Genomic DNA, 288,358 nt, shown 5'->3' with positions numbered 1-288,358 from the left:
GCTGTCCTAGAATGGCCACAACCTGTGGGTCTGAAAGCCCTCCAGAGATTCCTGGGTTTTGCAAATTATTATAGGAGGTTTATAAAAGGGTACTCCACAATCATTGCACCCCTTACCAGTCTCACAAAAAAGGGGGCAGATACTACCCACTGGTCTCCGGAGGCTCAGAATGCATTTTCTAGTCTGAAAAAATTGTTTTGTTCCGCACCAATCCTGAGACATGTCGACACAGCTTATCCGTTCATTGTTGAGGTCGATGCCTCGGAGGTCGGGGTAGGGGCTGTGCTGTCTCAGCGATCAGGGTTACAGGGAAGACTACACCCCTGTGCGTACTTTTCCCGTAGGTTCTCTCCGGCGGAGAGAAACTACGATATAGGCAACAGAGAGCTCCTGGCCATTAAATTGGCATTTGAGGAAAGGCGCCACTGGTTGGAGGGGGCAGAGCACATGATCACTGTTTACACCGACCACAAGAACTTGGAGTACATCGAGGGGGCTAAGAGGCTTAGTCCCCGTCAGGCCCGGTGGTCCTTGTTTTTTACGAGATTCAGGTTTATAATCACATACACTCCAGGTAGCAAAAACATCAAGGCAGATGCCCTCTCCAGGTGTTTCGAACCTGAGACAGCACAGCCCTCCACTCCTGAATCCATCATTCCGCAGAAACTGGTGTTAGCCGCCACGGAGTCTTGGGAAGAGTGGACAGAGATCTTGGGTCCCTTTCAGCAGGAGGTTCCTGAAGGGAAACCCGAAGGGGTCTTGTTCATACCACTACCATTCCGGTTACAGGTTCTGCAACTCTTTCTTGCCCATAAGAATGCTGGTCATCCCGAAGCTGCCAGAACGCAGGATCTGATTGCCAGGTGTGCTTGGTGGCCTTCCTTGGCAACAGATTGCAAGGAGTATGTTAGGGAGTGTGCGGTGTGCGCCCAGAGTAAGCCCTCCCGGCTGGCACCTGTAGGAAGGTTGCAGCCTTTGCCCACCCCGAGTGAGCCATGGACCCACTTGTCCATGGATTTTGTGGGGGAATTGCCCAGGTCTGAAGGCATGTCGGTCATTTGGGTGGTAGTCGATCGGTTTAGCAAAATGGCCCATTTTGTGCCCCTGAAAGGACTCCCCTCGGCTCAAGAACTGGCTGAATTGTTTATCATTCACATCTTCCGGCTGCATGGCATTCCGGAAGACATCGTGTCTGATAGGGGAGTCCAGTTTGTGTCTGGATTCTGGAGGGCATTTTGCCACCAAATGGGCATGAAATTGTCTTTCTCGTCAGGCTACCACCCACAGACCAATGGGCAGACAGAACGCATTAACCAATCCCTGGAGCAATTCCTGAGATGCTACGTTGCTGAGGCGCAGAGTGACTGGGTGAAATTTTTGCCCTTCGCGGAATTCGCTCAAAATAATTTAAAGAATTCCTCGTCTGGGTTTTCCCCATTTCAGATTGTAACAGGGAGGTCACCCAAATTTTCCCCTTTTCCAGTTGTCTCGTCTCCATTTCCAGCACTGGAAGATTGGCAGAGATCACTCAGGGACAATTGGGGAATTGTTAAGGGGAATTTACAGAAGGCGTTCCAGAGTCAGAAGGGTCAAGCAGATAAGAGACGGTCCGTGGAATGGAAGTTTCGGCCAGGGGATCTAGTCTGGGTGTCCACACGTCACTTGACCCTGAAGCAGCCATCTGCCAAACTGGGTCCCAGGTTTGTGGGCCCATTTTCCGTGACCAAGAAGATTAATAATGTTACTTATTCCATTGACCTTCCCACCAGCATCAGAATCAGAATCAGAATCAGAATCAATTTATTATCGACAAGTAAGTTTGCACCTACAAGGAATTTGTCTTGGCAGTTGCTTAACAAACACAAACAAAAAACAATACAAGGACAGACAGTGTGAATATTACAAGTTAAGGACATTATAAGTATAGTGGCAGTAAGCAATGTGAGAATTGTTCATGTTTAGTTCTGTGCTGATTACTTTCAGTCCTAGCAGCTCTAACGTGGTTCAGCATTAAGTATGGCTACTGCTTGAGGAAAAAAACTGTTCCTGTGTCTGGAGGTTTTGGTAGCGATTGACCGGAATCTTACTCCTGAAGGCATGCGCTGGAAGATGGAGTGAGCTGGGTGAGAGGGGTCAGAGGCAATTTTGGTCGCTCTCTTTCTGCACCTGCTAGTGTAAAGATCCTGCAGGGAAGGTAAGCTACAGCCAATTATCCTTTCCGCTGATCGGATGATGCGCTGCAGCCTCCCCTTTTCTAATGCTGAGCAGGAGCTGAACCATACAGTCATGGATGATGTTATGGTGGATTCGATGATTGCAGTGTAGAACTGCACCATTAGCTTTTGAGGTAGGCCAAACTTTTTCAGCTGCCGCAGATGGTACATTCTCTGCATGCGGGGGGTGAGGTCTTTCCACGTATCCCTTCTTAAACCAGCAGTCCAGGTGGGTCCCACTCCTCCTCCTCCCGTGTTGGTGGATGCCCAACCCGAGTACGAAGTGGAGAAGATCATAGATTCACGTACTGTACAGAACTCGGTACAGTACCTCGTACATTGGAAGGGGTACGGGATTGAGGAAAGGCAATGGGTACCTAGGAACCGCATGCATGCGGACGAGTTAGTGAAGGAATTTCATGCTGTACATCCCGAGAAACCTGGTGGGAGTTGTCCGGAGTCCACTCCTCGGGAGGGGGGTACTGTGAGGAAACGCGGAAAAGCCGCCGTCTCTCGAGGTGAGGCGGCTGTTTCCGCGTCCAGCATGGCGTCACAACGCGGGAAAAACGCCGCATGCCGCATGGGCAGTGCGGCGGAATCCGCATTGGTAACGGCGGAATCCACATCAGAGGCGACCCCCGCATTAGATACATTGCAAAACAGTACTGGTGTGGCTGGGACTGATAGTCCACCAAGATTCAGACTTACACGCGCGCGAGCACTGAGGCAGAATTTAAATAGCAGTTAGAAGGGTGTCGGCTGACCAGCTGGGTCAGCTGACAAATTCCACTGCTCCCATTGGACCAGCAATTAGGGAGGTCCTGGAAAGGTCCTAGAGTATATATACTGCTGGTTGTTCACTTGCTCCTTGTCTGGCGTTGCGTTCACATATGTGGGAGCACCCAGATCCGTAGTTAGATCCGTTAGTGTGCCGGGACCAGCTGGAGCTGTAATCCTACACTAAGCTAGATTCTGTTGATAGCTAAAGTACTAGTTTGATTGTGATTATCTGTTATGACTTTAGCCTGCCTTGACTATCCTCCTGAACTCTGATCTTGCACCTCGATATTTCTGATACTCTGTTGCCGAACCCTGGCTCGTACTTTGACTCTGCTTCTGCCTCCTGATTTTGTACCCCGATATTTCTGATACCCCGTTGCTGAACCCTGCCTGTACTTTGACTCTGCCTTTGCCTCCTGATCCTGAACTTTATCTGTCCGTGTGTGTACGACCTGGCTTGTCCGACCTCGAGAACCGACCTTACCGTTAGAGGCGGTTCCTCGCTCTGTTAGCGATCCTTCCTCCTGTGGGTCACTTTCAGATATCCCTTCCTACTGTCAGTCTGACTCCTCCCGTCTTGGAGAGCTCAGGTCTGCGGAAGGAATCTGTGCAGTACTCCTTTCTGCATTGAGGCCTTGTCCTCTTAGTGTTACAGTTACACCAAACACTACACTCTATTCAGGTGATCAGAGGTTAGTTGTATATCGGATTATCGGTGAGACTGCAGTTCACTTATAATCTGGTATATATCTGTATTTCCGGTGATACTGCAGATCACCGGTAATCAGATACTCTCTGCGCCCACCGATCGTTACACTTTTCATGTTAAATATCAGAGGCATAAGCTTTAATTCATTGTGTGTAGGATTTAGCATGTATTGGAACAAATCATTCTCAAAAGGGGTGTCTGCTTCAATGCACAGCCAGTGTTTCTTTCTTTCTTTCTTTCTTTTTTTTTTTTTTTGCATATCAGACTACAGAGTATTTTTCTCTGAAAGAAAAAAAAGTATGAAAAGCTGTGGTGTCACAGACAATTACAAATGTTTCTAACAAGTAACATTTCCTCTGCTCTCTGCAGACAGTTCAGTCAGAGACACAGGGCGCAGGCAGCTCAGCTTTCTCACACACAGGGTTAACAGATGCACTGTGAGGGAATTCCCCCTCCCCTCATGATTCACCCACCCATCATCAGTTAAGAGTGAAATAAATTTGATACAGTAAACAAAAGAGATAAGCAAGTGAAATGCATACATCATTATTTACCAGGACTTCAGGAACTCTCTCAATCCCAGGTTAAAAAACATGTTAATCGATAGTGTTCCTTTAAAAAAGTCCCAGGGCAGCACATGTTCTGTAGTATTCAGGTATGTGGGGCATTTTTTATGATAACTTATACTTCTTAACTTACCGGCACTGAAAATAACTAGCCTTCAATCCTCACCTACCACCCCCTCCCATCCAGCTCCTCCTGCACCCTATCCTCCCTACATCTCCTTTCCTCCTACTACCATTGAGGAAGTCAACCACTTACTGCAGACTTCCCACACGGCTATACCACTACTTCCCCCTTGACCCCGTCCCTTCTGACTTACTCTGTGCTCGCTTCCTAGCTTACTCCATCCTCACTTCCTGGCTTACTCCGTCCTCACTTCCTGGCCCCAGTCCTTACTGCCCTGTTTAACCTCTCCCTATCAACAGGCACATTCCCCTCAGACTTCAAGCAGGCCACTGTACTACCCCTGCTCAAGAAACCCTCCCTAGACCCCTCAATACCCTCCAACTACCGCCCTATCTTCCTCCTCCCCTTTGCCTCAAAACTCCTTGAGCGTCTGGTTCACAAACGCCTGACCCAGTACCTCAATGCCAACTTCCTACTGGACCCACTGCAATCTGGATTTCGTGCTGCTCACTCAATCGAAAAAGCTCACACAAAAGTGGCCAATGACCTTGTCTTAGCTAAAGCCGAAGGTAAATACTCCATTCTCCTCCTCCTTGACCTTTCAGCAGCTTTTGACACAGTGGACCATCCCCTACTCCTACAGTTCCTCCAGTCCATGGGCATTCATGACTTTGCCCTGGCCTGGCTCTCATCCTACCTCTCCAACTGCTCCATCACAACCTCCTTCAATGAGTCCTCATCCACCCCCAACCACCACTCGGTGAGAGACCCCCAAGCCTCGGTCCTTGACCCCGTACTGTTCTCCCTATACATATCTTCCATTGGCAAGATTATCTCCTCCATGGGTTTTAACTATCAGCTGTATGCAGATGACACCCAGAATCTACCTCCACATCCCTCACCTATCCACCACTAGTCCACTACCGTGGACAAGGTCTCCTCCTGCATACCAGCCATCTCCTCCTGGATGTCAGCAAGGTTCCTGAAACATAATCTAGACGAAACGGAATGTATGATCTTCCCACCCCGGCCATCCCTGAACCTCCCAGATGTGCATATCACTGTTATGCACACTACCATTTGCCCTACCTCTCAAGCCCGCTGTCTGGGTGTCACCCTGGACTCCGCACTCTCCTTCACTCCCCACAACCAAAACCTCACAAAGACCTGTAACTTCCAGCTCTGTAACATCTGCAAGATCCGCCCTTTCCTGACCTCTGTCACCACCAAACTCCTCATCCATGCCCTCATAATTTCCCGCCTTGACTACTGCAATGCCCTTCTGTCTGGTCTCCCTATGACACGAATAGCCCCGCTGCAGTCCATCATGAATGTGGCAGCCAGAATTATCCACTCCTCCCATCGCTCCACCACGGCGGCCCTCTCTGTGAATCCCTCCACTGGCTTCCTATCCAGTCCAGAATCTGATTCAAGATACTGTGTCTGGCCTACATATCATTCCACAAAACCTGCCCAATTTAGATATCCGTTCTTACTCAGAGGTACAAACCTAGCCACCCACTCCGCTCCTGCAATGAACTTCGCCTGACCAACCCCCACATCACCCAGTACCATGCACGCCTCCAGGACTTCCCAAGAGCTGCTCCAACACTATGGAACCCATTATCTCGCCCTATTAGGGTCGCACCGTCCTTCAACATCTTTAAGAAGGCCCTCAAAATGCACCTTTTCACCCTGGCCCACCCCCCCCCCCCTCACTGGTGCTCTAAACCCACAGCTGAATGTTGAACTCTGGTCCCCTACCTTTCGTGTCCCTACTTCTCCCTCTATATTGTACACCTTCAGCAGGGTCCTCCTCCTTGTGCCTCCTACCTGATCACACCCCTCCATCAACGTACAACCTAAACTTACCTAATCTCCATGCTCCCATCCAGTGATTGACTAAGCACTACCTGGTACTCAAACTGTGCTGCGTGATCTGGTTTGAATGTATTCCTGTATTGTCTTATTGCTGCATGCATCATGCATGTCACCCCTAAATATTGTCTGTAACCATAACTAATGTACAGCGCTGCATAATATGTTGGCGCTTTATAAATACAATAAATAATTATAACAAAAATATTGACCATTGTAGCAGATTTAGATTTATTTTAAGGGACAAAAATGAATAGTGTACGGTGGTCAGTTTGATTTTTCTAAACAATACAATCAATCAAGAAAATTTGATTTTACTAGACCTACAATTTAAAAAAATGTATTTTGTGTGGCCACCTTAGTGGTAGGAGAAGACACAAAAATTGGTGGAAGCATGGGTGCTGATTGGAACAATTATTATCTTATGCTCCACCCCTCAATATACATCACACTCCAAGCCACACCCCTCTTACACAACTATCAACAAGGAGGATACACTTGTCCACATTTGTGTGGTTTTTCTGTATTAAAATACATTATGGCTCGCTAAATTTCGTATGCATTAGCTGCATATGGAGATGACCATAACTGATCCATGTCAGGAAAGTATAGCACATGCCACCTCAGCAGGGGCCCCTCCAATAGTGGCCCCTCTAGGCATACCACTACTGTGCCCAATGGTAAAACTGGCCCTGTCCTCAGTGGCGTAGCTAAGGAGCTGTGGGCCCCGATGCAAGTTTTACATGGGGCCCCCCATGCACACTATACATATGGCGCACCAAAATCTGCCAATGGCCAACTACAGTGTGAGAGGTGCAAGAAGGGGATGGGGAACAGCTTGTTAATGCTTACCAATATTCAAAGTATCTATAGAAGTGATTATTATGAGCACAGGACTAATAGAGAGCTAATGCTGCAGTTGAGGGAGGGCCCTTCGGGGCCCCTCTGGCCCAAGGGCCCCGATGCGGTCGCAACCTCTGCAACCCCTATTGCTACGCCCCTGCCTGTCCTATTGCCATATGAGAGAATAGCAGCATGGTGGTGTAGTGGTTAATGCTCTCGCCTTGCATCGCTGGGTCCCCGGTTCGAATCCCAGCCAGGTCAACGTCTGCAAGGAGTTTGTATGTTCTCCTCCGGGTACTGTGGTTTCCTCCCACATCCCAAAAACATACAGATAAGTTAATTGGCTTCCCTCTAAATTGATCCTAGACTACGATACATGCACTACATGATATAGACATACGACTATGGTAGGGATTAGATTTAAGCCCCTCAGATGGACAGGTAAGTGACAAGACAATATACTCTGTACAGCACTACGGAAGATGTCGGTGCTATATAAATACTAAGGGCTTGATTCACAAAAGAGTGCTAACTGTTAGCATGGCCGTTTTCGTGTGAATTTTCGCATTGCACGCGCTTGCGAATTTTCGCACTAAACAATAACGTTTTCGCGCAGAAATGTGAATTTTTGCGCGAAATTGATATTGTTTTCGCGCAAAAATTCCGTTATCGTTTTGCGTGAAAATTCGCGATTGCGCGCAATGCGAAAATTCACGTGAAAACGGCCGTGCTAACAGTTAGCACTCTTTTGTGAAGCAAGCCCTAAATAATAATACTCTCATATCATAGAAATAAAGGCCATCACCAATGGAATCATAGCAAAGTAAAGTGGTAGGTAAAAAAAAAAAAACATAGCTCAGAAGTCATAAAGTAGTTTTTCCAAATTCTTCTTTATTTCATCTAGTGCACTAACGCAAAATATATAAATATATTTTTAAAACATTTTAAGCAAATACTTGACAGAGAACATTTTGGGACAAAAGAGAGAAATAGAGAAGCCTTCTTCAAATAAATATTAACAGAACAATCTGACAAAACACAAAAGGGGAAGACAGAAGTGTAAGAACGGATGAGGAAGGATATTTTTGATAATTCAAAGAGTTTTTTTGTAATTCTTTGCAAACGTACAAGATCAGATGGTAGAAGGCAGCGAGAATAACAACTGGAGGCGTCCAAATAACCCATCACATATTTAAACACTGTTTAGAAAGGAGGTAAGTATTGGCTTATCTTCATGAAGACAACTGATCAAATTATAAAATAAGCCAATACTTTTTTACTTTTTTAAAATAGTGGATTTAGGAGGAGAGGCCACTAGATTACTTGTTGTAATCCTTGCTGTGTTATCACCTCTGCTAAGCTATGTACTCACCACCCGACTGGTCCAGGTACGTCCCTTTGACGACAGTCGTCAAGTGACGCTTCTTCCTGCTCGCAACGTTGCGCGACTACATGACGGGCACAAACGTGAAGTAAGCTGTCACTGCACTTTGCACGGAGTACTCGGGGATCTTAAATATCCGATCTGCCGTGTCCGTCGCTGAACAATGCGCGATCACAGCAGGGGGGTAACATCATTTAATATGCTTATGTTAAACGATGTTGTCCGACGTCGGATAACAGCGCCCCAAGCATTGCATGGTGGGTATGAGGCTTTAGGGGGGGGGGGGGGGCAGGGCTTTCTATGGTTTTATCATAGTTTCATTTTTACCTAACAACAATATACATAATATGAACTGTGTAATAAATGATAAAAGACAGTAATTGCAGGTGTAGGAACCTTGCAGTCTTTAAAGAGAACCCAAGGTGGGTTCTAAGAACGCTATTAGCACACAGAGGCTGGGTCTGTAAATACTGCCTAATTTTTATCGCTATACTACTGCCCCCCAGCCCCCCCCCCCCCCCCCGGCGCTCTGCTTGCCCCCCATAAATCAAACGCCGAGCTAGCGACACAAAGCGTGTCGCAGCCGGCTGTTTACCTTTGGAAGTGTCAGTCTCTGCCACTCCCCGCCTCCTCCATAGCGCCGCTCCCCACCTGCGTCCCTTCCCTCCCTGGTGTTTGAAGGGAAGGGACGCGGGCGGGGACCGGCGCTATGGAAGAGGCGGGGGAGCAGCGAGAGTGACACATCAAGAGGTAAACAGCCGACTGCGACACGCTGTGTGTCGCGACTCGCTAGCTTGTTGTTTGATTTATGGGGGGCAAGCAGAGCGCAGGGGGGCCTGGGGGGCAGTAGTATAGCAACAGAGGCTAGGCAGAATATACAGACCCAGCCTCTGTGTGCTGATAGCGTTCTTAGAATCCACCTTGGGTAGAGATGTCGCGAACCTCAGATTTTCGGTTCGCGAACCCTGTTCGCGAACATTCGCGGAAGGTTCGGTTCGCGGAACCGCAATAGACTTCAATGGGGATTAGTACAGGCAGACTAGTGAGTAAAACGGCACAAGGACCTTCCTTGCCTTTTATAAGGGGGGGTGGGGCTCCAGGAGTGAGTGCAGTCTGATTGGTGACAATGTGCCTGCTGACTGTGATGTAGAGGGTCAAAGTTCTGCTCAATAGAGCATTATGGGGCGAATAGAACTTCCTGGAAAGTTCACCTTCGCAGGCGAACGCGAACCACCCGAAGTTCCCTGGAACCGTTCGCCGGCGAACCGTTTGCGACATCTCTAACCTTGGATTCTCTTTAAGCACAGCAGAGCCCACAAACAGCCTAAGAAGTTGGCCTTCACCACTGTGAGTACTGCAGGCTATTTGTGCTGGTTGGTTGAGGCTGCTGGATGGTTGAGTTCCAGATAACTGGCACTCTACTATATCTCCAATTTTTGCTAACATACTACATAGATTGGACTCTCAGTGTTCCCAATTCTTTTTAACTTTCCAGAAATGGTTGAGGGTAATTTGCAAAATTGTACCATGTTAGGGGTACTTGTATTATGCAGTAACCTGAACCAGTATTATTAGGGATCAAGCTATGTGTAGCAATAGACGTAACAATTGTCTTTTATACATTTTCCCCAGAGTTCCTCCATATCAACAAACCTCAAGTGATAATCAACAAATAGTCCAGCATTTTTAGTAGCAGTTTGTGTGACTGGTGGCAATCAGCTTAGCAAATCCAGTCTGTTCTCAGCCATTTGTTGTTTATGGCCAACTTTGAAAACTGAGACCATTTTCTGCATCTCATGCGCAGTCTGATGAGATGGGTTTCCGTGCCTGCAAAAGATAGAGACATACAGTCCAAGAACCAATCAAGAATCAACAAAAAAGCAAGTCTTTTGTAGTCATAAAAATGCACGTTGCAAAAAAATATTGAAAAAAAAAAGAAAGTGGCCATACAATTGTATTGTATTGCCACTTTCTATGCAATAAAATGCACGTTGCAGGTTGTGAATATTTTGGAAGAGAACTGATTATTTTTTTATGCACATCTCAAGACAACTACAAAAAAAGTAAAAAAAAAATGATTTCTTACAGGAGAGTCATTGTATTTTTCATTATGAGATCATGTTTTGCCCATCTCAAGCAAAAATAAGGTGACTTTTGTGGAAGAAGAACCTGTTTGTGGTCTCGTATTTAGTGAGGGCCTTTTTGATCACATGCTTTACAACATGAAGAGTCCAAAGAAAGTGGCCGTCTCTGGAACACCTCGCACAATTTCTTTGTGAGACACATTCACAAAAATTTCTTCACCTTGTTCCAAATAAATTATGGACCCCAAAAAGCTGCTCCCCCTCCACTGCCGAGGATCTCCATCATCACAGAATTGTCTTCTGTTTTCCAAAAGTGGTACTACCTTATTTGAAGTCCTCTTGTGTACCACGTGAGTATAAAATAAAGATTGACTCATGTTGCAAGGAGCTATGCCCAACCGCAGCTTCGAATACACAAAATATAATCCAGATTTTGTGCACAAAAGGGCCCCATCACGATAGATCACGTCACGGAGGAAGGCCTGGCCAGTCGTAGGCTCCCACTCGAGGTGTGTGCTTGGGGAGTTTTCTGTAACTTGTACACCTGGGGAGTGGGGACAAGAGTAGAGATAGTGTTTGTGCACAGCTATTGCAGGCCTAAAATGGCTACCCAGACAATTTACGTTATTCTTCAAGTCATTCTGACATTTATTATTTATGTATTTTCTGCATATTTGTAGTCCTGACAGCACCAGCTCCAACAACAGAAATTTCTGGGCCCGATACTGGGTGAACCTTTCTACCTATACTTTGGGCCCCTTTCTACCTATACTGGGGTCTGAGTGTACCTTTCTGCCTATACTGGGGGCAGCTTTCTAACTATACTGGAGGCAACTTCCTACCAATACTCGGGGCAACTTCCTACCTATACTGGGGGCAACTTTCTACCTATACTGGACCCAGGGTCGGCCCTAGACTTTTTGCCACCTGAGGCAAATTTATAAAAAAAATTGCCGCCGCCGCCCCGTCTTCCCCCCCCCCCCACCGTGGGGGCCGCCGAGCCGGAGGGGTAGCGGGCAGGACGGGGGTATTGGGCCTAGTGGTGGGGAGGGGGTCGGACCCCCCCTCCCTAACCTGGGTCCCCCGATCTGTGCTCCCCTGCAGCTGTAATAGGAAGCTGCCGATGCCCAATAGTAAGAGGCATGGACGGGGAGGACTCACCTTATCCGCGTTCCAGCGTGCGCTCCACTGACGTCACTTCCTGCATCGCCGCCCACTGTATTGTAAGTGGATGGCGATGCAGGAAGTGACGTCAGTGGAGCGCACGCTGGAACGCGGATAAGGTGAGTCCTCCCCGCCCGTGCCTCTTATGATTGGGCATCGGCTGCTTCCTATTACAGCTGGAGGGGAGCGCAGATCGGGGGACCCAGGCGAGGGAGGGGGGGGTCCGACCCCCCCTCCCCACCACTAGGCCCAATACCCCCGTCCTGCCCGCTATCCCTCATGCTCGGCGGCCGGCCCCCCCGCACCCACGGACGGGCGGGGGTGCCGCCCCTAGAAGTTTGCCGCCTGAGGCAAACGTTTCACCCCGCCTCATGAGCGGGCCAGCCCTGACTGGACCTACCATCTACCTATACTGGGGGCAACTTCCTACCTATACTGGTGGCAACTTCCTACCTATACTGGGGGAATCTTTCTACCTATATATAAGGAACTCTTGGCTATTAATTTTATCTTGAAGCATCTGGCATTTTTAATTCTTGAGGCAGCTGACTACTTAATTATTTTATCTGGAAGCATGTATTTTTTTTTTGTCTGGTTGCCTGTGACTTCTTAATTCTCTTATCTGCATGCATGTGACTACTTGATTCTATTATCTGGATGCATGTGACTACTTAATTCTTTTATCTGAAGGCATGTGACTGCTTGTGCTTGAATGTCTGAAGGCATGTGACTGCTTGATGCTACTTAATTCATGTAAGTGGGGAGCACATGAAAGGGCAGGGAGGCTGTTGCACATGGAACATTTCATAACACCATGTATTATTTTATTAACAAAAAAAAATTCAAAAAATTCAAAAACATGTTTTTCTTCATAAAATGAACAATTAAACTTCCTTAGATCCCCCTAGAATTAGTTCATTTGTACCCCATACATACCTGTGACATGAGCAGAGGGTAATGGAGCAGTATCTGGAAAACAGCAGAAAAGTGGTGTTTGAACACAGTTTACCAACAGTTCAGCTAATGTTCTCAAGTATTAGTCAATGCTCAACCACTTTAGGGCTGCAATGTTAAGGCAGCCATACACTGGTCGATGTGCCATCAGATCGACCAGCTGACAGATCCCTATCTGATCGAATCTGATCAGAGAGGGATCGTATGGCTGCCTTTCCTGCAAACAGATTGTGAATCGATTTCAGCCTGAAACCGATCACAATCTGTTGTGGTGGTGCTGCCGCCGCTCCCCCCGCCGGTATACATTACCTGAGGCTGGCTCCCGGGCGTGATGTCCCCGTCATGTGGCACCTCCGGCTCCGGCATCCGCATAGAACTTAAGCTATCACACCAGTGACAGCGGAAGTTCAAATAGAGCGCCCTCTAGTTGTACTTCCGCTGTCACTGGCATGACAGCGGAAGTTATACGAGGATGCCAGAGGTGCCATGACGGGAGCAGTGACGGACGGGATGCCCGGGAGCCAGCCTCAGGTAATGTATACCTGATCGGATCGGCCGCCGCTAGCGACGCGCTCCCTACCCGCGGGCGATCGAGGGTAATTTCCCGCACGGCGCGATCGACGGACCGATCCGATTTCGGGAGGAAATCGGATCGGCGGGTGCGTGTTGCGCGAACGATTGGCAGCAGATTCGATCCCAGTGATCGAATCTGCTGTCGAAACTGCCGCAAATCGGGCCAGTGTATGGCCACCTTTAAACCCCCTAAAGACCAGGCCTTTTTTCACTAAAAAGGAGCATACAGCTTATCAGCATCAAAACCACACTAAGCGCCTCTGTAATCTTTACAGAGGCGCTCAGTGTGGTTTTGATGCTGATAAGCTGTATGCTCCTTTTTGATTGGCCTGATGAAGCGGGATTGAGCCCGTGAAACGCGTTGCCTATTTTTACTGTGGAGTACAAATAAATTGTTGTTTGACTGTTGATGCCACAGTCCTTCCTTTGTTTACTTTGTCTGCATGGATGGGATAGGCCCACCACTGCCCCATCGGTTTTAAGCTCGTTTAAGTGAATTTTATTCTATTGGCGCTTCTGGAAAGCTTCTACATATCAGCACACAAGTGATTATCCCCCCCCCCCTCCTCTTTTCTCCCCACCAACAGAGCTCTCTGTTGGTGGGGTCTGATTGCACTCCAGGTGTTTGTTTGTTTTTGCAAATATTTTTGTTATTATTTTATGAATACATTTTTTTAAATCATTTATTCCTGTCCCTCCCCCCGCCAGCCAGTCATAGCGATCCGCTGTCATAGGCTTCAGCCTATAACAGCGGATTGCTCCTGTCTCCCCCAGGGGGACGGCTGTCACATGGCTGTCCCCAGTACAGCGCTGCCTTAGATCGCAACACTGTACAGATTTATTAGATGATTGCCGCTGGGAGACTGAAGGCGAGCTAAGCTCCGCCTTCCAAGTGGAGATGTGCGCGCATCTCCTGCTAGCCCCATAGAAAACCATTCACGCCAATCACGTGGAGTGGTCCTGGTGCTGCCGCTGCGTTCATGCCAATCGGCATGGAGCGGTCGACAACAGGTTAAAGGACACCTGCAGTGAGAGGGCGTGAGAGGGATATGAAGACTGCCACATTCATGGGATTGCAGGCAGAAGTGGTAAAATTGGGCTCTTTCTAGCGGTGCAAGTTTGGACGCCGCCATAGGCACCCATTGTAATTTTAATTATAATTTGGGCACTGCGGGCATCCAAATTTGCCCTCTGTGACGATAATTACAATGGGCCCCCGAGGATGGTGCTCAAAAATGAATGCTTTTTGCAGGCTGCGGGGACGATTAAGGTTAGGCATGGGAGAGGAAGAGTTAAGGATAGGTGTGGTTGGGTTTGCGGCGGTGGGGACAGTTAAGGTGAGGCGTGGGGTAGGATGGGTAAAAGTTAGGTGGAAGGTTGTGGCAGTGGGGATGGTTAAGGTAAGCCATGGGGGAGGGGGGTGCTTAAGGTTAAGCATTGGTAAGATAAATACTTGCTCTACTTCCATAACATATGTATTGCACTGTCCACATTTTTATTTTAGAGATTTTTCTACAGTATAAATACACAAAATCCTTCTTAAGATTTTCCATTTTGTCTGTGTCTATCTCTTGAAGCCAATCCTAACATCATTTCCTCCCTTTCTCTGTCTGTGTATCATTGTCCGCCCCCCTCTCAGTCTTCAGACACTCCCACCCAGGTCTGCAGTAGAAAGTGCATTGAGAAATATTGGCCAAAAAGAGAGGAACAGAGCTGTGGGAGGGGAAAACAGGAGGGAAAGAGGCTTCAGCCAATCAGGCTGCATTAGTTAAGTCTAAGACAGGAGAAAGTAAAGAAGAAAAAAAAGAAAACGCAGCATGCCCTGCAACTTCCTTTGTGCAGCAGATGTACCAAATAAGAGTCAGGAAACGGGAATGATGTTTTATGGAGAAGAAAAATAAGAGTGATTTTTAACTTTTGGATTGCATGGTTAGCATCCTCATTACTTGTTTACTAGATAAAAATAAAGAATTGATTTTTTATTTCATGCCCGACAGTTACTCTTTAACCATTTCAGCCCGCGGGTATTTTTCACCTTATGGACGAGAGGAATTTTCCCATTTCAGCGCTCCTCCCTTTCATTTCCTAATAACTTTATCACTGCTAATCACAAAGAAATGATTTATACCTTGTTTGTTCCGCCACCAATTATGCTTTCTTTGGGTGGTACATTATGTTAAGAATTATTTTATTCTAAATGCATCTTAACAGGGATAATTAAGAAAAAATGTAAAAAATCATTATTTCACAGTTTTCGGCCATTATAGTTTTAAAATACCGTATTTAATTACCTATCGTAATTAAAATCCACACATTTTATTTGCCCATTTTTCCCGGTTATTGCAATGTTAAAATTATATCCCTAGTATATTGTATGTTGACAATAATTTATTTTATTGCTAATTTTTAGCCCATAAATTTATAATAATATGCCCTCTTGACATACATATTATTTTTTTTTTATTAATTCCTAAAGTCAGTAGGTGTAAATTTACTATTTGACCACAAGATATCGCCGCTGAGCAAATCCCTATGTAGCGTACTTGTTGCCACATTGTTACTAGGGAAGTGACGCAGGTTTCAATGAAAGCCTGCATCACGGGTGGCCTGCGGGGAGATTAATGAATGGGAACTTTGTTCCTATTCATAAATCTAACGATCTGCGGCGGAAAGCGGCAGCGGACGGAAGCGCAGCGGCTCTAGGCTCTATTTAAAGAATAAACACTGTTTTTGAACAAAAGCAGTGTTTATTCTCAGCGGACATATACGGATTGTCCCCTGCAGCCAATCCACCCTGCTACCAGTAACATCGCGATCGTGGGCATTTGCAAGCTCGATCGCCCGCACACCACCCCAAGCTGCAGAGACCTGACTATCGCATCCCTGCAGCTGTAGCAGCTGCCGCTGCAGACGTGAAGCTCACGTCCACACAGCATAAATGGTTAAAGGACAACTATTGCAAAAATTGTAAAATTTAAAATACATGTAAGCATATACAAATAAGAAGTAGGTTTATTGCAAAGTAAAATGACCCATAAATTACTTTTCTCCTGTGTGTTTCTGTCACTTACAGTAGGTAGTAGGGAGATCTGACAGAACCGACAGGTTTTGAACTAGTCCATCTCTTCATGGGGGACTCTCAGCAAGGCTTTTGTTCTTTATAAAGACGTTCCATGAAAAGGATATATGCAATGATGCTGGCAAGCTTCCCTGCACGCTGCACACTTTTTGGGCAGTTGGACAGAGCAACTGCCATTCACTAAGTGCTTTTGAAACTAAACAAAACCCTGATAATCCCCTATTAGGAGATGGGCTAATCCAAAACCTGTCTGTTCTGTCAGATTTCTACTACCTACTGTAAGTGACAGCAACATAGGAGAAAAGTAATTTATGGCTCATTTTACTATGGAAGAAATGTACTTCTTATTTGCACGTGTTTATATGTATTTTAAATTTGAGAATTTTCGTGATAGTGGTCCTTTAAGCATAGCATAGCCCACAAACAGCCTAAGAAGTTGGTCTTCAGCTCTGTGAGTACTGCCGGTGATTTGTGCTGGATGGTTAACGTACAGCAGGAGACATTGGCAGCGCTACCAAACAGAGGCTGCACCCGAATTGACTACCTGCAATAGACGTGCAGAGCTCCACAATGTGGACTAAAATACACAACTTGCATTCAAAAAAGGTACAGCAAAGGAGGACGTTAGCTTCAGTATAAATAATATGTGCACAAATTATTCCCTACTAGACTTCCCCACGGCGATGACGGGTCCTCTCGGGGAAGACCTACTGCTAATCTAACGATAAAAACATAATTTTTTCCTAGTGCTGCTAATCATAAAATGGTATACACATTTCTTCAAACAAACATCAAATAACTGACAGCGCTCATAGGCTGCAACTGAATTGTAGACCAACAGAGGCATGCAGAGCCCCATAGGGCCGGTTTGCCCCCAAGAATGCTGGTTAGTTAACCTATTTTGGTTCCTGGACGTAGAAACTATGTCCAGGAACCATGCGCGCTCCCGGCCCGCGGTTCATTAGCCAGGCAATCAGTGAATCGGGCTATGGTGCCCGATCACTGATTCCTCTCCCCCGCTGAAAAAGCAACCGCTTCTCTCGGAAGCTGCGCCTTTTCTGGCTGTTACCTCCCCCATGCGTCGCTCTAAGCGTATGTTACGCTTAGAGTGACGTTATGTAAACAAACTCATGGCCGCCATCTTGTGGCCAAAAAGTAATACTACAACTAAAAGTAAAAAAAATTAAAATCAACACACATTTACATTATAAATCTATTGTTTACCTCCCACCCTCCCAAAACTACCCAAATAAAATGTTTAATATAAAAAAAAAAAACATTACAATAAAAAAAACAAAAAACATGTAAATATTTACCTAAGGGTCTAAACTTTTTAAATATCAATGTAAAGATGAAATATTTCTATATTTTTTTTATTTTAAGCTTGTAAATAGTGATAGATGCAAAACGGAAAAAATGCACCTTTATTTCCAAATAAGATATTGTCGCCATACATTGTGATAGGGACATAATTTTAACGGTGTAATAACCGGGACAAATGGGCAAATACAATACGTGAGTTTTAATTATGGAGGCATGTATTATTTTAAAACTATAATGGCTGAAAACTGAGAAATAATAAATTTTTTCCGTTTTTTACTTATTCTTCCTGTTAAAATGCATTTACAGTAAAGTGGCTCTTAGCAAAATGTACCCCCCAAAGAAAGCATAATTGGTGGCGGAAAAAACAAGATATAGATCAGTTCATTGTGATAAGTAGTGATAAAGTTATAGGCTAATGAATGGGAGGTGAACATTTCTCAAGTGAAAACGACGGAACGCGAATGGGTTAAGCTCTGGATAAAAGGGACCCTACTGTATTACATCATGCATATTTGTGGGACTTAGGTGGCAAACAATGACAGCTTTCCTCTCAGCTCAAAGCCATCAGATATGTCCTTTGTTATGTCAATATACAGTATATTTCATTGAGACTGGCTGCCCATGGCCCTTATTCAATTATTGTTCTTAGAGATGAGCGTAATGACCTAATTACGATTTTGCGAAATTTCGCGTAATTAGTGTAATTACGATTATGGCCGTAAGTACATAATTGTAATGAAGAAGGATTTCGCGAAATTTCGCGTAAGCGTAATTTTCGCGTAATTTTCGCATTACAGTCGTATCATGCCGTAATTTCGCATTAAACGCTACCGTAATTTCGCGTTAAACCGTAACGCTCCGTATAATATAAAAAAAGCCGCCGACTTTAAGGGTTAATAGCAAAGCCCCCTTAAATGCTAAGAGCCTCAAATTTGGAGAATATATTAAGGAGATCAGGAGGAATAAGAGGAAAAAATTTTTTTTCAAAAAGACCTTATAGTTTTTGAGAAAATCAATGTTAAAATTTCAAAGGAAAAATGTAAACATTTAAAAACCCGCCGACTTTAACGGTTAATAGCAAAGCCTGCTTAAAGTTTAGGAACACCAAATTCCCAGGGTATATTAAGGGGATCAGTGGGAATAAGAGGAAAAAATTTTTTTTCAAAAAAAGACCTTATAGTTTTTGAGAAAATCGATTTTTAAGTTTCAAGGGCGAAAATGTCTTTTAAATGCGGAAAATATCAGTTTTTTTTGCACAGGTAACAATAGTGTATTATTTTCATAGATTCCCCCAAGTGGGAAGAGTTTTACTTACTTCGTTCTGAGTGTGGGAAATATAAAAAAAAACGACGTAGGGTCCCCCCTCCCAGACCTCTTTAACCCCTTGTCCCCCATGCAGGCTGGGATAGCCAGAATGCGGAGCACCGGCCGCGTGGGGCTCCGCACCCTGACTATACCAGCCCGCATGGTCCATGGATTGGGGGGTCTCGGAAGGGGAGGGGCAGCCAAGCTTTCCCCTCCCCCTCCGAGCCCTTGTCCAATCCAAGGACAAGGGGCTCTTCTCCACCTCCGATGGGCGGTGGAGGTGGAGGCCGCGATTTCCTGGGTGGGGGGTTCATGGTGGAATCTGGGAGTCCCCTTTAAAAAGGGGTCCCCCAGATGCCCACCCCCCTCCCAGGAGAAATGAGTATAGAGGTACTTGAACTACCCCTTACCCATTTCCTTTAAGAGTTAAAAGTAAATAAACACACAAACACATAGAAAAAGTATTTTAATTGAACAAAAAACATAACCACGAAAAAAGTCCTTTAATATTCTTAATTAACCATTAATACTTACCTGTCCCTTTAAATAAATGATCCCACGCAATATCCTCGGAAATGTTCTATCAGTTACAATGTAACAAAGTTATTATGTAACAACTTTGTTACATTGTAACTACGCCGCACCCGACGCCACTCGCCGCTCAGCCGCCGCATACGCGTCCGTGCAGGACGCTAAGTCCCCGCAGCTCCCGCTGTCCACCCCGCCCACATCTGTCACCCACATGTCACCCACATGTGGGTGACATGTGGGAGAGGCGGGGAGGGCAGCGGAGCCGGCGGGGACTTAGCGTCCTGCACGGACCCGACAGAGCTCTGAGCTATATAGCTCAGAGCTCTGAGAAGCATCTTTGTATTTGGGCTCCAAGGAGCCCCATTGGTCCTTAGCAGACCAATGGGGTTCCTTCAAATCAGAAGGAACCCCATTGGTCTGCTAAGGACCAATGGGGCTCATTGGAGCCCAAATACAAAGATGCTTGCGAGAGCTCTGAGCTATAGCTCAGAGCTCTGTCGGGTCCTGCAGCGCAGACGTGGCGGCGGCGGCGGCGGTGAGTGACGTCGGGTGCGGCGTAGTTACAATGTAACAAAGTTGTTATATTGTAATAACTTTGTTACATTGTAACTGATAGAACATTTCCGAGGATATTGCGTGGGATCATTTATTTAAAGGGACAGGTAAGTATTAATGGTTAATTAAGAATATTAAAGGACTTTTTTCGTGGTTATGTTTTTTGTTCAATTAAAATACTTTTTCTATGTGTTTGTGTGTTTATTTACTTTTAACTCTTAAAGGAAATGGGTAAGGGGTACTACAAGTACCTCCATACTCATTTCTCCTGGGAGGGGGGTGGGCATCTGGGGGACCCCTTTTTAAAGGGGACTCCCAGATTCCACCATGAACCCCCCACCCAGGAAATCGCGGCCTCCACCTCCACCGCCCATCGGAGGTGGAGAAGAGCCCCTTGTCCTTGGATTGGACAAGGGCTCGGAGGGGGAGGGGAAAGCTTGGCTGCCCCTCCCCTTCCGAGACCCCCCAATCCATGGACCATGCGGGCTGGTATAGTCAGGGTGCGGAGCCCCACGCGGCCGGTGCTCCGCATTCTGGCTATCCCAGCCTGCATGGGGGACAAGGGGTTAAAGAGGTCTGTGAGGGGGGACCCCACGTCGTTTTTTTTATATTTCCCACACTCAGAACGAAGTAAGTAAAACTCTTCCCACTTGGGGGAATCTATGAAAATAATACACTATTGTTACCTGTGCAAAAAAAACTGACATTTTCCGCATTTAAAAGACATTTTTGCCCTTGAAACTTAAAAATCGATTTTCTCAAAAACTATAAGGTGTTTTTGAAAAAAAAAATTTTCCTCTTATTCCCACTGATCCCCTTAATATACCCTAGGAATTTGGTGTTCCTAAACTTTAAGCAGGCTTTGCTATTAACCGTTAAAGTCGGCGGGTTTTTAAATGTATACATTTTTACTTTGAAACTTTAACATCGATTTTCTCAAAAACTATAAGGTCTTTTTGAAAAAAAAATTTTTCCTCTTATTCCTCCTGATCTCCTTAATATATTCTCCAAATTTGAGGCTCTTAGCATTTAAGGGGGCTTTGCTATTAACCCTTAAAGTCGGCGGCTTTTTTATAGTATACGGAGCGTTACGGTTTAACGCGAAATTACGGTAGTGTTTAATGCGAAATTACGGCATGAACGAAACGCGAAATTTCGCGTTGAAAATTACGCTTACGGTATTTTCAATTACGATTTTAATGGCAATTTCGCTACGCTAATTTCGCATCGTAATCGCAAATTTTGCATGCGTAATTATAGTAATGCGAAATTACGAAAATTTCAGCTCAACTCTAATTGTTCTCCCGTTTTTTCCTAGAAGATAAGTTTTCATCTTCTGTTTGAAATAACTTTTTAACATTAACAAAATGCCAAAAAGTAGGCGAAAAACTACTGTCAAAATGATTCTAAGTGTTTTCTTGCTGGCTGGTGGCTAGAAAGGCATGTTATTGATAAGGTGTGAATATATCACCCAGGAGAAAACTCAGGAGGAAATGTGAATTGGATGGAGCCCATAGTGTAATAGGGAAACGTAGGTTACTTAGAAGTCTACAGGTCTGCCCAAGACCATCATTTTTTAAGCATGAGGACATTTTCCCGTATCATGGTGTCCCGATGGGTAACAGCAGCAGGAGAAGAGAAGGGGCCTGCACAGGGGTGGCAGGAGCGAGCAACGCATTTAACCGTCCTGGAGCTATTAAAAGGTTCCAGCAGGACATTTTAATGCCTGCAATTAAATGGTTAAGAAAAAATGAGAGACCGAGCAGGGGGTGTAAAAAAAGAATGTAAGCCATGCTTATTCCTAGAGCAGGAGCTGGTCTCATCCACTGAATACAGGGACAGATTGGAGGGTAGTGTGCATTTAACCTTTTCCAATCCTTCTGTATGTCTGCCTTTTCCAGCATAGGGAGGCAAATCGGTGGAGGCGCCCTTAATCTTATTAACAAGCCATTCGCGGAGAAACGAAATCAAAAATAAAATTTCAAATAGAATAAAGAGAGGTATATTACCTCATCAGAAGACTCATATAGGTGGAAAAAGGAGTATTTTTATTAAAATAAGGGGTAAACTGTAGACAACGCGTTTCACGGGACACAGCCCGCTTCATCAGGTCAATAAACAGAAACCGTAATTGCCAGCCATGCAGTGCGGGGGCGCATATAAAAACCCTTTTTATATGCGCCCCCGCACTGCACGGCTGGCAATTACGGTTTCTGTTTATTGACCTGATGAAGCGGGCTGTGTCCCGTGAAACGCGTTGTCTACAGTTTACCCCTTATTTTAATAAAAATACTCCTTTTTCCACCTATATGAGTCTTCTGATGAGGTAAGATACCTCTTTTTATTTTATTTGAAATTTTATTTTTGATTTCGTTTCTCCGCTAATGGCTTGTTAATAAGATTAAGGGCGCCTCCACCGATTTGCCTCCGTATCCCTCACCTCTTTGAGGTGCCACTATATCACCGGGGAGATTATCCGCCAGTATATAGGACCACAGGAGGAGAGCGACCGCCTGGTACCAGAGTGTTCCAGTACACCGAGCGGAAACGGGTATTTTCCGCATGTGATTGTCATTGGTTGCATCAGGGCAACCCACCTTTGTGAGTATTTATTACCCACACTATTACCTAACCCACTAGTCTAACGATACTACACCATAAGGGCTCCCGGTCTCATCCTTTCCCTAGGCCTAAGACGTTCCCCTCCATAGTGTGGCGACCGTTAAGGACCTTCCTAGAAACTTTTCCAGCATAGGCCCAATGTCCGACATAGTCTGACATAGGAAAAATGGCTGCCACTAGCTGGCTCTGTTGCCAGAGGCTCTCCTGCTGCAGGACGATCACACCGCAAAATCTATGAAACTAGCCTGATCCTCCTTGGTACCGTGCTGCACTGCATAATACAGTTATTAAGCTGGGGCACATGCAATGGGGGCGAAACTACTGATGCTGCCCCCCCCCCTACCCCCCACTGACGACGAGTCAACAACAATATCAGTCCCTTATTCTCTGTATGACCAGCCAAGCACACCTGCCAACATTCAGATTCCTACTAACTCAGGAAGTGGAAGACACACTAACAAATGAAAGTAAGACAGCATCTGCCAGTGTATTCTGTTAGAGCATTGGAGACTTTCATTTGCTAGTACAGATTTCACTTCCTGTTTCAGTGGAAATTAGCATGTTAGGAAATAGCTCTGTGCATACCCCAAATTCATCATCAGATGAGGATCTGTATACACAATAGAAATCCAGATAACTCTCATATGAGAACACAGGTAAAAACAGTATGTAATATAAAACATTCTAAGCGTGGTCTTACCCGATGTAAACGTCATTTTCTGTGCATCAAATCTCATATTTATCTGAAAGAGAAAAGAAGGGTACCTTTGTAATTTAAAAAACAAACAAAACAATGTCAGCTTACAGACTTGGTATCTTATTATGAAACATGAATCCCTAAGTGAAAATAAAATGTAAACATGTACATAGGCAAGTTCTGTATAGTTACATAGTTATTTGGGTTGAAAAAAGACATACGTCCATCAAGTTCAACCAGAGAACAAAGTACAACAAGAGCCTGGCTGCTCTCTCACATATTCCTGTTGATCCAGAGGAAGGCGAAAAACTCCTACAAGGCATGGTCCAATTAGCCCCAAAAGGGAAAAATTTCCTTCCCAACTCCAGATGGCAATTAGATAAAATCCCTGGATCAACAGTCAACATCACTAGGCATTACCTAGTAATTACACCCTAGGTCAATGTATGGCGCCAATATCTGGAAATAAAGGTGCAATTTTTCAGTTTAGTGATTTCTAATTATATATATATCTAATTAAAATCTTTTATTTGCAAAATTAACAGTAATGTTCCTGACATTAACATATTAAAATGTCTATAAGTTAACAATTTTTTTATTATTATTATTTTTAAATTGTCTTTTAAATTTTTTTTGTAAGCGTTTTATTTGGGTAACTATAGGGTAGGAATGTAATGAGGTAAAATGTAATAAAAATGTATGTATAACTATATATAAAGTGTATGTGGGTGTATGTGTGTGTATGTTTGAGTGCATTTTGCTTTTTGGCCACAAGATGGCACTGCACTTAACTTCAGAGTTCGGTAAACAGTACTCGGAAGTAGTTAGTGTATCTGTTTACTGAATGAAATGCCCGCGTCAGCGTGATGCCGGCTTTTCATTCATTGCGGGGACAACGATCGGGACGGGAACAAGCTTTTCCCAGTCCCTGATCAACTTAGTGGCAGAACTGCGGTGGAAATGAGCGGCGGCAGTGCGGCGATTGTGAACGGCGAGGTAAACAACACGGGTACGATGTGGCGGTGATGTAGGGGTTAATAAATCGGCTGTTCTATAACTTCTTGCTATTAGGGATCATGATCAATGAGATACAAATATTTCTGAGTTTATGTACATTTTTTTTATATACTACTGTATATGCAGCTTGAAAATGGACCAATCAAGTCCCACCCAAGTTTAAATTGATTGGTCCATTTTCAAGCTGCATACTGTATATCTGCATAAAATTTTACATAAATTTGTATGAGCTCAGAAATATTTGCACCTCATTGGTCATCTCTACTTGCAATAAAACCACGGTTCCCACTGAACTAAATCTTCCTCATGAGATGATTATTTTTTTTTTACCTTATCCACACCTTATCTACAGAATATCTTGCCTGTTCAGCACACAGAAAACAAAAAAACACTCTTAAAGGATACCCGAAGTGACATGTGACATGATGAGATAGACATGTGTATGTACAGTGCCTAGCACACAAATAACTATGCTGTGTTCCTTTCTTCTTTCTCTGCCTGAAAGAGTTAAATATCAGGTATGTAGGTGGCTGACTCAGTCCTGACTCAGACAGGAAGTGTCTACAGTGTAACCCTCACTAATAGGAAATTCCAACTATAAAACAATTGCCTAGCAGAAAATGACTTCTGAGAGTAGGAAATAGATAAAAAGGGGAATTTCTTATCAGTGAGAGTCACACTGTAATCACTTCCTGTCTGAGTCAGGACTGAGTCAGCCACTTACATACCTGATGTTTAACTCTTTTAGGCAGAGAAAGAAAAAAAGGAACACAGCATAGTTATTTGTGTGCTAGGCACTGTGCATACACATGTCTACCTCATCATGTCACATGTCACTTCGGGTATCCTTTAAATACCATTGACTGAAGTTGTTTGTTGCCATTATATTATTGTTTTGCACTTTTTGTTATGTAAAAAGTTTAGTGTGTTGGTTTGTAAATGTCAAACCGGGTTACATGAAAACTCATAAATGCTGCTGAACACAACAGGCAGATGCTACACAGAATCTCATGGCCATTTCTTAGAATCCCCCACCTGCCCCAAACACAAACAGGAAGTCACATGTAGGTCTCATATTTATGGTAAATGTTACACACACAAAATGCAAAAGCTGTATACCGCCTGAGCATCTTAAATAACTCCTATCTGGCCTACCCACATGAGCCATGAAGCTGAAGGCCAGGAGACCTTTCAAATATGAGTGTTTTTAATGATTGAAAAGGACGTTCTTTAATGGGTGGGTGTAGAAAAACCATTATTAGTGATAGGTGGTGGTGTAGAGGGAGGATAGAAAGGTCTTTGTGGGCTTCAAGTACAGGTTTTGATCTGTTGACAAAGAATGTAAGTCTTTTGAAATGAAAGGCCCTTTTTACGCTGGGCAAGTTGAGCTGCGATCTTGCGGTGCGACCATGCAGTGAAGCATACAGCACAATGAAAGTATGCTTCACTGCCTCTGTAAAGGCACACATTACCTAGTTAAAGTGTACCTGAGTCAAAGCTCGGGTACCAAATTAGAAACTTACCTAAAGAAAGGGAAGCCTTAGGATTCTATTGAGTCTTCCCTCCCTGCTCTGATATCCCCCGTTGCTGAGGGTGGCCTCGCAGAAGAATGGCGACAACACATTGTCACTAATCATATCGGGCCGCACACCTTCTCTTCCTTCAGCGTGGCTGCGCAGTAGCATGTGCAGTAAGCTGGTGCCTCGGACTCCGTGTTACTGCGCATGCATGGACGTGCTCAGGTGGCTACTGCACGGCCGCACTGGTAAAAGAAGGGGAGCGCGGCCCTGATGTGAAGGGGGGGGCCACACTCAGCAACCGGTGACATTGGACCACCGAGGGAAGCATCAATAGGATGCTAATTTGAACCCAAGCTTCACTTTAAGTTCAGGTCCGCGTTAAAAGCTGGGGGCATTACAGTTTCAATGGGAGGAAGGCGCGGCTACGGGGATCCATTGGCCTGCTTCCTGAAGAAGAAGAGCCTTAAGCCCCATACTCACGGGGGACGGCCGTCGCCGCAACCGCGTGGCACGCGCATGTTGCGGCGACAGTTCGCCCGTGTGTATGACGCGCGCGCCCCGAACTGTCGCCCGTCGGAGCTGTCGCCAGGCGATTGACATGTTCAATCGCCGGCTACAGCCATCGCCGCAACCTCGCCGGAACTGTCGCTAGCCCCGCATGTGTATGCGGGCTAGCGACAGCTACCCACAGACAGTACACGGAGCATCCGGCGGGGGGGGAGGAACCTCGGCGACAGCTTCCGCCGCATCGCTAATCCCTCTGCTGCCGTGTGTATGCAGAGGGACTTGGCGACGAGCTGTCGCCAAACTGTCTCCGAACTGTCGCGCACACGCTCCCGTGTGCAGCGACAGCTACAATTGTCCCCCCGTGAGTACTTAGCTTTAGATCACAGAGGAAAGCAGACTTGCAGCATAGGCAATCAACAGACCCTACAGCATGAGGCCTGGAACCCACTACTTTTTACTATACTACTATACCTCGTTTTTTGTTTGTTTTGTAAACCCCTCCCTCCCCCCCAGCCAGCCAATCCTGCGATTGGCTGTCATAGGCTTCTGGCTATGAGAGCCGATCGCTCTCTTGTTGTCCCCCAAGGGGACAGCCGTGTCACACGGCTGTCCCCAGTACAGCGTGGCTGCTGATCGCAGCGCTGTACTAACAGAAAAGACAGCGGTTTCGCTGTCTAACAGTCTTCCGAGTGGCAATCGCCGCTCGGAGACTGAAGACGGGGCGGAGCTCCGCCCCCCGAGCAGGAGATGCGTGCGCAGCCTGCGCACGATCTTCTGCAAAATGCAGCCCCAGGACTTGATGCCAATTGGCATTAGGCGGTCCTGGGGCTGCTGCTGCGACCACGCCTATTGGCGTGGGGTGGTCTTTAAGTAGGTAAAAAGTGTAATTAATTTGCCAGCGGTTGTGTAGCGATTAGCATTTTTAATTCTGATTGGTCCTTTCAATTAAATTTCATTTTGTTACAGTGTGTAGTAATGTAAAAACGCTTGCAAAATCGTTCTGTGTAGGTTTTGACGAGCGATTATACCAGCGTTTATATACTTTACATTGCAGAAATGCTAACGCTAATCGCTAACGCTCAAAAATGCTGCATGTCCTGAGTTTTGCAATTTGGTAATCGCAATCGTTCCAGTGGAATTTGGCCCATCCATTAACATTAGCTGAGCGTTTAGGGAAATCGCTAGCGGTTTGAAACGCTCCCTAAACGCTCTGAAAATCGCTCTAGTGGGTTCCAGCCCTCAAAGAGATTAACTATACATGCACACAACACTGCATCCCTATACTGTATACTTGGGGGAGGGTACCTATTGGTGAGTTAGGTGAGTAGCTGTTCAGGAATGAGGAAAGTACTAAATGGGGTCAGTATAATAAAGGGGACATTAGATGGGGGCAGTAAAAATGTAGGGTACTGCAATTAAAAATTAATTAATAAGATGGAGGTGGCATTACTATGAAAGGGATACTAAATGGGATATTAACCACTTCCCCACCACAGTGTATTTCGCCTTAAACACCAGAGGAATTTTCACATTTCAAGCTCCTCCCATTAACTTGCCAATAACTTTATTGCCACTTTTGACACTGAAATGATCTGGAAGTCGTTGGGGGTTTCTGTGCCATAAATTAGGGCTGGTTCACACTGGGGCGATTTTCAAAGGCTTTTCTGATTGCTGGCGATCAGCAAAGCACTGCTGCTAATGTTTCCCTATGATGCATTCACACCACAGCGTTAGCGATTGTGATCAATCGCAAACGCGCTGCATGCTATGCTTTGGGGATGATCGCCCTGTGATTCTCTCTATTGAACGGGAATAACAAGCGCAAATCTCTGTAAAACGCAAGATTTTGCCTGTTGAATCGCGATCATCTTGTTAGGCTATTTATACTATTGCAAATCATTAGCTTTTTTTAATTTTTTTTATACAATATTTTAAGATATTTAATGCGTACGTTATTGTAAGGCTTTTTATGCTATTAGAAATTTTTTTATACTATTAGAAATATAAAGCTTTTTATATTCAGGTTATTTGCAGCGAAGTAGGTGGATTTTTAGGGTTAGGCACCACCACGGGGATCTTAAAGTTAGGCACCACCAGGGGAGTCTTAGGGTTAGGCACCACCAGGGAAGCGGTTTTAGGATTAGCCACCAACAGGGGGGTCTTAAGTTTAGGCACCACCAGAGGGGTTTTAGGGTTAGGCAACACCAGGGGAGGTGGGTTAGGGATATGTACAAGGAGGGTTCTGTGTGAGATTAGGGTTAGGTTTAGTTGTAGTAAAATGTCGGTAATATTTACACATTTTTTACTATAGTTATTATTAATTGTACTTTTTTTCATTGTTATAAACAATATTTTCAGATTTTATTACATGAAGAAATGATAAAAGAACGTTATAGACAATATTAAACAATTCTGATTATACATATACTGTATTATTGTTTTCAGTGTTATAAACAATATTTTCAGATTTTTATTACAAGTATAAATAAAATATGATTATAGCCCATATCATTAATATTATAGACAATTTCATTAAATTTCGGCTACACCTTTTTTTCCACGGATCAGTGAATAATGGCGCACAGCGCCTATGCATAACAATGGCGCCGCATTAAAAAGATACGCTTCTCGCTATTTATCGGTAGTACTGCATAATAATGGCACACAGGGAAAAAAGAAGAAAAACGGCACACACTAACGTTATTTATCAATAGTGCCGTTCATTTGCCAAACAGCAGACGTTATTTCCCACAGTAACGTTATTTATCAATAGCGTCCTACATAAGCCAAACTGCAGAAGTTATTTAACCACTTCCCGACCGCCCACTACACAGGGGCGGCGGGGAAGTGGAGCCCTTCAGGACGGCCTCACCCACAGAGGCGGCGGTCCATTTAAGGGCATGGGCGGAGCGATCGCGTCATCCGTGACGCGATCCTCCGCCGGCGCCTGTCACCGCTCGCTCGCCGCAACATCCCGCCGGCTATACGGAAGCGCCGGCGGGATGTTAACCCCGCGATCGCCGCATACAAAGTGTATAATACACTTTGTAATGTTTACAAAGTGTATTATACAGGCTGCGTCCTGCCCTGGTGGTCCCAGTGTCCGAGGGACCACCAGGGCAGGCTGCAGCCACCCTAGTCTGCACCCAAGCACACTGATTTCTCCCCCCCCTGCCCCAGATCGCCCACAGCACCCATCAGACCCCCCCCCTGCCCACCCCCCAGACCCCTGTTTGCACCCAATCACCCCCCTAATCACCCATCAATCACTCCCTGTCACTATCTGTCAACGCTATTTTTTTTTATCCCCCCCCCCCTGCTCCCTGCCCCCTCCTGATCTCCCCCCACCCCTCAGATTCTCCCCAGACTCCCCCCCCCCAGACCACCCCCCCCTGTTTACTGTATGCATCTTTCCCCCTGATCACCTGTCAATCACCTGTCAATCACCTGTCAATCACCCGTCAATCACCCATCAATCACCCGTCAATCACCCCTGTCACTGCCACCCATCAATCAGCCCCTAACCTGCCCCTTGCGGGCAATCTGATCACCCCCCCACACCAATAGATCGCCCACAGATCCGACATCAGATCACCTTCCAAATCCATTGTTTACATCTATTCTCTCCTCTAAACACCCACTAATTACCCATCAATCACCCATCAATCACCCCCTATCACCACCTGTCACTTTTACCTATCAGATCAGACCCTAATCTGCCCCTTGCGGGCACCCAATCACCCGCCCACACGCTCAGATTGCCCTCTGACCCCCCCCTTATCAATTCACCAGTGCATTAATTACATCTGTTCTTCCCTGTAATAACCCACTGATCACCTGTCAATCACCTGCCAATCACCTATCACCCATCAATCACCCCCTGTCACCCCCTGTCACTGCCACCCATCAATTAGCCCCTAACCTGCCCCTTGCGGGCAATCTGATCACCCACCCACACCATTAGATCGCCCGCAAACCCGCCGTCAGATTACCTCCCAAATGTATCGTTTACATCTGTTATCTTCTCTAAACACCGACTAATTACCCATCAATCACCCATCAATCACCCCCTATCACCACCTGTCACTGTTACCTATCAGATCAGACCCTAATCTGCCCCTTGCGGGCACCCAATCACCCGCCCACACGCTCAGATTGCCCTCAGACCCCCCCCCCCTTATCAATTCGCCAGTGCATTAATTACATCTGTCCTTCCCTGTAATAACCCACTGATCACCTGTCAATCACCTGCCAATCACCTATCACCCATCAATCACCCCCTGTCACCCCCTGTCACTGCCACCCATCAATCAGCCCCTAACCTGCCCCTTGCGGGCAATCTGATCACCCACCCACACCATTAGATCGCCCGCAAACCCGCCGTCAGATTACCTCCCAAATGTATCGTTTACATCTGTTATCTTCTCTAAACACCCACTAATTACCCATCAATCACCCATCAATCACCCCCTATCACCACCTGTCACTGTTACCTATCAGATCAGACCCTAATCTGCCCCTTGCGGGCACCCAATCACCCGCCCACACGCTCAGATTGCCCTCAGACCCCCCCCCCCTTATCAATTCGCCAGTGCATTAATTACATCTGTCCTTCCCTGTAATAACCCACTGATCACCTGTCAATCACCTGCCAATCACCTATCACCCATCAATCACCCCCTGTCACCCCCTGTCACTGCCACCCATCAATCAGCCCCTAACCTGCCCCTTGCGGGCAATCTGATCACCCACCCACACCAATAGATCGCCCGCAGATCCGACATCAGATCACCACCCAAGCGCAGTGTTTCCATCTATTCTCTCCTCTAAACACCCACTAATTACCCATCAATCACCCATCAATCACTCCCTATCACCACCTGTCACTGTTACCTATCAGATCAGACCCTAATCTGCCCCTTGCGGGCACCCAATCACCCGCCTACACGCTCAGATTGCCCTCAGACCCCCCCTTATCAATTCGCCAGTGCAATATTTACATCTGTTCTCCCCTGTAATAACCCACTGATTACCTGTCAATCACCTATCAATCACCCATCAATCACCCCCTGTCACTGCCACCCATCAATAACCCCCTGTCACTGCCACCCATCAATCACCCGCTGTCACTGCCACCCATCAATCAGCCCCTAACCTGCCCCTTGCGGGCAAACTGATCACCCACCCACACCAATAGATCGCCCGCAGATCCGACATCAGATCACCACCCAAGCGCAGTGTTTCCATCTATTCTCTACCCTAAACACCCACTAATTACCCATCAATCACCCCCTGTCACTGCTACCTATCAGATTAGACCCCTATCTGCCCCTAGGGCACTCAATCACCCGCCCACACCCTCAGAATGCCCTCAGACCCCAGCCCTGATCACCTCGCCAGTGCATTGCTTGCATCTATTCCCCCCTCTAATCACACCTTGAGACACCCATCAATCACCTCCTGTCACCCCCTAGCACACCTACCCATCAGATCAGGCCCCAATTTGCCCCGTGTGGGCTCCTGATCACTCGGCCAAACCCTCAGACCCCCTTCCGATCACCTCCCCAGTGCATGGATTGCATCTATTTTCCCCTCTAACCACCCCCTGAGACACCCATCAATCACCTCCTGTCACCCCCCTAGCACTCCTATCCATCAGATCAGGCCCAATACAACCTGTCATCTAAAAGGCCACCCTGCTTATGACCGGCTCCACAAAATTCGCCCCCTCATAGACCACCTGTCATCAAAATTTGCAGATGCTTATACCCCTGAACAGTCATTTTGAGACATTTGGTTTCCAGACTACTCACGGTTTTGGGCCTGTAAAATGCCAGGGCGGTATAGGAACCCCACAAGTGACCCCATTTTAGAAAAAAAAGACACCCCAAGGTATTATGTTAGGTGTATGACGAGTTCATAGAAGATTTTATTTTTTGTCAAAAGTTAGCGGAAATTAATTTTTATTGGTTTTTTTTCACAAAGTGTCATTTTTCACTAACTTGTGACAAAAAATAAAATCTTCTATGAACTCGCCATACACCTAACGGAATACCTTGGGGTGTCTTCTTTCTAAAATGGGGTCACTTGTGGGGTTCCTATACTGCCCTGGCATTTTAGGGGCCCTAAACCGCGAGGAGTAGTCTAGAAAACAAATGCTTCAAAATGACCTGTGAATAGGACGTTGGGCCCCTTAGCGCACCTAGGCTGCAAAAAAGTGTCACACATGTGGTACCGCCGTACTCAGGAAAAGTAGTATAATGTGTTTTGGGGTGTATTTTTACACATACCCATGCTGGGTGGGAGAAATTTCTATGTAAATGGACAATTGTGTGTAAAAAAATCAAACAATTGTCATTTACAGAGATATTTCTCCCACTTAGCATGGGTATGTGTAAAAATACACCCCAAAACGCATTATACTACTTCTCCTGAGTACAGCGGTACCACATGTGTGGCACTTTTTTACACCCTAAGTACGCTAAGGGGCCCAAAGTCCAATGAGTACCTTTAGGATTTCACAGGTCATTTTGCGACATTTGGTTTCAAGACTACTCCTCACGGTTTAGGGCCCCTAAAATGCCAGGGCAGTATAGGTACCCCACAAATGACCCCATTCTAGAAAGAAGACACCCAAAGGTATTCCGTACGGAGTATGGTGAGTTCATAGAAGATTTTATTTTATGTCACAAGTTAGCGGAAAATGACACTTTGTGGAAAAAAAACTATTAAAATCAATTTCCGCTAACTTGTGACAAAAAAATAAAAACTTCTATGAACTCACCATACTCCTAACGGAATACCTTGGGGTGTCTTCTTTCTAAAATGGGGTCATTAGTGGGGTTCCTATACTGCCCTGGCATTTTAGGGGCCCTAAACCGTGAGGAGTAGTCTTGAAACAAAAATGACCTGTGAAATCCTAAAGGTACTCATTGGACTTTGGGCCCCTTAGTGCAGTTAGGGTGCAAAAAAGTGCCACACATGTGGTATCGCCGTACTCGGGAGAAGTAGTACAATGTGTTTTGGGGTGTATTTTTACACATACCCATGCTGGGTGGGAGAAATACCTCTGTAAATGACAATCTTTTGATTTTTTTACACACAATTGTCCATTTACAGAGGTATTTCTCCCACCCAGCATGGGTATGTGTAAAAATACACCCCAAAACACATTGTACTACTTCTCCCGAGTATGGCGATACCACATGTGTGGCACTTTTTTGCACCCTAACTGCGCTAAAGGGCCCAAAGTCCAATGAGTACCTTTAGGATTTCACAGGTCATTTTGCGACATTTGGTTTCAAGACTACTCCTCACGGTTTAGGGCCCCTAAAATGCCAGGGCAGTATAGGAACCCCACAAATGACCCCATTTTAGAAAGAAGACACCCCAAGGTATTCCGTTAGGAGTATGGTGAGTTCATAGAAGATTTTATTTTTTGTCAAAAGTTAGCGGAAATTGATTTTAATTGTGTTTTTTCACAAAGTGTCATTTTCCGCTAACTTGTGACAAAAAAATAAAATCTTCTATGAACTCGCCATACTCCTAACGGAATACCTTGGGGTGTCTTCTTTCTAAAATGGGGTCATTTGTGGGGTTCCTATACTGCCCTGGCATTTTAGGGGCCCTAAACCGTGAGGAGTAGTCTTGAAACGAAATTTCTCAAAATGACCTGTGAAATCCTAAAGGTACTCATTGGACTTTGGGCCCTTTAGCGCAGTTAGGGTGCAAAAAAGGGCCACACATGTGGTATCGCCGTACTCAGGAGAAGTAGTATAATGTGTTTTGTGGTGTATTTTTACACATACCCATGCTGAGTGGGAGAAATATCTCTGTAAATGGACAATTGTGTGTAAAAAAAATTAACAAATTGTCATTTACAGAGATATTTCTCCCACCCAGCATGGGTATGTGTAAAAATACACCCCAAAACACATTATACTACTTCTCCTGAGTACGGCAATACCACATGTGTGGCACTTTTTTGCAGCCTAACTGCGCTAAGGGGTCCAAAGTCCAATGAGCACCTTTAGGCTTTACAGGGGTGCTTACAATTTAGCACCCCCCAAAATGTCAGGGCAGTAAACACACCCCACAAATGATCCCATTTTGGAAAGTAGACCCTTCAAGGTATTCAGAGAGGGGCATGGTGAGTCCGTGGCAGATTTCATTTTTTTTTGTCGCAAGTTAGAAGAAATGGAAACTTTTTTTTTTTTTTTTCTCACAAAGTGTCATTTTCCGCTTACTTGTGACAAAAAATAATATCTTCTATGAACTCACTATGCCTCTCAGTGAATACTTTGGGATGTCTTCTTTCCAAAATGGGGTCATTTGGGGGGTATTTATACTATCCTGGAATTCTAGCCCCTCATGAAACATGACAGGGGGTCAGAAAAGTCAGAGATGCTTGAAAATGGGAAAATTCACTTTTTGCACCATAGTTTGTAAACGCTATAACTTTTACCCAAACCAATAAATATACACTGAATGGTTTTTTTTTTATCAAAAACATGTTTGTCCACATTTTTCGCGCTGCATGTATACAGAAATTTTACTTTATTTGAAAACTGTCAGCACAGAAAGTTAAAAAAATCATTTTTTTGCCAAAATTCATGTCTTTTTTGCTGAATATAATAAAAAGTAAAAATCGCAGGAGCAATCAAATAGCACCAAAAGAAAGCTTTATTAGTGACAAGAAAAGGAGCCAAAATTCATTTAGGTGGTAGGTTGTATGAGCGAGCAATAAACCGTGAAAGCTGCAGTGGTCTGAATGGAAAAAAAGTGGCCGGTCCTTAAGGGGTAGAAAGCCCTAGGTCCTCAAGTGGTTAACTGCAAAACGGTGAATGGATTTAATGTAACACTGTCAAGGTTAGGGTTAGGCACCACTGGAGGTTGGTTAGGATTAGGCACCACCAGGGGGGTGGTTAGGGTTAGGCACCAGCAGGGGGGTCTTTGGGTTAGGCACCACCAGGGGGGTGGTTAGGGTTAGGCACCACGAGGGCGGTCTTAGGGTTATGCACCAACCGGGGGGGGGGGTGTTAGCGTTAGGCACCACCAGGGGGGTCTTAGGGTTAGGCATCACCAGGGGGGTCTTAGGGTTAGGCACCACCAGGGGGGGTCTTAGGGTTAGGCACCACCAGGGGGTGGTTAGGCACCACCAGGGTGGTTTACGAGTTAGGGATAGGTACAGAGAGGGTTCTGTGTGTTAACGCTAAATAACGATAAGGCTTTAACGCTATATAACAATAAGGCTTTAACGTTAAATAGCGATAAGCGGCAAACGGATTAGCGGCAACACCATGCGCCATTATTCTCAGGCGCCATTTTCAGATGGATCCTTTTTTCCAGGCTCCCTTTTTTGATGTATGCATATGGGGTTAAAATTGGGTATTCTTTAATTTCGTAAAAAAAATGGTGTATTTTTCTTTTTGCCACTAGATGCCCCCATACTACCCTGTGTCCTAAACAGGAAGTAGTAAAGAGAGCTGTGAATGACAACACATTAGACATGATTATCGCGGGAGGGAGGCGATGGGTGGGTAGGGTGTCGCAGGAGCTGCGGGGGCATCGTGGGGGGCATGCATCATTGTAAACAGTGCAATACATGTATCTAAGCCCCTGGTGCTGAACTGAAGTCCGCAGGGGCGTAGATATACAATGCAGTGGTTAGGAACTGGTTAAAATAATGAGGGAACTAAATGGGGTCATGATGATAAAGAAGGAGGCACTAATGGGGAGGGTATTCTAATAACTGAATAGGGACCTTTAGGGTGCTAATAGAATACTTTATAATGAAGTGATGATGAGGTTAGCAGGTTACAAGATTGGGGAAAACCCCTCTACTAGTTCTGTTATAAAGTTTAGTCATACCAGGAAACCCCGTTAAAGGGATCTTTTTTTTCACACACAAGAAAGTAAATGTGATCAACTTTTCTGGCAAATTATCAGGTCAGGTCCAAACAGAATTGCCAGGTTAATAAGTTTGTTGGGTTTTTTGTACAGGCCTCACCAAGTTCATTTTTTAGTCTGGGCCACCATACTGTAGCTCCAGCTTCTGCACTTTTGTGGGGCCAGGGTGATGACATATCAATGGATGTGGTTGCATTTTCACTGGCTGCAACAGTTGCTACACTACAGTAAGTCAATTAAATAAAAAATCTGTTTCAAAACTGGGGAAGCATGGAGCCAACAAGCCACTCCCTGTACCAAAAGATCAGGAAGTTCTTGATGACGTTTACCACTAAGGGAACAGATTCCTTAGGCTACATATACATGTTAGTTGGCTCTCAGCTCTGCGTGTCTTGGCAAGAGATCCAAAGTGGTTGATCTTCTTGTCTATTAGAAGGCCAAGGCCACTGTTCTCCTCCCCCGCACCTCCCACTTCATCAACACTCTGCTTCCTTCACAACACAATGCGTCGCTACTGTAGGCTACTAATACAACTGTCCAGAACTCAGCCCAAAGTGTCGCATGTAGGATTAAGTCTCAATCTCTGTGGGCAACATTAATTGTGCGCAAGGCTTTAGTGAAGACTGTCAGACAAGGGTACATAACGTTAATGTAAGGTAAAGGGGCGTTTAGCTTATGTGCTTCCTTATTGGTCAGTAGTGATGGTCGTGTCTAGGAGAACTCATGGGGAAGCATTTGATCAGTTTGATAAGCTGAATGATTTGCAAAGCTCTGGTTTGTTGTGATCACATCCTGCTTAAGCACATGATCATGACTAGCAAATAAGAGACTTGCATATCTATCTATCACCTGACCAAGCTGATCACATGCTTCTCCATGAGTTCTCCTAGACATGACCATCACTATTGGTCAGAGAATAAAAGAAAAAAACAGGAAAGCTTGAGAAGGTGGAGTCTAGGAAAACCTGGAATTAGTATCAGGCATGAGCTTAAATTCGGATTCGGGTGATCCGGATAGTTACTATCTGGATTTCACCCAGTAATGCTGTGCGGGCTGGGCAGGGGGTCAAGCTTACCTATGTGACGTCTTCTTCGCTCGTCCCTCGGCGCCTCCCATGGTGCATTCCAATCCGCCGTCACGTAACTACAAACACTTCCTCTTTCCGGGTTGAAGGAGGAAGTGTTTGTAGTCACATGACGGCGGAATGGAGTGCATTGTGGGAGGCGCCGAGGGACGAGTGAAGAAGACGTCAGATAGGTAAGCTTGACCCCCCCGCCCAGCCCGCACAGCATTACTGGGTGAAATCCGGATAGTAACTATCACCCACGGATCACCCGAATCCGAATTTAAGCCCATGCCTGATTAGTATGACTTCAGCAGCCTGTATCTCTGGAAGTACGGATGGTATTGATGTGCAATTTTCACTTGATTAAACAATTGTCCTTATTTTTTATTGTTTGCATTTGTGACTGACTTTCTTTATTGAGGGAAATTATTTTCAATAAGATAATGATATCACCTGTTTATCTAAAACTTAAAACAAATGATATCTTCCTCATTTTATTCTGGTGCTGTTTGTGTTTTTGCTTCCCCATTTAGTATATGTTAGTTTAACTTTGATACCACAAACAGGAAATCCCCTTGACTGACTTTAGCTGGGAACTTCCGAGGTAGTGAGACCTTGAGCCTCCATATAGTGTAGCGTGCTGTCGGGGGCTATAGGGGGAAATTCTAAAAGCTGCTTGCACTCTCTATGATGAGTGGTTGGTTAGTGCAGAGCTACAAAAACTAAGCCATGTCAAATCCAAATTAAAGCATCCTACTCTTCATTCACCATTATAGAAGATCTATTGGTCTGGCTTTACTATTGGTTATTCCACCATCATAATAACATAATAACCTTCAACACCTTCACCACCACTTCTTCACCTTCACCTCCACCACCATCCCCACCTCCACCACCCCACCATCATCTCAATCTCAACCATTTTCATCTTCTCCACCACTTCACCATCATCATCACACACACCTCTACCACCATCACCACCTCTACGAGTCCACCCCCACTCCCACCTCCACCATGCCACCATCATTTGCACCTTCACTACTCCATCTTTTTTATCACTTCCCCCACTTCACCATCATCATCACAACCACCTCCACCACTGCACCATTATCACCACCAATCTCCACCAATCCATCATTATCTCCACCACCACAACCACCTTAACCACTCCACTATCATCTCCACCATGCCATCATCATCTCCACCTCCACCATTTTCACCACTTCCACCACTTCACCATTATCATCAAAACCACCTCCACCACCATCACAGCTTTCACCACTCCACAGCCTCCACCACTTTCCTCACCTCCACCACTTCACCATCATTATCACAAGGTGGGAACATCTTTAATCCTGTCCAGTGGCGTCACTAGGGGGTGCGGCAGGTGCAGACCGCCCCAGGTCCTGCACCAGCAGAGGAAATAACAAGCTGCAGGCTAAGGGAGAGTGAAGGAAGGCTATGTAAATATAGACCAGGCTAGTGCCCAATATATCAAAAAAGGCAAAGTATGGGGAGCACAAAGCTTCACGTCTGAAGAAGTCACGTGGGCCGTGACGAAACGCGTCACGTGATACGCCGTTCTTCCCGGAAGTGTGTCCCCGGATCATTTCCCGTGCCTCCGCTTCTCTTCTTCCCCTATACTGCAGCCAGTGTGGCGCATTATCTTTGGCTTGAGGCCGCGTCAATGCAGTGAGTCACAGTAAGATGCCGGACACCCGTCGAAGTTTATCTCGGACAACAAATCCAAGGAGTCCAGTGGCAGCCCGCCATTTGAAGGCTACGTGAGTGCATATCTGGCTACTACTTACAGGGGTTGAGGTTAGACACATTACACAAGTGTCTGTAATGAAAGCGTACGCATTATATATGTAGAGGCGTGTATTCAGTTCCACATACACACGGGTTGATGTGCAATAAGTCGGTGACCCACATTCATGTTGTACTGGACATAAGCTACTCTGGGCCTGAAGAAATTAATACTATTCATGCATGCATATGGACTTAAATGGAGTGCACTCCAGTTCTATGTCATTTTCCCAGTAGTTAGCTTTTCCAGTAGTGGTTTTGTGGGAGGGTATATTTTTTGTCTGTGATTTGTCTGTCTATAGGTTTTGTATCACCATAATGTATTTTCAATAAATTGCATATATTTTTACACCAGCTTTGTGCTCCCCATACTTTGCCTTTTTTGATGTCATGATTTTTTATGGGTGAGACAAGCCTATTAGGGTTGATATCCCGTACCCTCATTTTTATTGTTAGTGCCCAATATACTTCTCCCTCTTGTTCTTTTCCCCTCTGGTTGTTCCTTGCTGAGCTGATAGGGGCATTTAGAGGTCACAAGGGCCATGTGGTGATCACCTTAACATCCCCCTAGCTCACCCCTATTTCAAATATTGGCATCAGAGTTAGTGTAGAAACTAGTTACAAAGTTAATGTTATGTAAGAGAGTTACCCTTTTGCGGACCGACGCAAATAAATCCTACAGCTGCTCTAGGCTGATGCGGCGTAGGATTTACGCCACCCGCCGTTTCCTCGCCAAACACAATTTTGCGCACCCAAGAGGGGAGATTAATCTGTCATATGACAGCTGACATTTCCCCTCAATGTTCAGGAGCCATCGCGTATGGCTCCTGATCACGCGATCACTACAATCACCGGCGGATTGTAGTGATCCCTGTTACTGATGCGGTGGTGTGGGGGGGAAGAAGAGGATCCACTCACCTTCCTGCCGTTCCCCCGGCGATCGGTGCTCTGCTCTGGCCGGCATCCCCGCTTGCTCTGACGTAAGTGCCGGGTCCCGGCTTGATGACGTCATTAAGCCGCGACCCGGAACTTAGCATCAGTAGGAGCGGGGATGCCAGCCAGTACGAAGGGGTCCACAGCGGCTCATCGCTGGAGCTTGGGAGGTGAGTAAATTCTGCTGGCTACAGGGGAGACAGACGGGGGAGAGTAGGGTTAGGTTTAGCTATATTAAAATATCAGTAACAATTACCAATATTTTACTACAGGAGCGTTGCTAGGCTCCTAAGAGATCTGGGGCACTTACCTGGAAAATGGGTGTGGCCAAGCACCAGGATGTGGGTGCAGTCATGAGTGGAGCCAAATTTAAATAACATTAACAGCGGTCTAAGTAGGCCTGTCCAGTAAAATGTTGGATGAAGCCCCCCTCTCCATTAATACAAAAAAACAAAAATGCAGCGTTTCACATAAATAGGCAGAGTTACCTGGCCTCTGTGCTGGCTGGTATGGCTTTCTGCTGGGCGGGCTGACCTGCTGGTTAACTGGCAGTTACCCCACAGCATTCCCTCACCTTCTAGTGGACCCTCCCCTATGGGCCTCCCATTGAGGCACTACAACTCCCCAGCATGCCTCCATAAAAGAACCACAGCTCTCTGCGTGCCCCCAGCATGGCACCACAGCACCCGATATGCCCACATTGAGTCACTACAGCACTCAGCATACCCCCGATTGATACACCACAGCTTGCAGCATGCCCACCATTGAGGCACCACAGCTGGCTCTGCCTGTGGACATACAGGGCACCCCAGAATAGATCCGGGGCATGCGCCACTGATCTTGGGGCTAGCAGTGCCCCTGTTTTACTATCAAAAATTAACACTTTCAATAGTAGAGTATCTGTAAATTTACTGGTATTCTACTATCGACAGTGTTTCCGTGGCGCCTGAAATTCACAATGCCTGGTATCGCCCATTAAATAATCCCAGCAGATTGTGCACCTGGTCATTTAAAAGATCGGGTTGATTCATGCATGGTCATTTTATTTCTTTACCTCAAAGTACTTACTGCAAAAAGCACCAGTGCCAGCTTTTCCACTGAAGACCAATATACATTTTTTTAGAGTTGGGATTGCCCCTATGTGGAATGATATTCCATGGTTATATATCCATAAATTAAGCATGCCTAACTTATGGATACCTAATTTATGGATACATGGAAACATGGCTGTCTATCTCAAATCTGTGTGCAAATATAACTTGTATTTTTAGGTAATAATAGTATGATGTTGTTCCAAGGAAATGAGAATCATTAACTAATGGAAAAAAAGCCACAAAGTATTTTTTCAAAATTTTCTCCTGCAGGATTAGTAAGGTACTAAACAAAATCAACAGGACGATTGATGTTTTTGTAGGAATCTGATTGAGATTAGAAGATCCTGTGTGGTTCATCCATTTCAAATTCCTCAAAAATATTTTGCTTAGGTGGCCATAACCGTAATCTGATTGTTCAGTGGGCTCATACACATGTCTCAACAATCTGCCCAACTGTCTTCTAAACTTGGTCTGGGGACATGTGTACGTCTGGCAAACAACCAGACGACCAACTGATAACAGATTGTTTGCCAGGACCAACCGGTGAATCAATTTGCCCAACTATCACGCAGGTTGGAGTGTGTGTGCAGGTCTTTTGAACAATGTTGTTGTTTTTGAATGCAGACAGGTTGTACAGTTTGTCAGGTAGCTTGCGCGGTTAGTATTTAAGTGAGTTGGTTGTTTAGTTGGTTTGCATGTGTGTACGTACTTGCTGTGTAAACAGCCTGTTGTGCGGTTGGTTGTACATTATGTTGGATGTGTCTATGAGCCTTTACCTACGGCCTTATCTACTGATGATTGTGCGCTGAGGTACTTAACCAGCCAGAGTAAACTCTGTTTAAAGGATTTAAGTATACCACCACACTGCACAGACTTTACTTTGTCGCAATGTTGATCAATTAATTTGTCCCATGTCGGGTTAACATGAGACCTCGTGGTCTCAAGGTTACATCTCTATACTTCCTAGCAGGGACATAAAAAACATTTTTTGGGGGACCTATATAAAGTACATTTTAGGTCAGATACTGGAGCCCCTCTTCCCAGGGCTGTAGAGTCGGTTAGTCGGAGTTGGAACAATATTTGGGTACCTGGAGTCGGAGTCGGTGGTTTCATAAACTGAGGAGTCAGAGATGGATGATTTTTGTACCAACTCCACAGCCCTGGTATGTATTAGCCAAGGAGTCTGAGTAGAAGAGTCAGAGCAATTTTGGGTACCCAGAGTCAGAGGTTTCATAAACTCGGAGACGGAGGCGGAGATGGATGATTTTATTACCGACTCCACAGCCCTGCCTCTTCCATTTAAAATTTGAAGGCCTCCTCCCCAACCTTAAGCCTGATACAGAAATCTTCACTGCGGCCCTTCCTCTAAGGTACTAACATAATTTATTGCCCATCAAAGTACGGACACTTACCATATCCTGGGTGGCCACCAAAGATGATTGCACCTTCCATAGGTAGTAGACTTGAGATGTGGCCCCGCACAGCGCCAGTACAGCAAATAAAAGAAGGATCAGCTGGAGGAGCAAGGAACCCGTCAGCACTCTCTTTTTGGCCGGTGGTGGTAGGGAGGGCCCACCAGTGGTACTTTGTCCAGGTTCCACCACTGTGAACACTGACATGGGAGCAGACACGTACCTGTCCATTATTGGTGGTGGAGCAGCAGCAGGGTCCTGTGTACGTCTGGAAGGAAGAGAAGTGACTTGCGTGGTTCACTGATAATGGGGGCGGGAGGAGAAACAGCTCGCTGGGGCGTTACAGACGTGACCACAAACAGGGAAAGTCATTCAGACACATCACTGTATCTAATTAACTACACAGTCATCACTGACTTTATAGATTACTTGTTTCCTGCATAAGAGGAAGAGCAGCTTTGATTTCCTAAAACAGAAAGTATGAGCATGTCAGCGACAGATGAGCAGGCAAATTTCCCCCACAAATAATAATATGTGTGTTTTTCACAGGCCATTATATAAAGGCTCAGAGCTAAAGCCCAGATTCTGTTTTTTTAATTTTTGTTTTACTTTTTAAAGAAGTAAAAAAAAAATGGTGTCTTTTGATGCTATTTTTTGTCGAGGCAGGTGGTTTCGGCAGGTAATGTTATACTGCCCGGGGAGCGTAAGGGTTATTCGGGAATCCAGCAATCACTGGACCCCAAATTACACATCCCTCCGCGCTGCTACTAGTGTTGGGCGAACAGTGTTCGCCACTGTTCGGGTTCTGCAGAACATCACCCTGTTCGGGTGATGTTCGAGTTCGGCCGAACACCTGATGGTGCTCGGCCAAACCGTTCGGCCACATGGCCGAACTAAGAGCGCATGGCCGAACGTTCCCCGAACGGTCGGCTAGCGCTGTGATTGGCCGAACGGGTCACGTGGTTCGGACCCGAACGCGCTCTGATTGGCCGAACGGTCACATGGTTCGGGTAAATAAATACCCGAACCACGTCATAGCTCCGCCATTTCTCTGTGGGTTTAGCTTTGGGTAGGCAGGCAGGGTAGTTTGCTCTCCAGCCACGCTAGCCAGGGTCCCCCACCGTCATTGTGTGTCACTGCTGGAAACAGTAGTACACCGCTCTCTCAGCCACACTATATATAGCATTGTTTACTGCCACTGTGTACCTCGCTCAGCCACACTATATATAGCATTGTTTACTGCCACTCTGTGTACACCGCTCAGCCAGACTATATAGCATTGTGTGTACTGCCACTGTGTACCTCGCTCAGCCACACTATATAGCATTGTTTACTGCCACTCTGTGTACACCGCTCAGCCAGACTATATGGCATTGTGTGTACTGCCACTCTGTGTACACGGCTCAGCCAGACTATATAGCATTGTTTACTGCCACTCTGTGTACACCGCTCAGCCAGACTATATAGCATTGTTTACTGCCACTCTGTGTACACCGCTCAGCCACACTATATAGCTGTCACGATTGTGGAACTTTCTCCGTGATCAGCGCACAACGCGTGCGCTGACACGGCGGAAATCCTCCACAAGCGTATATTTGCAGGCACCCAGCAAAAGGTGCTACGCACCTGTAGAGGGAAATTCCTGTCGGCAGATGGCGCTGGGGAGTGCAGAGGAACCAATCCTCTGTACCTCCACAAGTGCCAGACAGGAATTGTACGAAGCGCAGAACGCAATCGCAAGAGAGGCGATTGCGAATGAGATTGAGCAAAGGGATAGGTTGTATGTGTGTGCGCCAATCCAGTCGCCACCCCGCGACCGCGCACACACAACAGCAGATACGAAATAGGAACGCGATCGCGAGAGGTGCGATCGCCAGACGTGAGACAAGGCAGAACAGAATAGAATACGAGGGTAGCAAAGGCACAGCAAATACAATAAGGAGATACGGAAAATAACAACCGCTAGCTAACCGCGAACACCGCACTCATTCGCAACAGTGCACGCGGTTATGCGCGATCTCCACGTGATAAGCACAATAGAGACAAACACGCCTAACTAACCATAAACAGACAAACATGAAACAGAGGACGCGAGCGCTTGCTTAACGGTTACCTCACCGAGCCTGCAGCAAGCGTAGCGGACAAGACAGACACACGAAAAACAGGAACTAGGCAGAAAGGATCCACCGCTCTTCCGCCAGAGCAAGGGTGATCCAAGCAGGAACACAGATCAGAAAGATCCACAGCCGCTAACGCTAGCGGCTAGTGCGATCTAAACAAGACAGATCAGATGAGGTAGCTGGTAGCAACCGCTGCTCCAGCTTACACTCCAGGAACTAGATCAGAAGGATCCACAGCCGCTACCGCTAGAGGCCAGTGTGATCCAAACAAGACAGAGCGATTCGCTATCAACCGCCGCTGGTGACAGCGCAATCGCGACAGACAAGAAAGAACAGAAGGATCCCCAGCACTCGCAAAAAGTAGCTAGCGAGATCCCAGGAGACAGAACAGAAGGATCCCCTGCGCTAGCAAAAAGTAGCGAATGTATGCAAATTCCCCAGCAAGAGAACAGACCAGAAACTTGCAATGGAAAGACATGTCTCTGTTCCAGAGACCTGCAGCCCACAGACTAGAGGAATGGACAAACAGCTGTCTGCCTGTGCAGCCAGCTGAGCGGATCATCACAATAGCATTGTTTACTGCCACTCTGTGTACACCGCTCAGCCACACTATATAGCATTGTGTGTACTGCCACTCTGTGTACACGGCTCAGCCAGACTATATAGCATTGTGTGTACTGCCACTCTGTGTACACTGCTCAGCCAGACTATATAGCATTGTTTACTGCCACTCTGTGTACACGGCTCAGCCACACTATATAGCATTGTTTACTGCCACTTTGTGTACACCGCTCAGCCTGACTATATAGCATTGTGTGTACTGCCACTCTGTGTACACCGCTCAGCCAGACTATATAGCATTGTGTGTACTGCCACTCTGTGTACACCGCTCAGCCAGACTATATAGCATTGTTTACTGCCACTCTGTGTACACCGCTCAGCCACACTATATAGCATTGTTTACTGCCACTCTGTGTACACCGCTCAGCCACACTATATAGCATTGTTTACTGCCACTCTGTGTACACCGCTCAGCCACACTATATAGCATTGTGTGTACTGCCACTCTGTGTACACGGCTCAGCCAGACTATATAGCATTGTGTGTACTGCCACTCTGTGTACACTGCTCAGCCAGACTATATAGCATTGTTTACTGCTACTCTGTGTACACGACTCAGCCACACTATATAGCATTGTTTTCTGCCACTCTGTGTACATCGCTCAGCCAGACTATATAGCATTGTGTGTACTGCCACTCTGTGTACACCGCTCAGCCAGACTATATAGCATTGTTTACTGCCACTCTGTGTACACCGCTCAGCCAGACTATATAGCATTGTTTACTGCCACTCTGTGTACACGGCTCAGCCACACTATATAGCATTGTTTACTGCCACTCTGTGTACACCGCTCAGCCACACTATATAGCATTGTTTACTGCCACTCTGTGTACACGGCTCAGCCAGACTATATAGCATTGTTTACTGCCACTCTGTGTACACGGCTCAGCCACACTATATAGCATTGTTTACTGCCACTCTGTGTACACCGCTCAGCCAGACTATATAGCATTGTGTGTACTGCCACTCTGTGTACACCGCTCAGCCAGACTATATAGCATTGTGTGTACTGCCACTCTGTGTACACCGCTCAGCCAGACTATATAGCATTGTTTACTGCCACTCTGTGTACACGGCTCAGCCACACTATATAGCATTGTTTACTGCCACTCTGTGTACACCGCTCAGCCAGACTATATAGCATTGTGTGTACTGCCACTCTGTGTACACCGCTCAGCCAGACTATATAGCATTGTGTGTACTGCCACTCTGTGTACACCGCTCAGCCAGACTATATAGCATTGTGTTTACTGCCACTCTGTGTACACCGCTCAGCCACACTATATAGCATTGCGTACTCTGCCAGTCAGTGTGTATATTGCTGGGATCAGTAATACTCCACTCACCGCCAACCACTATATGAGCTCACCATGAGTTCCTCAGAGACCTTCGCTGTGAGCAGCACTCCCAACAACAGCAACAGCCAACGCCCCACGCAAGCTATAACATCCACCCCAGCAGCCAGTGGTCAGCAGCAGCCCTCCCCGGAGGAGAACGTTGTGTCCATCGGTCCGTCGCCAGAGCGATTAATGAGGGCTGCCATTGAGGAGATGATGGGGCCTGATGTGGAGGAGGAGGTCTGGCTCAGGCCAGCATCCCAACTTAATGTTGAGGACGATGAGGGGTCTGTGTCTGGGGATGTTGGGGTGGCAGAGGTGGTGGGTGGGTCAGACTCAGGAGAAGAGTTGTATGATGAGGATGATGATCGGGACCATCTGTATGTGCCTCAGAGTCCGACCCCGGAAAACATGTTGTATCGTGTGTTTATGTACTAAAATCTGCGTTCCCAGTAGTGTTGGGCGAACAGTGTTCGCCACTGTTCGGGTTCTGCAGAACATCACCCCGTTCGGGGTGACTATATAGCAGACTATATAGCATTGTGTTTACTGCCACTCTGTGTACACGGCTCAGCCACACTATATAGCATTGTGTTTACTGCCACTCTGTGTCTGCTGGGAACAGTAGTACACCGCTCACCCGCCACTGTATAGCATTGTGCTCTGTGTCGCTGCTGGCAATAGTGGTACACCGCTCACCCACCACTGTATAGCATTTCTGTACTGCCACTGTACTGCTGCCAGTCAGCGTGTACTTTAAGGATAAGTGAAATGAGGAAGAAATCCGGTGAAAGAGGGAGGGGCAAGGGAAGAGGTGTTTCCCCTGACGGTTCACGTACAGGCCACAGGGGAGCACCCAAGAAAACCCACTCAATACCGCCCATGTTTTCCAGGACAACCACCCTCACAGATCCAAAAGAACAGGACCAGATAATTACTTGGATGACCTCTCAAGCGTCCAGCAGTGGGTTAAGCAGCACCAGCACATCACGCACGAGGTCCGAGTCCTCAGCCAGTTACAAGGAGCCAGTGGGCACAAAGCTGTCACAACCGGCAGCGACACCACGCACACAACTGCCAGATAACCAGACGACGTTGGAGTGAGCTGCGCAGAGGTTGTTCTGAGGAGCTCTACTCCATGGCGGCGCCCCCCCACAATGACATATGACGAGTTTGAGGAGATGGAAGAGGAGGGTATGGACAATGTGGACATAGACTCAGATTTTGTTTGTGAACGAGAACATCGCCGTCGTAGCAGCAGCACAGATGAGTCTGTTGAAGAACCCACTGCTGCACGAGTTCGCCTTGTGCCACAAGGTAGGCGGCGCGCAATTTCAGGCACCACAAGCGTAGAAGTTCAAGTGAGAGGCAAAAGAGGCGCAAACAGAAATCGCCAGCAAGGCAGGTGCTCCAAAGTCTGGGCTTTCTTTGAAGACTGCACTGAGGATGTTACCATGGCGATTTGCAAGGTGTGCAAGACCCGCCTGAGCAGGGGGAAAAGTATTAACAACCTCTCCACCACCAGCATGAGCCGCCACATGCTATCCAAACATCCCACTCTGTGGGCAAACGCGGCAGGACAGGGTACCACCAGCAACACTGCCTCCCTTGGGTTCACCAGACTCACCACCAGACCCGCCTCAGCAGCAGCAGTAGTCCAGCCATTGCGTGGTTCACAACATTCACAAACATCAGACGACGCTGACACTGTCACTTTCCGGAGTAGTGCTCTTGAGGTCTCCCAGTGTTCATCAAACACAACAACCAACAGCCCTTCGGTGTGCAGCCCTACGGTTCAGTTGTCTGTCTCGGAGATGTTTGAGCGCAAGAGGAAATTGCCAGCAAATGACCCCCGGGTCGTGGCAGTAACAGCCAGCATAGCCAAGCTTCTGGCCTGCGAAATGCTGCCATATCGAGTGGTGGAGACAAACAGCTTCAAGGGCATGATGTCAGTGGCCATCCCACGTTACGTGGTTCCCAGCCGCTACCACTTTGCGCGCTCTGCAGTGCCTGAGTTGCATGAGCACGTGGTCAGCAAAATAACCCGAAGCTTGAAGAATGCCGTTGCCTGCAAGGTTCACCTCACCACTGACACCTGGACGAGTGCGTTCGGCCAGGGTCGATACATCTCCCTTACCGCACACTGCGTGAACCTTGTGGAGCCTGGCAGCGATTCCTCACCTGCTACGGTGCGGGTGTTGCCCACGCCGCAAACAGCTGCACCGCCGTCCCTCCCACTGGATAACAACAGCAGCACCTACCTCTCTGACTCCTTCTCCTCCAACGCATCTCAAAGCTGTACCTCATCCGGAAACGCTAACCCAGCAGCAGTAGGATCGTGGAAGCAGTGCAGCACAGCTGTTGGCATGCGTCAGCAAGCGTTGCTGAAGCTGATCTGCCTGGGGATAAGCAGCACACAGGGGAGGAAATTTGGAGGGGAATAAAGGAACAGACGGATTTGTGGCTGGCACCGCTGGACCTGAAACCGGGCATGAAGCTAGACACCTGGCACGAACTGGCAATGTACGCAATAGAGGTGCTGGCTTGCCCAGCAGCCAGCGTTATGTCGGAACGCTGTTTCAGTGCTGCCGGAGGCATCGTCACAGATCGGCGTATCCGCCTCTCCACAGAAAATGCAGACCGTCTGACTCAAATTAAAATGAATCAATCCTGGATTGGAAACGACTACGCAACACTCCAGGACCCCAACCAAGTAACATGACCAATGAACATCTGGGATGGTTTAGCGTTTCCGGTCCCTGTTTATTGAACCTCTCATCTGTATTACATTTATGACTGCATGGCGGCAAAAAGCATTGCTGCTATATCCGCACGCTTTTTGACCTCATGCAAGGCCTGGGTTGTTGTGTCTCAAAAAGCGTGGCCTTCTCCTCCTGCGCCTGCTCCTGTTCCATCACGTCTGCTGCTGCTGGGTTAGCGTTGCCTCAGTTACTTGGCCTGAGTTTTATGTAAAAGGCTTGTCCGCAGTGTATGCCTTTAAAATAGATAAAGGTTTGGTGATGCAGGCAGAGGCATCTCAGGGTCTGCGTGTAGCAGAAGATACACGCAGATACTGAGAACATGTTCCTAAAGAAGGCCATTGGACTACTCTGACCTCAACCACAGGAACAGAAAACATTGGCCATGTTTACTAAACATCCACGGTCCTGCATCTGGGTCAAGTGCCTCATTGATTATTAATCGAGTAGGCGGGTATGATGACACCATGAGTGGGTCCACCAATAGACTGATATAGGGGGTGGCGAAGATGATGTCATATTTAACTCTTTCCTAGTCGGTATTAAATCTGGAGCGAGCAATGGAGAAGGCACTTCTGCTTCTTCCTTCCTCACTAGCTCGCAATACTGACTGGAACCCAATTATTTCTCTAAGCATGTTCTTCTTTTATGTAAGCTGATATAATGTATGCTATGTACATAGGTAGTTTAGTGTAACGTAGGTAGGAAGAAGGTACCTGATAGACTTCGGTAGGGAGTCTAATCAAGAGCTTGTAATGCAACATGAAGATCGGCATAGCTAGGATAGGATGACTGTATCTATCTGTCTTTCTGTGACTTGAATAAATAACGGAAACATTGGAGAAGCCTGAGAAAGTCTATCTACTGTTTGCTGTGTGGAGAGTCAAGTGATCTCACAGTCTGTGAGACGATGGTGTCGAAGCAAGGTGATAAGAACAGTTTATAACAGTGGTGCCTGAAATCCTTCCCTGCCTAACAATACAGGCAGACGGAGCCGGGGCCGAAGGAAAATGGTTTCAAGATATTCCACAGCAAAACAAGCAGAATAGACGGACACGGACTGTAAAGCTTATCAAGCTGAGACTGATAAGCTGGTGTGAGTAGTGTGTGGGAGCCGAGCACACACGGGCGGCAATTCGAGAGAACCAGCGGCGACACTCGTGGATGTTAAACTTAGACTGAAAGTGCACATCAGTCCTAGCCTAAACCGGATCGCAGGTGTCTGGAAGCTCCGAGGCCGGCTGGCAGCTGCCGCTGGAGATTGATCCGCTGAGCCAGTGTGGGTACACAGAGCTGACGCTCAGTAGTTCCAGAGATCCACTCAGTGTCGTGGAAAGTTGCCAAAAGCTGGTCGAATTCGCAGGCTTACAAAGTCTTCTGCTCAGGCAAGTATGTTTTACGTTGTTGTGTTGCATTATCTTTATTGTATGAGAGGAGGATAATGTGTTAATGTGTATATTCTGTGTTAATTGCAGCTTGGTGGCTGCGGGCTGTTGTATATTTACGTAGTGGTTATCTCTGCATTTGTCGCAGGCATGTTTTTGCTGGAAAGAAGTCGATTGGGTTTTTTTTTTCTCTTCTCTTCTCTCCCCGTCTCTACAAAGGCTGGGAAAAAGGGGGGGGGTCCCCCGCAGCAGGAGATAAGCCAGCGGTGCTTCTGTTAGTACTGGATGTGAGGGAGAGGTGATAGAGAGGAGTGTAGTGAGAGGTGCAAGCTTATCTATTTCCAGTCAGAGCTGCTAACATGCTTGTAAATATCTGCATCTGTTATGTTGTTCAGCCAGCTCGTCTGTTGTTCTGTTGTTCTGATGTTTTGTGAGGAGGGAGAGGGTTCCACGTTCCTGGGTGATGCTAGGATGTAAAATATTTAGCATTGCAGCTGTGACGCGGTTTGTCTCAAGTTTGGCAAGCATCCCAGAGAGTATAGGTAGCGGAAGGCTGACTCTCGGTAAAATGTATAGATGCTGTGTAACTATGAATAACAAATGTTTGTTCTGTCTGAGGTTTGTTTTCTTTCCTAAGGTTATAGGAACGAGAGGCTGCTATGGGAGCAGCCATCTTGGCTGGCAGTCCAGGACTCAAAATGGCGGCAGTAAAGAGAGCCCGCCCCCGTGAGTCATGGCCCCCACACGTCATGGCAGGGGGGGAGGAGGGGCTGGGGGATCCACGTCACGTCAGGCTGTGCTCGCGGCTCCGGGCAGAGCAGCTGAAAGAGAGGGGGGTAGAAATACAGAGACATTCTCCTGTGTGTCTCGGTTCTCAAAGTATTTCCCCAGAGATTTTCCCTGGGTCCATGGACAGGAATGCCAGAATAGGAAGTGTTTCCCAGCTAGGTGCAGGGACACACGTAGCAGTGCAGATCAGGAAAGGGTCTGTACTGGGTTCCTTATGGGATTATTCCTGTAAGTGGGGCACCTTAATGGGTGGTGCAGCATGAGTTCCCAATAGAGTATAGGGGGGGACAGTGCATCAGGGGGGTGCCGGAGTTGGAAAAAAGGGAGTTGACCAATTCGGGTTTCCGTCGCCGCTTCTGCAGAGCGGTAACGTTTTTTTCCGTTTTTTGTCGTGGACAGGGCCAGAGCTTGACTGAGAGGTCTATGCTGGGCTGGGGCTGGTTTTTGGTGCGGTTTTTTTCGTCCACTGATTGGTCAAAGGTGTTTTTTTCCAGCTCCTGTCAATTGTAGCACAAAGAACAAGGACTGACAGCAGTTCATGGGGCAATTATACAGATGATAGAATTGCCGTTTACAGAGTGACAGTGTATCAGTACGGTGTTTGCCATGTGGCTACCTACCAAGTGGGCATTCAGGGATCTGCATACAGGCATGTGACGCTGGTATGCTTAGCCCTGCACCCTGTGTAGTTTAAGTGCAAAGTGCCCCTTCCTCAAGGGAGGCAGCCAGTTTTTTTTGGTAGTTTAGGTGGTGGCACGGCAAACATTGATCAGAGGGTACAACACACAGAACTTCTAGCAGAGCTGGTATCGCAATGAAGTTCTAGATAAGTAAATGCGATAATGAGTAAGAGCATTGCAGGCTCACCTGCAAAGCAGCAACAGGTGTGGCATCCGTAATCTGTGCATGCGACGGCCGCGCATGGACAGATAAGGGGGGATGTGGAGTGAGCTGCAATGGGGTGAGAGCTTCCAAAGGTGAAGCGAGCTTCCATAGGTGAAGTCCGCGGGAGCATATTGTAAACAGGTAAGTACTGAGGATAGTACTGAGGTAGGGGGGGTGAAGTTTAACTCCAATCTACCAATAAGAGTAAACAGAGTTCATGAGAACCATAAAGCAACGAGATCAATTACGGTGTATATTGATCAATTTAAAGTGTAAAGAGTACAAGCCGCAGGGCGAATCCCAAATCATTAATAAGAATTGATTTGTTTGTATTTCGATTTCAGGTGTTTGGCAATATGGAATTGAGACAGCTGCAGTGCTGGCAGCAAAGATGGAGATGTCAGTCGGATAAGCGAAAGGTTCCAGATGCCAATCTAAGCTTGGAGGAACACGAGATTCCTGAAATTGGAAAGAGACTAAAACACGAGATTCCTGAAATTGGAAAGAGACTAAAACACGAGATTTCGGAGATCGGAAAGAGACTAAAACACGAGATTTCGGAGATCGGAAAGAGACTAAAAAAACTGTCTGAGCAAAGCATAGGGCAAATTGCTAATGTTTTTCTTTCCCAAGGTGGTGCTTTTATAATGAGGAGTACCGTGCTGATGGTGATCCTAGGTTGCCATTCCGTCCTAGGAGAACGAAGAGAGGACATTCTCATGTATAATAAGGGGTTAATGAGAATGCAAGGCCCAAGCATGTTAATGTTTGGTGACAAAGGTACTAATCCTTTCACACCTCCCTCCGCTTGGCACAGACGGACCATGCAGGGACGGAGGAAAAGAGCACTTGTGCCAGGAGAAAGCAAATTTCATGGCACAAGGTGGGTGAAAGGTCTGAAGGGTCAGGTGTGCGGGCAGTGGGAATTTAATGGCAGCGTAATTCTGCTATTTAATACCACACTCCCAGAATCGATGCACCGATCCAAAGGTTTGTTAAAAGGTACATTGCAGTACAATGGGTACATGCAAAAGGTGGAGTGTGTGATTCAGGGGTACCTTGTCTTGGTTATGCAGAGTGAGATGGGTCCAGATTGGAGAGACGCAGGGGACCACATCACACTCTGGAGCTACCAACAGAGAGTGCCTCTGAAACAACTATACACACGTAAAGGCTGGAAAGCCAAGGGTGGGTGGTTCTCGAAACAAGAAATAAAAATCGAGATCAAGCCACATTTCCAGGTGACAAAGAGGGTGGGGAGAGCGGTCCCGGGGGAGGGAAAGCCCACACAGGGAACCCCATTCACACCACACGGGTCACAACCGGGGACGATATTACACAGTCCATATGCAGCAGCTTATCCTCATGATAGTTGGGTAAGTGAAGAGGTACTCTTAATCGAAAGATTGCAGAGAGTACAGTCTTCCCGACCTCAGGTACATATTGTGCCTCAGGATGTAAGGGGGGAAGAGGTCCAATCAGGACAGCTGGGGACATATTTTGTCAACGAGAGATTGGACAAGGGGAGGTATATTAATTTTTCTGGAGAAGGATCTTTTGCATGGCAGCTTCGAGATGTTTGGGGTGAACAAATGGAAACGGTGCAACATTCCTTTAGGCACCGCTACTTCCTTAGTTCCCACCTCAACCCGTGTCTTACACCAGGACCTGAGAGGTCAACCTTTTTTGGTGCTAGACGGGGAGGTGAAGCAAGTAGAGTTGTCCTCATGCGGGCAATTCTTGCAGAAGTATCTGCGTTGGCCGGGGCAAGCCAAATTTAGTGAAGAAGCCTGCAGGCTCAATAACGCAGAGTGCGAGGCTACCATTCAAAAGATCCACCCTGAAGCCCAACCGATAGTTCCGGTGGCTGAAGGAAAGGTTTGGTTTTTTAACATAAGGTCTAATGATACATTCAAGGTATATTCTCATAATTGTTCCGATAAGGGGGAGTTTCCAAGGGGAACATATTGTGTGAGTGGAGATCCCATATGGATCCTGTCATCCAGGTTTGATGACGTTGTTTCTCAAATTGTTAAGAGAACTCTAAAGGTCAAAGTTTCACGGGTAGTTCCCGTCCTGAAAGAGAACCCGACATGGGACAAAGGGGAACAGGGTTTGATCCAAGACGACCACATTTTGTTACAAAGGTTAAACAAACAGTACACTAAGTTAGAGGTAAGATTTCACCATGATACAGGTGATCTTAACGAGGTAGAACACAAAAATGAGCAGGTGAGTTCCAGTCTGCCCTGGTGGACAAAGGTTCCGGTGATGTTCCAGGGACACTCGGACGGGGCATCTGCAGTTCCAAAGTTCTTTCTACACCCACTGGTCGTCTGGATGGGGATGACAACTTTAGGCATCATTGTCCAGGGGAGGTTGCGGGTTAAAATTACGTAAAATAAATTAACCTGATCCAGAGATTGGTGCCTCATAAACAATCTACTGAACCAATAGTTTAAATTAAGGGATCTACAGGGTTACGGGTATAGGTTTAGTAGTACCTGTGATGGAGCTGATTGTATAAAGGCGCTCTTTTAGAAGGCACCTGGCACTGCTCCATCGAGTAACAAACAAACGAGTTTCACTTTTCTGTGGTCATGCAAGTTTGTGAGTGATACGCAAGTGACGCAAATGCTGAGCATGTGGTATTGAGGGACTTAGAAGTAGGGCCTCCCCAGAGAGCCTGGTTACAGGAAGACCAAGAGGTCTTGCTCTCTCTCTTCCAGGGGTAACCGCCTAGAGCAGAGAAGTTGTGTGAGCACGAACATCGAAAAGTGAAACATACAAGAAAGAAACCAGGTACTGGGTGGTTCAGAAGCTGGGATCTGCGGGTCAAGCCGTTTTAGGGGGGATTGTTATAATTTAAGTAGGCCTCAGTTACTTGGCCTGAGTTTTATGTAAAAGGCTTGTCCGCAGTGTATGCCTTTAAAATAGATAGAGGTTTGGTGATGCAGGCAGAGGCATCTCAGGGTCTGCGTGTAGCAGAAGATACACGCAGATACTGAGAACATGTTCCTAAAGAAGGCCATCGGACTACTCTGACCTCAACCACAGGAACAGAAAACATTGGCCATGTTTACTAAACATCCACGGTCCTGCATCTGGGTCAAGTGCCTCATTGATTATTAATCGAGTAGGCGGGTATGATGACACCATGAGTGGGTCCACCAATAGACTGATATAGGGGGTGGCGAAGATGATGTCATATTTAACTCTTTCCTAGTCGGTATTAAATCTGGAGCGAGCAATGGAGAAGGCACTTCTGCTTCTTCCTTCCTCACTAGCTCGCAATACTGACTGGAACCCAATTATTTCTCTAAGCATGTTCTTCTTTTATGTAAGCTGATATAATGTATGCTATGTACATAGGTAGTTTAGTGTAACGTAGGTAGGAAGAAGGTACCTGATAGACTTCGGTAGGGAGTCTAATCAAGAGCTTGTAATGCAACATGAAGATCGGCATAGCTAGGATAGGATGACTGTATCTATCTGTCTTTCTGTGACTTGAATAAATAACGGAAACATTGGAGAAGCCTGAGAAAGTCTATTTCCTGTTTGCTGTGTGGAGAGTCAAGTGATCTCACAGTCTGTGAGACGATGGTGTCGAAGCAAGGTGATAAGAACAGTTTATAACAGTCCCTGTTTATTGAACCACTTATCTTTATTACATTTATGACTGCATGGCGGTACAAAGCATGCTATCCGCACGCTTCTTGTCCTCATGCAAGGCCTGGGTTGTTGTGTCTCACAAAGCGTGGCCTTCTCCTCCTGCGCCTCCTCCTGTTCCATCACGTCTGCTGCTGCTGGGTTAGCGTTGCCGGTCCCTGTTTATGGAACCTCTTATCTTTATTACATTTATGACTGCATGGCGGCACAAAGCATGCTATCCGCACGCTTCTTGTCCTCATGCAAGGCCTGGGTTGTTGTGTCTCACAAAGCGTGGCCTTCTCCTCCTGCGCCTCCTCCTGTTCCATCACGTCTGCTGCTGCTGGGTTAGCGTTGCCGCGTGGTCCCTGTTTATTGAACCACTTATCTTTATTACATTTATGACTGCATGGCGGTACAAAGCATGCTATCCGCACGCTTCTTGTCCTCATGCAAGGCCTGGGTTGTTGTGTCTCAAAGCGTGGCCTTCTCCTCCTGCGCCACCCTCCTCCTGTTCCATCACGTGTGCTGCTGCTGGTGCTGGGTTAGTGTTACCGATCCCTTTTCCTGGAACCTCTTCTCTGTATTACATTTATGACTGCATGGCGAAAAAAAGCATGTTACCTGTGCAAAGAAACATGACATTTTCCACATTTAAAAGACAGTTTTTCCTTTGAAACTTTACAATCAATTTTCTCAAAAACTATAAGCTCTTTTTCAAATATTTTTTTCCCTCTTGTACCCACTCCCAAGGTGCACATACCCTGCTAATTTGGGGTATGTAGCATGTAAGGAAGCTTTAAAAAGCACAAAAGTTCGGGTCCCCATTGACTTCCATTATGTTCGGAGTTCGGCGCGAACATCCGAACATCGCGGCGATGTTCGGCGAACGTTCGCAAACCCGAACATCTAGGTGTTCGCCCAACACTAGTTGCTACGACTCGGAGGGGGGCTAGTATTTTACGCTACCAGGAGGAATTTGAGCGGCAGCAGGGTGAGCTGTCTTTTGACTCATCCTGTGCCCAGCTCACCAGCGGCCCACATGTACGTACGCGGTTTTCTCCCTGTTGGAAAGACTTTATTTCCTGTTTGCACAACCCCTATCCCGTTTATGTTTATTTAATGCTACGCTATTGGTCTGGCCACAACGCATGATCTTAAATTATTGGACTTTTTTTCTTTCTCTGATTCTTTTCATCAGTCTCTTTTTCTTCCCATGGCCGTATGCAATTAACTTTTTCTCCTAAGTTTTCTTCTAGGTGACATGTTCACGCCTTAAGGTAGCCATACACTGGTCGATTTGCCATCAGATTGGACCAACTGACAGATCCCTATCTGATCGAATCTGATCAGAGAGGGATCGTATGGCTACCTTTACTGCAAACAGATTGTGAACCGATTTCAGCCTGAAACCGTTCACAATTTGTTGTGCTGGTAGTGGTGCTGCTGCCGCCGCCGCTCCCCTCCCCCCGCCGCATACATTACCTGCTCCACCGGCGCGACTGCCCCCGGTCACCGCTGCTCCATCTCCGCTCTGGTCTCCAGGTCCAGCATGCTTTACTTCTTCCTGCCCGGCAGGAAGTTTAAACAGTAGAGCGCCCGCTACTGTTTAAACTTCCTGCCGGGCAGGAGGAACTGAAGCATGCCGGAGACTAGCGCGGAGACGGAGCAGCGGTGACCGGGTGTAGACGTGCCGGCGGAGCAGGTAATGTATTGCCGCTCTATTGCGTCGGTCGTCGGGTACTCGAACGCCGCTAGCGACGCGCTCCCTACCCGTGGGCGATCGACGCTAATTTTCCGCACGGAGCGATCGACGGGATCGGACGAAAAGTATCGAAATTCGGCATGTAGCGTGAACGATTGGCAGCAGATTCGATCCCAGTGATCGAATCTGCTGTCGAAACGGCGGCGAATCGGGCCAGTGTATGGCCACCTTTATAATAAGATGCCTTTTAAACTACTTACACACTAAGACGTTGCGTTTTAGGGGATGTTATGGTCGCATAACGTGCCCCTAATGCAACGCATGGTGGTGCGGGAGAGGACGTTAGAGTGAGCCACGTTAGGCGGCTTTATCCGCATAAGGTCTCCCAGGGTGGCGCTGACACTCTGCATCACGTGGTCCCGCCGGCCATTCAGCGGCCGCCAGTGCAGTGCATATTAAGTAGCCATGTGCGCGGCTACTGTAGCGGCATCTCCCCGACTCCTCTCGCCCCCCACTGAGCATGTGCAAACAGTCTAACGCGGCTAAAGCCGCTAGAACGCACAGCATGCTGCACTTTCACTACAACGTGCAGCGTTACATGTAACGCAACGTGGGCAGTGTGAAAAGCCCACTTGTGTTACATTGCTGTGCGTTGGGGGAGCGTTACAGGCTGCACTCACGTGCACCTCTAACGTCCCACTGTGAAAGCAGCCTTAAGCCTCTTACACACATGCATCATGCATTTCCGATTTTTTTTATCTAATCTGATTTTGGATTCTGATTAAAAAACTTTACTGCATGCTACTACATTTTTTAATCGGAATAAAAAAATCAGACGTAATCGCATGTAGTGTGCAAGAGGCCTTAATGTGTACCAGTGACGGGAAAAAATACGTTTTGTACATACCTGGGGCTGCCAGATTGCGGCTGCCGGAGAGATATGTAGAGGGCGCACTTCTCTTGCACAGACTGGCTGCGACTGGAGGAAGTTACGGGACCCGGTACCGGAGCTGGAGAAGGCTGAGGACGGCTGGCGCGGATGGGGCTGGAGGAAGTCCCAGGTATGTATAAAACTTTTTTCCCCGTCTCTGGTTTCGTTTCAGTGACCAGCAACCAAAAAATACTACTACTATATACTAGTATTTCATCTACTTTTTGGTACTTTTTCAATTGCAGAGTGCTGACAAGTTATTTTAAAGAGAAGGTGTAAATGTGTCTCCTTGAAAAAACGTTTCTTTAAAAAAGTAAATTACTTACTGTATGGCTCCATGATTATAAAGGTGCTTTAGTTGCAACCGTGAAATAGAGGCACTAGGAAAAATGGGTGTCGGGTGTAAACGATAAATACCGTTACTGCTATTACAACTAAACCTAACCCTAATCTCACACAGAACCCTCCCCCTTCAATGTCTAACCCTAAAACACCCCTTACTGACCCCTAATCTGTTCCTGAGATCTTAACCTTCTGCCGCCCGCGTCACGCCAGTAGGCGTGGCCGCGGCGGCAGCCCCAGGACCGCCTAACGCCAATTGGCGTAAAGTCCTGGGGCTCTGTTTTGCATGAGATCGCGCGCATGGTGCGCGCGCATCTCATGCTCGGAGGGCGGAGCTCCGCCCTGCCTTCAGTCTCCGAGCGGCTATTGCCGCTCGGGAGACTGTTAGACGGCGATCACGCCGTCTATTTACTTGGTGCAGCGCTGCGATAAGCAGCAGCGCTGCACTGGGGACAGCCGTGTGACACGGCTGTCCCCATGGGGGACAAGAGAGCGATCGGCTCTCATAGGCAGAAGCCTATGACAGCCAATCGCCATAATTGGCTGGCTGTGGGGAGGGAGGGAGGGTAGAAATTTAAAGTAACAGGTTTTTTTTTTAAACAAATCAAAACAATAATATTTATTTAAAAAAAAAATAAACATGGGGGGAGCGATCAGACCCCACCAACAGAGAGCTCTGTTGGTGGGGAGAAAAGGGGGGGGGGATCACTTGTGTGCTGAGTTGTGCGGCCCTGCAGCTTGGCCTTAAAGCTGCAGTGGCCAATTTAGCTAAAAATTGCCTGGTCACTAGGGGGGTTTAGCCCTGCAGTCCTCAAGTGGTTAAAGGAATCGTCAGGCAAAAAAAAAAAAAATGAGTTTCACTTACCTGGGGCTTCTACCAGCCCCATGCAGCCATCCTGCGCTGTCGTAGTCACTCACTGCTGCTCTGGTCCCCTCCGTCAGCTAGTTTTGTTTTTGCCGACCTCTGGGTCAGAGTACATTTTTACGCATTCCCGCTGGTGCAGGAACATGAACACATACATTTTTACGCATTGCACCACTAATGTGTAAAAATGTATGTGTTAATGTTCCTGCACCAGCGGGAATGCGTAAAAATGTACTCTGATCTCGAGGTCGGCAAACACGAAACTAGCTGCCAGCAGGGGACTGGAGCAGCAGTGAGTGACTACGAGGGCACAGGATGGCTGCATGGGGCTGGTAGAAGCCCCAGGTAATTGAAACTCAAATTTTTTTTGCCTGACGATTCCTTTAAATATAGGTGTATTTATACTTACTTGGGGTTTCCTCCAGCCCCATGAGGTGCGTGGGCTCCCTCGCCGTCCTCTCCAGCCACTCCATTGTCTTCTCATAGCCACCGGTAATCTGGCCAGCCACAGCAAGTTGTGCACTTCAGAGCATGCATGGCCTGGCCCTGTGCGCTCCTGTGCAGGCACAGAATGCTCCCGGCCGCGGAAGCATGGTCGGGTCGCATGCGCAGAACAGCACGGCCGGCCAGATTACCAGCGGCGATTAGAAAACAACAGAGCAGCTGGAGAGGACGGCGAAGGAACCCAAGCACCTCTTGGGGTTAAAGGAAGCACCAGGTAATTATAAATATACTTCTATTTAAAGGATACCCGAAGTGACATGTGACATGATGAGATAGATATGGGCACCGGCGTACCTACCGGGGATGCGACCCCCTCAGCCGCAGGGGGGCCCGGGGCTGCTCTGGGGCCCGCTCACTGTGCGCGGGGGGAGCGCTGCTCTGGACCCCCCAGCAAGGTGCTCAACTGGCCGCAGCGTCTGATAGACGCTGCGCCAGTTCATTTCCCGCAGCCCCGCTCCAGCCTGCATATACCTCCGGCAGGCAGAGCAGGGCTACGGCAAGATGGCCGCCGAAGCCCTGTACTGGAGACTATTTGTGTCTCCAGTACAGGGCTTCGGCAGCCATCTTGCCGTAGCCCTGCACAGTGCCTGTCAGCGAGGGAGATGTGCTGCAGTGCACAGGAGGATCGTCGCTGGAGGAGCTGCGCACCAGAGGCCTGGACAGACTCCTGACAGGTAAGTGAATTGTTTTTTTACAGGGGCATTTTTTTTCTGGTGTCTGCTGCCCACATTACGATATTCTGGTGACTGACTGCTGCCCACATTAGGATTTTCTGGTGTCTGCTGCCCACATTGCGATTTTCTGGTGTCTGCTGCCCACATTGCGATTTTCTGGTGTCTGCTGCCCACATTACGATTTTCTGGTGTCTGCTGCCCACATTACGATATTCTGGTGACTGACTGCCCACATTGTGATTTTCTGGTGACTGCTGCCCACATTGCGATTTTCTGGTGACTGCTGCCCACATGGCGATTTTCTGGTGACTGCTGCCCACATTGCGATTTTCTGGTGACTGCTGCCCACATTGCGATTTTCTGGTGGCTGCTGCCCACATGGCGATTTTCTGGTGACTGCTGCCCACATTGCGATTTTCTGGTGACTGCTGCCCACATTGCGATTTTCTGGTGTCTGCTGCCCACATTGCGATTTTCTGGTGACTGCTGCCCACGTTGCGATTTTCTGGTGACTGCTGCCCACATGGCGATTTTCTGGTGACTGCTGCCCACATTGCGATTTTCTGGTGAACTCTGCCCACATTACGATTTTCTGGCCCACATTACGATTTTCTGGTGAACACTGCCCACGTTACGATTGTCTGGTGAATGCTGTCCACGTTACGATTTTCTGGTGAACGCTGCCCACATTACGATTTTCTAGCCCACATTACGATTTTCTGGTGAACACTGCCCACGTTACGATTGTCTGGTGAATGCTGTCCACGTTACAATTTTCTGGTGACTGCTGCTCACGTTACGATTTTCTGGTGACTGGTGCCCACATTACGATTTTCTGGTGAACTCTGCCCACATTACGATTTTCTGGCCCACATTATGATTTTCTGGTGAACACTGCCCACGTTACGATTGTCTGGTGAATGCTGTCCACGTTACGATTTTCTGGTGAATTCTGTCCACATTACGATTTTCTGGCCCACATTACGATTGTCTGGTAAAATGCTGCCCACTTTACAATGAATTTACAGTGAAACACTGCCCCATTACGATTATTTGGCACCTATGGGGGGGGGGCCCCATCCAAATATTCGCAGGGGGCCCAGTGATTTCTAGTTACGCCCCTGGATATGGGTATGTACAGTGCCTAGCACACAAATAACTATGCAGTGTTCCTTTTTTTCTTTCTCTGCCTGAAAGAGTTAAATATCAGGCATGTAAGTAGCTGACTCAGTCCTGACTGAGACAGGAAGTGTCTCGCTGATAAGAAATTCCAACTATAAAACACTTTCCTAGCAGAAAATGCCTTCTGAGAGCAGGAAAGAGATAAAAAAGGGAATTTCTTATACAAAAAAACCCCCAAAACTTTCAAAAAGGATAAAATGCAAAATGTTAAATTTCAAAACTATGATTTTTAAAGATAAAAAATGTCAGTTGGATGGGCACGGCTCCCGCTATTTATCAGGCTCCCAAATGTATGCTTTTAGGTGCACAATAGCTGATATTTGCTGTAACTAAGCACCCAAATTGTCCATTAGCTGCAGGTGTCCAAATGTCCTGTGTCCCCTTAGCTTTCCATCTTTATGTGGTTTTGGAAAAATAGTAAAAATGAGTACTGAAATTAACCCAGAAACTCCACTAACTCCACTGAAACACATTAAGACCCTTATTCAAAGCAAGTTTTCCCCTAGGTGATATTTTCCCACCTTAGTGCCTTTTAAGCTACAAGCAAGCTAGAAAATACTGAAAGTTATTTTAAGCAGAAGTTTTTTTGTTTTTTGTTTTTGTGGGGAGGGGAGGGGGGGTATCTGGAAGGGCCTAGTCTCCTCCAGAAACAAAGAAACAAGGAACACAAAGAAGAGAGACCGGGAGCCCTGTATCGTGAAGTATGCAAGGCATACTATAATAAGAAGTCGGATTCTCACAAAACCAGGGTTGTGGCGGCAGCAACCACGGTAAAACACGACGTTAGTCAAGTGTGTAAATCTTCGCACTTGGTGCGCGCTGACCCAATGGCATTACTTTGGCCGCTCTCCAAGAAAAAGAAAAGTACCTATAAGAGGGTCATTAGGCAAACACCTGGTGTTGGATCAACCCCCATCCCCCCCTCCCCCAGTGGGGAGCCCATGCTGACTCATCTCCAGACACTTTATTGCCCTGAGGAAGCAGGATGACATCCGTGAAATGCATCATCTAGTATGCCAAGTGTAGAAAGAAAGTTCATTGTTTCACTGATTGGTGTCAGCCCAACATTGGAGGTAAGTCTATGTATACCTATGTAAGGAAACGCGGAAAGGCCGCCGTCTCTCAAGGTGAGGCGGCTGTTTCCGCGTCCAGCATGGCGTCACAACGCGGAAAAAACGCCGCATGCCGCATAAGCAGTGCGGCGGAATCCGCATTGGTAACGGCGGAATCCGCATCAGAGGCGGCCCCCGCACTAGATACATTGTATGACAGTACTGGTGTGGCTGGGACTGATAGTCCACCAAGATTCAGACTTACACGCGCACGAGCACAGAGGCAGAGTTTAAATAGCAGTTAGAAGGGAGTCGGCTGACCAGCTGGGTCAGCTGACAAATTCCACTGCTCCCATTGGACCAGCAATTAGGGAGGTCCTGGAAAGGTCCTAGAGTATATATACTGCTGGTTGTTCACTTGCTCTTTGTCTGGCGTGCGATCACATATGTGGGAGCACCCAGATCCGTAGTCAGATCCGCAAGTGTGCCGGGACCAGCTGGAGCTGTAATCCTACACTTAGCTAGATTCTGTTGATAGCTAAAGTACTAGTTTGATTGTGATTATCTGTTATGACTTTTGCCTGCCTTGACTATCCTCCTGAACTCTGATCTTGTACCTCGATATTTCTGATACTCTGTTGCCGAACCCCGGCTCGTTCCTTGACTCTGCTTCTGCCTCCTGATTTTGTACCCCGATATATCTGATACCCCGTTGCTGAACCCTGCCTGTACTTTGACTCCGCCTTTGCCTCCTGATCTTGTACTTTATCTGTCCGTGTGTGTACGACCTGGCTTGTCCGACCTCGAGAACCAACCTTACTGTTAGAGGCGGTTCCTCGCTCTGTTAGTGATCCTTCCTCCTGAAGGTTACTTTCAGTCTGTCCTTCCTACTGTCAGTCTGACTCCTCCCGTCTTGGAGAGCTCAGGTCTGCGGAAGGAATCTGTGCAGTACTCCTTGCTGCACTGAGGCCTAGTCCTCTAAGTGTTATTGTTGCACCTAACACTACACTCTACTCAGGTGAACAGAGGTTAGCTAGTATATCGGATTATCAGTGATACTGCAGATCACGTATAATCTGGTATACATCTGTATTCCCAGTGATTCTGCAGATCACTGGTAATCAGATCCTCTCTGTGCTTCACCGATCGTTACAACCTACCTTTGAAACTGTTCCTAAATCTTTTATCATCCTTTTTGGGGTGCCTTTTCACTATCCTAAGAGATAACTCTGGCTTGCATACTGAATTTCCATCCATGACCGCATTGGACTTCTAGTTGAAAGGGTCTCAATGTTCTGGGGTGAAATTTAGAGTACTTATCCCCTCCTAACACACAGGTGCATAGACACAAAATTACCCCTAAATCCCCTTTTTGTTGTTCTGGCTATTGGGTTACTAATTCCGAGGATGGCTAGTCAATATTGTTCACACCAGCAATTCTTTCATTACAAATACACCTTCTCTAGATACCAATCAAAAGAGCCACCAGACCAAACATCCGAGAAGGTAAACTAATGACTTGACCAGAGAGTCACCACATTCAGTCTGTTTTGCAGTCCTTGGCTCATCTGTTCTTACCAGATTGCTGAACCCTTCAATGCATCAGGGAGAGTTATTTGGAAATGGTGCCAAAACCTCATCCGCTCAATTTATCATAACAAGTCTGTTTTTCTTTTTTCACTCTTAGTATTATCACGGTTTGTGACCTAGATAAGGAGAAGTATGTAGACTGACCAGAGAGCCACAAGCCTCGCCTAGAAGCTCTGCCTGCACTACCCACTGCTGGGAGGTGTGGGAAAGAAAATAGACCTCAGTGACATTTAATTATAATAGCGATATCACAGAACATAAATGATCAGATCTGGAACAGGAAGTGGCAAGCAACTGAAAAGGTTTGCAGATTTTCAGAATCGGAATGTTTTTTTATTTCGCCAAGCACGACTGGGTCGTGCTCGGAATTGGGCTTAACATGCACAGGGCTAAGAACAATGCAACAATACAAATACAATTGTACATGAACAATTAGGCATATGCAGATATAGCAACACAAAAAACAAATACGTTTTTTTTGACATGACCAATTAGGCAAAAGAACCCAAAAGTTTGCCACAGATTGAATAAGGTGCATCGGTGCGATCAAGTTCTATAAAAAACACATTTGTACGACAAGACTGATCAACAGGAGGAGGGAGGGAGAGTGTGAGAAGAGAGTTCAGAGAGTTAACAACCAAGGGGAAGAAGCTGTTCTTGTGCCTTGAGATCCTGGTGGCGATGGACCGAAACTTTTGTCCTAAAGTGAACCGGCTGAAGAAGTGGGAACCTGGATGAGAGGCATCGTTGGTGATCTTCAATGCTCTGTAATGCCGTGCATACACGGCTCGTTTTATGCGCTGGATCGAGCCAGCGGCTCGATGCCGGCGCATCCCTGCTCGCGATTGCCGCTTGTCCCCGTCGGCGCTTCTTTATCACCGCTCGATTCCCTGCCATTGTCCGCCGGAGGGAATCGAGCGGGCGCGGGTCGAGCGGCATGATCGGGCCAGCTGAATATTATCAGCTGGCCGGAGCAGATAGTCGATACACGGTACAGAAACGTACCGTGTATCCCCAGCATAACACAGTCTGGAATTGTAGAGGAGGTCCAGAGGGGGGAGTGCTTTCCCAATTATCCTCTCTACTGATCTGATAACCCTCTGTAGTTGCTGCCTGTCGCTGGTGGAGGAACCAGTGTACCAGACTAGTATGGAGGAGCAGAGGACAGATTTGATTGTGGCGGAATAGAAACTTGTCAGGAGTTTCTGGGACATACCGATTCGAATTTCTTCAGTTGGCGGAGGAAGAATAGTCTCTGCTGGGCCTTTCTCTGTGTAGTGGTGGTGTTGGTTTTCCAAGTCAAGTCCTTTGAGATGGTAGTGTCTAAGAGGCGTGCACATGGAATTATTTCCACTTCTGTGCCGTCAATGCAAATTGGAGGTGGGGTGTTGTATTTATGCTTCCTGAAGTCAACAACCACCTCAACAGTTTTTGCGGTGTTGAGGACCAGGCCGTTCAGCCTGCACCAGTGGCAAATTCTATCAACCTGATGGCGACATTCAGTGCATACCTTTTCACTGCACATGTGTGACTGCACATTGTATCATACCACCAGCAGTCACTGCACCTGTGTGACTGCACATTGTATTATAGCAGCAGTCACTGCATACCTTTTCACTGCACCTGTGTGACTGCACATTGTATTATAGCAGCGGTCACTGCATACCTTTTCACTGCACCTGTGTGACTGCACATTGTATTATAGCAGCAGTCACTGCATACTTTTTCACTGCACCTGTGTGACTGCACATTGTATCATACCACCAGCAGCCACTGCATGCCTTTTCACTGCAGTGAGAAGAACGCCAGCGCATACCACTAAGGCTGCATCTGAAATGACCACCAGCTCAGTGTGCAGCTGGCGTTCTCCTTGCTGTTCAACCAAATGTAAGTTACACTTTTTTTTTTGCTTAGCTGCTCACAAGGTTTTAAATTTAGGTTAGGTCACTTGCCCGGAGGTTTGCCTCACCGTGGCGCAAGTGTCTAGTATAATATACTTTGCATGCAAACCATATTGGAAGCTAAAGTTCCTCCTAGTTTAATAAATGTTAGCACTTGCCTTGGATGCAGGGCATGCATTTTTCAGTCTAGCAGAGGCGGTGTATGCCTGTGCGATTAACCATTCAATTGCGGCATGTGTTTAGGGACGAGCAGCCTTTCCCCCTACCTTTTCTTAACTTTGTAACCATGTAACTGTCAGGTTAGCTGCTCCCAGCCCCTCCTTGAGTTTCCTGTTTGCATAATAAGTAGTAGCAGATTTGCATATGATTTGCATCTGAATTGAATGCAAAGTGTGCAGAAAATCTATTTAGGTGCTGCACACTGAGCTGGTGGTCATTTCAGATGCAGCCTTAGTGGTATGCGATGGCGTTCTCCTTGCTGTTCAACCAAATGTAAGTTACACATTTTTTTTTGCTTAGCTGCTCCCAAGGTTTTAAATTTAGGTTAGGTCACTTGCCCGGAGGGTTGCCTCACCGTGGCGCAAGTGTCTAGTATAATATACTTTGCATGCAAACCATATTGGAAGCTAAAGTTCCTCCTAGTTTAATAAATGTTAGCACTTGCCTTGGATGCAGGGCATGCATTTTTCAGTCTAGCAGAGGTGATGTATGCCTGTGCGATTAACCATTCAATTGCAGCATGTGTTTAGGGACGCGCAGCCTTTCCCCCCACCTTTTCTTAGCAGTCACTGCATACCTTTTCACTGCACCTGTGTGACTGCACATTGCATTATAGCAGCAGTCACTGCATACCTTTTCACTGCACCTGTGTGACTGCACATTGTATTATAGCAGCAGTCACTGCATAACTTTTTACTGCACCTGTGTGACTGCACATTGTATTATACCAGCAGTCAGTACCTTTCATTGCATCTGTGTGATTGCACTTTGTATTATAGCAGCAATCAGTGCATACCTTTCACTGCACCTGTGTGACTACACATTGTATTATAGCAGCAGTCACTGCTTACCTTTTCACTGCACCTGTGTGACTGCACATTGTATTATACCAGCAGTCACTGAATACCTTTTCACTGCACCTGTGTGACTGCACATTGTATTATAGCAGCAGCCAGTACCTTTCACTGCATCTGAGTGATTGCATATTGTATTACAGCAGCAGTCAGTGCATACATTTCCCTGCATCTGAGTGACTGCATATTGTATTATAGCAGCAGTAAGTGCATACCTTTCACTGCATCTGTGTGACTGCACATTGTATTATACCATCAGTCAGTACCTTTCACTGCATCTGTGTGACTGCACATTGTATTATAGCAGCAGTGAGTGCATACCTTTCACTGCAGCTGTAGGGATTGTCAGTGAGAAGAGAAGCCGCCTAGGTCAAAAAAGTGTTCAGTACCTCACCTTTATCAATGAATGAGGCATGGATCCCAGAGGGGTACTGCCTGCCCGAAGACTAAGTGAGTCCCCACACACAGCATCTCTGCCTGCGCCCCGTGTGATTGCCTGCCCCAAGACTAATTCAGTCCCCACACAGAATCTCTGCCTGCAGGCCACTTGACTGCCTTCTCTGCCACCACCAACAGGGTCCAGGACTCCAGGTGAATTCCTGAATATGGCCGCTATAATAATTGTAGTGGTGCGTGTACATGCCTGCCTAATTTTTCTGGCTGCACTGCAGCTGCAACAACAAAACAAAAGGCATGTACATGTGTCAACTCCCCTTCATGATCATTACCTTGCACTTTGCTAGCTAAATATGCCCCCCAAGTGCCTCCGCTCTCCATCCGATCCCCCTGATCACCGCAATTATACGTACCCCCCTGGGATCCCGCGATGGCGCAGCCTCCCAATCAGCTTCAGGCTTCGCTATGGGGAGGATCGGGACTGCACATGACGTCATGATGTCATGTCCGATCGTCGCCATAGCGACGACTAAAGCTAAACAGTTAAGTTGCGGTTCTCGCAGGATCGTGGACGGGTAAATATTCCCGGCGGCGATCGGGGGGATCAGAGGGGTGCCGGAGGACTTGGGGGGGCCTATTTAGCTATATTGCGGGTACCTACCTATCTAACCAATGCTGGGTGCACCTACCTATCTAACCTATAATGGGGGAACCTACCTATCTAACCTATATTGCAGGCACCTACTTATCTAACCTTTACTAGGGGCACCTACCTATCTAACCTATACTGGGGGCACCTACCTATCTAACCTATACTGTGGGGACCTACCTATCTAACCTATACTATGGGCAATTACCTATCTAACCTTTACTCGGGGCTCCTACCTATCTAGCCTATACTGGGGGTACCTACCTATCTAACCTGGGGGCATCTACCTAACTAAGCTATACTGGTGCAGCTACCTATATAACCTATATTGCGGGCACCTACCTATCTAATCTGTGCAGGCGCAATGGATTTCCAACTTTAAAGTAGGAAATTCCAGAAGTGAAACGGAGGAGGGGACCGTTTCATTGGCGAATGGCTGCGCAGGCGCAGGATGTCTGCAGGGGACCATTAAGAGCCCCGGGTAAGTTCAACGCTTTTTTCCCCTACCCCCCTACAGTACTCCTTTAAAGGAAACCTGATATGGGGGGGTACCAAAAAAAATATACATACCTGGGGCTTCCTCCAGCCTGCTCCAGGCTGATCGCTCTCTTGCCGGCCTCCTCCGACTGCTACATTGTCCGCAATAAGGCCCCAAAAGTTTTCTGGTCTGGGGCATTCTGCACATGTGTGGCCTGGCCGCGCGCGTGCTCACGTCGCTGGTAGAGTTCTGCGCCTGCTTCTAGTGATGGAAGCGCGACGGGGGATCGCACACACCCAGACTGTGCCTGCACTGACTGGCCCCAACTGAAGGACATTCGTAGCCAAATTGCGGACAATCCAGGCAGAGGAGAACAGTGAGGGAGCGATCAGCATGGGGGGGGGGGGGGTGCTGGAGGAATCCCCAGGTATGTACAGGTTTTATTTTTTTCCCGTCTCAGGTACACTTTAAAGGGAAGGTTCAGGGACAATTAAAAAAAAAATCCGAGTCCACTTACCTGGGGCTTCCTCCAGCCCGTGGCAGGCAGGAGGTGCCCTCAGGGCCGCTCCGCAGGCTCCCGGTGGTCTCCGGTGGCCGACCCGACCTGGCCAGGCTGGCGGCCAGGTCGGGCTTCTTCTGCGCTCCATTGTGCATTTCACGCCGGCGCGCTGACGTCATCGGACGTCCTCCGGGCTGTACTGCGCAGGCTCAGTATTTCTGAGCCTGCGCAGTACAGCCCGGAGGACGTCCGATGACATCAGCGCGCCGGCGTGGAACACACAATGGAGCGCAGAAGAGGACCGACCTGGCCGCCGGCCTGGCCAGGTCGGGTCGGCCACCGGAGACCACCGGGAGCCTGCGAAGCGGCCCCGAGGGCACCTCCTGCCTGCCACGGGCTGGAGGAAGCCCCAGGTAAGTGGATTTGGATTTATTTTTTTTATTGTCCCTGAACCTTTCCTTTAATGCAGGGTTAGGCATCGGCAGAGGGAAAGTTCACGTGAGAACAGGGTTCGGTCTTAGTAGAATATCAGTAAAAATGGCCGACATTTTACTATATATTTTGGGAATTAGGTAGTGGTTCTTTTACTGATATTCCACTAGCAGCTTTCTCCGGTCCCCAAATTTCTGAGTGAATTTCATAACAAAACTAGAGGCGTGAGAAACAGTTCATCAACCTCAGGGGATCAGGAAGTAATGCTCAATGGAAGGTGTTTGTGGCAGCAAACTGTCACCTATATTTGCATTCTTAATACATGTATTTGTGATTATTGAGGATGAGGTGAGCTCTGTGGTGTCCCACAATGCATCACTGCTGAATATGCAAATCCAGTGGCATACCTAGGGAATTTGACACTCGGTGCTGACTATTTATAGACCCTCCCCCCTCCCAAAAAAAAAGCAAAACAATCTGAAAAGAGGAAAAGGTCGTGGGGAACACAACAGGGTGGGAGGGGGAGCTGGGAAAATTAAGCTAATTCAAATTGCCTGGAGCTTGCTTCTCTGCTCACTACAGAAGTCGGCTGACAGCACCTGTATCACTGGCTTCTGTAACAGCAGACTGCCCTACATTATTAATTAATTACTCTGATAAACTAAATAATCAATAGTCCAGGGCACTCTGGTATTACAACAGCCAGTGCACTACTAATGACAGGCAACTTCCGAAGCACTAAACACATTCTTTCACCTCTCCCTGCTAATGTCCCAGCAGCAGCACAGCAATCATTCTCTCTACTCACCCTGCTGCTCTGCACATTCACTCACTGCAGGCTATGTGTAGAGAGCGAGGAGACACATTGCCCACAGGACAGGAAGGGGGAGGAGTGCAGGAAGTAGTATAATCCCCTGCACTGACTTCTGTTATTTTCCCTAATGTTGTCCAAGCTATGAGAAAAGGTCCCAGGTGGAAGAACTCAGTGGCGGCACCTCTAGCCATGGCTACACCAGGGGCTGTGAGCACCTGCAGCCCTGTGGTAGGTACGCCACTGTGCAAACCATTTATGTGATGTCCCTGAAAGCTGCTTTTAAGCCACTTACATACTTCTAGGAGCTCTGGTTCACCATAAGCTTGCTGGGCAATCTATAACACTATATATGCATAACTTATAAATATATGCATGTAATACATGTACATACTGTACACTATCTCTATCTATCTAGGGCCGGATTTACCGTAAGGCACTGTAGGCACATGCCTACAGGCGCCTGATGATGGAAAGGCGGCTCCTTCCCTATGCAGAGTCCTGATGAGAGTGTAAATGAGAGGTTATTCACCTATCTCTCGGCTTTTCACTGATGAGATCTCCATTCAGTCGGGGGCACCTCTAGAAACTTAATACTGAGGTTCTTCTAGCTACCTAATATTTGGGGGCGAGTTAGTATTAGGTAGCCAGAGTAACCTTCAGTATTAAGGGGCACATGTAGCTACCTATGACGGGCAAGGCAAGTAAAGGAAAAGTGACAGCAGGAACAGCCAGCAAAGTTGTGGTGCGGTTCGGAGGGAGTTTGTAGTTTCGTGGAGGGTGAAGTCTAGGGTGACAGGACATCTGTGACTATAGGCTACTGTGAGGTAAATCCAGGCCTCTATCTATCTATCTATCTATCTATCTATCTATCTATCTATCTATCTATCTATCTATCTATCTATCTATCTATCTATCCATCTATCTCTAGCTGAGATAATTAGACTCTTTATTATATATGTTACGGCCAGAACCCATAGCGTGGCCACTTCGGGTTCTGGCCGGCCACTTCGGGTTCTGGCTGGCCAATGTGCGAAGTGGCCGCAGCACAGCGGCCAATGTTAGAAATGGAATATTACGCCGTCTCGCTGCAGCCAAATTGATGACAACTTGCATAATTTAATGAAATATAGCCGGCGGCAATGTAATAGATGAAGCCGCCGGCTTTCGCACTGCCTCCCCCCCCCCCCCCCCTTCTCTCTCCTCTCCCCGCCGCTCCCATAGAATATTCGTACAGCCGGGGACATGCGTGTCCCCGAGAGTCGTTCGTCGCAGCAGGGCAGCAGAGCAGGGAGGCTGCAGACATGCTTCTCTGATCTATCTGATGTGTTTAGAAACATTTTTTACTAGGAACAGATTTGCCATCAGATTTCCATTAGGTCCAATGTAAAATTACAAGCCATCTCAACAGATCGACCTAGATTTTCCAGCATGTCAGATAGATTAAAAATCGGCTGCAAATCGATTGATTGGTTGATCGATCGGCCGATAATGGGCTCAGTGTATGGGCACCTTTAGTGAATAAAGCCCTTAGTCTTTACTTATCAACAACTAAAGAAAGCTCTGATGTAATTATTATTCTACTGCAGGGAATACTGTGAATCACTGTAGAGTACCTGGCCTCAGTGACTCTCTGACTATGGTAGGATTAGATTGTGAGTTCCTCTGAGGACAGTCAGTGACATGGCTATGCACTCTGTAAAGTGCTGCAGAAGATGTCAGTGCTTTATAAATACATAATAATAATATGGTAGGACATTAGACTATGACTATGGTAGGATTAGATTGTGAGCTCCTCTGAGGACAGTCAGTAACATGACTATGTACTCTGTAATGTGCTGCAGAAGATGTCAGTGCTATATAAATACATAATATTAATATGGTAGGACATTAGACTATGACTATGGTGGGATTAGATTGTGAGCCCCTCTGAGGACAGTCAGTGACATGACTGTGTACTCTGTAAAGTGCTGCAGAAGATGGCAGTGTTATATAAATACATAATAATAATATGGTAGGACATTAGACTATGACTATGGTAGGATTAGAGTGTGAGCTCCTCTGAGGACAGTCAGTGACATGACTATGTACTCTGTGCAGTGCTGCAGAAGATGTCAGTGCTATATAAATACATAATAATAATATGGGATGACATTAGACTATGACTATGGTAGGGATTAGAGTTTGAGCTCCTCTGAGGACAGTCAGTGACATGATTATGTACTCTGTACAGTGCTGCAGAAGCTGTCAGTGCTATATAAATATACAATAATGGTACGTTGCCCCATGCTGGTCAGGCACTCATCAGATGGTGGGGAGGTCGGGCCAGGCGTGAGGCTTTGCTGCAGAGAGGAAGTGGTTGTTGGCCGACAGGAAACGGCACACAAAGTATCATTGTGAACAGTGTATTTGGTTTACCGCCTGCTTATTTTCCGTGAACAACACAAAATAGAGCAGGTCAGGTCTGTAGCGCTGAGCATCCTCTCTGTAAGTTTCCCATCCTTTGTCCCTCCCACGCCTCTCTCCCCTGCTGTGTCACTGATACGGAGACTGAGCTGCTGGAGAGTGGAACATTTCACAGGACCCTCACAGCCTGCTGCTAACCACAAGTTTCCCCCGGCCGCTGGCAATCGCTCAGACCTGCGAGCCATACGGAAGCCCCGCACTGGGGGAGACACAAGCTGTGACAAGGCAGTTAGAAAGTATAGAAGAAGTGACCGTAATTGTTACACAGACAAGTCAGTGAGTGTCAGCGAGGCGGTGTTCCTTCTCATCTGTGTGTAGAGTGCTCAATAGTACAAAACACACTTTTGTACTGTCCTGCCTAAGTAATTACAACTAACCATAACGCTTAGGCCTCTTTCACAGTGTGACGTTAAAGTCTCACGCTAGAAAATGTTTCAATGCAGACTAGACTAATGCACAGCAATACTAAGTCTGTGCGACATTCACAGTGCACACATTGCGTTTGTGCGTAACGTGAGGCGTTATTAGAAAGTGCTGCATGCTGTGCGTTATACACGTTATTAGCTGCGGTGGATTGTTTGCACATTAGTGATGGGAATTCCGGCTCTTCTCAGAGAATCGGCTCTTCTGAATCGGCTCCCATTAAAGAGCCGGCTCTTACGGGTCTCAATCGGCTCTTCATTAAATATCACTAGACACCACTCAGAATCGGAGTAAAAGCCCCGCCCCCGTCTCCATGACAACTCCAGACTGCTTCTCTGACTGGTGCAATCCCTCCTGCTACTGCTCTGCTCCACCCCATACACTACTACAAGCGGCGAGAGGAGGACTACATCTCCCAGCATGCCTCAGCGCCCTTTATTACAGACCAAAGCAGGGCTGTGTGGGGCGGCTGAGGCATCGGCTCTTTTGAAACTGAGAACCGGCTCTTGTCGTTCGTAGCAAAGAGCCGGCTCTTAGAGCCGGCTCGTTCGCGAACGACCCATCACTATTGCACATGCTCAGTAATACTTTTCATTACCTGTATGCCTACTGTATACGACAATAGCAGGGCATAGAGTTGCGTTGTGACATTTTTGGAACGTTGTGTTGTTAGTTTGTGTTGCGACTTTAACGTCGCATCAAACCGCAACGTCCCACTGTGAAAGTAGCCTAATACTAACCTTCACCTTATCTCCTAACCAGGGACGGTTCTAGACTATTTGCTTCCTGAGGCAAACTTGTGAGGATGTGCCCCCCCCCCCCTCCCTTTTCCCCCAAATTGGAATAATTTCACAGCACCCGACAATTTGCACCACACGTTATAGCTGTGGTAAGCCCCCAAAAAACACCCTCAGTATAGGAAGGTAGCCAGGTATCGGTGCCCCCAGTATTGGTAGCTAGGTACAGTTGCCCCGAGTATAGGTTAGCTAGGTATAGGTGCCCACAGTATTGGTAGCTAGGTACAGTTGCCCCGAGTATAGGTTAGCTAGGTATAGGTGCCCACAGTATTGGTAGCTAGGTACAGTTGCCTCGAGTATAGGTTAGCTAGGTATAGGTGCCCACAGTATTGGTAGCTAGGTACAGTTGCCCGAGTATAGGTTAGCTAGGTATAGGTGCCCACAGTATTGGTAGCTAGGTACAGTTGCCCCGAGTATAGGTTAGCTAGGTATAGGTGCTCCCAGTATTGGTAGCTAGGTACAGTTGCCTCGAGTATAGGTTAGCTAGGTATAGGTGCCCCCAGTATTGGTAGCTAGGTACAGTTGCCTCGAGTATAGGTTAGCTAGGTATAGGTGCCCCCAGTATTGGTAGCTAGGTACAGTTGCCTGGAGTATAGGTTAGCTAGGTATAGGTGCCCCCAGTATTGGTAGCTAGGTACAGTTGCCCTGAGTATAGGTTAGCTAGGTATAGGTGCCCCCAGTATTGGTAGCTAGGTACAGTTGCCCTGAGTATAGGTTAGCTAGGTATAGGTGCCCCCAGTATTGGTAGCTAGGTACAGTTGCCCCGAGTATACGTTAGCTAGGTACAGGTGCCCCCAGTATTGGTAGCTAGGTACAGTTGCCCCGATTATAGGTTAGCTAGGTACAGTTGCCCGCAGTATAGGTTAGCTAGGTATAGGTGCCCCCAGTATTGGTAGCTAGGTACAGTTGCCTCGAGTATACGTTAGCTAGGTACAGGTGCCCCCAGTATTGGTAGCTAGGTACAGTTGCCCCGATTATAGGTTAGCTAGGTACAGTTGCCCGCAGTATAGGTTAGCCAGGTACAGTTGCCCGCAGTATAGGTTGGCCAGGTACAGTTGCCCGCAGTATAGGTTGGCAAGGCATTCTCTTCACTTCCTGTTTTTGCCTGGTGCTGTCCCCATACTTCTGCCCCCTGAGGAAGTCTCCTCACTTGGCATCATTGTCGAATCGGGCTTGCGTCTAACCTATGCCTTAATGTTCATTATTGAGAGTTCTATGCACAGAGGGAGATGCTGCTTGCTTGGCAGTTGGAAACAGCTGTTATTTCCCACAATGCAATGAGGTTTTCAGACAGCAAACTGTCAGGACCACTGTGGGAGGGGTTTCACCACAATATCAGCCACACATATGATCTATTTGAGAAAAGGTAAAGGTTTCTCATGAGGAAGGGGGTATCACTTACTGATTAGGGTAAAGTTCAATCCTTAGATAAAGTTCCTCTTTCCGTGCAGATCGTCTGGCAGAACGTAAATGGACACTATCGATTAACATGTTTTTTTTCCAATTGAGATAGGAAATGTTTGGGAAGTGCTGCTAAGTACTGGTGTTTACATTTCACTGCTTATCTATTTGATTACTGTTATCTAATTCCTTTCACATTTTTCTGAGGACAATCTGCTGAAATTCTGATTGCAGACTCAGACATGAGGGAAGGCAGGAAATTCCCTCACAGTGTATATGTTAACTCTGTGTGCGCAGAGAGCTCAGTTAGAGACAGGCAGAGCTTTCTCTCACAGAGAGCAGAGGAAATGTATCTTTTGTGCAACATAAACATGTGTAATACTGTAGTGTGTGAAACCTTCAATATTACACTGTTCTTAGCATGTCAGACTGCAGAGATTCATACCTCTGCAAATGAGACATACCAAACGTAGCTAAAATCTACAAACAATGAATTAAAGCTTTTGCCTCTGATATTTAACATGAATAGTAGGAAAATGTTAAACCTAGACAAAACAGAATTTATGATCTTCCCACCCTGGACATCCACAGACCTCCCAGAAGTGCATGTCACTGTTAACCACACTACCATTCACCCTACCTCTCAAGCCCGCTGTCTGGGTGTCACCCTGGACTCCGCACTCTCCTTCACTCCCCACATCCAAAACCTCACAAAGTCCTGCAACTTCCACCTTCGTAACATCTGTAAGATTCGCCCTTTCCTGACCTCTGCCACCACCAAACTCCTCATCCATGCCCTCATAATTTCCCGCCTTGACTACTGCCATGCCCTTCTGTCTGGTCTCCCTATGACCCGAACAGCCCCACTGCAGTCCACCATGAATGCGGCAGCCAGAATTATCCACTGCTCCCATCGCTCCACCATGGCGGATCCCCTCCTTGAATCCCTCCACTGGCTTCCTATCCAGTCCAGAATCAGATTCAAGATACTGTGTCTGACCTACAAATCTGTCCACAAAACCTGACCAACCTACATTTCCGATCTTACTCACTCAGAGGTACACACCTAGCCGCTCACTCTGCTCTTCCAATGAACTTCGCCTAACCGCCCCCCGCATCACCCAGTCCCATGCACGTCTCCAGGACTTCTCAAGAGCTGCTCCAACACTATGGAACTCCCTACCTCCACCCATTAGGGCAGCCCCCTCCTTCAACATCTTCAAGAAAGCCCTAAAAACTCACCTTTTCACTCTGGCCTACTACCCCTCACAAGTGCTCGTAACTAGGGATGGGACGAATCCACAATTTCTTCGAATCCGAATCCGGATCCGAATCTAAAAAGGTTCTCGAATATCTCGAACCTTTCGAATCCCGAATCTAACGAATCCTGCACATAAAAATTGTGCGATCCGTGGTATAGTTGCCCGCAGTATAGGTACCCAGGCATAGGTAGCGAGGTAAAGGTGCCTTCAGTATAGCTAGCTAGGTATGGGTGCCTTCAATATTGGTAGCTTTCAGTATAGGTAGCAAGGTTTATGGGCCTTCAGTATAGGTAGCAGGGTATATGGGCCTTCAGTATAGGTAGCAGGGTATATGTGCCTTCAGTATAGGTAGGTAGCTAGGTATAGGGGCCTTCAGTATAGGTAGTAAGGTACATGTGCCTTCAGTGTAGGTAGGTAGGTAAAGGGACCTTCAGTATAGGTAGCAGGGTATAGGGCCTTAAGTATAGGTAGGTAGGTATGTAGGTAGGTAGGTATAGGGGCCTTTAGGTAGGTAGGTGTGAGGCTTGGTGGTGTATTCTCCACAGTCAGCATGCAACGCATGAGCTGGCGTGGAGGAGGTACACACACTAGCACCAGGAAACAGGCTATCCCTAGTATAGTGGAGGGGAGGACTGACTCCAATAGGAGATTGTGGCGCACAGAGCCGGTGCAGATCTGACAGCCACAAACAATGCTTTCGTTATAACGTCTCAGCGCAAAGTAGCGCTGAGCGCATAAACCAGAACTGAGGAGATCAGGACAGGTAGACAGAATGAACGCTTGCTAGCTAGCGGCTACTTAGCGACAGCAAGCGTCCAAAACCAGACAGACTGGAATGAGGCAGCCAATGCGATGCGGCGATGGCGTGCCTCACAAAGACAGGACAGGATAGTCAGAAAATAGCAGGATTAAGATAGATGAACGTAACACAGATAAATATACAATAAGTATGTTTTCCTAGCGTATTACAATTACAGCTATCAATGAAACTATTTGTAACGTCTGACTAACATATGTATATATCGGCAATGAACCGATATATGACATAAGCAGGAACGCTGACTAGGACTGGAGTAATACAGGGGACAGGACTCAGAAGGATTCGCTATCTCTTCGCAGAGATGAACGCAATCCACAAACGGTAACAGGACAGGATTCAGAAGGATTCGTTATCTCTTCGCAGAGATGAACGCAATCCACAAACAGTAACAGAACAGGATTCAGAAGGATTCGTTATCTCTTCGCAGAGATGAACGCAATCCACAAACGGTAACAGGACAGGATTCAGAAGGATTCGTTATCTCTTCGCAGAGATGAACGCAATCCACAAACAGTAACAGAACAGGATTCAGAAGGATTCGTTATCTCTTCGCAGAGATGAACGCAATCCACAAACAGAACCAGGAGCAGGGTAACTACCTCAGCACGGGTGGTCACGGTACGCGCAACCTACCAAAACGTGCTGGAAAGCTGACTAACTGCACACAGGATATAAACAGTTCGTGTACGTATACATCAGCGACACTGATGTATTAACGTCACACAAATACAAGGAAAATAATAAACGTGCTGGTATGCATATATATTGGCAATGAACCAATATATGATGCAAAGACCAGCAAAGTATCTTTATAACAAGAAACACGATCGGGGGCTAAAGCGACAGCAAGACAGGCTTAAGCTGAAGCTATGAAAACCCAAGGAAACCCTGCAGGAAGCAGATCTTTATACTGAGGTCATCCAATGGGAGCAGACATGCAGATTCCCACACAGGTGAATGATAATCAGTCACAAGCTGACAGCAGGGAAAGACAGACAAAGCTATGCAGCTTGCATGGAAATAGATCAGAACTGCCTGAGCTGCAGCACTACTACTTCCAGTAATAGCTGCTGCAGCAGCGATCATTACAGTAGGTAGGTAAAGGGACCTTCAGTATAGGTAGCAAGGTATAGGGCCTTAAGTATAGGTAAGTATGTAGGTAGGTAGGTACGTATAGGGGGCCTGTAGGTAGGTAGGTAGGTAGGTATTGAGGCCTGTAGGTAGGTATAGTGGCCTGTAGGTAGGTATAGGGGCCTTTAGGTAGGTAGGTAGGTAGGTATAGGGGCCTTTAGGTAGGTAGGTAGGTACGTATAGCGGGCCTTTAGGTAGGTATAGGGGGCATTTAGGTAGGTGGGTATAGCGGCCTGTAGGTAGGTAGGTAGGTATAGCAGCCTGTAGGTAGGTAAGGATAGTGGCTGGTAGGTAGGTAGGTAGGTATAGTGGCCTGTAGGTAGGTAGGTAGGTATAGCAGCCTGTAGGTAGGTAGGTAGGTAGGTATAGCAGCCTGTAGGTAGGTAAGGATAGTGGCCGGTAGGTAGGTAGATAGGTAGGTATAGTGGCCTGTAGGTAGGTATAGTTGCCTGTAGGTAGGTATAGTGTCCGGTAGGTAGGTAGGTATAGGTGCCTTTAGGTAGGTAGGTATGTATAGGGGGCCTGTAGGTAGGTGGGTAGGTAGGTAGGTATTGAGGCCTGTAGGTAGGTATAGTGGCCTGTAGGTAGGTAGGTATAGGGGCCATTAGGTAGGTAGGTAGGTAGGTAGGTATAGGGGCCTTTAGGTAGGTAGGTATAGGGGTCTTTAGGTAGGTATAGGGGCCTTTAGGTAGGCAGGTAGGTGCGTATAGGGGGCCTTTAGGTAGGTATAGGGGCCTGTAGGTAGGTAGGTATAGCGGCCTGTAGGTAGGTAGGGATAGTGGTAGGTAGGTAGGTAGGTAGGTAGATCGAACCCCCCTCCCCCGCCAACACCCCCACGGCCCCCTCCGTCCCCCGTGCCTCCTCCGCTCACCCCTGCATAATCTACTCACCTTTCCCGTGGAGCGCAGAGTGGCAGACCTCTTCGTTACTTCCCTGTTTCCTCTAGTGGCCGGACCGGCTCTTACTAATGACGTCATTGTAAGAGCCGGTCACTAGGGGGAACCAGGAAGTCGGCGAGAGGTCTGCCGCTCTGCGTTCCGCTATGGATAGGTGAGTGGATGCAGGCAGGGGGGGCGAGCGGAGGAGGCGCGGGGGGGTCGGAGGAGGACGAGTGCGAGCGGCGGATGCGCGGCGATGCGGCGTCGGGATTCGGCGGATTCATATAGTGGAAAATGGCGTCGGGATTCGAATCCACGAATCTCGAATATTTCCTAATATTCGAGGGATTCGTGGATTCGCCGGATTTGTCGTCCCACCCCTACTCGTAACCCATAGCTGAACTCTGGTCTCCTACCTTCCGTGTCCCTACCTCTCCCTTTAGATTGTAAGCCTTTGGGCAGGGTCCTCCTCCTTTTGTGTCCTACCTGATCTTGCACCTCCATTACTGTGAACCCATGTTATGCATCTGAGTGAACCTAACTTGCCTAATCTCCATGGTCCCATCCAGTGACTAAGCATTACCTTGTACTCATACTGTGCTGCATGATCTGGTCTTTCTTGTATTCCTGTATTGTCATATTGCTGTATGTCAACCCTAAATATTGTATGTATCCCTATTTATTGTCCAGCTCTGCGTAATATGTTGGCGCTTTATAAATACAATAAATAATAATAATAATAATAAAATAATAACACAGCTACTTAGACATTATTTGTACGTTGTCATTTTAGAACACTTGGGTATTGATAGTATTCCTTTAAGATGTTACCGCCATCGATAAATCTCAGACTGTAAATCAGGGAGAAGAAATATTTTACAATGGGCAAATACTGACTAAATAAGCAAAGTTGTAAAAAAAAAAAATAGATTTTTCTGTTTTTTTTTAAATAAAATTGTGATTGAATGTGTTGGAAAAATCAGCCGTAAAAATATAAAAACTGAAAGTTTTATTAGACTGTTTGTCTGATATTTTCAGAAAAATCGATCATAAGTGTATGGTATATTGGTGAAATTTTTCTGATTATTCGATGAAGCAGGAAAAAACAATGAGATTTATCTGTTAAAAAAACACCTATGGAAATGAATAGTGTATTACACAATCCCAGCGTATCTTGAACCTAAGAGCGTATCTTGAACCTAGTGTTAGGCACAGCGTATCTGTGTCTAACACTAACCTCATCCTTTCCTGATCCCTGTATTCCTATACTTAACACTAACCTCATCCTTTCCTGATCCCTGTATTCCTATACTTAACACTAACCTCATCCTTTCCTGATCCCTGTATTCCTATACTTAACACTAACCTCATCCTTTCCTGATCCCTGTATTCCTATAGTTAACAATAACCTCATCCTTTCCTGATCCCTGTCTTCCTATACTTAACAAAAACCTCATCCTTTCCTGATCCCTGTATTCCTATAGTTAACAGTAACCTCATCCTTTCCTGATCCCTGTCTTCCTCTACTTAACACTAACCTCATCCTTTCCTGATCCCTGTATTCCTATACTTTACACTAACCTCATCCTTTCCTGATCCCTGTCTTCCTGTACCTTACACTAACCTCATCCTTTCCTGATCCCTGTCTTCCTGTACCTTACACTAACCTCATCCTTTCCTGATCCCTGTCTTCCTGTACCTAACACTAACCTCATCCTTTCCTGATCCCTGTATTCCTATACTTAACACTAACCTCATCCTTTCCTGACCCCTGTCTTCCTGTACCTTACACTAACCTCATCCTTTCCTGATCCCTGTCTTCCTGTACCTAACACTAACCTCATCCTTTCCTGATCCCTGTATTCCTATACTTTACACTAACCTCATCCTTTCCTGATCCCTGTCTTCCTGCACCTTACACTAACCTCATCCTTTCCTGATCCCTGTATTCCTATACTTTACACTAACCTCATCATTTCCTGATCCCTGTCTTCCTGCACCTTACACTAACCTCATCCTTTCCTGATCCCTGTCTTCCTGTACCTTACACTAACCTCATCCTTTCCTGATCCCTGTATTCCTATACTTAACACTAACCTCATCCTTTCCTGATCCCTGTCTTCCTGTACCTTACACTAACCTCATCCTTTCCTGATCCCTGTCTTCCTATACTTAACAATAACCTCATTCTTTCCTGATCCCTGTATTCCTATACTTTACACTAACCTCATCCTTTCCTGATCCCTGTATTCCTATACTTAACACTAACCTCATCCTTTCCTGATCCCTGTCTTCCTGTGCCTAAGGGCTGGTTCAGACGGACGCTTGCGGAGCGTTTACCGCTTACTTCGGAATGTCGCGGTAAACGCTCCCATTCAAGTGAATGGGAGCGTTTACACCGAGCTTTTGCACACGTTTGCACGATCGCGGTGTTCGGCTCCTGATTTTTGCGAGCGTTCGAGCTGCCACTGGAAGCGACATGTAGCTTCCAGGGGGCGGCTAACCGCGACGGCTAATGTCCCCCTAGGGGAATTAAAAACGCGACCGCAACACAACGCGACGCGAAGGCTACTGAAAGCCTGACTGCACAGCCGCCGCAACGCTCCCGAACGTGACGCCGCCGAAACGTCCGTCTGAACCAGCCTCTAACACTAACCTCATCCTTTCCTGATCCCCGTCTTCCTCTACTTAAAACTAACCCCACCCCTTCCTGCTCCCTGTATTCCTGTGCCTAACAATAACTTTATCCTTTCCTGACCCGTCTTCCTGTACCCAGGGGCATTTTTAGGCATAGGCATTACAGGCCATTGCCTGGAGCACCATTGGTCCTGGGGGTGCCATGCCTCTGAACTAACCCCCTCCCCTAATTGAGGCCCTGCTCCAGACTAAGACCTGCCCCATGGGTGTTATATCACCTGTTTTTACTGCTCCTTCTGTCTCCTTGTGCCTCCTTCAGTCCCCTACGCCATCTCTGCCCCGTTTGTCCTTCTGTCCCCCATGTGCCTCCTTCTGTCCCCCTTTGTGCAACCTTCTGTCTTTATGTGCCTCCTTCATTCCCCTGTGCCACCTCTGTCTCCTTCTGTTTCCCTTTGGGCCTCCTTCTTTTACCCTGTGCCACCTTCTGTTTCCTTGAGCCTCCCTTTGTCCCCTTGTGCTACCTCAGCCCCCAAGTTCCTCCTTCAGTCCCCTTCTGCCTCCTTCTGTTCTGCTGTGCCTCCTTCTGTCTCCCTTTATGCCTCCTTCTGTCTCCATGTGCCTCGTCAATCCCCCTGGGCCACCTCTGTCCCCCTGTGCCTCCCACTGTGCCCCTCTATGCCTTCTTCTGTCTCCCTGTGTCGCCCTCTGCCCCCTGTTCCTCCTTCTGTCTCCCTGTCCCTCTTTCTGTCCCTCTGTGCCTGCTTCAGTCCCCCTCTGCCTTCTTCTGACCTCCTTTTGTGCCTCTTTCTGTTGCCCTCTGTGCATAATTCTGCCCCCCCCCTTTGTCTCCCTGTGTCTCCTTATTTCCTCCTCTGTGCCTTTTTCTGCCTCCCATTGTGCCTCCTTCTGCCCCCCTGTGCCTCATTCTGTCTTCCTGTGCCTCCTTTTGTCCCTGATTTTGCCTCCTTCTGCCCCCCCTCCTTCTGCCCCCCTTTGTGCCTCCTTCTCTCTCCCTGTGTGCATCATTCAGTCTCCCTGTGCCTCCTTCTGGCCCCAGTGCCTCCCTCTATCCCCCTGTGTGCCCTCTTCAGTCCCCCTGTGCCTTCCTCTGTCCCCGTGTGCCTTCTTCAGTCTCCCTGTGCCTCCTTCTGTTACCACTTTGTGCCTCTTTCTGTCCCCCCTTGTGCCTCCTTCTACCTCCCATTGTGCCTCCTTTTGTCCCCCTGTGTGCGTCCTTTATTCTCCCTGTGCCTCCTTCCGTCCACCTTTATGCTGCCTGACCCCTTTGTCCCTGCTTCTGTCCCCATGTGTCTTCTTCTGTATCTCTTTGTGGTCCTTCTTGCTCTCAGGCCTCCTCCTGTCCCACTGTGCCTCTCTCTGTCCCCATGCCTCTTTGTGTCCCCTTTTGCCTCCTTCTGTCCCCTTGTGCTTCCTCTGCCACTCTGTGCATCCCTAGGTCCCACTGTGCCTAGGCTCCTTCTGTCCTTCTTAGTGCCTCTCTCTGTCCCCCTGTGCCTCCTTATGCCACTATCTGTCCCTGTCCCCCTCCTGCAATCCCCTAGCTCAGAGTGTAAATGCAGAGTATAGCGCAGCAGAAGCTGTGCTCTCACCTCCCTGCCAGAGCCCAGCGCTCTGCCTGTGTGACCATCCTGTCTGTCTCCTGCTTCTAGTGCTGACGCCCACTCTCCTCATATCACGTGTAATCATGCTACATGTGGTAGGAGATGCTAGGCACTAGGCCAAGCGGACAGGCATGAGCACAGCACTGGACTTCAGCGGAGGGGTGAGAGCACAGCTTCTGCTGTGATATACCCTGCATTTACACACTAAGCTGGGGAGAGCAGGAAGGGTGTGTGCAAAGAAATGTGACAGGATTGGGGGGAAGGGGTGACCCAGGACTTCTCATCTGGAGTGACAAAAAAGGCTAGAAATGCCCCTGCCTGTACCTAACACTAACTTCATCCTTTCCTGATCCCTGTCTTGTTTTCATGTACCTAACACTAACCTCATCCTTTTCTGATCCCTGTCTTCCTGTACCTAACACTAACCTCATCCTTTCCTGATCCCTGCATTCCTATACTTAACACTAAGCTCATCCTTTCCTGATCCCTTTTTTCCTGTGCCTAACACTAACCTTATCCTTTCCTGATCCTTGTCTTTCTGTACCTTACACTAACCTATTCCTTTTCCTGATCCCTAACTTCTTGTACCTTACACTAACCTCATCCTTTCCTGATCCCTGTCTTCCTGTACCTAACACTAACCCCATCCTTTCCTGATCCCTGTCTTTCTGTACCTTACACTAACCTCATCCTTTCCTGATCCCTAACTTCTTGTACCTTACACTAACCTCATCCTTTCCTGATCTCTATCTTTCTGTGCCTAACACTAACCTTATCCTTCCCTGAACCCTGTCTTCATATACGTATCACTAACCTCATCCTTTTCTGATCCTTGTCTTCCTGTACCTAACACTATCCTGTACCTAACACTAATCTTAACCCTTCCTGATCCCTGTCTTCCTGTGCCTAACACTAACTTCATCCTTCCCTGATGTTGGTCTTCCTGTGCCTAACACTAACTCCACCCCTTCCTGATCCCTGTCTTCTTGTACCTATTACTAACCTCATCCTTTCCTGATGCCTGCCTTCCTGAGGGCCGGTTCACACGGACGCTTGGCGGCGTCTACCGTCAAGCGTTCGGGACCCATCGGCTAAACTCTCCCATTCAAGTGAATAGGAGCGTTTAACATTGCGCGGTTACCGTCGATTACCGTCGATTGCATAAACGCGGCGTTCTGATCCCGATTTAACGCATCGTTTCGGCCGTCCCTAGAAGCCACATGCAACGTCCAGGGACGGCTAGCCGGCGCGGCTTCATGTCCCCCTGCGGGGACGAGAAACGCCGATCGCGACGATCTCTGTACCGCCGCCACCGAACGGGACGTCACAGGACGACGCGACTTCCTGGCCGCCCCAACGCCGCCTGCCGTCCGTGTGAACCGGCCCTGAATGTAATACTAACCTCATCCCTCCCTGATCCCTGTCTTCCTGTGCCTAAGACTAACTCCACCCCTTCCTGATCCCTGTCTTCCTGTACCTATCACTAACCTTAATCTTTCCTGGTCTCTGTCTTCATGTACCTTACACTAACCTTATCTTTCCCTGATCTCTGTCTTCCTATATCGAACACTAACCTGTACACGGGAGGTTGCAATTAGCTCCTAATTTTAGGCTCCAATGATCACAAATGTCTATTTTTTTTAATTTGGGGGAATGTAATAAAGATTTGGAGCAAAGTAAAGTGAATAGACCTGACAAGCTCACACATCTCCTCTGTTGCCCTCACAGCAAGCAAAAGAGTCCAACGAGAAGGCAGACAAGCTGATCAGGTAGCTAGATGTGCTGAAATATTGCTGTAATATAACTAGCAGTCAGGGAGACATGTATACACTACAGTGGATCAACTTAGCCCCAACCCAACAGCGGAGGGGGACAGTGCACCAGTGTAGCGCAGTCACTGGTTCTGACTGAACCGTGGATATGATATATATATATTTATACCTCGATAAAGATGGCCAAAGAGGAGGTTTATTATCTCTGTTTTTAAATGGTTTTATGTGGTTGAAATGTCTGGAAATAAAGCTGTAATTGAAACACTTTACAACATATGAAGCTGTGATTTGACCAGTCTTTCCTTTGGTGGTGTCATTCACATTGTGGTTAATGTACATGTTGGGTGGATAGTGCGCAACACAATCCTTTGATAATAATAAGAATAATGATTTCCTAATTACAGTGTTTTTTATTTTTTAACAGCTTTTTCCTGCTATTGCTTGTTTTAACTCTTTGATGGCCATGATGTATATGTTTGTCAGTGTCTGATAAAGTCAGGTACGGTTGCAACAATTACCATGGGTCAAAGAGTTAAATGGCAACTGTAATGAGAAGGATATGGAGCCTGCCATATTTATTTCCTTTTAAGCAATACCAGTTGCCTGGCAGTCCAGCTGATCCTCTGCCTCGAATACTTTTAGCCATAGACCATGAGCAGGCATGCTGCAGATCCGGTGTTTCCGACCTTATTGTACAGCTAGAGACATTGGCAGCGCTTCCAAACAGAGGCTGCACCCAAATTGACTACCTGCAATAGATGTGCAGAACTCCACAATGTGGACAAAATTATACAACTTGCATTCAGAATAGGTATAGCAAAGGAGGACATTAGCTTCAGTATAAATTATATGTGCACAAATTATTCCCTACTAGACTTCCCCATGGCGGTGACGGGTCCTCTCGGGGAAGACCTACCGCTAGTCTAACGATAAAACATATTTTTTTCCTAGTGCTGCTAGGAAAAGCAGCACTAGGAAAAAATTATGTTTTTATCGTTAGACAGGTTACACTCTTGACTTACTTTTGAGAGGTTAGATCTCTTGAGTGCACGTCTATAATACAGATAAGGGCTTAGGTTTCCCTCCTGTGGTCAAACAATTGAAGTGCATGGAAGCTGGCAGCAAGGTAACACAGCATCTAAATTCGAGTGCAGTGCCAAAACTGACGGCGTGCAGCATAATGTCGCCACACCAGTCCGAATCCCATAGCCTGGCATGGCACAGCTAGAGGGATTCGGCTGCGAGGCGGATCACAGTTGTGCCGGCATCACGTCTCATAAGATGCATGCCGAGCAAAGTGGAAACATAGTCTAACATGGGAAACAGATGTGTGGTGCAGAAATCTTCGAAATGACTCCACTGACATGTATTGGTTACATTTGTAATGTGAAAAATCGCATAGCAAATTCCTACTTAGTGGAAATGGCCCCATATAAAAGACACTACTGCAGCCAAAGAGACCAGCAGGGCTGGCAGGCAACTCATATTGTTTAAAGGAGAACTGTAGTGAGAGGTAGATAGAGGCTGCCATATTGATTTCCTTGTAAGCAATACCAGTTGCCTGGCTATCCTGCTGAACCTCTGCCTCTAATACTTTTAGCCATAGAACCTGAACAAGCATGCAGCAGATCAGGTGTTTCTGACATTATTGTCAGATCTGACAAAATTACCTGCATGCTTGTTTCTGGTGTTATTTTGCAGGCAGATAGCTCAGCAGGGCTGCCAGGTAACTGGTATTGCTTAAAAGGAAATCAATAAGGCAGCCTCCATATACCTCTCACTACAGTTCTCCTTTAAAGGGAAATAAATATGGTCGCCTCCGTATCCCTCTCACTTCAGATTCCCTTTAAAGAAAAACAACAACAAAAGCGTACATACTTATTTCAGTGGGGGAAGCCCCTGGAGGAGAGACATCCCTGATCCATGTGACCCCCTCCGCTGCTGGTTGAGACCCTCTTCATCTTTGCATCCCGCTCTCCTCCATGTAGGAGCATGGCCACACTGCGCAGGTGCCTGTGGGTTTGTGCCTGCGCTGTAGCATGGAGCTGCTTGTGCACTGGGCGACTCCAGGCTACTCCCCTGGCCACACTTAGCACCTGCATAGTGCGGCCACACCCAAACATGGAGGGGAACACAGCTGCAAGCTATCTTCAACATTAACGTTGAAGTTTGTTTAAAGCAGGGGTCTCAAACTCGCGGCCCGCGGGCCATTTGCGGCCCTTGATACAATATTTTGTGGCCCTCGCTGGCAAAAGCTTCCTAATAGTTTGCTTCAGTGCTCCCAAGTAATCCGCCGCATCCCCGTCGCTAAACGAGGGCTGCAGAGCCCCCAAATCGCCCGGGGGGCAATCCGCCGGCATTTCCTGGAAGGGGCAGAGTTTTCAGCTTCAGCTGTGCCCCTCCTGACGTCAATCGCCAACGCTCTCTGTGAAGGAAGAGTGAGAGGGGCGGGCAGAGGCGGCGATGCGCCACGATTGTGAAATTCCTTATGCGGCCCAGCCTCATCCTGACTTTGCCTCCTGCGGCCCCCCAGGTAAATTGAGTTTGAGACCCCTGGTTTAGAGGGACGCAGCGCAGTGCAGGAGGGGGGTAAGAAGACTGGGGAAGCCTCAGGATCAACCAGGCATTTTCCCCCCTACTGAGGTAAATATATAACTTTTTAATTTTGGAACTGACTTTAGGTACGCATTAAAAAAATAAATCACAGTACATTTCCCATAAAACCTAAAGGTAGCCATACACCCCTTTAGAGTTGTTAGCTTGCAAGGGCAGAGCTCTCCCCCTTTTGTGTCTTGGAATTAATTTTTCATTTTATTCATCCTGTCATCACCAATTCTGTATTGTGTATATTGGTGTATATTATTGTCTGCATTATTTTGTACCCCATGTTTGTTTCTTACTTTGTACAGCGCCATGGAATATGTTGGCGCTTTATAAATCAACAATAATATTAATAATACATCTAGCAATTTTGGTGGCTGATCAATCGATTAAAAGACAGATTTCTCTCTGATCAAATCTGGTTGTAGAGAGATCTGTAGGCTGCAGTAAACTGCAGGCCGATTCCCGTTCAATTTCAGCTTGAAATCTTTTGGGGATCAGCCATGTGACGCTGCCTTGCTTCCCCCTGGTGGCTGTTCCCTCAATGTTTTATGTCCCTCCCCCAATGCCTGTGCGGTTATACTTTATCAGCTGTCCTTACTGAGCATCCTTGTTGTACTTCCACATTTGCGCCCCCTTGTGTAAGTTCGGCCCAAAATTCGTTGCATCATCCATTGGGCATGCTCTTGGCGGCACCAATTTTTCATCCAATTCAAATAGAATTATTGAATTGGATGGTCGATCGGCCGCCAAGTCACGCAATCTATGGGCACCATAACCTTTGTTGGTCTGATAGCTACACAATGTCCCCCCACCGTCCTGTGAAAGTATCACCTGTCCTTGTCACAGCTGTGGCATTGTATGCTAATGGGCTTGTAGTGTCCCGACCTGTTTGTCATTGTGGGTCACAGATGAGCCCTTCTCAACCAACACACAAAACAGGCTGCTAATCATTCACCAAATCCCGGAACTTATCTTATCTCAGACTGGGAAACCTCATTCCTGGCAGTCACATGTAGCACTCTACAGTTTGGGTGCAATGCCAGGACCATGGAAACGGCATTGTTCTCAGGAACATCCCTGGTACTGAGTGATGAACTTAACCACCCTGGCGTTCTATTAAGATCGCCAGGGCGGCTGCGGGAGGGTTTTTTTTAAATAAAAAAAAAACAATTTCATGCAGCCAACTGAAAGTTGGCTGCATGAAAGCCCACTAGATGGCGCTCCGGAGGCGTTCTTCTGATCGCCTCCGGTGGCCAAAAGTAACACGGAAGGCCGCAATGAGCGGCCTTCCGTGTTTTGCTTACTTCATCGCCATGGCGACGAGCGGAGTGACGTCATGGACGTCAGCCGACGTCCTGACGTCAGCCGCCTCCGATCCAGCCCTTAGCGCTGGCCGGAACTATTTGTTCCGGCTGCGCAGGGCTCAGGCGGCTGGGGGGACCCTCTTTCGCCGCTGCTCGCGGCGGATCGCCGCAGAGCGGCGGCGATCAGGCAGCACACGCGGCTGGCAAAGTGCCGGCTGCGTGTGCTGCTTTTTATTTCGTAAAAATCGGCCCAGCAGGGCCTGAGCGGCAGCCATCGGCGGTGATGGACGAGCTGAGCTCGTCCATACCGCTAAGATGGTTAAACTGCCCGTATGCATGCATCGATTTTTCTGATCAATTTCTGACCAATTCAATCCCTTTTAGTGATGAGCACGAAGTTCGTTATAATCGTACTTTTACATTGTAATTTGCAAATAAGATGCAAAACCGTATTGCGAAATTTCAGGAAATAATCGTAATTAACTACACCTGTGACCATAATCAGGGACCATGATTTCATAATTACGTGGAATTTTGTGGAATTTTTGCGTAATTTAGTGGCGAGTTAATAGCAAAGCCTGTTTTAAAAATGCAAAGGACATTTTTTATTTTTTTGAGATTCAAAAAACGTGTTTCTTTGCATTTTACAAAATCAATTTTCTCAAAAACTGTAAGGTCGTTTTGAAAAATTATTTTCTTGACTTGTTCCCACTCTTCTCCTTAACATGCATAGCAGTTTGAGGATGATAGAATCTACAGGGGCTTTGCTATTAACCGCTAAAGTCGGCACAAAACTACACAAAATTTTGTGTAATTATGAAAAATTACAAATGAATTAAGCAAAATCAATAGAATTTCCAAATTGTAATTACGTACGGGCGAAATCGCTAAATTTTGCTCAAAATTTCTCGTAATTATGATTAGCACATTACAATCATCACTAATCACTTTGATTAAATCTGCCAGTAATCTATTACTCCACCTATCCAATTGATTGATTCATGATAATTTAATTGTTTTCAGTTTATCAATCAAATGCCTGATTGCATGTTGGACTAGGTGGGTTGATGGTGCATAGCACTGCACTGCATCAAGCAGTACAATGCTTGTGGTTCAGTTGATGTTATTGTTGCTGAAATCTATCGTGTTTGAGTTTTCAAGGTAGGCTAGGAATCATTTGCTACTCGATTTAATTGCAATTGGATACCACCACTGTGGCGGGAAGGAGGGGGTGCTACTGTACGTAATGCAGAACAGTAGAGCAGCTGTGGAGCATTATACATTCAGAGGCGTATCTAGAGGGGTGGATCACAGGGGCAAGCATGGGAGCACAGCCCAGGAGCAGGCATGGCGCCTAAAGTGCTGTGGTGCCCAGAGCATGAGCCATGCCTTCTCCTGGGCTGAGCCCCCATGCCTGACCTTGTGCTGTGCCCACATGGCTGCCCAGGTGCTGCACTGCTATGCCTGCCCCTGTATTGCACCACCATGCCTGCCCCTGTGCTGTACCGCCATGCCTGCCCCTGTGCTGCGCCCCCATGCCTGCCCCTGTGCTGCTCCCCATGCCTGCCCCTTTGCTGCGCCCCCATGCCTGCCCCTTTTCTGCGCCCTCATGCCTGCCCATGTGCTGCGCCCCCATGGCTGTCCCTGTGCTGTGCCCCCATGCCTGCCCCTGTGCTGCTCCCCATGCCTGCCCCTGTGCTGCGCCTCCATGCCTGCCCCTGTGCTGTGCCCCCATGCCTGCCCCTGTGCTGCGCCTCCATGGCTGCCCCTGTGCTGTTCCCCCATGCCTGCCCCTGTGCTGCCCCCCCATGCCTGCCCCTGTGCTGTGCCCCCATGCCTGCCCCTGTGCTGTCCCCCCCATGCCTGCCCCTGTGCTGTGCCCCACGCCTGCCCCTGTGCTGCCCCCCCATGCCTGCCCCTGTGCTGCCCCCTCAAGCCTGCCCCTGTGCTGTGCCCCCATGCCTGCCCCTGTACTGTGCCCCCATGCCTGCCCCTGTGCTGCTCCCCCATGGCTGACCCTGTGCTGCGCCCCCATGCCTGCCCCTGTGCTGCTCCCCCATGCCTGCCCCTTTGCTGCGCCCCCCATGCCTGCCTCTGTGCTGCGCCCTCATGCCTGCCCATTTGCAGCGCCGCCATGTCTGTCCCTGTGCTGTGCCCCCATGCCTGCCCCTGTGCTGCTCCCCATGCCTGCCCCTGTGCTGCGCCCCCATGGCTGCCCCTGTGCTGTGCCCCCATGCTTGCCCCTGTGCTGTGCCCCCATGGCCCCCCCTGTGCTGCACCCCCATGCCTGCCCCTGTGCTGCGCCCCATGGCTGCCTCTGTGCTGCGCCCCCATGCCTGCCCCTGTGCTGCACCCCCATGCCTGCCCCTGTGCTGCGCCCCTATGCCTGCCTCTGTGTTGTGCCCCCATGTCTGCCCCTGTGCTGTGCCCCCATGCCTGCCCCTGTGCTGCCCCCCCATGCCTGCCCCTGGGCTGCCCCCTCATGCCTGCCCCTGTGCTGCACCCCCATGCCTGCCCCTGTGCTGTGCCCCCATGCCTGCCCCTGGGCTGCCCCCTCATGCCTGCCCCTGTGCTGCACCCCCATGCCTGCCCCTGTGCTGTGCCCCCATGCCTCCCCTGTTCTGCCCCCCAAGCCTGCCCCTGTGCTTCCCCGATATGCCTGCCCCTGTGCTGCCCCCCATGCCTGCCCCTGTGCCGCCCTCATGCCTGCCCCTGTGCTGCGCCCCCATGCCATTAGGCCCTCGGCCGGGGCGGGAGCATTGCGGCTTTCTGGCAGCGCTGCATGTGTGCTATAGCATGCAACCTCTGCCGTCACGCATACATCAGTATGGTAACCCCTGGCCGGGAGAACCCTGTGACGTCACACACAAGCACAGAGCAGTCCCAGCCAGCGGTTACCGTACTGATGCACGCTATAGCACGCATGCAGCGTGGCCAGAAAGCTGCAATGCTCCCGACCCGGCTGTCCAGAAGATGGGGCCATGGGGCAATTGCAGGTAAATGAGCAGGCAGAAAGGATAACGAGGGGAGAGGTGAGCATCAGGACAGCTCACCATACATGCCCGCTCCCCACCTTTCTCATATATACTTATACTAGCTCTGGTATGCTTTATGGCTGGTTCACACGGACGGCAGGCGGCGTTGGGGACATGGGTGTAGCAATCACCCCTGCGACCCCTGCCATCGCAGGGGAGCCCAGAGGTTTTGGGGGCTCCTCCTTCTCCTCCCCAACTGCAAGTACAGCCAATTAGCAAAGAAACCAGACCCTCATTTGCTCACAAAAACCATGTTGAGGAGCGCGTGTATTTTTTTTTCTTGCTTCCAGACGCTGCTGCACAGCAGAACGCTGCTGCCATTCGCCGGATCCCGATCGCTTAAGGTTCAGGGACCAGGTGGGGCCCATGCTATCAGTTTTGCAGGGGGGCCCTAAGAAGTCTAGTTACTCCCCTGGTTGCTGCGGCCGGAATTTGCGTCGTCCTGTGACGTCTCGTTCGGGGGCGGCTGTACGGTGATCGTCGGCTTCCCGTCGCAATCAGCGTTTCGACATGAAGCTGTGGCTTCTAGGGCTAGCCAAAATGACGCGTTAAATCGAGATTGGAACGCCACGTTTGCGCAATCGACGGTAATTGTCAGTAACCGCGTGATGCTAAACGCTCTTATTCACTCGTTTAGCTGATGAGTCCCAAATGCTTGGCGGTAAACGCCGTCAAGCGTCCGCGTGAACCAGCCCTAAAAAATACAATTTTTCCCTTTGTATGTTTAAAATCAATTTTCAATTGCATGTCCAAATTGTAACTACGTATGGCCACAATTACAAAAACGTACGAGAAATTTCACGTAATTGTAATTGTCAGATAAGATTACAATCATCACCGATTATTACATTTTGAATGGTTAAAGTGATTTGTACACTGCCACATACAATCCCCTGCTTGCATGGGGAGAAGTGTCCTGTCCATCAGTGTGGCCCAGTGCACACCGAGCGGTTTTAGGTGCGATCCGCCGGCAGCATCCGCATGTAAATACGCTTGGGTAATGTATTTCAATGGGATGGTGCAAACCGGAGGTTTGAGGTTTGTAGCAAACGTGCCTCCTGCTGCACTTTTGCAGTTTGCAGAAGCGTTTTTGCCTCAATGTAAAGTAAAGGAAAAAAGCAAACCGCTCTGAAAAACGCTAGATCAGAACGGTTTTCCAGGCGTTTTTGTTACAGAAGCTGTTCAGTAACAGCTTTTACTGTAACAATATATGAAATCTGCTACACAAAAACGCTCCCAAAAACGCTAGGCATGTTTAGAAAAGCCCTCTAAACATGCCTAGAATCGCTCTGAAATCAGCTCCAAAAACCGCTAGCGTATTGCGGATCTGCTAGCGGTTTTGGTGTGCACTGGGCCTGTATTTGGATATGTTTGTTTGGGGAGTTGCACAAGTCCGTACTTTCCCCACCGCTGCTGAATTTGGCTCCGGTCCCAGTTACTGATTAATGGAACTGTTTGCTGAGAGTTGTAATCCTCTATAGCCCTGGAAGCAGTGAGGCTTCAGCATAACACCCTGCGTGTACGATGAGGAGAGGAGTGCTGCTGGGACCTGCGCTGCTGCTTACCCTGCTGACCACCACCTATGCACAGCTACCGTGAGTGAGACCCTCGTCAGTACCACTAATGCCTGCAGGGAGACCAGGGCAGAGATGGATTGAGATGAAATGAGGCTTGTACTCCCCCTTTTGGTAATCTGAAGTGGGAGAGTGTCAGAGAAGGTGGCAGCTGGGCCCCTTGATACTAATTAGGCCCTAGGCAACTGCCTAGGTTGCCTTGCGGATGATCCTGCTCTGCGGCAGAGTGTTTTGTCAGGGCCAGAGACTAGAGGTGGGTACACACGCACCATTGGTGTCACCCATCAGGATCTAGCTCTATCCAGCAGGCGGCACTGTGAGAATCAAGTGCTGTACTGTTGCTATGGGGATGGAAGGGGGGGCGACATGCATAATGAAGAGGCTTCCTGGGGGTGTGGTCAGCATAGGAGTAATGCTCTCAAGGGTCCTCTTTGTTCAAAGATAAGGCATGCCAGAGACGAAGAAGCTAATTTGGGTGCCTCCTCTTACCTCGTAATTTGGGGGCCGCATAAACGTCAATGTAAAGGGTGGCAACACACCATACAATTTTTTAAATATTTGTTCAATTTAAGAATTGCAATCAATCTTTCTAACTGATTGTAACATTTCAAAAATCTGACCAATGTACCACGCACCTATGTTCAATTTTTCCCTAATTATGATAAAAATGATTGGAAATGCTGAGAAAATTTCTAGGGTGTGTTTATGCATAAATTGACAATCTGACACACACCATACAATTTTAGAAACATCGAAGAAACATTTCCAGCATTCCGGATCGATAAAAAAAAAAATGTGACATCCGATCGGATTTTCAGTCGAATAAAAAAAAGGATTTAGATTTTTTCGAGAGATCCGATCATATTTATCGAATTGACGTTAAATCAGATCATTTTATTGTATCGTGTATGGCCACCTTTAAAATGACATAGACCAAGATAAAACTCCAAAAATGCTCCACCCGATACAATATCAGCACAAATCAAGGAATTTTAACACTAGGGTTTATAGGAGCCAACACAATATACAGTAAAGTCCAATAAGATATCACTTTATTCTTGCATAATCTTCATTGCTTTCTGGATAAAATGTAGAACAAGCTTAGGCATAACACACGTTTCACGGCGAGAAGACGCTTCCTCAGAGGCACATGATATATATAAAATCAACTGTGGACCATTAAAGGGACACTTAAGGCTAGGAAAAAAGATGAGTTTTACTCACCTGGGGCTTCCACCAGCCCCCTGCAGCAGTCCATTGCCCACACAGTCTCACTCGGATCCTCCTGTCCCCCACCGCCAGCTACTTCCGTTTTCGGCGACAGGCCTGGGAGCGCGAGTGATTCTTCGCATTCCTGCCTGCAATAGCGCCCTCTATACTGCTATTGCGGCCAGGAACGCGAAATAATCACTCGTGTTCCCAGGGGGCTGGTGGAAGCCCCAGGTGAGTAAAACTCATTTTTTTTCCAGCCTTAAGGGACCCTTTAAGTATAAGACCAGTTCTGAGATATCATAAGTGATAGCAATCCATGCTGGGTGTGTACGCAATGAAGAAAGTGAACCTGAAGCGAACCTCTGGTCAAAAAACTCTTACTTAAAAAGAGGGAAACCTCTGGATCCTGTAGAGCAGGAGTAGGGAATCTATGGCTCGGGAGCCAGATGTGGTTCTTTTGATGGCTGCATTTGGCTCACAGACACATCAGTAGGGGTGATTCACTAAGCTACACTGCTCAAGCAGCACAGCTTACTGTGGCAGCGCAAGTAACATTTTCAAAGTAGGCACACTACTGCTGTAACATGCACTACTAACTTACTGGCGCTACCCCAAAACTAATGGCTGCTCCAATTGTCCCACTCTGAACCCAGTCAGGTACAGTGACTTTGTAGGACGAGATCCCTGCACTTTGATTGGCCCAATAGGCTGCCTGTCACCTGTCACTTGTCTGACACTTCCGCTGCCTGGCAGATCAACTGTATACACATCACCATGGTCACAGAGACGTGAGCCCTCTGCTGCGCATGCGCACTGTGCCAGTTTGAAGCATACTGTATGGCTCTCAGGGAACCACATTTTAAAATATGTGGCGTTTACGGCTCTCTCCTCCAAAAAGGTTCCTGACCCCTGCCTTAGAGGCTTCCCTTGTCTTCTTTACCCCCGCTGGAAGATCCAGACCATGTTCCTCTCCATGCACAAGCGCGGTCGTCCTGGACTGATGCAAGCACGGCTGCACCTGCACAGTAACATGGAGCCATTTGTGCACAAAGGGAGCACGGATTGTATTCTACTATCGGTATTAGACAGTAGGGATGGTCAGAAGATTCTGATTCCCCACAAATTCCGATTTCTGCCCATGCCAATTATCGATTCCACGGATTTCCAATTTCCATTTTCCGATTTATGGGGAGTCTTCTATTGATCATTTTTTTACATTCTTTGATTGGCCAAATACTTCCGAGTTCTCTGATTTCACACATGCGGCTTGTAATTCTCTGAAAACACAATCATGATATTTATTTCAATGGTATTGCAATTGTCGTGTGTCCACGTGAGATTTGTGCTGTGCGATTTTTCTGCATTTAAAATTTGGACAGTATAGTGGAGGTATGTTTTTTTTGTTTTTGTTTTTTTTTTTCCTTCACTTTTTTGTCTTACAAAGCAAGTCAATGGGAAATCGGAAAAATTGCATTTTTGCATTGAAAATTACTTATGATTTTTCAGTCAATGAGATGTCTTTTTCATGTAAATTACCTTCATTGGAATGCACGGAAAATTGCAAAATGAAAAATTTGCATAGAAAACATGAAAAAAACGCACATGAAACTTCTACTTAAAAAAATGACGAAAGCTGATTCATGCAGCCAGGTTATAAAAAGCAAGTCTGAGTTCTGTGATTGGGAAAAAAAATTACTGAGTTGCAGAAAATCTGATTTCCGTTTCCCAATTGGAATTACCAGTTTCTGATTTAAAATGCGGGAAATTCAATTCTGCAGAAGCCAAATGAACATTCCTATTAGCCGGTGCCCAATAGTACATTATCTGTAATATCACCAATCATTTCTAGTAGCTTTACCCGGTGCCAGGGGCGTAGCAATAGCCATAGCAGCTGCTATGGGGCCCAGGAGCAGAGGGAGCCCAGGTGTTACTTAATGTATTCACCATTAACTTTCTAGTGTTTCTCCACCCTCCGATACTCAGTGACTATGAATTATGTGCAGTGTTTATTGCATGGTAATGTAAATTGCCCAATTAACTCATATCCATAGGTAGGGGCAGGTGGCATTGCTTAAAGTGGATCCGAGATAAACTTTTACTCATTGCATAATTGTGTTCCTTTCATATAGTTTATAGGGCATTCCTCCAGCCAAATACTTTTTTTGTTTTGTTTTAATACTCGAATTCCCTATAAACTAAACAAGCCACGCCCACAGGTTTTCAGAGAGCCAAGGCACTTTCAGGCAGTAGCAAGGGCTCATGGGAGCTCAGTCTGGGCAGCAGGAGGAGGCGGTTACTAGCCATTGATTTCAGAGGCAGAGGGGAGGAGGGAGGAGGAGAGGGGACTAAATTTACACACAGGCAAGCTGATAGCATCTCCAGCCCTCAGCCTGTGACAATGTGACAAACAGAACATGGCTGCCCTCATTGAATCACCGGAATAAATAATCATAAACTTTTGAAGCTGTTTGCAGCTAGATTTGCTGTGTAAACTATCTAAACTTTAGATAAGATATATAGACAAGTTACTTGTTATAGTTAGTTTTTCATCTCGGATCCGCTTTAAAGAGGAGCTGTCAGCCATACTATCTCAGAAAAAAAACACATATATAAGTAGATAAATACTTGCTGTACTTACATAACATATGTATTGCACTGCCAACGTTTTGATTTTAGAGGGTTTTTTTTATAGTAAAAAAAGAGAAAATCTTTCTTAGAATTCTCCATTTTAACTGTGCCAATCTTGAAGCCAATCCTTATGTTATTTTCCTCCCTTACTCTCCTCTGCCTGATTGTGTATGCATTGCCCGCCCTCCTCCCAGTCTTCAGACACTCCTACCCAGCTCTGTAATAGAATGTGTATTGTTTCAGCAGAAATATTGGCCAATCAAAGAGGAACAGAGGTGTGGGAGGGGAAACAGCTTCAGCCAATCAGGCTGCATTAGTTAAGTCTTAGAGGAAAGCAGAGAAGCAAAAAAGGACAACCCAGCATGCCCTGCAACGTCCTTTGTGCGGCAATGTATCAAATAAGAGTCAGGTAAACTGGGGAATGATTGTTTATAAACAAGAAAAGTAAAAGTGATTTTTAACTTTTGGATTACCTGATTAGCATCCTTATTACTTGTCTACCAGGTAAAAATAAAAAATTGATTTTTGATTTTATGCCCCACAGTGACACTTTAAGAGAGCATACATCTGAGGGCCCCATAAAAATTTTGCTATGGGGCCCCATAAAAAAATTTGCTTATAGGCCCCATGATCTCCCCGGTGCCCACTGCCCGGTTTGCCCTGGCGCCCTTTTCAACATACACTGCCAGAAACACTTGAACAACAAATGCTGGATTCTCATCCCAGCTGACCATGAACAGGCGTCGAGTGCCATATAGGGTGTGTATGCAGCTCAAGAGACATGTTTGTCATGTATTTCACAAACAGTACAGTCCAAATTTCACATTATGCAATTTTGAATATATGTACAAATGTGCATAGAGGCCCTAACAAATTCCTCTATGCATATGTAGCCGGCAGACCTCTGGCGATAAGCTGGAGAGGAGGAAGGTTACAGCTGTTTTTACTGCTGTTGTTGAATGAACAATATCACTGCAAAGCAGGGCGTTTGAGCGCTGCAATAGGCGATTATGAATCCTTTAGGTTGGAAGCTCACCAGAGAAGGGCTCCCTCACCCTTTTGTGTCTTAGAATTGTATAACTCTTGTTACTTTTGTCACTGTAATTACCAACTCTGTATTTTGCATATTGGATATACCGTTTTCTGTATTGTTACGTACCCCATGTTTGTTACTCACTTTGTACAGCGATACGGAATATGTGGGCGCTTTATAAATCAATAATAATTAGCGGCTGTAATTGTCTCTAACATTGCATAGCATCCCTGTTGTCACTGGGAATGCAACGCAACTGATCACTGCGTATGGGGCCTCACCGTCACCACCCAAAACCCCCCTTCCTGACGCCTAATCTTAACTGCTCCCCCCCGGCTCAAACCCCCTTCCTGACGCCTAACCTTAACTGCTCCCCCCGGCTCAAACCCCCTTCTTGACGCCTAACCTTAACTGCTCCCCCTGGCTCAAACCCCCTTCCTGACGCCTAACCTTAACTGCTCCCCCCGGCTCAAACCCCCTTCTTGACGCCTAACCTTAACTGCTCCCCCTGGCTCAAACCCCCTTCCTGACGCCTAACCTTTACCGCCCCTACCACATAATCGATAATTTTAACAGTATAAACGATGATATTAACCATATGTTTTATGGGGTGTCCAAGTTTCTTCAAAAAAAAAAAAAAGACAAAGGACAAAATGGCTGCTGTTGCACAGATTTAAATATTGGTCTTGTCTTTTCCTGGCAGATGCACCCTGATTATGCCCAGCATCCTGCGGGTGGAGACCCAGGAAACTATCATTGTGGACGCCCAGTTGCAAAAGTCCACCTTCGAGGCAGGCATCAGCATTAAGGATTTTCCACAAAGGACGAAAGAGTACCTCAAGCAGAAAGTGTCTGTGAACAGCACCACTGACTTCATCGGAAGTGTTAGCATAACGGTGAGACTTCCCGCTCCACCGGGGGTTATAATTGCCACATGTGGCCTCCAGTGATAAATGCAGTAGATGGTGCTATGATGGACATTCATTCTCCAAACCTGGCCCCCTGGTTCAAACAGCCTTATGTAATATATTTTATTTTGTATAAAAAAATTAAAGTTTTTTTAAGTGAAAATATGTTCCAACATAAATGATAATCAGAGGTTCTCAGCCAAGGACGTTGGTTGGGGCCACCTTGGTTAAGAATCTACTGTAAGTACAGCAGCTCCCAACATCCCTTGGTTCCTCTGCCAATGATCCATCTGGCAGATCAACTTGGCCAAACATTAGGCATCGTTCTCTCCACTTACCCCTCTCGCTCTGTGCCGCTCAGTTGTGCGGCACTCTATTCTCCCTTTTCGATAGCAAAAAAGCATATCACTAGCTTAGAGACTAGCGACACGTCTGTAAGCCTCAGCCCTGAAATTTTTCACAAGGATCAAGTCATGATCCCTCTTGGGCAAAAGTCCTCAATTCCACCTAAGAGTCCCTACAATGCTAGAAAATTTGGTACTGCTGAGCCATTGCCCTTTGAAAAGATGTGAGATTTTGGAAAGTGAAATAGGGAGCCAATGAAAGCCTATGGGGGATTTTACTAATTTTGCACCCCTGTAACTCTGGTTTGCAGAGATGTAGGGACCCCATCTTTGGAATCCAAGTCTAACAATATGTCTTCTACCTGCATGAGACATTTCGTGAAATTCAGACGTTGCTAACGGCCATGGCTGTGATTTATGTACGTCAGCATCACTACCATTGAAATTGCCCAAATAAACAGGTTTTTGTGACCCTAGGCTATGACCTCTTTGGCCTAGGGGCCCGAAACTCACCCGTCATGTTCCCCCTAAGGGTCCCTACAATGCTAGAAAATTTGCCACTGCTGAGCAATTGCCCTTTGAAAAGATGTGAGATTTTGGAAAGTGAAATAGGGAGGCAATGAAAGCCTATGGGGGATTTTACCAATTTTGGACCCCTGTAACTCTGGTTTGCAGAGATGTAGGGACCCCATCTTTGGAATCCAAGTCTAACAATATGTCTTCTACCTGCATGAGACATTTCGTGAAATTCAGACGTTGCTAACGGCCATGGCTGCGATTTATGTACGTCAGCATCACTACCATTGAAATAGCCCAAATAAACAGGTTTTTGAGACCCTAGGCTATGACCTCTTTGGCCTAGGGGCCCGAAACTCACCAGTCATGTTCCCCCTAAGGGTCCCTACAATGCTAGAAAATTTGCCACTGCTGAGCAATTGCCCTTTGAAAAGATGTGAGATTTTGGAACTGTAAATAGGAGGCCCAATGAAAGCCTATGGGGGATTTTACCAAATTTGGACCCCTGTAACTCTGGTTTGCAGAGTTGTAGGGAACCCATCTTTGGAGCCCAAGTCTAACAATATGTCTTCTACCTGCATGAGACATTTCGTGAGATTCAGACGTTGCTAACGGCCATTGCTGCGATTTATGTACGTCAGACTCGCCACCATTGAAATAGCCCAAATAAACAGGTTTTTGTGACCCTAGGCTATGACCTCTTCGGCCTAGGGGCCCGAAACTCACCAGTCATGTTCCCCCTAAGGGTCCCTACAATGCTAGAAAATTTGCCACTGCTGAACAATTGCCCTTTGAAAAGATGTGAGATTTTGGAAAGTGAAATAGGGAGCCTAATGGAAGCCTTAGCAGAATTCAGCACTTTTGCACCCCTATAATTCTGGTTGGTTATCATCACCCACCGACTTTAGCAGTTAATAGCAAAGGCCCCTTACATCCTAGCAACACCAAATTTGCAGGATATGTTATAAAGATAGCAGGAAACAATATTTAATGGACTTCCTAGGCCACAAATGTGAAAAAGTTTAATACCTTTTCATAATCCAGATCCATGGAGGACGCCATCCGCGCCCTCCCGTTCATTCCCCCATGGCTCCCGCAGTAATACCGGCCCCGGTCGGGTCCCGACTCCCGACCCTCCGAACAGGTCGGGTTCTCATTTTCTCCTCAATATGGCTGCCACAGATTGCCGTGGCTGTGCAGTCCGCACAGACGCGATTACACCTGCGCAGCTCTAGGGCCTCCTCCTGCCGCGTCATCAATATGCGTGCATACATCGGACGCATCGGGAGGAGGACCTAGAGCTGTGCAGCCGCAATCGCATCTTTGCGGACTGCGCAGCCGCGGCAATCTGTGGCGGCCATATTGAGGGGGGAATGAGAACCCGACCCGTTTGGAGGGGTCGGGACTCGACCAAGGCCGGTATTACTGCGGGTGCCATGGCGGAATGAACGGGGGGGCACAGATGGCGTCCTCCATGGATCTGGATTATGAAATGGTATTTAACTTTTTTCATACTTGTGGCCTCGTAAGTCCTAAAAATATATATATATACATATATATATGTGTGTGTTTATATATATATATATATATATATATATATATATTTGTTTTATTATTATTTTTATGTGCTGAGTGTGGGAAATCTGAAAAAAAAATGACGTGGGGTCCCCCCTCCCGAGCCTCTGTAACCCCTTGTCCCCCATGCAGGCTGGGATAGCCAGAATGTGGAGCCCCGGCCGACTGGGGCTTCGCACCCTGAGCTATACCAGCCCGCATGGTCCATGGTATGGGGGGCTCCGGGGGGGGGGGGAGGGGCAGCCAAGCCTTCCCCTTCCCCCCCCCCCCAGAGCCCTTGTCCAATCCATGGACAAGGGGCTCTTCCCCACCTCCTCTGAGGTGGGGGCGACGACTTCCTGGGGGGGGGGTTCATGGTGGCATCTGGGAGTCCCCTTTAAGAAGGGGACCCCAGATGCCCACCCCCTCCCAGGAGAAATGAGTATAGAGGTACAAAGTACCCCTACCCATTTCCACAAAGGGTTAAATGAAATAAAAACACAACCACGAAAAAAGTCCTTTAATTTTCTTAATTAACCAGAAATACTTACCTGTACCCACGGCAATATCCTCGGTAAATGATCCAACGAACTGTATCCTCTTATGTTGCGATCTTCTATTAAGTTGATTGAAGATCTCCGAAGCCCCCCCACTCACATAGCAGAGAATGCGTCCAAAAGTCCTTTTGGACGCATAGCTGCTAGCTCCCGCTGTCTCTCCCCACCTGCCTGCCTGCACCTGTGAACCCCCACCTAGGCTGGCACCCAGTGCACCCATGGGTGCGCTGGGTACCAGCCTAGGTGGGGGTTGACAGGTGCAGGCAGGTGGGGAGAGACAGCAGCGGGAGCCAGCAGCTTCACGTCCTTCCGAGGACGCATTCTCTGCTATACTAACTGCTCATGAATGAGCCGGATCTTTTTAATGAATCGGTTCTTTTTTTATGAATCGACTCTTTTTTTTTAATTTAAAATCGATTCTCTCAAAAACGATAAGGTCTTTTTGAAAAAAAATTTGTTCCTCTTGTTCCCACTGTTCTTCTTAACATTCCCAGTAATTTTGGTGTTGCTAGCTTTTAAAGGGGCTTTGCAATTAACCATTAAAGTCGGCGGGGGTATATTTTCCCACGGTCAGAAGGAGAGCTTGCATTGAAACTTTAAAATTGATTTTCTCAAAAACTATAAGGTCTTTTTGAAAAAAAAATTTTCTTCTTATTCCCACTCTTCTTCTTAACATTTTCTGCAAGTTTGGGGTTTCTAGCTTTTAAAGCGGCTTTGCTATTAACTGCTAAAGTCGGCGGGCGCTTAATTTTTCCCACGGTCAGAAGGAGTTACTTTAAAATTGATTTTCTCAAAAACTATAAGGTATTTTTGAGTTTTTTTTCCCCCCTCTTGTAGTCACTGAAAGATCTCAGGTGTTAGACACCTTGAAACATCTTTTCCATCACTTTTCTGGCCAGCAGAAATGTTTCTAGTTTTCAAAGTTCGCCTCCCCATTGAAGTCTATTGCGGTTCGCGAACTTTTATGCGAACCGAACCTTCCGTGAAGGTTCGCGAACGGGGTTCACGAACCGAAAATCGGAGGTTCGCGACATCTCTATACCTAACCCTCCCTGTACCTATCCCTAACCCTAGACCCCCCTGGTTGTGCCTAAACCTAAGACCCCCTGGTGGTTCCTAATTCTAAGACCCCCCTGGTGGTGCCTAAACCTAAGACCCCCCTGGTGGTGCCTAAACCTAAGACCCCCCTGGTGGTGCCTAAACCTAAGACCCCAGGGGTTGGTGGTGCCTAAACCTAAGACTCCCCTGCTGGTGCCTAAACCTAAGACCCCCTGGTGGTGCCTAAACCTAAGACCCCCTTAGTGGTGCCTAAACCTAAGACCCCCCTAGTGGTGGCTAAACCTAAGACCCCCCTGGTGGTGCCTAAAACTAACCATCCCCACTGCACAAACACGCTAAACACATATAAACAATAATATATTTAATTCTTAAAATACTTCACTACAAATAACATGAATAAAATAATTTATATATTTGTAATAGAATAACTAGCCTTAAAATCACGTATACATTAATAATATTATAAGTAGAAAAAGGTATATATATATATATATATACACACACACACACAATACAATAGATAGCCTTACAATCACGTATGCATTAGAAATCTTAAAATAACAGTAATATTAAAGGTGATATTTTGATAACTATAATCAACGCATTATAAGCGTAAAAACAAAGTTAATAGCAAAAGCGATGTATTTCTAATACAATCAGGCTGAGAAATGGTACTTAAGCATTATACATATGAAAACGAATTTTAAATGATAAAAGAAGTGTAAACGAAAATTTAGTGGTTATAGTTTTGTAAGCGATATTTTAAAACGAAAAAAATACGTAAAACTCATGTAAGCGAAATTTAAAAACGAAAAAATAAGTATAACACAAAGTCAAAACGAACTTGTAAACGATAATTGTTATAAACCTTATCCTGTAAATGAAAAAAACTTTAGTTACTACAATCCCTGTAACCGCTATTTCTCGGGCGCCCTTTTTTCGTGCCGAGCGCCGAATAGCCGACATTTTGCATTGCAGTCTATGGCGGCGACCAGGGGCGTAACTAGAAATCACTGGGCCCCCCTGCGAATATTTGGATGCCCCCCCCCCCCCATAGGTGCCAAATAATCGTAATGGGGCAGCGTTTCACTGTAAATTAATTGTAAAGTGGGCAGCATTTCACCAGACAATCGTAATGTGGGCCAGGAAATCATAATGTGGGCAGAGTTCACCAGAAAATCGTAATGTGGGCAGCAGTTACCAGAAAATTGTAACGTGGGCTGCAGTCACCAGAAAATTGTAACGTGGGCAGCAGTCACCAGAAAATTGTAACGTGGGCAGCAGTCACCAGAAAATTGTAACGTGGGCACCAGTCACCAGAACATTGTAACGTGGGCACCAGTCACCAGAAAATTGTAACGTGGGCACCAGTCACCAGAAAATTGTAACGTGGGCACCAGTCACCAGAAAATTGTAACGTGGGCACCAGTCACCAGAAAATTGTAACGTGGGCACCAGTCACCAGAAAATTGTAACGTGGGCACCAGTCACCAGGAAATTTTAACGTGGACAGCATTCACCAGACAATCGTAATGTGGGCACTGCGTTCACCAGAAAATCGTAATGTGGGCCAGAAAATCGTAATGTGGGCAGAGTTCACCAGACAATCGTAACGTGGACAGCATTCACCAGACAATCGTAACGTGGGCAGTGTTCACCAGAAAATCGTAATGTGGGCCAGAAAATCGTAATGTGGGCAGAGTTCACCAGAAAATCGTAACGTGAGCAGCAGTCACCAGAAAATTGTAACGTGGACAGCATTCACCAGACAATCGTAATGTGGGCAGCGTTCACCAGAATATCGTAATGTGGGACAGAAAATCGTAATGTGGGCAGCGTTCACCAGAAAATTGTAACGTGGACAGCATTCACCAGACAATCGTAACGTGGGCAGTGTTCACCAGAAAATCGTAATGTGGACCAGAAAATTGTAATGTGGGCAGAGTTCACCAGAAAATCGCAATGTGGGCAGCAGTCACCAGACAATCGCAATGTGGGCAGCAGTCACCAGAAAATTGCAATGTGGGCAGTCAGTCACCAGAATATCGTAATGTGGGCAGCAGTCACCAGAATATCGTAATGTGGGCAGCAGTTACCAGAATATCGTAATGTGGGCAGCAGACACCAGAAAATCGTAATGTGGGCAGCAGTCACCAGAAAATCGCAATGTGGGCAGCAGTCACCAGAAAATCGCAATATGGGCAGCAGGCACTAGAAAATCGTAATGTGGGCAGCAGTCACCAGAATATAGCAATGTGGGCAGTCAGTCACCAGTAAATCATAATGTGGGCAGCAGGCACTAGAAAATCGTAATGTGGGCAGCATACACCAGAAAATCGTAATGTGGGCAGCAGTCACCAGAAAATCATAATGTGGGCAGCAGGCACCAGAAAATCGTAATGTGGGCAGCAGTCACCAGAAAATCGCAATGTGGGCAGCAGTTACCAGAAAATCGCAATATATGGGCAGCAGTCACCAGAAAATCGTAATGTGGGCAGCAGTTACCAGAAAATCGCAATGTGGGCAGCAGACACCTGAAAATCGCAATGTGTACAGCAGACACCTGAAAATCACAATGTGTACAGCAGACACCTGAAAATCGCAGTGTGGGCAGCAGACACCTGAAAATCGCAATGTGGGCAGCAGGCACCTGAAAATCACAATGTGGGCAGCAGGCACCAGAAAATCACAATGTAGGCAGCAGTCACCAGAAAAAAAAATGCCCCTGTAAAAAGAAAAACAATTCACTTACCTGACAGAAGTCTTCTCCTCTCCCGGCATCTGGCTCGCAGCTCCCCGAGTCCTCCTGCAGCACATCTCCCGCGCTGACAGGCAGAGTGCAGGGCTACGGCAAGATGGCTGCTGAAGCCCTGTACTGGAGACACAAATAGTCTCCAGTGTAGGGCTTCTTCGGCGGCCATCTTGCCGTAGCCCTGCTCTGCCTGCCGGAGACTATGCAGGCTGCTGGAGCGGGGCTGCGGGGAATGAACTGGCGCAGCGTCTATTAGACGCTACGGTCAGTTGAGCACCTTGCTGGGGGGTCCAGAGCAGCGCTCCCCCCACGCACAGTGAGCGGGCCCCAGAGCAGCCCCGGGCCCCCCTGCGGCTGAGGGGGTCGCATCCCCGGTAGGTACGCCGGTGGCGGCGACCCTTTTGTCCACTATCCCTGTGCGCCCTTTTTTACTAGCTCCGCACGGAACAAACTAATCCTCCAGTCCCCCGCAGTGAGTCAGTTTCATTTTTGGCCACTGGCCAGTCGATGGCCACTACACCTGCGTGGCCCTGGCCATGCGCATCCTCGATCACACTCCCATTGCCAGGACCATCCTGCACATGCACAGTAGGAGATTTAACTTGGCCTGGTGAAGTGAGACATTTGAGCTCACGAAACGTGTTGCCTTGTGCTATTAAGCTTTTTTCCTGTACCCCAGTGGTGTCTTCATTGAGGTAAGCTACTTTAACTTTTTCAGTTTTAAGATTTTAAATATTTTATCTTTTTGGGCACCTCTTATCAAAGCCATCCCTCCCACCCACCCCAGCCGTCACACACACTGATTGCTATTAGAATAAGAGGCGCCCCAGGACCCCCAACACCTTAATCTCTAGTTATCCGGCTTGCAGTCACTGCCATGTACTGTATAACCTTTTCTTTTTTCTCTCTGCTTCACACACAATAAAGGAATGATAGCTGGGTGAGTTGTGCACCCCCTCCTACACTGCACCCTGAGGCTGGATGAAGCCCTGTCTCGCCTCTGCCTCGGCCCTGCCTCTTATCCCTTATTGTGTACAACACCCCTTCGCCTCAGTGGTGACCTCCCCTCGTTATTGGGTTCTTGGTCCCAAGAGAGCAACCAACGTACAGGATAACCTGTTCCCGTTTGGCTATGGTTATGCTCCAAAGGCTTTTGTTGGATGGTTGCCCAGGCTTGCAACCCACCCTTGTGAGTACAACAACCTCCGATTGGACTTGTTCTGCATCATTTTAAAACATATTACACCATCCGGGCTCCTGGTGCCTCTGTATTTATTTTTAGAATGTTCTTCTTATCCTGTCTACAGTCTTCATAAAGAGTCAGAGTTGTGCTGTATGAAGTAATTTCGGTGAAGGAGAGAGACAGTGAAATGAGCCGTGATTCTCTGATGTCATTATAGTCACTTTCTACGATTGGACTAAAGAACGGATTACTATGTTTCTCCACAGATTCCTAGCAAGAATCTTTTAACTGAGACAAAACAGAAGCAGTATGTCATCGTCATAGTGAGTTCCAGCAACAAGGAGTGCAACTTGGAGAAAGTGGCCCTGTTATCCTTTCACAGTGGATATATCTTCATACAGACGGATAAGCCCATCTACAACCCAGGAACTCAGGGTAACGTGTGGTCAGCCGTTATGATATCATAAGCCTCATTTACAGAAATAGAGGAATTTAACCCAGTATGGTTTATAGCCAACACTTTTTTCTTTCTTTACATTCGAAGAGCTATTTAGAATTCTGTAGATCCTAGGCTCTCAACATGTGGTATGCGTATCCCAGGGGGTACTTTTGATGGTTCCAGGGGGTACTCGGGCTTGATATACTTAATCAAAAATAACAAATTTAGAATTTTAGAAAATTGTAAATATTATTTAAACAACACCAACTTAGTATTTTAGCTAATTAAAAGCAATAGTAAATGCTTTAAAACTGTTTAGAACCAATTATCATGTACTACAATTAAATTTATATGTTACGGCCAGAACCCAACGTTTGGCCACTTCGTGTTGTGGCTGGCCACTTCGGGTTCTGGCCGAAATGAGCCAAATCCTGGCGGCTCCGATCATTTTCCCTGGCGCTGGCTCCGCCCCCCGCCTCCCTGCTATCGGCTTTCAGTCATCCGGAGACACACGAGTCCCCCCTCCCCCGAGTCATTCGTGGCTGCAGGAAAGCAGAGCGGGGAGCGCTGCAGACATTGCTTCTTTTAGCATCCGCTCTGCAGGGACGAACAAATTCCTGCTTTCCTACCTCTGCCTTCTTGCAGCCACGAACGACTCTGGAGGGGGGACGCATGTGTCCCCAGGCTGTCAGAAGCCGATAGCAGGGAGGCGGGGGGCGCAGCCAAGGCTGGGGAAAATCATCGGAGCCACCAGGATTCAGCTCATTTCGGACATTGGCCGTAGCGCCGCGGCCACTTCGCTTATTGACCAGCCAGAACCCGAAGTGGCCAAACTTTGGGTTCTGGCCGTAACATATATTTGTCAAAGGATACTTGTGATCATGTTTACTGTGCTAGGGGGTACTTGGTGAGTACAGGGGTTTAAAAAGGGGTACATACCAATAAAATGTTGAGAAACACTGCTGTAGATCACCTGCTCACTAACACAGCAAAGTCCCCAGTATCCAGCACCAGCAGGGATTGCCTTATAGTGGATACATGTGCCTGCCGGATGCTTGAGCAACCAGTCGAAACAGCACAAACTGCAAAATTCCTACAGAAAAACACAGTCCCTGTTATCCCCTCAGGCATGCCGGTTAGTTGAGAGTTTCGGTTGCATGTGCTCCAGATAACGAGGACCTTGCTGTATTAATAAAACTGAATTGCAGCTTTAAGTAAATCTGTAAGATCATTACAAGGCAGTTTCTAGGCTAAAATTTTTTAGTTAATATCTACCGATATTCTTCGATTTTAAAATGCAAATAGTGTAAATTATCGCAATAAAATTTCAGTATATATATAAACGATATTTTACTACAACTTCACCTAACCCTGCTCTCACACAGAACCCTCCTTCCTCTGATGCCTTACCCTAACCCCCCCCCCCCCCCCTTCCTGACGCCTAACCCTCTAACCCTTAAAACCCCCTTCCCGATGTCTAACCCTAAAACCCTTTCTGACCCCTAACCCTAAACCCCCCCTTCCTGATGCCTAACCCTAAAACCCCCCTTCTTGACAGCTAACTCTAAAAACCCCTTTCCTGACCCCTAACCCTAAAACCCCTTTCTTGACGTCCAACCCTAAAACCCCCTTTCCTGACGCCTAACCCCAAAACCCTCCTTCCTGACGCCTAACCCTAAAACCATTCCTGACACCTAACCGTAAACCCCCCTTTCTTCACACCTAACTCTAAATCCCCCCTTCCTGATGCCAAACCCTTCAACCCCCCTTCCTGATGCCTAACCCTAAAACCCCCCTTCCTGATGCCTAACTCTAAAACCCCCCTTCCTGATGCCTAACCCTAAAACCAACCTTCCTAACCTAAACAATAAATTTCAAAATTATAACTTTAAAAAATGGACAATTTCTAAATACTAAACATTAAAAACTTCAAAAACAATAACGTTCTAGATCTTAAAACAATAACAAATGTAAAAAACTATAATGCTGCAGTTTTCAAAATGATAATTGCGCACCCAATTTTCTGCTTTGGGTGCCTTATAGCCGATATTTGCATTAACACCTTTGTGGTGCCTAAATCACCTATTAGCCACTGGCACCCAAATTTCATGCTCTGGATATAGATAATCTATTTACTCTAATCATATCACAATGGTTTCCACTTACTATACTATATGGTTAAGTGATAGGTAGCACCTGTGCCTCCTGTTGACTTTGCTCCTTCTTGTTCTTCTCAGTGAAGTTCCGTGTCTTTGTCACTGGACTTACTCTGGCTCCTGATACCCGTGTTGTGGAAGCAGACTTCACTGTAAGTAATCTTATGTGGACTTCTCTTTTACTGAACTCAGGAAAAGAATAAGAGCGGCAACCGCATTCTGTGTCTTTCTCTGTATTGGATTGACCAGCAATGGTGAACCAGAACTCCCAGGAGTGTGTAAGGTCACTAAACACCAGCTGGAATCTGTCCCATAATACAAGTGTTTGGTTTCCTCCTCATAGTTACAGATTGCCCAGCAAGCACGTGGTGAATTGGAAGTTCTCCTAGGAGTGTGTAAGGGGCTAAAAAGGACAGAAAAGCCCCCTCACTAAAAATACTATGTGCAAAACAGAAAGGTGCCTTCTGCCTGGAGGTGTGATGAAGGTGTGACTGGAGGTGTGATAAAGGTATATTCTGCATATTCAGCAGTGATGCATCGTGAGACACCTCATATGCTCACTCCAGCCTGAAAAATTGCAAATACCTTCTGTTTTAAGAAGGCAAATTTCTGTTTCTCTGTTTCGCGATCCTACTTTTTATCCAGACTATTGCTTTCTTATCAGTTCAGAGCTGCAAAAGTAAGATCCTTCCTGAATAGGAGAGAGGCTATAAAGGGGAAGATATGGTATCTCCTAGTCAGCTAGCCACACCCCTATCACACCTCCAGTCATGCCTTCATCACACCCCCAGCTACACCTTTATCACATCTACTGTCATACCTTCATCACACCTCCAGCCACACCCCTACAACACCACCAGCCACACCTTCATCACACCTTCATCCCACCTCCAGTAACACCTTCATCAAACCTCCAACCACACTTTTATCACACCTCCAGCCACGCTCCCACAACACCACTAGCCACACCTTCATCACACCTCCAGTAACACCTTAACCTTCCTGGCGGTAAGTAGTGTTGGGCGAACATCTAGATGTTCGGGTTCGGGCCGAACAGGCCGAACATGGCCGCGATGTTCGGGTGTTCGACCCGAACTCCGAACATAATGGAAGTCAATGGGGACCCGAACTTTTGTGGTTTGTAAAGCCTCCTTGCATGCTACATACCCCAAATTTACAGGGTATGTGCACCTTGGGAGTGGGTACAAGAGGAAAAAAAAATTAGCAAAAAGAGCTTATAGTTTTTGAGAAAATCGATTTTAAAGTTTCAAAGGGAAAACTGTCTTTTAAATGCGGGAAATGTCTGTTTTCTTTGCACAGGTAACATGTTTTTTGTCGGCATGCAGTCATAAATGTAATACATATAAGAGGTTCCAGGAAAAGGGACCGGTAACGCTAACCCAGCAGCAGCACACGTGATGGAACAGGAGGAGGGTGGCGCAGGAGGAGAAGAAGGCCACGCTTTGTGAGACACAACAACCCCGGCCTTGCATGAGGGCAAGAAGCGTGCGGATAGCAGGCTTTGTACCGCCATGCAGTCATAAATGTAATAAAGATAAGTGGTTCAATAAACAGGGACCACGCGGCAACGCTAACCCAGCAGCAGCAGACGTGATGGAACAGGAGCAGGCGCAGGAGGAGAAGGCCACGCTTTGTGAGACACAACAACCCAGGCCTTGCATGAGGGCAAGAAGCGTGCGGATAGCATGCTTTGTACCGCCATGCAGTCATAAATGTAATAAAGATAAGTGGTTCAATAAACAGGGACCACGCGGCAACGCTAACCCAGCAGCAGCAGACGTGATGGAACAGGAGGAGGCGCAGGAGGAGAAGGCCACGCTTTGTGAGACACAACAACCCAGGCCTTGCATGAGGGCAAGAAGCGTGCGGATAGCATGCTTTGTACCGCCATGCAGTCATAAATGTAATAAAGATAAGTGGTTCAATAAACAGGGACCACGCGGCAACGCTAACCCAGCAGCAGCAGACGTGATGGAACAGGAGCAGGCGCAGGAGGAGAAGGCCACGCTTTGTGAGACACAACAACCCAGGCCTTGCATGAGGGCAAGAAGCGTGCGGATAGCATGCTTTGTACCGCCATGCAGTCATAAATGTAATAAAGATAAGTGGTTCAATAAACAGGGACCACGCGGCAACGCTAACCCAGCAGCAGCAGACGTGATGGAACAGGAGGAGGCGCAGGAGGAGAAGGCCACGCTTTGTGAGACACAACAACCCAGGCCTTGCATGAGGGCAAGAAGCGTGCGGATAGCATGCTTTGTACCGCCATGCAGTCATAAATGTAATAAAGATAAGTGGTTCAATAAACAGGGACCACGCGGCAACGCTAACCCAGCAGCAGCAGACGTGATGGAACAGGAGCAGGCGCAGGAGGAGAAGGCCACGCTTTGTGAGACACAACAACCCAGGCCTTGCATGAGGGCAAGAAGCGTGCGGATAGCATGCTTTGTACCGCCATGCAGTCATAAATGTAATAAAGATAAGTGGTTCAATAAACAGGGACCACGCGGCAACGCTAACCCAGCAGCAGCAGACGTGATGGAACAGGAGCAGGCGCAGGAGGAGAAGGCCACGCTTTGTGAGACACAACAACCCAGGCCTTGCATGTGGACAAAAAGCGTGCGGATATAGCAGCAATGCTTTTTGCCGCCATGCAGTCATAAATGTAATACAGATGAGAGGTTCAATAAACAGGGCCCGGAAACGCAACACCATCCCAGATGTTCATTGGTCATGTTACTTGGTTGGGGTCCTGGAGTGTTGCGTAGTCATTTCCAATCCAGGATTGATTCATTTTAATTTGAGTCAGACGGTCTGCATTTTCTGTAGAGAGGCGGATACGCCGATCTGTGACGATGCCTCCGGCAGCACTGAAACAGCGTTCCGACATAACGCTGGCTGCCGGGCAAGCCAGCACCTCTATTGCGTACATTGCCAGTTCGTGCCAGGTGTCTAGCTTCGATACCCAATAGTTGAAGGGTGCAGATGGATGGTTCGACACAGCTACGCCATCTGACATGTAGTCCTTGACCATCTTCTCCAGGCGATCGGTGTTGGAGGTGGATCTGCACGCTTGCTGTTCAGTGGGCTGCGGCTGCATGGGTGTCAGAAAATTTTCCCACTCCAAGGACACTGCCGATACCATTCCCTTTTGGGTACTAGCTGCGGCTTGCGTTGTTTGCTGCCCTCCTGGTCGTCCTGGGTTTGCGGAAGTCAGTCTGTCTGCGTACAACTGGCTAGAGGAGGGGGAGGATGTCAATCTCCTCTCTAAAGTCTCCACAAGGGCCTGCTGGTATTCTTCCATTTTGACCTGTCTGACTCTTTCTTCAAGCAGTTTTGGAACATTGTGTTTGTACCGTGGATCCAGAAGGGTATAAACCCAGTAATTGGTGTTGTCCAGAATGCGCACAATGCGTGGGTCACGTTCAATGCAGTCTAGCATGAATTGAGCCATGTGTGCCAGAGTCCTACCAGAATCCTCATCATCCTCTTGTGAGCGTTGTGATAGTTGTTGTGATGCATCATAGTCGTCACCTTCCTCCTGGTCTGCTTCTGCTGACCATTCGCGTTGAATTGTGGAAGTCCAACGTGCACCGCTCTGGCCCTCGTCAGTGGTGGCATGAAATTCCTGCTCCAACTCCAGCTGTTCCTCCTCCTCTTCTTCGTCATAGCTGCTGGGGCCAGCGTTCCCTGAGGCGGATGGCCTGATGTTGGTACCATCACGCTGATCGTTTTCTCCTTCAGATTCCCCCAGTTGCATCATGACAGCTGTTTCCTTGATTTTTAACATCGACCTCTTCAGTAAACACAGCAGTGGTATGGTAATGCTGACTGAAGAGTTGTCACTGCTCACAAGCAACGTGGATTGCTCAAAATTTTGGAGGACTTGGCAGAGATCCAACATGTTGGCCCAATCGGATCCACAGAAGCTTGGCAGCTGGCCGGATGCGCCTCGGTACTGCGCCGTCATGTACTGGACCACTGCACTCTTCTGCTCGCAAAAGCGGGCTAGCATGTGCAGCGTAGAATTCCAGCGCGTAGGGACATCACACAGCAAGCGATGGTGGGGGAGATTGAAGCGCTCCTGCATCTTGGCGAGTGCCCCCGAAGCAGTACTGGAATTTCTACAATGTTTGGACACTCGACGCACCTTCAACAGCAGATCGGGCACGCCTGGGTATGTCCTCAGGAACCGCTGAACTACTAGGTTCATCACGTGCGCCAGGCAAGGGATGTGTGTCAGCTTAGCCAACCTTAAAGCGCGAATGAGATTACTCCCATTATCACACACAACCATGCCCGGTTTCAGGTCCAGCGGTGCCAGCCACAAATCCGTCTGTTCCTTTATTCCCCTCCAAATTTCCTCCCCTGTGTGCTGCTTATCCCCAAGGCAGATTAGCTTCAGCAACGCTTGCTGACGCATGCCAACAGCTGTGCTGCACTGCTTCCACGATCCTACTGCTGCTGGGTTAGCGTTTCCGGATGAGGTACAGCTTTGAGATGCGTTGGAGGAGAAGGAGTCAGAGAGGTAGGTGCTGCTGTTATCCAGTGGGAGGGACGGCGGTGCAGCTGTTTGTGGCGTGGGCAACACCCGTGCCGTAGCAGGTGAGGAATCGCTGCCAGGCTCCACAAGGTTCACCCAGTGCGCGGTAAGGGAGATGTATCGACCCTGGCCGAACGCACTCGTCCAGGTGTCAGTGGTGAGGTGAACCTTGCAGGCAACGGCATTCTTCAAGCTTCGGGTTATTTTGCTGACCACGTGCTCATGCAACTCAGGCACTGCAGAGCGTGCAAAGTGGTAGCGGCTGGGAACCACGTAACGTGGGATGGCCACTGACATCATGCCCTTGAAGCTGTTTGTCTCCACCAATCGATATGGCAGCATTTCGCAGGCCAGAAGCTTGGCTATGCTGGCTGTTACTGCCACGGCCCGGGGGTCATTTGCTGGCAATTTCCTCTTGCGCTCAAACATCTCCGACACAGACAACTGAACCGTAGCGCTGCACACGGAAGGGCTGTTGGTTGTTGTGTTTGATGAACACTGGGAGACCTCAAGAGCACTACTCCGGAAAGTGACAGTGTCAGCGTCGTCTGATGTTTGTGAATGTTGTGAACCACGCAATGGCTGGGCTACTGCTGCTGCTGAGGCGGGTCTGGTGGTGAGTCTGGTGAACCCAAGGGAGGCAGTGTTGTTTCTGGTACCCTATCCTGACGCGTTTGCCCAAAGAGTGGGATGTTTGGATAGCATGTGACGGCTCATGCTGGTGGTGGAGAGGTTGTTAATATTTTTCCCCCTGCTCAGGCGGGTCTTGCACACCTTGCAAATCGCCATGGTAACATCCTCAGTGCAGTCTTCAAAGAAAGCCCAGACTTTGGAGCACCTGCCTCCTTGCTGGCGATTTCTGTTTGCTCCTCTTTTGCCTCTCACTTGAACTTCCACGCTTGTGGTGCCTGAAATTGCGCGCCGCCTACCTTGTGGCACAAGGCGAACTCGTGCAGCAGTGTGTTCTTCAACAGACTCATCTGTGCTGCTGCTACGACGGCGATGTTCTCATTCACAAACAAAATCTGGGTCTCTGTCCACATTGTCCATACCCTCCTCTTCCATCTCCTCAAACTCGTCATATGTCATTGTGGGCCACCGCCGTGGAGTAGAGCTCCCCACAACAACCTCTGTGCAGCACACTCCAACGTCGTCTTCCAGATCTTGTCGGCCGACCTCCTGCAATTGCAACCCCTCCTGCCCAAATTGCTCTGGGATTTGGGTTTCCGAGTCCTCTTCGGACTCGCCTTGTATTTCAGTGCGCGGTGCATTTCCCACAGTTAACGGTTGTGAATCCAGGCACAACATTTCTGGCTGTTCCTCCATTGACCTTTGAAAGGTGGAAGTTTGTTGGGCTGGGAATAGCTCCTGCGAATACCCCATTGTGTCCTGAGGTAATTCATCGGACTGGTTATCTGGCAGTTGTGTGCGTGGTGTCGCTGCCGGTTGTGTCAGCTTTGTGCCCACTGGCTCCTTGTAACTGGCTGAGGACTCGGACCTCGTGCGTGATGTGCTGGTGCTGCTTAACCCACTGCTGGACGCTTGAGAGGTCATCCAAGTAATTATCTGGTCCTGTTCTTTTGGATTTGTGAGGGTTGTTGTCCTGGACAACATGGGCGGTATTGAGTGGGTTTTCTTGGGTGCTCCCCTGTGGCCTGTACGTGAACCGTCAGGGGAAACACCTCTTCCCTTGCCCCTCCCTCTTTCACCGGATTTCTTCCTCATTTCACTTATCCTTACAGTACACGCTGACTGGCAGCAGTACAGTGGCAGTACAGAAATGCTATACAGTACCACTATTCCCAGCAGCGACACAGAGCACAATGCTATACAGTGACGGGTGAGCGGTGTACCACTATTCCCAGCAGCGACACAGAGCACAATGCTATACAGTGACGGGTGAGCGGTGTACCACTATTCCCAGCAGCGACACAGAGCACAATGCTATACAGTGGCGAACGAGCGGTGTACCACTATTCCCAGCAGACACAGAACAGTACACAGAATGCTATATAGTGTGGCTGAACGAGCGGTGTACCACTATTCCCAGCAGACACAGAACAGTACACAGAATGCTATATAGTGTGGCTGAACGAGCGGTGTACTACTGTTCCCAGCAGACACAGAACAGTACACAGAATGCTATATAGTGTGGCTGAACGAGCGGTGTACTACTGTTCCCAGCAGACACAGAACAGTACACAGAATGCTATATAGTGTGGCTGAACGAGCGGTGTACTACTGTTCCCAGCAGACACAGAACAGTACACAGAATGCTATATAGTGTGGCTGAACGAGCGGTGTACCACTGTTCCCAGCAGACACAGAATAGTACACAGAATGCTATATAGTGTGGCTGAACGAGCGGTGTACCACTATTCCCAGCAGACACAGAACAGTACACAGAATGCTATATAGTGTGGCTGAACGAGCGGTGTACTACTGTTCCCAGCAGACACAGAACAGTACACAGAATGCTATATAGTGTGGCTGAACGAGCGGTGTACTACTGTTCCCAGCAGACACAGAACAGTACACAGAATGCTATATAGTGTGGCTGAACGAGCGGTGTACCACTATTCCCAGCAGACACAGAACAGTACACAGAATGCTATATAGTGTGGCTGAACGAGCGGTGTACTACTGTTCCCAGCAGACACAGAACAGTACACAGAATGCTATATAGTGTGGCTGAACGAGCGGTGTACTACTGTTCCCAGCAGACACAGAACAGTACACAGAATGCTATATAGTGTGGCTGAACGAGCGGTGTACTACTGTTCCCAGCAGACACAGAACAGTACACAGAATGCTATATAGTGTGGCTGAACGAGCGGTGTACTACTGTTCCCAGCAGACACAGAACAGTACACAGAATGCTATATAGTGTGGCTGAACGAGCGGTGTACCACTGTTCCCAGCAGACACAGAACAGTACACAGAATGCTATATAGTGTGGCTGAACGAGCGGTGTACTACTGTTCCCAGCAGACACAGAACAGTACACAGAATGCTATATAGTGTGGCTGAACGAGCGGTGTACTACTGTTCCCAGCAGACACAGAACAGTACACAGAATGCTATATAGTGTGGCTGAACGAGCGGTGTACTACTGTTCCCAGCAGACACAGAACAGTACACAGAATGCTATATAGTGTGGCTGAACGAGCGGTGTACCACTGTTCCCAGCAGACACAGAACAGTACACAGAATGCTATATAGTGTGGCTGAACGAGCGGTGTACCACTGTTCCCAGCAGACACAGAACAGTACACAGAATGCTATATAGTGTGGCTGAACGAGCGGTGTACTACTGTTCCCAGCAGTGACACACAATGACTGGGGGGGACCCTGGCTAGCGTGGCTGGAGCGCGAACTACCCTGCCTGCCTACCCAAAGCTAAACCCACAGACAAATGGCGGAGATATGACGTGGTTCGGGTATTTATTTACCCGAACCACGTGACAGTTCGGCCAATCAGAGCGCGTTCGGGTCCGAACCACGTGACCCGTTCGGCCAATCACAGCGCTAGCCGAACGTTCGGGGAACGTTCGGCCATGCGCTCTTAGTTCGGCCATATGGCCGAACGGTTTGGCCGAGCACCGTCAGGTGTTCGGCCGAACTCGAACATCACCCGAACAGGGTGATGTTCTGCAGAACCCGAACAGTGGCGAACACTGTTCGCCCAACACTAGCGGTAAGCCCAAGCTGAGCTCAGGCTATGCCACGCATGAGTATTTCTCAGGCCCTGCTGGGCCGATTTGCGTAATTTTTTTGTTGTTGCACGCAGCTAGCACTTTGCTAGCTGCGTGAACTCACCGATCGCCGCCGCTCCCCGCCGATTCGCCAGCCGCTCGCCGCGGTAGAGGGTGTGTCCCCCCCCAGACCCCTGCGCAGCCTGGCCAATCAGTGCCAGAAAGCGCTGAGGGGTGGATCGGGACGCCCTCTGACGTCCATGACGTCGGTGACATCATCGCACCCGTCGCCATGGCGACAGGGGAAACCCTAATGGAAATCCTGTTCAGAACGGGATTTCCTGACGGGCCTGATCGCCGGAGGCGATCGGAGGGGGTGGGGGGATGCCGCTGCTCAGCAGCAGTCATGTAGCTAGCGCTAGGCTACATGAATTTTTTAAAAAACTGCTGCGCTGCCTCCCTGGCGGTTTTAATTGACTGCCAGGGAGGTTAATCACACCTCCAGTTATGCCTTCACCACGCCTCCAGTCGCACCTTCATCACACCTCCAGCCATGCTACCTCAACACTACTAGTCTCACCTTCATCACACTTCCAGTTACACCTTCATCACACCTACAGCCACGCCCCCACAACACCACTAGCCACACCTTCTTCTCACCTCTAGCCACACCTTCATCACACCTCCAGTCACACCCCCTCCACACCACCAACCACTCACTAATTTTGTTTTATATTTGAATTTGGAGAAAAGCAACCCAGAAAATGAGGGACTGGACATAGCTCTTGTAGGCACAATGTAGTCACGTTTTCTTTTATCAGGTAAATACATCTACTTATATGGGATAGGGGGATTAGCCTAGAAAAGAAAGTTAGTTATGAGCTATGACAGCCAGCCATACTCCCCTACTTGCTTTCACACTTATTGGCTGGCACATACTAATTCCTAACATCTTCTCAATGGAAATTAGTTGAAGGAAACCCTGACTCAAAACATTTCTTTCCTGAAAAGTTCATAAGTTCGTGATCCGGCAAGCTTCTACCCCGTGTATTTTGTAACTGCACTGTTTGCACATGGCTGGCGGTAACCTTGCTACTTCTGTTGTCATCTGTTTCACAATCTCTGCAGGATTTAATGTTCAAACAAGTATCTCAGCTTAGCCTTACAAAGGGCCAGATGAAAAAAATGAAGTAGCTTTATGTGAAAGATTTGTCATGAACGCACTCATTGTCCTCAATTCCCTGAAACAGACCAAAAGTCTCATGTTATGAAGACCGTCTTTGCAAAGTATGGTGCAACCTAATCCCATCTATCTACAAAGTTACGGCAATACAAGTGAAGTGTGCAAGCAGAAAGGGCAGCTGCAGAGCCGGGACAAGGTCCTCCAGCACCCAAGGCTGAAACACCAAAGTGCGCCCCTCCATCCCTGCCACCCCAGCCGTCACACACTGATTGCTATTACACTAAGAGGTGCCACAGGGCCCACAACCTCCCCAACACCTTAATATCTAGTTATCTGGCTTGCAGTCACTGCCATGTATCCCCTTTTCTTATTTCTTTCTGCTTCAAACACAATTAGGAATGACAGCTGAATGAATTCTGCGCCCCCTCCTACACTGTGCCCTGAGGCTGGAGCCTCTCCAGCCTATGCCTCGGCCCGGCCCTGTCAGTGGCAATGTTTTCATTTTACCTCAAAGCCTGTAAGTACTAAGCTCGGGAGGGGGATGCCTCTGGATCCTAATGAACCTTCTCCCGCCCTCTTCACCAGAAGGGATCCAGTGCTGGTTCCTCGGAGCAATCTCACACCATAATATTAAAAGGAGCCGCTGAGCGCATGCGCAGTAGCGGCTCTCCACTCGGCCTCCAAGTTGGCTCTTCTGTGCAGGTGCAGATGGCTTGCATCTCCGCAGTAGAGTGGACCTATTCGTCTATTAAGACTGGAGCCCGAGTGGAGAGCTGCTATTGCGCAATCATGCAAGTTGACAAGTGGCCAACAAGGAGATCCTCGAGGGTCCCCACCCAGTACTGGATCCCTTCTCAAGGATCATTAGGATTCAGAGGATTCCCCCTCCTGAGGTAAGTACCTTCTAAGGGCACTTTTTCCTTCTTACTTTAAAGCGGATCCGAGATAAAAACGAACTATAACAAGTAACTTGTCCATATATCTTATCTAAAGTTTAGATAGTTTACACAGCAAATCTAGCTGCAAACAGCTTCAATAGATTATGATTATTTCTTCCTGTGATACAATGACAGCAGCCATGTTGCTTGTAAACATTACACAGAGGCAGGCTTATCTGCATCTTTAGCAAAAAAACCTAATCCCTCCTCCTCCTCCCTCCTCCTCTCTGCCTCTGAAATCTCAGGCTTGTTATACCTCCCCCTCCATCTGCCCAGACTGAGCTCCCATGAGCCCTTGCAACTGTCTGAAAGTGCCTTGGCTCTCTGAAAAGCTGTGGACGTGGCTTGTTTAGTTTATAGGGAATTAGAGTATTAAAACAAAAACAAAAAAAGTATTTGGCTTGAGGAATGCCCTATAAACAATAGGAAAAGAACACAATTATGCAATGAGTAAAAGTTCATCTCAGATCCACTTTAAAGCAATCCTGTGAGTTTTTAGGCACAACAAATTAAGATACTTACCGCGGTAGAAGGAAGCCTCTGCATTCCCCAGAGGCTTCTCCTGTCCTTCTTCAATAGGTTGTTCTAGTGCTGAGACTTGCTTCCATTCAAAAATGAGCACAGCAGCACTGCACAGGCACTGGACTGCTTGCACCTGCACAGTAGCGCAAAAAGCCAAGCCCATTCAGCTCCATGCCCGTGCACAAGAGAGAGCTGCCTGCGCAATGTGGCCAAGCTCCATTGACAAGCCTTCATGCTTCAGGAGGTCCCAGGGCTGTAATGGAACGGAGGAGATGGACCTGGAAGCCTCTAGATTAATCAAAGGCCTCCATCTATGTAGGTAAGTACCCATTGGAGAACTTTTTCAGCTACAGGTGGTAGCAGATAAAAATGGTGAAGTATGAGAGCTGATAAAAATTGCGCCAATAGTGAAAATCATGTTTTTCTGCACTACAGTTAAATGATGGTGTCCTATGGCAGCAGGGGTTGGTTTAGGAAACTAAGGTTAGGTGAGGGGCGGGGAGGTGTTAATTAAGGTTAGACGGGGATAGTTAAGTTTAGGTGGGGGCGGGTTAAGGTTAGGCAGTGGGGGGGGAGTGGTTAAGGTTAGGCAGTGGGGGTGAAGTGCCTAAGGTTAGGCAGCCAGGTTGGAGTAGTTAAGGTTAGGCACAGGGGTGGAGTGGTTAAGGGTTTAGATTAGGTAGAGGGAGGGTTCGGTGTGAGAGTTGGCAGGGGTGTAGTTATACATTACCTGGTCCCAGGTGATCGCATCTCCTCCGCTTCCTGGTCAGTTTGCAGGTGTCCTTCAGCCAGCCAATCACCATGCGGATTCAGCCCCTGCATGATGATTGGCTGGGTGAAGGGCACCTGCAAAAACTAACCAGGAAGTAGAGAAGGTGCGATTGCCGGTAATGTATAATAATGATAGATGGTGGTAATGACATCTTGTTACGAACGCTATTTAACGTTTTAGAAATGTCCTAAAACATTAAATAATATTATTAACGAGATGTCATTTCCGGCATCACCCTACGGCATAATTTTGCAGAGCTATTTTTATGCCTACAGGTACACTTTAAGGCACATATACACACACTTTAATTATTACAGAATGCTGCTAGTGGAAAAGGGCCATAAATGGTGGACATGTGGGTAGCCAGACTGAATTGATATAATTTATTCCCATGCAGCCAGGACTCCCGGAAGCAGCAGAGATGCTGGTTGTCTGAAGCTCTGCAGAGAAAGTCTATCTAGTGACACAGGTGGTTTATCTAGTGCTAGTTGTTTATATTGGTCTCCTATCTCTTTCAGACGCCTGATGGCATCGTGGTGTACAGGGACAAGTTTTCCTCCGGTGACCATGCCGGCATTGTGGAAAGAACCTTCAACATTCCAGAAATCGTCACGTAAGTCAGTGAATTGCGGTTTCTAATCTGGAAGCATCGCAACTGAGAGGAAGTCATTGAAATTGCTTCATATGCCATTGCAGGAAATTAGGGCAACCACGGCTAATGGACGATTTGGGCGCCGCTATAGGTGCTAATGCAAAAATCGGCTATTGGGTGCGGAAAGTAGAAATTTGGATGCCCAATAAATATCGATTTAAAAAAATAGAACGGTAGAGTTATAATTATTGAAATTTTTTTTGTCTTTTGTATTTAACAATTTTTTCTTTTTTGAAAATTATCATTTTCAAATGTATTATAAAGTTATAGATATTTCAATTTTAGAGTTAGGGATCCGGAAGGGGGGTTTTAGGGTTAGAAGTAAAGTGTGCGTGGGGGGGTGTTAATTATCAGAAAGGGGGGTTTTAAAGTGGGCCTGAACTCTTGCACAGGACAGACGGAAAACATAAAGAATTGCACCCTGTATATATTTAGAGAGTTTAGCCTGTTTAATTCCCCCTCATTTGTGTCTAATCACATGTTGTAATTTGATCTCTCCCCTGGTCACCTGACTGCCATGGCAAAAATGGCAGATAAGCTCATTGGAAAGCACTGGAGGTTAACAATATGTCTGCTTCCATTAAGGACACCTAATAATCCAGGGAGTCCATATATTGTTGAAAAATTTACCAATGTTTTACTACAGTCATTACCACTGTAAATGTGTTTTTTCCTTTTAATTTGGTGCCCGTTTTTCATTCATCGTTTAGACTTATATCGGCTTCACCTGGCACCTATTTTTTCTCGCGCCCCTATTCCATGCACGCCGCATTTCAGATCTCTGTCAGTTTAGCTCCCATTTAGTATTCTTCATATAAAGATCCGCACCATCCAGTATAAAGAGCTTTATTAAATCTTCATTAAAATTCCATTAAATTCACAAATGCGCCGGGTCACTCATGACGACGCAGGGCGCTTCAAATGTAATCCTCCTTCAAGTGCACTTGTGCCGGATGACTTGCAGAGAATATAGCTGTCCTGGGGGAATTGTTTTAATTTTTTCACAAAACTGCAGCTACACTTAACTACTTGCCGACCGCCAAATGGCGTGAACGCGGCGGCAGCCCCAGGATCACTCCACGCCGATCGGCGTAAAGTGCTAGGAGCAGGGATTTCAGGGGATCTCGTGCGCATCCCTGCTGGAATGACGGAGCTCTGCCATCAGTCTCCCAGTGGAGACTGTTAGACGGCGAAACCACTGTCTAATAAGACTGTACAGCGCTGCGATCTAAGGAAGTGATGTACTGGGGACAGCCGTGTCACTTGGCTGTCCCCTTGGGGGAGACAGGCGCGATCGGCTGTCATAGGCTGAAGCCTATGACAGCTGATCGCTGTTATTGGCTGGTTATGGGAGGGAGGGAGGGGGAAGAAAAAAATATAAAAAAATACATTTATTTATTAAAAAAAAAAAAAGATAGAAATATTTGTATAAAAAGAATTAACATCCTGTGAGCAATCATAGCCCACCAACAGAGAGCTCTGTTGGTGGACAAAAAGGGGGGAATCATTTGTGTGCTGAATTTTGTGGCCCTACTGTGAGCCCTTAAAGCTGCGGTGGCCTTTTTTTTTCTTTAAATAGCCTGGTCACTAGGGGGGTTTAACACTGCGGTCCTTAGGAGGTTAAAGTGAACCTGAACGAAAAAAAAAAGTGATCACTGATAATGATGCTTTGTGCAAACGTACAAACCAGAGAGACAGCATAGAATTATAGGTTTCTTTAAAAACCAAATCAATTTAGCAAGTGGAGGGTACAGGTTTTTACATTAAAAGGAATCTAAAGCCTATAAAAAAAACCAGTCGAACATACTTAGGGCTTCTTGCACCTCCCTGCAGTCATCGTTGCCCGTGCCGTCCTTCCAAGACCCTCCAATCAGGATGCACACAGCTCGTACCTGCACATGTGCAGTAGCCTCCAGCTGGTGATCGGCTAGCTTTGAGGGGGTCGCCGCTGCTTGCTGAAGGGAGGAAGCCCCAGGTATGTATACTTTTTTTCTCCTGCCCAATCTCAGGTACACTTTAAAAGGAAATAAATAAGGTAGCCAATATCCCGCTATCTTCAAGTGTCCCTTATGTGGAATATGAACCCAAATGACTAGATAACTAACCAAAGTTCCCCTTGCAGAGAGGGGAGATGGAAGATCTCGGCCAGACTGCAGGTGGCTTCTCATGATGAGTTCCAGACAGAGTTTGAGGTCAAGGAATATGGTGAGTGGATTATTAGCAATGAAAAAATATGTTCATCTAAATTCTGTTTGAAGAAGATATTCATGACCCCCCCCCCCCCCCCACACAGGGCCATCATTAGAAATGTTTGGGCCCCATACTGGATGGGCAAACCTACTGGGCCCCCCTCACTCCCCTCTACCCCCACATGGCAAATCACAATCTTTGTAGGACAGAACACACTAACGTCCATGTGTCCGCATTTCATAAGCTCCCATTACTGGGAGGGTTCTGCGTATGTCCAATTCGTTAAGACTGTAGCTGCGCTTGCACATGACACTCCTAGTTATAGGAGCATGAGGGAGGAGGAGCTCGGCCCTGAACAGTGCCATGTAACCCAGCTGGATTGTGCGGACTTCACATGGGACTTAAGAGGCACATGCCCAAAATAAAACATTAAATATAAAACTAAACACACCAACTTAGTGGATAAAAATTGGCCGTAAGGCGTTGTTTATTGCGGTTTTCAAATTAAAGTTGTTCGATAATTTTATTCAATGAAATACTTTAAATATTAATTCAACCTTAACTTTATTAAAACTGTAAAAAACATAAATAATCCAAAGTTAAGCATATCCAAACACACATCATAGTCGAACAACTTCTAAAGTACTTAGCCCGCCCACCACCGTGGGCAACTTTTACCGCCAATAAAGGCAATAGCCTACGACAGTCCAGAAAGTCCAAAAAGAGGGAGGGTGGGAGGGGGATCGCAGCTTGTCCTGACAGAAACTGAGGAGAGAATGACATCCCACACTGATCTGTGACAGGAGCTCAAAGTTCATTGGCTGCCGATAACCCCACTCCTTCTGACAGCTGCCAATCAGGATTATCTCCAGGTGCTCTTTGCCCAGATACCTGACAGCTTCAGATATCACCAGCCGGCCCCTGAAAGAAAGGAGGGAAAGAGCAGTACCACAGAAACCAAGTGTATATGAACCTATGCAAATATACAAGCAATAACACAACCTGTTTTTTGTGTGGCCACAAAGTCCCAAGAGGCCTTTGCTCCATTATGTCGCTCAGGCCTTACAGGAGCTCAACGGATCGGACCGGAAGGGTATCGAGAGAGAGCTAATAGACTACAGGGGGCTGGAAGAAGCCCCAGGTAAGTAAAAATCCTTTTCTTCCATTCATTTCTGGTTTATTTTCATCACTAACGGACTAAAGTAGTTCCTGTATGAGCTTCACGGCACCTCTCACCACATTAGTGGGCAGCCAGAAGGACAGACATGGATAAACCCAGCTGCAGCTGGGGCCCGTTGGTGGCACTGTTCACTAGACCCCAGTTTTACTCGGGCCCCATACAGCAGTCCCCCCTGTGATACCCTGAAGGCGGCCCCGCCCCCACAACTGAAAAATGTTTCCATTTCTGCATTTAGTACGTGGCTCTATTGTTGTCCAAGTGTCCATAGCAGTGTCTTCAAAGCCTGGTGCAGACGTTGCAAAGAACAAGCAAGTTTTAAAGAGAACCAGAGATGAAGCACCCTCTTGTATTTTACCTTATAAATCAGTGGGAACATGACAGTAAACACCTAATCTGCTCTTTGTTTCATTGATCTGTTTAATCTGACTGTTATCACCTCTGATAAGAATCCCCGACTGAGCACTCAGTCTAGCTTTGCTAAGGAAAGATTATAGCTGAGTCTGTCTTCTGTGGTGTCTTTTCAAGCCCAAGCCTGCCCCCTTGTGGCTCTGCTATAATGACTCAGCAATAATCATTCCCAGCAAAGCCAGATTGAATGCTCAGTCTGGGATTCTTATGACTGCTGATAACAGACACTTTTAGCAGTGAGGATGAAACAGAGAGCATGGTAAGTGTTTTCTCTATTGTTCTTACTGATATACATGGTAAAATACACAAGGGTGCTTCGTCTCTGGTTCCCTTTAACCTTCTGGTCTGTCCAGACACATCTTCTGGTCGGTCTACACAGGCATAGGCAATCAGTTTAGCAGGTTTTGCTTTTGATACCTATAGCTAAACTTTTTCTTTGTTCCCAGTTCTACCAAGTTTTGAAGTTTTGCTGGAAACTCCTCAGAATCATTACTTTGTGGACGACAGTGACTTTACCGTGAACATCGCAGCTAAGTAAGAAGCTTCTTTCTTATTTATAGTTATACAGTATATGCCTGCCATTTTATGGAACAGCTTCCTTAGGTACATAAATCCTTTTTATTGACATGATAGCTGTAAGGTTCCAGAGATTTCTACATGGCTCTAGAAAGTTCCTGTGACATAGCAGGGCTGGATATCTGCATAGGCCACATAGGCCAAGCCTTTAGACATCTAGGCCTGGTCCATCTGAAAATGGCGTCTGCGAATTATGGCACACGGTGTTGCCGCTAATCCGTTTGTCACTTATCGCTATTTAATGTCAAAGCCTTATCGTTATTTAGCTCTGTTTATTTTATAGAAAATTAGCATTAACACACAGAACCCTCTCTGTACCTATCCCTAACCCCTAGACCCCCCCCCCCCCCCGGTGGTGCCTAACCCTAACCACCCCCCTGGTGGTGCCTAACCCTATCCACCTCTGGTGGTGCCTAACCCTAACCTCCCCCCTGGAGGTGCCTAACCCTAACCACCCCCCTGGTGGTGCATAACCCTAACCACCCCCCTGGTGCTGCCTAACCCTAACCACCCCCCTGGTGGTGCCTAACCCTAACCACCCCCCTGGTGGTGCCTAACCCTAACTACCCCCCTGGTGGTGCCTAACCCTAACCACCCCCCTGGTGGTGCCTAACCCTAACCACCCCCCTGGTGGTGCCTAACCCTAACCACCCCCTGGTGGTGCCTAACCCTAACCACCCCCCTGGTGGTGCCTAACCCTAACCACCCCCCTGGTGGTGCCTAACCCTAACCACCCCTCTGGTGGTGCCTAACCCTAACCACCCCCTGGTGGTGCCTAACCCTAACCACCCCCCTGGTGGTGCCTAACCCTAACCACCCCCTGGTGGTGCCTAACCCTAACCACCCCCTGGTGGTGCCTAACCCTAAGACCTCCCTGGTGGTTCCATTATTATGCAGTACTAACGATAAATAGCGATAAGCGTATCTTTTTAATGCAGCGCCCTTTTTATGCATAGGCGCTTTGCGCCATTATTCACTGATCCGTCTAGGCCACCAAAGGTGCAAATTACGGTTGGAAAATAATAGAGGAACTATCAGAAGGTTTGAGTTAGACAAAGTGGAGTTGGGGTGGCAGCAGCTCACCAGCGGTATATATACACCATCACTGAGCTGGGCGTAGGGTGAGCCAAATGACAGCTCACCCTGCTGCTGCTCAAATGCCCGGCAACATAAAGTACTTTTACCCTCCGAGCCGTCGCAACTCGAAGGGAGATGTAGTTTTGGGTTCGGCGATCACCGGAGCCCCGAATAACACTTACATGTCTAGGTTTGGCGCTCGGTGCTGAGGGCCATGCCCCGAAACCACCTGCTTCGGCAGCCAAGCTATCTGATGCCCCAGCTACCTATATAACTGGCTACAGAGCTAAATCTACTCTCTAAAGCTACTCTCATGGAGAGTGCCAGGAGGTCTGCTTGCAGAGTGCGCAGTGGAGCTCTAGTATCACTCAACTCCTTAAGATCCTGGGGCAGAAACCTGTGTTCTTGGTGTCCTCCTAGGGTCCTTTTTTATCTTTACCTGCTTTTTTAGTTACATTTATCAGCTTATCTCAGCACGCTCATAACAGAAAGTGTCCTATATTGGATAAGATAAGGGCACTATGACCAGAAGATATTTTAATCCTCCCACTTCGTTTGAAGAGTTTACACAGTGATTCAAAGAGAACCCGAGGTGGGTTTCTGCAATCAACATTAGGACACAGAGGCACATTGTGCATACTATCTCCAGCCTCTGTGTCCTTTTACTCTGCCTCCAGCTGCCCCCGTGCTCTGCTGTCCGCCCTTATAAAAACCGCCAGGCTAGTGACACACAGATTGTCGCTAGTCAGTTGTTTACATTCAGGCTGCCACTCACCGTCGCACGCCCGCCTGCGTCCCTTCCCTCTAATCAGCTTACAGAGGCGGGGAGAGAAGTGTCGCAGGCAGGGAGCTGCGCTATAGAGGAGGCGGGGTAGTGGCAGTGAGTGACAGCCTGAATTTAAACAGCCGACTAGCGACAATCTGTGTGTTGCTAGCCTAGCGACAATGTGCCTCTGTGTCCTAATATTGATTGCAGAAACCCACCTCTGTTTCTCTTTAAAGAAAATCTGTAATGAAAAAAACTCTCCTGGGGGTACTCACCTCGGGTGGGGGAAGCCTCCGGATCTTATTGAGGCTTCCACCGTCCTCCTTGGTCCCAAGGCGGCAGCGAAAATCCTTCCGGAGTGATGTAAATATTTACCTCTCGGGCTCCAGTGCAGGATCCGCTCTTCCCACGGAGATAGGCCGAAAATAGCCGATCTCCGTCAGGCCGCTCTACTGCGCAGGCACAAGTCTCCCTGCGCCTGCGAGTAGAGCGGACCCGACGGAGATCAGCTATTTCCTCCTATCTCCATCAGAAGAGCCGCAACAGCGCCTCCGCTGGAGCCAGAAAAGGTAAATATTGCACAGGCTGTCGGATTTGTCGGCTGTGCGTCCCGGGGGCTGCAGCGAGACCGCCGTGGGACACAGGAGGACGGGGAAGCCTCGACAGGGTCCAGAGGCTTACCCTACTGAGGTGAGTACCCCCCAGGGGAACTTTTTTCAGTACAGGTTTTCTTTAAGCCTGTTGTCTAGGTTATGTTTGATGTGGGAGGGCCAGTACGTTGTAGCATTAGGAAGGGAAAATTAGTGCAGAGCTGTTAAAAAAAAAAGGGTTGAAGGGATTTCACTTTTGGCATCACAGAAAAACAGTAAAGATGGAAACCGACAGAAATATTATTTTCTTTTTTTCATATCACATTTCTCCTAAATCTGACAGTGAACAATATAAACAAACAAGATAGATAAACTAAATAAGTAAATACTTACTGGACGATTTTGTGAAGGACATGTTTGAGAAAAAAGACTGGTTTACTGGTCTGCAACTCTGGCTATAGGTTCTGCTGTATGCAGAGGCGTCGCTAGCCCCAAAGATTAGTAGCAGGTGCCCCAGGTATATTCTGGGGTGCCTCGGAAGTCCCCCAAGCAGTCAGTTGTGGTGCCTCAATGACGGGCATGCTGGGAGCTGTGGTGCATCAATCGGGGTTATGCTGGGCGCTGTGATGCCTTTATGGGGGCATGCAGAGAGTTTGGTTCTTCTATGGGGCATGCTGGGAGTTGTGATGCCTCAATGGGAGGCCCGTGCGAGCATGGTAGGGGGTCCACTGGATGGTCAGGGAATGCTATGGAGGGACTGCCAGACAACCTGGCAGCACACCAGGCCACCCAGCAGCAAGCCAGACCAGCCACACAGAAGCCAGGTAACTCTGCCTAGTTATGTTTAAGTGACTAGGCCCATTTTCTGTCTGGAGCGCTCATAAGTGCCCCAGATCTCTTAGGATCCTAGCAACGCCCCTGACCATATGTAGTAGGTTTAATATAACATGGCAAAAGTGTAACTAGAGGGGAGCAGCACATGTGATAACAGGGGATTCCAGAGCTGTGGGGGGCCCCCAACTACTAACCTTCCCTTCCTCTTACAGTATACATTAGTTCATCCTCCAGATCAGGGGTTGTTGTGGCTACACTTGTTATTGGTGTGAAGATCATGATGGCCACACTTGTTTTAAGACCCTTGTGAGATGGGCCCCAAGGTCATGGAATGCACCAAGGGGAGGCAAGGGAGGGGGTGTATGTAAACATTGGGGGTCCCCATCAATGTTTTGCTGGGGAGGTCCATGAATTGTAATTACGCCTCTGTTACAAGGTTCCATTAGTTAGTGAACATCCCCTATTAGTAACCTGCCTTCAAAGCACTTTAGAATAAACATCATCAAACCATCAACAAGTCTGAAAACCGCTGCGCCTGCGTTGCCTTCCCCTGATGTCACCAAGAGCGCATGGCACAGGCACAGACCATACTGGGCTTGTGCAGTACGCTCCTGGTAACATCAGCGGGAGTGAGGACACGGCAACGCAGGTGCAGTGGTTTTCAGACTTCAAAGTCTGAAATTCCAGAAGTGAACCGGAGGCGGGGCCGGAGCATCGGTGAGTAGCTGTATGGGCACAGGACTTCTGTGGGGGACCATTAGAAGCCCCGGGTAAGTTCAACTCATTTTCTCCCGACCCCCCTACAGTGTCCTTTTAAGAATATGAAGTGCGTTTAAGACCTCCCATCTATTCTTTTTTTTTTTTTTTGTAGCTTTCTGCATGGGAAGCCGGTGGAAGGATCTGGATACGCCATCTTCGGAGTGATGGATAATAATGAGAAGAGGAGTCTTCCTAGTTCCCTCACCAATGTGACGGTAATAAGAACGCTTACGTCTTCACGTTGGATGACGTATGGCACGGAACTCATGGAGAAACATGTGGTCAGCTTTATCTGATGTAAGGTTCTAATTTTGTGGTTACAATCATGTGTATCCTGACTAGGCTCATGCAGGAGGAGATCACAGTAAATCAGAGAATTTCAAATCCATCACCTGATCATACTGGTCACATGCTCCTCCGTGAGTTCCCCTACAAGTAGCAATAGATAGCTCGCCAATAACCCCTTAACTTTCCAAATGGGAAATCTTTGTCAAACTGGAATGTATTTTGAACAGCAGGAGACATTGGCAGCACTTTCAGACAAAGGCTGCACCTAAATTAACTAAACGCATAGGTGTGCAGAGCTCAAAATACGGCAAATTACACTACTTGCATTTTAAACAGGTACAGCAAAGGAGGATGTTAGCTTCAGCAAAACAATATCTGCAACATATTATTTCTTATTAGACTCTTTCACGACTTTGACGTGCCCTCACAAAAGAGACTTAACCACTACTCTAACAGTTAAAACATAGTTCTTACCTTGTGCTGCTAGCCATAAATGGTATACACATTTTTTGACTGGCAGCGCTCCTAGGCTGAAATGAAACTAACTGAGGTGTGCAGAGCCCCCTAGTAGCTTAAATACACATCTTGAATACAAATCAGATGCAAATTATAATCTAAAAAATTGAATGCAAACTAAAGCACCTGGATGCAGCTAGCCATAAGTATGCTTACATTTTTTGAACAGCAGGAGATATTGGCCTAGAGATATTCTAGACAAGGAATTGTAAGACCTCAGTATGCTAAGAGGAAACTAAGCAGGCAGTCAATGCCTTAAAGTGTACATAAAAAAGGCACCCAGAAATTTGGGAGATAGCCAACAGTATAATAGCGATTCATTTAACCGCCACCCCCGGTGCAAACTCCCTTCCTGACTCATAAACTAAACTGCCCCCCTTGCAGAAAAATGCTAAATATCGCGGCTGCCATGAGCGCTTGTACAGACAACGCTTACCGGCAGAGATTTGGGTGCAAGCACATGCTATGTTGCCACAGTTTCTATAGCAGAAGGCCCCGGGCTCAAGTTTCCACCTGTAAGCGATACTTGTATGTGCCCTTAGGGCTGGTCCACACGGGAGTCTGCCCGGCTTTCTGTGGCGTCGCATTTGGTGGCGTTGCGGTGGCTACGCGTTCGGGCATTTAGCAGCCTTCACGTAGCATTCAGACTCTGCGTTTTTCTTCCCCTAGGGGAACATTACCCAGGGTGGTTAACCGCCCCCGGACGCTAAATTAAGTGTCCAGGGTCGCCTTGAACACCAGGGAAAATCTGGACCAGAACACGCCCGTAAACGCCCGTAAAAGCCTGGTGCACTTGAATGGGAGCGTTTAACGCTAAGCCTGACCGCTGACGGTAAACGCTCCACAGATGCCCATCTGAACCAGCCCTTATAGTGGTGGCCAAACTTCTGCGGCTTTCCAGAACCCAAATTTTATGCTTCGGTCTTAATCTTGTATGGACAGGCGCAAAACTTCAGGGAAAAACAGCTATGCCATGGGTTTTTGAACATGAAACGTGAACGTTAGTTCCACTTCCAAACTTAATACATATAATTTACACCAGTGAACATGGCGACTTTGAGAATCTGTTGTGGATCTAGTGAAGGCTTACAGCCATAGGTACAGATGAAATAAAATATCTGGGAAATGTATGAAATTTATCCAAAAAGTCCTGTGATTCAGATGGCCCCACCCATTAGCTCAATCGGCTCCCTAACCTCCCTTTTCCCTCAGGCTTACCAGCACATACAGGGAGGTCAGGACGTTCTGATTGGCTGTGCAGAGCAGTTTCAGTCAGAGGCCATTAATCTAAATGTCATGTCTTTTCAGATCATAGATGGAACAGCAGAAGTAAAGTTGGAACGTTACATGATAACTCCAAGATTCCCGGACCTGTCTATGCTGGTGGGAAGATCTCTCTATGTCACCGTTACGGTGCTTACCAACGCAGGTGGGTGTGTGACTATTTGCTGTCCCAGTGACAAAACTGGATACTGACCATCCTGTTCTCTCTCAGGCAGTGACATGGTGGAGGCAGAGAAAACAGGGATCCCGGTGGTGAACACGGCATTCAAAATTTCCTTCACCAAGAGCTCCAAATATTTCAAACCTGGACTACCTTATATGGCCATGGTAAGGTCTGCCAATAAAGGTGGGCTAAGTCTAAATGATAAAATACTAAAAAGGATAAAATAATTGCCTAGGGCCGGGTGTTTCATAAGGCACTGTAGGCATGTGCCTACTGGCGTCTGATGATGGGAAGGCGGCTCGCTCCCCTGCCCAAGTGCCTCCCTCCCTCCTTCCCTATGCAGAGTTGTAAACGAGAGGTTGCTCACCCTGGTCCCAACATTCCCCTGATGAGATCTCTCTTCAGCTGGGGCTAGCTGCTAGAGATGTCCCAAACATCAAATTTTGGGTTCGTGAACGGCGAACTTCCAGAAAAGTTTAGTCACGCGAACCGGGTGAACCGCCATAGACTTCAATGGGCATATGAATTTAGAAACCTACAAAGACTGTTTCTGGCCACAAAAGTGATGGAAAACTTGTTTCAAAGGGTCTAACACCTGGACAGGGGCATGCTGAAGGGGGACGTATGACAAAAGTCCCACCAAAAATTACAGAGTTGGCACAGAGACAGGTTTTAATCCCCAAAGGGCAGAAATCACAGTACATTCCTACATTTGAGGAATAAAGGGCTGCTTTTAAATGTCCAGAGTGGTAATTAGGGATGAGCAGAAATGACGCCCATGCGTAATTACGCATTGTAATCGTAATGCGAAATTTCGAGGGAATAGCGTTTTCAATTTCGTAGTTAATTGTTCCCATTCGTAATTGCGCTTGAATTTTTGCATAATTTTGTGCCGACTTTGGCGTTGAATAGCAAAGCCCCCATACATGCGATTGCTACCAAAATTGCTACATATGTAAAGAATAATACTAGGTACAAGTTACAAGAATTGTTCAAAAAGACCTTTTAATTTTTGAGAATATTGATTTTAAAAATACAAAAAAATGGTTTTTAAACTGTCATTTTTCTGAGTTTAAAAACCATTTTTCTTTGCATTTTTAAAATTTTGCTTGTCTCTAGCCTGCTTTGTTTATGTGAGGCTTGTCAATCAGCCTCCTCACCGCCGCCTCCATGACATGCTCCACCCATCACTCTCCGCCTCTGTTAGCTTCCTCCAATAGGAAGCCAAGCCGTGACCCAGGAAGTACTTCATGAGTTGCGGCTTGGCTTCCTGTTGGAGGAAGCTAACAGAGGCGGAGAGCAGCGGTGGGAGCATGTTATCGAGGGGTCAATGCGAAGGAGGCTGATTGACAAGCCTCACATAAACAAAGCAGGCTAGAGACAAGCAGATTGTCGCTAGCCTGGCGACCTTTTAAGAGGGAGAGCAGGGCACAAGAGGGGCTGGCGGCAGCGATAGAATGACACAGAGGCGTGTCATTGTGCACGTGATATGCCTCTGGGTCCTATTAGGATTTCAATATGCCACCTCGGGTTCTCTTTAAGGCTGCTTACACACTAAGACGTTACAGGCGCACGTTAGTGCAGCCTGTAACGCTCCCCCAATGCACAGCAATGTAACACAAGTGGGCTGTTCACACTGCCCACGTTGCGTTACTCAGTAATGCTGCACGTTCTCCCGAAAGTGCAGCATGCTACGGCGTTACAGCGGCTTAAGCCGTGTTAGACTGTTTGCACATGCTCAGTCAGGTTGGGGAGGAGCGGAGAGCGGCCAGGCACATGGCTAATTAATATTCACTGCACGTTGTGACGTGCAGTGTTTACTTCCTGGTGCGGCCGCTCTGTACGGCGATTGGCCGGCGGGACCACGTGATGCCGCATGCGTCCAAGAGTACGCATCACGGCATCACGAACGCCAGAGTAAGCTGCACAACGCGGCTCACTCCGACGTCCACATCGAAGAGCACCAGGCCTTGCGTTAGGTGCACGTTATACGACCTTAACGTAGCACCTAACGCAACGTCTTGGTGTGCAAGTAGCCTTAGTACAGCAGAACTTTGGTTTCCGAGCATAATTCGTTCTGCAAACATGCTTGTAATCCAAAGCACTTTTATATCAAAGCAAATTTCTTCATAAGAATTAATGGAAACCCAGGTAATTTTTTCCACAATCCAAAAACAGTTATAGTAAAATAGTACAAAATAAAGATGTCACTATAACTAACAGTATCATTGCCATCTGTTGTGTTGGTTTACCACAACTTTTGTGTGTGTGGCTTTAACAAGAAACTTATCCAATGACAGTTGTTTTTGCCTAGTTTTAATGACTACATGGAAACGTGACTTTGCACAGCCTCTACACTCAGATTAAAGAGAGCCCGAGGTGGGCTCAGAAAATAGACAAAAAAGTAGGCTACCTGATCCGCAGTGCTGAGCGGATCAGGTAGCCGCAAAAACCGCCGCTCCCGCAGGCTGCAATTGCTCCATTTCAACTCTGGGTCACGACACTGCGCTGAGAGACTGTGTTGTCTCTCATAGCGTGCAGGGAGGCGGGGGAGCGGCAGGAGGCGTGGCCAGGGAGGAAACCCTGGAAGAACGACCCTGGCGGGCGTTTTAAACAGGGAATTCCTCTCCCCTGTGTTTACCTTCGAGTTGGCGACAAATCTTGTTGCTAAACACGGGGGGGGCTATAGCGTGGCAGTGGGGGGGGGGGGGGGCAGAGCCATGTCATTAGGCAGAGAACATGGCTCTATGTCCCATCTGCCCCCCATATCTCCACCTTGGGTTCTCTTTATGTACAATCCTGCAGCGCCAAAGGGAGAAGGACTGTTGGCTCTGTTGTGATGATGTAACGCATGGATACTTTTTTTTTGCTTGTATATCAAGACGTTGCTTGTATATCAAGTCAAAATTTCACAATAAAAAATGTGCTTGTATTGCAAAGCGCTCTTAAACCAAGTTACACTCAATGCATGGTTTTATCTCAATTTGATCCCAAGCTTCAGCTGGGGTACACTTGAAGGTTTGTGAAGGTCATTAGCAGCACCTCTGAGGGGCTCACAAACCTCTGTTAATGTTTTGTAAGTGTAGGAGTTGCTTTATGGGGATGATGCTGGTATGTTCACTAACTGTTCTCTGTATGCTTTGTCTAGCTTTTAATACAGAACCCCGATGGCTCACCAGCTGACAGCGTTCCCTTCTGTACCCTGGAAGCCAATCAGTGTTATAAAACCAAGGCGGACGGCACTGGGGAATTCTTCATAAATACTAAATCTACCGAACTGGAACTGAATATACTAGTAAGTGTTTAGAGAGCAACTCTAGAGACATATAGTAGAATGTAGTAAATTATTCAGGATACCAAATTCTAATTATCCTGGTTTAATCATCAGAGACGATATACTGTATATATATATCCTACTAATATAATAAATGTGAAAGTTCGGATGTTTGGATGTTTGTTACTCGATCACGCAAAAATGGCTGAACGGATTTGAATGAAATTTGGCACACACATAGTACATTACCTGGAATAAAGTATAGGATACTTTTTATTCCCATAACCAAAAAGGGGGCGGAGACAAATACAAATTTAACTGGAAAATGTAAACTGCAGCCATTCTTACACTGTTAATGGCAGGGTTCTCAAACTTTGGACAGTTGGTTGCTGGGTGACTGGGATTAATATTCAGAAAGGTGGGTGGAGTCTATAAAAGCCAATCAAAATTAACCTATTGATTTTCAAGGGGAATATTTACATTGCTGCCATTCTTGCACTGTTAATGGCACAAACATCAAACCTGGTACAGTTGATCATTGGGTGACGGGTTCAATTTCAGAAAGGGGGTGGAGCCAAAAACAGCCAATTAAATTTGTTTCATTTCAATGCACATTATTGATGCCAAACACCGCAAAGATCACACACTTGGTAATTGATTAATTGTGTGTTAGGGTTAGAAAAGTAGGCACAGCCAACACCAGCCAAATACACCAGCCAACGCCGGGTCATAAGTGGGCGGAGACAAATACAAATTTTACTGGGAAAATGTAAACAGCAGCCATTCTTACACTGTTAATGTAAGGGTTCTCAAACTTTCCACAGTTGGTTACTGGGTGACTGGGATTAATATTCAGAAAAGTGGGTGGAGTCTATAAAAGCCAATCAAAATTAACCTATTGATTTTCAAGGGGAATATTTACATTGCTGCCATTCTTGCACTGTTAATGGCACACGCCTCAAACCTGGTACAGTTGATCATTGGGTGACTAGGGTTCAATTTCAGAAAGAGGGTGGAGCCACAAACAGCCAATTAGATTTGTTTCATTCCAATGCAAATTATTGATGCCAAACACTGCAAAGCTCACAAACTTGGTAATTGAGTAATTGATTCATTGTGTGTGAGGGTTAGAAAAGTGGGCACAGCCAACACCAGCCAAATACATAAGCGGGCAACACGGGGTCATAAGTGGGCGGAGACAAATACAAATTTTACTGGGAAAATGTAAACAGCAGCCATTCTTACACTGTTAATGGTAGGGTTCTCAAACTTTGCACAGTTGGTTACTGGGTGACTGGGGTTAATATTCAGAAAAGTGGGTGGAGCCTACAAAAGGCAATAAAAATTACCTATTGATTTTTCAGGGGAATATTTAATTGCTGCCATTCTTGCACTGTTAATGGCACAAACCTCAAACCTGGTACAGTTGATCTTTGGGTGACAGGGGTTTAATTTTATAAAAGGGGGTGGAGCCACAAACAGCCAATATGATTTGTTTCATTTTAATGCAGGTTATTGATACCAAAGACTGCAAAGCTCACAAACTTGGTAATTGAGTAATTGATTAATTGTGTGTTAGGGTTAGGTAAAGTGGGCGGAGCCATCACCTGCAAAATACATAATCAGGCAATGCCGGGTCATCAGTAGGCGGAGACAAATGCAAATTTCACTGAGAAAATGTAAACTGCAGCAATTCTTACACTTTTAATGGTAGGGTTCTCAAACTTTGCACAATTGGTCACTGGGTGACTGGGATTAATATTCACAGAAGTGGGTGGAGCCTACAAAAGCCAATCAAAATTCATGTATTGATTTTCAAGGGGAATATGTAATTGCTACCATTCTTGCACTGTTAATGGCACAAGCCTTAAACCTGGTACAGTTGGTCATTGGGTGACTGGGGTTTAAATTCAGACAAAGGGGTGGAGCCACAAACAGCCAATCAGATTTGTTTAATCTCAATGCAAATTATTGATGCCGAAGAGAGCAAAGCTCACAAACTTGGTTATTGAGTAATTGTGTGTTAGGGTTAGAAATAGTAGGCGGAGCCAACACCAGCCAAATACATACCTGAACAATGTTAGGAAATAAGTGGGTGGAGAAAAATACAAATTTCATTGCGCAAATGTAAACTGCAGCCATTCTTACACTGTTAATGGTAGGGTTCTCAAACTTTGCACAGTTGGTCACTGGGTGACTGGGATTAATATTCAGAAAAGTGGGTGGAGCCTATTAAAGCCAATCAAAATTCACCTATTGATTTGTAAGGGGAATATTTAATTGCTGCCATTCTTGCACTGTTAATCACCTGTACCTGGTACAGTTGGCCATTGGGTGATTGGGGTTCAAATTCAGAAAAGCTCACATACTTGGTCATTAAGTAATTGTGTGTTTGGGTTAGGAAAAAAGGGCAGAGCCAACACTAGCCAAATACATACCCGGGCAACGCCGGGCATCCAGCTAGTATATATATATATATATATATATATATATATATATATATATATATATATATATATATATATATATATATATCCTACTAATATAATAAATGGGAAAGTTCGGATGTTTGGATGTTTGTTACTCGATCACGCAAAAACGGCTGAACGAATTTGAATGAAATTTGGCACACACATAGTACATTACCTGGAATAAAGTATAGGATACTTTTTATTCCCATAACCAATAAGAGACACATACAAATTTCACTTGAAAATGTAAACTGCAGCCACTCTTACACTGTTACACTGGAGGTGTGTTTAGCTTCTAAGGGTACAATGGTTAATTTGCATATATTCAGCAGAGATGCACTGGGAGACATCTCAAGCTCACTCCAACCTGAATTATCGCAAATTCTTTCTGTTTTAAGAAAACAAACTTTTGTTTTTCTTAACATCTTAGTAAGGGGGCTTTTAGGACCATTGTAGTCCCTTACACACTCCAATGAGTTCTGGGTCACCATGAGCTTGCTGGTTAGTCTGTACCACTCGGTGTTACAAGCCCTACTTCATAGAGCCAAATTAATCTATGCCATGCACTGCTGAGGATCAAACAATCCAAAACAGTCTGTATGCATGTTGGATTATTATGGCCAGTGGCGTAGCTAGAGATCATCAGGCCCCATAGCAAAATGTTCATGAGTTCCTCAGATAAAGGCACTCTGGAGCAATGCCACCTGTCCCTACCCTATGGATATGACTTTATTGGGCAATTTACATTCTCATATAATCAACACTGCACATAGTTTATGGGCATTGAGACAAAGTCTGAAGGTGGAGAAACACAAGAAAGTTAATGGTGAATACATTAAGTACCCACTGGGCCTCCTCTTCTCCAGGGCCCCATAGCAGCTGCTATGGCTGCTATGACTATTTCTACGCCCTTGATTATGGCTCTGTACAAAAAGCTGACACATCATTGCATTCCAGCGGTTCTGGAGGTGTGTTTAACTTCTAAGGGTAACAATGATTCATTTGCATATATAATCAGCAGTGATGCACTGGGTGACATCTCAAGATCACTCCAACCTGAATTATCGCAAATTCTTTCTGTTTTCAGAAAGCAAACTTTTGTTTTTCTTATACTGTTAATGGTAGGGTTCTCAAACTTTGCACAGTTGGTCGTTGGGTGACTGGGATTAATATTCAGAAAAGTGGTTGGAGCCTATAAAATCCAATCAAAATTCACCTATTGATTTTCAAGGGGAATAAAGGGGTGGGGCCACAAACAGCTAATCAGATGTCAATGAAAATTATTCATGCCAAAAACCACAAATCTCACAAATTTGGTCATTGACTATTGACAATTGTGTGTTAGGGTTAGAAAAAGTGGCCACAGCCAAAAGCAGCCAAATACATACCCGGGAAACATTAGGACATCAGTGGGTGGAGAAAAATACAAAGTTCACTGCCAGAATGTAAACTGCAGCCATTCTTACACTGTCTGTCAATGGCAGGGTTCTTAAACTTTGCACAGTGAGTGACTGGGATTAATATTCAGAAAAGTGGGTGGAGCCTACAAAAGCAAATTAAAATTCACCTATTGATTTTCAAAGGAGTGGAGCCACAGCCAATTAGATTTATTTCATTTCAATGCCAATTATTGATGCCAAAGACCGCAAAGCTCAACAACTAGGTCATCAGTGAGTAATTGTGTGTTAGGACTAGAAAAAGTGGGCAGAGCTAACACTAGCCAATTACATACCCGGGCAACGCCGGGCGACCAGCTAGTATATATATATATATATATATATATATATATATATATATATATATATATATATATATATATATATATATATATATATATATATATATATATTTGTGTGTGTGTGTGTGTGTGCCGCGATCACTCGAAAACGGCTTGACCGATTTGAACGAAACTTGGTATACAGATCCCTTACTACCTGGGATGATATGTTCTGGGGTTCTCGCGTCCCCCCTGCACACCTGGGCAGAGCTACAAACAGCAAATCAGATTTCACCCATTCATGTCAATGGAAAAAATGTAAAAGGCTGCCATTCTCACAGTAATCAAACCAGTCCCCACACTTGGCATAGTTGGTCACTTGGTGACCGAGGTTACAAATCCAGGAAAAGTGGGCGGAGCATAAAACAGCCAATCAAATTTCAGCCATTCATTTTCAATGGGAAAATGTAAATGTTCTCAAACTTGACACACTTGGTCACTGGGAGAATAAGATTAAGATTCAGAAAAGTGGGTGGAGCCTACAACAGCCAATTCACCTATTGATTTTCAAGGGGAATATTGAAACTGCTGCCATTCTTACACTGTTAATGGCAGAGGCTTCAAACTTGCTACAGTCAGCCATTCACTAAAGGGGCGGAGCCACAAACAGCCAATCAGATTTCCTTGCTGGATAAACTGCTTCCATTCACACATTTTTGATGCCAGAAACCTGAAAGCTCACAAACTTGGTAATTGAGTGACTGTGTGTCAAGGTTACAAAAAGTGGGTGGAGCCAAAACCAAATTTCACTGGTCAAATATAAACTGCAGCCATTCTTACACTGTTAATGGCAGGGCTCTCAAACTTTGCACAGTTGGTCACTGGGTGACTGGGATTAATTTTCAGGATAGTGGGTGGAGCCTACAACAGCCATTCAACATTCACCTGTTGATTTTCATGGGGAATATTTAAATTGCTGCCATTCTTAGGGCTGGTTCAGACGGACGCTTGCAGAGCGTTTACAGCTAGCGTTCGGGGCTTGGTGTTAAACGCTCCCATTCAAGTGTATGTTAGCGTTTGTACCAAGCTTTCAAGCGCGTTTGCACGAACGCGGCGTTTGGGTCCCGATTTTCCCTAGCGTTCAAGGAGCCCCTGGAAGCTACATGTAGCTTCCATGGGCGGTTAACCGCGACGGCTAATGTCTCTCTAGGGGAAGAAAAAACGCGACTGCATCCAAACGCAACGCGAATGCTGCTGAAAGCCCGCAACCGTGACGCCAACGAACGCGATGCCTCCAAACGTCCGTCTGAACCAGCCCTTACACTGTTTATAGCAGATGCCTCAAACCTGCTACAGTTGGTCACTGGGTGACTAGTGTTGAAATTTAGAAAGGGGTGGAGCCACAAACAACCAATCAAATTTGCTTAATTTCAATGGGAATATACTAATAATCGATACCAAGGACCCCAAAGCTCATAAACTTAATACTTGAATCACTGTATGTCAAGGTTAGAAACAGTGGGCGGCCCCAACAACTACATTTTTTACATGGGAAAATATACACTGCAACCATTCTTACACTGTTAATGGCAGGGTTCCCAAACTAGACCCAGTTGGCTACTGGGTGGCTGGGATTAATATTTAGAAAGTGGGAGGAGCCTACAACAGCCAATCAAAATTCACCTATTGATTTTTCAAAGGGAATATTTACATTGCTACCATTCTTACAATGTTAATGGCAGAGGCCTCAAACCTGATACAGTCAGTCATTGGGTGACTGGGGTCCACATTCACTAAAGGGGTTGGAGCACCAAACAGCCAATCAGATTTGTTAGATTGATTTCAGGCATTCTGTCATTGGCAGGGTTCTCAACCTTGACACAGTCGGTCACTGGATGATTGGGATTAATAGTCAGGAAACTGGGTGGAGCCTACAACAGCCAATGAAAATTCACCTATTGATTTTCAAGGGGAATATTTACATTGCTGCCATTCTTACACTCTTAATGGCAGATGCCTCAAATCTGGTACAGTCACTCACTGGGAGACTGGGAGTCAAATTCTGTAAAGGGGGCGGACCACAAACAGCCAATCATGCTGAAATCGATTCACAATCTGTTTACAGTAAAGGCAGCCATACGATCCCTCTCTGATCAGATTCGATCAGAGAGGGATCTATCTGTTGGTCGATCAGATTGGCAAATTGACCAGTGTATGGCCACCTTATGTTAGAACATGAATAAAGCAGTTATAAATAAAATGCAAAGTCAGTTCTCAGAGAAAAAAAAGTGTACATTTCGAACGTATAATTTCTTAATGAATAATAATACTTATGCACAAAAGCAAATATGATAACCATATGGCATATGAAAAGTAGGAAAACATGTTTTATTGAATATTATGTCAGGGTTTTATACCACTTTAAGCAAGATAGTAATCATTTGTGTGTGTGTGTATCTGTGTATTTCTGATGCAAATTATCTTGCATATGACTCGTCTGACACCACGTGTTTTCTCTAGGTTCGCACAAATGCGCCGGCGGATCGTGTTAAGGATCACCGCCAAACAACCGGCTCCCTGAAAGTGGCGGCATACAGGTCACAGGGGGGATATGAGAATTTTCTTCACATTAGTGCCGACGTGTCAAATGCCAAACTGGGTGACAACTTTCAAATCAAGTTCAATGTCAGGAACGAAAAACCAGATGTCGAGAAAAGCATCACCCACATCACCTACATGGTAACAACAACTCAAAACAACAGGGCTTAGTCACAAAACGTAAAAAATACAGCAAAGTCCCCATTAACTGAAATTCAGGCACCTAACCTGAGGGATAATGGGACTTGGTTTTGGGGGTGTTTTCAGCCTTTTAAAGGACCCTGAGCGGTAAATAAAAACAAAATTTGGACTTACCTAGGGCTAGCTCCAGCCTCCTCGTAGCCCGCGAGGTCCTTCGGCATCTTCTTCTTCGCTCTCCTGGTCCTGCTGGCGGCTCCGGTAATCGGCCACTTTGTGTAAAGTCGCGTGTGCACGCCCCCGTCACATCATCACGCCGGTCACCGTAAGCCTCCTGCACATGTTCAGTGTTTAGAGAACCACGCATGTGCAGGAGGCTTACAGCCACCGGTGTGATTACGTGACAGTCACGCACTTAAGACTTTACCCAAAGTTGCCGATTACCAGAGTCGCCAGCGGGACCAGGATAGGGAAGATGATGATGCCGGAGGACCTCGTGGGCTACGTTTGGGTGGAGGAAACCCCGTGTAAGTTCCAATTTCATTTTTATTTACCGCTCAGGGTCCCTTTAAATACTCACTGAGCCGCCAGCGACGTCTTGCAGTCTTCCTCTTGCTCCTAGCAGCTTCTGGCGTCCGTGCACAGCTCCCGGCATGTCACATGACCCAATGCAGGTCAGTTGACACATCGGGGTGCATGGTGGAAGCCGGAAAGCTGCTGGGAGTCCTCTGGGAGCAAGAGGAAGGATGCGAGGCTCCACCGGAGGCTCGGTGAGTATTTAGGGGATGAGGTTTTTGCTTTTAAGGCTCAAGCAGCCGGCAAGCACATGAATCCGGTATCAGGCAATCCCCGCCAGTGCCGGATACTGGGGACTCTGCTGTATAAAGCATTAATGGTGTGATGTTTAGCAATCTTTTTTTCGATATGATTGTGTTTCGATTAAAACCAGTTGCGTGCGGTCCGGTATTAGTCATGAAGAGAATCTGACAACATAACAAAATAAGTTGTTTAGAGGATACCTTTAATGACTAACTGTACAAGATGTCTCTGCAAACTTTCAAAACTTTAAGTTTCTTCTTCAGGAATGTTCTGAACCAAGTTCTGTATCAGACCTGAAGGATAAACTTATCTGAAGAAGAAACCCCTAATGCCGATCGGCGTTGGGAGGGTGGCAGCCCCAGGACCGCCTAACACCGAGAGGAGTCAAGTCCTGGGACAGGGTTTTGCAGGGAATCGTGCACGGTGATGCGCGCGCATCTCTGCTTGAGTGACTCCGTCATCAGTCTACCAGCAGCGATTGCCACTATTAAACTGTTAGACAGCAAAACCGCTGACTATTTACATTGTACAGCGCTGCGATCTACGGCAGCGCTGTGCTGGGGACAGCCGTGTCACTCGGATGTACCCTAGGGAGGCTCAGAGAGCAATCGACTCTCATAGGCTGATGCCTATGAGAGAGATCACTGTGATTGGCTGTTGGGGGGAAGGGCGGGAGGGGGGAAATAAAAATAGGAAAATAAAAAATAAATAAATAAATAAATAAATAAACATTGTAGAAGCGAACAGAGCCCACCAACATAATTCTCTGTTGGTGGGCAGAAAAGGGTGGGGGGGGGGATTCACTTGTGCGTGCAGTTGTATGGCTCTGCAGTGAGCTTTTAAAGCTGCAGAGCCCTAAATTGTAAAAAATAGCCTGGTCACTAGGGGGGTGTAAGCCTGCGGTCCTGAAGTGGTTAAAGTATTTCATATTTGTGCCTCTATCTACCGTTTACTATGCTGAAATGGAAAGTGAGCACTATAATAGGGCAATTATAATGGGGGTAATTAGAAAACTACAATGCCACTTGTCACGAGTGACCACACCCACCTTTTGTCCACATCTCCGCCTACTTCCCGTTCTATTGTTCAATGTCCAGCTCTGATCCCAACTAGAAGGTTCTATTACATTTTTTGCAGATAACTTGATTTACGAACCTAATTGCAGTTATCCATTCAGGCCAGTTTCACACTGCAAACTGGCATCCGCAATGCGGTGCGGCCAGAAATAAGCCTTCAGTGAACATTGTGTTAGTGAACGGTCTTCCCTGTCTGGCCACCAGCCAAGCAGGAAGTGACATGCGCTTGCAGCCACTTCCTTCTTCGAGTATGCTGAAGTGTATTGTTAACCTGCCTGGCGTACTGATTCCCGCGGCCGCAGGGCGTTTTTTGCAAAAAAAATTTAAAATTTATCATGTAGCTAGCCTAGCACTAGCGACATGAATCCCCCCTCCCTGCGGCGTCCCTCCCACCCCTCCGATCGCCGGCGGCGCAATCACCCGTTCTGAACGGGATTTCCAGGAGGGCTTCCCCCGTTGCCATGGTGACGATCGTCGTGACGTCATCGACGTCATGGACATCATGACGTCACAGAGAGTCCCGATCCACCCCTCAGTGCTGCATGGCACTGATTGGCCAGGCAGCGCACGGGGTCTGGGGGGGGGGAGGCTGCATCGCGGCGGTTAGCGGAGGATCGATGGCGATCAGGCACAACACGCACCAAGCAAAGTGCTTTCTGCGTGTTTTCAAAAAAATTTATCAAATCGGCCCAGCGGGGCCTGAGCTGCGACCTCCGGCGTCTCTGGACGAGCCTAGCTCGTCCAGAACGCCAGGGAGGTTAAAAAAATACATAGCATGTGCGCCGCAACATCACAATGACAACTATTTAACTAATTCAACTATTTAAAAAAAACCTGCGTACCGCAACGTGGGAAGTATAAACTTCCCTATAGGCATACCCCCCAACCGTCCCGTTTTCGTCGGGATTCTCCCGATTTGGGGGGGCCCTCCCACTATCCCGGGCCCCCCCCCTCTTGAATCCCGACGGCTGGCAGAGAATAGAGGCGGAAAAACTGATCGAGGCTCCAGCCGCGGTACTGAGGGATGCGGGAGCCCGGCTTCAATACTTCCTCCCTCCCTCCCTCTCTGAATGCCCCCTAATGTATGTCCGTGTGCCCCCCTCTCCTCCCCTCCCTATAGGCAGAGTGAGCGCAGCGGAGCGGGCAGTCGGGTCCTCTTACCGCTGATGCACGCATACTGTCTCTGGCATTGGACCTCCATGTGCTTCCTGTTTACTATGACGTCACAGGAAGCACATGGAGGTCCGATGCCAGAGACAGTTTGCGTGCATCAGCGGTAAGAGGACCCGACTGCCCGCTCCGCTGCGCTCACTCTGCCTATAGGGAGGGGAGGAGAGGGGGGCACACAGACATACATTTGGGGGCATTCACAGAGGGAGGGAGGGAGGAAGTATTGAAGCCGGGCTCCCGCATCCCTCATTACCGCGGCTGGAGCCTCGATCAGTTTTTCCTCCTCCATTCTCTGCCCAGGCGCCCCCCCACCTAAAAGTGGCACCCTCCTCCCCACCCACGGTGACGGGCATTCTCCCCCCCTCCACTGACAACCCCCCTAATTAATGTTAATCACATAAGGGGACACTGGGGGCACATTAGGAGGGAGGGAGGGAGAAGCTTAATAGCGTCCATGCGGCATCCATGCCGCATACGCATCCCCGGGCTGGTGCCTCGATCGGGTTTTCTTTTCCTCCCCTCGGCCACCCTCACCACCCTCCTCCCCCTCCCACTGGCACCCTCCCTTTCGGGAGTAATTAATTAAAAAATTTTAATAAAAAATAAATAAAAAATAAATAAATAAAATAAATTAGTGGGCGTGACTAGGGGGTTGGGGGTGTGGCCTAAGTGTCCCGCTTTCGACACTTAAAATGTTGGGAGGTATGCCTATAGGGATTCATTAGGCTGTGGTAGCAGTGCGGCAATTTGCAGTGTGAAAGGGCCCTCAAGCTAATGGGAAGTAAAAACAAACAAACAGATACCCATGGAAAGAAAAGGCTCTGGGTCCTATTGAGCACAGTTCCCCAACCCTGTCCTGAAGGTCCACCAACAGTACATGATTTGCAGAAAACCACAAACATGCACAGGTGAGGTAATTAGTGTGTCAGCACAGCTGATTATCTATAATAATCCGAATAATAATAATCCAAACATTTGTATAGCGCTTTTCTCCTGTCGGACTCAAAGCGCTCAAGAGCTGCAGCCGCTGGGACGTGCTCAAGAGGCCACCCTGAAGTGTTAGGGAGTCTTGCCTTGAACTCCTTACTGAATAGGTACTTGACCTATCCAGGATTCAAACCCTGGTCTCCCATGTCAAAGGCAGAGCCCTTAACCAGTACTCTATCCAGCCACTACCTCTGTGGCTTTCCACAAAACATGCAGTGTAGGTGGGCCTTCAGCACAGAGTTGGGGAACACTACTATAGAGCATTCCTGTTACTCTCACGGTCCCCTTGTTTCAGCAATGTCACTCCCGTTTTAATCCCCACCCGAAGACGGGCGGCTCTGTACCGCACATGCGTGAGCGTGCGCCAGCGCAGGCGCAGTTTAAAGCCACCCGTCTTCTGGAGCACTCAGGCTCCCGAAGACTTCCGAAGCCTCCTGCGGAGGCAGATCGGTCAAATGCTCTAACTTAGGCTATTCCCCCTTCGGCCTTGTGTCAAGTTTAACTCCTTACTAAATAACCTAAACATGCACTGCCTGTTGGATACTGTATATTTCCCCACCTCTTGTCTCACCCCTCCCCTCCCAATTCCTTTAGATTGTAAGCTTGCAAGGGCAGAGCTCTCTTACCCTTGTGTGTCTTGGATTTTGTTGTTCATTTCATAGCTTGCACTCTGTTGTACATTTCATTCATCATGTTACATCTGTCATTGTAATCACCTGTTCTGTATGTTGTACTGTTGTCCATATTCGATGTATATCATTGTCTGTATCATTATGTATATTATTGTATCATTATGTACCCCTTGTTTGTTTTCCTACTATGTACAGCGCCACGGAAAATGTTGGCATTTTATAAATAAATAATAATAATTATACTGCTACCAGGGGTGACAGCGCTGGAATGCAGGGAGCGTGAGAGGAGCGGGAAGGCTCTATAAAACCCAGAGCCTTCCCTCTCCTTAGGTAAGTATCTGTTTGTTTTTTTGGTTTGTTTGTTTGTTTTTTTGCTTTCCATTAGCATTCATTCTATATGTCTTTTGAAATACTATGGCTTTTGCCACCTCTGTTTTTTTCTAGTTCACTTCTGAGTATTAATAAAATGTTGTGTTCCTCCCACAGGTCATCAGCAAAGGTCGGGTCATCAAAATAGAGCGCATAGCGCGTCAGCCAGGACAGACACTTATTGTCACTTCATTGGTTGTCACAAAGGAGCACATCCCATCTTTCCGTCTGCTGGCGTATTATGTGGTGCCCGGCGCTGCACAAGAGATCATATCAGATGCCCTCTGGGTGCCGGTCACAGATTCTTGCATCAAACAGGTAAAGCTCATTGTAAGACCCTTAACAAACAGATGTGCACTCATCATTCAAGGGCATAACCTGCTTGGTCACTTCAGTTGGAGATATTAAACAACAGGGCAGTTTCTAGGCTAAATTGCACCCAGGGCAAGGGTGTAAAAATTGCGCCCCCTTCCCCCCATCCCAATGGACTCGCAAACCCTTACTCTTTAGGGACAGTCACAAAGCCACAGGTCACAAGTAGATCTGCTTATTTACTAGTGACCAGACGCTCATCCAGGAGGAAGCTGGGACCAATAAAACACACAGATGAAGAGAGCCCGGAAAGCCAACTCCTCCATGGGAGCCGCGCACTGACAGCCTGCAGTACCGCTACAGGACATCAGGTGTCATCACGCGGTGATGACATGATGACGACTTGACGTTGGACTCAGGCAGCCCAGGAGGAGTCCAGGAAGGTGATTGCGCTGGTAATCTTCCTTCTTTTTCCATTTGGCTGCACCTCAGGTCACCAGCTCCATAGCGGTTATGTCCTTCTGCATGTGCCCCCCCCCGTCTTCTATTTGCCGGTCTTTGCCCAGGGCGGTCGCCCTACCTGCATTGCCCAAGAAACAGCCCTGTTAAACAACACTGTCCTCCAACTTTCCTCTGTTGATTTTCATATATCTGGGGTAATGTATGTGCATTTCACAAGTGTTGGCGATACCATGTGCCTAATTTCATGTTTGCTTAATTTCATGTGTGATAGGTACCATTTGCTGCTTTTTAACAAACGGGGAAGGTAAAGTTTGGTGCATTTCATGTGTGGGAGGTAATGTTTGCCGCATCTCATGTTTGCTGCATTTCATGTGTTGGAGGTAACGCTTGCTGCATCTCATGTTTGCTGCATTTCATGTGTGGGAGGTAACGTTTGCCACATCTCATGTTTGCTGCATTTCATGTGTTGGATCATGCAACGTTTGCCGAATCTCATGTTTGCTGCATTTCATGTGTTGGAGGTAACGTTTGCCGCATCTCATGTTTGCTGCAATTCATGTGTTGGAGGTAACATTTGCCACATCTCATGTTTGCTGCATTTCATGTGTTGGATCATGTAACATTTGCCGAATCTCATGTTTGCTGCATTTCATGTGTGGGAGGTAACGTTTGCCGCATCTCATGTTTCCTGCATTTTATGTGTGGGAGGTAATGTTTGCTGCATCTCATGTTTGCTGCATTTCATGTGTGGGAAGTAACGTTTGCCGCATCTCATGTTTCCTGCATTTTATGTGTGGGAGGTAATGTTTGCCGCATCTCATGTTTGCTGCATTTCATGTGTTGTAGGTAACATTTTCTGCTTTTATTTGATTAAAGGCTGCATTCGCTTTTATTTGATTTGATTAAAGGCTGCACTCGCTACTTTGGGCTTAATGCTGCAGCATTTAAAGAGACTCTGTAACAAAAACAAAAAGTTCCCCTGGGGTGTACTCACTTCGGTAGGGGGAAGCCTCTGGATCCTATCGAGGCTTCCCCTGTCCTCCTGTGTCCCACAGCAGTCTCGCTGCAGCCCATGGAACGCACAGCTGACAATTTGGCAGGCTGCGCAATATTTACCTTTTCTGGCTCCAGCGGGGGTACCGTTCAGGGAGCTTTATCGCTGCCGCCGTGGGACACAGGAGGACGGGGGAAGCCTCGATGCGATCTACCAAGGTGAGTACCCCCAGGGGTATTTGTTTAGTTACAGATTTTCTTTAACATTTTGTTTTTGATGAATGTTTTCTAATTTGAGTTACGGTGTTACATTACAGTTAGCTCTTGTGAGGATCCGCTTCTCAGGCGATTGCGTTCTCACTCGGTTTCCTTTGTTGTATGTCCGCCGTCGCAGGTGGCGGCTAGATTGGTGGACATACATACATTCCTCATCTGTGCTTATTCGGTCTTGTGTCGCTGTTAGCAATCGCTATCTCTGGCGATTGCCTTCTCACTTTATCTTCGTGGTTGTGTGTTCATCGTCGCAGGGTGGCGACTAGTTTGGTGGACACACATACCCTCTGTCGCTTTGATCTCTCCCTTTCAGGGTTATCTTGCCCTGCGTTCTTCCCTTCGTACAATTCCTGTCTGGCATCTGTGGCAGGGCAGAGGAGCTGTTCCTCTGCACTCCACAGCTCCACCTGTCGACAGGAATTTCCCTCTACAGGTGCATTGCACCTTCTGCTGGGTTCCCTCAAATTACACGCTTGTGGAGGATTTCCGCAGTGTCAGCGCACGTCTTGTGCGCTGATCATGGAGAGAATTCCACAATCGTTACAGCTCTGTCCACCTCATGTCATGCCTACGACCACCCCCTCCCCCCTTCCCCATCCCAGGCTGGACTCAGAATTATGTCATCTTAAAGGGACAGTTTATTGAAAAGTATGCTTTTCCATGAATCCCATATCAGTTATTTAATATGTGTTAAAAAAAGTAGATGATAACACTAATTCTGCTTTTCAAGAGAGCTGAGCTGCATCATTACCATGCTCTATGCGACGGACTTCACTGATAGTAGCAGACACTCCAGCTAATTTATAACTAACGGCAGGCTCATACTCTACAGAGAGCCATGCTGTTTTCACATGTAACTAGCTAGGTAAATAAACAAACAGGCTACTAAGTAAGTAACTAATTAGCAGCCTGTTTTAGCTATGTAGTTAGCTAGTTACACGTGAGAACAGCACGGCTCTCTGTAGTGTGTGAGCCAGCCATTATAAATCAGCTGGGGTGTCTGCTACAATCAGTTACCGGTAGGTCCGTCGCATAGAGCATGGTAATGACGCAACTCAGCTCTCTTGGAAAGCAGAATTAGTGTTATTATCTACTTTTTTTTTTAACACAAGGGCCTCGATTCATAAAAGTCAGTGTGGTAGTTCAGAGATGGGCGGGAAATTACCACTAGCGGTAAATGAGGGTTTTTGCAGTGAATTCATTAAAAAAATTCTGAGTGCGAGGCGATTGCGATAGCAGTCGGTAAGTGTGCGGTGTGGTGCGGAAAGCTGTCGGTATAATTTGCTGAGTGCGGTAGTTTGCCGCTGACTTCCTAATGACAAGGTGCATGCTGGGTAGAAGTGGGCAGTTTTAGACACATGTGACTATATAATTATTCTTATAAATTATCTAACTCTGTACGATTTCTAAAAGCCTGGGTGATATTACCACCACCCTTCCTCCTCTGTATCCTTAAAAATTCCATAACAGTACGTTGAAAGGTCTCCATTTGTCACCTAAAATGCTACTGTGTAGCGCAAATTGTTATCAACATGTTATTTATCTCTTCCTTACTCCCCCCCCCCCCCCCCCCTTTTTTCATGAATACACTTCATTCAGTTTACCGACAAAAACAACGTTTTCATTACCGCACTATTACTGCATACCGTAAAACATGCGTAAAACTTGCATTAAATTTTATGAATCCACTATCAACAACATACCATGCGGTAATTTACTGCTTGGGCGATAACGCATGCGGCAATGCTTTATGAATCGAGGCCAAGGTCTATGGAGAAATGTATGCTCTCTATATTAAATAACTGATATAGGGTTAATGGAAAAGCATAATTTTCAATAAACTGCCCCTTTAAAGAGAGTCTGATGCAAGAATAAATCTCGCTTCAGACCTCATAGATAGCAGGGGCACGTGTGCCCCTGCTAAACCGCCGCTATCCCGCGGCTAAACGAGGGTCCCTGTCCCCCCAAATCCCCTCCGTAATGCGGGGGAGCGCTTCCTGGTTGGGGCAGGGCTAACCGCCGCAGCCCTGCCCCACGCGCGTCTGTCATCACGTATCTCCGCCTCTCCCCCGCCCCTCTCAGTCTTCTTTCACTGAGAAGGGCGGGGGAGAGGTGGCGATGCGCCGCTGACAGGCGCCACTGGAGGCAGGGCTGCAGTCGTTAGCCCTGCCTCCAGGAGCGACCAAGTCTGCGACCTAGTGTCGCAGTGGGGGGTTTGGGGGTCGAGGGACCCCCGTTTAGCGGCGCTGTTGCGGCGGTTTAGCACCCCTGCTAACTATGAGCTCTGAAGCGAGATTTATTCTCGCTTCAGAGTCTCTTTAAGTGGTTAAAGTGGACCTGAAGGAAAACAAAGAGAAATGCACCCTGTATGTATTTAGAGAGTTTAGCCTGTCTAATTCTCCCTTATCTGTGACTAATCACATGTTGAGCAGCTAATTTGTAAGCACAGGATGTTAACCCTATGTCTGCTTCCATGGAAACAAGAAGTAGACACACTGCAGATTTATTGCAGGATTTGTATCAGCTGTAACAAAGAAAATTCGTTTTCTTTAAAGGCTGTCATGCTGTTGCTTATCTTTTAGAGCAGAGAGGAAGTTCTGAGTTCAGGTCCGCTTTAATAGTATTATAATGCACAACTGCTTGTGTACCGCTGATTGCACTGATGTAATAGGAATGGGAGCCAAACAGCGTACCTGAGAAATGGCCCGGGTATATGAAGTTCAGTACCTTTAATCTCAACAAGGGTCTTTTCCCTTCCTTATACAGCTGCAGCTGACTGAAGATCCCCGACAAATAACCCAGGACCCTCAGCCAGGGACACCAGTATATCTGAAGCTTACGGGAGACCCTAAAGCCAGCGTCGGGCTGGTGGCTGTCGATAAAGCTGTCTTTGTTCTGAACAAGAAGAACGTACTGTCACAAAGCAAGGTGAGGACACCAGCAGGGGAATAACTACAAATCATGGGGCCCCCAGAAAAACTTTGATGGGCCCCCCCAGAGTTGACACCCCTTCCCTGGCCTATCCCTGGTGATACTCACAGCCTGGGGGCCCGTCTCACAATGGTAATAAGACAAGTGTGGCCATCAAAATCTTCACACCCATAACAAGTGTAGCCACAAAAACACCTGATCTGAAGGATGGACCTCTTTATCAGAAGGAGTGAAGCATTAGTTGGGGCCCCCTTACAGCTCTTGGCCCCCCTGCAGTCACTGGGGCTGCTCCCCTGAAGTCACACCCCTCGCATGCAAGTGTAAGGGTGCCCATACAGCACCCGTGTTTTGGGTGCCGATCGACCTTCCGATCCAATAATTTTATGGAAACGGAGGAGAATCGCTGCTGCAACATGGCCTCCAGATTGTTCTTTCGATCGATCCCTATCTGAGATCGGTTGAAAGGAGCAATCGGACATGGCATAAGGTCACAAGGGCACGGTCAGATGCATAGTTTTCTCGATGACCAACGGACTTTACGAGCCCCCGGCCAGTGTCCCCCAAAGTGTATGCATCCCCCTGTGCCCATGTGTCACTCCGGCAGGTTTCCTGACCTCCTTAAAGGGGCACTATGGCGAAAAATTTTAAAATTTAAAATATGTGCAAACATATATAAATAAGAAGTACATTTTTTTCAGAGTAAAATGAGCCATTTGTACTATGTTGCTGTCACTTACAGTAGGTAGTAGAAATATGACAAAAGTTACAGGTTTTGGACTAGTCCATCTCTTCATAGGGGATTCTCAGCGATTTATTTATTTTCAAAAGCACTTAGTGAATGGCAGTTGCTCCGTCCAACTGCCAAAAAACTGTGTAGCGAGCAGGGAAGCTGGCCAGCATCTTTGTATAAATCCTTTTTTGGGAATATCTTTATGAAAAATAAAATTCTTGCTTAGAATCCCCTATGAAGAGATGGACTAGAGTAGACCAAAACCTGTCGGTTCTGTCAGATTTCTACTACCTACTGTAAGTGACAGCAACATAGGAGAAAATTAATGTATGGCCCATTTTACTTTGGAAAAAAACATAATTCTTATTTGTCTATGTTTGCACATATTTAAAATTTTACAATTTTTTGCCATAGTGCCCCTTTAATGCTGAATACTCACCCAAGGACAGGCATTCCCCAATCCTTCTTCCTCCCCACGGGAACACGCAACGGGCGCAAACAAGAGTTCAGACGATTGCGGCACTTTGTGTGGGAGGGTCGGGGATCTTAAAGATCCAATCTGCTATGACGGTTGTTTTCGCCGCACATCACAAAGCGTCATTCGCCTAATCACAGTTGTCAGAGGAATTGCGCACAACATCACAACGTGAGCCTTAAAGAGAACCCAAGGTGAACCTGGGGTCAAAAGTCAAATACTAACCTAAGGAGATGGACACTTCCCACACTGCTGCTACTCGGGACCCTCCTGCACAATTGCCGATTTACTGCGGAGGCTTGGCCATGCTTGCACGGGCACAGTGCGGCCGTCCACATATTTTTCGTGGAATCCCACAAGAGCTTGTCAGATTCCTCTGGGGGTCCGCGCTTAACATAACATCTCATCCTCCCATCTGAGCGTGGCAGCAGCTGCCCATCGGGGGGTCATGTGACAGTTTTGTGCTACAGAATCGCCACAACATGTTTCAGCAGCCGACACATGTATGGTTATGAATGCTGCCATTCTATTGCAACACATGGCAAATACAATAAAAAGTCAAAAAAGTCAACAATTGGGAAAAGTGCTTGACTTCACTAAATCTGATTCACAGGCCGACTAAAATCACAACCAATAACCGCTTCGGCAAACATCAATGTAGGAATCACACCCAATATAATAGAACCAAGTCTATATGCTTCTGAACTAAGGCAGGCGGACAGCCGAGTCACCGGTAAGTATTCTAAGAGAAGGAAACCAAAAAAGACATACAGGTGAAACTCAAAAAATTAGAATATCGTGCAAAAGTCCATTTATATCAGTAATTCAACTTAAAAGGTGAAACTAATATATGAAATAGACTCATTACATGGAAAGAGCGATAATTCAAGCCTTTATTTGTTATAATTTTGATGATTATGGCTTACAGCTTATGGCAGCCATTCTCAACCGGGGTCCGCGGAACCCTGTGGTATACTTCCGCTGCTTGCGGCGGAGGGATACCAGCTAAAACTGTATTTCCCGAAGCCACTTGCATAGTTCCGGCTTGGCGCGTCAGTATGAAGAGGAAGGATCGTAGCAAGACATATGTAATTATGGCGGTTTTATTTTTTAGTGCACCTAGAGATCAGCGGGGAGCAGGGAACAGGGGAATGGAGGGATGGCAGCCTAGCTAAACATGCAAGCTGTTTGTGGGGACATGAGGAGAAGAGTTTGGGGCAGATTTATAAAGGGGAGCAGCATATTGGGAAGCTCAATTACAACAGCAATGTTTGTGGGGCAGAGCTGTACAGGGGAGCAGTGTTTGTGGGGCAGAACTTTACGGGGGAGCAGTGTTTGTGGTGCAGAGCTGTACAGGGGAGCAGTGTTTGTGGGGCAGAACTATACAGTGGGGCAGAGCTGTACAGGAGAGCAGTTTGTGGGGCAAAACTGTACAGTGGAGCAGTGTTTGTGGGGCAGAGCTGTACGGGGGAGCAGTGTTTGTGGGGCAGAGCTGTACAGGGGAGCAGTGTTTGTGGGGCAGAGCTGTATGGGGGAGCAGTGTTTGTGGGGCAGAGGTGTACAGGGGAGCAGTGTTTGTGGGGCAGAGCTGTATGGGGGAGCAGTGTTTGTGGGGCAGAGCTGTACGGGGGAGCAGTGTTTGTGGGGCAGAGCTGTACAGGGGAGCAGTGTTTGTGGGGCAGAGCTGTATGGGGGAGCAGTGTTTGTGGGGCAGAGGTGTACAGGGGAGCAGTGTTTGTGGGGCAGAGCTGTATGGGGGAGCAGTGTTTGTGGGGCAGAGCTGTACAGGGGAGCAGTGTTTGTGGGGCAGAGCTGTACGGGGGAGCAGTGTTTGTGGGGCAGAGCTGTACAGGGGAGCAGTGTTTGTGGGGCAGAGCTGTATGGGGGAGCAGTGTTTGTGGGGCAGAGGTGTACAGGGGAGCAGTGTTTGTGGGGCAGAGCTGTATGGGGGAGCAGTGTTTGTGGGGCAGAGCTGTACAGAGGAGCAGTGTTTGTGGGGCAGAGCTGTACGGGGGAGCAGTGTTTGCGGGGCAGAGCTGTACAGGGGAGCAGTGTTTGTGGGGCAGAGCTGTACAGGGGAGCAGTGTTTGTGGGGCAGAGCTGTATGGGGGAGCAGTGTTTGTGGGGCAGAGGTGTACAGGGGAGCAGTGTTTGTGGGGCAGAGCTGTACGGGGGAGCAGTGTTTGTGGGGCAGAGGTGTACAGGGGAGCAGTGTTTGTGGGGCAGAACTGTACAGGGGAGAAGTGTTTGTGGAGCAGAGCTGTACAGAGGAGCAGTGTTTGTGGGGCAGAGCTGTATGGGGGAGCAGTGTTTGTGGGGCAGAGGTGTACGGGGGAGCAGTGTTTGTGGGGCAGAGCTGTATGGGGGAGCAGTGTTTGTGGGGCAGAGCTGTACGGGGGAGCAGTGTTTGTGAGGCAGAGCTGTACAGGGGAGCAGTGTTTGTGGGGCAGAGCTGTACGGGGGAGCAGTGTTTGTGGGGCAGAGGTGTACAGGGGAGCAGTGTTTGTGGGGCAGAGGTGTACAGGGGAGCAGTGTTTGTGGGGCAGAACTGTACAGGGGAGAAGTGTTTGTGGAGCAGAGCTGTACAGAGGAGCAGTGTTTGTGGGGGGGGGGGGGGGGGTAGCAGATGCATTTGTGACGTTGGGATTCATGGTTTCTGCAAATGTCAAACTAGGGCCCATAATTGCTGTATTTATCATATGAGGGCTCATGATCTCTGCATTTGACACCTGGGTGCTCATGTCTATAATATTTGTCATGTGGGGCTCATGATTGCATATATATATAGCAGGGGTTCCTCGGGTTCCGAAAATTTTTCGAAGGGTTCCTCAAGCCAAAAAAGGTTGAGAAAGGCTGCCTTATGAGAACCCCAAAATCTAAATCTCACACTATCAGAATACTGTGAAAAGGTTCAATATTCTAGGCTGAAAGTGTCCGACTCTAATCAGCTAATTCATCCAAAACACCTGCAAAGGGTTCCCATTTCATATATTAGTTTCACCTTTTAAGTTAAATAACTCAATTAAATGGTCTTTTGCACGACATTCTAATTTTTCACCTGTATAGCGCCATTATGGCGAGAGAAAATATTTTATTAATGAACAAACACATACAAGTTAAAACTACCATATAGAGGGGGGAGTGGGCCTGCATCAGTGATCAACCTCCAGAATGGGAACCATGGCCAGTAGCGCTCCACAACTCGCAGTCACACTGGATACAGCTGTTTCTGAGCTGCAAGCAAACCTTATGCTCCAAATAGAGGTTGTGTCACAACACGTTTCGGGAGATGCCCCCTTCATCAGGTGACTGATTGATTGATTGATTGATTTTTATACAGAGCTACATACATAAGTTCCTATCATGCCACTGGGGGGGGTGCCATCTTGTGGCAAAAAAGGAGAAAGCACCCTTCCAATTAAATACGTACTCCCACTTCATTTACAATTATTAACACTAATGTTTGTACTAATTAAAACTTTACTTTGTTTTAAAACAAAGGAAAATAGCAAAGGAAAATAATTGGGATGCGCTGGAGCCTATATATTCACTGACCCTTCTTTGGAGGGGGAGCCACCCACTGTCACAACGACCAAGAGTAAAACAACTTACAGGGGGTGTCTTCAAAACAGTAACAAAATTTATTAGAACATCATATACACCTTCATAACATTGCCCCTATCCCCCCTTAAAAACACGGCCGTGTTTACCAAACGTCAGCTGACACCACACATTCAACTTCAGCACTACTAGGCAGCCTCAATTGCTAGCATACTATTCCCTATATCCAGGGTTTAGGGTGGCTCTCTTAATTCTCAAACAAATGGTATATGAGATTACTGTCACTTGATTGCAACAACTCAAACTGATGTATGTCATGCAGCGGATGCACTGGGGGAGTGATTTAACCAGCTTCAATGTAACATGAATTCAACGATTCCTTCGATTGTAAGTATAGACAATACTTCAATCAATGTCCCAACCTCTGGTTATAGATTGTATGGTATCCGGGTAGGCTCATCACCACCTTATGACTTCCATCATGCTCATCACAGGGTCACATGCAAGGAATTCCATATACTGCCTTTATCTTGGAGTTTGAGCTTTAACACAGCTATTGCATGTGGTGTCACATTACCACAACTCCAAACACAGACTTGATTAACCAGTCACATATAAAGCTTGTCATGCAAAGCAAACATACAGCTGCGGACAAACAGCACTGCCCTGCGGGCTCTCACCACCGCTTGTTGCCGTGTTACTGGCCGCCTTGTTGCCCTGCGTCACAGTTCCAGACTCCGCTGCTGCGTATTACCATCTAGCGATTGCATATACTTGTTGAGACTCCAGTTTTAAAACACCCAGAAAAAACATTGCAGCCGGCAGATCAGCAGCTGAACCACGCAGGAAACATGCAGCTCCGCCCTCCATGTGGACAAGCCCTAACTTCCGCAATAAAAGATATTTTGTAGCTGGGTTCACAGTCCCCTCCCCACCAATAATGTCATCATATTTATTTATAGATTTTTTTTCCCGAGCGCTGTAAATGGCATTGTAGGACCTCCCATTGTTTGATGTCATCTATCTGATGAATATTTGTGCGCTGACCAGAGGTTTCTCGTCAGGTTTGGGAAGAGGTGGAGCGGAGCGACCTTGGCTGTACGCCCGGCGGAGGCAGCAACAGCGCAGGGGTGTTTACCGACGCCGGACTGTCTGTGCAATCCACTATGGGTTTGTCCAATCCCACGCGGAAAGGTAAGCAGGATTGTCACTATCAAAATCAAATTTTAACAGCAACTGGTCTAAGTGTATTAAGTGATAAAGATGCTAATCCTGTATTCAAAACTTGTAAAACTTTTTTTGCTGTTGTGGTTAGGAGTTATCACATACATTAGGAGTACTGGCCCTTTAATTGCCATTGCCATTGGCTGGCAAAACAGTTGGATGCTGGGGGGGACTTTTTATCTAAAATATATTCCTCATGGGTCATCATGGGTACAAGTCAAAACATTTTGCAAAAAGACCTTATAGTTTTTGAGAAACTCGATTTTAAAAATGCAAGTTAAAAGTGGTTTTTAAACTTAGAAAAATGACAGTTTAAAACCATTTTTCTTTGCATCTTTAAAATCGAGTCACAAACTACAAGGTCTTTTTGAAAAATTATTTTTGTGACTTTTACCCACTATTCTGCTTAACATATGTAGCAATTTTGGTAGCAATAGCATGTATGGGGGCTTTGCTATTTACCTCTGAAGTTAGCACAAAATTATGCGAAATTTTGTGACAATTACATGAAATTTTGAAATACTACTATGACATATGAAATCAATTACGATTTTTTCCGAAATTTTGAATTACAATTACGATGCGTAATTGCAAAATTTCGGCCCACCACTGTTCAGTGGGAGTCTCTGAAGACTCTGGATCGAGGGCGGGTTACGAATACACAATCAGCAAAAATAGAGTGACGATGGAAATTATGTCAGGATTAGCTTAGTTATGAATTTCGATGCAAAATTATGATAATGCAAAATGTGTGATCCTCACTAGTCCTTGTAACGATTGGGTGCTGCAACTCAGACATCTGATTGTAGGTGATCTGCAGTATCACCAATAATACAGACACTATACCTTAACTTGTGGTGATCTGCAGAATCACCAATAATGCAAGTATAGCTGGTAGAGATACTGACAGAGTTGTGTATTAGTGCAACCGTAACTTTAATAGTAGAGAGGAACTTTACCAGTGGAGCTGGTAAAGTACTATCAGTACACTGACTGTATATACTAGCACAGACCTTTCCAAAGGGCTGGAATAGGTACAAACAGTGAGAGAATAGGAAAATACAGACTAGTCCTTCACCAGAGAGGCTGGCCAGGTACTAGTAGTGAAAGTGACTGTATAGACTTGATCAGACCTTTCCAAAGGAGCTGGAAAGGTGCTATCAGTCAATAATGGAGCAATAAGAAACTATCTCCCCAGAGAAGCTGGTGAGACAATAGTACATACCAGTGGCGAGGGCCCACTGGTGAGTAGAGAGGTCAGACAGGCTAGGTTCGGCAAGAGAGAGGTAAGTATCAGTACAGAATTGTAAGACAGAAGAGTAATCAGTAATCAGGCAGAGTTCGGCAACTAATCAGATAGGCAGAAGTACAGAAGCATTAAGCAGGAAGCAAGGTCAGAGGTATAGCCAGAATCATACACAGGTAACCAAATACAATATAACAACAATCCTAGTCTTGGTGTGAAGTCCTTGGTTTCAACACCTGGCACTAGTCTAAGGTCTAAACGCTCACACAAAGTATTCACGACAGCAGACAGGGAACGAATGAAGATGGAGGCTTAAGAAGCGGAGGCACGCTTCCAGCCACTCCCACCATCTGCCAACCGACCGGCAGGTTAGCTGACGCGCCTTCTGCCCGCATAAAGGTCCTGTCGAGACAGAAACCCTATGAGCTGGAGATAACATCGTTCCCGGCGTGCTAGACGCCAAGGGAACGGATAATGCTTGAGAGCCAGGGAGAGAGGCGGCTGCAGACCCCCCGTGCGAGTCAGCAGCCGCCAGATCCATGCTTGTTACAGTCCTGTATGCAAACTGAAAACTAAAAAGCAGAGCTCCAGGCAAGTATATAGATATACAGACCAACATTCATTACACGTGGAATGTCTTTCTTCATAAATGATCTGTCATTCTCTCTAGCCAGCCCCCTAATTCAAGTCTAGACAGCCTACAGGAACACTGCAACTGCTAAAATGTCCTTACACGTCTGAACTCCAGCAGAACCAGATAGGTGAAGAAATGCTGGGCGGGGCCATGTAGAGTAGCAGCACACTGATGAGTTAATAAGGGTTTTTTTTTAGCGGCAAGGGCAGTGCAAGGGTGGTACGGAGGGGGGGGGGGGTTGTTAGGCATCCATAGAGAGAGGAAAAATAGGGTTTGGTAAAGCGTTAGTAGAATATCAGTAAAAATTACTGATATTCTACTCTCATCTCATATTACCCATTGCCACACTACTCTGCCGAACATTATGAGTGGTACTGCTCATTGCAGTTCATTGCATTGAAAAAGGCCTTTAGTACGCACCAGATTTAGGTCATTCTGCTACCTGTGATCTAATAGGTCTGTTTGATTTTCGATGTACACTGAAAAGGGGGGAGGGTGTTTTACAGACACCTGAGATCACTCTTCGATGGTTGCCATTAATCATTATATATTTTGCAGAGCTGCACTGTGAGGAAGTCGCGAGAAAGAGACGCTCGGCAGAAGCTGAAGCACGGAAAAGAGAAAAGGGTATTTATCTAACACTAATGATACTCTCCAAACTCCAGGTCTCCCTACAAGTGCTTAACATGGACTTCTAGAAATATCCAAGACAAAATGTAAAAATCTCGGGTATACAGTCGCTGTTGTAAAATAGAATGGATGATTAGACACATTGCTGACTGAATGTTACAGAAATGACTCCTCCTCTCTTCTAGCAGAGCCAACCAAATAAACGTGTATGTCTTACTCTGCTATGGTATTACTTGAGCAGGGTGCTGTTGACTTCCATGGTTCTTGTAGGCTATCTCATAATACGGAGTCATAGTGCCTACTGGTTTTACCACGGTGTCCCACAAGCGTCAATAGGCCACCACCAGCACTTTTGGTCTGGATTTTTGACTTATTTGCTGCAGGTAACCAACAGGTCCTGGCCTCTAAGATTGCCATACCAGCGCCTGGGAGAACAGGTGACAAGGCAATGAGGAAAGATCTGGACCATGTCAACTAGACAGGCCAAGGTCAGAGCTGGAGGATACTTGGTTAGACAAAGTAACAAGCTTAGGTCAGAGCTGGTGGATATCAGGCTTAGACAAAGGCTTTGATTCACTAGGGCTGTTCAGTAGAAGAAAAAAAACAAAAAACACAGGTTGGTAAAAATACCATATTTGGTATGTTATACTTGTTTTTCAAATTCACAAAGATTTCCACACATATGGGAATTGTTTGGTAATATACGTATCAAAAATGATGCTATAATTCACGAAGACCTGCTCTGTAATGTAGAAGTCTCATCAGCTGTGGATTGTAGAGGTCTCTGCAGCAAGCTATGATTCTTCCCCTACAAGTGGTCTGCATAAGCCAATCCTGCTTCAGTCTTATGAGTAAAAAGCTTCCTTCATCCCTTTAGATGTGCATGCATGCCACATGAGGGCCCTCTTCTGTGTATCAGTGTATAGAGCTGCACATCTAAAGGGATACAGAAAAGCCTCTTTGAATGTCTCCTTCTCTTGTTCTTGTGTTTGTTTGTTTCTTTTTTACTTTCTGATGTCCCGCTCACCAGTGCATCGGATTAAATGGAGTGAGTAGCAAGACTGTGTGGCTCTTCCTATTGGTTGTCTCCTTTATCTGTCCAGTTTACTGAATGCAGATTGCTAGTTACCTACAGCTCCAGGCTTGTCTTAAAGAAAACCTGAACTGAAAATTAAAAGTCAAAATCAGCATACACAAGTCATACTTACCTTCCATGTAGTCTACTCCTCAGTGTCATTCTCCTGTCCCGCGTCCTGTTTGTTCACTGTGATCAAGGGAATTTTCTGTCCTCCATTTTGAAAATGGTCATTACCCATAACAGCTTTCTGGTCAGCACACAGTTAAACTAATACATTGCCCACTTGAGCCATAGGGAAACATGGACATTACCTGGTACATCAGTTTTCCTCTCAGCTATAACTGACAATAACTGATATATAACTGACAGCAACTGATATATTTCAGTTCTGACAAAATATTGTCAGAACTGGAAGGGATAATTGTCAGAAGAAAATGGTGAGCTTCTGAGAGGAACTGATGGCAAGGTAACTATGTAATGTTCATTTGAAGTTACCTCGTGTTTATTTTAAATATTTTTACTCAGTACAGGTTCTCTTTAAATACTGAATATTTTTAGCCTGGTCTAATCTTTGTAAATTGACATTAATTGTGGTATATACTGCACAAGTCCATCATTTACCTCACTAGTCTGTATGGCTGATGTTGTGTTGAAACCCCTCCCACCGTGTGATGTCAGGGAGAGGAAAGATTTCACAATGGGCAAACACTGACTAAAACATTTATAGATAATTATTGTAAAAATTAAGCACTTTTTCATTATGTTATTTTCACTGGAGTTGCTCTTTAAGTCAGAACTGGAAAGGCTCAGAGGATAGCCTCGGGCTAGACTCTCTAACACTGCTACTCCCTACTCAGTGCACCCTAGTGGCTGCAGCTCAAGCGCTTTAAGTCTGCCAGGAGAAAAGCGCTATATAAATGTTATTATGTCTTGTCTAATGTGCCCATGAACTGACAGATCAGCAGCAATATGTTTCTCCACAGCTTTTATGTGCACAGATCAGTATCTTGATGCCCTTATATGCCCTGATAAGTCTTTAAAGTGGTATGAAACAACATTTCCTCTTTGCTCTGAGAAAAAATTGTAGCAAAACAGCATTCAAACAGTTAAACACAGCACTTTGTCTCTTTAGTGAAAAGCGCCTTCCTCCATTGGGCAGCTTCTGGCTGCATCTGAAGAGGCGATAACCTTATCTTTTGTTCACATTCCTTTCTCATATGCATTTAGTAAACATTAGAAAAACTGCCGAAACTGAGCTGCACTGAGCTGAGAAGCAGAAGAGCTGAGAAGTGATCACCAGATGGATTTTAATATATAACCACAGCAGCTATGCAATAAAATGCAATGGCAGCATTCAGAGCAGATAAACTGTACTTTGGGAATTTGTAATTTGTAGACAGACAATATTACTTGCGCACAAAAGCAAATATAACTTTTACAGTTATATTAAAGTGAGTGTTTACCAATTTAAAAATAAAAAAGTCGGATACTCACCTAAGGAGAGGGAAGGCTCGGTCCTAATGAGCCTTCCCTCTCCTCTCCCGGTGCCCGGTCCCGCGCAGGATCCCCGTGGCAGTATTCGAACAGTTCGGTCAAATACTGCCACTTCCGCATGCCGAAGGGTGCTTTCGGAAGCCTTCGGGAGCACTCGGGCTCCCGAAGACGGGCCGCTCCTTACTACGCATGCGCGAGCGCCCTCTATGATGCACTCGCACGTGCGTAGTATGGAGCGGCCCGTCTTCGGAAGCCCGAGTGCTCCCGAAGACCTCCGAAGCCCCTGCGGCGGCGGACGCGAACGGAGGAGCCAGCGCAGCACCGAGGGCACCGGGAGAGGAGAGGGAAGGCTCATTAGGACCGAGCCTTCCCTCTCCTTAGGTGAGTATCTGACTTTTTTATTTTTAAACTAGTACCCATTGGCTTTAAGTAGGAAAACACATTTTTATAGAATGTTATGTCAGAGTTTGAGCCCACTTTAAGGCATGCATGGGGAGTGGCATTCTCCAGTGTGTACAAATGTACATGCCAACCCAGCCATAGTAATGCACAAACATGGCAATCAAGGGCATTAGTACACGAAAAGGGATGCACATGCACAGAACACGACAATTAAACCGAGAGACAGGAGGTGGAGAGTAAGTATGTATGACAGTTATAAATAAGAGTGTTTTTACCCATGCAGTCCGCCTTGTAAAAAAAAAAATCAATTCAGTTCAAAATGTGGTTCAAAAAATGTAACCGAGCACCATTTTTAGCACCCAGGGCATCAAGGCCCTATTAAAAACACAGACTAACAATGTGGCTCATTACTAAATACCTTTCATTTTACCTCATCTTTTTACATTTAAGGATTAATTACAGACAGTATTTTTCTACTTCCTCTGTCCACAAGCAGACACAAGCCAAAGGAAATGGAAGGTAGATGAGGACTCTTCTAATTAGACTTAATTGCCCAGGAGCTAAAATCAAACAAATCCATTCAGCATTAGGGTGGAGGAGGTGGAAGACTGTGCTTGAAAGAGATAAGATAAGTCACACTTGATGAACTTCACACTAACCCTGGAGATAATGGCAGTGAAAAGGGAGGGGAGGGGGGAGTCGATAACTTCTCAAACATGGCAGCTCTTTCAGCTATTTGAATCCAGGAGCTGCTATGATCCCTTTAAATACTTGTGTAGTACGACTATGGTTTGACAACTTATAATACTCAATAACTCCTTGGTGTTTATTCTTACTTGTAAATGCAGCACAAGAGTATAAGGACCCCAATCTACGCAAGTGCTGTGAGGACGGGATGAAGGAGAACCCCATGGGCTACACTTGCCAGCAGAGGTTTGAGTACGTCCTACAACAAGGAGAGTGCGCAGGAGTCTTCCTGGAGTGCTGCAAGTTCGTATTTGAGCCGCAGACGATCCGCAGAAAGAAGCCACAGCGTGGAAGACCCTCAGTTTGTAAGTAATACAGCTTCTACGTAATGTACTTTATTTACTGGAGCCAGTTTGCTATTAGAAGCCACAGTACAACCTATAGTCTCAGAGTCGGCTTACAGTAGTATAAGGGTGGCCAAACTACTTTAACAATCTGCTTTTCTTACATTCTGATATTCCGCCTCTGTCTTTTCAGTCCGTCCAGGTTCATCAATCGTAGATGCCTCAGAAGCCTTTAAGACAAGTGAAGATGATTACATATCCATGGGTGACTTCCAATCGCGAAGTGTGTTTCCTGAGAGCTGGATGTGGAAGATTGAAAAGCTGCCCGACAAAGCTGATGCGAATGGGTATATCGATGTAGTGACGGGTTTTGCCTCTAGATGGCAGCAGAGAGGAATATAGGAATGGCTATTATACTCTACAACAGGGGTGCCCACACTTTTTCGGCTCGCGAGCTACTTTAAAATGTGCCGAGGCCAGGAGATCTACCAACGTTTTAAATGCTAATCACGCCCCCCGCCCGCCCCGCATAGGTTAGCCAGGTATATGTACCTGCAGCATAGGTTACATGCCCTCAGTATAGGTTAGCCAGGTATATTGGCCCTCAGTATAGGTTAGCCAGGTATATGGGCCCTCAGTATAGGTTAGCCAGGTATATGTGCCTGCAGCATAGGTTAGCCAGGTATATGGGCCCTCAGTATAGGTTAGCCAGGTATATGGGCCCTCAGTATAGGTTAGCCAGGTATATGGGCCCTCAGTATAGGTTAGCCAGGTATATGGGCCCTCAGTATAGGTTAGCCAGGTATATGGGCCCTCAGTATAGGTTAGCCAGGTATATGGGCCCTCAGTGTAGGCTAGCCAGGTATATGGGCCCTCAGTATAGGTTAGCCAGGTATATGTGCCTGCAGCATAGGTTAGCCAGGTATATGGGCCCTCAGTATAGGTTAGCCAGGTATATGGGCCCTCAGTATAGGTTAGCCAGGTATATGGGCCCTCAGTATAGGTTAGCCAGGTATATGGGCCCTCAGTATAGGTTAGCCAGGTATATGGGCCCTCAGTATAGGTTAGCCAGGTATATGGGCCCTCAGTGTAGGCTAGCCAGGTATATGGGCCCTCAGTATAGGTTAGCCAGGTATATGGGCCCTCAGTATAGGTTAGCCAGGTATATGGGCCCTCAGTATAGGTTAGCCAGGTATATGTGCCTGCAGCATAGGTTACATGCCCTCAGTATAGGTTAGCCAGGTACAGTATATGGGCCCTCAGTATAGGTTAGCCAGGTATATGGGCCCTCAGTATAGGTTAGCCAGGTATATAAGCCCTCAGTGTAGGTTAGCCAGGTATATGGGCCCTCAGTGTAGGTTAGCCAGGTATATGGGCCCTCAGTATAGGTTAGCCAGGTATATGGGCCCTCAGTATAGGTTAGCCAGGTACAGTATATGGGCCCTCAGTATAGGTTAGCCAGGTATATGGGCCATCAGTATAGGTTAGCCAGGTATATGGGCCATCAGTGTAGGTTAGCCAGGTATATGGGCCCTCAGTATAGGTTAGCCAGGTATATGGGCCCTCAGTATAGGTTAGCCAGGTGTATGGGCCCTCAGTATAGGTTAGCCAGGTATATGGGCCCTCAGGCCTAGTGCACACCAGAGCATTTCGGCTGCGGTTTGCGATCCGCTTGGGTAATGTATTTCAATGGGCTGGTGCACACCAGAGCGGGAGGCGTTTTGCAGAAACGCATACTCCCGGGCTGCTGCAGATTTTGGATTGCGGAAGCGTTTCTGCCTCAATGCGTTTTTTGTTACAGTAGCTGTTCAGTAACACCTTTACTGTAACAATACATGAAATCTACTACACCAAAAACGCTTACCAAAACCGTAAAATGCTAGCTGAAACGCTACAGAAAAAGAAGAAAAAGCGTTTCAAAATCTGCTAGCATTTTGCGAATCTGCTAGCGGTTTTTGGTGTGCACCAGGCCCCAGTGTAGGTTTGTCAGGTATATGGGTCCTCAGTGTAGGTTAGCCAGGTGTATATGGGCCCTCAGTGTAGGTTAGCCAGAAATATGGGCCCTCAGTGTAGGTTAGCCAGGTATATGGGCCCTCAGTGTAGGTCAGCCAGGTATATGGGCCCTCAGTATAGGTCAGCCAGGTATATGGGCCCTCAGTGTCGGTTAGCCAGGTATATGGGCCCTCAGTGTAGGTTAGCCAGGTATATGGGCCCTCAGTGTAGGTTAGCCAGGTATATGTACCTGCAGCGTAGGTTAGCCAGGTCCTCTGGACTCCTGGAACGCTCTGGGACTGGCAGGAAGGCCGCTGGCCAATAAGGATGCAGGGGAGAAGAGGCGGCGAGGAGAGAGGCGGCGCGGCCGCTACGTCATGGCTGGGGGCAGCGCCGGGCATGTTACAAGCACGCACGTTGCAGGCTGCCTGCCGCCGCCCCCGGCCATGACGTAGCGGCCGCGCTGCCCCTCCTTCCCTTATTGGCCAGCGTCCGGCAGCTAAACATAATGAGCTGCTGGCCGCAACATTTAATGAGATGCGGCCGAGAGGCCGCGTTCTACTGAGAAGGCGGTTGCGATCTACCGGTAGATTGCGATCGACCTATTGGGCAGCCCTGCTCTACAAGATTATAGGCGCCCAGTATATATGAAAACCTTCAAGTGTCTATATCTATACGATGTCTATGACATAGACATCCTAGAAAAGGCTTTTGTATATACTGGGCACCTCCAGCCTGTTACTATAATATAGTTTAGACCTCCACAGGAGGTAATAGCTAGCTTTTTTAGATTTTGAAACTTTGAAGATTCCACAGAGCGACCATCCAGATTTTTGAACCGACCTGCAGAACCGAGCAGGAACAGTTAATTTCCCAAAGCCCTAAACGGTGCTTGCAGAGTGTAAAACATACTGATTGTACTTTTCCTTAATTAATCAATTACTGCACCATTGGGCCCCCGGTCTCTCTGTTTAAAGGAAACCGGAGATGGGGAGAAAAAACATTTTTATACATACCTGGAGCTTCCACCAACCCCTTTGTGGCTGATCACTCCCTCGCCCTCTCCCTCGACCTCTCTGATCCCCCGCTGGGCAGCCTGGTAGATCTCAGAAGTCATGCTTAGCCATGTCAGGATGCGTTCAATGACAGTACCGTGATGTATTGTTGGGTTTTAAATGCCTGTCCATATCTGATGCACTAAAAGCTATGTTTTATTGGATATTACCGGATGCACTGTTTAATGCTATTATATATAAAGAGGGGACATAATACTGATGCAATTTACGATCTGTTTAACAACATTTTTTGATTAGACAGAATCATTACAAGATGAAAATGTTCTGTTCATTTTTCACTAAACAAAGTCCTCCCTTCCCCCTCTTACAGGTTTGCATCAAAAACCTTCACCGCCCATTTGAAGGATTCCATCACAACTTGGTCATTCCAGGCAATCAGCCTCTCAGATTCTTCAGGTATTTGGAAAAAGTACAAAGACCTCTTTCACATTCCAGTATGCATGTGTATAGTTCCCGACTGTCCCTTTTTCAGAGAGACAGTGCCTCTTTGGGAACTAAATCCCTCCATCCTATATTATTTCTCATTTTCCCGCCCATTTGTGGATGGGCGGGAACATTGCAGCAAGCCTGACTTTTCCTAAAAGTTGAATTTTACAAGGGGTGATTATGGGACCTGGGGGGAACGAGGAAAGGAAAGGACAACACATAGAGGATAAATCATGAACAAACCTCTGCGCTTACGTTCGGTAGATCTGCCTGGGGTTAGGTGTTCTTTAAGAAAGCTAAAAGAAAAACAAACTACAAGTCTCGCAGAGAGAACAGTGGTCTCAATCTTCCTGAGAGCGATAGGGCTGGTGCAGGCCGATATTTACATCACAAGAGCCTATAGGCACAGATGCCCTTGCACCCTAGACTTCCCCCTCCACAAACCTACAACCCCCACCAAACTGCACCGCAAGTGTGCTGGCTGGCCCAGCTCTCACTTCTTACTTACTTCCCCTGCCTGGTGTAGGTAGCTACAGGTGCCCCTTAGTATTAGGTAGCCAGAAGTACCCTTAGCAGTTAGTATTAAGTAGCTAAAGGTGTCCCAAAGTATTAGGTAGCTAGAGGTGGACCCCACTGAAAAGAGATCTCGTCAGTGGAATGCCAAGAGCCGGGTGAGTAACATCTCATTTACACCATGCTCAGGACTCTGCATAGGGTAAAAGGAAGAGAGGCAATCAGGAGGCACAAGCCTACAGTGCCTTATGGAAAATCTGCCCCTGGGCTGGTGGCAGACTGGCAGCCAAGGTTGGGAACTCCCACTCCCACATTGAAGTTGGTTGCAGTAGTAGTCTTTATTTTTTCACAAAGTGATGAAGGAAGTAGGGATGGTCGTAGTCAGCCAACTTCACTACGCTGGAACTACGCGTAGTTCTTCGCAAACTACGGTTTCTAAATCAGAAACTTCGCTATGTTTGCATTTCGTAGACTACGCGTTAAAATACGGTAGCTTCGCGTAGTGCGAAGTGTAGTGTATGCGGACGCTTATGCCCTTATGCGGAAAAATTTCCGCAATAATCCACTAAATATGCATTTGGGTGAACTAATATATGCGTACATTCCAACTTCCAATGCGGAATTGTATACGTATAGAATGGCAATACTATTTCTGGGCATGCGCAATGATCCCTATAGACGCAGTTACCGCACGCGTAGTTGACTTCGCAATACATACGTCAACTACGCGTAGCGGGTGAAGCTTCGAATGGCGGTATTACGACTACGCGGAAATACGTACGCAATGTTTTTAAGCTTCGTCTATGAACTACAATGCGTAGTTGCGGACTACGGCGCGTAGATTCTCACTGGCGTAGTTTATGAGCAACCCTAGAAGGAAGTTTTATTCTGATCTGTTGTGGTTGGTCATCTTTAGGAGGAGGGGGATACGCACCTGTGATCACCAGGTTGGAAACTGGTTGGAGAATAAAATGATTACGTAAACATAACATTTTTTTTAGTAAAGTCCATCCCGTTTAAACCTAATCTTCTATCTGCAGGTATTTGTGTTGCTAAACCCTTTGAATTGTTAGTGAAGAAACATTTCTTCATCGATCTACGTCTCCCATTTTCTGTTGTGCGCAATGAGCAGGTGGAGATCCGAGCCGTTCTTTACAGTTACGTAGAAGAAGAAATTGAGGTACTGGTATTGAAAGGGCATAACGGTTTACCGTTGCTACTATAAGTAGTGATGATCGTAATGTGCTAATTTAGTGTAATTTTGGCAATTACGATTATGATCGTAATGGAAAAAATGTCATCACAAAAAATTGCGTGGAATTTCACATAATTTCAATCATACACACATTTTCATAATCACAATTGTTTTCACGGTTACGTGTTCAGAATCGCACAAAATTTCCAAACTGTGAGTATTTTTCAGGACAAATTGTTATGTAAAACACAAAATTACAATTTTGCGTTACGTGTAATTTTGTAATTTAATGTAATTTTCTTGTTTTACAAGAAATTAAGAAATTACAAATAACACAAAATACATTTTCGCAATTACAAGTGTTTTCATGGCGAAACTTTCAGAGTTGTAAACATTTTTTAAATTATGAGTATTTTTCAGGACAAATTTTCATGTAAAACACACAATTACAAATTTTGTGTTACCTATCATTTTGTAATTTCATGTAAATTACGAGTAACACGAAATTAAACAGAAAATTACGATTTAACATAAAATTATGATAAAATGAAGAATACTGAAATTACGAATGACCAATTTTTTGTTAATTACAAATTACAATTTCATTTTGTAATTGCAAATTTAGTGTCGTAATTACGAAAAATACAAAATTTCGTCTTGTCACTAACTATTGGCCAGTTGGGGGCTTCTGAAGGAATGTGAAAGAAGAAAACCATTGAAGGTGTTCATTTACAGTGGTCATGCAGAGGATCGATTCTTGGCAACATTCGTTTACTGATGCGCCAGTGATCAGTTGACTCTCAAAACCCTAATTAAAAAACTTCAATTTGCTTTGATGCAGTTTGTCAACATAGAACGAGAACGCTATCAACATCCTGAAGGTGGCCACACATAAGATAGGGATCTATCTAACTGGCAATAGTGTCGCTCGCAGATTTTCACCAAAGTGATTTTCTCATCGAAAATGGCATTTTCGATTTTGTGAACATTCTTGTGAAAATACATTGGCCTTGATTCACTAAAGGGTGCTAAGTGTTAGCACGCCAGTGAAAAAGCACTTAGGACGCGAAAACGGCTGCTTCGCGCGCTAATACATGCAAAGTTTAGCGATGCGCTGTGTGCGCGAAGCGTTGCACCATTCGCGTGCTAAGCGTACTTAGCACGCGAACAGTGCAATGTTTCACGTGCGATGTTTCGCACACACCGTGCAACATTGCACCGCGCAGTGCTAAACTTTGCGTGCAATCTGTAACAGCTTTAGACGTGCAAACGTGCAAACTACTTAGCACCCTAGTTTGCACGTCCAAAGCTGTTAGGCGTGCTAACTAGGTTAGCATGCCTTTGTGAATCAAGCCCATTGTATTTTCACAATATGGCGAAAATTCGCTAAAACTCAAAAATGTTATTTTTCAGTGAAAATCATTATTTTAGTGCAAACACTCAAAATATCAACACAAACTTATCACAAAATGATTTTTGATGGTATTTTCGCCCAAAAGTCAAATTTAACAAATGAGTGTGAAAACATTAACATCAACATTTTCACTCAATGCTGCTGGTCAATCTGGAGGCACATTGAGTGATTGCCTACCCGTACACTGTACACCGATTTCCAATACCAAACCCCCCCACCCTTGTGCAGTTTTGAAGGCTTACAGAAATCCTGGCCTCCTCCGATCACTCAGCGTCACTGCGAGTGCCTGCTGCACCAAATGATACCGGGGCATGTATTGATGCTGGACACTGAAGGGAGGCCAGGATTTGCCACAGCATGGCTAGTAAGTCTTCAACACTGCACAGGGGCGGGAAGAGGGGTGGCATGTACACTTGCGGGGGCATCGTCGGCTGTTGGGCTGCGCACATCATCGAGCGCTTGCTACTGAGATTTTTCAGTATTCCCAATCAATACTTTCAAACAATTTCAGCCAGAAATTGTTCCAGTTGATCAGGTGGCCATGTTGCGTTATTCATTCTTTTCTGGTGCGAAAAAATTCCTGCAAATAATGTATGGGCACACTTATAGAGTCATTAGGCAATACAGTACTAGCAGAGGATAGCTTATTGATTGAGATCTGTTGGTGCAAGTTGGTGCTTTGATCGCTAATGAATTTATTTTCAGGGTAGACAACTATAAAGGTAGCCATACATCTAAAGATGATGGGCAGATTTGACCACGAGACAAACCTCTCTTTGATCAAATCTGATTCAAGAGAGATCTGTCAGACGCTCACACACCACAAGCAGATTCCCGATCAATTTTATGATGAAATTGATCAGGAATCGACCATGTGATGTCGCATCCGCCACCTCGCTGACCCACTCCCCCAATGTCAAATGTTCCAACCCCCCCAACCCCCCCCCCCCCACCTCCCAGGGCCCGGTGCACTATACTTTATCTGTTCGTATCCACCGCTGGCTCCTGGCTTCGTCCTCAATCTATACATGCACCCCACATGCAACGGGCACTGGGGTGGCATATTTGACATTAGGGGAGACAGCGTCGGGGGTTTCATTGCAGCCCGACATCTTGCAGCATGTCTGATCGACATACTTGGCTCGAAATTGGCACAGATTTTCATCCGATTTGATAATAACTATTGAGTCGGATAGTCGACTAGCGGCCACCAAGTCGATAGCTGTTTAGCCACCTTAATAACCTGTTCTTGGCTAACTTTAGGTTCACTTCTGAAGAAGGATCCTCTTTGGCTTTATAAGGTTCAAATGGTTTAATTCACACAACTTATATCATGACCTTACTTATTATTCCCCTACCCTCAACTATAAAAAGAGATCCTGAGATGAATGCCTATGCTGTATTTATTCTTACCTGGGGCTTCCTCCAGCCCCATGAGGTGCATGGGGTTGCTCCCTCAGTTCTGCTGATATTTCCTCCGGCAATTTGTCAGGCTGCGCTCTTCTGCGCATGTGTGGCTCAACCAAGCACGCACCCCCCCCCCCCCCCCCCCCATTGCACGTCGGGAGCGTTCTGCACCTGTGCCGTAGTACTGTGCAGCAGTTACTCTTTAACAAAAACTATGGGAAAGCCAAATGGCTGTAGTACTGGTCTTTGACATCGAGTAATTTTCAGGGTTCAACCTAAAGTGTTCTATATGTCCTCATGATGATGTCCCCTCTTATGCTTTAAACAGTTTGGACTGTCTCCTTCCGTAGGTTCTGGTAGATCTATACTACAATGAGAAGATGTGTAGCGCGGCAACCCGAGATGCTAATTTCCGTCAGAGGGTAACAATAGCACCTGGTGGAATCGTTGTTCTGCCATTTATCATTGTTCCTTTAGAGGTTGATGACTTAAAGATTGAAGTCAAAGCTACAGTCAAAGAACTCTTCATGACCGATGGAGTGGTCAAGCTGCTGAAGGTCGTGGTAAGTCCATCGGAAATCTGTCTCCAATACCAGTCACTGGTACAGTGCAAAACTAGGCCAGAAAATGTCATCTCTCACAACTTCCTAACTCGCATGTTACTAATTCTATTACACTTTGCTGCAGAGCAAACATTTTTTTTTACGGCAAACACACACAGTCCAAAAAAGTGTGAGGTAGCAGTTGTTTCTAAGCAGAGATGCCCTCAGGCATTAGGTAGCCAAAGGTGCCCCATAGTATGAGGTAGTCAGAGGTGCCGCCCAGTGTTAAGTAGCCAGAGGTGCTCTTAGTATTAGGTAGCCAGAGGTGCACCCACAATATGAGAAAGCCAGAGGTGACCCTCTAGTATTTGGTAGTCAAAGGTACCTCCAGTATTAGATAGCCCCCCCCCCCCAGTGTTAGATAGCTCCCAGTATAGGTGCCCTACTAGTATAGATACCATGATGTGTAGTCAGAGGTGTCCTCCCAGACTAGTGGTTGCAGGTAGTCAGATGTGAATAAAAACCGTTGTGAACCTGATTTGTAATTTGAAGTGGCAGCTTGGAATGGTCAAGATGTTAATAATTTGGATTTGATGCAAACTGTATGTGAATTGTATGCAATTCAATGCAGGATGTAAATTGACTGTCCCTAGTGACAACAGCTTGGGTCAGGACTTTTGCTCTCATTTAAGATCCGTTCACCTTGTTCAGGTTAGCTGGAGTGGGAAAAGACAAACACCTACAAAACACTTGAATTATAACTTTTTTCCTCAATTAACTCTTCCTTTAATCATCCCCATTTATTCTATATAATTTTCTTCCCAGCCCGAAGGCATGAGAATCATGAAAAGAATCCAAAGTGTCATCTTGGACCCACTACGATCGGCAGATGGTGAGTTCTGATAGACCAATGTCCCCTCCTGTGTTACTTACTCTAACTACTACACTCCACAGCTTTGTCTCTAAAGCTGTATTTCTGGTGTGGCTTGGGACAAGAAGGACTTTCCGGTAGTGTTGATTTTCAAATTCGGTAATATCTGCTTCAGAACCTGAATACACGCATTCAGCATGGAACAGCAGGACAGGTTCTTTAACTGGTGTTGAATGTGCGTGTTCGGTTTCCCGATCCCGAACCACGTACAGTATTAAACACGCACAGTATTGCCGAATTGGAACTCCAACACTAACTTTGGACTATGTTATGTCTAATGATAATAGTTAAATGTATTTTTAAAGAATAAGTTCAGCAAATGTAAAGGTGGAGGAGCACCCATGTAAACAGGACTTCGGTGTGCCCAATCCCAAGGTCACAGTACCAGTGACCACCAGCAGTCCAATGAGGCTGGCACCACCAATAGTTAAAAATGTTCTATATTTGAAGATCATTAAATGACATATAGTCAAAATAAAATGGCCAAGTTTGACACCTTTTTTTTCAAGCCATAAAGCCATTTATTTCCTTTTAAACAAAACCTTTTAAAAGAGCATTTATACTATTGGTGGTGCCAGCCTCATTGGACTGCTTAGAACATTTTTCGTTGCAACACCAAATTTGCAGTTACGACACAAAATTGTAATTTGTAATTATCAGGAAAGTCATAATTCATAAATTTCGTAATTTGTAATTTTATGTCATAAGTTTGTGTTAAATTGTAATTGCGTGTTTAATTTCGTGTTCCCTGTAATTTTGTAGTTTCTTGTAAAACATGAAAATTACATGAAATTACAAAATTATGGGTAACACGACATTGTAATTTCGAGTTTTACACAAAAATGACTCTAGAAAAAAAAATTGTAATTACAAAAATGTTAGTAATTACACAGCTAAATAAGTGTATAAGATACTTTATTTTATATCTAAATTAGGTAATTCAAGCAGACGTAACAAAGTGAACAACCCCCCTCTCCCCCCCCCCCCCTCCTCAAGAAAAAAAGACAGCATTGTGGTTGATATATGTAACGATTGGTGAAGCACAGAGAGGATCTGATTACCGGTGATCTGCAGTAGCACTGGGAATACAGATATATACCAGATTATAAGTGATCTGCAGTATCACCGATAATCCGATATACCAGCTAACCTCTGTTCACCTGAGTAGAGTGTAGTGTTTGGTGTAACAGTAACACTGAGAGGACTAGGCCTCAACGCAGTAAGGAGTACTGCACGAATTCCTTCCGAAGACCTGAACTCTCCAAGACGGGAGGAGTCAGGCTGAGAGTAGGAAGGATAGTCTGAAAGTGACACTCTGGAGGAAGTGTCACTAACAGGACGAGGAACCGCCTCCAATAGTAAGGTTGGTTCTCGAGGTCGGACAAGCCAGGTCTTAAACACACGGATAGATAAAGTACAGATTCAGAAGGCAGAGGCGGAGTCTAAGGTACAGGCAGGGTTCGGCAACAGGGTATCAGATATATCAAAGTACAAGATCAGGAGGCAGAAGCAGAGTCTAAGGACTAGCCAGGGTTCGGCAACAGAGTATCAGAATGGCGAGGCACAATATCAGAGTTCAGGAGGATAGTCAGGCAGGCAAAGGGTCATAACAGAAAATCACAATCAAACTAGTACTTTAAGCTATCAACAGAATCTAGCTAAGTGTAGGATTACAGCTCCAGCTGGTCCCGGCACACTTAAGGATCTGACTAAGGGTCTGAGTGCTCCCACGTTGTGTTCGCAACGCCAGACAACCAGCAACTGAACATTCTGCAGTATATATACACATAAGGCTGCCCTGCACCTCCCCAAGTGCTGGACCAATGAAAGGTGAAGCCAGCGTCAGCTGACTAGCCTGGTCAGCTGACTCACTTCTGGCTGTCATATAATCCCTGCCTGAGTGTGCGCGCGCGTCACTCTAAACCTGGAGGGACTATGTGTCCCAGCCACACCAGCACCGCTCTGCGGTGCCTCTGCAATGGGGCCATGGGCGATAACCGCCGCGTCCAATGCGGCGGTTTTTCCGCGCTCCGCCATGCCCTGCACGGGGACAGCCGCCTCAGACTGAGTGGAGGCGGCTGCCTCCCCGTGCTCTGCCACGCCGTGCGCGGAAAGAGCCGCCTCCCGTTGACTCATGGCGGCGGCTCTTCCACGTTTCTTAACAATATAATAATAAGCTTTTATCAGAAAAACCCTTCCTGGGAACACTCCTAGGAAGGATTTTTCTGATAATAGTCTATTATTATATCAGCATCAATGTTTTTAGGAGGTGGGGGGGGGGGGTAACCACTTTGTTAAAGAGGAACCGTGACCAAGAATTGAACTTCATCCCAATCAGTAGCTGATACTCCCTTTTACATGAGTAATCTATTCCTTTTCTCAAAAGGATCATCAGGGGGTGCTGTATGATTGATATTGTGGTGAAACCCCTCCCACAGTGTGATGTCAGCGCATCGCAGCACTGAGGTACTAACATCACACTGTGGGAGCCTTGTTGCCTTGTGGGAAATTCCAACTTCCAAAAATGCAAGCACAGCAGCTACAGTAAAAATGTCGCCATGTGATACATGTCAGAATGTAAATCAGGGAGAGGAAAGATTTTACAATGAGCAAACACTGACTAAATCATTTATACATAATTTTTGCTAAAATGAAACACTTTTTTATTACATTATTTTCACTGGAGTTCCTCTTTAAGGCTATCTGAGGGGACACCGAGCCAGAAAAAAACCAAACGCTGTAAAAACAGCGCAGGAGATTTGGGCGCAGCCGGCGCCACCATAGGCCGTAATAGGAATAACAGCTATAGCAGCACTCAGTGAGTGATTTCGGTACCCTTAAAAGACGGAGTACAAATGACGTTTTTCCCCCACTATCTATGGCGGCCTGGAGGGAGAATAGTAATTAACGCTGCCGAGACTTGTGCAGGAGCAGGGTGAGCCATTTAACGGCTTTAGCCTGTGCCCAAATCTTGCGGTGGCAGTTTTATAGGTATGCGAAAAAAGGACTTTGTGTAAGACATACAGTAGGTAAAGAGGAAGGTTAAAGTTAGAGTTGGGTTGAGAATGAAGGTTAGTGCTAGAAGTAAGAATAAAATAGCTCACTTAGGGAAAGGAGGTTGGGAGCAAAATAGGGATGACAAGGTGCACATATTCCATACTAAGATTAGTGATGAGCATAAATTTCGCATAATCATCATTTTGCATTGTAACTCAAAATTACGATGTAAAAATCCTAATGTGATATTTCGGGAAACCTTGTCATTAATTTCATTTGTAAACATAATTAGCAACCGTAATTTGGCGTAATTTTTGCATCATTTTGTGCTGACTTTAAGGGTTAATAGCAAAGCCCCCCCCCCCCCATACATGTTGTCGTCACCAATATTGCTACATATTGCTACATGTTAAGGAGAATAGTGGGAACAAGACAAAGGAAATAATATTTCAAAAAGACCTTGAAGTTTTTGAGAAAATCGATTTTAAAAGTGCACAGAAAAATTGTTTTTAAACTGTAATCCTTCTGAATTTAGAAACCAATTTTCCTTTGAATTTTTAAAAATCGATTTTCACAAAAACAAGGTCTTTTTGAAAGCATTTTTGACTTGTTCCCAATATTAATATATGTTGCAATTTTGGTGACGATAGCATGTACGGGGGCTTTAACCGTTACAGCCGGCGAGAAATTACGCAAAATTTATGCAAAATCACAAATGGACTATGCAAAATCAATTTAATGTCCAAATCGTAATTACGTATGGCTGTAATTGTGAAAATTTACGTGAAATTTCTGGTAATCGTAATTAGCTGATTATGATCATCCAAATCCAGGATAACAACAATGAAAACAATCATTTGATGGTCTTAAAGGACAACTGAAGTGATAGGGATAAGGAGGTGGCCATATTTATTTCCTTTTAAGCAATACCAGTTGACGAGCTATCCTGCTGATCCTCTGCCTCTAATACTTTTAGCCATAGACCCTGAACAAGCATGCAGCAGATCAGGTGTTTCTGACATTACTGTCAGTTCTGACTGTATTAACTCATGCTTGTTTCAGGTGTGTGAATCAGACACTACTGCAGCCAAATAGATCAGGCCACTGGAAATAAATATAGCAGCCTCCATACGCTTCTCACTTCAGGTTCCCTTTAAAGTCACCTGTCTCTGACTTAACATTATCTACTGCTTATAGAACCCTCTTGTCACAACTATTGACTTCTCTCCCTCTACATTCTTGCAGCTTCCGGAGCCCAGGTAGTTGTCATTAGTACTATTCCTCCAAATGATATTGTTCCAAACACAGAACCAGAGACCTACATTAGTGTGAAAGGTAAGTGGTCTCATGTCTGAAGCTCAAGCAGTAGATTAGTGATTGTATTAGGTTGTTGCACAATACTGAACAGTCAGTGGCTCATTGGTTGTCATGCTTCACTCGCATCTCTAGATACTTGGTTTCCAACTCTGGTTTTGTAGCTCTAGGATCCTAAATTCTTAGCTCTAGAATCCAGCATTTGTAGCTGTAGGATTGTGGATGTATAGCTCTAGATATCCAGGGTTTGTGGCTCCAGATATCCTGGGTTTGTGGCTCTAGATATCCTCGGTTTATGGCTCTAGATATCCAGGGTTTGTAGGTCTAGGTTCCTGGGTTTGTGGCTATAGATATCCAGGGTTTGTAGGTCTAGGTTCCTGGGTTTGCGGCTCTAGATATCCTAAGTTTGTAGGTCTAGGTTCCTGGGTTTGTGGCCCTAGATATCCTGTGTTTGTAGATCTAGGTTCCGGGGTTTGTGGCCCTAGATATCCTGTGTTTGTAGATCTAGGTTCCAGGGTTTGTGGCTCTAGATATCCTAGGTTTGTAGGTCTAGATAACCTGGGTTTGTAACTCTAGATAACTTTAATTTGTAGCTCTAGATAACTTGGGTTTGTAGCGCTAGATATACTGGGTTTGTAGGTCTAGGATCCTGGGTTTGTGGCTCTAAATAACCTGGGTTTGTAGATCTAGGTTTCTGGGTTTGTGACCCTAGATATCCTGGGTTTGTAGGTCTAGGTTCCTGGAATTGGAGCTCTAGATATCCTGGGTTTGTAGCTCTAGATATCCTGGGTTTGTAGGTCTAGGATCCTGGGTTTGTAGCTCTAAATAACCTTGGTTTGTGGGTCTAGGTTCCTGGATTTGTGGCTCTAGATATCCTGGGTTTGTGGCTCTAGATAACTTGGGTTTGTAGCTCTAGATATCCTGGGTTTGTTGGTCTAGGATCCTGGGTTTGTAGCTCTAAATAACCTTGGTTTGTAGGTCTAGGTTCCTGGGTTTGTGGCTCTAGATATCCTGGGTTTGTGGCTCTAGATAACTTGGGTTTGTAGCTCTAGATATCCTGGGTTTGTAGGTCTAGGTTCCTGGGTTTGTGTCCCTAGATATCCTATGTTTGTAAGTCTGGCTTCCTGGGTTTGGGGCTCTAGATATCCTGGGTTTGTAGGTCTAGGTTCCTGGGTTTTTGGCTCTAGATATACAGAAATAAAATGCCCATTCCTAATTCTGCGGAAATTCCAATTGCTGCCAATGCCAATTTCTGTTTTTCCGATTTTCCAATTTCCGATTTTTCAATTTCTGTATTTCCGAGGAGTATTTTATTAGTCATTTTTTGCATCAGAGAATGCAAAATCTGAAAAAAATAAATAAATTATATATATATATATATATATATATATATATATATATATATATATATATATATCTGTTTAGTGTTTGGTTTAAAATGACCACGGTGACCCAATTTTGGCAGAAAAATTCTGCATTCTCTGATTGATCCAATGCTTCAGGGTTCTGTGATTGGACTAAAATTACTGTGTTGCGGTAAATCGGATTTCCGCAGAAATTTTGATTTCCCAAATTCCGATCATTAATGCCCATTTCAGATCGGAAATGCGGAAATTTCAATTCTGTGGAATCCAAATAAGCATCCCTAGTGGTCTTGTCTGTCTACAAGTTTGGCCCATAGACCAGCTCTTGACTGATACTACTTATGTCCCATCAGCATGTTCTTTCACCTTTGTAATACGTACCTATTGTAATTCCAGGAAGTCTTCTTGGAGAAACTCTGGAAAACTCCATTGATGGCACCAAACTGAAACACTTGATCACAGTACCGTCAGGTTGTGGAGAGCAGATCATGATGAGCATGACCCCAACAGTGATCGCCACTCGCTTCCTTGATGTTACTAACCTTTGGGAGACCATTGGGTTTGAACGCAGAGCAGAGGCTATTAAGAACATCGAGCAAGGTGGGCATAGTATGAACCTGTGTTTCTGGATTGTGTTAACACTAAGAATGACTTGAGTGAGCTCACATGGGTCCTCCACCTTCGTGTATCTTAGGATACGTCCAACAGATGACTTATCGGAAACCAGACAACTCCTACTCTGCATTCACTAACCGGCCTTCCAGCACTTGGTGAGACAATTGAGTCATTTAGTCATATTACCTCTGTACTATTCTTCATATTGTATTTTCTGTCTTCATCCTACATGCCTTAGGCATAGAACACAACACAATATTGACTTCAATCATCGATCTCATCACGTTAATTAATATATTTGCTTTTTTTTATAGGTACAGGAAGAACTATTAGACAAAATAGCAATTATATACAGTATGTGTGTATATTGATATGACGTTCCAGTCTGAATGATTATAATTCAGAACTTCAATTACAATGCTTAAAGCTGACCCAAACCAAACATTTTTTTAATTAAAAATATTTAGTTGCACCACTCTGACACATACAAAGATAAATAAACACTCCTGTGACAATCCAGCCCCGCGATCCCGTCGAGATCTGCTCCCGTTAGCGTACGCAGGAAGTACGGGCGCAGACGGACAACGAGACCGGTTGCTGGATCGTCAGAGGGAAGAAAGTAAAGGGCGACAGAGCGTGCCAATCCCGTCTAATCTGCTCCCGTTAGCATACGCAGGAAGTACGGTGAACAGACTGACAATAAAGATTGGTCGCGCAGCTGCCGACAATATGTAATGGGACAATCACTCACCAATCCCGTATTACTAGGCCACTGTTGCCATACAGGTCTCATGCACTAGAGACTGCTGGAGGCAAATTCACTGTGTGCGTAGTAAACGGTTAAGATTGGTTGGAGGTGCCCATACATGTACAATTTTGATTGTATATACAATCTGTAAACTAAAAATATCGATTTTGCGCTGGAAATCTGGTAAATACACTGCCACCACTGTCCGGTTCTATGGAGCGGACAGTCTCCAACGCTATCATAATACGGTAGCCAGCCCAATCACGTTCAACACGCTCAAGTCACCGTTCGGGGAATAATCACTTCCGACGGCTTAAAGACTGTGAGCAATGTGACGTTAAAGAAAGGTTACTGGGTCCCTATATGATGCAATCTCGAATTGTATTTATAATCGAGAAACAAAGTTATCGATTTCGCACAGGAAATCTGGTACTAGCTAATCCTAGAAGGAAGAAACGGTTATTTACAACCTAGCTAGCAAATCAACAATTTATAAGCAAATCATAAAACAATGCGGTAGTATGACTGACTCTTCAGAGGGCAGATTCGTTATAGCAGCAATCAGATGACCAGAAAAGGCACACAACTGAACGATAAAATCGTTAGTTTATTTCTAAACTACATACACACAGCTTATTTTAGAACAGATTGATTGGACAGAGAGAAGAGAGGAAGAGAAACAGAATGTCTGAATATACACAGTTCAAATACCATTATTGGTAGTCCATGCGGCAATCGCAAGTCTTTGGCGAAAGTCCCAAAATGGCGGTTGCCATGCGGCCAACAGGCCTTTGTTAGAAAGTTCAAAGATGGAGGTTTTGGCCCGTGTCCCTGCGGGCTGCCAGGATGTTACTAGGCATCAGATTGAAGGTAAAGGACCCTGGACTTTTGGATCATGTCAGTTTTGTTCCTCACTGTAGGTGGGAGGAGTTATGACACATACAAGTCCAGCCTTGCAATTTGAATAAGGCAATGCCCCCTTAGGCAGGGAGAGGTTTTGGGCCAATTCATATTTTGCCCGCTCTCAGCATGCCCGTAGGTAATATCAAAAACCCGAATGAATATTCACAATCAGCGTAAGTGTGTGAATCTGCTAATACCAAACACGAGGAGTCTGGATCGCTAATAGCACCGTCCCCCCCTTTCACCTTACTGGCACTGGTTCCGAAAGATCCAGAGGGCTGAAAATCTCTCAGGACCAGTGTCATGTGGAATCTAATAAACTCCGTGAATTTGAGGGAACTGCGATCTTGGGAACACCAGAAATATTACCAATCTGTGCCTATTTATTAAATACAGTTTCTACAGTTTTGTTGAATCTTGTCCAGATGGCGTGATAAGGATCATTCCTGTCTCCTTTCAACTCAGGCCACAAGGCAGCTATGTGTCGGACTCCTGCTGGGTCGGTGCCTATCAGGCTGGAGAAAGCTACAATTTGTGAGCTTCTGTCAACTGATATCTACCCTTCACCTAATGGATGAGGTCATAAACACCTCAGGGGGTCCCCTGTGCTGGCAGAGAGTATTTTCACAGGAGGCTAATTAACTGACCATGAAAAGATTTCTCCAGCCCTTTGGCGAAGGGAAAAAAAAGTGTATTTAAACCAAAAACTGTCAGTTTGGTTGGTTTGCGAAGAACTGGCGTTCGTACCTCCATGACGCATTCGATATGTCATATTGACGGCGTCACATCTCCCCCCTTTACAAGATTGGGGAAGGAGCGGTTAGCAGGACCTTGACTGAAGCAATACCAACTTGCTACTTGGGCTCAGTACAGCGGGGAAGCCTGGGTTCCACATGACCTTGGGGGTTGCCCTTTTTGTGTTGGTCAGTGGTTTAGCCAGGAGGCTACAGGGCTTCGCAAACGTCCTGTAGTATCCCGCTGTTCCCAGAGAGGCCTGTACCTCTGTCATGACAATCTGATCTGCATCTGGTTCAACGGTCAGATTGTCAGCTGACAGCTGTCCTAGTACCAGGGACGAGTGATCGCAGTGTTGCTCCCAAGTCGGGGGGAACTCAGGGATGTCATCCAGGTACGTGAGTGTACAACCGTGCTTGCTCTTCCACAGGTCGTTCCACGCCTGGAGAAAGGTGGCTTGGGCATTCATCATGCCAAAAGACATCCGCATCGAGGCGTTTAAGTCCAAGGGCAGGGTGAATGTGGATTCCAGGCGTGCCTTGGGCACGGTTGGAATCTGCCAGCAGTGGTGCTCAGCAGAGCTCGAATATTCGAGTAGCTCGAATATTCGAGCTCTTTTTCAGCTATTCGAGCTCGGTATTCGAGCTCCGAATAGCTGGAGCTATTCGAATGGGCTATTCGAGTGAACTTGAATAGCCCATTCACTATTCGCGCTATTCGAGCTAACAGCGCTATTCGAGCTCGAATACCGAGCTCGAATAGCGTCATAGCCCAGATTGATGTCCTTAGAGCCAATCAGAGGGCTCCCAGGCCCTCTGACGGCGGCCAATCACTGAGGGGGACCCTGGCCAGCCCCTACCCTATAAATAGCGGCCGCCATGTTCCGTTTCTCCGTCCTTGCCCGACTTTGCACAGAGAGATATTTGCTCCTTTGTGCGTTGGCTTAGCAAGAGCTTTATTGTGGTCATTTACCTAGCGTTTTTGCTCACATACACCTTCTATATACACCTATATTGTTGTTAGTTAGATAGACATTGTATTTTAGTTAGTAGCTTTTGTGTTACATAGAGAGAGACTCAGACAGCTGCTGCAGGCTTACAGCTTTAGGCCTCAGGGCCTTGCCTGTGTGGGCAGCTGTTCTCTCCTGTCCTCTGTTTATTTCTCATCTATACCAGTATTTCTGCTGTCCTTTAGTACTGATTGATTGTATTTTGTATTGTAGTTATATACTGTAACTGTATTAGGACACTCACTCAGTCACTGTTCATAGGCTACTAGCTCCTGCGTGTGCGTGCACTCACTGTCTGTGTACTGTACACACACTCTATTTCCTTCTGAATAGTTATATACTGTAACTGTACTAGGACACTCACTGACTGACACTGTTCATAGGCTACTAGCTCCTGCGTGTGCGTGCATTCACTGTCTGTGTACTGTAGTGAACACACACTCTATTTCCTTCTGAATAGTTATATACTGTAACTGTACTAGGACACTCACTCACTGACACTGTTCATAGGCTACTAGCTCCTGCGTGTGCGTGCACTCACTGTCTGTGTACTGTAGTGTACACACACTCTATTTCCTTCTGAATAGTTATATACTGTAACTGTACTAGGACACTCACTGTCACTGTTCATAGGCTACTAGCTCCTGCGTGTGCGTGCACTCACTGTCTGTGTACTGTACACACACTCTATTTCCTTCTGAATAGTTATATATTGTAACTGTACTAGGACACTCACTGACTGTCACTGTTCATAGGCTAGCTCCTGCGTGTGCGTGCACTCACTGTCTGTGTACTGTAGTGTAGTGGTGCTCAAATTCCCCTTTTTAAAATTCGAGTTTGGTCGAATTCGAATAGTAAATTATTCGAGGTCAGTCGAATATTCGAGTCGAATAATTTTTACTATTCGATTCGACCTCGGACTTCGAGCTCACTATTCGAGTCGGTATTCGAGCTCATTATTCGAGCTGACTATTCGAATTGGCCTTAAATAGCTTCCAACACTTGTTTTGAGGGTGAATGATGCAAGAAACATCTTTTTTTCCAAGTAACAACAGCAAGTGATTATGTGGGGATGTTCCTTTAAAAAAAAAAGGTGAAAAGAGAAGTTGTGTCCAGAATTTTGTTCAGTACTGTATATACTTCTTCTTCTTCTTCTTCTTCTTCTTCTTCTTTATCTTCTATCTTCTTCTTCTTCTATATCTTCTTCTTCTATATCTTCTTCTTCTATATCTTCTTCTTCTTCTATATTGTCTTCTTCTTCTTCTTCTTCTTCTTCTTCTTCTTCTTCTTCTTCTTCTTCTTCTTCTTCTTCTTCATCTTCTTCTTCTTCATCATCATCTTCTTCATCTTCTTCATCATCATCTTCTTCTTCTTCATCTTCTTCTTCTTCATCTTCTTCATCTTCTTCTTCTTCTTCATCTTCTTCTGCATCTTCTTCATCTTCTTCTTCTTCATCTTCTTCATCTTCTTCTTCATCTTTTTCATCTTCTTCTTCTTCATCTTCTTCTTCTTCTTCTTCTTCTTCTTCTTCTTCTTCTTCTTCTTCTTCTTCTTCATCTTCTTCTGCATCTTCTTCATCTTCTTCTTCTTCATCTTCTTCATCTTCTTCTTCATCTTTTTCATCTTCTTCTTCTTCATCTTCTTCTTCTTCTTCTTCTTCTTCTTCTTCTTCTTCATCTTCTTCTCCTTCTTCTTCTTCTTCTTCTTCATCTTCTTCTTCTTCTTCTTCATTTTCTTCTTCTTCATCTTCTTCTTCTTCTCCTTCTTCTTCTTCTTCTTCATCTTCTTCTTCTTCATCTTCTTCATCTTCTTCATCTTCTTCTATATCGTCTTCTTCTTCACTTATTTCTCTTTTCAATTTTTTTTTACAGAAATGCAGCTATTTTTGAGCGTAACAAATAGCTGGTGGCGCACGCATGTTGGAAGCGCCATTGTATGTGCTCCCTGGCAGTGGAAACACACAGACAGCAGGAGGTAAATTCAGCAGCAGGAGGAGGAGGATGAGTGTGTGGCAGCAGGCAGTCAATGAGGCAGGCAGCGTGACATAATAGCCCTGGTACCTAGCGGTGATACCAGGGCTGTAAATAAACACAACAGGAGGTCCCAGACAGCGGTCGTGCAGCCCACATCGTGTCCAATACACAACTGGGACAACACAGTTTTCAACCCGGGCACCTCAGAAAAATTAAACCTTTTTTTTTTTTTTTTTATGGTTTTTTGGTTTTGTTTGTACAACCAATTACACAGATATATAGCTATTGTTTGACGTAATAGCTGGTGGCAGAGTGGCAGCAGAATGTAATTCTGTGTACCCTGGCAGTGGGAAACACAGACCGACAGCAGCAGCAGCAGGAGGAATGGAGGAGTAATGTGAGCAGCTATTGTTTGACGTAATAGCTGGTGGCAGTGTGGCAGCAGAAGGTAATTCTGTGTACCCTGGCAGTGGGAAACACAGACAGACAGCAGCAGCAGGAGGAATGGAGGAGTAGTGTGAGTGTGGCAGCAGGCAGGCAGCGTGACATAATAGCCCTGGTACCTAGCGGTGATACCAGGGCTGTAAATAAACACAACAGGAGGTCCCAGACAGCAGTCGTGCAGCCCACATCGTGTCCAATACACAACTGGGACAACACAGTTTTCAACCCGGGCACCTCAGAAAAATTAAACCTTTTTTTTTTTTTTATGGTTTTTTGGTTTTGTTTGTACAACCAATTACACAGATATATAGCTATTGTTTGACGTAATAGCTGGTGGCAGAGTGGCAGCAGAATGTAATTCTGTGTACCCTGGCAGTGGGAAACACAGACCGACAGCAGCAGCAGCAGGAGGAATGGAGGAGTAATGTGAGCAGCTATTGTTTGACGTAATAGCTGGTGGCAGAGTGGCAGCAGAAGGTAATTCTGTGTACCCTGGCAGTGGGAAACACAGACAGACAGCAGCAGCAGCAGGAGGAATGGAGGAGTAGTGTGAGTGTGGCAGCAGGCAGGCAGCGTGACATAATAGCCCTGGTACCTAGCGGTGATACCAGGGCTGTAAATAAACACAACAGGAGGTCCCAGACATCGGTCGTGCAGCCCACATCGTGTCCAATACACAACTGGGACAACACAGTTTTCAACCCGGGCACCTCAGAAAAATTAAACCTTTTTTTTTTTAATGGTTTTTTGGTTTTGTTTGTACAACCAATTACACAGATATATAGCTATTGTTTGACGTAATAGCTGGTGGCAGAGTGGCAGCAGAATGTAATTCTGTGTACCCTGGCAGTGGGAAACACAGACCGACAGCAGCAGCAGTAGGAGGAATGGAGGAGTAATGTGAGCAGCTATTGTTTGACGTAATAGCTGGTGGCAGAGTGGCAGCAGAAGGTAATTCTGTGTACCCTGGCAGTGGGAAACACAGACAGACAGCAGCAGCAGCAGGAGGAATGGAGGAGTAATGTGAGCAGCTATTGTTTGACGTAATAGCTGGTGGCAGTGTGGCAGCAGAAGGTAATTCTATGTACACTGGCAGTGGGAAACACAGAGAGACAGCAGCAGCAGGAGGAATGGAGGAGTAGTGTGAGTGTGGCAGCAGGCAGGCAGCGTGACATAATAGCCCTGGTACCTAGCGGTGATACCAGGGCTGTAAATAAACACAACAGGAGGTCCCAGACAGCGGTCGTGCAGCCCACATCGTGTCCAATACACAACTGGGACAACACAGTTTTCAACCCGGGCACCTCAGAAAAATTAAACCTTTTTTTTTTTTTTTAATGGTTTTTTGGTTTTGTTTGTACAACCAATTACACAGATATATAGCTATTGTTTGACGTAATAGCTGGTGGCAGAGTGGCAGCAGAATGTAATTCTGTGTACCCTGGCAGTGGGAAACACAGACAGACAGCAGAAGGGCAGTACACAGCAGCCCACTGTAGGTGTAAAATGTGTGGCTGCAGGCGACGTAATAGTCAAACTGAACCAGGCTGGCTTAGTGAGCAGGAGCCAGGAGGTGGTAAAGGGTGGTAAGGCACATTAACGATGGTTCTTAGCCAGTTCATGTCCCCCTCTCGCCGACAACAGGGGCCAGGAACTCGCCTTCCACCCACGCCTGGTTCATCTTGAGAAACGTCAGTCTGTCCACAGACTTGTGAGACAGACGTGAGCGTTTCTCGGTGACCACGCCACCAGCTGCACTGAAGCAGCGCTCGGACAGCACGCTGGAAGGGGGGCAGGACAGCACTTCCAGGGCGTACTGCGCCAGCTCGCTCCAGATCTCCAGGCGCTTGACCCAATACTCCATGGGATCAACAGGGGCATCGCTGTCAAGCCCGCTGTAGGACCCCATGTAGTCAGCCACCATGCGGGTCAGGCGCTGGCTGTGACCGGAGGAGGATGCTGCTGCATCATGCACCTCCTCTCTAGTCACTGCTGCCGGAGCCTCTACAGTCCTGTAGAGCTCGTGGCTGAGAGACAGCAGGTCTGTGGGGCGCTTGCTGCTGGATGCAGGCACCTGCTGCTGCCTCTGTGCTGGCTGCTGGACAGTGGGGGTGGAAGGCTGGGGGAAGGCTTCCTCCAAGCGCTCAACAAGGGCCTGCTGCAAGCTCCTTATTTGTTGCGCTGGGTCTCCTCCTGCAGGCGGCAGGAACTGGCTCAACTTCCCCTTGAGGCGTGGGTCCAACATCATGCTGATCCAGATGTCCTCCCTCTGCTTCATCTGGATCACCCTGGGGTCCTTGCGCAGGCACGCCAGCATGTGCGCTGCCATTGGGAAGAGGCGGGCCACGTGTGCTGGCACATCGACGGCAGTGCTGTCCTCCTCATCCTCCTCCTCTGCCGCCTCATCCTCTCTCCACCCCCGCACCAACTCAGCTGCGCTGTGCTGATCCCCCTCATCAGCAGCAAGGTCAGGGACCTCCACCAAGTCCTCCTCCTCCTCCCCCTCAGAGGTGGACTGTGCAGCTGCTTGCCGCTCCTGCTGGTCCAAGGCTGCCGCTCCCTGTTCCAGCAAAGCATCGAGGGCCCTGTTCAGCAGACAAACCAGGGGCACCCACTCGCAGACCATAGCATGGTCCCTGCTCACCATGTTAGTGGCCTGCAGAAAGGGAGCCAGCACTAAGCACGCCTGCTGCATGTGCCTCCAGTCATCATCGGGGACGATGGACGGGATGTTGCTGGTCTTGTCCCTTCTCCGAGCGGCGGAAACAGTGGCCAGGGCAAGGTACTGGTTGACAGCGTGCTTCTGTTCAACCAGACGCTCCAACATCGCCAGGGTGGAGTTCCAGCGAGTTGGAACGTCAAGGATCAGCCGATGGCGTGGCAGCTCCAGCTCCTTTTGCACGTCTTCCAGGCTCGCACAGGCTGCAGCCGAGCGCCGGAAGTGACGCACAACGTTCCTTGCCGTTTCCAGCAGTTCGCCCATCCCCTGGTAGGTGCGCAAGAACTTTTGCACCACCAGGTTCAGCACGTGGGCAAGACAGGGGATGTGGGTCAGGTTTCCCCTGTCTATTGCGGCAACCAGATTGGCCCCATTGTCGGCCACCACCTCTCCGACTCTGAGTCCTCTGGGGGTCAGCCAAATCCTCTCCTGCTCCTGGAGTTTGGCCAACACATGGGTTGCCGTCAGCTTGGTCTTCCCAAGGCTGACCAAGTGCAGCAGCGCTTGGCAGTGGCGGGCCTTCATGCTGCTGCTGAGGCGGGGGGTTTGGCCAGGTGTGCCGGAGGATGGCAGAGGATCGGAGGAACCTGCTGCAGTTCCCCTGACCCTGCGGGGGGGCACCACCCACTGTGTTGCTGCTGCTGTGCCCGCTGCTGCTCTCCCATCCTCACCCCCTTCCACCAAGCTGACCCAGTGGACAGTGAAGGACAGGTAGCGGCCTGTCCCGAAGCGGCTGCTCCAGGAGTCCATGGTGACGTGGACCCTTTCACCAACCGCGTGCTCCAGCCCTCGCTCCACATTGGCCATCACAAAGCGGTGCAGTGCAGGAATGGCCTTGCGGGCGAAAAAGTGTCTGCTGGGGAGCTGCCAGTCTGGGGCTGCGCAAGCAAGCAGCGCACGCATGTCGCTCCCCTCCTGCACAAGCATGTACGGCAGGAGTTGGGAGCACATGGCCCGTGCCAGCAAGCCGTTCAGCTGCCGCACGCGACGGCTGCTGGGAGGCAGAGCCCTAACCACCCCCTGGAAGGACTCGCTCAAAAGGCTCTGGCGTAGCCTTTTGCTGGCACGGGAATCAGCAGACACAGCAGAGGAGGCCACTGAGGACTGGCTGCCAGAACAGGCCTCAGTGTCGGCGGCAGGAGTTGCAGAGGGGGGAGGAGCAGTGCGTTTCCGCACTCCTGCTGGTGCTGCTGGAGGAGCAGGAGGGCGGGTGGCTGCTGTTGCTGCTGCTGCTGAAGGCTGTGCAGTGATGGGTGTGGTGCCACTGCCAGCACCAGATGCCTTCAGCCTCTGGAACTCCTCATGCTGGTGGAAATGTTTCGCAGCAAGGTGGTTGATGAGCGAGCTGGTGCTGAACTTTAAGGGGTCTGCACCTCTGCTCAACTTCCGCTGACAGTGGTTGCAAGTGGCGTACTTGCTGTACACGTGGGCATGGTGAAAAAACGCCAGATTGGTGACAAAAACGACCCCCTACGGCATGGAACCGCTGCTGCCTGTCTCCCTGTGGTGGTTGGGGGGGGGGGGCTTGGGTGCGGCTGGTGGTGGTACTGGCAGATGCTGCTGCTGCTGCTGCTGCTGCTGAGCCTGAGACACCAGCAGGCTGTGGGACCTGCCTACTGCTGCCAATGCTTGCAATGATGCGCCTCCTTGCAAGGCCCACAAGCGCATCCTCCTCCTCCTCCTCAGAGCTGCTGAGGACGACATCCCCTGGAGGTGGTGGCACCCAGTCTCTGTCTGTCACCGTGTCATCATCATCCTCCCCCTCCTGAAACATGTCCTGCTGGGATGATGACCCCCCAAACTCCTCTCCTGATGCATGGATGGGCTGCTTGACTGTCGCCACAGTCTTGCTGTCCAATCCCTCATCCCCCAAAGTGCCCATCAGCATCTCCTCCTCAAGATCGCCAACAACAGCAGACAATTTACTCATGATGCCTGGGGTCAAAAGACTGCTGAATGACAGGTCGGCGAGTGACGGTGAACTGGCCTCCTCCCCAGGCCCTGCTGGGCGGCTGCTGCGAACAGGGGTGGTGGTGGTGGTGGTGGTGAGGGTGGAGGCCTCGGATGCAGAGCTGATGGCGGGCTGCTCATCCTCCGTCATCAATTGCACCACAGTGTCTGCATCCTTTTCCTCAATGGGACGTTTCCGACCCGGCTGGAGGAAAATCGGAGCAGGTGCTACACGCTGCTGCTGCTGCTGTGTCTCTGCAGCGTGAGTTGCAGATGCTTCTGCTGGGCGGCGCCCAAGGCGTCCACGGCCAGTGGCTATGGGAGGAATGTTAGCCACTGACGCTGCTGCTGCTGCTGCGGAACTGTGCATGGTGGCACGCCCGCGCCCGCGGCTTGCCACAATGCTGCTCCCTCTCCTCCTGATTCCCTTGCTGCCCTTCCCCTTGCCCAAACCGCGCTGGCTGCCACTTCCAGACATCTTCGATGTTTTGGGCGTAAACACAAAAGTTTTTGAAAAGGGCAGGTGAAAAGTGGGGTACTTTAATGGAGTGGGTTGGTGGGTGAGGTGACTGAGTGAGTGTCCCGACTCCCTAATACAGTAAGTAAGTAGTAACAGTCAGGAAGTACAGCTAGCAGTTACAATAATCAGTAGTAATCACAAGGAAATAGAGTGTGTGTACACTACAGACAGTGAGTGCACGCACGCGCAAACACGCGCAGGAGCTGGCCTATGAACAGAGAGTGAGTGAGTGTCCCTAGTACAGTAAGTAAGTAGTAACAGTCAGGAAGTACAACTAGAAGTTACAATAATCAGTAGTAATCACAAGGAAATAGAGTGTGTGTACACTACAGACAGTGAGTGCACGCACGCGCACACACGTGCAGGAGCTAGCCTATGAACAGTGATTGAGTGAGTGTCCCTACTACAGTAAGTAAGTAGTAACTGTCAGGAAGTAGAATTTACAATAATCAATCAGTAATCAGAAGGAAATAGAGTGTGTGTACAGTACACAGACAGTGAGTGCACACACACACGCAGGAGCTAGTAGCCTATGAACAGTGACAGTGAGTGTCCTAGTACAGTTACAGTATATAACTATTCAGAAGGAAATAGAGTGTGTGTACTACACAGACAGTGAGTGCAAGCACACGCAGGAGCTAGCCTATGAACAGTGACAGTCAGTGAGTGTCCTAGTACAGTTACAGTATATAACTATTCAGAAGGAAATAGAGTGTGTGTACACAGACAGTGAGTGCAAGCACACGCAGGAGCTAGCCTATGAACAGTGACAGTCAGTGAGTGTCCTAGTACAGTTACAGTATATAACTATTCAGAAGGAAATAGAGTGTGTGTACTACACAGACAGTGAGTGCAAGCACACGCAGGAGCTAGCCTATGAACAGTGACAGTCAGTGAGTGTCCTAGTACAGTTACAGTATATAACTATTCAGAAGGAAATAGAGTGTGTGTACACAGACAGTGAGTGCAAGCACACGCAGGAGCTAGCCTATGAACAGTGACAGTCAGTGAGTGTCCTAGTACAGTTACAGTATATAACTATTCAGAAGGAAATAGAGTGTGTGTACACAGACAGTGAGTGCAAGCACACGCAGGAGCTAGCCTATGAACAGTGACAGTCAGTGAGTGTCCTAGTACAGTTACAGTATATAACTATTCAGAAGGAAATAGAGTTTGTGTACACAGACAGTGAGTGCAAGCACACGCAGGAGCTAGCCTATGAACAGTGACAGTCAGTGAGTGTCCTAGTACAGTTACAGTATATAACTATTCAGAAGGAAATAGAGTGTGTGTACACAGACAGTGAGTGCAAGCACACGCAGGAGCTAGCCTATGAACAGTGACAGTCAGTGAGTGTCCTAGTACAGTTACAGTATATAACTATTCAGAAGTAAATAGAGTGTGTGTACACAGACAGTGAGTGCAAGCACACGCAGGAGCTAGCCTATGAACAGTGACAGTCAGTGAGTGTCCTAGTACAGTTACAGTATATAACTATTCAGAAGGAAATAGAGTGTGTGTACACAGACAGTGAGTGCAAGCACACGCAGGAGCTAGCCTATGAACAGTGACAGTCAGTGAGTGTCCTAGTACAGTTACAGTATATAACTACAATACAAAATACAATCACTAAGTAGTAGAGGACAGCAGAAATACTGTCTAATACTATCTAATACTGTCTAAATACTAATGAGAAATAAACTAACAGAGGACAGGAGGACAGCTGCCCACACAGGCAGGCCCTGAGGCCTAAAGCTGTAAGCCTGCAGCAGCTGTCTGAGTCTCTCTCTATGTAACACAAAAGCTACTAACTAAAATACAATGTCTATCTAACTAACAACAATATAGGTGTGTATAGGAGGTGTATGTGAGCAAAAACGCTAGGTAAATGACCACAATAGAGCTCTTGCTAAGCCAAAGCACAAAGGAGCAACTCTCTCTCTATGCAAGTCTCAGGCAAGGACGGAGAAACGGAACATGGCGGCCGCTATTTATAGGGTAGGGGCTGGCCAGGGTCCCCCTCTGTGATTGGCTGCCGTCAGAGGGCCTGGGAGCCCTCTGATTGGCTCTAAGGACATCAATCTGGGCTATGACGCTATTCGAGCTCGGTATTCGAGCTCGAATAGCGCCGTTTGCTCGAATAGCTCGAATAGTGAATGGGCTATTCGCGTTTACTCGAATAGCCCATTCGAATAGCTGCAGCTATTCGGAGCTCGAATACCGAGCTCGAATAGCTGAAAAAGAGCTCGAATATTCGAGCTACTCGAATATTCGAGCTCTGCTGAGCACCACTGCTGTAGTGTACACACACTCTATTTCCTTCTGAATAGTTATATACTGTAACTGTACTAGGACACTCACTCACTGACACTGTTCATAGGCTACTAGCTCCTGCGTGTGCGTGCACTCACTGTCTGTGTACTGTAGTGTACACACACTCTATTTCCTTCTGAATAGTTATATACTGTAACTGTACTAGGACACTCACTCAGTCACTGTTCATAGGCTACTAGCTCCTGCGTGTGCGTGCACTCACTGTCTGTGTACTGTAGTGTACACACACTCTATTTCCTTCTGAATAGTTATATACTGTAACTGTACTAGGACACTCACTGTCACTGTTCATAGGCTACTAGCTCCTGCGTGTGTGTGTGCACTCACTGTCTGTGTACTGTACACACACTCTATTTCCTTCTGAATAGTTATATACTGTAACTGTACTAGGACACTCACTGACTGTCACTGTTCATAGGCTAGCTCCTGCGTGTGCTTGCACTCACTGTCTGTGTACTGTACACACACTCTATTTCCTTCTGAATAGTTATATACTGTAACTGTACTAGGACACTCACTGTCACTGTTCATAGGCTACTAGCTCCTGTGTGTGCGTGCACTCACTGTCTGTGTACTGTACACACACTCTATTTCCTTCTGAATAGTTATATACTGTAACTGTACTAGGACACTCACTGTCACTGTTCATAGGCTACTAGCTCCTGCGTGTGCGTGCACTCACTGTCTGTGTACTGTACACACACTCTATTTCCTTCTGAATAGTTATATACTGTAACTGTACTAGGACACTCACTGACTGACACTGTTCATAGGCTACTAGCTCCTGCGTGTGCGTGCACTCACTGTCTGTGTACTGTACACACACTCTATTTCCTTCTGAATAGTTATATACTGTAACTGTACTAGGACACTCACTCACTGACACTGTTCATAGGCTACTAGCTCCTGCGTGTGCGTGCACTCACTGTCTGTGTACTGTAGTGTACACACACTCTATTTCCTTCTGAATAGTTATATACTGTAACTGTACTAGGACACTCACTGTCACTGTTCATAGGCTACTAGCTCCTGCGTGTGCGTGCACTCACTGTCTGTATACTGTAGTGTACACACACTCTATTTCCTTCTGAATAGTTATATACTGTAACTGTACTAGGACACTCACTGTCACTGTTCATAGGCTACTAGCTCCTGCGTGTGCGTGCACTCACTGTCTGTGTACTGTACACACACTCTATTTCCTTCTGATTACTGATTGATTATTGTAATTTCTGGTTGTACTTACTGTTACTACTTACTGTACTAGTAGGGACACTCAGTCACTGTTCATAGGCTAGCTCCTGCGTGTGCGTGCACTCACTCACTGTCTGTGTACACACACTCTATTTCCTTGTGATTATTACTACTGATTATTGTAACTTCTAGTTGTACTTACTGACTCTGTTACTACTTACTTACTGTACTAGACACTCACTCAGTCACCTCGCCCACCAACCCACTCCATTAAAGTACCCCACTTTTCACCCGCCCTTTTAAAAAACTTTTGTGTTTACGCCCAAAACATCGAAGATGTCTGGAAGTGGCAGCCAGCGCAGTCTGGGCAAGGGGAAGGGCAGCAAGGGAATCAGGAGGAGAGGGAGCAGCATTGTGGCAAGCCGCGGGCGCGGCCGCGCCACCATGCACAGTTCCGCAGCAGCAGCAGCAGCGTCAGTGGCTAACATTCCTCCTATAGCCACTGGCCGTGGACGCCTTGGGCGCCGCCCAGCAGGAGCATCTGCAACTCACGCTGCAGAGACACAGCAGCAGCAGCGTGTAGCACCTGCTCCGATTTTCCTCCAGCCGGGTCGGAAACGTCCCATTGAGGAAAAGGATGCAGACACTGTGGTGCAACTGATGACGGAGGATGAGCAGCCCGCCATCAGCTCTGCATCCGAGGCCTCCACCCTCACCACCACCACCCCTGTTCGCAGCAGCCGCCCAGCAGGGCCTGGGGAGGAGGCCAGTTCACCGTCACTCGCCGACCTGTCACTCAGCACTCTTTTGACCCCAGGCATGATGAGTCAATTGTCTGCTGTTGTTGGCGATTTGGAGGAGGAGATGCTGATGGGCACTTTGGGGGATGAGGGATTGGACAGCAAGACTGTGGCATCAGGAGAGGAGTTTGGGGGGTCATCATCCCAGCAGGACATGTTTCAGGAGGGGGAGGATGATGATGACACGGTGACAGACAGAGACTGGGTGCCACCAGCTCCAGGGGATGTCGTCATCAGCAGCTCTGAGGAGGAGGAGGAGGATGCGCTTGTGGGCCTTGCAAGGAGGCGCATCATTGCAAGCTATGGCAGCAGTAGGCAGGTCCCCCAGCCTGCTGGTGTCTCAGGCTCAGCAGCAGCAGCATCTGCCAGTACCACCACCAGCCGCACCCAAGCCCCCCCCCAACCACCACAGGAAGACAGGCAGCAGCGGTTCCATGCCGTAGGGGGTTGTTTTTGTCACCAATCTGGCGCTTTTTCACCATGCCCACAGTGTACAGCAAGTACGCCACTTGCAACCACTGTCAGCGGAAGTTGAGCAGAGGTGCAGACCCCTTAAAGTTCAGCACCAGCTCGCTCATCAACCACCTTGCTGCGAAACATTTCCACCAGCATGAGGAGTTCCAGAGGCTGAAGGCATCTGGTGCTGGCAGTGGCACCACACCCATCACTGCACAGCCTTCAGCAGCAGCAGCAGCAACAGCAGCCACCCGCCCTCCTGCTCCTCCAGCAGCATCAGCAGGAGTGCGGAAACGCACTGCTCCTCCCCCCTCTGCAACTCCTGCCGCCGACACTGAGGCCTGTTCTGGCAGCCAGTACTCAGTGGCCTCCTCTGCTGTGTCTGCTGATTCCCGTGCCAGCAAAAGGCCACGCCAGAGCCTTTTGAGCGAGTCCTTCCAGGGGGTGGTTAGGGCTCTGCCTCCCAGCAGCCGTCGCGTGCGTCAGCTGAACGGCTTGCTGGCATGGGCCATGTGCTCCCAACTCCTGCCGTACACGCTCGTGCAGGAGGGGAGCGACATTCATGCGCTGCTTGCTTGCGCAGCCCCAGACTGGCAGCTCCCCAGCAGACACTTCTTCGCCTGCAAGGCCATTCCTGCACTGCACCGCTTTGTGATGGCCAATGTGGAGCGAGGGCTGGAGCACGCGGTTGGTGAAAGGGTCCACGTCACCATGGACTCCTGGAGCAGCCACTTCGGGACAGGCCGCTACCTGTCCTTCACTGTCCACTGGGTCAGCTTGGTGGAAGGGGATGAGGATGGGAGAGCAGCAGCGGGCACAGCAGCAGCAGCAACACAGTTGGTGGTGCCACCCCGCAGGGTCGGGGGAACAGCAGCAGGTTCCTCCGATCCTCTGCCATCCTCCGGCACACCTGGCCAAACCCCCCGCCTCAGCAGCAGCGTGAAGGCCCGCCACTGCCAAGCGCTGCTGCACTTGGTCAGCCTTGGGAAGACCAAGCTGACGGCAACCCATGTGTTGGCCAAACTCCAGGAGCAGGAGAGGATTTGGCTGACCCCCAGAGGCCTCAGAGTCGGAGAGGTGGTGGCCGACAATGGGGCCAATCTGGTTGCCGCAATAGACAGGGGAAACCTGACCCACATCCCCTGTCTTGCCCACGTGCTGAACCTGGTGGTGCAGAAGTTCTTGCGCACCTACCAGGGGATGGGCGATTTGCTGGAAACGGCAAGGAACGTTGTGCGTCACTTCCGGCGCTCGGCTGCAGCCTGTGCGAGCCTGGAAGACGTGCAAAAGGAGCTGGAGCTGCCACGCCATCGGCTGATCCTTGACGTTCCGACTCGCTGGAACTCCACCCTGGTGATGTTGGAGCGTCTGGTTGAACAGAAGCACGCTGTCAACCAGTACCTTGCCCTGGCCACTGTTTCTGCCGCTCAGAGAAGGGACAAGACCAGCAACATCCCGTCCATCGTCCCCGATGATGACTGGAGGCACATGCAGCAGGTGTGCTTAGTGCTGGCTCCCTTTCTGCAGGCCACTAACATGGTGAGCAGGGACCATGCTATGGTCTGCGAGTGGGTGCCCCTGGTTTGTCTGCTGAACAGGGCCCTCGATGCTTTGCTGGAACAGGGAGCGGCAGCCTTGGACCAGCAGGAGCGGCAAGCAGCTGCACAGTCCACCTCTGAGGGGGAGGAGGAGGACTTGGTGGAGGTCCCTGACCTTGCTGCTGATGAGGGGGATCAGCACAGCGCAGCTGAGTTGGTGCGGGGGTGGAGAGAGGATGAGGCGGCAGAGGAGGAGGATGAGGAGGACAGCACTGCCGTCGATGTGCCAGCAGACGTGGCCCGCCTCTTCCCAATGGCAGCGCACATGCTGACGTGCCTGCGCAAGGACCCCAGGGTGATCCAGATGAAGCAGAGGGAGGACATCTGGATCAGCATGATGTTGGACCCACGCCTCAAGGGGAAGTTGAGCCAGTTCCTGCCGCCTGCAGGAGGAGACCCAGCGCAACAAATAAGGAGCTTGCAGCAGGCCCTTGTTGAGCGCTTGGAGGAAGCCTTCCCCCAGTCTTCCACCCCCACTGTCCAGCCAGCACAGAGGCAGCAGCAGGTGCCTGCATCCAGCAGCAAGCGCCCCACAGACCTGCTGTCTCTCAGCAACGAGCTCTACAGGACTGTAGAGGCTCCGGCAGCAGTGACTAGAGAGGAGGTGCATGCAGCAGCATCCTCCTCCGGTCACAGCCAGCGCCTGACCCGCATGGTGGCTGACTACATGGGGTCCTACAGCAGACTTGACAGCGATGCCCCTGTTGATCCCATGGAGTATTGGGTCAAGCGCCTGGAGATCTGGAGCGAGCTGGCGCAGTACGCCCTGGAAGTGCTGTCCTGTCCCCCTTCCAGCGTGCTGTCCGAGCGCTGCTTCAGTGCAGCTGGTGGCGTGGTCACCGAGAAACGCTCACGTCTGTCTCACAAGTCTGTGGACAGACTGACGTTTCTCAAGATGAACCAGGCGTGGGTGGAAGGCGAGTTCCTGGCCCCTGTTGTTGGCGAGAGGGGGACATGAACTGAAGAACCATCGTTAATGTGCCTTACCACCCTTTACCACCTCCTGGCTCCTGCTCACTAAGCCAGCCTGGTTCACTTTGACTATTACGTCGCCTGCAGCCACACATTTTACACCTACAGTGGGCTGCTGTGTACTGCCCTTCTGCTGTCTGTCTGTGTTTCCCACTGTCAGGGTACACAGATTTACCTTCTGCTGCCACTCTGCCACCAGCTATTACTTCAAAAAATAGCTATATCTGTGTAATTGGTTGTAAAACCAAAACTACAAAACCATTAATAAAAAAAAAAGGTTTAATTTTTCTGAGTTGCCCGGGTTGAAAACTGTGTTGTCCCAGTTGTGTATTGGACACAATGTGGGCTGCACGACCGCTGTCTGGGACCTCCTGTTGTGTTTATTTACGCCCTGGTATCACCGCTAGGTACCAGGGCTATTATGTCACGCTGCCTGCCTGCTGCCACACTCACACTATTCCTCCATTCCTCCTGCTGCTGCTGCTGTCTGTCTGTGTTTCCCACTGCCAGGGTACACAGAATTACCTTCTGCTGCCACTCTGCCACCAGCTATTACGTCAAACAATAGCTGCTCACATAATTACTCCTCCATTCCTCCTGCTGCTGCTGCTGTCTGTCTGTGTTTCCCAATGCCAGGGTACACAGATTTACCTTCTGCTGCCACTCTGTCACCAGCTATTACGTCAAACAATAGCTATATATATGTGTAATTTGTTTTACAAACAAAACCAAAAAACCATAAAAAAAAAAAAAAGGTTTAATTTTTCTGAGGTGCCCGGGTTGAAAACTGTGTTGTCCCAGTTGTGTATTGGACACGATGTGGGCTGCACGACCGCTGTCTGGGACCTCCTGTTGCGTTTATTTACAGCCCTGGTATCACCCGCTAGGTACCAGGGCTATTATGTCACGCTGCCTGCCTGCTGCCACACTCACACTACTCCTCCATTCCTCCTGCTGCTGCTGCTGTCTGTCTGTGTTTCCCACTGTCAGGGTACACAGAATTACATTCTGCTGCCACTCTGCCACCAGCTATTACGTCAAACAATAGCTGCTCACATTACTCCTCCATTCCTCCTGCTGCTGCTGCTGTCGGTCTGTGTTTCCCACTGCCAGGGTACACAGAATTACATTCTGCTGCCACTCTGCCACCAGCTATTACGTAAAAAAATAGCTATATATATGTGTAATTTGTTTTACAAACAAAACCAAAAAACCATTAAAAAAAAAAAAGGTTTAATTTTTCTGAGGTGCCCGGGTTGAAAACTGTGTTGTCCCAGTTGTGTATTGGACACGATGTGGGCTGCACGACCGCTGTCTGGGACCTCCTGTTGTGTTTATTTACAGCCCTGGTATCACCCGCTAGGTACCAGGGCTATTATGTCACGCTGCCTGCCTGCTGCCACACTCACACTACTCCTCCATTCCTCCTGCTGCTGCTGCTGTCTGTCTGTGTTTCCCACTGCCAGGGTACACAGAATTACCTTCTGCTGCCACTCTGCCACCAGCTATTACGTCAAACAATAGCTGCTCACATAATTACTCCTCCATTCCTCCTGCTGCTGCTGCTGTCGGTCTGTGTTTCCCACTGCCAGGGTACACAGAATTACATTCTGCTGCCACTCTGCCACCAGCTATTACGTCAAACAATAGCTATATATCTGTGTAATTTGTTTTACAAACAAAACCAAAAAACCATACAAAAAAAAAAAGGTTTAATTTTTCAGAGGTGCCCGGGTTGAAAACTGTGTTGTCCCAGTTGTGTATTGGACACGATGTGGGCTGCACGACCGCTGTCTGGGACCTCCTGCCTGCTGTGTTTATTTACAGCCCTGGTATCACCGCTAGGTACCAGGGCTATTATGTCACGCTGCCTGCCTCATTGACTGCCTGCTGCCACACACTCATCCTCCTCCTCCTGCTGCTGAATTTACCTCCTGCTGTTTGTGTGTTTCCACTGCCAGGGAGCACATACAATGGCGCTTCCAACATGCGTGCGCCACCAGCTATTTGTTACGCTCAAAAATAGCTGCATTTCTTTAAAAAAAAAATTGAAAAGAGAAATAAGTGAAGAAGAAGAAGACGATATAGAAAAAGAAGGAGAAGAAGAAGATGAAGAAGAAGAAGAAGAAGATGAAGAAGAAGAAGAAGAAGATGAAGAAGAAGATGAAGAAGATGAAGAAGATGAAGAAGAAGAAGATGGAGAAGATGAAGAAGAAGAAGATGGAGAAGATGAAGAAGATGAAGAAGATGAAGAAGAAGAAGAAGAAGATGAAGAAGATGAAGAAGAAGAAGATGAAGAAGATGAAGAAGAAGAAGATGAAGAAGATGAAGAAGAAGAAGATGAAGAAGAAGAAGATGAAGAAGATGAAGAAGAAGAAGATGAAGAAGATGAAGAAGATGAAGAAGAAGAAGAAGAAGAAGAAGATGAAGAAGAAGATGAAGAAGAAGATGAAGAAGAAGAAGATGAAGAAGAAGAAGATGAAGAAGAAGATGATGATGAAGAAGATGAAGAAGATGAAGAAGAAGATGAAGAAGAAGAAGAAGAAGACAATATAGAAGAAGAAGAAGAAGATATAGAAGAAGAAGATATAGAAGAAGATATAGAAGAAGAAGAAGAAGATATAGAAGAAGAAGAAGAAGAAGAAGAAGTATATACAGTACTGAACAAAATTCTGGACACAACTTCTCTTTCCACCTTTTTTTTTTTTAAAGGAACATCCCCACATAATCACTTGCTGTTGTTACTTGGAAAAAAAGATGTTTCTTGCATCATTCACCCTCAAAACAAGTGTTGGAAGCTATTTAAGGCCAATTCGAATAGTCAGCTCGAATAATGAGCTCGAATACCGACTCGAATAGTGAGCTCGAAGTCCGAGGTCGAATCGAATAGTAAAAATTATTCGACTCGAATATTCGATCGACCTCGAATAATTTACTATTCGAATTCGACCAAACTCGAATTTTAAAAAGGGGTATTTGAGCACCACTATCTGCCAGTATCCGTAGCTCCGATCTATGATCGTTAGGTAGTTGGCGGATGCCAGCCAATCCAACAGATCACCGAGGGGAGTCATGGGATACGCAACGGTTATTGGGATGTCGTCCGGCATCCTATAGGCCTCACAGAACATGGTGGTCTGTGAGCTAGAGGATTTGCGGAGGACAGACATCTGTAACATCTCCTCATACTTCATCTTCTCTTTTGCTTGCACCTCCGGAGAGGCGCTGTAGGGGATCTGCCATAAGGGCTTGTGAGTCTCCGGGTCCCTTCTGTGAACTGCTGTATCCAGCCCAGGGTTGCTGCGAAGATTTCGCTGTGGGGGCGCAGTGCGCTTCAGCGAGGCCTTCGGGGAGTACGAGAGGTGGGGGGTGACTTTCACATCATCCGCCAATTCTCGTGTGGGAGCTATCAAGCCTGGCAGGGGACCTGTGTCTTCCTGTTCTAATTGGCCGTGCTCTCCCAGAACTAACTGCGTTCTATCTGACTGGGCTTCTAACAGATCCACATGGACCGTGCTTTCACCTGGGGTGTCAGTTACATGGGGAATGGGTTCACTGGAGTAGTTACCATTCTCCCTGTACACCTGTAGTGGAGCTTCCACTGCTGGCGGCTTAGCGGTCTGGCCACTAAGCGCACGCAGGTTGGAGTCGCTCTGTAGTATCCTCACGGATGTGGGACTACAAGTCTCAGCCAGCTACCTAGTGTGATCTGAGGTCAGCTGCTTAAAATCAAACTCTCTGGGGTCAGAGCTGACAGGAATGCCTGCAGGCTCTGAGCTCAGGTTACCAACAGTACTGTGTGTGTCTGTCTGCACAGGTACACCACAATAAACATCACCTTTTGGGTAAATCAAAATCACGTCAATATTGACATTGGTCTGGGGGTCAGAGATATCAGGGGAACTCAAGACTTCTCCAGATAGTCCTGAGTCCAGGCTACCGGTGACACTGAAAGCGTCATCCAGCGTACTCTCACAGACATGCACAACATTATCAAAAGCGTTTGCATAACATGACATGTCATTTTTAGCATGCGTGTCACCCGCCTGAAAGTCAGAATTGTCAGAGGGAATCCCTGCTGTCAGCTCTGAGTTCATGCGGCTGACCATAGAGCATGTAATGGCCAAAGAATGTACAGCGTTTCTATCACAATTATCACGGACACATGCAATTTCATTAGTAATAACAGGTGCAGAAAGAGATAAAAGACAGTCAGTTGCTGGTACATGTAAATCTGGGGGTACCTCCCGCCCAGCGGCGTTAGGTACAGTAGAAATAGCAGGTAAGGGTTTGACATCTCCCTGTTTTCCCAAAGGCTTGTACAGTACCTGGTGGTCAGGGAGTCCTGCTGGGAACTCCTGCATATCAGCAGAAAATTCCGAAGGGCACACAAGCGTGCCTAGATCAGTGCCAAGCACAGGAGGAGAGGGAAACTCAGCAACAGCCCACTCTGGAAAACCCACCCCCCATCCGGCCTTCTCGGGACCTGGGATAACAGGGTTGTGGTGGTTGGGCCTGACTTCAGTCAGGGTGAGGCGCTTTTGTGGGAGAATATCTTCCTCTGTGGCAAGGTCGGAACAGACCAAGGAAACATCTGCTTCTGGAGCACTGGAGCAAAAGATGATCTGGTCGTCCACTGGAGCACTGTGAAGATTTCCGGAACCGTAGAGCATCTCTGACACGCTGACAGGCTGTGCAGAGGGTGATGCAGGTGACGGATCAGGGTTGCTAGCCATCTTCGGGCTAGGGACGGTCGTTCTTTTCCTCTTGGGACAGAAGAACTGTATGTGGCCAGTCAAGCCACAAAGATTACACGTGCGAATGGCAGGTGTGTCAGACTGGGATGCAGCAATAGCAGCAGCTGCAGGTCTCGGTGGCGCAACGCTCACCGGACCAGGAGGAGCAAATGCAGTAGGCTTACCTCCTTCCAAGTCTTGGGACAGTGTTCTGTGACTGCCCAGCACCAGAGTTCTCTGGCTGTCAGGTACAGGAACCTGATGGTACGCCCTCTCAGAGGTGCGCACAGGAAAGTCTCGTTCCGTGCCCTCTTCCATGGCAGGAAGTTTTGCTGTGGGGGTCACGGGTAGAGGTTCGCATCTCTCCACCGAAACACATAGTGAAGAGTGCTGATTTGATTGGGTTAGCTGGGCCAACTCCAATTCACGCTGGAGCCGTAGCTCTTCGATCTGGAGATCCCGCTGGCGCAGACACTCTCGGTGCTCCTGGTATCGGCGCAGTTCCTCGCCGGTCAGGTTTGCCAACTCCAATTCCCGCTGGACTCCTTGGCCTGGAGATCAAACTGGCGCAGTCGCTCTTGGTGCTCTGCTTCACGCTGGAGCATCTTTGCCTCATGCTGGCGCTCCTCTCTCAGGAACTGCCGCTGTCGTTCTGCTTCCTGGCGCTGTTCTTCTGCCTCCTGGAGCAGAAGTTCTTGTAACTCCGGGTACATGCGCAGATCCTGGTCAGTCAGGTTTGCCAACCACTCCGGGGTTATCAGGACTGCAGGTAATAGAGGCATTAAGCAAGGTGGCGACAAGGATTCCATCTCTGGAGTAATGCCACCAGCTCAGCCTTGTTTGTGCTGCAAGCAGCAATGCCGTGCGATTCGCAGAGGGCTTGCACGTCAGGAACTGACCAATTTTGGTGATCCTGAACTGAATCAGACATTCAGAAGAGAAGAGTATAAGAAAGAATAGGGTATAGCAAAGAAAAGGTTAGGAAATGTAGACCAATCTATTCACTATCAATGTGTACCATTTTGTGCCCAGAACTTCGGTTCTGCCAGACAGGATACTTAGTTACCACTGTCTTATTATTCTGGTTGCAAAGACTGAGTTTGTCAGATCTTTGCGCTCTGATTTCCCAAAAGCTGGCTATGCCTGGTTTTGGGGTGTGCTATCACCACCACTGCCCACCAATGTGACAATCCAGCCCCGCGATCCTGTCGAGATCTGCTCCCGTTAGCGTACGCAGGAAGTACGGGCACAGACGGACAACGAGACCGGTTGCTGGATCGTCAGAGGGAAGAAAGTAAAGGGCGACAGAGCGTGCCAATCCCGTCTAATCTGCTCCCGTTAGCATACGCAGGAAGTACGGTGAACAGACTGACAATAAAGATTGGTCGCGCAGCTGCCGACAATATGTAATGGGACAATCACTCACCAATCCCGTATTACTAGGCCACTGTTGCCATACAGGTCTCATGCACTAGAGACTGCTGGAGGCAAATTCACTGTGTGCGTAGTAAACGGTTAAGATTGGTTGGAGGTGCCCATACATGTACAATTTTGATTGTATATACAATCTGTAAACTAAAAATATCGATTTCGCGCTGGAAATCTGGTAAATACACTGCCACCACTGTCCGGTTGTATGGAGCGGACAGTCTCCAACGCTATCATAATACGGTAGCCAGCCCAATCACGTTCAACACGCTCAAGTCACCGTTCGGGGAATAATCACTTCCGACGGCTTAAAGACTGTGAGCAATGTGACGTTAAAGAAAGGTTACTGGGTCCCTATATGATGCAATCTCGAATTGTATTTATAATCGAGAAACGAAGTTATCGATTTTGCACAGGAAATCTGGTACTAGCTAATCCTAGAAGGAAGAAACGGTTATTTACAACCTAGCTAGCAAATCAACAATTTATAAGCAAATCATAAAACAATGCGGTAGTATGACTGACTCTTCAGAGGGCAGATTCGTTATAGCAGCAATCAGATGACCAGAAAAGGCACACAACTGAACGATAAAATCGTTAGTTTATTTCTAAACTACATACACACAGCTTATTTTAGAACAGATTGATTGGACAGAGAGAAGAGAGGAAGAGAAACAGAATGTCTGAATATACACAGTTCAAATACCGTTATTGGTAGCCCATGCGGCAATCGCAAGTCTTTGGCGAAAGTCCCAAAATGGCGGTTGCCATGCGGCCAACAGGCCTTTGTTAGAAAGTTCAAAGATGGAGGTTTTGGCCCGTGTCCCTGCGGGCTGCCAGGATGTTACTAGGCATCAGATTGAAGGTAAATGACCCTGGACTTTTGGATCATGTCAGTTTTGTTCCTCACTGTAGGTGGGAGGAGTTATGACACATACAAGTCCAGCCTTGCAATTTGAATAAGGCAATGCCCCCTTAGGCAGGGAGAGGTTTTTGGCCAATTCATATTTTGCCCGCTCTCAGCATGCCCGTAGGTAATATCAAAAACCGAATGATTATTCACAATCAGCGTAAGTGTGTGAATCTGCTAATACCAAACACGAGGAGTCTGGATCGCTAATAGCACCGCCCCCCCCCCTTTCACCTTACTGGCACTGGTTCCGAAAGATCCAGAGGGCTGAAAATCTCTCAGGACCAGTGTCATGTGGAATCTAATAAACTCCGTGAATTTGAGGGAACTGCGATCTTGGGAACACCAGAAATATTACCAAACTGTGCCTATTTATTAAATACAGTTTCTACAGTTTTGTTGAATCTTTGGGTGCCCAGATGGCGTGATAAGGATCATTCCTGTCTCCTTTCAACTCAGGCCACAAGGCAGCTATGTGTCGGACTCCTGCTGGGTCGGTGCCTATCAGGCTGGAGAAAGCTACAATTTATGAGCTTCTGTCAACTGATATCTACCCTTCACCTGATGGATGAGGTCATAAACAGCCGGCCTGTGCTGGCAGAGAGTCTTTTCACAGGAGGCTAATTAACTGACCATGAAAAGATTTCTCCAGCCCTTTGGCGAAGGGAAAAAAAAGTGTATTTAAACCAAAAACTGTCAGTTTGGTTGGTTTGCGAAGAACTGGCGTTCGTACCTCCATGACGCATTCGATATGTCATATCGACGGCGTCACAACTCCTTCAAACCTATGATCATTTCAGTGCATGCTTTTCACCCTTGTCTTTTCATAGCTAGGGTTATACTGGGGGCAGCCATTAGCAATTCCTCCATTGCCAGACACTATCTACTCCACCAGTTTGCCGGAAAAATTCCGGCAATTTGAAAGGAAGGGAGGGGTTCCTCCAATAAATGTAAAATATTTTATATTTGTCATTATGCAGCTGAAAAAAGGCTGCTATTTATTATTATAATTTAGAAAATAGATTTTATTTCTGAAATCTTGTATTTTTAATCTGGGTCCACTTTAATCAGCCACATGAGTGTATGGGTTTCCAACTATCTGTATCAGACCCTATTCACAAAATGCATAGATTGCTCTCTGAGAGTGCATAGGTATGAATGCAGGATGGCTGGATATTTAACTAAGGGGTCCAGGGGTGTAACTAGAGGGGTGTAGCCCCCGGGGCCCAGAGCTGTGAGGGGATCCCAACTACTAACCTTTCCTTCTCCTGATACAGGGGGCTATACTTCAGATCAAGGGTTGTTGTGGCTACACTTGTTATGGGTGTGAAGAGCATAATGGCCATGCTTTTTTTATGACGTGTGAGATGGGTCCCCAGGCCAAGAAGAGCACGAGGGGAGGCAAGGAAAGGGATGTGAGAATTGCAGGGGACTCCTCAAGGTTTTGCTGGGAGGGGGGCAGTGAATTTTAGTTATGCCACTAAAGGGGTTGATTTATTTGCATAATAGGTGGGTTCATTGTAATTTATTGAGAATTAAATTAGTGCTAACCAAGAGACAAGGAAATATGGAAGGGTCAGCGAGAAACTTGGATGGAAAGAGAGGAGCTCACACTAACCTTGTACTTTCATACAGAGTATCATGCTCACACACACACCATACACACACACACACACTTGCTCTGTCGTGGAGCATCCATTGTCACACCCAACCTCTCCGAAGGTCAATGTGGTCCTTAGAAGGCAATGTCCTTTCACGTATGTTGTACGTGGTCAAGCATCATTATCTTTCTCCTGCAAGAACACGGCAAATATAAATTCCTGGCTAGGCAGTAAAAGGTTGTGACATTGAGGGCCCATTCACCTTAGGGCTTTTTAAAAGCGCTAGTGCTATTCTACCCTATGGCAGTGTTGTCACTGCCACGATTGGTGCCCATCGTGGGCGTTTTGAATTTAGCGATCGCTATACAGTGCTGAATTCACGGAAGTGTCCAATGATTTGTACCGTGCTAATCGCGGTAAAATCACTAGAGCAAAACGCTAGCTAGGCGCTAGTGTTTTGCAATTTCTAGTGTGAATGGGCCCTCTGAACATCTCAAGATGCACTCTACACATATGTCCTGTTTGGTTCTCATAAACATGGAACGTTCATCTGCACCTAATAGATCAGCCAGCAACATCTGTAGGAACAAGGAACACCAAGGGCCCCAATAGTGTAATATGTACTGGTAAATGGTTACTAGATAGAGTAAATATTAATACTCACAAACCAGGGTTACCATTAGGCAACCACTGTAAAGGCAGGTGGGGAGATTTTTCTGACCCCACTCAGGAATAACAAGTCGCTCTCTGTAGATGAGAAAAAGGGGGTTCAACCCTCCACCCAGGGTGGACTCAATATTATGCAGGAGAACAGAGGCGCCAAAAGGATAAAAGGTAGCTAAATGAGCTTAAAAACCAAATTCTTGGTAAATAGAGGAGGTAGTGGTGGACTTACCTCCTCCAAGTAGACACACAACGACTGTAGTAAAGACAGTCAATGTATTTTATTTATGAACTCCAAATATGCAACGTGTTTCGCAGGTTTGATCCCACTTTATCAGGCAATAACAACGGAGCAATAGCATATGTGGTCAGTAGAAGAGCCAGGCACCTCTGTCTTTGGTTTTTAAGCTCATTTAGCTTCCTTTTATCCTCTTGGAGCCTCTGTTCTCCTGCATAGCAACATCTGTAAAGTAAAACAGTGCAGGTTGAATTGCATAGAGACATTGGGGTGTGCTAGCGTTTTGCCTGCATTATAACGCGCGTAATGGTTTTCACGCGCAATGAGTTAGCACGGTTTAGTGAATCAACCCCATTCTATTTACCACTGGTTGATATTGTCCTGCATTTATAGGAAGGACATTAACATACTAACACAGATGAGCAACTAAAGTAATCAGAGGGATGGAAGCTCTCACTAAAGCGTTACAGATTGCCAAGCAAGCACAGGGTGAGCTAGAACTCCTAGGAGTGTGTTCATGGATTAACGTGGCTCTATGAGATAGGACTTGAAACACCCTGAGATCAGAATCAGAATTTACTTTATTCGCCAAGTACGACAATTGTCGTACCTCGGAATTGATTTTGGCACACATGGCATAGGCATTGTTACATAGACAGACATTGCATTGACAAAACATAAAGATATTTATTGAGACAGGCATAGCAGCATACAGTACATTGGGGATATGCGGGGCAGTCATTGAGAGCTCTAGCAACTAGGGTGTGGGGCAGTGCTGCCCAAAGAGTGTCTGTGAGTTCAGAGTGAGCAGTAAGGGAGCTGTTGCTAACAAGGGCTTCGAGACTAGAGCGCCAAGAGTACCAGATTGCTCAGCCAAAAAAAGAGTTTGCCATCTATTTACTGTAGGAAGGGGTTCTTAACAGCAAACATTAAAATGTGGAATATTTTACCACAGGAAGTATTTATGACAAATCCTATAACACCATTTAAAAGAAGCTTGGGTGCTTTCCTTGCATTGAGGGAGATCAACAGCTATGGTTACTACTAGTTGATTCCTAGCAAAATTGATCTAGGTATTTTATTTGACTGCCACCTGGAGTTAGAATAGACATTTTTCCCCTTAAAAAGAACCTGAGGTGGGTTTGTGAAATCATATTAGGACACAGAGGCACATTCTGTATACAATGCCCAGCCTCTGTGTCATTACAGTATGTGCCTCCTGGCTCCCCCCGGGGTCTGCTGTCCCCCATTTAAAAATGTGCAGGTTAGCAGATTGTTGCTAGCCTGTTATTTACCTTTGACTGTCGGTCACCACTGCTCCCCCGCCTCCTGTATAGCGCGGCTCCCTGCCTCTGTCCCTTCCTTCCCTGCCTTCCATAACCTTCCTCCAATCGGCTTATGGAGGCGGGAAGTCAGTCAACCAAAGTTCTATGTAAACAGTAGCTCTTGTTTTTGTTTTCCTGTGAATTATGAAGGGATGAGATGGTGTCCAGTTTAAGAAAGCATTTAAGAGTGGATATAATTTCCAGATGTCTGAATCTGCTGGACCATGAGGGCACTTCATAATTTTACTGTTATATGCACCCACTCTGAGATGTATCTCACCAGTTTCAGCATTTCCCCTCCAACACTCACCTAAATTTTCCTTTGCTCCAACAGGCTGACTGCTTACGTGGTGAAAGTGTTTGCCATGTCGACAAGGCTGATTAACGTAGAGAAAGAGATCTTGTGTGGGGCCATGAAATGGCTTCTTTCCGAAAAGCAGCTACCAAATGGCGTGTTCAAGGAAGACGCTCCCGTCATCCACGGAGAGATGGTGGTATGTTGGGGAATTTTAAATCCAATGCTATCTCAGGAAGTTAAGTGAGGCCTACATAGATGAGGAGTTGCTAGGCAACCAAGAATACCATGCTCTCCTACTCCTGCAAGATATGAACTTTAATAGGGGAAAATTTAAATTCCTGAATTCTTGTAATTCATCTTCTACTATGTCCGCTATCTCTACACAGGTGTATGGCCTCTTGCACACTGCATGCATTTCCGATTCTGATTCCGCTTTTTAATCGGTTTTTACATCCGTAGTAGGCACATGCCTACAGGTGCCTTATGTGGGAGAGGTGGCCCATCCTCCTCAGAACACTGACCTCAGGAGCTTACAGTCTAATCCTGTCTCATATCGTTGACTGAGGCACTTACATCCTAATCCGTGTCTCATGTCACTAAGAATGATATGAGACAGTGATTAGTGTGTAAGATTCAAAGTTAGTGACATAAGGCAGGGATTAGAGTTCAGAATATTTTTGCTTGGGGGTGTGGCCTGTGTTCAGGGGAGGAGTTTAGGGTGCAGAATGCCTGTGCCTACAGGCTTCTGAGTTGTAAATCCAGCCCTGGATAGTAGTAGGGATTTAAATAACAAATGTTAAACAACTCTATATAAAGCATAGCAGTAGTAGCAACAGACTGCTTCACAGATTGCTGTTTCAGATATCAAAGGAAGGAGTGCCTCACATCTACATTTGACCACATGAGTCCTTTCAGATGGCTAAAGTCTATGGCTGCCTATAGGCTGTTCACATTTACAGTATATCTGCCATGCATCAGTAGGGGGGCCTTTGCCTATGCAATGCATATTTTGCCTTTCCCAAACTCATACAAAATCTAATGTTTTTGCTAAAAATGATCTAAATATTAGAAGACAGTTAATAATTTCACTGATGTGAAGCCGTGTCACTGTTGCTTTACCCTGTGCTGTCTCTGCAGGGAGGAACCGGAAACACGGACCCCGATGCGTCACTTACGGCCTTTGTCGTCATTGCTCTAGTGGAAGCCAAAAGCGTCTGTGAGAAGGAGGTTCCAGTAAGTAGCGCTGGGGGTAGTGATGACAATTAGGGATGGTCAGTGAGATGCAAATTATTATTATTACTATTATTATTATTATTAATTGTATTTATAAAGCGCCAACATATTACGCAGCACTGCACAATATATAAATGAGTTACCGTAACATACAAGGTAGAACATACGGAAACTCACAACAAAACAAGATCATGCAAATGATTTGATAACAATACAGTGCCATAGGTCAAAATAGAGACTGTTCTGTTCCACAAGAGGGGTGATTGACAGGAAGATTGCATAATCAAGCTGGAAACACTAGGGGGAGGGCCCTGCCAGAGGCTTACAATCTAAAGGGTGGGGGTGGAGACAGTAGGTGCATCTTTTGAGAGGGTGTCTAACAGAACTTATTATGGTGCTGGTGTAGGGGGATATGCGAGCATGAAAAGGTGAGTCTTGGGGGCTTGTTTGAAGGTATTAAAGGTGGGGGTGGGTTTGATGGCTAGTGGGAGCGAGTTCCAGAGAGTGGGGGGAGCCCTAGTGAAGTCCTGCAATCGTGCATGGGAATGAGATATGCATGGCGCGACTAGGCGCAGGTCATTGGAGGATCGGAGGGGATGGGTTGGAGGATCGGAGGGGGCGGGCAACTCAAATAATTTTGAGTTGATGCAGGATTATGCAAATTTTGTATGCAGCTTAAAAAAAGAACCAATCACATCCTGCTACGGTTAAATTTGATTGATTTGTTTTCATGCTGCTTACTCTATTCTGGGCCACTATGGTGTAACAATAAGAGTTCCGTTAGGACTTCTTGTCTGGGGTGACAAAAGAGCTAGAAATGGCCCTGCAGGTTTCACTTTCATATAAAAGGACCTTTTTTGCAGTAGTATTAAAAATGCGAACTTGTACTTTTTGAGATGTTTGTATTTCTCCATATAGACTAGAGTATGACTTAATGCTTTGTTTGCTTTCTTTTATCTACTGTATATTCCTGTGTATAAGACTACTTTTTAACCCTTGAAAATCTTCTGGAAAGTTGGGGGTCGTCTTATACGCCGGGTGTCATTGCTGCCGGGTGATATGCCCTATCCTGTTACCGCCTCTCAGATCTCCCTGCTGAGGGAGCGCAATCTATTCTTCCATACCACTCTGATAAACAGGTAGACAAGGAGAGCTGACCAGTCTACTTAAGGAGAGTTGACCAATGCAACAAGTCAATTGACTATATACACTGTTATATACTGGGTAACACATACAGTACAGCACCAGTATCTGTTCATACACAGCACCAGCACATGATTTTTTTATTTTTATTTTAATTTGGTGTACATTGGAAGAGGGGTAGTCTTATACGGCAAGTATATCCCAAACTCTATATTTTAACTGGAAAAGTTGGGGGGTCGTCTTATACGCCGGAATATACGGTATTTGTGATAATAAATTGATACTAGTTATTTTAAATAGCTCCACCTCTTGCTTTCCTCCATTGTAGTAAATAACTCCTGTTCTCTGTGTGGCTTCAGGATCTGGATGTCAAACTGGAGAAAAGCGTGACTTTCTTGGCAGGTCTTGTGGACAGGCTGAAGAAGCCGTACACCATCTGCATCACGTCCTACGCCCTGTCCTTGTTGGGAAGACTGCCAGACCACAAGCAGCTCCTCAAGAGCTCCACAGGTTTGTATGGGATGGAAAGCTGTGGTCAAGGAGATCCTAAGGATTCTTTAAAAGATATAAGAAATTGAGAAATTCTCTCCCAGATTGTAGGCCTCGGGTCTACCTGGAAACCAAATAGTTATGCATGCATAATTGAGAGTCTCACACCGAAAGTGGACAGTATAATTATCTGCCCTAGAAAGTTCGGGGAGAGCTTTTTATTAAGCTAAAGACGTAGTGTAATCACATGTTAATATGAAGTATAAAAATGGGTTTTCTTATGGATATACATAGTCCACATAAAAAGAATAATTGCTGAACAAGCTAGATCGTCCATTGGTTAGTGAAATCTGCTGGTATAAGTATTCTTCTGGTTGAGTAATGTCTGTTGCTGTCTTCTCATAATCTTGTGATTGTCCAGTTCCAACAAACTGTAAAGCATCTTGTCATTGTCTTGTGATTGGGTGAGCTGTTTCTTCCAATCATAGGAATAGAAGTATAGATTGATCTGATACACATTTGAAGGAAAATCAACTTATTTGATAAACATCAGCAAATTAACAAGCATTACCGATATATCTGGTTATACATCTGAACAATATATTTCCTACATTTTAATCAGAAGATTTTAGGTTACATACAGAGTGAGTGTGCATAGGAAATGACATCAAATTATATAACACATGGACCTCTCGACATCAATTCCATCTCACATTCAAAATCAATGCAGGTTGTATGTAGCCTGGAATTGGGCCAATCAAATGCACTTCCTGAATGTCTGCCTGCTCTGCATCACTACTGCTCCATACTTCCTGCTTCTCAGTTTGGGCTCCAGTGCCAAATCTGAAAAGCAGGAAGTACAGAGCGGTGGTGGTGCAGAGTGGACAGACGGTACTTCCAGCACCTGAAACCTGTAAGAGGTGAGTGTGTGTGTGCACTTTCTAATCTTCCCCATTACACACCGTAAAGCTCCGGCGAGGGTGAGGAGACAGAGGGGAGCACATCTAGCTACCATATAGGGGGTAAGAGGGGAAAGGACACATTTAGCTGCCATACTGGGGTCGGAGGTGGGGGGGCACATTTAGCTGACATACTGGAGTGGGAGGGTGGTTGAGGGAAGGAGGGAGGGGGCACATCTAGCTACCATACAGGGGGGGAGGGGGAACACATCTAGCTACCATACTGGGGTGTAAGGGGGAAGGAGGGGGCACATTTAGCTACTTTACTTGGGTGGGGGGCAAATCTAGCTAATATACTGGGAGGAGGGGGGGCACATCTAGCTACCATACAGGGTGGGAGGAGGAGAGAGGGGGCAAATGTATCTACCATACTGGGGTTGAGGGGGGCACATCTAGTTAGTAGGGGGTGGGCGGTCCAAATTCCGCATCGAGGCCCTGAGGTCTGTGGCTGCCTCTGAACATATTCTACAAGCCTTGTCGGATATGTACCCACGGCCGTGATCCAGGCTGTGTACGTGTGTGGCCGCGCTGCAAAGGGTTAAATAAGGCCTGCCCCTGTGCAGTAGCGCGGAGAAACTTGTGCATGGCTTTTTCCTCTGTCCATGGGCAGCATTGTGCTACTTGCACTTGTGCACCTCACCAGTACTCATACATGGACGGGAGTGCAGCTGCAAAGAAGGAGAGGGAACCAGAAAGCAACAGTGGGTTGGAGGAGGATCGGAGAAGCCTCTAGATCACAGGTGTCAAACACAAGGCCCGTGGGCCAAATGCGGCCCTCCTTGCCATTTTATGTGGCCCTCAAGAGCTTCAAATGTGCATCATTGTAAGCAGTAAAAGAATGACAACACCCTCCTTCCCATCCAGAGGAGCCACCAGTGACCGTGTTTCTGGTTGAAATATTGTCAGTTTTAGCTGGAGTGCAGGAACAACCGCCATGGGACCCCCCATTTAAATTAGCCCACAAGGTTCCCTCCTGGGATCAAATCCCCCCATGTGCCTGGTAACACACCCTCCCCTCCCCACCAACACCCTCTCTTCACATTGCAGATTAGCACAGCGGAGGAGTACACCCCCCCCCCCCCCCCCCCCCCCATGGTCCCTATAGCTATGACACTTAGTTTGAGACAGTAAATGTTAGATCTGAATAAACACTATGGCCTCAATTCACGGAGTTTTATCAAACACTTTATCAAACGTTTGATAAACGTTTGATAAATTACCTCATGGGTAAAATCTAATTTTGAATTCACTAAGGTGTTATATATTTATCGAATGTTTTACCGATAAAACGTTCAACAAATATATAACGCCTTAGTGAGATTTTACCCATGAGATAAATTATCAAACGTTTGATAAAGTGTTTGATAAACGTTTGATAATGCTCCGTGAATTGAGGCCTATGGCTTCCCAAATTAGACTAAGCTTTAGATTTTGGCCCTTATATTATTGAGTTTGACACCACTGCTTTACTTCATCCAGATGTTTCCCTCAACTGTGGAAAGTATCTATATTTTTTTGTCACAGTTTTGCTTTAATGGGAATTTAATATGGCAATCTCTATACTCCTCCTCCTCACCCACTACAGGGTGACTGGGAGAATTATTTTCATTTTTTTTTGTTCTGAAGACCACCTGGGTTGTATCCTGAATCCAGGCAGTCACCGGAACAGGAAGTGAGGGATGGCAATGAAAGCCTAACAATAGCACTAACTCCTCCCAAATTCACAAAAAAACACTTTTTGATCATTGCAGTGCCTGTCCCTATTATTTCAGTTCCTGTTCTGACAGGAAGCAAGGAATGTTTTCACAAAAGAGGACACAGTCAGTAGTAAACACCTAGAAGAGATTCCAACCTTTTGTTTTCACTATATATATAAAACCTACATAAAAGTTTTGGAGTAATTTAAGCTTGGACGTAAGATTCTTCACTCACTGCACTGGCTACCTGTGAAAATTGAGAATACTTTTCAAGATTGGACTGTTGACATTCAAATCCCTACACAATTTGGGCCCTGGGTACATGAAGGATGTGCTGAAACTGCGCCACACCCCTCTTAACCACGGATCAGCAGGTTCCATAAACTTGGTGACTCCCAGAGTGCACCTTAAAACCTTTGGAGCCAGAGCTTTCTGTCATGCTGTCCCTACACTTTGGAATTCCCTACCACACCCAGTAAGGACAACCCCATCCCTGGAGTTATTCAAATCCAGACTGGAAAGCCACCTGTTTAGCCTGGCATTTCCGGACTTATAGAATTCTTCCTCTGTACCAAAATTTATCAGTCAACCAATCACTAGCCTGAGCTTTGCTTATGCGCTTTGAGTCCTATGGGAGAAAAGCTCTTTACAAATGTTGTTTGTTGCTGTTGTTGTAAGAACACCATGATAACATCTGACTTATAAACATTCTCCTGTGAATAGATAGCAACCACTGGGCCGACTACTCTGCAGATCTCTACATGATTGAAGCCACATCGTACGGTCTGCTGGCCCTCCTCAATCTCAAGCAGTATATTCTGGCAGCGCCTGTGGCCCGCTGGCTGACAGAACAGAGGTACTATGGCGGAGGCTACGGATCCACACAGGTAGGGCTTACCAGGAATTGGGCCGAGAGGCTCATAATCATTAATTCAGCTATACTAGATTTTAAAGGGAACCTGAAACGAGGAAAATTATTTAAAATAAACATGATGTAGCTGCAAATGAATATTACATACTAACCTCACCATCAGTTCCTCTCAGAAGATCACCTTTTTCTTCTTACAGTGATCCCTTCCAGTTCTGACAATATTTTGTCAGAACTGAAATATACCAGTTGCTGTCAGTTATATATCAGCAGCTGTCAGTTACAACTGAATGTGCAAGGTAATGTCCATGTTTTCCTATGGCTTAAATGGGTGATATAACAGTTTATCAGTGTGCTGACCAGGAAGCTGTTGGGGGTAATGGCCATTTTTAAAATGGAGGGCGGAGAAATCCATTGATCACAGAGGACAAATGGGACGCAGGAGAGGAGAAAGAGATTGAGGAGTAGAATACACAGGAGGTAAGTATGACTTGTCTATGGTAATTTTGACTTTTTATTTTCAGTTCAGGTTCTCTTTAAAGAAAACCTGTATTGAGAAAAACCTCCCCTGGGGGGTACTCACCTGGGGTGGGGGAAGCCTTTGGATCCTATTGAGGCTTCCCCCGTCCTCCTCGGTCCCACGGCGGTGGAGATAAAGCTCCCCGAACAACGGGGAACCTGTCAGTAATGTCAGATTTCTACTACCTACTGTAAGTGACAGCAACATAGGAGAAAAATCGTTTATGGCTCATTTTACTCTGAAAGAAATGTACTTCATATTTGTATGTGTTTTAAATTTTAAGATTTTCGTGACAGTTCCTCTTTGAAGTGTAGCTGTCGGACATAAAATCAAAAATCAATTCTTTATTTTTATCTGGGAAACAAGTAATACGGATGCTAACCAGGCAAACCAAACGTTAAAATCACTATTACTTTTCTTGTTGATAAATGATTGATTACCCGACTCTTATTTGGTACACACAAAATTTGGTACACAAAAAGGAAGTTGCAGGGCATGCTGGGTTGTCTAACTAATGCAGCCTGATTGGCTGAAGCCTCTTTCACTCCTGTTTTCCCCTCCCACACCTCTGTTCCTCTCTGATTGGCCAATATTTCTCATGCTGAGACAATGCACTTTCTATAGTGAAGGACGGGCAAATCAGGCAAAAGAGAGTAAGGGAGGAAATTACATCAGGATTGGCTTCAAAAGAGCCACAGTTAAAATGGGGAATGCTAAGAAGGATTTTCTCTTTTTTTTTTACTGTAGAAAAATCACTAAAATCAAAACGTGGACCGTGCAATACATATGTTATGTAAGTAGAGCAAGTATTTATCTACTTATATATAAGCATGGGCATCCGCACATTGGGCAAAATAAGGCGGACGCCTCCCCTGGCCGCCAGCTTCCCCCGCCCCCCGGCTACCCCCAATGCCTAGCGACAGCAGCTCAGCTTCAGACCTCCGATCAGCCGGCAACCAGTGAGTGCGGGCGCTAGGACCTTGCGGACACCGCACTGACATGGGCAAGTGACATCACTTCCGCATATGCAGCGTGGTGTTCACGGAGTACCGTGTGCCCGCTCTTACTGGTCGCCGACTGATCGTTTTTTTTCTGAGATAGTATGGCTGACAGCTCCTCTTTAAAAGGGAATAAATATGGCAGCCTCCATATCCCTCTTGCCTTAGTTGTCCTTTAACATTAAAGTGGGTATCCTGAATAATTTGCTGCATTCTACTATATGTTGTTGTGGTTCCTCTTTAACTCATGTTGAACTAGAAACATCTGACAAGTGAGATGTATCTAAAGCCCCATCTACACCATACAATTTTTTTGTCTGATTCATTGATTCGATTCGATTCAATCTGACATGTCCGATCGGGATTCGATTCAATTTACCATTGCAAAACAATGGCAAATTGAATCGAATGAATCCCGATCGGACATGTTGGATTGAATCGAATCAATGAATCGAATCGGACAAAAAATTGTATGGTGTAGATGGGGCTTTAGATGTTGATCTACAATCTCTCCCGTTGCAGGCCACCATTATGGTATTCCAGGCATTATCGGAATACCAGACACTCGTCCCTCAGATGAATGAGGTGGACATGGACGTGAAGCTGACCGTGCCCGGCAGACAGCGCAGCTCCAGCTGGAAAATCAACAAGGACAACTCTGTGGTCCAGCGCAGCGAGAAGGTCAGTGGGCCGACATCAGCTGCCCTCAATGAATATCAAAGTGTGATATGTGGGTTGATTGTGTAGTGATGATCGCAAAGCAGAGCAATTTCTAAGTAGGCTATACTGGAGTATCACAGTCAGAGGAATAACAGGGATAGATCTCACATGACAAAAAGAGTAAACCCCAGAGTCAAGTAACATAACAGACCATAACACTATACAGGCACATCAACAAAAATTCACAGTGCCACCTTTGACCATTTTAGCACATTAACCAAAAATTCAAAGTGCCACTTTGTGACCATTTTAGCATATGCTCAGTTTAAGCATGACTGCTGTTGCTTCTTTATTCCAACAAATTGTATAAAACAAAGTTTGGTTGAGCTGCACTTGGGTGTAACGATTGCGGAATATCTCCATGGTCAGCACACAAGATGTGCGCTGACACTGCGGAAATCCTCCACAAACGCCTGAATAACAGAACCCAGCTGTGGTGCAATGCACCTGTAGTGGGAGAATTCCCACCGGCAGATGGAGCTGTGGAGTGCAGAGGAATAAAGCCTCTGCACTGCCACAGACGCCAGACAGGAATTGTACGAGGGGAAGCAATACGGGGCAAGATAGCCCCTAATGAAAGAGAGTGAGCACAGAGACAGAATGTATGTATGTCCACCAATCAAGTCCTCACCCGGCGACGATGAACACACAACAGTGAAGACAAGTGAGAAAGCAATCGCAAGAAATGGCGATTGCTAACAGCGACACAAGACTGAATAAGCACAGAGATAGAATGTGTGTATGTCCACCAATCTAGTCGCCACCTGACGATGGTGAACACACAACAGCGAAAACCAAGTGGGAAAGCAAACGCAAGAATGGCGATTGCTAACAGCGACACAAGACGGAGTAAAGACGGAGCATAGACGTAGTAAGAAAGACAGTAACAAGAATGATCAAAATGCCAAAGAAAATAACAAACAATCTAAACGCGGTCGCCGCGCGAAAAGCGCAACAGCGACAAAACACGTTAATGGCGCGGTCTCCGCACGAGAAGCGCAACAGAGGCAAATCACGCCAACCCTAACTATCAAATGAACCCAGAAGCACAAACAAATAACAGAAACGCTTGCCAATCGGTTGCCTCACCTCAGGCAACAGCAAGCGTTTGCTCCAGACAGACAACAGGAACAAGTCAGATTGGATCCACTGCTCTTCCGCAAGAACGAGTGCGATCCGTACACAGAAACAGGACTGAAAGAATCCACTGCTCTTCCGCGAGAGCGAGCGCGATCCGTACACAGGAACAGGACTGAAAGAATCCACTGCTCTTCCGCGAGAGCGAGCGCGATCCGTACACAGGAACAGGACTGAAAGAATCCACTGCTCTTCCGCGAGAGCGAGCGCGATCCGTACAACAAGACAGACAGAAGGAGTAACCAGCAGCTACCGCAGCCGAGGTTAAACTCCAAGACAGAATACAGAGAGTTCCACTGCATCTAACGCAAGGGTGAGTGCGATCCAAACAGACAGAACGATTCACTACCGCCAACGGTGGCAGTGCAATCGCAAAGACAAGACAAAACAGAATAAGCAGTACAAATAATAACACAAAGCTGACTGCACTAAGTAGGAGTTCAAGGCGCACTCCCAAAGGGTATCTACTCTAAGCCAGCAATAATAGCCAATGATGAGCAGAGGGCTAAGACTCCAGGCAAGTTAGCAGGAACAAACCATCATGACCAGCAGGGCACTCTGGGAGGAAATGGCATTTATACTGCAAGCCATCAAAGGAAGCAGCTAAGCAATTTGCATGACAAGTGGATGCAAATTCCTCACCAGCAGAGCAAGTCTGAAACTTGCAGAGTGAAGACAGGTCTCTTTTCCAGAGACTTGCAGCACTCAGACCTAAAAAATGGTCAAAAATCTGTCTGCCTGTGCAGACAGCAGAGCAGATCATTACATTGGGTTTCTACAGAAACCTGATAGCAAGACGAGAAGGCACACTCTACTGGCATGTAAACTTGCACTTATCTGTACTGTGGCAATACACAACATGTTTCAGGCTCTCCCTACTACTGAAGAAGGGGTATGTAGGCAGTAGCACCGCGGGATTACGGCTCTTTACAGCTTTGTACCACATCAGGCAGTACAAAGCTTGCAGCCCCAGCGGTGAGATTGATAATAGACAAGATTTTTGCTGAAATAATGTACATGTGTATAACAGGCCGGGATGGCAGAAAACAAGGTAATGACTCTGCTTCTCTCCCACAGACTGTTGTGAAAGACAAGCTCACTATTTCTGCTGTTGGGACAGGCCAGGGTACGGTAACGGTAAGTACAGACTCCTCCTCCTCTGTTCCTTCACCACTGTACTAACAACATGCCCCACCCGTCACAGCAATAGCACTGTACTGCTTTCTGTGTGACCAGGCAAATATCCAACGGTCTAAGGCCCCATTCGCACTAGAGCGTTTTGCCGGCGATTTCAGCAAAACGCTCAAGCGGTAGTACTTTAATACCCTATGGGCCCGTTCTTACTTGGGCGATTTGCGTTAATCTCCGGCGATTAACGTAAATCGCCAAATGCAAACGCATAGCCTGCACCATTTTTAGGCGATTTCCCGGTGATCACGTTTCAGTGCTATAGAAGCACTAAACACGATCGCGGGAGAATCGCTGCAGTGTCCAGTGATTTTTTTTTTCCGCAAAACGTTTTGCGCTTTTAATTGTGAATGGTGTCTAATACTATTATAAATTGTTTTCATCCTATCCTGATATGTTTCTGTAAAAATAATTGTATGAATGTCCTCTCTCTTCCTGCCTGAAAAACATTTGTGTTTTTATAGTTCCTTTTTTGCGGTCACGGCATTTAAGCCGCAAAGAAATTTGGGCGCCGGGATGGCGCTAATATAAAAGGGGCCCATACACTGGTCAATTTCAGCCATCAATCGTTAGATTCTATAGAATCGATCGGAAATCGATTATTTTAAAACAGCCAATCGATCGATTTGCGATCGATTTCAATTGATGGAAAATCTAGCTCGATCTGCTGCTGGCAGCAGATCGATGGCCCATAGAGTTGTATTGGATCTAATGGTGCAATTTATTTAGATTGATTTTAAATAGATTTCCAATAGATTTCATTCTGAAATCTTTTGGAAATCTGTTCTTAGTGTGTGGCGCACATCAGATAGATTCCTGTCAGATTCGATTTGACAGGCTTCTGAGAGAAATCTATCTGATGGTCGAAACTGCTGCAAATCTATTTGACTGTAGGCATCAGCATTCTCATAGCAGCTAACTTAAGATGGCCATACACTCGTTAGCAGGCCCGGCCCTAGACTTTTTGCCGCCAGAGGAAAGCTTTAAGCAAACCCCCCCCCCACCCCAAGCCGTGGGTGTGGGGGGCCGCCAGAGCTGAAGGGGATAGCGGGCAGGAAGGGGTATTGGGCCTAGAGGCTGGGAGGGGGGTCGGACCCCCCCCCCTCCCTCGCCTGGGTCCCCCGTCCTCCGCTCCCCTCCAGCTTTAAAAAGTTGCGTGGCTGGCTGGCTGCAGCTGTAAGAGGCAACGGGCGGGGATCACTCACCTCTTCCTCGTTCCAGCCTAGCCTGCGCTCCACTGACGTCACTTCCTGCTACGCCGCAGGAAGTGACGTCAGTGGAGCACAGGCTGGAACGAGGAAGAGGTGAGTGATCCCTGCCCGTTGCCTCTTACAGCTGCAGCGAGCCAGCCACGCAACTTTTTAAAGCTGGAGGGGAGCGGAGGACGGGGGACCCAGGCGAGGGAGGGGGGGGGTCCGACCCCCCCTCCCCGCCGCTAGGCCCAATACCCCCTTCCTGCCCGCTATCCCCTCCAGCTCGGGCGGCCCCTCACACCCACGGACGGGCGGGTGCCGCCTGAGGCAAAAGTGTCACCCCGCCTCATGGGCGGGCCGGCCCTAGATTAGCAGCAGATAGATCATCAGATAGATTTCTCTGATCTATCTGATGTGTTTAGGACATTTTTTTACTAGGAACAGATTTCCAATATATTTCAGTATGAAATCTATTGAAAATCGATCTGATGGCATTTTTTTACCATCTTAAGTTAGCTGCTATGAGAATGCTGATACCTACAGTCAAATTTAGGCCCAGCACACCGGTTGTGGGCCTGCGCCCTTTAAAATATCGGCATTAAGGGGAGGTGCTGCCTGCTATTTATCTGGTCAAGGCAAGCTTGTCAATTAGCAGCTAAATGAGGTAAAAAGCTTGAAGGTAGGTGCACACATAACATAACATGAAAGGCTGTGTTTTAAGTGGGGGTTTTTTCCAAGCGTTTTGCATGCTTTTTTATGCGTTTGCAGTTCACATATACCGCAAACACATTAGTATGCGTTTTTCGTGCGTTTTACAATTGCGTTTTATGCAAATAACTAGGGAAAAAACAGGAAGCGGAAATGCATCACAAAACATTTTTTCATTTATTTTTTACAAAAATGCATATAAAAATGCATGGAAAACGCATACCATTGCATTTCCTTTGTCTTTCATTATGTGCGTTTTTAAAGCGTTTTTGCACATTATGCAACAAAACCAGGGTTTTTGAAAACATACGCATAGAAAACTAATTTGCGGTGTTTTATGTGTTTTTTCTTGCGGCCCATGGACTTCCATTAGCGGCAAAAACACAGAGTTTACCGCAATGCTAGCGTTTCTGCTGAGTGTGCACCTACCCTGAGCTTTAACCCTTCCAGTACCTTGAAAACCAGTCAGATGGTTTTAGCTGTTCATTTTATGCTGTGTTAAATGTGTTAGACCATAGATACAATTTGAGTATAATAGACACTTTAACTGCTGCTGCCACATATGCTACCCATACTGGGCCTGCAAACTGACGAAAAAGTGTGTGTCCTCCTCTGTACTGCTCACAGGTGATGTCCGTGTACTACGCACCCCTGGCAGAGGGAGTGGCCACATGCAAGAATTTTGAATTCTCTGTTACAGTTGAAGAGGTGCCACAATCAGGTAAGCAGCTGAGCAATGTAAATGCATTATTGTTATATTTATGAATTTATATAGCGCTGACCTTCCTTGCAGTGCTTTACAGAGTACTCTGAGCAATTTATGTTGCTAACTTTCTCTCAGAGGGGGACGGTCTAATTTTGGCCAGTTCCCCTAGAGATATGTGCTAGAGATGTTCGATTAAACCAAAGTCCGTGGAGGATACAAACTCCATGTTGAACAGTCAAACTTGGGGCTCTAAAGCTGCAAGACTTTAGCCACGTAGCCGGCATGCTGCCCACATACTGGACTGGAGTCTGGACCTTGTGAGCTGTACATGTGGAGAAGCAATATGTTTGGAGCATAGAATGCAGCATGAAAAGCTACTAAATCCGGATCACTGTTTAGGTATTTTATTGTGTAGGGAGCTTAAACAACGCGTTTTGTGAGACTTGCTTCCGCCACTTCCTCGGGTTACTAACTTTTTTTACCTCTTCCATGCAGTATAAGAGCTTACTTGCACATTGTGTTCTTAGTATTCAAAATCTTGGTCAATTGAAAGTGGCGGTAGATCAATGGCCTGTAGCATTGCAACCAACCGTGCAATGCTGCAGTTCAATGGCGGAATCTATTGAACATCTGTGTGCAGTGTGTGGATGGAGCCAATCCCTCTCTGATCAGGTTTAGATCACTGAGAGTCAATCTGTTTGCCAGACTGGGCAGAAAGCTATGTGTGTAGGATTTGGGTACCTTTAGAAATAAAAAGTACATGTCTAATAAACGGCATAGCGGTTTTTAACTAAGATGGAGAGTCAATCTCAATTTATTTTTATATCTTACAGTGAAGAAGCCTATTGATGCCCTTCAATCTCTGTACATAAATATCTGCATGAAGTAAGTGTGCTCTAATTACAGAAAACTATTGTCTGCACTGTGACCTGTGCCTAGAGCAGGGACGGATCTAGGGGGGGGGCAGACGGGTCTCTTGCCCCAGGCGCAGTTTGTTGAATTCTTAAAAAGGCAGCAAAATTTGGATGGGGAATGGTAGTTTAGGCGCCAAAACCTGATCTTTAGGCGCAAAAAACCTGACCTTGCCCCAGGCGCAACTTGGTCTAGATCCGTCCCTGGCCTAGAGAGGCGGGATCTGTGTTTAGAGAGGAGGGGTCTGTGTCTAGAGAGGCGGGTGGCTGTTTAGAAAGGAGGGGCCTATGTTTAGAGAGGAGGGGCCAGTGTCTAGAGAGGCGGGTGGCTGTGTTTAGAAAGGAGGGGCCTGTGTTTAGAGAGGAGGGGCCTGTGTCTAGAGAGGCAGGCGGCTGTGTTTAATAAGGAGGGGCCTGTGTTTAGAGAGGAGGGGCCTGTGTATAGAAAGACTTGCTCTGTGTTTAGAGAGATCAGAGACTTTGTCTGGAGAGGTGGGAGTCTGCCTAGAGAGGTAGGGGGTCTGTGTCTAGATGCAAGGTCTGTGTCAGGCTAGATATTCTTCACTGCGAATTACACCCTGAAACTACTCACTGAGACACTACTTATGCCAAAAGATCAGCAGGACTGCCAGGGAACTGGCATTGTTTACAAGGAAATAAATATGGAAGCCTCCATATCCCTCTCGCCATGGGTTCCCTTTAAATGCATGTTTCTGATACATATAATGTGAATTGATTAGCAAACCATTTCCAGCTCTGCTGTCCTCTCCTCTGGGCCTGCAGGAAATCAGCATCGCACTGCTATAATGTGTCCTCCGCAGGTACCTTGGTTCCTATGATGCCACCATGACGGTTGTGGACATGATGCTGCTAACTGGATACACACCAGACATGGATGATCTCGGCGCGGTGAGTAACTTGGTGCAGAAACACATAAATGCAATCTGCGCAGCAGATAAAGCGCATGGATGTTGGGCAAGTCTAACAGCGCCACGGAATATGTTGGCGCTTTATAAATCAATAATAATAATAATTCTTAAACGCCAGGGCAATATCTTCATGGATGCATCTTAAAACACTGGGATTATTCTGTGCTGAAAATAAAAGACGAGAGGAACGCTCTCATAGAGTGATTACCCTTAGTTTGTTGAGGCCAATTTTACACATGCCTTGCAAACCTGCATTGCGATAACCTATGTTACCGCAGGGATTCGCAACAGCAATGCAAGGCAATGGGGCCTAGCACACTTATTGCGTCCCTTCATGTCGTGCTGGAAGTGCCCGATCCGCCACAAAGTCAGCGACGCAGGAGCGGCAGAAGTAATGTAAGTCAATGGGCAATGCAGGAAATTTAAACATGTTGGCAGTGCGGCGTGCATGCGCGAAATGATGGGAATATGGTGGGGAAACCTGAGAATCTCAGTGACGTACTTCTAGTACAGTAGGGAGCAGGGCCTGGCTAGGCAGAGGCGAGAGAGGCTCCAGCCTCAGGGCGCAGTGTAGGAGGGGCGCAAAACTCACTCGGCTATCATTCCCCTACTGCAGAGAGAAATAAGAAAGATGGTATACATGGCAGTGACAGCAAGCAATAATTACTAGAGATTAAGGTGTTGGGGGGGGGGGGGGGTTTGGGGGGCCCTGGGGCACCTCTTAGTCTAGTAGTAATCAGTGTGTGACGGCTGGGGTGGGAGGGATGGAGGGGCGCACTTTGGTGTCTCAGCCTTGGGTGCTGGGGGACCTTGTCCCGGCTCTGGTAGGGAGTACAACACTAGGCGAGGGGAGGGGGGGGTTGGCGCTATGCATATGACCCTGTCGGAGCACTCTTCTGCAGGGTCATATGGTTGACATTTTGTGCACTGTAGTGCGACCCTGTTATAAAAACACCTATCATACGCCTATCAGGGCTCATGTGCAAAGGGTTGTCAAGCAACAACAGTCCAACTGTGGACAGCAGTGGAACCGGCAGTAGATTCAGAATGGAGGAGACAGATCCCTGCAATCCTCTGACTCTGTGTACAGCTGGGGCACCCAGTATGCGATTTGAGCCTGTGTAACTGTTGACTAAGGACTGTAAGGATCTGTCCCCTCCATTCTCACAATGTGTAGTTGGTGATCCCAGGGTAGGGCCGAGGCATAGGCTGGAGAGGCTCCAGCCTCAGGGTGCAGTGTAGGAGGGGGCGCACAATTCATTCAGCTGTCATTCCTAATTGTGTTTGAAGCAGAAAGAAATAAGAAAAGGGCATACATGGCAGTGACTGCAAGCCATATAACTAGATATTAAGGTGTTGGGGAGGTTGTGGGCCCTGTGGCGCCTCTTAGTCTAATAGCAATCAGTGTGTGACGGCTGGAGTGGCAGGGATGGAGGGGCGCCCTTTGGTGTCTCAGCTTTGGGTGCTGGAGGACCTTTTCCCGGCTCTGGGTGATCCAGCTGTATGCAAAGTCAGATGACTGTAAAGATCCATTCCTTCCTATCTCAAAATGCATAGTGGATGACCCAGCTGAACACAGACTTAGAGGATTGCAGGAATCTGTCCCCTCCTTTCTTGAAATGCGTAGTGGGTGATCCTCCTGTACACGGAGGAGATCCTTGTGCACGTGAGCCATGATAAGCTTATGAATGGTTTAAAACATTGTAGTGCGGTTTGAGCAAGGTTGGCCTATAAACTAAGTTTTCATTATTCTATGTGAGTGCTCCTCTCGTCTTTTCTTGTCGGGAACTTAGCGCAATATCGCAGGTGGCCGAGGGGCAGAGTTTAATGATTGTGAGGTGGAGCCAGGCTTGTGGTCCTCACCTGTATGATTAGGCTGGGGGTACATTAGTGGAGTATGTAATGCCGACACCATGATGTCACACTTCTTGCTCCTCCTCCATCCAGCAGAGGTGTAGCTAGGTTTTTCATTGCCCGGGGACAAAGACAGTTTTTGTCCCCCCTCTGGACAAATTGGGCATGGCCACGCATCAGAATGTGGGTGTGGTCATGGGTGGTGCTAAATGTACAAATGCTGTTTATATAGCCAGATGTACCTCCCTTCCCCCCGTTTAGATAGTCAGATGTACCCCCTATAGTTAGCCAGATGTGCCCCCCTTGTTCTGCTGTTGTTAACACTTCAGCACTCCTCTGCAGAGGGATGGAGAGAAGCAGGGGCACTTCCGGCAGCCATCGCGCTGGCTCTCACTCACTCAGGGGGTGCGGTGTCCATGCTCTGCGCCCCCTTACAGTGCTGCGCCTGGGGACATGTGTCCCCCCTTGCCCACCCATAGCTACGCCACTGCCATCCGCCTGCCTCCTCGTCCCCAGAGGGCAGGGGCAGTCATCTGGCCTGATAGTGAATGCTGAGAACATCCCGGTGTGCACATGCACGGTTACCAATCCACCCGGTGGCCATGTGTGTAGGGAAGCCAGAACTGGGCATTATCATTAGTCAGAACTGTTGTGCACATGGTAGAACTTAAAGTGAACCAGAGACGAAGCACCCTCATGTATATTACCATATACAGTATATCAGTGGGAACATTAGAGAAAACACCTACCCTGCTCTCTGTTTCATCCTTCACTGCTCAGCCTGCTTCTTATCAGCCCTGATAAAACCCCGACCTGCTTGTTACAGCCCTGATAAAATCCCTGCCAGTCTGGCTTTGCTCAGGAATCATTATAGCTGAGTCTGTCTTCTCTGATGTCTTTTCAAGCCCAAGCCTGCCCCCTTCTGGCTCTGCTATAATGACTCAGCTATAATGATTCCTGAGCAAAACCAGATGGAATGCTCAGTCGGGGACTTTATCAGGGCTGATTAGAAGCAGGTTGAGCAGTGAAGGATGAAGCAGAGAGCAGGGTAGTTTTTTTTCTCTAATGTTCCCACTGATATATATGGTAAAATACATAAGGGGGCTTTGTCTATGGTTCACTTTAAACTAGGAAATGTCATGCACATGAGATAAATTGAAATATGCAATAAATGTCTTTCATGTCTTCTATAGAAGTAATTTCTGAAAGCTATGCATTAACATGACACACATCACACCTCTATTTCCTCAAATATTCCCTTGGCCTGTCAGCTGAGTTTCATTATGCGTATAGTAGAGATAGATGAAAGAAGCAATATTGGGTTTCTTACAGCAGATGGCGCCTGTCTCCTCCTTTTCATCCTGGCAATGTATTTAAAGTGATGTAAACTGAACTGAAAAAAAAGCTGGATACTTTGTTGGTCCTAAATGTTCCCCTGTCCTTAAGGCCCACCAACAGTGCATGTTTTGTGGAATTCCACTCAGCAGAGGCGTAGCAAGAGCCATAGCAGCCATAGCAATTGCTTTGGGGCCTTTGATCAAAGGGGGCCCAAGCGGTAATGTGTTCACTATTTATTTTCCTGTTTTTCTCCACGCTCTGACTTTATCTCAGTGCCCCTTAAATATTATTATTATTATTAATAATAATAATATTTAGTATTTATATAGCGCCAACATCTTACGCAGCGCTGTACAGAGTTTATAGTCTTGTCACTAACTGTCCTTCAGTGGGGCTCACAATCTAATTCCTACTTTAGTCCTATGTCTATGTATGTATCGTGTAGTGTATGTATCGTAGTCTAGGGCCAATTTTAGGGGAAGGCCAATTAACTTATCTGTATGTTTTTGGGAGGAAACTGGAGAACCCGGAGGAAACCCACGCAGACACGGGGATAGCATACAAATTCCGTGCAGATAGTGCCCTGGCTGGGATTCCAACCGGGGACCCAGCGCTGCAAGCGTATGCTAACCTCTATGCCACCGTGCTGCATAGGAATGTACATTGGCCAGTCAACTTACCATATATAGTATGGGATAGGAGCAGGTGGCATTGCTCTTGAGTGCCTAGGTCTGAGGACACCATCAAAATGTTGCTATGGGGCCCCATAATCTCTACCTAAGCCTCTGCCACAGAGGTAGATAATCAGCTCTGCTAAGACATGTTTGTGGTTTCCTGCAAAGCATGCGCTGTTGTGGCACTGTGCTATATAGAGCCTTCCCGTTCCTCTCCTGATCCCCTTATTGCTGCGCTGTCACCCTCTATTTCAGTATCTCTCAGATTGGTCAAACACTGCTCAGTGACGCCGTAGGAGGCGTCGTAAGTCTTCAGGAGCCTGAGTGCTTCTGAAGACGGGCAGCTCCATACTGCACCTGTGCTAGCGTGCTCTATTGCATGCTCTTGTGCTTTGCGCATGCGCAATATGGAGCCGTCCGTCCGTCTTCAGGAGCACTCAGGCTCCCGAAAACGTATAAACCTCCTGCAGATTGGTATGAGGCAACAGCGCTGGAACGCGGGGACCGTGAGAGGAATGTAAAGGCTCTATAGCAGTGTTTCTCAACATTTTATTGGTATGTACCCCTTTTGAAACCCTGTACTCACCAAGTGCCCCCTAGCCTAGCATAATAAACCTTATCACAAGCAGTGTTGCTCAAATCCGGATCCGGGAGACACCCGGATAGTTGCTATCCAGATATCTCCCAGTAGACCTGTGAGGGGTGGGTGGGGGGGGTCAATCTTACATGTCGGACGTCTTCTCCATCCGTCCCTCGGCACCTCCCACGATGCGGTCCACACGCATCACGTGACTACAAACACTTCCTCCTTCAACTTCCTCCTTCAACCCAGATGGAGGAAGTGTTTGTAGTCATGTGACCGCCGCGTGGACCGCATCGTGGGAGGTGCCAGGGACGGAGCTAAGAAGACGTCAGACAGGTAAGATTGACCCCACCCCGCACAGGTCTACTGGGAGATATCCGGTTAGCAACTATCTGGGTATCTCCCGGATCCGGATTTGAGCAACACTAATCACAAGTACCCCTTGACAAATATATATTTAATCATAGTACATAATTGGTTCTAAACAATGTCCAAGCATTTACTATTGCTTTATATTAGCTAAAATACTAATTTGATGTTTAAATAAGATTCAGGAATTTCTAAAACTCGAAATTTGTTATTCTTGGTTAAGTATAACAAGCCCGAGAACCCCCTGAAACCATCAGAAGTACCCCTATGGTACGCCTACCACACTTTGAGAACTTCTATAGGACCCAGAGCCTTCCCTCTCCTTAGTTAGGGATCTGGGTTTTTTTGTTGATGTTTTTTTTATTTCAATTGACATTCGCTTTACTGCAGAACATTTTTAATGAGAAAGGTACCATTTATTTAATTTATTAATTTATTGGCTAACTTAAAAGAAAAAGGGTAAGCTTTCAGCTGATAAGACTATTGAGCTAAGGGGCCAGGCCGAGGCAGAGGCGAGAGAGGCTCCAGCCTCAGGGCGCAGTGTAGGATTTGGTCGCTGGGCGGAGGCAGAGGCAAGAGAGGCTCCGGCCTCAGGGCGCAGTGTAGGAGGGGGCGCAGGGCTGGGCAGAGGCGAGAGAGGCTCCAGCCTCAGGGCGCAGTGTAGGACGGGATGCACAACTCACTCAGCTATCATTCCCCTATTGTGTTTGATGCTGAGAGAAATAAGAAAAGGGGATACATGGCGGTGGCTGCAAGCCAGATAACTAGAGATGAAGGTGTTGGGGAGGGTTGGGGAGGGTTGGGCCGCCTCATAGTCTAATAGCAATCAATGTGTGACGGCTGGGGTGGGAGGGATGGAGGGGCGCACTTTGATGTCTCAGCATTGGGTGATGGAGGACCCTGTCTTGGCTCTGATTGAACTACTGGCATATCCATGCCAATGGGGATTCAGATGCAATGTCCGAAAAAATGCCATTCCCCCTTCAATCTCTGGCCAAGTTGTACTCCTTAATAGATAACATAAAATACACTGCCTCTAGGTATACACATTGTATACTGCCCTACCTATTGTTCCCCCCACCTCTTGTTCACTGCGGCCAGTCTGGCGTACTGCGCATACATGGCATGGCCGCGTGTGCCCACCTCGCTGTGCTACAGTTGCCAGGAGCGCTCTGAACCTGCGCAGTACTACAGTGCAGGTGCAGAATGCTCCCAGCTGCGGGAGCGAGACGGGGGAGTGCGCTGTGTCTGCGCCGACTGGCCACGGTGAACGGGGCTGCTACCGGACCATCTGGGAGAATTAAGACGCCGGCGTGGGAGAGATCTGTGTGGAGAATGCTGGAAGAAGCCCCAGCTATGTATACAACTTTTAGTCCTCTTCATCTCTGGTACACTTAAAGTCAATTCTCTACATCATGCTTGTAATACAAAAGTATCAAATCCTACCTCACAGAGGGTGACAATAGGTGAGACAGAGATTGCTTAAAAACCACCAGAATTCCAGCTACACTGCTGACCGGATATGTGGGAGATGTTTCTACTGCGCAAACACGCGGTGGCAGGTATCAGTGGGTGTGAGACAAAAAATGATGGATTGGTCAATGTTGCCTTGTGATGCCCCTCTCAGCTGCTAAGATTACTGCCCAGAGCACTGGACTAACCAGGCCTGGATGTACATCACAGGAGCCTATAGGCACAGATGTCCTGGCACCTTAGACTTCGCCCTCCATGAGCCTACCAAACCCCCACCGAACCGCACCACAAGTGTGCTGGCTGTCCCAGCTGTCACTTCTCCCTTACTACCCTTGCCTGTCATAGGTAGTGTTGGGCAAACACCTGGATGTTCGGGTTCGCGAACGTTCGCCGAACATGGCCGCGATGTTCGGGTGTTCGCTCCGAACTCCGAACATAATGGAAGTCAATGGGGACCCGAACTTTCGTGCTTTGTAAAGCTTCCTCACATGCTACATACCCCAAATTTGCAGGGTATGTGCACCTTGGGAGTGGGTACAAGAGGAAAAAAAATATTTGAAAAAGAGCTTATAGTTTTTGAGAAAATTGATTGTAAAGTTTCAAAGGAAAAATGTCTTTTAAATGCGGAAAATGTCATTTTTCTTTGCACAGGTAACATGCTTTTTGTCGCCATGCAGTCATAAATGTAATACAGATAAGAGGTTCCAGGAAAAGGGACCGGTAACGCTAACCCAGCAGCAGCACACGTGATGGAACAGGAGGAGGGTGGCGCAGGAGGAGAAGGCCACGCTTTGAGACACAACAACCCAGGCCTTGCATGAGGACAAGAAGCGTGCGGATAGCAATGCATTTTGTCGCCATGCAGTCATAAATGTAATACAGATGAGAGGTTCAATAAACAGGGACCGGAAACGCTAACCCATCACAGATGTTCATTGTTCATGTTACTTGGTTGGGGTCCGGGAGTGTTGCGTAGTCGTTTCCAATCCAGGATTGATTCATTTTAATTTGAGTCAGACGATCTGCATTTTCTGTGGAGAGGCGGATACGCCGATCTGTGACGATGCCTCCGGCAGCACTGAAACAGCGTTCCGACATAACGCTGGCTGCCGGGCAAGCCAGCACCTCTATTGCGTACATTGCCAGTTCGTGCCAGGTGTCTAGCTTCGATACCCAATAGTTGAAGGGTACAGATGGATTGTTCAACACAGCTACGCCATCTGACATGTAGTCCTTGACCATCTTCTCCAGGCGATCGGTGTTGAAGGTGGATCTGCACGCTTGCTGTTCTGTGGGCTGCTGCATGGGTGTCAGAAAATTTTCCCACTCCAAGGACACTGCCGATACCATTCCCTTTTGGGCACTAGCTGCGGCTTGTGTTGTTTTGCTGCCCTCCTGGTCGTCCTGGGTTTGCGGAAGTCAGTCTGTCGGCGTACAACTGGCTAGAGGAGGGGGAGGATGTCAATCTCCTCTCTAAAGTCTCCACAAGGGCCTGCTGGTATTCTTCCATTTTGACCTGTCTGACTCTTTCTTCAAGCAGTTTTGGAACATTGTGTTTGTACCGTGGATCCAGAAGGGTATAAACCCAGTAATTGGTGTTGTCCAGAATGCGCACAATGCGTGGGTCGCGTTCAATGCAGTCTAGCATGAATTGAGCCATGTGTGCCAGAGTCCTGCCAGAATCCTCATCATCCTCTTGTGAGCGTTGTGATAGTTGTGATGCATCATAGTCGTCACCTTCTTCCTGGTCTGCTTCTGCTGACCATTCGCGCTGAATTGTGGAAGTCCAACGTGCACCGCTCTGGCCCTCGTCAGTGGTGGCATGAAATTCCTGCTCCAACTCCAGCTGTTCCTCCTCCTCTTCTTCGTCATAGCTGCTGGGGCCAGCGTTTCCTGAGGCAGATGGCCTGATGTTGGTATTATCACGCTGATCGTTTTCTCCTTCAGATTCCCCCAGTTGCATCATCATGACAGCTGTTTCCTTGATTTTCAACATTGACTTCTTCAGTAAACACAGCAGTGGTATGGTAATGCTGACTGAAGAGTTGTCACTGCTCACAAGCAACGTGGATTGCTCAAAATTTTGGAGGACTTGGCAGAGGTCCAACATGTTGGCCCAATCGGATCCACAGAAGCTTGGCAGCTGTCCGGATGCGCCTCGGTACTGCGCCGTCATGTACTGGACCACTGCACTCTTCTGCTCGCAAAAGCGGGCTAGCATGTGCAGCGTAGAATTCTAGCGCGTAGGGACATCACACAGCAAGCGATGGTGGGGGAGATTGAAGCGCTCCTGCATCTTGGCGAGTGCCCCCGAAGCAGTACTGGAATTTCTACAATGTTTGGCCACTCGTCGCACCTTCAACAGAAGATCGGCCACGCCTGGGTATGTCCTCAGGAACCGCTGAACTACTAGGTTCATCACGTGCGCCAGGCAAGGGATGTGTGTCAGCTTAGCCAACCTTAAAGCGCGAATGAGATTACTCCCATTATCACACACAACCATGCCCGGTTTCAGGTCCAGCGGTGCCAGCCACAAATCCGTCTGTTCCTTTATTCCCCTCCAAATTTCCTCCCCTGTGTGCTGCTTATCCCCAAGGCAGATCAGCTTCAGCAATGCTTGCTGACGCATGCCAACAGCTGTGCTGCACTGCTTCCACGATCCTACTGCTGCTGGGTTAGCGTTTCCGGATGAGGTACAGCTTTGAGATGCGTTGGAGGAGAAGGAGTCAGAGAGGTAGGTGCTGCTGTTGTTGTTATCCAGTGGGAGGGACGGCGGTGCAGCTGTTTGCGGCGTGGGCAACACCCGCGCCGTAGCAGGTGAGGAATCGCTGCCAGGCTCCACAAGGTTCACCCAGTGCGCGGTAAGGGAGATGTATCGACCCTGGCCGAACGCACTCGTCCAGGTGTCAGTGGTGAGGTGAACCTTGCAGGCAACGGCATTCTTCAAGCTTTGGGTTATTTTGCTGACCACGTGCTCATGCAACTCAGGCACTGCAGAGCGCGCAAAGTGGTAGCGGCTGGGAACCACGTAACGTGGGATGGCCACTGACATCATGCCCTTGAAGCTGTTTGTCTCCACCACTCGATATGGCAGCATTTCGCAGGCCAGAAGCTTGGCTATGCTGGCTGTTAGTGCCACGGCCCGGGGGTCATTTGCTGGCAATTTCCTCTTGCGCTCAAACATCTCCGAGACAGACAACTGAACCGTAGGGCTGCACACTGAAGGGCTGTTGATTGTTGTGTTTGATGAAGACTGGGAGACCTCAAGAGCACTATTCCGGAAAGTGACATTGTCAGCGTCGTCTGATGTTTGTGAATGTTGTTGTGAACCACGCAATGGCTGGGCTACTGCTGCTGCTGAGGAGGGTCTGGTGGTGAGTCTGGTGACCCCAAGGGAGGCAGTGTTGCTGGTACCCTGTCCTGCCGCGTTTGCCCACAGAGTGGGATGTTTGGATACCATGTGGCGGGTCATGCTGGTGGTGGAGAGGTTGTTAATATTTTTCCCCCTGCTCAGGCGGGTCTTGCACACCTTGCAAATCACCATGGTACCATCCTTACTGCAGTCTTCAAAGAAAGGCCAGACTTTGGAGCACCTGCCTTGCTGGCGATTTCTGTTTGCGCCTCTTTTGCGTCTCACTTGAACTTCCACGCTTGTGGTGCCTGAAATTTCGCGCCGTCTACCTTGTGGCACAAGGCGAACTCGTGCAGCAGTGGGTTCTTCAACAGACTCATCTGTGCTGCTACGACGGCGATGTTCTCCTTCACATACAAAATCTGGGTCTGTGTCCACATTGTCCAAACCCTCCTCTTCCATCTCCTCAAACTCGTCATATGTGATTGTGGGCCGCCGCCGTGGAGTAGAGCTCCCCAGAACAACCTCTGCGCAGCTCACTCCAACGTCGTCTTCCAGATCTTCTCGGCCGACCTCCTGCAATTGAAACCCCTCCTGTCCAACTTGCTCTGGGATTTGGGTTTCAAAGTCCTCGGACTCGCCTTGCATTTCAGTGTGCGGTGCATTTCCCACAGTAAATGGTTGTGAATCCGGGCACAACATTTCTGGCTGTTCCATTGACCTTTGAAAGGTGGAAGTTTGTTGGGCTGGGAATAGCTCCTGCGAATACCCCATTGTGTCCTGAGGAAATTCTTCGGACTGGTTATCTGGCAGTTGTGTGCGTGGTGTCGCTGCCGGTTGTGTCAGCTTTGTGCCCACTGGCTCCTTGTAACTGGCTGAGGACTCGGACCTCGTGCGTGATGTGCTGGTGCTGCTTAACCCACTGCTGGACGCTTGAGAGGTCATCCAATTAATTATCTGGTCCTGTTCTTTTGGATTTGTGAGGGTTGATTTCCTGGACAACATGGGCGGTATTGAGTGGGTTTTCTTCGGTGCTCCACTGTGGCCTGTACGTGAACCGTCAGAGGAAACACCTCTTCCCTTGCCCCTCCCTCTTTCACAGGATTTCTTCTTCATTTCACTTATCCTTAAAGTACACGCTGACTGGCAGCAGTACAGTGGCAGTACAGAAATGCTATATAGTGGTGGGTGAGCGGTGTACTACTATTCCCAGCAGCGACACAGAGCACAATGCTATACAGTGGTGGGTGAGCGGTGTACTACTATTCCCAGCAGCGACACAGAGCACAATGCTATACAGTGGTGGGTGAGCGGTGTACTACTATTCCCAGCAGCGACACAGAGCACAATGCTATACAGTGGTGGGTGAGCGGTGTACTACTGTTCCCAGCAGCGACACAGAGCACAATGCTATACAGTGGTGGGTGAGCAGTGTACTACTATTCCCAGCAGCGACACAGAGCACAATGCTATACAGTGGTGGGTGAGCGGTGTACTACTGTTCCCAGCAGCGACACAGAGCACAATGCTATACAGTGGTGGGTGAGCGGTGTACTACTATTTCCAGCAGCGACACAGAGCACAATGCTATACAGTGGTGGGGTGCAGTGTACTACTGTTCCCAGCAGCGACACAGAGCACAATGCTATACAGTGGTGGGTGAGCGGTGTACTACTATTCCCAGCAGCGACACAGAGCACAATGCTATACAGTGGTGGGTGAGCGGTGTACTACTGTTCCCAGCAGCGACACAGAGCACAATGCTATACAGTGGTGGGTGAGCGGTGTACTACTATTCCCAGCAGCGACACAGAGCACAATGCTATACAGTGGTGGGTGAGCGGTGTACTACTATTCCCAGCAGCAACACAGAGCACAATGCTATACAGTGGTGGGTGAGCGGTGTACTACTATTCCCAGCAGCGACACAGAGCACAATGCTATACAGTGGCGGGTGAGCGGTGTACTACTGTTCCCAGCAGAGACACAGAGTGGCAGTAAACACAATGCTATACAGTGGTGGGTGAGCAGTGTACACAGAGTGGCAGTAAACACAATGCTATACAGTGTGGGTGAGCGGTGTACTACTGTTCCCAGCAGCGACACAATGACTGGGGGGACCCTGGCTAGCCTGGCTGGAGAGAGAACTACCCTGCCTGCCTACCCAAAGCTAAACCCACAGACAAATGGCGGAGAAATGACGTGGATCGGGTATTTATTTACCCGAACCACGTGACCCGTTCGGCCAATCAGAGCGTGTTCGGGTCCGAACCACGTGACCCGTTAGGCCAATCACAGTGCTAGCCGAACGTTCGGGGAACGTTCGGCCATGCGCTCTTAGTTCGGCCATATGGCCGAACGGTTTGGCCGAACACCATTAGGTGTTCGGTCGAACTCGAACATCACCCAAACAGGGTGATGTTCTGCAGAACCCGAACAGTGGCGAACACTGTTCGCCCAACACTAGTCATAGGTAGCTACAGGTGCTTCCAGTATTAGGTAGCCAGAGGCACCCTCAGTATTAAGTAGCTAGGGGTGCACCTTACTGAAGGGAGATCTCATTAGTGGAATGCCGAGAGCTGGGTGAGTAACCTCTCATTTACAGTCCGCTCATGACTCTGCATATGGAAGGAGAGAGGGAGGCACTAGGGCAGGGGAGTGAGCTGCCTTTCCATCGTCAAGCGCCTGTAGGCATGAGCCTACACTACAGTGCCTTATGGTAAATCCAGGCCTGGGGATAACTGTTTAGGTTGAGGCTGGAAGTTTGACCATCACGTAGAGCAGAGGTAGAACACACACAAATGAAGGTTATTATGAAGTTATTATGAATGTTAAGGCATTGACTAACAGTCTTTCTGTGCTTCTCTCCAGCTGACCAACAGGGTGGACAGATATATCTCCAAGTATGAAATGGACACGGAGCGTTCCGAACGAGGTTCCCTCATTATCTACCTGGATAAAGTAAGCATGTGTTTCCCGCTCTCTCTGCTGTCTCCCCATTGCTGCTTCTGTTTCGCCCTTTCAGGCTTTCACACTTGGTGTGGAGCGATCGTCCTACGGCAGGAGAGCCTGGGGCAGGATGACCGCATCGCAACATGTCCCCTTTCACAGTACTCTGCAGCAGAGTGCACTGACATTGGCATATGCATAGCACCGCCCCCCGCTCAGTGACATATTCCCTGCTGGACAGGAAGTGCGTCACTGGTTTGCCGTTGCTCTGCGCATGCACACGGCGCCGCCACCACTCATGCACACTTACTGTGTCGCCATAGACTTGCATTGCTGCATAATGTGTGCGGTCCGCACGATCATGTAGCAACGCACTACAGAGTTTGCAACGACATAGTGTTGATTTAGCTACTCATGCTGCATTGCGTAGCACTGTGGCTAGTGTGAATAGTCTCATAGTGACTAATGGTCATTGCGATGATCAAGTAGCGGGGGAATGGACCGCAAGGCAGATCGACGCGGTAAGTGTGAAGGGGGCCTAAAGGACAACTATCAATAAGCAAATGTTCTAAAATGACAACATACAGATAATGTTTAAGTATTATTCAATAGCTGTTTGAGCATTTTCCTACTTTTCATGCGAAAAATCAGAGCCAAGAGCTGTACTTTAGTTTGTGTAGTTTTTATCTGCATTGGAACGATCCATTAGCAGAGGGGAGTCTATGTTTTATTTGAAATGTGACAACACAGCCAGTGCTGGTCTCTGGGTCTCTCGTTTGACAGCAAAGAACTTTAAGGTGCGTACATACGCACTATTGTAACAAACGACAGGTCTGACGGACCCGTCATTTGTTACAATAGTGCGTGCGTACGCACCTATAGTGTGAAAATCTTGCCTTGGTATCAGGTTTCAAAAACAACTATTAGAGAATGTTTACTTTGGAAGCAAATAAGAGATACATTTCCTTCTGCTTAGTGCTGCACACCAGTTCTCCCCAGACGCTTTAGGCCTTGTTTTCATCTGCATTCGGCGTGCAACGCAGGTGGTTGTCATGACGCACGGGACTGCGTCACAACGCGATTCTCTCAGATGCATTTGTGGTCTGATTCATTTATCATGAATGGGATTGCAGCTCAAGCACACCGTAATGAATGCAACCATGCACTGTGATTCCACATTGAATTGCAATGTATGGGTGGGGACATCGGGCGGTGCAGTCTATGCACTTCTGATGTCCTTGTGGATAGCGTACACTGCACGTTATTCACAACGATCTGCAATGCACAGATGGAAACGAGGCCTTAAAGTGTATCAGAGACGATCTAAAATAAAAGTTTTATATATACCTGAGGCTTCCTCCACCCTCATGAGCACGGATCACTCCCACGCCGAATCTGCCCATCGTCGCTAGTTTCTCGAATCTGCCCATCATCGCACCTAGACAAGCTGTTCCCATCCAAGTTTAAAAAACATGCTTATTGTTAGTTGTCCTTTTAGGCCTTGTTCACATTACAAATCGCCGGCACTATCGCAAGCGCTGAGCGATTTGGTTAGCAATTTTTAAAGCGATTTTCCCTGCGCTCTGTTGCTTTTGTGAAGTGATGATTTTTAACACTTCCTGACGTCAGTCAGGAAGTGAACTCTTTGACCCGGAAATAAATACAATGCATTTATTCATAAAAAGCTCAGGAAATCGCTTTTCAAATACTTGCTATTGAATCACAAATGCTCAGAAAATGGTACAGGTAGCGCATTTGGGATTGGATAGAAATCAAAATGCTCATAGGAAATCATTGCACAGGCGCTTAGAGCAATTTCCAAAATCGCCATCGCTTAACAAAAATCGAAAACGGTCATAGTGTGAACAAGCTAATCTTTCTCTCCTTTCATCCCGTTTATCTGTTGCCTTTGATTCGTCCATGCTGTGATATTCCCTGAATACAATCCATTTATTTTCAGGTCTCCAGAACACAAACTGAATGCGTGAAATTCAAGATCCACAAGAAGTTTGAGGTTGGAATTCTGCAGCCGGCCACTGTCTCCATATATGAATATTATGGCATGGGTAAGGCATGGGTAGTGGGGGACTTGGGCACTGCTCTATAGCCAAACTCTGAATTTCGGCGGGGGTAAGGTTTAGGGCATGGTAGCTGAACTCCACATCGGCTGTTAGTTTTAGGCATGGAATGGGGGGGGGAGGGGGGGAGGGTAGTTAGAGTTAGGCGTAGGTTGGGGAGTTAAGTAGCAACAGTGCAGATTTATTTTGGGATCTGTATCAGCTGTAACACAGACTTTGTTTTGTTTAAAGGTTATTATGCTGTTGAGTATCTTTTAGAGCAGAGGGGACATTCTGAGTTCAGGTTCACATCTGAGGTGAAAATAAACGCATGAGAAAAACAACTGTATCTATCCTCCTTCTCCTAAAAATGACTTTTTTTTTATATCCAACAGTTTTATTTCCTATTTAATCTAGTTTTTAAGTTTTTACTGTTTCATTGTCTCTGCAGAATGACACCTTCATTGAAGTATAGCAGAGCTCAATTCTATGAATTATTGATCCTTGTTATCTCTTTCCTGCTCCCAGAAGCCATTTACTGACAGGAAAGTGTTTTATGGCTGGAATTACTTATCAGTGAGGGTTATGCTATAGTCTGACCCAGTCCAACCTGGGCAGAAACTGTCATTTGCACATCAGGGGCTTGATTCACAAAGCCGTGATAACTCATCACAGTCGCGCTAGCGTTATAGCTCGCGCAACGTTTTTTGCGCGTAAACACAAATTTGGGACCGTTTTCACGCGAAAACAGCTGCGATTTTGCTTGCAAAATTGTGTTTGCGCGCAAAAAACGCTACGCGCGTTATATCGTGCACAAAACGCTAGCGCGCCCGTGATAAGATTTATCACAGCTTTGTGAATCAAGCTCCTGATGTTTAACTCTTTCAGGCAGAGTAAGAAAAAAAGGAACACAGCCTAGGTATTTGTGTGCTTGGCATTGTACATACATGTCTATCTCATCATATCACCTCAGTTGTGCTTTAACCCCCTTGCCGTTCCAATTCTGGCGGCAAGGGGGCAGCGCAGCACTTTTTTTAAATTTATTTATTTTTAAATCATGTAGCGAGCCCAGGGCTCGCTACATGATAGCCGCTGACAAGGGGCATCCCCCTACCCACTCCGATCGCCTTCGGCGATCAGAGTAAGCAGGAAATCCCGTTCAGAACGGCCATGGTGACCGGGCGGGATGACGTCACCGACGTCATGGACATCAGGACGTCAGAGGGAATCCCGATCCACCCCTCAGCGCTGCCTGGCACTGATTGGCCAGGCTGCGCAAGGGGTCTGGAGGGGGGGGGTGGCGGATAGCGGCGAATCGGTGGCGAGCGGCGGCGAGCGGAATATGCACGCAGCTAGCAAGGTACTAGCTGCGTGCAGTAAAAAAAAATTTGAAAATCGGCCAAGCGGGCCCGGAGAAATCCTTCTGCGCAGGTTACCCCGAGCTGAGCTCGGGATAACCGGCAAGGAGGTTAAGGAAAATGTCTATCGCAATAATAAGAAAATCTCATTTTGTTCCTTCTCTTCCCCCATTTCCCAGGAAGCACCTGCACCAAGTTCTACCATCCCACAAAGGAAGGAGGAGAGCTGAAGAAGATCTGCAAGCAGGCCGAGTGTCAGTGTGTTTCAGGTATAGACTGGGGGGTGTAAGGCTGGGAACGCAGAGTTTTTGCCACTAATGGTAGTCAGTGGACCACATCAAAAAAAGCATATAAAAAATGGATATGCGTTTTCAAACATGTGTTTTTAAAAACGCTGGTTTTGTTGCATGGTTTTCAAACACGCATCAAAAACGCACATATTGAAAGTCAATGGTAACACAATGTATTGTGTTTTTATATGCGTTTTTTTAATTGTTTTCTGACGTATTTCCGCTTCCTGTTGTCTTCCTAGTGATTAGCATAAAAAAAAAACCACAATAGAAAAACGCATACAAAACACATGCGTTTTGTATATGCGAACCGCAAACGTGTAAAAATGCCCGCAAAACGCAAGAAGAAAGCATATGCGGTAAAAAAAATGCAAACGCACAAAAACTAAGGCACCGTTTACATTACCAACGCAGATGGCCCTCCGATAGGAACCGCAATGCGTTGCGTGGCTGATTCCCACTCACTGTAGTGAATGGGACAGCCATGCGTTTGGGCAAAAAATGCGTGCAGCATGCGTTTGTGGTCAGCACTGGTCCGCAACACATGCAGTGTGAACATCAGACAGTGCAGTCTGTGCACTTCTGATGTCGTGTGTTTCTGCCTCCCGCACGCGTTGCTGAAATATCGATGGCAACATGTGTAATGTGAATGAGCAGTGGCGTACCTAGGGCATTTGACACCCGGTGCTGGGTATTAAGACACCCCCCACATAAAAAAAAAAGCGACTGTGGCATGCTAAATGTGACACGGCGGGTAATCCCAGGTGTAGGCTCCCTCCCCTAAAGTTGGCCTCAATATAGGTAGCTAACAAAAAATGGGTGTGGTTATAACCTGCAGCGCTAAGCGGGCGTGGCCATGACTGGATGAGGGTGGAGCTAACTAATTTAAAGTGAACCCGGGATGAGAGTGATATGGAGGCTGCCATATGTATTTCCTTTTAAACAATAGGCAGCCCTGCTGATCTATTTGGCTGCAGTAGAACTGAATTACACCAGAAACAAGCATGCAGCTAATCTTGTCAGTTCTGACAATATTGTCAGAAACCACTGACCTGCTGCATGCTTGTTCAGGGTATATGGTTGAAAGAATAAGAGGCAAAGGACCAGCATGGCAGCCAGGCAACTGGTATTGCTTAAAAGGAGATAAATATGGCAGCCTCAATATTATTCTCATCTCGGGACAGTGGGCCCAAGTTTTGGTGACCCTTTCCCCAGAAAATTCACATAATTGTGCAGGTTTTCTCAAGAAAATACACGGAATGTGAGCAGATTTGACCAGAAAACACGTTCAATCGTGTCGGCAGATTTGACCAAAAAACACGTGCAATCATGTCGGCAGCTTTGCCCAGAAAATACGTGCAATCATGTCGGCAGCTTTGCCCAGAAAATACGTGCAATCATGTCGGCAGCTTTGCTCAGAAAATACGTGCAATCATGTCGGCAGCTTTGCCCAGAAAATACGTGCAATCGTGTCGGCAGCTTTGCCCAGAAAATACGTGCAATCGTGTCGGCAGCTTTGCCCAGAAAATATGTGCAATCGTGTCGGCAGCTTTGCCCAGAAAATACGTGCAATCATGTCGGCAGCTTTGCCCAGAAAATACATGCAATCATGTGGAAGATTTGACCAGAAAATATATGCAATCATGTGGCCAACCTGGCCAGAAAACACTTCAATCATGTAGCAGACCTGGCCAGGACAGTTGATACAGAATAGCTAGTATAGTTGCCCCCAGTTTAGGTAATATAGTTGCCCCCAGTGTAGGCAATACAGTTGCCCCCAGTGTAGGTAATTCAGTTGCCCCCAGAGTAGCTAGTATAGTTGCCCCCCAGTGTAGGTAGTATAGTTGCCCCCAGAGTAGGTAATATAGTTGCCCCCAGTGTAGGTAATATAGTTGCCCCCAGTGTAGGTAATATAGTTGCCCTCAGTGTAGGTAATATAGTTGCCCCCAGTGTAGGTATAATAGTTGCCCCCAGTGTAGGTATAATAGTTACCCCCATAATAGCTAGTATAGTTACCCCCAGAATAGCTAGTATAGTTGCCCCCAGTGTAGGTAATATAGTTGCCCCCAGTGTAGGTAATATAGTTGCCCCCAGAATAGCTAGTATAGTTCACCCCAGTGTAGGTAATATAGTTGCCCCCAGTTTAGGTAATATAGTTGCCCCCAGTTTAGGTAATATAGTTGCCCCCAGAATAGCTAGTATAGTTACCCCCAGAATAGCTAGTATAGTTGCCCCCAGTGTAGGTAATATAGTTGCCCCCAGAGTAGGTAATATAGTTGACCCCAGTGTTGCCCCCAGAGTAGGTAATATAGTTCCCCCCAGAATAGCTAGTAAAGTTGCCCCCAGAATAGCTAGTAAAGTTGCCCCCGGTATGGGGGAAGCTTGGAAGGAGGGGTGGCAGGGAGGGGGGCCGGACCCCCCACCTCCCTCACCTAGGTCCCCTCCTTCTGGCGCTTTCCCCTTCTAATTAGCAGCAGCGGGCAGAGAGGACTTACCTGCTCCTGGCGATGGCACACAGCGTCATCCTCACGTGACGCTGCTCTCCGACTTCTCTGTCACTCACTGCGCTTCCGCCAATCAGGAAGCACAGTGGGCGGTGGAGAAGGCGGAGACCAGCGTCACGTGACGATGACGCTGTGCGCTATCGCCTGGAACGCAGGAAGGAGGTGAGTAAAACCTCTCCACCCGCTCCTGCCCGGTCTCTGCTACTAATTGGGAGGGGGAAGCGCCAGAAGGAGGGGACCCAGGTGAGGGAGGTGGGGGGTCCGGCCCCCCTCCCCGCCGCTTTCCCTGCCACCCCTCTATTCTGTGTTGCGTCCCCCCTCCTGTCCGGTGTAATGTCTGATTGCGCTGCCCGCAAGCTCCCTTCCACACTGAGTAGCACGCATGCTCAGTGTGAAGTTAATGATGCTGCTGGAGATAAAATACGAAATATCTCCGCTCCCAACCTCTTACACTCCCCAAATTTTCAGGGTAGAGAAGGGACCCCCCGAACGACCTCTATGCCAAATTACAGCCCCCGAGACCCGCTGGTTCAGGAGATAGATTAAAGAAATCTATCTCGGGAACCAGCGGGTTTCAGGGGCTGCAATTTGGCATAGCGGTCGTTCGGGGGGTCCCTTCTCTACCCTGAATATTTGGGGAATGTAAGAGGTGTGGGAGCGGAGATATTTAGTATTTTACCTCCAGCAGCATCATTCTATAGGAAATGTGGCCGCACAGTCTCCTACTGCGCATGCGGGGCAGCGCAAATCCACAGGCAGCGTAATCAGACACAACACCGGCACAGGCCTCTGTGGGAGGCCTTGATGACACCCCCTGGGGCGCCCGACACACGGTGCGGGGCGCCCCATGCCGCCCTATTGTAGGAACGCCACTGTGAATGAGGCCTAAAAAACGCGCACACACAAAAAACGCACATGAGAGAAAATGCGACCTTTCACACAGGCATTATTTCCCACAATACGACTAGGTTCACAGGCAGCAAACTGTCAGGACCATGGTCATGACATCACACTGTGGGTGGGGTTTCAGTTCACCTCAATATCAGCCATGCAGGACACAACCCCCCCACCTCCCCTCCCTCCCCCCCTTCTATCCTTGATTTAAGTTTCATTTTAAGGTGGCCATCAATGGTACAATCTTCTGAATGATTGATTGTACGATTGATTGGAATGGGCAGCAACCATTCGATTGTTTAGTCAATCTTTTTCCTGAATCATCCCGCTAGTTGGATCGGGTTGTATCAGAATTACCGACCAGGCAACAAAAGCAGTCGCTTGGGGCCCCCATTAAGAGTCAAAGGGGCCCCATCAGCACATAAACCAGCCCTCGCCATCCTGTCAGCAGTGGCTGGATGGTATAATGGTTAAAGGGACTCTGAGCAGTGCAGTAACTATGGAAAGATGCATATCATTTTAAAGCTCTCTTTCTCCTCTTCCAATGATATATAAACCGCCGCCCTATGCCAGGAGAAAAGCGCAATATAAATGTTATTTGTCTTGTCAAATGATGCCGTGCGCTGCTGATTGTCTTTAGAGCCAGGCTCTCCTCCTAGGTCCCCCTCCTGCTACTGTGCGCTCTGCAGCTGCCCCTCCCTCCCTTCTCACAGAGAACCACAGCTGCAGCAAGAATGATAGCAGCAGATGGCAAACGCTCACTCACCTATTCATGATCCAAGCGAAAGAGATACCGTCATCTGAAACCCATCTGTCTCTTCTACAGTGCAGCCGCTCGCTCTGAACTTCCTGATTCTCAGATCAGACAGGAAGTAGTAAGTAATAATAGTAGTAGTAACAGAGCAGCGGCACTCTAGTGGAGACAGATGGGCTCCGGATGACGGGACCTCTATTGCTTGGATCGCAATAGGTGAGTGTAAGTCATCTGGTGCTGTTATTCTCCCCCGCTGTGGCTGCCTTCTCTGCTGGACTATCGTCAGGGGCGTAGCAATAGGGGGTGCAGAGGTAGCGACCGCATCGGGGCCCTTGGACCAGAGGGGCCCCAAAGGGCCCTCCCTCAACTACAGTATTAGCTCTCTATTAGTCCTGTGCTCATAATATTCACTTCTATAGATACTTTGAATAGTAGTAATCATTAACAAACTGTTCCCCATCTCCTTCTTGCACCTCTGACACTGTAGTTGCAATTGGCAGGTTTTGGTGCACCGTATCAATTATGTATAGAGTGCTTTGAGGGCCCCATTGTAAAACTTGCATCGGGGCCCACAGCTCTTTAGCTACGCCACTGACTATCGTATTTACTGGGATGGAGGCTGCATGGTGGCTGTCTAGTTTGGGAGGAAATCGGTTGTTCGGTGGTGGGGGTGGTTATGTAATTCTGTCTGGGGAACGGCTTCCGGTTTGGCGGTGTCCAGAGCTTTCTGCTATTGCCAGGCTGGAGATGCAGAGGGAAAGTGCTGCTGCTGTGATATCTGGTGCCCTCTTCACAGGGGTGCCCCAGCCCCTGAGTGCAAATGTCCCAGCCATTCATCTCTCACTCTGCATTTTGCTGCTGCTATTCCCTGCATTGTGCACCCACAGAGGAAAGCGGGCTGTTGCCCATAGCAACCAGTAGCTGCCCCGGTGTGTGCGGCATGTTGCTGTGCAGCTGCATCTTCTGATTCTATTACGACATGATGGGGGGGGGGGGGGGGGGGCAAATCAGTTACTTTGCTTAGGGCCCCATTTAGCCTTAATCCGGCTCTTGGTTGTATTATAGTTTTGGTCCACTCGACTATCCAATCGATTCCGACGAACATTGTACCATCAATGGGCAATATTATCCTGATGAAGCAGTCAATGTGTGATTGACACTTTGGTGTCCTTTTCCTGCCAAATATAGTTGTAGGGATCTAGTTATATCAGTTATTATTGTAACTTTTTATTGCCTTGCTTATCATATTTTTGGAAGAAAGATTGTTAGTTTTCTCCGAATTATTGTGTCACAAAGTTAGTTTCAATATATTCTCACAACTTTTGTTACACCACTTGCTGCTATATTAATGAGTATTCAATAATAATTAGCGATTACTATACCCCTAGACAGAGCTCAGTAATTCTGTTTTCTTTAAACATAATTCTATTGCCACTCACTGGAGCTGTTTTTCAAGGAATCTGTTTATTTAGTTGTCTCCTGCTTCATGTAGTATGAGTAAAAAAAAAGGAAAACTTTTTTTTAAAGGTTTACAGTATGGATGTTATTGCTATCCAAAGCCCAATCCAATGATTATTTCTCCAGTCTGTGCAATGGAACAAAAATTCTATTAGAATTTCACAATTCCTCTGTTTCTTTACAGAAAGGTGCAATCTAAGGAATGTCCACCAGGGAGTGCTGGACGCCAAAGCCCGCTTGGAAGAAGCCTGTCTATCCACTGTGGATTATGGTGAGACTTGCTGATTATCACAGGGGACTGACTCTCAGAGAGCCAGATGAATAGTGTGCCTTAGAGATGGGAAGTTCGGATCTTTTCAATGATCCGGATGATTCGAATCGGATCATTGAAAAGATCCGGATCTTTGATCCGAATCTCGGATCATTTTACAAGGGAAGCATTCTGGGGGTGAAATGACTAGCAGGGCAGGAGAAGGAGAGGGGGGTGAACACACAGAGAAGGGGAGAAGATGGACAGAGGGCAGGGAGTGGACAGAGAAGGGAGGAGGGAAGCAGAGAGCAGAAATGTTTGTTTCCACACAATACCCACATGCTGCAATCATATGCTTTACATATATTTCACCTACATGTTCATCTGTACTCTTTGAATGCAAATGTCGCACAGTGAAAGAAAGCATTCCCAGAAGATAAGTGCAGCTGTTTAGTGCCGAGTGCAGGAGGATCAAATTACCCGGCAATCACAGTAGGGTTGCCAGGTCGGCTGATTGAGAAAACCGGACAGGGGGTGGAGTTAGGGGTGGAGTTAGGGGCGGAGTCAGAAGCGCACTTTTATGTAGAGTGGGGCTAAGCAATCTTCTGCAGCACATTACAGAGTACATAGCCATGTCACTAACTGTCCTCACCAGTAGTACTGGTCCAGTGCACATAAGAGACAGTTTTTCACCAGTAACTGCACATAAGAGACAGCTTTTCACCAGTAAATGCACATTATAAGAGACAGCTTTTCACCAGTAAATGCACATTATAAGAGACACCTTTTCGCCAGTAAATGCACATAATAAGAGACAGCTTTTCCCCAGTAAATGCACAAGAGACAGCTTTTCACCAGTAAATGCACATAATAAGACACAGCTTTTCACCAGTAAATGCACATAATAAGAGACAGCTTTTCACCAGTAAATGCACAAAAGAGACAGCTTTTCACCACTAAATGCACATAATGACAAACAGCCAGTGTTCCCAGTATATGTAGCCAGGGATATATGTGCCCAGTATATGTAGCCAGGGGGTATATATGTCCCAGTATATGTAGACAGGGGTGTAAATGTCCCAGTATACGTAGGCAGGGGTATATATGTCCCAGTATATGTAGCCAGGGGGTATATGTGCCCAGAATAGGTAGCCAGGGGGTATATGTGCCCAGAATAGGTAGCCAGGGGCTATATGTGCCCAGAATAGGTAGCCAGGAGCTATATGTGCCCAGAATAGGTAGCCAGGGGCTATATGTGCCCAGAATAGGTAGCCAGGGGCTATATGTGCCCAGAATAGGTAGCCAGGGGCTATATGTGCCCGGAATAGGTAGCCAGGGGGTATATGTGCCCAGAATAGGTAGCCAGGGGCTATATGTGCCCAGAATAGGTAGCCAGGGGGTAAATGTGCCCGGAATAGGTAGCCAGGGGCTATATGTGCCCAGAATAGGTAGCCAGGTCCCCCCCCCCCCCCCCGCAGGAGGAGAACAGTGCAGCAGAGAGAGAGCTGGGAGCAGCGGTGGAGAAGGGGAGCAATCTCCCCCCCCCTTCCCTCACCTTAGGGTGCTCTCTCTCCCCCGCTGTCTCCTCCAATATGATGTGCAGGCTGGCGGGTGGCTGCGGGCGGAACTTACCTCTGTGTCGCAGGCGCCGGAAGTTCGGGTCCCGCAGCCGCTGAGATTCGACTCAAAAAAGATCCGGATCAAAGATTCGAATCATTCATGAGCCGGACAACACTATTCAGACTGATTAGTGTTGTCCGGCTCATGAATGATTCGGATCTTTGATCCGGATCTTTTTTGAGTCGAATCTCAGCGGCTGCGGGACCCGAACTTCCGGCGCTGGAGCGACACAGAGGTAAGTTCCGCCTGCAGCCACTCGCCAGCCTGCACATCATCCTGGAGGAGACAGCGGGGGAGAGAGAGCACCCTAAGGTGAGGGAAGGGGGGGGAGATTGCCCCCCTTCTCCACCGCTGCTCCCAGCTCTCTCTCTGCTGCGCTGTTCTCCTCCTGCGCTGCGGGGGGGGCTCTAAACCGGACAACTTAATTGTCCGGTTTAGCATGCCTTTTTGCACCGGACACAGCGCACAAAAACCGGACTGTCCGGTGTAAAACCGGACACCTGGCAACCCTAAATCACAGTGCCTGCAAAGTTACTGAGCTGTGCTGAGCTGAGCCAAAAGCTTGCAATGTGTTCACTGTGCACAACTACGGAACAGACAGCCTATAATGAGCAGCACATTTCAGCCAGTATGTGTGCTCTACACATATCTGGCAGTGGCACCCATGTCCCCTCTACCTGTCCCTGCAAGGCTGGCTCCCCTTAGTCCCCTCCAACAGAGCGATCCATCTCTGCTCTGCTTCCAGGACCCCGCTGCCCGCTGAGAGGGGGCGTGTCTCTCCTGGCCCCGCCCCTTTTGCGATCCGAATCACTCATTTTGATGATTCGGATGATTCGACTCACAAAATAGATTCGGATCAAAGATCCGAATCGTTCATGATCCGGAAAACACTAGTGTGCCTGGAGCAGCTCCCAGGAATGAGCAGAAACTACGCCAGTGCGAATTTACGCATCGTAGTTCGCATCTACGCACCGTAGTTCGTAGGCGAAGTTTCAAAACTACGCTTACCAATTTACGCATAGCAAAGTAACCCTTCGCGTAGTTTACGACTGCTACACGTAGTTAACATGTGTATTGTGTAAGTGAACTACGAATGCGTTACTTGTATGTACTTTTCCGCATACAATTGTATGCTTACAAAATTACGCATTGGAAAAGGGGAATATGCGCATAGAAGAGTTCCCGGCATAACCATAATGCGGAAATTTTTATGCATACGGGCATAAGCGTCCGCATACACTACGCTTCGCACTACGCGTAATTGCGTATTTTAACGCGTAGTCTACGGAATGCATACGAAGTGAATATTTGATTTCTAAGCCGTAGTTTGGCGAATCGTAATTGCGTAAATCTACACGTAGTTCCAGCGTAGCGAAGTTGGCTGACTACGACCATCCCTGGCAGCCCCGGACCACCCATGAGGCGGGTTCATCAGGCGGCAAGGGTGGGGGCCCCCGTCTGACCGTGGGTGGGGGGTCCGCCAAGCTGGAGGGGGCAGCAGCCAGGAAGGGGGCAGCGGGTACAGTGATGGGGAGGGGGTCAAACCCCCTCTCCCTCACCTGGGTCCCCTCGTCCGCTCTCCCCCTTCAGCTATGTGCGCAGTGTGTCAGGCCGAGGGCGGATGAAGTAATTACTCACCTCTTCCTTCCGTGTTCCAAGCGCAGCGTATCACAGCTCGTCTCCTCCTCAATGCCGCCCACTGAACTTGCACAATTTCGAGCCCCCCCTCCCCACCGCTGAGCCCGCTGCCCCGCCTTCCTGGCTGCTACCCCCTCCAGGATACCTATACTGGGGGCAATTGTACTGCCTGTCAGCGGGGTGGGGGGGCGGCATCCTCACTAGTTTGCCTCAGGCGGCAAAGAGTCTAGAACCGGCCCCAGCCTGCATTGAAAGCTTCATGCTAGTTTCACAGTTCCAGCCTGCGTTGTCGGTGCGATTCAATCAGATGATCACAATGCTAAAAAAGGCCTCTGTGATTTCCGCATTAATAGGCCGATGTGGACTTTTAAAAATTTCTGCGTCGCCATAGACATACATGACTTCCAGTCTGCCACACATTGCTGTGCAAGCCGGGCCCCAACTTGATGTTTCCCTCACGTCGGCGTGCGGCGGAGAACGTCACTTCCGTTGCATCGTCCCGTTTGAAAGGACCAATAGCCTTTCATTGGTTTTGCGTTACCCTGCGGTAAAAACATCACGTCCCAGTGTGAATGAGGCGTCAAGGGCCACTATCGTGGAAATCTGTACAATTTAAAATGATACAAAAGTGGTGCAGAATTAGGCCTGGTTTGCATTAGGCAACGCGTATGGCCGTGCGTTAAGGACGCAAGGGTACCTGATCGCACGCCATCTGCGTTGCCGTGCATTGCGCTGCTGATCCCATTCATTACAGTGAATGGAATCAGCCATGCACTTTGCCAAAAATGCGTGCAGCAGTGCGATAGCGCATCACCCTTCTGCGCAGCGCGCCTAGTCTGAACATCGGAAGTCATGCACTTCTGATGTTCTTGCTGATTGCATACCATATGCGCTGCCGAAATGTGCACGGCAGCACGTATAGTGTGAACGAGGCCTAACAGATCCACTATTTGATTGGCAAACACTGGTGTGCAGATAATGTTCATATGTTCACCTCTCCCTTCGATTTGCAGTGTATGAGGCCAGAGTGGAAGGAACTGACAACAAAGGAGCCTATGATATCTACACTATGACTATCACCAGAGTGGTCAAATTGGGTAAGTTTACAAATCATCACTTTATATGAGTGTAATGTACCTGGCAGCAGAGCAAATTCATCCACAAGGCAACCTAGGCAGGTGCCTGGGGCCTAGTGAGTGTCAAGGAGCCCACCTGCCACCTTCTCTGACCTCTTTCCACTTCAGCTTACCAAAAAGACCACAAGGGGGCCCCAAATCTACTACGTTGCCTAGGGCCCCATTACACCTTAATCCATCTCTGCCTGGTAGGAACAGAGCAGGTGTCTGTGAATGCGAAATATGTACTTAAAGGGTACCTGAAGTGACATGACAAGATAAATGTTTAAGTATAGTCCCAATGCTACATAGAACGAGCTAGTGTTATTGCTTTTGTTTTTTCTCACTGTAAGGCTTAAAGGAGTTATCAGGGAAAAATGAATAAAATAAGTGCTACTTTCCGGGGGCTTCCTCCAGCCCGAAGCTCCCAACATGTCCCTCGCGCAGCTCTCCCCACAGCCGTTCACCGCAGCTCCGTCACGGTCCCCGGCGATTCTGTGCCAGCACAATCCGCTCCGGCCCACGTGTCGGTGATTGACAGTGCCGCTCGCGCAGGTGCAATACAAGCCTCATCGCCGGGGATCGGGACGGAGCTGCGATGAACGGCTGCGGGGAGAGCTGCGACGAGGGACATGCTGGGAGCTTGGGGCTGGAGGAAGCCCCCCGGTAAGTAGCACTTATTTTATTAATTTTTCCCTGATAACTCCTTTAAGTCCTTGTTCACATTACAAATCGCTAGTGCAATCGCGCTGAGCAATTTGGTTAGCACTTTTCCCTGTGATTTGCGCTTAGAAAGCGCTTAGAGGAGCGATGGTTTTTTACACTTCCTGAGGTCAGTCAGTAAGTGAACTCTTTGATCCAGAAATGAATAAACACAAAGCGGTGCTAACCTAGTTAGCACGCCTAAAGACTTTTGGGCGTGATAAGCATTGCACTAAGTAGGTTAGCACCGCTTTGAGGGAAAAGCGCGCAAAATTTTGCGCACAAAGTCCGGTGCACGCAAAATGTCCCATAGGGTTTAATGGCGTTGCGTACAATAAACTTTGCAAAAGTTTACGCGCAAAACTTTGCGCACGAGTTTATTTTATCACGCCTAAACTGAGTTGGGCAGCACGGTGGCGTAGTGGTTAGCGCTCTCACCTTGCAGCGCTTGGGTCCCTGGTTCGAATCCCAGCCAGGGCACTATCTGCAAGAGTTTGTATGTTCTCTCCGTGTCTGCGTGGGTTTCCTCCGGGCACTCCGGTTTCCTCCCACACTCCAAAAACATACGGATAAGTTAATTGGCTCCCCCTAAAATTGGCCCTAGACTACAGTACTTACACTACATAATATAGACATATGGCAATGGTAGGGATTAGATTGTGAGCTCCTTTGAGGGACAGTTAGTGACAAGATCTATATATATATATATATATATATATATATATACACTGTACAGCGCTGCGTAATATGTCAGCGCTATATAAATACTAAATAATAATAATAATGGGCTTTTCACCAGCGTGCTAACAGTTAGCACGGCTTTGTGAATCAAGCCCACAGTGGTTGATTCAGAAAGGTTACTTATTTCTCATCTTGAGGGCCCATTCACACTAGAAGCGTTTTTCTGAGCGTTTTGCGACTGATTAGTGTTTTTTAAAATCGCTCCCATTCACTTTCATTAAAATTGCGGAAAAATCAATTTTTCCGCGATTTTAATGAAAGTGAATGGGAGCGATTTTTAAAAACGCGAAGCAATCGCACTTCTAGTGTGAATGGGTCCTGACTGTAAGGATTGCTAATGCAGGAGATAAACAAATAAGGAGAGATAATTCATGAGATAAATAAAGAGAGCTAAACAATGAGTTAAAGAGAACCAGAGAGGAGAAAAGTACAGCTGTTATACATACCAGGGGCTTCCTCCAGCCCCATACACACGGATCGCTCCCACGCCGCCGTCCTCCACTGCCTGGATCTGCCGGTACCGGGTCCCGTCATTACCGCCAGTCGGCTGGCGGACGCGCCCAATTCTCCGCATCACAGGGGCTCCCTCAATACACGTACGCTTGCGGCTGCCTACTGCGCAGCCGCATGCGTACATGTATGGAGGGAGCCCCTGTGATGCGGAGAATTGGCCGCATCCGCCGGAAGTGACGGGCCCGGTACCGGCGGATCCAGGAAGCGGATGATGGCGGCGTGGGAGCGATTCAGGCTTATGGGGCTGGAAGAAGCCCCAGGTATGTATCAAATCTTTTCCTTTTTTCACCCCCCATTCCTCTCTGGTTCCCTTTAAGTCAGTAGCTAAATTGCAAGTTAATAAGGAAGGTGAGATAATTTAACAGAAAAGCTTTGTGAATCAGGCCTAATGTACTTTCTGTTGAATCACAAAAAAAAGAACAAAATCGCTCTTAGTGGGAACAAGCCCTAAGAATCCACAACTCTAAACGGCAGCTTCTCTGCAGTCAGGCTTGAGCCAGACTATAGCGTACGAGTTCCCATACACTACTGGATATTGCAGCCACATTTAGCTGAAACTATCAATAACATGTTACCGTAAAAATACATGTAAAGTATAAATTAAATGGTACAAAACATTAGTTGTAATCTTAATTATATCTTTTCATTTCAGAAAAAATGTAGTGGCTGATTTTTTAAGTCCAATATTATATTAGTATATTAGTAATATTAATATTAGTCCTTTCCATCATTCAAATGGTATTTTTTGTGTTACTCATTTAGGTGATTGGAAGGAATAGAATTAAAGTTTGTCTTATTACTTCTAAACCTAACCTTACTCTCACACAGAACCCTCCCTCTACCTATCCCTAATCTGTAGACCCTCCTGGTGGTGCCTAACCCTAAGACTTCCCCTGGTGGTGCCTAACACTAAGACTTCCCCTGGTGGTGCGCTAACCCTAAGACCCCCCTGGTGGTGCCTAACCTTAAGACCCCCCTGGTGGTACCTGACTCTAAGACCCCCCCTGGTGGTGCGCTAACCCTAAGACCCCCCTGGTGGTGCCTAACCCTAAGACCCCCCTGGTGGTGCCTAACACTAAGACTTCCCCTGGTGGTGCGCTAATCCTAAGACCCCCCTGGTGGTGCCTAACCCTAAGACCCCCCTGGTGGTGCCTAACACTAAGACTTCCCCTGGTGGTGCGCTAACCCTAAGACCCCCCTGGTGGTGCCTAACCTTAAGACCCCCCTTGTGGTACTTGACTCTAAGACCCCCCCTGGTGGTGCGCTAACCCTAAGACCCCCCTGGTGGTGCCTAACCTTAAGACCCCCCTGGTGGTGCCTGACTCTAAGACCCCCCTGGTGGTGCCTAACTGTAAGACCCCCCTGGTGGTGCCTAACCCTAATGCTGGGGATACAAGGTACGTTTCTGTACCGTGTATCGAGCCGCTGATGCTCCCAGATGATAATTTCCGATAGGTCCGATGACCCGCCGGATCGATTCCCCACTCAGACGAGCGGGAATCGATCCGGACGGCGGCGGGGACGCTCGGGGATGCGGCGGGAGTCGATCCGGCGGCTAATCGAGCCGCCGGGTGGACCCGTGTATGCTCAGCATTAAACTTCCCCTGGTGATGCCTAACCCTAAGACCCCCCTGGTGGTGCCTAACCCTAAGATTCCCCTGGTGGTGCTTAACCCTAAGACTCCCCTGGTGGTGCTTAACCATAAGATTTCCCTGGTGGTGTCTAACCCTAAGACCCCCCTGGTAGTGCCTATATTTAAGACCCCCCGAAATTAAACATCTCAAAAAAGAATGTAAAAATTATAAAAAAAAGTAAAATTACATGTCAAAATGAATAGGTATAACCATCATTAAAAAAATGATAATTGTGAAAATGAATTGTACGACACTATTTTCCGTTTTAGTATTGTAAAAACAATAAATAACAATAAGCGCAAAACAGTTTAACGGGCGCCTGATTCATCCAGTTTTGCGCCTGATAGCCGATATTTTGCGTCTTTGAGTCAATGGCGGCGCCTGATTTATTCATTTCTCATATGCACCCGTTTTTCCTGCTTCCATAAACGTGTCCCACTGATGCCCCCAGTCGCTGGGCCACGAGCTTCTGTTTTACTCTTGAAATTGAAAAGCCATTCCTCTCCTGCAGGGTCAGACACTATACGGGACGGACAGACGCGTCAGTTCTTCAGCCATCAAGGGTGCAGAGATTCTGTCAAGATCCAGGAGGGGCGGTCCTACCTCATCTGGGGACGCAGGGACGACCTCTGGGAGATGAAGAACCAGTGAGTATAACTAACAGGGCTGAAAAGAGAAAGAACTGGGTCATCAATCACTTACTAGTATAGTATAATATTCCCTATACGATTTATATATGTAGAGCTTTCTGTAGGATAGCTCCTCCCTCCTCCTTTATTGCCATGCCATCAGCAGGAATGATATTAGTGGATTGAGGCGCCCAAAATAATAAAGATGATTTAAAACAGTCTAAAAAAGAGGAAACAATCATATATAGACTCCTATCTGTGCTGCTAATGTTTTATTTCTTAGCTGTACTACACATACAAATCATTATATCATAACATTATTTTCACTTCAGATTCCCTTTAGGCCCCGTTCACACTTGCGGTTTTGTAAAAACCGGAACGGATGTCCGAACCGCACCGGATCCGGACCGGACCTGATCCGTACGGTTCCTATCCGGATCCGGATCCGGTCCGTTTGCATCCGTTTTCCGTGCGGTATGAACACGGTTGCGGTCCGGATCCGGTTTCTTAAAGAGATAACAACCTGTATAAATACCTGGGGTCTGGGAGGTCAGCAGAAGCTCTGGGGTCATTGTTGGAGACAGGTGGACGTGTGGAGACCATCCGTGGATACAGAGACTGCAGTTGGGACCATGGATCCAGTCATTTTTTTGTAGGATGAGGTCTTCTGCTGTGTAGGGCCTCACCTCCTCGTTATCAGACATATCATCAGACATGTTGCTGCCAAAGAGCTCCAGCATGAAATCGCTGCTGCTCCACTCTGTGAACGCTGGGCCCATGTGGTCCCCATCCAAAATGGCCACTATACCATAGAAAAAGCATAGGAAGTGGGGTAGAACGTCCGGTTTTTATAGCCAGTGTTTTGTGCGCTCTCCGTTTCTCATTGGTTTGTATTGGCCGGATGCAACAGTCAGGCTCCGCTCCGGATACGTCTGCCGGAGGAGCCGGACCAAAAAATAGCGCATGTTGGATCTTATGCCGGAGTCCGGATCCGGTCCGGCTCCGGTCCGGACGAAACGGACGCATGTGAACGGACGCATAGACTTTCATTGCTATGCCGTGCGTCTGTTCTGTCCGTTCCGCATGCGGTCCGGCTCCGGCACGGCGATTCCGGACGGCGACCGCTAATGTGAACCGGGCCTTAAAGAGATTTATTTTATTTATTTATTTATTTATTTTTGCAACCACCCATTGATTTTTATTTATTAAAGGGGCGAAAAATTGTAAAATGTAAAATATGTGCAAACATATACAAATAAGAAGTACATTTTTTCCAGAGTAAAATGAGCCATAAATTACTTTTCTCCTACGTTGCTGTCACTTACAGTAGCCAGTAGGTAATAGAAATCTGACAGAAGTGACAGGTTTTAGACTAGTCCACCTCTTCATGGGGGATTCTTGGGAATTTATTTATTTTCAAAAGCACTTAGTGAATGGCAGTTGCTCTGTCCAACTGCCAAAAAACTGTGTAGCGAGCAGGGTGGCTGGCCAGCATCATTGTTTAAATCCTTTTTAGGAAATATCTTTATAAAGAATAAAAGCCTTGCTGAGAATCCTCTATGAAGAGATGGACTAGTCCAAAACCTGTTGCTTCTGTCAGATTTCTACTACCTACTGTAAGTGACAGCAACATAGGAGAAAAGTAATTTATGGCTCATTTTACTCTGGAAAAAACGTACTTCTTATTTGTCTATGTTTGCACATATTTTACATTTTACAATTTTTCGCCATAGTGCCCCTTTAAATAAATACAGGTGAAACTCGATAAATTCTAATATTGTGCAAAAGTCCATTTATTTTTGTAATTCAACTTAAAAGGTGAAACTAATATATGAAATAGACTCATTACATGAAAAGTGAGATATTTCAAGCCTGTATTTGTTATACTGTTGATGATTACGGCTTACAGCTTATGAGAACTCCAAAATCACAATCTCAGAACATCAGAATATTGTGAAAAGGTTCAATATTCTAATCTAGGCTGAAAGTGTCAGACTCTAATCAGCTGATTCATCCAAAACACCTGCAAAGGGTTCCTATTTCATATATCAGTCTCACCTTTTACGTTGAATTACTAAAACAAATGGACTTCTGCGCAATATTCTATTTTTTGAGTTTCACCTGTAAATAAACCAAGTACAATACGGTTACATTATGTTATCATTCTACCCAACAATCACTTCTCCATGTAAATCATTTAATACTAGCATACCTAAACCTGTTTAAAAACAGGCTCTAGGCCACTCTTACAGCCCCCCTCCCCTCCTGCAACCGCCGCCGGCAAGTCAGCGCGCACATGGCCCGCCCCCCTGGCCCCGTCCTCCTCCTGTCCCAACGGCCGCCAGGGTGCCGCGCATTCGCAGTAGCAAAAAAGCACGGACACAGGGACAGGGTATTATATATATATTTCATAATTACATCCTTTTTGTTGTTTACAAAAGCAATAAATAAAGTTTGGTATGTACTGAATACTAGTTACGTACAATGTATTTAGATTGAACACAATTTGGCAATCTATCACACACCTTACAATTCGTGGCAAAGTTAGTCTGAATTTTCTATCCCGTCCAATCTTAAAAATAATTAAAAACCAGGCTATGTGATTGGATTTCTTGGTCGATTTTTTTTTTTTTTTTTTTCGATTTTTCTGTTCCACTGATTATTTTCATTGAATGGTGGTAAAATTCATAAATGAATATTGTAAGTGAACCCGAGGTGAGGGGGATATACAGGGTGCCATATTTATTTGCTTTTAAACCAGTTGCCTGGCAGTCCTGTTGAGCTTCTGGTATCAGTACTGTTTGAGTCAGAACCCTGAAACAAGCATGTGTCTAATCCAGTCAGACTTGAGTCAGAGTACCTGATCTGTATGCTTGGACACGGATTCAGGGCAACAGCCAGGCCACTTGCATTGCTGAAAAGGAAATAAATATGGCAGCCTCCACACCCTCCTCACCTTGGCTTTTTTTTGTACTTTAAGGGAATCTGAAGTAAAAATAAACTTCTGACATAATTATTTGTATGTGAAGTACAGCTAAAGGTGGCCATACACTGATAGATTTGCAGCAGATTCGACCATCAGATAGATTTCTGTCAGATGCCTGTCTAGGAACAGATTTCAGAATGAAATCGATTGGAAATCTATTAAAAATCGATCTAAACGCATTATTAGATCATTAGATGCAATGCAACTCTATGGGCCATTGATCTGCTGCCAGCAGCAGATCGACCTAGATTTTCCATCCTGTCAGATAGATCAAATCCATCGAAATCGGCTCCAAATAGATTGATTGAGCGATCAATCGGCCATCGATTTCCGATCGATCGATGTCTGAAATCGACCAGTGTATGGACCTATTTAGAAATGGTCATTAGTAGCACAGATATGAGTCTCATATTGTTTCCAGGACAGGAAGAGTTAAAAAAAAAACTTCAGTTGTTATGTAAAAGAACTTCTCTGAGCTCTCCGACCAAGCTTGGTTGGGTACAGTGCTGTTTTCTGAAGCACTTATCTCAACCTGTCTCTCACTGTTTCTTGTTTCTTTAAGGGTTTCTTGCAGGAAAGTTCAAAGGGTCATTAGCTCTGCTCTGTTTCATAGCTTAAAATGCAGAGTGTAGTGTGTAAACTGCAAATATGACAGAATAATGCAATGTTAAAAAAAAACAGCTATATAAATGAAAATAAAAATATGAGACTCTTTTCTATGCTACTAATATTCTACTAATTATCTGTACTGCACATACAATTCATTATATCATAAGTTGTTGTTGTTTTGTTTTTGCCTCAGTGTCACTTTGAGTATAGCTTTAAGTCCGCCCTCCCAGTGGCCAGACGCTAGTGCTTGCGCTATTGCTCTTCTGGTCATGTTATCTCTGTACTGTGAGCACCTGAACATCACTAGGCTGGCCTCAGAGGGTTAAAGGATACCCGAAGTGACATGTGACATGATGAGATAGACATGGGTATGTACAGTGCCTAGCACACAAATAACTATGCTGTGTTCCTTTTTTTATTTCTCTGCCTGAAAGAGTTACATATCAGGTATGTAAGTGGCTGACTCAGTCCTGACTCAGACAGGAAGTGACAACAGTGTGACCCTCACTGATAAGAAATTCCAACTATAAAACGCTTTCCTAGCAGAAAATGGCTTCTGAGAGCAGGAAAGAGATAAAAAGGGTCAATAGGTCATAGATTTTTAGCTCTGGCATACTTCAATGAATGTGTCATTGAGCAAAAACAATAAAACAGTTAAAACTTAAAAAGTAGATTTAAACATAAAATAAAACTGTGGAATATCTTAAAAAGTCATTTTTAGGAGAAGGAAGATCGATACAATTGTTTATTTCATTTGTTTATTTTCGCTTCGGGTGTCCTTTAAAAAGGGAAATAGAATATCAGGCATTTCCCTTGCTTCTTTGTTGCTTCTCACATTTTGACACACAAAACTCCGCAGTGGAGTTTGGTTGCGCTTTCTGTAAGATGCTCTGAATGTTTCCTTCTCTTCCAGGATATCTTACGTGATTAACGGTGGAACGTGGCTGGAACTGGTGCCCACCCATAAGGAATGCGCTACAATCCAGCAGAAATTCTGCGACGAGATGGAGGACTTTATCGAGCACATCACATTGCTGGGATGCAGCAGCTAATAAGTTACTCTAAAGCATGTGACATTACTGAGGAGAGGGCTGTGGCCTCGAAACTGTACAACAAAACAAAATGTGTTCTACAGCTGCACTTGGGGTGAAAATACGCAAATTATTTAGTGTCAGGTGGAAGACTTCCAGTGTCAGGAGAAAGCCCCTCCCCTTAGGGCTTTTATGTTGGCCTTTTAAAGGGATGAATGTTTAACTGACTAGTCTGGGAGCTAAACTCTCTTTACTCTCGCCTCCATTTTTACTTATTACTACATTGTGAGCTCCTTTGAGGGACAGTAAGTGACATAATTCATAAAATGTGCTCTGCAAAGTGCTGCAGAAGATGTCAGTGCTATATATGTGCGTAAAAATGTATAATAAAAAAAAGTATGTCTACTCTCTCTGGGATTACCGGTACAGATCTTTGTTAAAGAATGCCACATGCCCCATCCATGAGGACTCATTGTCGTTAGACATATGCTTAAAGGGACACTTAAGTCAAACAAAAAAAAATGAGTTTTACTCACCTGTGGCTTCCAATAGCCCCCTGCAGCTGTCCGGTGCCCTCGTCGTCTCCCTCTGATCCTCCTGGCCTCACCGGCAGCCACTTCCTGTTTCGGTGACAGGAGCTGACAGGCTGGGGATGCGAGTGATTCTTCGCGTTCCTGGCCACAATAGCGCCATCTATGCTACTATAGCATATATCATATACCATATAGCAGCATAGAGGGTGCTAATGTGTCTGGGAACACGAAGAATCACTCGCATCCCCAGCCTGTCAGCTCCTGTCACCGAAACAGGAAGTGGCTGCCGGCGGGGCCAGGAGGATCGGAGGGAGACGGCGAGGGCACCGGACAGCTGCAGGGGGCTATTGGAAGCCCTAGGTGAGTAAAACTCTTTTTTTTTTTGTTTGACTTAAGTGTCCCTTTAATTTCCAGCATATTTGTATTATATTTTTCAATATGGTTGGGTGTCTTGAATTCCCAGCATGCTCTGCTTTCTTTTGAGGCTTCTGTGAGCTGCACACTGGATTGGAGAGAGGCTGCTGCACATGGAAGAGATGGCTGCACACTAGACGGGAGGGGCTACTGCACATGGAAGAGAGGGCTGCACACTGGATGAGAGGGCTGCACACTAGACGGGAGAGAGGGGCTGCTGCACATGGAAGAGATGGCTGCACACTGGATGGGAGGGGGCTGCTGCACATGGAAGAGATGGCTGCACACTGGATGGGAGGGGCTGCTGCAAATGGAAGAGAGGTCTGCACACTGGATGGGAGGTGGGTGCTGCATATGGAAGAGAGGGCTGCACACTGGATGGGAGGGGGCTACTGCACATGGAAGAGAGGGCTGCACACTGGATGGGAGGTGGGCTGCTGCACATGGAAGAGAGGGCTGCACACTGGATGAGAGGGGCTGCTGCACATGGAAGAGAGGGCTGCACACTGGATGGGAGGGGGCTGCTGCACATGGAAGAGAGGGCTGCACACTGGATGGGAGGGGCTGCTGCACATGGAAGAGAGGGCTGCACACTGGATGAGAGGGGCTGCTGCACATGGAAGAGAGGGCTGCACACTGGATGGGAGGGGCTGCTGCACATGGAAGAGAGGGCTGCACACTGGATGAGAGGGGCTGCTGCACATGGAAGAGATGGCTGCACACTGGATGGGAGGGGCTGCTGCAAATGGAAGAGAGGGCTGCACACTGGATGGGAGGTGGGTGCTGCATATGGAAGAGAGGGCTGCACACTGGATGGGAGGGGGCTACTGCACATGGAAGAGAGGGCTGCACACTGGATGGGAGGTGGGCTGCTGCACATGGAAGAGAGGGCTGCACACTGGATGAGAGGGGCTGCTGCACATGGAAGAGAGGGCTGCACACTGGATGGGAGGGGGGCTGCTGCACATGGAAGAGAGGGCTGCACACTGGATGGGAGGGGCTGCTGCACATGGAAGAGAGGGCTGCACACTGGATGGGAGGGGGCTACTGCACATGGAAGAGAGGGCTGCACACTGGATGGGAGGTGGGCTGCTGCACATGGAAGAGAGGGCTGCACACTGGATGAGAGGGGCTGCTGCACATGGAAGAGAGGGCTGCACACTGGATGGGAGGGGGGCTGCTGCACATGGAAGAGAGGGCTGCACACTGGATGGGAGGGGCTGCTGCACATGGAAGAGAGGGCTGCACACTGGATGGGAGGGGGCTACTGCACATGGAAGAGAGGGCTGCACACTGGATGGGAGGGGGCTGCTGCACATGGAAGAGAGGGCTGCACACTGGATGGGAGGGGGCTACTGCACATGGAAGAGAGGACTGCACACTGGATGGGAGGGGGCTACTGCACATGGAAGAGAGGGCTGCACACTGGACGGGAGGGGGCTGCTGTACATGGAAGAGAGGGCTGCACACTGGATGGGAGGGGGGCTGCTGTACTTGGAAGAGAGGGCTGCATACTGCATGAGAGAGGGGCTGCTGCACGTAGGAGAGGGCTGCACACTGGCTGGGAGGGGCTGCCTGCTGCACATGGAAGAGAGGGCTGCACACTGGATGGGAGAGGGGCTGCTGTACATGGAAGAGAGGGCTGCACACTGGATGGGAGGGGCTACTGCACATGGAAGAGAGGGCTGCACACTGGATGGGAGAGGGGCTGCTGCACGTGGAAGAGAGGGCTGCGCACTGGATGGGAGGGGCTACTGCACATGGAAGAGAGGGCTGCACACTGGATGGGAGAGGGGCTGCTGCACGTGGAAGAGAGGGCTGCACACTGCATGGGAGAGAGGCTGCTGCGAGGGCTGCACACTGAATGGAAGGGGGCTGCTGCACATGGAAGAGAGGGCTGCACACTGGATGAAAGGGGGCTGCTGTACATGGAAGAGAGGGCTGCACACTGGATGGGAGGGGGCTGCTGCACATGGAAGAGAGGGCTGCACACTGGATGAAAGGGGGCTGCTGCACATGGAAGAGAGGGCTGCACACTGGATGGGAGGGGCTGCTGCACATGGAAGAGAGGGCTGCACACTGGATGGGGGGTGGGCTGCTGCACATGGAAGAGAGGGCTGCACACTGGATGGGAGGGGCTGCTGCACATGGAAGAGAGGGCTGCACACTGGATGAGAGGGGCTGCTGCACATGGAAGAGATGGCTGCACACTGGATGGGAGGGGCTGCTGCAAATGGAAGAGAGGGCTGCACACTGGATGGGAGGTGGGTGCTGCATATGGAAGAGAGGGCTGCACACTGGATGGGAGGGGGCTACTGCACATGGAAGAGAGGGCTGCACACTGGATGGGAGGTGGGCTGCTGCACATGGAAGAGAGGGCTGCACACTGGATGAGAGGGGCTGCTGCACATGGAAGAGAGGGCTGCACACTGGATGGGAGGGGGGCTGCTGCACATGGAAGAGAGGGCTGCACACTGGATGGGAGGGGCTGCTGCACATGGAAGAGAGGGCTGCACACTGGATGGGAGGGGGCTACTGCACATGGAAGAGAGGGCTGCACACTGGATGGGAGGTGGGCTGCTGCACATGGAAGAGAGGGCTGCACACTGGATGAGAGGGGCTGCTGCACATGGAAGAGAGGGCTGCACACTGGATGGGAGGGGGGCTGCTGCACATGGAAGAGAGGGCTGCACACTGGATGGGAGGGGCTGCTGCACATGGAAGAGAGGGCTGCACACTGGATGGGAGGGGGCTACTGCACATGGAAGAGAGGGCTGCACACTGGATGGGAGGGGGCTGCTGCACATGGAAGAGAGGGCTGCACACTGGATGGGAGGGGGCTACTGCACATGGAAGAGAGGACTGCACACTGGATGGGAGGGGGCTACTGCACATGGAAGAGAGGGCTGCACACTGGACGGGAGGGGGCTGCTGTACATGGAAGAGAGGGCTGCACACTGGATGGGAGGGGGGCTGCTGTACTTGGAAGAGAGGGCTGCATACTGCATGAGAGAGGGGCTGCTGCACGTAGGAGAGGGCTGCACACTGGCTGGGAGGGGCTGCCTGCTGCACATGGAAGAGAGGGCTGCACACTGGATGGGAGAGGGGCTGCTGTACATGGAAGAGAGGGCTGCACACTGGATGGGAGGGGCTACTGCACATGGAAGAGAGGGCTGCACACTGGATGGGAGAGGGGCTGCTGCACGTGGAAGAGAGGGCTGCGCACTGGATGGGAGGGGCTACTGCACATGGAAGAGAGGGCTGCACACTGGATGGGAGAGGGGCTGCTGCACGTGGAAGAGAGGGCTGCACACTGCATGGGAGAGAGGCTGCTGCGAGGGCTGCACACTGAATGGAAGGGGGCTGCTGCACATGGAAGAGAGGGCTGCACACTGGATGAAAGGGGGCTGCTGTACATGGAAGAGAGGGCTGCACACTGGATGGGAGGGGGCTGCTGCACATGGAAGAGAGGGCTGCACACTGGATGAAAGGGGGCTGCTGCACATGGAAGAGAGGGCTGCACACTGGATGGGAGGGGCTGCTGCACATGGAAGAGAGGGCTGCACACTGGATGGGGGGTGGGCTGCTGCACATGGAAGAGAGGGCTGTACACTGGATGGGAGGTGGGCTGCTGCACCTGGAAGAGATGGCTGCACACTAGACGGGAGAGAGGCTGCTGCACATGGAAGAGAGGGCTGCACACTGGATGGGAGGTGGGCTGCTGCACATGGAAGAGAGGGCTGCACACTGGATGGGAGGTGGGCTGCTGCACATGGAAGAGAGGGCTGCACACTGGATGGGAGGGGGCTGCTGCACATGGAAGAGAGGGCTGCACACTGGATGGGAGAGGGGCTGCTGCACGTGGAAGAGAGGGCTGTACACTGGATGGGAGGTGGGCTACTGCACATGGAAGAGAGGGCTGCACACTGGATGGGAGGGGGCTACTGCACATGGAAGAGAGGGCTGCACACTGGATGGGAGGTGGGCTGCTGCACATGGAAGAGAGGGCTGCACACTGGATGGGAGGTGGGCTGCTGCACATGGAAGAGAGGGATGCACACTGGATGGGAGAGGCGCTGCTGCATGTGGAAGAGAGGGCTGCACACTGGATGGGAGGGGGCTGCTGCACATGGAAGAGAGGGCTGCACACTAGACGGGAGAGGGGCTGCTGCACATGGAAGAGAGGACTGCACACTGAATGGAAGGGATACTGCTGAACATGGAAGAGAGGGCTGCACACTGGATGGAAGGGGGCTGCTGCACATGGAAGAGAGGGCTGCACATTGGATGTAAGGGTTACTGCTGAACATGGAAGAGAGGGCTACACACTGGATGGAAGGGTTAGTGCTGAACATGGAAGGTACGGATGGGTCGGCGTCTCCTGCGCATGCGCAAGCTTGCATCCACATCACCAGGAGCGTACTGTGCCTGAGCGATACTGCTGCACAAGCACATGACGCTGCCAATGATGCGGGCAGATCACACGTGACGCTGGTGTTTGCATATGTAGAAACCGCTGACCCATCGGGGGTCGGCGATCTTCAGAGGCTGCCAGCAGGAGATGGAGAGCTGCGGCGATGGACACACGAGACTTGTAGGGGCTGGAAGAGGCCCCAGGTAAGTAAAAATAAGGTTTTTACTCACCTCGGGAGTCCTTTAACATTTTTATGCTTCGGGTTTAAAGTGAATGGGAACCGCATTTTAAAAAAATGAAGCAAATACTTACCTAAGGAGATGGAAGGCTCTGGGTCATATAGAGCCTTCCGTCTCCTCTCTCCGTGCTCTCTATCCTGTGCTTGCTCCCTCCGTTTCAATCCCCCGCCGGAAGGGTATTTGGAAGTCTCCGGGAGCCGTGTCCTCCCGAAGACGTGCGGCTCCATACTGCACACACGTGAGCGTGCAAGAGAGCGTGCTTGCGCAGGTACAGTACAGGGCCGCCCTTCTTCAGGAGCACTCGGGCTTCCTGGAGACTTCTGAAGCCTCCTTCAGCCGGATAAAGCAGTATTTGACTTATTGAGTCAAATACTGCTACCAGAGGCGTAGCTAGGGTTTTCAGCGCCCGGGGACAAAGACTATTAACCTCCCTGCCGTTATAAAAAATTGCTGCGCACGGCAGGGAGGGTGTTTTTTGGCCATTTTTTTTTTCTTAGCATGTAGCTAGCCTAGCGCTAGCTACATGCTTCCCCCCCTCCCTGCGGCGTCCCCCCGAATGCGCCGATCGCCGCCGGCGCATATACCCATCCGGAAATCCCGTTCTGAACGGGATTTCCAGGAGGGCTTCCCCCGTCGCCATGGCGACGGGCGCGATGACGTCACTGACGTCATCGACGTCGTGACGTCAGAGGGAGTCCCGAACCACCCCTCGACGCTGCCTGGCACTGATTGGCCAGGCAGCGCACGGGTCTCGGGGGGGGGGCACCCTCTGATGCGGCGGGTTGTGGCGAATCGGCGCGGAGCGGCGGCGATCGTAAGTTACACGCAGCTAGCACAGTGCTAGCTGCGTGTAACAAAAAAAAAATTATGCAAATCGGCCCAGCAGGGCCTGAGGAATCCTCCGCGGCAGGTTACCCTGAGCTGAGCTCAGGATAACCGGCAGGGAGGTTAATGCGCCCCCTAAGGTGAAGGGTCGTGACCAAATGTGGGCGTGGTTATGGGTCCTCCACATTTGGCCACGCCACTTCAAATGTACATGGAGGTTAGCAGGCTCACGCTCACCCACCCTCCCTCAGTATGTACCTTCCAGCATGTTCCAAGACAAATTCAGCAATCATGAGCCCCCCCCCCCATCAAGACAAATTCCGCAATCATGAGCAAACATGAGGCCCCCAACATGACCAACTCAGCAATCATGAGGCCCCCAACAAGACAAATTTAGCAATCCTGAGGCCCCCAACAAGACAAATTCAGCAATCATGAGGCCCCTAACAAGACAAATTCAGCGATCTTGAGGCCCCCAACAAATCATGAGGCCCCCAACAAGACAAATTCAGTAACCATGAGGCCCCCAACAAGACAAATTCAGCAGTCATGAGGCACATAAATAGACAGCATTTCACATAAATAGGCAGAATGCCCCCTTAATATGGTAGACACCTCTCACCTGGCAGCAGTTCCCCAAAATACACTCAATCTGACAGCAGTGCTTCCCCAAAAATAGGTAGCCCCAGGTCTATAGGTGTCCCCAGAATAGGTGGCCAGCAGTATAGATGTCCACAGAACAGGTAGCCAGGGGTATATGTGCCCAGTATATGTAGGCAGGGGTATGTGTCCCCAGTATATGTAGCCAGAGGTATATGTGCCCAGTATATGTAGCCAGGGGTATATGTGCCCAGTATATATAGTCAGGGGTATATGTGCCCAGTATATATAGCCAGGGGTATATGTGCCCAGTATATGTAGTCAGGGTTATATGTGCCCAGTATATGTAGTCAGGGTTATATGTGCCCAGTATATGTAGCCAGGGGTATATATGCCCAGTATATGTAGCCAGGGGTATATGTACCCAGTACATGTAGTTAGGGGTATATGTGCCCAGTATATGTAGGCAGGGGTATATGTGCCCAGAGTAGGTAGCCAGGGGTATATGTGCCCAGAGTAGGTAGCCAGGAGTATATGCCCAGTATATGTAGTTAGGGGTATATGTGCCCAATATATGTAGTCAGGGGTATATGTGCCCAGAGTAGGTAGCCAGGGGTATATGTGCCCAGAGTAGGTAGCCAGGGGTATATGCCCAGTATATGTAGTTAGGGGTATATGTGCCCAATATATGTAGGCAGGGGTATATGTGCCCAGAGTAGGTAGCCAGGTGTATATGTGCCCAGAGTAGGTAGCCAGGGGTATATGCCCAGTATATGTAGTTAGGGGTATATGTGTCCAATATATGTAGGCAGGGGTATATGTGCCCAGAGTAGGTAGCCAGGGGTATATGCCCAGTATATGTAGTTAGGGGTATATGTGCCCAATATATGTAGGCAGGGGTATATGTGCCCAGAGTAGGTAGCCAGGGGTATATGTGCCCAGAGTAGGTAGCCAGGGGTATATGTGCCCAGTATATGTAGGCAGGGGTATATGTGCCCAGAGTAGGTAGCCAGGGGTATATGTGCCCAGAGTAGGTAGCCAGGAGTATATGCCCAGTATATGTAGTTAGGGGTATATGTGCCCAATATATGTAGTCAGGGGTATATGTGCCCAGAGTAGGTAGCCAGGGGTATATGTGCCCAGAGTAGGTAGCCAGGGGTATATGCCCAGTATATGTAGTTAGGGGTATATGTGCCCAATATATGTAGGCAGGGGTATATGTGCCCAGAGTAGGTAGCCAGGTGTATATGTGCCCAGAGTAGGTAGCCAGGGGTATATGCCCAGTATATGTAGTTAGGGGTATATGTGTCCAATATATGTAGGCAGGGGTATATGTGCCCAGAGTAGGTAGCCAGGGGTATATGCCCAGTATATGTAGTTAGGGGTATATGTGCCCAATATATGTAGGCAGGGGTATATGTGCCCAGAGTAGGTAGCCAGGGGTATATGTGCCCAGAGTAGGTAGCCAGGGGTATATGTGCCCAGAGTAGGTAGCCAGGGGTATATGCCCAGTATATGTAGTTAGGGGTATATGTGCCCAATATATGTAGGCAGGGGTATATGTGCCCAGAGTAGGTAGCCAGGTGTATATGTGCCCAGAGTAGGTAGCCAGGGGTATATGCCCAGTATATGTAGTTAGGGGTATATGTGTCCAATATATGTAGGCAGGGGTATATGTGCCCAGAGTAGGTAGCCAGGGGTATATGCCCAGTATATGTAGTTAGGGGTATATGTGCCCAATATATGTAGGCAGGGGTATATGTGCCCAGAGTAGGTAGCCAGGGGTATATGTGCCCAGAGTAGGTAGCCAGGGGTATATGTGCCCAGTATATGTAGGCAGGGGTATATGTGCCCAGAGTAGGTAGCCAGGGGTATATGTGCCCAGAGTAGGTAGCCAGGAGTATATGCCCAGTATATGTAGTTAGGGGTATATGTGCCCAATATATGTAGTCAGGGGTATATGTGCCCAGAGTAGGTAGCCAGGGGTATATGTGCCCAGAGTAGGTAGCCAGGGGTATATGCCCAGTATATGTAGTTAGGGGTATATGTGCCCAATATATGTAGGCAGGGGTATATGTGCCCAGAGTAGGTAGCCAGGTGTATATGTGCCCAGAGTAGGTAGCCAGGGGTATATGCCCAGTATATGTAGTTAGGGGTATATGTGTCCAATATATGTAGGCAGGGGTATATGTGCCCAGAGTAGGTAGCCAGGGGTATATGCCCAGTATATGTAGTTAGGGGTATATGTGCCCAATATATGTAGGCAGGGGTATATGTGCCCAGAGTAGGTAGCCAGGGGTATATGTGCCCAGAGTAGGTAGCCAGGGGTATATGTGCCCAGAGTAGGTAGCCAGGGGTATATGCCCAGTATATGTAGTTAGGGGTATATGTGTCCAATATATGTAGGCAGGGGTATATGTGCCCAGAGTAGGTAGCCAGGGGTATATGCCCAGTATATGTAGTTAGGGGTATATGTGCCCAATATATGTAGGCAGGGGTATATGTGCCCAGAGTAGGTAGCCAGGTGTATATGTGCCCAGAGTAGGTAGCCAGGGGTATATGCCCAGTATATGTGGTTAGGGGTATATGTGCCCAATATATGTAGCCAGGGGTATATGCCCAGTATATGTAGTTAGGGGTATATGTGCCCAATATATGTAGGCAGGGGTATATGTGCCCAGAGTAGGTAGCCAGGGGTATATGTGCCCAGAGTAGGTAGCCAGGGGTATATGTGCCCAGAGTAGGTAGCCAGGGGTATATGCCCAGTATATGTAGTTAGGGGTATATGTGCCCAGAGTAGGTAGCCAGGGGTATATGTGCCCAGAGTAGGTAGCCAGGGGTATATGTGCCCAGAGTAGGTAGCCAGGGGTATATGTGCCCAGAGTAGGTAGCCAGGGGTATATGCCCAGTATATGTAGTTAGGGGTATATGTGTCCAATATATGTAGGCAGGGGTATATGTGCCCAGAGTAGGTAGCCAGGGGTATATGCCCAGTATATGTGGTTAGGGGTATATGTGCCCAATATATGTAGCCAGGGGTATATGCCCAGTATATGTAGTTAGGGGTATATGTGCCCAATATATGTAGCCAGGGGTATATATGCCCAGAGTAGGTAGCCAGGGGTATATGTGCCCAGAGTAGGTAGCCAGGGGTATATGTGCCCAGAGTAGGTAGCCAGGGGTATATGCCCAGTATATGTAGTTAGGGGTATATGTGCCCAGAGTAGGTAGCCAGGGGTATATGTGCCCAGAGTAGGTAGCCAGGGGTATATGTGCCCAGAGTAGGTAGCCAGGGGTATATGCCCAGTATATGTAGTTAGGGGTATATGTGCCCAATATATGTAGCCAGGGGTATATATGCCCAGCATATGTAGTTAGGGGTATATGTGCCCAATATATGTAGCCAGGGGTATATGTGCCCAGCATATGTAGTTAGGGGTATATGTGCCCAATATATGTAGCCAGGGGTATATGTGCCCAGAGTAGGTAGCCAGGGGTATATGTGCCCAGAGTAGGTAGCCAGGGGTATATATGCCCAGCATATGTAGTTAGGGGTATATGTGCCCAGAGTAGGTAGCCAGGGGTATATGTGCCCAGAGTAGGTAGCCAGGTCAGGTGTCCCCCTCCCCAGCAGGAGGGGAGCAGCGCAGAGAGGAGGAAGAGCTGCTCTCCCTTCCTCGCTGTCCCCTCCAATGTCCGGGTGGCTGGCAGCGGCGGGCGAAACTTACCTCCGTCTCTCGCAGCGCCGGATGGATCTGCCGCTACTCCGGTCTGGTTCAGACCAGAGCAGCGGCTGCGCACCCGAACTTCCGGCCGGCGCTGGAGCGAGACGGAGGTGAGTTCCGCCCGCCGCTGCCAGCCACCCGGACATTGGAGGGGACAGTGAGGAAGGGAGAGCACCTAAGGTGAGGGAAGGAGGGGGGAGATGGCCCCCCTTCCCCACCGTCCGCACAGCTCTCCCTCTTCTCTGCGCTGCTCCCCCCCCCCCCCCCCCCCCCCCGCAGAAAAAAAAAAAAAAAAAAAAAAAACCCGAAGCGCAGCTGGGCGCCCTTGGGGACCAGGCGCCCCGGGGCACTTGTCCTACCCCGACCCCCCCTAGCTCCGCGCCTGACTGCTACCGGGCGAGCCAGCACTGGAACGAGGGGACCAGGAGAGGAGCGGGAAGGCTCTATAGGACCCAGAGCCTTCCCTCTCCTTGGGTAAGTATCTGTCTCATTTTTTTAATTGCGGTTCCAATTCACTTTAAATCTATTTTTGTTGGTAAAAATCACCAGATTCCACCTACAACTAAAATATCCTTCCTCAGTAGCAAAGATTCTGGATTGCTCATTTGTTTTCGCAGTTAGTGCATTATCAATGGGCGTGTGTTAGAAAAACACCCTGTATTTATGACTTCTGTGATGCAAGATCAGTCACAAGCTTCAAGGAAAGTCCCTTATGACCTATAGAATCAGTTACAGGAAGTTGGCAATCCCAGGGAGGAAACTGCAGATCTCCTTTCCACAGCGAGTTAGGATGCACAATGCCGGGAATAACATCTTCTCGCCAAGGAGACCTCGTCTACACATAGACCAGAAACATCTGCAACAAGGATGGGGGGGACATGACCAAGACTCTGCTGACCAAACTCACTTATCGGGGATAGCGGAACTGCCAGAGCAGGCACTATACTGTAAATTATACATTGCCTTTTCCCGAGCGGCCTAACAGGATGCACATGGAGAGGCTCAGGCAAATAAACTGGGTAATTGGTTTTGATTTTAGTGATTTTTCTATAGTAAAAAATGAAAAAAATCCTTCTAAGGATTCTCCATTTTAACCGTGTCTATTTTGAAGCCAATCCTGATGTCATTTCCTCCCTTACTCTCCTCTGCCTGATTGTGTATGCATTGCCCACTCTCCTCCCAGTCTTCAGGCACTCTCACCCAGCTCTACAATAGAAAGTGCATTGTCTCAGCATGATAAATATTGGCCAATCAGAGAGGAACAGAGGTGTGGGAGGGGAAAACAGGGGGGAAAGAGGCTTAAAGCGGACCCAAACTAAAAAAAAAATGTATTATTTAAAATATTTAGTTGCACCACTCTGACACATACAAAGATAAATAAACACTCCTTCAAGCCTATGAGCATTTCAGTGCATGCTTTTCACCCTTCTCTTTTCACAACTAGGGTTATACAGGTGGCAGCCATTACTTATGAGCTTAGTAGGAGGTTTTAGATCATGGGTGTGTGTATAACAAACTTATCTGGTATGGTCTCTGGAGGCTGCTCTGATTAGAGCTGCTCAAATCCGGAACCGGCAGATACCTGGATAGTAGCTATCCGGATATCTCCCAGTTAACCTGTGCGGGGGGGTCAATCTTACCTGTCCGACGTCTTCTTCGGTCCGTCCCTCGGTGCCTCCCACGATGCACTCCACGCGCGTCACGTGATTACAAATACTTCCTCCTTCAACCCGGAAGGAGGAAGTGTTTGTAATCACGTGACCGCCGCTTGGACCGCATCATGGGAGGCACCGAGGGATGGACCGAAGAAGACGTCAGACAGGTAAGATTGACCCCCCCGCCCACCCCGCACAGGTAACTGGGAAATATTCGGATAGAACTATCCGGATGCCTCCCGGTTCCGGATTTGAGCAGCTCTAGCTCTGATAGTGTGGAGCACCTGGAGGAAGCTTCCTCTTCCTCTTTGGTCAGTCGCTTCCCCGGCTCCCCTGTGGACGTGAGTCAGCATGTTTACATCCCCGGCTCCCCTGTAGACGTGAGTCAGCATGTTTCATCCTTGGCACCCCTGTAGATGTGGGTCAGCTGACACTTGCTGCAGGGATGTTGCTGATTGGTCTGATTCTCCTGGGGGCTTGGTCTGTGCTCTATTCCTGCTATATAAGCCCTGGGCATTCAGTTGCTCGCTGTCCGTTATAGCTTTTAGGTCACTGAACGCTGGACCTTGCTTTACTACTTAGTCTAGTTAAAGTTCAGCAGAGCTACGTATATATGCAGACACTGCCAATATATACGTACTCTAGTTAGTCTAGTATTGTATATTGTAATTATTATGTTGGCTATGTAAATAGCCAACATCTTGTTCTTCGAGTTCAGCTTATTCTTCTTCTTCTTATTATTATTATTATGTTGGCTATGTAAATAGCCAACATCTTGATCTTCGAGTTCAGCTTATTCTTCTTCTTATTATTATTAGCGCCCCCCCATTTTCTAAACGCTACTCCTCCCACAGTTTCAGGGGTACAAGCCCCAAACTTTCCACACTTATTCGTCTTATAGCGAAGTACGTTGCTTGTGCTTTATTAAGCGATCCCACCCTCGGGGCCCCTGCAGCGGACCCCGGAAGACCCCTTTTTTCGTATTGACTTTGACAGGGAAAAATTTTAAATCGCTGCCACTCGTACAATTTTGAAGCTACATTCCCCATACTCGGACCACATATTGTTGGTCTCACCCCAAATAAAAATACGTATTTTGAGGGGTCACCCCAAAGTGGGCGGAGCTACCAGCAGGCAATGAAAATTTAGCAATTTTCTATACGCTACTCCTCCCAGAGTTTTAGGAGTAGAATTCTCAAACTTTGCACACTTGTTCGGCTCATACCCGAATAGGTTGCTTGTGCTTTGTTAAGCATTCCCACCCTCCGGGCCCCTGTTGCGGACCCACAAAGACCCCATTTTTCCCATAGACTTTCATTGGGAATTTTGAAAGTTTTGCCACTCGCACAGCTTTGATGTTACACTCACCAAACTTGGGTCACTTGGTCATGGAGTTAAGCTGAAGCATTCTGTCACATTTTGGGGACCCCAAAAAGTGGGCGGGGCCAAAAACAGCCAATCAGATTTTCCCTATTGACTTCAATGGGAAAATGTAAACAGCTGTAACTCTCACTGTATTAAAGCCAGAGTTCCCAGACTTGGCACAGTGGGTCACTGGGTGACTGGGTTTAAAATTAATAAAAATTGGGCGGAGTCTACCACAGCCAATCAAATTTCAGCCATTAGTTTAAATGGGAAAAATAAAAATTGCTGCTGCTCTTAGACGGTTAATGGCAGGGTCCTGATACTTGGCACAGTTGGTCACTGGGGGACTGGGATTAAAATTCATAAAAGTGGGCGGAGCCAAAACCGACCAATCAGATTTTCTTTGATTGATTTAAATGGGAAAAATTAAAAAGGCTGCCATTCTCACAATATTGATGTCAGGGACTTCGAATATCGCAAATGTGGTCCATGGGGATTTACACTTCAAATTTTGAAAAAGTGGGTGGAGCCACCAGCAACCAATCAAATGGCATTCATTGATTTTCAATAGAAAACAATAAAACTGCTGCCATTTTTACACGTTAAATGCCAGCATTCCCAAACTTTGGAGTGTTAGTGACTGGGTAACTGTGGTTCACCATTCATAAAAAAAGGGGGCGGGGCAACAACAACCAATCAGATTTCAGCCATTGACCTTAATGAAAAATGATAAACTGCTGCTATTATCACAGTTTAAATGGCAGGTGTCCCAAACTTGGCTCAGTTACTCACTGGGTGATTGCGGTCAAAAAATAAGAAAAGTGGGCGGAGCCACTTACATCCAATCAAATTTCACCAATGCACTTCAATGTAAAGCTTTCAAATACTGCCACTCTCACACTATTAAAGCCAGAGGTCCAAAACTTGGCACAGACCATGACATGGTGGTTAATGTTAAAATTTAGAAAAATGGGCGGAGCTTAAAACAGCCAATCAAATGTTACCTATTGCTAATCAATGTCAATATATAAGTTGCTGCCATTCTTTCACTGTTAATGGCAGGGACTTCAAACTTGGCACACACAGTCACAGGGGGACTGGGATTGAAATGTTAAAAGTGGGCGGGGCCAAAACCAGCCAATCAGATTTTGCCTATTGACGTCAATGGGAACATGTGAACAGCTGTAATTCTCACTGTATTAAAGCCAGAGTTCCAAGACTTGGCACAGTGGGTCACTAGGTGACTGGCGTGAAAATGTGGCAAGGTGGGCGGAGCCACATCAAGCCAATCAGACACATAGCCAACATCCTGTGGTTTCTTCAGAAACGACACAATCTAGTTATTATTATTATTATTATTATTAGCGCCCCCCGATTTATTAAACGCTACTCCTCCTACAGTTTTAGGGGTACAAGCGCCAAACTTTCCACACTTATTCGTCTTATAGCGAAGTACGTTGCTTGTGCTTTATTAAGCGATCCCACCCTCCGGGCCCCTGCGGTGGCCCCCAGAAGCCCCCTTTTTTTGTATTGACTTTGACAGGGAAAAATTTTAAATCGCTGTCGCTCGTATAGTTTTGAAGCTACACTCTCCAAACTCGGACCACATATTGTTTGTGTCACCCCAAATAAAAATATGTATTTTAGGGGGTCACCCCAAAGTGGGCGGAGCTACCAGCGGCCAATGAAAATTTAGCAATTTTCTATACGCTACTCCTTCCAGAGTTTTAAGAGTAGAATTCTGAAAATTTGCACACTTGTTCGGCTCATACCCGAATAGGTTGCTTGTGCTTTGTTAAGCAAACCCACCCTCCGGGCCCCTGTTGCGGACCCCCAAAGACCCCATTTTTCCCATAGACTTTCATTGGGAATATTGAAAGTTTTGCCACTCGCATAGCTTTGATGTTACACTCACCAAACTTGGGTCACTTGGTCATGGAGTTACGCTGAAGCATTCTGTCACATTTTGGGGACCCCAAAAAGTGGGCGGGGCCAAAAACAGCCAATCAGATTTTCCCTATAGACTTGAATGGGAAAATTTAAACAGCTGTAACTCTCATTGTATTAAAGCCAGAGTTCCTAGACTTGGCACAGTGGGTCACTGGGTGACTGGCGTGAAAATGTGGCAAGGTGGGCGGAGCTACATACAGCCAATCAGACACATAGCCAACATCCTGTGGTTTCTTCAGAAACGACACATTCTAGTTCTGATTGTTATTCTGTGTATGACCCGGCGTGCCCTCCACTTTTATTAAAGTCTCATCCCTCTGTACTACTGTCATCTGAAACTTGATATTGACCTCGGCTAGCCTAACGACCCTGTCTCTGCCTAATCCTTAACTGTACTTTAGCCATCTGATTACCGGTGTATGATCCTAGTCTGTTATTGACCTTGCTCTGCCTTAGTCCCTGTGTACCGCATATCTCTGACTTCACGTGTATGACCTCAGTTGACGATCTGACCTCGATTATCAAGAGAAAAAGGAAACCAAGAGCCCAATATGGTGTAGTAGGTAATGTAATAAATGTAATTATGAAAAGAGTACAGTAGTTATACTCACAAAGCAGGGTTACCTCCAAGGCAACCACTGTATAGGCAGGTGAGGAGATTGTCCTGTTTTCACTTAGGATTAAGAAGTCGCTCTCTGTAGATAGGAAAAAAGGGGTATCCCCCTCCACCAAGGGTGGATAATATGTACTAGTATAGAAAACAGAGGCGCCAACAGAGTAAAAACGTAGATCAAATGTTTAAAAATGCTTAGGAGGCAGTGGTGGACTTACCTCCTGCAAGCAGACACAAGAAGCTGTCTGTTTCAATAAAGTATAATTTATTGGCATACTCCAAAAATATGACCTCGATTATCGTATATTCAGTGTACACTTCATAGCCTGCATCACAGCCAGCGTTACAGTGTGTTTGTCATCAGCTACCCTCCCTCACAGGGGCGTCATCTATGTGAAATCTCACACAAGCTGAGATCACCTCCCCTGTGACATCATCAGTAGCAGTCTGTGTTTTGTTTTTGATTTTTTTAATCTCCTCCACTAGTCTGCCAGATTCTGTCCTGGCAATATGAAAGGAAGAGAGGGGTTCCTCCAATAAATATAAAATATTTCATATTTGTCATCATGCAGCTGAAAAAAGGTTGCTATTTATTATCATAATTTAGAAAATAGATTTTATTTCTGAAATCTTGTATTTTTAATTTGGGTCCACTTTAAGGCTTCAGCCAATCAGACTGAGGGGAAAGTAAAGCAGCAAAAAAAGGCAACCCAGCATGCCCCGCAACTTCCTTTGTGCGGCAGATGTACCAAATAAGATTTAGGTAAACTGAGGAATGATCATTTATCAGCATGAAAAGTAATAGTGATTTTAACGTTTGGATTGCCTGGTTAGCATCCTTCTTACTTGTTTACCAGATAAAAATAAAGAATTGATTTTTGATTTTATGCCCGACAGTTACACTTTAAGAACCCATCCATCAATAACAACAGTAACAATTTTAGAAATACATAGCAACGAGCATGACTTTAAATGCGGGTGGTGCTATGAAGTATCGCGACCGTATAGTTACTATACATAAGGTTTTTAAAGTTACATGCGTTGCTATGTGAGCAACACATGTAACTAAGAAAGGCATCCTCCTTACATAGCAACGCGTGCTGCTATGTAAGGCTGCATTGCGGCCGCCCCTTCTTTTTAAGGAGCACTCCCTCACTTTAACCTGCACTCCTTTTGATTAAATGAATCAAGCCCTATATCTGCTAATTACGATTACGCTAAAGTTTGCGTAATTTTTAGCAGTTACCTGCCATATGTAACAATTTGGACATTCAATTGTTTTGCGTAATCCATTCGTAATTTTGCAAAATTAGGTGACATTTTAAGCAATTTTGTGCTGACTTAAAGAGAGTCTGAAGCGAGAATAAATCTCGCTTCAGACCTTATAAATAGCAGGGGCACGTGTGCGCCTGCTAAAACGCCGCTATAGCGCGGCTTAACGGGGGTCCCTTCACCCCCAAATCCCCCTCCGTGCAGCGCATCCCCTCTTCCTGGTTGGGGCAGGGATAACCGCCGCAGCCCTGCCCCACGCGTGTCTGTCAGCGCGTATCTCCGCCTCTCCCCCGCCCCTCTCAGTCTTCCTTCACTGAGAGGGGCGGGGGAGAGGCGGCGATGCGCCGCTGACAGATGCGACTGGAGGCAGGGCTGCAGCCGTTAGCCCTGCCTCCAGGAAGCGATAAATCACGACCAAATCTGCGACCAAGTGTCGCAGTGGTCGCTTTGGGGGTGAAGGGACCCCCGTTAAGCCGCGCTATAGCGGCGGTTTAGCAGGGGCACACGTGCCCCTGCTATTTATGAGCTCTGAAGCGAGATTTATTCTCGCTTCAGAGTCTCTTTAAGTGGTTAATAGCAAAGACTTTTTCAGAAAGACCTTGTAGTTTTTGAGATAATCGATTTTGAAAATGCAAAGGAGAAATGTTTTTTAAACTCAAAAAAAAAAATTGTCAGTTTAAAAAAAACATTTGCATTTTTAAAATCGATTATCTCAAAAACTACAAACACTGGTCCACATGACAGCCCAGGGGCCCCAGGTCTCTCTCACTCACTGGGGCCCCCAAACCACCATGCGACACCTAGAGGGAAGTGCGGGCAAGCCCTGGACCTCTCACCTCCAGGGAACTCGCCCCACCTGAATGCTAATCTATGTAATTCCTGCTAGGTATGGTACAGCAGGCAAAGGGTGTATGACAGTGCACCTGATTGGCTGACTAGCGTCTGCTGGCCAGATAGAGGCAGGATATTGCTCTGACTGGAAGTTAGCAATTGTGTTTGTTGCAGTTATCTCAAAAACTACAATACCTTTTTTTTACTTGTTCCCAATATTCCCCCTGACACTGAAGCGAAACAAAAAATATGATATAATGAATTGGTTGTGTAGTACGGAAAATTAATAGAACAGTAGTAGCAAAGAAAATATTCTCATATTTTTATTTTTAGGTATATAGTTTAGGGTTTTTTTTTTTTTTTTTATAACATTGCATCATTCTCTAATATTTTCAGTTTACACACTACTCAGCATTCTACATGATTTCACAGAGCAGGCTAGTGAACTTCTGAACATAACTCTGCAGATAAAAACAAAAAACGTTGACAGTTTAGATAATAAGCTTCAGAAGACAGAGCTCTCTGTGACTTTGAAAGCCACCGCATTGGGGCCCTCCCTCAACTACAGTATTAGCTCTCAATTGGTCCTGTGCTGGTAATAATCACTTTTATAGATACTTTGAATAGTAGAGATCACTAACAAACTGATCCCCATCCCCATTGTAAAACTTGCATCAGGGCCCACAGCTCATTAGCTACGCCACTGTCTTTTGCATAGATAACGGTGCAGTTGTGTTGCAGAGGTGGCACACCTTACCCAAGGTGTGGGTGCTGTAACCTGTTGGTGCTGAGCCCAAGCATCCAGGAATTCAATGATCAAGCAAAGTGTCCAGGTTAGCAAACCGTTTGAAGATGAAGAATGTTTCAATTTATTGCTTCATAAGCACATGAACATGACAATTGTTTCGGGGCCACAGCAGCTCCCCTTCTTCAGATAGTGCACTATCTGAAGAAGGGGAGCCGCTGTGGCCCTGAAACAATTGTCATGTTCATGTGCTTCTGAAGCAATACATTGAAGCATTCTGCATCTTGAAATGGTTTGCTAATCTGGACACTTTGCTTGATTGCATAGATGACAACTGGAGTTTCTTAACTCTTCCTGTACTGGAAACCATATTAGACTCACATCTGTGCTACTAATGTTTTATTTCTTAGCTGTACTACACATACGTGAACTACAGCAATGGATGAATGACAACTGGCTGAAACTAAATGCAGACAAAACTGAAGTCCTTCTGATAGGAGGGCAGAGCATGATAACAAAACAACTTAACTTGCAGTCTTCACCACTGGGAATAGGAGGCACGGATCTACGCAGCTCTGATCATGTGCGTAGCCTGAGAGTTCTAATTGATTGGGATTTAAACTTCAGAACTCAAATCTCTGCTGTGGTGAAATCATCCTATTTTCACCTGAAGAACATTGCAAAAATCAAGCACCTCATCCCCCAGAAGATCTGCCAACCTTAGTCCATGCCTTCATCACATCCCGACTGGACTACTGCAATGCTCTCTACACTGGCCTTCCAAAAAAGGTCTTGTACCGCCTACAGCTGATACAGAATACTGCTGCCAGACTGCTAACCAACCAACCCCGTCACTGCCACATAACGCCAGTCCTGCACTCCCTTCACTGGCTACCTATAGAATGGAGGGTCCTATTCAAGATCGGCCTACTGACATTTAAATCCCTGAATAATTTAGGCCCTGGATACATGAAAGATATGTTGCAGCTACGTAGCAATCCCTGCATTCTCAGATCAACAGGTTCTAATAATCTAGTCATACCCAGAGTCCACTTGGAAACTTTTGGTCCCAGAGCCTTCTGTCATGCTGCCCCTACGTTTTGGAACTCCTTACCTCAACAGATCAGGACAGCTCCATCCCTGGACGTGTTTAAATCCAGACTGAAAACCCACCTGTTCAGTCTGGCATTTGCAGAAATATAACTTTTGTTGTGTGAATACTTCATCCTACTACCAATTACTGAATCTGAGAGAGCCTAAGCGCTTTGAGTCCTATGGGAGAAAAGCGCTATAGAAATGTTATTGTATTATTGTATTGTATTATATCATACGTTTATTTTCACTTCAGATTCCCTTTAACATACATAGCAATTTTGGTGACAACAGCATATATGGGGGGCTTTGCTATTAACTGCAAAATTTGGCACAAAATAACGCAAAAATGATGTGAAAATTACGGTTTCAGATTACGTTTACATATGAAATTAAGATTTTTCCAGAAATTTTGCATTACCATTTTGAATCCTAACCGTGAATTACGAGGCAAAATTATAATTCTGTGAAAATTCATACTTATCACTAACCAGGATGCCTAGAAACTATGAACGGTGTACAAGTAATTCCTTACCTAGACTTTCTGGACTGGCGATGTTGTTATATTTTAACTATCATTCACGGCGTCGGCGAGTTGTCACAAAGCACAAATCCTTAAGGTGGCCACGCACCATACAATTTTTTAAATATCTTTCCAATTCAAGACTTGCAATCAATTTTTCTGACTGATTGTAACATTGCAAAAATCTGACCAAAGTGCCACACTTGTGTGCTCATTTTTTTCCCCAGTTATGAAAAAAATGAATGAAAATTGCTTGGGAGCATGTGCAAGTAAATTGACAAACTACCACACACCATACAATTTTCATAAAAATTGATCAGAAAAATCCACCACTCCAGATCAACTTTTATATAACTTTTATAGAATAAAAACGGGAAATCTGATTGGATTTCTTGCTCGATTTAAAAAAAAAAAAAAAAAAAAAAAGCTTTCAGTTTTTTGGGAAATTTTGTTGGTTTTATCCAATTGCCGTAAAATCGGATCATTTTATTGTATCATGTGTGGCCACCTTTAACCCTTCACACACTCTTACATACAGCTTCAAAACGAATTCATTCAAGACAAAGCCCTGTGCCTAAAACTGACCAGAGGAAAGAGACATTGGTTGGCAAGAACAGAACTGTTGTAAGCATACTGTGAGTAGGGCCCTCTGTTAAGTGGGTGTCTTTACACTAAGGTTACTTGCATAGCACCTCAAACAAGTGTACTAGGCATTAACCTACTTAGGAGTGGGAGCAAGTGTCAGAGACTCTAACTCCCAAGTGTCAAACTCTGGCCCGCTGGTCAAATTTGGCCCGCAGGGCAATAAAACTTGTTGCGCCAGTGTTTTTCTAATTAACATTGATTTTGGCCCACAGCCACTTTCCTGGCTCCGGCCCCTCCCGCCTGTCATCTTTTCGGCGGCCCTTCCTGAACAGAACTCCGCTGCCCTGATCCTCTTCGCTGCCGGGCATGCAGCACAGGAATCAACTGTGACTAACCTACACTGGGCACCTACCTAGCTAACCTATGCTGAGGGCATTTACCTAGCTAACATACACTGGGTCCACCGATGCCTGACTAACCTATACTGGTGGGACCTACCTAGCTAACCTATACTGGATGCACCTATGCCTGACTACCGTATACTGGGGGCCCCAACCTAGCTAACCTATACTGGATGCACCTATGCAGGGCCAGCCCTAGACTTTTTGCTGCCTGAGGCAAATTATATAATAATAATAATAATAAACCCCCAATAGGTAGCCTGGAGGGGGTAGCGAGCAGGAAGGGGGTATTAGGCACAGTGGTGGGGAGGGGGGTCAGACCTCCCCCCTCACCTGAGTCCCCGATCTGCGCTCTCCCTCCGGCTATTAATGCATCAATGTATGTTTTCAGGCAGTGGGCGGGGAGGCAGGACTCACATCTTCCGCGTTCCTGTGTCCGTTCCACCCTCGTCACTTCCTGCAATGCCGGCCACTTACAGTACAGTGGGCAGCATTGCAGGAAGTGACGAGGGTGGAATGCACGCTGGAACGCAGAAGAGGTGAGTCCTGCCTCCCCGCCCACTGCCTGAAAGCATACATTGATGCATTAATAGCCTCCTCCTGCTCGCTTCTACCTCCAGCTCGGCGGCCACTCTCACCCACGGCCAGGGGGTGCCGCCCCCCCAAATATGCCGCCTGAGGAACCAGCCTCCCCCCGCCTAATGGGCGGACCGGCCCTGCACCTATGCCTGTCTACCTATACTGAAGGCACCTACCTAGCTGACCTATACTGGGTGCACCTTGTTACCTATACTGGGGGCACCTATACCTGCCTACCTACCTACCTATACTAAGGGTTTTTTTTTCCACTGCGGCTATAGCATTGTCAGGTGCTGTGCGTGTGTTTAAATATGACTGTTGGCCCTCCGCCTGGTCTAAGTTTTTCATTTCGGCCCTCCGTCTATTTGTGTTTAACAAGCCTGCTCTAAATAAAACTAATCTATGACACTAAACTATGACAATGGTAGGGGTTAGATTGTGAGCTCCTCTGAGGACAGTCAGTGACATGACTATGTACTCTGTAAAGTGCTGCAGAAGATGTCAGTGCTATATAAATACATAATAATAATATGGTAGGACATTAGACTATGACTATGGTAGGATTAGATTGTGAGCTCCTGTGAGGACAGTCAGTGACATGACTATGTACTCTGTAAAGTGCTGAGAAGATGTCATTGCTATATAAATACATCTTCTATATCAATACATCTTGCTATATAATTCATCTTGCTATATAAATACATAATATTAATATGGCAGGACATTAATTATAATTCCTTTTTTTAGACTATGGCATTAGACTATAGACTATAGACTATAGTAGGCAGCGGCGTAACTAGAAATCACTGTGCCCCCCTGCAAAACTTTGGATGGGGCCCCCTCCCCCTGCACACTGAATAGGGACTGTCTATAAACCTGTGTCAACAAAACTTTGTATGATTCCTTATCAGTGGCTGAGCAGATGCAGCCATTAGAACAATTGTGCAGAGAGCAGAATGTTTTTTTTCTCTCCTTGCCCTTAGTTGTCAGTCTCTCAGGACAGGGGCTTCTGGGCCCTCCTGCAGCTGCATCCCTTGCAGGGTCTATTGCTACGCCCCTGATAGTAGAATTAGATTGTGAGCTCCTCTGAGGACAGTCAGTGACATGACTAAAGTGCTGCAGAAGATGTCAGTGCTATATAAATACATAATAATTTGGCAGGACATTAGACTATGACTATGATAGGATTAGATTGTGAGCTCCTGTGAGGACAGTCAGTGGCATGACTATGTGCTCTGTAATGTGCTGCAGAAGATGTCATTGCTATATAAATACATAACAATAATATGGTAGGACATTAGACTATGACTATGGTAGGATTAGATTGTGAGCTCTCTGAGGACAGTCAGTGACATGACTATGTGCTCTGTAATGTGCTGCAGAAGATGTCATTGCTATATAAATACATAACAATAATATGGTAGGACATTAGACTATGACTATGGTAGGATTAGATTGTGAGCTCTCTGAGGACAGTCAGTGACATGACTATGTGCTCTGTAATGTGCTGCAGAAGATGTCATTGCTATATAAATACATAACAATAATATGGTAGGACATTAGACTATGACTATGGTAGGATTAGATTGTGAGCTCTCTGAGGACAGTCAATGACATGACTATGTAATCTGAAGAGGAAAAAGAATGCCTATAAGGTCTTAAAACAGGAGGGGACCGAGGCTGCACTAAGCAATTATAAGGAGTGCAATAAAAATTGTAAAAAAGAAATTAGGCAGGCAAAGATTGAAGCTGAAAAACAAATCGCTAAGGATATCAAATCTAACCCAAAAAAGTTTTACAAGTACATTAACTCTAAAAAAAGAAAGGTTGACTGTATAGGACTCCTAAAGGATGAGGGTGGGAACTCAATGGTGGATGACCAAGGTAAGGCAGAGTTATTAAATGCTTTCTTTGCTTCTGTCTTCACAAAAGAAACAACACTGTTGCAAACTACAGAGGCAGAAGAGTCTCAATCTTCTAACTGTAATATTAAATACTTAACACAGGAAGAAGTGAAGGCAAGACTAAATAAATTAAAAATAGACAAGGCACCTGGCCCGGATGGCATGCATCCTCGGGTCCTAAGGGAATTAAGTTCAGTTATAGATAAACCCCTTTATCTTATCTTTTGTGACTCTCTTGCAACTGGCAGAGTCCCAGTGGATTGGCGTACAGCCCACGTTTTCCCATTATTTAAGAAGGGCAAAAAATCAGATCCAGGAAATTATAGACCTGTAAGCTTAACGTCAGTTGTATGCAAACTATTTGAGGGGTTACTAAGAGATACTATACATGACTTCATAGTAGAAAATAATCTTATTTCTCAGCATCAACATGGGTTTACTAAAGACAGGTCCTGTTTGACTAACATGCTCAGCTTTTATGAGGTAGTGAATGCTAATATGGATATTGGGAATGCTGTAGATGTGATATACTTGGACTTTGCAAAGGCCTTCGACACTGTTCCCCACAAAAGTCTGGTGCAAAAGTTGAGGATGCAAGGACTGGGGAAGAGTCTGTGTTCATGGATAGGGAACTGGATAATGGACAGAAAACAAAGAGTTGTGGTCAATGGATCGTACTCAAAATGGGAGACTGTTAGCAGTGGGGTCCCACAGGGGTCTGTTCTGGGTCCAGTGCTCTTCAATTTATTTATTAATGACCTAGTAGATGCAGTAGTGAGCAATGTTGCTATTTTTGCAGATGATACAAAATTGTGCAGAATCATCAACTCTCAGGAAGATAGTGTCATATTGCAACAGGATCTGGATAGGATGGCTATATGGGCACATACATGGCAGATGAAATTCAATGTTGACAAATGTAAAGTCATGCATTTTGGACGTACTAAT

At 47.1% G+C, this 288,358-nt stretch overlaps 2 protein-coding genes across 3 annotated transcripts; one reads left to right on the top strand and one right to left on the bottom strand.

The window, feature by feature from the left end:
* Positions 1-9,405: 9,405 nt before the first annotated feature.
* On the bottom strand, positions 9,406-42,916 carry TNFSF14 (TNF superfamily member 14). Of its 2 annotated transcripts, XM_068272150.1 has the most exons (5): positions 42,652-42,916; positions 23,388-23,430; positions 12,682-12,714; positions 10,905-11,125; positions 9,406-10,324 (listed from the first exon to the last, which is right to left on the bottom strand). In XM_068272150.1, the coding sequence occupies exons 1-5, from the start codon at positions 42,880-42,882 to the stop codon at positions 10,292-10,294; spliced, it is 561 nt and encodes a 186-aa protein (XP_068128251.1). In that variant the 5' UTR covers positions 42,883-42,916; the 3' UTR covers positions 9,406-10,291. The 2 variants fall into 2 exon arrangements, with proteins under 2 accessions (XP_068128251.1, XP_068128250.1); XM_068272149.1 differs by lacking the exon at positions 9,406-10,324 and having other exon boundaries at positions 10,589-11,125.
* A 52,016-nt stretch (positions 42,917-94,932) lies between these two features.
* On the top strand, positions 94,933-263,555 carry LOC137562603 (complement C3-like). Its single transcript, XM_068274107.1, has 41 exons — positions 94,933-95,027; positions 100,583-100,775; positions 109,019-109,187; positions 111,429-111,499; positions 123,540-123,634; positions 125,796-125,878; positions 127,898-127,985; positions 132,166-132,268; positions 134,166-134,286; positions 134,353-134,468; positions 137,453-137,599; positions 144,287-144,505; positions 149,673-149,873; positions 154,362-154,523; positions 160,357-160,486; positions 162,955-163,023; positions 166,849-167,052; positions 167,225-167,378; positions 170,410-170,495; positions 172,079-172,218; positions 175,405-175,617; positions 176,422-176,488; positions 180,770-180,859; positions 182,599-182,802; positions 182,897-182,972; positions 212,408-212,567; positions 213,509-213,604; positions 215,107-215,257; positions 218,616-218,779; positions 220,801-220,959; positions 223,213-223,272; positions 225,852-225,945; positions 226,764-226,815; positions 227,663-227,750; positions 240,285-240,374; positions 242,323-242,428; positions 243,957-244,046; positions 249,862-249,948; positions 254,199-254,282; positions 258,402-258,537; positions 263,028-263,555. The coding sequence occupies exons 1-41, from the start codon at positions 94,957-94,959 to the stop codon at positions 263,164-263,166; spliced, it is 5,028 nt and encodes a 1,675-aa protein (XP_068130208.1). The 5' UTR covers positions 94,933-94,956; the 3' UTR covers positions 263,167-263,555.
* The last annotated feature ends 24,803 nt before the right edge of the window (positions 263,556-288,358 follow it).

Source organism: Hyperolius riggenbachi, chromosome 3 (genome assembly GCF_040937935.1).
Source record: "Hyperolius riggenbachi isolate aHypRig1 chromosome 3, aHypRig1.pri, whole genome shotgun sequence".
Lineage (NCBI taxonomy): Eukaryota > Metazoa > Chordata > Amphibia > Anura > Hyperoliidae > Hyperolius > Hyperolius riggenbachi.
Note: the sequence above shows the minus strand (reverse complement) of the source record. Positions and strands in the feature narration are given on the sequence as shown.

Excerpts from the sequence above, each read along its gene's own strand:
- TNFSF14 (XM_068272149.1), bottom strand. The coding sequence starts at position 42,882 with ATGGACAGGTACGTGTCTGCTCCCATGTCAGTGTTCACAGTGGTGGAA. Across the intron at positions 23,431-42,651 it reads TGGTGGCCACCCAGGATATG|ATAAATATGAGATTTGATGC; the intron begins GTAAGTGTCCGT and ends TTTCTCTTTCAG. Across the intron at positions 11,126-12,681 it reads ACCCTCTGCTCATGTCACAG|GTGTACAAGTTACAGAAAAC; the intron begins GTATGTATGGGG and ends CCCACTCCCCAG.
- LOC137562603 (XM_068274107.1), top strand. The coding sequence starts at position 94,957 with ATGAGGAGAGGAGTGCTGCTGGGACCTGCGCTGCTGCTTACCCTGCTG. Across the intron at positions 220,960-223,212 it reads TGGTCCAGCGCAGCGAGAAG|ACTGTTGTGAAAGACAAGCT; the intron begins GTCAGTGGGCCG and ends TCTCTCCCACAG. Across the intron at positions 225,946-226,763 it reads TGAAGAGGTGCCACAATCAG|TGAAGAAGCCTATTGATGCC; the intron begins GTAAGCAGCTGA and ends TATATCTTACAG.